Source organism: Salvelinus alpinus, chromosome 6 (genome assembly GCF_045679555.1).
Source record: "Salvelinus alpinus chromosome 6, SLU_Salpinus.1, whole genome shotgun sequence".
In the NCBI taxonomy this organism is placed as follows: Eukaryota; Metazoa; Chordata; class Actinopteri; order Salmoniformes; family Salmonidae; genus Salvelinus; species Salvelinus alpinus.
The window spans coordinates 67,599,929-67,821,115 of record NC_092091.1 but is presented as its reverse complement, the minus strand read 5'-3'; the positions used below and the strand labels follow the sequence as shown (position 1 = coordinate 67,821,115).

The 221,187-nt window shown below is 44.9% G+C and overlaps 6 protein-coding genes and 1 long non-coding RNA gene across 32 annotated transcripts; 2 read left to right on the top strand and 5 right to left on the bottom strand.

The window, feature by feature from the left end:
- Positions 1–22,010: 22,010 nt before the first annotated feature.
- gab1 (GRB2-associated binding protein 1) lies at positions 22,011–87,678 on the bottom strand. 23 transcript variants are annotated; one of them, XM_071407507.1, is made up of 15 exons: positions 87,117–87,441; positions 86,980–87,035; positions 86,745–86,874; positions 40,293–40,421; positions 39,809–39,974; positions 36,576–36,792; positions 36,105–36,203; positions 34,920–35,590; positions 33,670–33,764; positions 33,105–33,450; positions 30,300–30,389; positions 29,101–29,194; positions 28,598–28,715; positions 24,634–24,762; positions 22,011–24,127 (listed from the first exon to the last, which is right to left on the bottom strand). In XM_071407507.1, exons 3-15 carry the CDS (start codon positions 86,814–86,816, stop codon positions 23,969–23,971), a joined length of 2,385 nt encoding a protein of 794 aa, XP_071263608.1. In that variant the 5' UTR covers positions 86,817–86,874; positions 86,980–87,035; positions 87,117–87,441; the 3' UTR covers positions 22,011–23,968. The 23 variants fall into 23 exon arrangements, with proteins under 23 accessions (XP_071263608.1, XP_071263607.1, XP_071263604.1 ...); XM_071407506.1 differs by having other exon boundaries at positions 86,988–87,035; XM_071407503.1 differs by having other exon boundaries at positions 86,988–87,678.
- LOC139579163 (uncharacterized) lies at positions 44,106–61,497 on the bottom strand. The gene is made up of 2 exons (XM_071407529.1): positions 55,504–61,497; positions 44,106–49,650 (listed from the first exon to the last, which is right to left on the bottom strand). Exon 2 carries the CDS (start codon positions 49,603–49,605, stop codon positions 48,865–48,867), a length of 741 nt encoding a protein of 246 aa, XP_071263630.1. The 5' UTR covers positions 49,606–49,650; positions 55,504–61,497; the 3' UTR covers positions 44,106–48,864.
- A 4,411-nt stretch (positions 87,679–92,089) lies between the features above and the next one.
- usp38 (ubiquitin specific peptidase 38) lies at positions 92,090–104,302 on the bottom strand. The gene is made up of 11 exons (XM_071407501.1): positions 104,102–104,302; positions 102,819–103,554; positions 102,025–102,160; positions 101,732–101,861; positions 101,003–101,104; positions 100,241–100,399; positions 99,767–99,960; positions 99,475–99,574; positions 99,238–99,344; positions 94,648–96,022; positions 92,090–93,104 (listed from the first exon to the last, which is right to left on the bottom strand). The coding sequence occupies exons 2-11, from the start codon at positions 103,498–103,500 to the stop codon at positions 92,940–92,942; spliced, it is 3,150 nt and encodes a 1,049-aa protein (XP_071263602.1). The 5' UTR covers positions 103,501–103,554; positions 104,102–104,302; the 3' UTR covers positions 92,090–92,939.
- A 263-nt stretch (positions 104,303–104,565) lies between these two features.
- smarca5 (SNF2 related chromatin remodeling ATPase 5) lies at positions 104,566–113,992 on the top strand. The gene is made up of 23 exons (XM_071407502.1): positions 104,566–104,874; positions 105,745–105,855; positions 105,960–106,126; positions 106,252–106,352; positions 106,831–106,931; positions 107,169–107,348; positions 107,739–107,894; positions 108,060–108,191; positions 108,398–108,466; positions 108,868–108,977; positions 109,084–109,310; positions 109,532–109,653; positions 109,875–110,027; positions 110,277–110,409; positions 110,530–110,678; positions 110,871–111,098; positions 111,254–111,367; positions 111,663–111,785; positions 111,978–112,110; positions 112,248–112,366; positions 112,607–112,819; positions 112,987–113,100; positions 113,342–113,992. Exons 1-23 carry the CDS (start codon positions 104,800–104,802, stop codon positions 113,408–113,410), a joined length of 3,099 nt encoding a protein of 1,032 aa, XP_071263603.1. The 5' UTR covers positions 104,566–104,799; the 3' UTR covers positions 113,411–113,992.
- A 116-nt stretch (positions 113,993–114,108) lies between these two features.
- On the bottom strand, positions 114,109–165,074 carry frem3 (Fras1 related extracellular matrix 3). Its single transcript, XM_071407500.1, has 24 exons — positions 159,769–165,074; positions 159,327–159,416; positions 139,430–139,576; positions 137,611–137,841; positions 137,132–137,257; positions 135,259–135,510; positions 129,142–129,291; positions 127,022–127,231; positions 125,394–125,591; positions 124,842–125,006; positions 124,460–124,642; positions 123,581–123,711; positions 122,448–122,606; positions 121,717–122,020; positions 121,405–121,536; positions 120,858–121,189; positions 120,217–120,409; positions 119,799–119,903; positions 119,311–119,438; positions 118,736–118,870; positions 118,376–118,502; positions 116,927–117,114; positions 116,307–116,453; positions 114,109–116,110 (listed from the first exon to the last, which is right to left on the bottom strand). Exons 1-24 carry the CDS (start codon positions 164,804–164,806, stop codon positions 115,508–115,510), a joined length of 9,474 nt encoding a protein of 3,157 aa, XP_071263601.1. The 5' UTR covers positions 164,807–165,074; the 3' UTR covers positions 114,109–115,507.
- Positions 165,075–183,432: 18,358 nt separating this feature from the next.
- LOC139579156 (mucin-17) lies at positions 183,433–209,890 on the bottom strand. 4 transcript variants are annotated; one of them, XM_071407495.1, is made up of 10 exons: positions 209,733–209,890; positions 208,284–208,535; positions 207,962–208,093; positions 207,807–207,860; positions 207,524–207,618; positions 207,253–207,346; positions 206,690–206,761; positions 199,034–199,237; positions 197,815–197,906; positions 183,433–184,203 (listed from the first exon to the last, which is right to left on the bottom strand). In XM_071407495.1, the coding sequence occupies exons 1-9, from the start codon at positions 209,776–209,778 to the stop codon at positions 197,854–197,856; spliced, it is 1,002 nt and encodes a 333-aa protein (XP_071263596.1). In that variant the 5' UTR covers positions 209,779–209,890; the 3' UTR covers positions 183,433–184,203; positions 197,815–197,853. The 4 variants fall into 4 exon arrangements, with proteins under 4 accessions (XP_071263596.1, XP_071263600.1, XP_071263597.1 ...); XM_071407499.1 differs by having other exon boundaries at positions 199,034–199,234; XM_071407496.1 differs by having other exon boundaries at positions 184,178–192,885.
- On the top strand, positions 208,008–221,078 carry LOC139579157 (uncharacterized). The gene is made up of 3 exons (XR_011675683.1): positions 208,008–208,133; positions 211,750–211,916; positions 220,690–221,078. It is a non-coding gene; the product is annotated as an uncharacterized lncRNA (long non-coding RNA).
- Positions 221,079–221,187: the final 109 nt, after the last annotated feature.

The following is a 221,187-nucleotide window of genomic DNA, read 5'->3' as shown; positions in this document are numbered from 1 at the left end:
TAACCCATCTACAATTTAGCCCAAACAACTACCTCTTTACCTACTGTATTTATTTATTAATTTATTTTGCTCCTTTGCACCCCATTATTTCTGTCTCTACTTTGCACTTTCTTCCACTGCAAACCAACCATTCCATTGTTTTTTTAGTTTTTATTTTACTTGCTGTGTTGTACTCACTTCGCCTCCATGGCCTTTTATATTTTTATTTATTTATACATATATTTGTTTGCCTTCACCTCCCTTATCTCACCTCACTTGCTCACATTGTATATAGACTTATTTTTTTTTCACTGTATTATTGACTATATGTTTGTTTTACTCCATGTGTAACTATGTGTTGTTGTATGTGTCGAACTGCTTTGCTTTATCTTGGCCAGGTCGCAATTGTAAATGAGAACGTGTTCTCAATTTGCCTACCTGGTTAAATAAAGGTTAAATAAAAAATAAATAAATAAAACATTTAAAAAATACTGAACAAATAGTTATATTGACTACGTCTGTCCTAGCTAAAAGTACTGAACAAATAGTTATATTGACTACGTCTGTCCTAGCACGCTCATTAATGTCTTAATCAAAATCACGGATTGCCTCTTATCCGCTCATCGAATCCCTTATGCCATAGTCAGTAGAAACCACGTTTGTTTAAGCAAGTCAGCCATATCAGCTATGTTTTTTTTAAAGGCAGTAAATGAGGCTGAATTAACTGTTTCGCTGCCAGACAAGGCTCCACTGTTAGCCAGGTGTAGCAGTGGTTTAGTGCAATTAATGTATCGTTTAGTGTTGTGTAGTGGCATGCACCCCACATGCATGCCACTGACTGTAAGCATTACAGGATGCTGCATTAGCCACAGTCATTAAGAGTGGTGCACATGACCTTGTTGATGGTGGGAATGGCTTGTCTCTTTATTGAACATCAATTTGTCCGAGGGTTTTGATATCCGTTCATCATGAACAATTACACAACAAACTGCTTAATACTATTTTAGAAAAATACTTCACATATGTATACAACATTGTGTGAAAGTATCATAGTCTAAAAAAAAAATTTGTTACCCACAATTCTCTAAAAACAGACCCACATGGCACTGTTAAGTATTCATAACTTGCATAAACATTAGAATTCTATCTCAGTACTACACAGATAGTGTTTTTTACTCAAATATCAGTGTCTGACTACTACTTTATTTTAAGTAAATACGTAAAATATGATAAAATCAAGTAAGAACAACTTATTTAATAAATGTTAGATTGACTTTAAAATATTAAATAATCATAACTTGTAATAACTCAACTTTAGATTTGCAGAGCAAATAAATAACGTTTACTCAATAAGTTAAAACTTGTTAACAGTTCTCAAAAACGTTAAGCGATAAGAGATCTTATTGAGATAGTTAGTACCACTTATATGGTTTGAGTTCACCTGACCGTTGGAGATGTTTGAGTAGCCACTACTCAATTTCTTTAATGAATTAGGCAGTTACTTTTCACAGTGTATTCTACTATGATGAAATCAAAGGACTTTTATGCATGAGCAACGATTACATATAAATAGGCTGTCAGTCACATTAGAATTAAGTCATAAATGTTTATTAATGAGCGCATAAAAGTCTGTCAGGCTTTTATGCATCAGACCTTATTTTCAAGTGATTCTTAATGAAGCAGCCTTTTGCCGCAGTGTTTAATACAGAGTCGTAAAGTTACAAATGGTGGCCAGATCATCACTCTGAACAGAACCAGAACAAACACTGCTAGAGAAAGAAAAGATGGCTGCCGTACCTTGTTTGTGGTAGAGGCTAATGTTGACATGAAGGTCGCCACGTACACCTTGCATTCTAAACCTGCCTCGGGAAACAGGAGAAAGCATTTCATTTAACCCAATCCCCTTTACAACATATTCAGACATTTAATTAAGACCACATACTGTACCTCTGACTCACTGAAACCACATACCTGGGGCTCGCTGAAAGTTCATGACAGCAGGCCTAGCTGTCATGTGTCTCTCTGTGTAGCTTCATGGGAATTTTGCATCCAAGGATAAATTCTAGGCTATGTAGGTATGATGTACTAGTAGGGCATCTGTATACTATTATCCGCCAACACTACATCTGTGGCTCTATGACAAGAGAGGGACATAGTGGTTTGGTTATGAGGTTAACAACCCTGGGGAGATGGAGGTGATTCATGAGATGCTGTGACTAGAATAAGGTCACACAATACAGCGGATATGAGAAAGTAGAGGAGTGGGTGGGAGTTAAATAAAGAGATGGAGAAAGAGAGAGACAGAGAGAGTGACATAGAGCCAGACAGAGAGCCAGAGAAAGAGAAAGAGAGAGACACAGAGACAGAGACAGAGACAGAGACAGGAGAGAGAGAGAGACAGAGACAGAGACAGGAGAGAGAGAGAGAGAGAGAGAGAGAGAGAGAGAGAGAGAGAGAGAGAGAGAGAGAGAGAGAGAGAGAGAGAGAGAGAGAGAGAGAGAGAGAGAGAGAGAGATTGAGACATAGAGCCAGACAGAGAGCCAGAGAAAGAGAAAGAGACAGAGAGACAGAGACAGAGAGACAGAGACGGAGAGACAGAGACAGAGACAGAGACAGAGCGACGGAGACAGAGAGACAGAGACGGAGACAGAGAGACGGAGACAGAGAGACGGAGACAGAGAGACGGAGACAGAGAGACGGAGACAGAGAGACGGAGACAGAGAGACGGAGACAGAGAGACGGAGACAGAGAGACGGAGACAGAGAGACGGAGACAGAGAGACGGAGACAGGAGAGATGAGAGACAGCGAGACAGGAGACAGAGAGACGGAGACAGAGAGACAGAGACGAGAGAGAGAGAGAGAGACGAGAGACAGAGAGAGAGAGAGAGAGAGATTGAGACAGAGAGCCAGACAGAGAGCCAGAGAGAGAGAGAGAGACAGAGAGACAGAGACATAGAGCCAGACAGAGACGGCAGAGACAGAGACAGAGACAGAGAGACAGAGACAGAGAGACAGAGACAGAGAGACAGAGACAGAGCGACGGAGACAGAGCGACGGAGACAGAGACAGAGCGACGGAGACAGAGAGACGGAGACAGAGAGACGGAGACAGAGAGACGGAGACAGAGACAGAGCGACGGAGACAGAGCGACGGAGACAGAGAGACGGAGACAGAGAGACGGAGACAGAGAGACGGAGACAGAGAGACGGAGACGGAGACAGAGAGACGGAGACGGAGACAGCGAGACAGAGACAGAGACGGAGACAGAGAGACAGAGACGGAAACAGAGAGACAGAGACGGAGACAGAGACGGAGACAGAGAGACAGGCACGGAGACAGGGAGACAGAGAGGGAGACAGGGAGGGAGACAGGGAGGGAGAGGGAGGGAGACAGGGAGGGAGACAGGGAGGGAGACAGGGAGGGAGACAGGGAGGGAGGAGAGGGAGGGAGGGAGGGAGGGAGGGAGGGAGGGAGGGGAGGGAGGGAGACAGGGAGGGAGGGAGACAGGGAGGGAGGGAGGGAGGGAGGGAGGGAGGGAGACAGGGAGGGAGGGAGACAGGGAGGGAGACAGGGAGACAGGGAGGGAGACAGGGAGGGAGGGAGGGAGGGAGGGAGGGAGGGAGGGAGGGAGGGAGGGAGGGAGGGAGGGAGGGAGGGAGGGAGGGAGGGAGGGAGGGAGGGAGGGAGGGACAATTTGCCTCAGAAACCAATGAAGTCGGCCAGTAACAGCTTGAAGATTTGGTAAAGAATTAAATAGAAACTTCAGAAGGGGGAATTTGACAACTCAATAGTGTTCCCTCCTTAATGATTTGATTATAAGGCCATCTGTTTCATCTGTAATGAATAAACCATGGCAAGCAGTGCTGTTGCGCTACATAAAAATTTACATAGTGCAACATAGTTTAGAAAGACACGAAAGGATGTAAAAGAAAGACATTTGTATGTAAAACAACAGAATGCTATCTAACAGCATGAGAGACAGTAGCCTTTGGCAACAATGATCACACCATTAAAATACAGCATGCCTTGTTCAGGGTCTCTGCCGTTGTGTCCAAACGGGATAACACATTTCATCTGACTAAGACAGTGCATACGAGAAAGTAGGCGAGTGGGTGGGAGTTAGAGAGAGAGAGTTAGAGTGAGAGTGAGAGTGAAAGAGTGAGAGAGATGCTTTGCCTCAGAAACCATTGAAGTCTGCCAGTAACTGCTTGTAGACTTGGTAAACAATTAAAAAGAAACTTGAGGAAGAGGGAATGTGAAAACTCAATAGTGTTCCCTCCTTAAAAAGGCCCAAGCAGCCGTTTTTATATCAATATCAAATCATTTCAGGATAAATAGTGAGCACCTTACTGTAATAGATTTCCATTGAAATGGGCAAAAATAGCTTTTAGGCAAAAAAAACGATTTCTCAAGAAAGGATTTTGCTAGGACTGTCTGGGAGGGGTCTGAGTGGGGAGGGGGAGACTGAAAACAAACTATTGGCAGAGAGGTTTGGAACTCTCTTTGTTATTGGTCTAATAACCAATTTACTTCATGGTGACGTCACCATGGAAAGCCGAAACTCTCGCCCATGCAAACCTGCTGATTAGAAGGTCCTGTGTAGATGATATTTTCAACCAGGAAATAACTATCAGGAAATAACACTGATCACATTTTTCCCACACTTCTACAGTGTTAGTTTCATCAGCTGTTGTACAACATGATACAAAACGAAGGGTAAACAGAATGTTGATTGCACCGGGCCTTTGATGACAAGACATCGGTTTTATCTGTAATGAATCAACCATGGCAAGCACTGCTGTTGCGCTACGATACAATTAACATAATGTAACATGGGGCTTTAGAAAGATAATAGATTATGTAGAAAGAAATCCATCTCATGTATAAGACTACAGGAAAACATGTTGCGTACAGATGGTAAAGTAGCCCTTAAAACAACAGCACGTCATGGGATAAATGGGATAACACACTTTATCTGGCTAAGAGAGATACAACATGGCAACAAGGCAGAGAGCCACCTGAGCCAGCGCTCAGGAAAACAGTATCCTACCATACGTGTCATATAATTAATAATGTCATGATAAGACAATGGGGCATCTCTTCAGTCAGAGTGGTCTCCCTTTAAAACGCACAGTCCCACCTCTTTCTCCCATCCAATACGTGAAACTGCTTTGGTTCAAAACGTTCCCCACACTTTGATAACGAGCTACGACGCCGCAAATTGCGCCACCGGCAATTAAGCTCCGTCACGACAAAGACGTTAACATCCAGACTGTACTTCCTGTCAGTATGATTAAACCTCTGGTTTTACCGAACGCTGCGTCTTCCACTGGCTCGCTATCGAGGCCCGTTGACTAACCAGAGGACCTGGGTTTTATTTGGAATGGGCCCACTTGTCTTTCTCTTCCCCATGTGCTCAAGTACTATTCACTGCAGGGGCAATTAATTAAACACCAGTCAACTGTGAATAATACATTAACCGTCATGATATCCCTCCTGAATAGCCTGGAATTTATGTGGCGGCCGTCGTTTCTTTAAAAAATAAAGAAACCCGGGCAGGGATAAAAAGAAAGAGCGGATGAAAACTGGAAAGGAGGAGGAGAGGAGGTGGAGAAACAGACAACGCTAGCATGCAAATGTTCTCATCCATCTTGCCGGGGAACACTGAGTGCGGGTTTATCTGATCCTAGTAAAGCAGTCCATCTCTGTCGACAGACTACACTTAGACAACCTACTAGCTATAAACAGGGATGCTAATGACACTGGCTACCAAATGCTAAGGGGAAAACGCACTCATCCGAGTGGGTTAGCATCTTGCGGACTCTTACAACCCACAGCTTAATCCCCATTGCCACTGTCCCACTGTATCATTGAGTCAGTCTGAGTGAGTTAGTGGTGCAAGGGATTATGAGGTAAAGGACCTTGGGTGACCGCTGTACCGGCCAGGGGGCAAAAGGCATCCAGAGACGTTCTTACAACCTGCTTCTGCACTTGCGGTTGCCGTTGGAGGGTACTGGAGAATACAAGCCACTAAAGGTGGGGTTCCAGAACACTGCACTGGTGGCCTGACCACTGTCCAGGTCAGAACACTTTCCTTACATGTAGTAACTGAAAATGTGGAAATGACTAGAGCACATCGGAGAGTGGAATGACATGGCAGAATGGAAGCTACAGTAGTACTGACACTGTTGTTGGGAACACTCCAAACCAGGGAAGATGACCAGGGACTGAGTTGAGGCAGGACTTTGATAGAGCCAGGGACATGTAAGACAATTCATTTAGCATCTTACCAGCAACAAATGAAGCCACTACTGCACAAATGGACTTACCGTGCAACTCTATATGAAATGCACAACTGTCTTTATACAAAAGATGAAGGTTGCAGCAGTGTAGTGGACTTTTTCGATGTTTCCCAATGCAGGAAATATCACACAAACACTGGCACAGTAATGCACATCTGCATGCTGATAGGTCCGTGCACGTCCACATAGAAACGTACACACACCCCTCACGTCGGCTTCAAATTCTGCCACAAGATTCACCAACACACTGTCACAATCACACACGCTCAGCAAATTCATGAAATAAACTTCTCCTACCTGGTGTCGAAGGACGTCTTCAGGAAGACAAAAAGCTTGCGTCCGTCCCTCTGCGTGTGTGTCCGGCCTCTCGGTCTTGTCTATGTGCTATTGAGAGAGAGGAGAACACGGAGGTAAACAGACAGCCTCACACAGAGCACCTCTAGGCACTGCACTAGTTACTCTACAGATCTATGTTGCTGTGTTTACAGTACAGCCAGAGATTTTGAGAACAATGTCAACAGCAGCAGCAAGAGCAGCTGTCCTATAGCCTGGCTGGCTGACTGGACAGAACCACCCGCTTGGAGCAGAGAAACACACTGCCTGGGAAAGGTCAGGGGAGAGACCGGAGGGAGGGGGGGAGGGATGGACAGAGGAGAGAGGAGGGAAAAGGGGGATTGTTAACGATTGGTGCCCTGGCAGTGGCGCGGCGGCGAGGGAGCGAGGGGAGCATTGGGGTTGGACCGGCAGGCGTGCAGCTGAACACCAGAGAGGTTCCCAGAAGCTGTGTTGGTTCGCTGCAGCTCTGGCAATGTGGTGACTGCAGCACAAACTAACTTTATTTTCATTGGCTTCTGCTGCCTCTGTCCAGAGTAGAGATAGATGGCCCCTTCTTGAGCAAGGGAGTGTGTGTGAGAGAGAGAGGAGGGAAGGGGGGTGGTTGACATGCTGCTCTTGTAGAGGGCACCACACTAGGGAATGCTTATGTGTGTGTGTGTGTGTGTGTGTGTGTGTGTGTGTGTGTGTGTGTGTGTGTGTGTGTGTGTGTGTGTGTGTGTGTGTGTGTGTGTGTGTGTGTGTGTGTGTGTGTGTGTGTGTGTGTGTGTGTGTGTGTGTGTGTGTGTGTGTGTGTGTAATAGCGCATAGCTATGTAAAATTCATAAGCTCTCTTTGGGCAGCGGCAAAGGAATCAGTAAAGATGGAGCACGCACATACACAAGTGTTGCTTGTTGAAAATGTCTTTAAACATTTCCTGTCTGTAACCCTTTTAGAGAGACAGAACTAGAAATGTAATACATAGACCTGTTATCACATATGGGAGAAGTGATGTTTGCCAACCCGATGGGAATCAGGACGGAATCATTTGGAGTATTCCACTTACCACAGCTTTCTCACTGTGCTCTGCCTGCTCTGCATTCAACCAAGCATTTCTACCCAATCTATTTCTATGCAGATGATGCAACTGTACTTGGAGGGGCAATGTGTCCTGGGAGAGACATCACCATACCCACCTCTCTCTGCGTCATTTCCCAAACGAAGTGCTTTAGAAGCAAACGAATCCCGTCGCACCCCCTCTTATCCCTTCGCTTCCCTTTCCTAATAAATCAGCATCATTGACCACTGGACAGACTCCAGCTTTAAAATGCGTTTTTACCACAGGCAGCTAAGGACGCATAAAATGTATCACTCAAAGTTCCTCGGCCCGGGCGTTTCACAGATACTTTGCCAGGCCAAGTGTTTAACTGCTTTTGTTGTGGGGCGGCCATAACTGGAGAATATGCGCTCAATACCTCATGGATATGATTTATATGTATACTATAAAGTAATATAGATTGCTCTCTTTCTGTTCCAGACGGGTTTTTTGTTGAGGACCTGTAGTGTCTGGAGAGATGCCTAGACAGAAATACATGGATTCATGTACACACAAGCAAGTGTTTATACAGATACATACAACGAATACACGCACACAAATGCACATACACTCACAACAGGTTGCACACACACACACAGACATGTGTCCACACACACAACCGTGTTGCATTAGAATGTTTTTATTATAATTTTTGATTTATCGAATATTAAAACATACAATCTACCTGCAGTGAAGCAGCTCAACATTTACATTACATTCAGTCCTCTAACAGACTCCCATCCAGAGCCACACACAGGAGCAACCAGGGTCAACGCCATGCTCAATGGCACATCAACAGAACTCCCACCAAGTCAAAACGGGGACCCGAACCAGCGTCCTATCGGTCACCGGCCCAATCTCCCAACCACCAGGCCACCAACCATCCAAGATCCCCCCCCCCCCCCTTTTAAAATACAAATTTAAAAAGAAAACAATGCAAAAATAAAAAAGACATCAAGGACAACGAAAGCAAAACAGCAAGACCAGCTACTATTTACATGTGTGTATGTCCGTGTGTGTGGACATGTGTGTATGTCCGTGTGTGTACATGTGTGTATGTCCGTGTGTGTGCACATGTGTGTATGTCCGGGTGTGTGCACATGTGTGTATGTCCGTGTGTGTGCACATGTGTGTATGTCCGTGTGTGTGCACATGTGTGTATGTCCGTGTGTGTGCACGTGTGTGTATGTCCGTGTGTGTGCACATGTGTGTATGTCCGTGTGTGTGCACATGTGTGTATGTCCGTGTGCGTGCACATGTGTGTATGTCCGTGTGCGTGCACATGTGTGTATGTCCGTGTGTGTGCACATGTGTGCGTTTGAATGTGAGTGTATGTATATGCATGTGTAGACGCGTACAAGCACCTGCGCGGCATCGGCGTCAGCCTCAGGCAAACAGGCATTGGATGTAACAACGTTGCCACTGTGTTGCATTAGGAGTTACCCTTGCTTGTCATGTCCCAGCAGTCTAGGAGTGAAGACTGTGTGAAGTGGATGGCAGCGGTTCAAAAGTGTGTGGAGAATGACTGAGCATGTTTCTCTCCCTCTATCTGCCGCCCTGATTAGATTAAACCATTCCTCAATTGATTGCAACTAGACTGTCAAAAGAAAATATCTTCCGTAACCGTCTACCGGGTGAAAGACGTGTAGAACGTGTTAGTGAGATAAAGCAGAAAATCAAAACAGCAGATGTCACAAAGTTATCTTGTTGTATTGTACAGCACTCTTAGTCCAAATAGATGATGCAATAATGATGTCAGTAGTTCCATCTTTAACCGAAGGACAACGTTGCATTAAAATATCTCGCTCATGTCTCTCTCGCTCTCTCTGAGACAAACAATTATTGCCTCCAGGATTTTTACAACAACAACTACCAGCACTTCTTCCAAGGCCGGCGAAAAGACAAGTAAACATGCATCAAAGCTTGAAAAGTTACACTTAAGAACATGTCTGAGTAGTAGGTTTCTGGCTGCTGCAGCCAAGACTGGTGATTACATTGAGGATTGAGAATTAATAGGAAAGACAGACAGAGTCTCGGAGAACACACACACACACAGAGAGAGAGACATGAATAAGGGATGTCTTAATGTAATGACTGTGTAATGATGATTAGACTGAATTACCACCTTTTACAAAGTCCTTCACTCGTGGTTGGCTCTCTTGTTCCTCATAACATAAGCCCCTCTGCCAACCCCACACTGCTGAACACAGAACCAGACAGACATCACATCTTGTTTAAGGGGGAGTGGGTGGGCTGTCCGGGTTACCTGAGGGCAGGCTTCTTCATCTTACCGACTTCTTCATCTTTTGTTTTACCCTTATTTTACCAGGTCAGTTGACTGAGAACACGTTCTCATTTACAGCAACAACCAGGGGAATAGTTACAGGGGGGATGAATGAGCCAATTGGAAGCAGGGGATGATTAGGTGACCGTGAAGGTATGAGGGCCAGATTGGTAATTTAGCCAGGACACCAGGGTTAACACCCCTACTCTTACGATAAGTGCCATGGGATCTTTAGTGACCACAGAGAGTCAGGACTCCCGTTTAACGTCCCACCTGAAAGACCGCACCCTACACAGGGCAATGTCAGGGGCTTTGGGATATTTTTTTTAGACCAGAGGAAAGGGTGCCTCCTACTGGCACTCCAACACCACTTCCAGCAGCATCTGGTCTCCTATCCAGGACCAACCCTGCTTAGCTTCAGAAGCAAGCCAGCAGTGGGATGCAGGGTGGTATGCTGCTGGCATACCGTTCGACTAACAGAGGTAGAAAGTGTGTGTGTGCACGCAGGCATGTGCGTGTGCGTGTGTGAGAAAGTGAGAAGAAGAATGATCAAGAGATAAGACAGGGATAGCAGCAACGAGTCTCTTCACCCCAAGCACAACAAGGATCTATTTTGAAAATAAACTAACCACAGAGAAAAAGGTCCCTATACCGCTGATGGGCTGTGGCAGCCCAATTATAGATGTCATCCATTTACATAAGGCTTCAAGAAGAGCGGAAAACGGATTCAATTATTAATTCATTCCGCTTCCGTTTGTTGGTAAATAATCAATGCGGTTGAGGAGAGGAGAGGAGCGAACGAATGGTACAGATTAAACGTAGAAAAACCTGGCCTGACAACAGTGACAGAATGAGAATGGGACAGGAAGGAAGTCACACACTGACAAAAATAAAATCGTTCCGCATCAACAGCGTTTTTAGAGAGCCCTCAATGGGGCTTTCACAGCTGATCAGCCTCTCGTTCGGAACGAACGCGCCCCGCTCAAAGTGAACTGCTGATCCACTTTAAAACTTTGACAAGCCCTATTACACAGACGGATGGCTATTTGCTGCGGAGCCCGAGCTGCGTTCACCAGCCGTCTGTCTGCTACCGCTGCGCACCGGGCTGCGTTCACCAGCCGTCTGTCTCCTACGTTCACAGACACTCAAGGGCTGCTAAAAGCAGCTCCAGTCAACTCCTATCTGATGTGTCTGCTTTATCAACACAAGTTGCTGTGCTGTAAAGTGGAGCTCGACCCCCTCCCGAGCACTAATAATCAATAATGCAGCTGGAGCTGTCATTCACTAGGACAATGCTGCACTACTCAGACAAAATGGCCGCCACTGGGCCACAACATTCTCTGACTGGGGGAAGAAAGATGCACTGATATGGGACTTATCTTTCTGTTTAAATAAAGTAGTTGGACATTTGGAAAAGGATCTGCACTTAGCTAAAATGGCTGTCACTGGGAGACAACATTTTCTCAGTAGGGAAGAAACAGAAATTGACTTGAAGAGGCCTTATCTAGCTATGTATTAATATAAACATAATTTGATTTAGGGGCTAGGGGTATTCCCTTGTAAATAGTTTGGTTCTTAGGATGGTAGAGTAGTTAGATATTTAGAGATTTAGACCCATCCCTCTGCATTAAAGGAAAAATCCACTGCGTTCTGCATCATATGATGGATTTTGAATCATCATGATGGTGGCAAGTGACAATTTGCTTCTTGAAAGTCCAATATCTTGAAAACTTGATTGCTGACATGCAAAACACTTTGGCACTGTATCAACAGTGAACTAATGGAATAAAAAAAAAATAAAAAAAAATAAAAAATATATATATATATATATAAATAATTTTTGGGGGAGTGGATTATTCCTTTAAGCTCAAAACTACTGACCCTCTCAGGTACAATGGATGTTAAGTGACATCAAAATTTTCCCTGACCCTGGCGTTGCTATTTCCTGGTAGGAGGCATGTGACAATACACTTGCTGACATTGCCTGACCGGTCCGAATGTCCAAAATGCTGTGCATGGCTTCTAGCTACAATACAGTGTATTCGGAATGTATTCAGACCCCTTGCCTTTTTCACATTTTGTTACATTACAGCCTTGTTCTAAAATTGATTAAATACTTTCCCCCCCTCATCAATCCACACACACACACACACACACACACACACACACACACACACACACACACACACACACACACACACACAGTACCCCAGAATGACAAAGCAAAACAAAAAAATAATTTACATAAGTATTCAGACCCTTTGCTATGAGACTATACATAGACCTAAAGCTGACACAAGCAAACAAACTAACCCAGAAAGCTCTCTCTATATATACAGTACCAGTCAAATGTTTGGACACACCTACTCATTCAAGGGTTTTTCTTTATTTCTACTATTTTCTACATTGTAGAATAATAGTGACGATATCAAAACTATGAAATAACACATATGTAAACATCTAGTAACCAAAAAAGTTTTAAACAAATAAATATATTACAGATTTTAGATTCTGAAAGTAGCCACCCTTTGCCTTGATGACAACTTTGCACACTCTTGGCATTTTCTCAACCAGCTTCACCTGGAATGCAATTCCAACAGTCTTGAAGGAGTTCCCACATATACTAAGTACTTGTTGGATGCTTTTCCTTCACTCTGCAGTCCAACTCATCCCAAACCATCTCAATTGGGTTGAGGCCAGGTGATTGTGGAGACCAGGTCATCTGATGCAGCACTCCATCACTCTCCTTCTTGGTCAAATAGCCCTTACACAGACTGGAGATGTGTTGGGTCATTGTCCTGTTGAAAAACAAATGATAGTCCCACGAAGCGCAAACCAGATGGGATGGCATATCGCTACAGAATACTGTGGTAGCCATGCTGTATAAGTGTGCCTTGAATTCTAAATAAATCACTGACAGTTTCACCAGCAAAGCACCCCCACACCATTACACCTCCTCCTCCATGCTTCACGGTGGGAACCACACATGCGGAGATCATCCGTGCACCTACTCTGTGTCTCACAAAGACATAGCAGTTGGAACCAAAAATCTAAAATTTGAACTCATCAGACCAAAGGACAGATTTCCACCAGTCTAATGTCTATTGGTCGTGTTTCTTGGCCCAAGCAAGTCTCTTCTTATTATTGGTGTCCTTTAGTAGTGGTTTCTTTGCAGCAATTCGACCATGAAGGCCTGATTCAGTCTCCTCTGAACAGTTGATGTTGAGTTGTGTCTGTTACTTGAACTCTGTGAAGCATTTATTTGGCCTACAATTTCTGAGGCTGGTAACTCTAATGAACTTACCCTCTGCAGCAGAGGTAACTCTGGGTCTTCCTTTCCTGTGGCGGTCCTCGTGAGAGCCAGTTTCATCATAGCGCTTGATGGTTTTTGAGACTGCACTTGAAGAAGCTCTAAAAGTTCTTGAAATGTTCTGTATTGGCTGACCTTCATGTCTTAAAGTAGTGATGGACTGTCTCTGCTTATTTGAGCTGATCTTGCCATAATATGGACTTGGTATTTTACCAAATAGGGCTATCTTCTGTATACCACCCCTACCTTGTCACAACACAACTGATTGGCTCAAATGCATTAAGAAGGAAAGAACTTCCACAAATGAACTTAAGGCCCACCTGTTAATTTAAATGCATTCCAGGTGACTACCTCATGAAGCTGGTTGAGAGAATGCCAAGATTATGCAATGCATTCATCAAGGCAAAGGGTGGCTACTTAATATAAAATATATTTTGATTTGTTCAACACTTTGTTGGTTACTACATGATTCTATATGTTTATTTAATCGTTTTGATGTCTTTACTATTATTCTACAATGTAAAAAATAGTACAAATAAAGACAAACCCTTGAATGAGTAGGTGTTGAGTACAGTCTGAGTACAGTCCTACTGTAGGCTAGATGACTTACTGATTGTAGAGTGGATATGTGAATCAGTCTCTGAGAGGGAATGGATACTTTAGTGCGTGGTCAGGAAACAGAGAAGACATCCCATCACACAGAGATCATGCAGCTGAGCAATTAGAGACAAATCCATCTGCACACATCACAGATCCCTCACTCTTCACCCGCAATTAACACTCCTTCTCACTGTAGACGAAGGAGAATGAATGAGCACACGTGGCATGTCTATTTCTCTTCTCTGCAATCAATGGGATACCAACAGTTGATCTCATCTGCCAATATGCCACGCTCTTTGATGCCCATTTGTCATTGAATGTTGGTGAAATCAGTCAACTAATAATGTAGCATTCATCCAGTTCAATTGAACATGAGTGAAGCTGTGCTCGGCTCATGTTTCCGTACTAATTCACTTCTTAACTAATTTGTGCGAACGTGTCTTCTCAACCAATCATTGATCACGTACAGGAAAGTTAGTCCTACTTTACATGAGGAAGTTAATGCCATCATCATAACTGCTGAACGACAACTATTGGCATTCCAGAAGAGAAGGAAGCGGATAGTTTTACAATGATAGAGTCGTTATATACTAATTACACTGCGCTTAAGACACAGCAGATAAACTTTTTCCTCAAACCAGAGCAGTTCCAGCTCAATGACTTAGCATAACCTGGTTTAATGGGCCTAAAAACAACATATAATAACTGCAGTAAAAATTGCAGAGTGGATAATGACTCAAATCATTGTTCTCATAACTGGAGCTATGAATCCTCATTCAATCCCACACTTTAAATACTATTACTACTATTTAGAATATACTAATGTCTTTCCTCTCCAAAGCTCTGATTATATTCCAGTCCCACACAACGCTGTCCTTGATCCTCCCTAAATCTCATTACAACCAGCCTATATGTGAGAGAACAATCCGCATCCCCTGGGCCCTGTTTTCAAAAGTTATCTATCCGGATTTCGATAATTGGAGAGGATTAAATGCATAGAAATAGAATGAATAGAATGGACTAAAAATAACTAACTTGTTTCCAGGAAGTTGAGCAATTGAGGCGATGATGTGAAGTGTAGTTGACAGGATAGACAGGTTAGGAGGGAGAGTTGTGCCTGAGGAGGGTTTTGGCTTGGTGTAGTGAGGTTGCCTACATAGTGCACTATTTCTGACAATAGCCCTATTGAAAGAAGTACGTAGGGGTAGGGTGCCATTTGGGAGACACATGAATGGATCGATTCTGTCTGACTGGAGGCCCACAACATTGATGACGCATCTGGAAGTGTTTGAGATTCACCCCGACACTGTTCGGGTCTTAATGGGATTCAAACATTTTAGATGCAGAGAGGGACACGGCAGGGTGGGAGTCTGGAGGGAGAGACGGAGACGGCTGGGTGGGAGTCTGGAGGGAGAGACGGAGACGGCTGGGTGGGAGTCTGGAGGGAGAGACGGAGACGGCTGGGTGGGAGTCTGGAGGGAGAGACGGAGACGGCTGGGTGGGAGTCTGGAGGGAGAGACGGAGACGGCTGGGTGGGAGTCTGGAGGGAGAGACGGAGACGGCTGGGTGGGAGTCTGGAGGGAGAGAGGGAGACGGCTGGGTGGGAGTCTGGAGGGAGAGAGGGAAGCAGACAGACAGGCAGAATGAAAGAGCGCTAGAGAGGTAGACAGACAGGCAGGCTGCCAGTGAGACACATGGACACGCATGCACAAGGACATACAGGTGGCCACAGAGACACTGATAAGCTAGACAGACAGAATGACAGGATAATACACCCAATACAGATAGACACACTCCCCCAATCAGGCAAACAGCAGGCAAACAGTCAGACTTAGAGAAGAGGCTGGCAGACAGACAGACAGACGTTGGCAGGGTTGTGCAGCCCAGGCGAGTCCCGGGCTCAGTTATTGACAGCCCCCATCAGTCCAGGCAGAGGTCCAGCAGGACAGTCAGGCAGGCAGGCCCGGAGCTCACAGCTCACCCAGGAGCAGCTCTCATCCTCCCCCAGCCTCCCAGCCAGGCTCATCATTATTCTGTTGGCCCTGTTTGGAACCGAGGGACTGTTCCATTACTCACACACTGTCAAAGATACGGCAGAGAGAGCCTCACATCCCAATCTGCATGGAGAAGCATACACACACACACACACACACACACACACACACACACACACACACACACACACACACACACACACACACACACACACACACACACACACACACACACACACACACACACACACACACACACACACACAGGCAGGAACACACACACACAGGCAGGAACACACTCCCTCCTTCTCCGTCCTTCTCTCTCCTTCTCCCAAATATATGCACAGTCTATCTCCATCTCTCAAACAGTGTCAAAAACACACACTCCCTCTACTGCCCGCTCTTTCTCCCAAAAATGCACCCACATACTGTCTCTATATCTTTCTCAACATGAAGACATTGTCAAACACACACAAGCACACACACACACTAGGGCCGGGACGATACCAGTATGATGATACTCGTTAGTATGGGAACACAACAGAAAGCGGATTGAACTGGTTTAGAAATCAGCTCTAATGTTGGAAACAAACATCATGATGTCATCCAGAGTCACATGTATTTATTTTCTAACATAATATGTAACATACAGCAGGTTTTTAAAGGACCAAAGAGTTTGGTTTGCGTCGTGTTTTCATTTTTGCCATGGAAAAAATATTGTGATACTGGTATCGTCACACACACACACACACACACACACACACACACACACACACACACACACACACACACACACACACACACACACACACACACACACACACACACACACACACACACACACCTCCAGTGGATTCTCAACATCCCAGGCTGGTTTGATATCTAACATCGCTACATTAAAATGCTTGTCAGCAACCTAAAACAAAACACCTTTATCGTTCATCTCTATTGACGACAAAGTGTTTGAAGTCAGAATAACACTGATCAAGGAAAGCTAAATGAGTTCTATATTCTCCAAACAAATGGAAGTCATTATTCTTATAACGAGGCATATCAGTACCTCGCACATTCAGCACCACACAGAATGTGAGGTAAAAAAGGTCACAGCCGACCAGCTCGTATACTGTAATCTATGGAAATGTGTATTAGGTTTTAGTACAACTAAAAAGAACACAATCATGAGCATCGAGTAGCAGAGTGACAGTCAACAGGCTTAGTCACCTGTTGGACGAAAGCAGGGAAATTAAAGGGATAATCTGTGATTCAAACAACAAAGTGGACACCCCATCACTTTTCTTGGTAAACAGCTGAGACAAACATAACATTTGGGTATATGATGTTACAGCAATATGAATGCTCACATACAGTAGCCCTGGTAGAGACAAAGCAGGTAATGTAGCTAACCCAGTAGCAATATCAAAGCTTCCTGCTCTGTCCCGCTCTGTCCCACTACACCACGTGTCAAACTCATTCCATGGAAGGCCGAGTGTCTGTGAGTTTACGCTCCTCCCTTTGAACTTGATTGATTAATTAAGGTCAGTAATTAGTAAGGAACTCCCCTCACCTGGTTGTCTAGGTCTTCATTGAAAGGAAAACCCTAAAATCAGCAGACACTAGGCCCCCCATGGAATGAGTTTGACACCCATGCACTACAGCAAGACTGTCAATCACAACTAATTTACTTCAATTAGGTTCTTTACTCAGCGATCAGAGACTTAATGCACTACAGCAAAACACAGACATCTGTGACTGTAGCCAAGGAGTAAATCTATCTTCAGATGTGGAATAGTAGTGATTTATAGGATTAAAGATGGCCGCCCAACGGTAGCTAGCCTAGCACCATTTGCTCTAGCACTTCTGTATTTGAGGAATAAATGGGAGACCGGTTTCAACGGCATAAATCTGTATGACACGTGTTAGACGAGGTACTCCGAGATTTATGTTGAGGTGTTGCCGAATGTCTTTGGGACTGGGAAAGGGGGAGAATTCTGCCGTGATAAATCGACAGTGATATATTGTACTAGTGGACTATGTTGTGATATACTATGTATGCCCTTTGCAAAGTTACTTTGATGTTATATGTGGCTAAAAGTAAAAGTGTGAGATTTAAGAGGGTGTCTTGGTTTATTGTCCACCTACAGGACTTGGGTTGAAAAACAATGTGGATTCATTGAAGTGGTGTCAGTTGTTTCATCATAACCACTGGAGTAGAACCTATCATATTCAACCTTTACCTGATCCTGCGGCTTCCAATCTACACAGACAGACAGTTTCCCTGCCTAGTCCTCGACTAAAAACACTTCCAGTTGATATTCTACATTAAGGACGCTTTTTAGTCAAGGACTAGGTTTAATCTGTGTCTAGGATACTAGTCCTGAAGGTGTTTCTACCATTCCCATGTATATGAAGTCCAATAAATAAAACTGTTACAAAATGTATCTTCTGATGTGTATGTGATAAGTTTAGGCTACATATCATTCCTCCTCTTCCATATTAACATTGTAGAACGTTCAACTCTCGTGAGTGTTGTTGTCAAGAAAGAAACAGAATGTCCATCAATCTCTCTCAGAATGTACTGCAGCACCCTGTCGTGCTCAACGTAACGCCCAATGTGGAAGAGCCCGTCAACTTCTTCACTGGTTTGTCAAGCAACCATGCCCCCTAGTGGTGTAATTGGTCAACAGCAATGGCAAGACTGACATTGATAAATTCATAGTTTACGTGGTGGTTCCTATCAGTCCCTACCCATTGTTTTACAAGGTGGTTCCTATCAGTCCCTACCCATTGTTTTTACATGGTGGTTCCTATCATGTTTTACATGGTGGTTCCTATCAGTCCCTACCCATTGTTTTACAAGGTGGTTCCTATCAGTCCCTACCCATTGTTTTACATGGTGGTTCCTATCAGTCCCCTACCCATTGTTTTACATGGTGGTTCCTATAAGTCCCTACCCATTGTTTTACAAGGTGGTTCCTATCAGTCCCTACCCATTGTTTTACATGGTGGTTCCTATCAGTCCCCACCCATTGTTTTACATGGCGGTTCCTATCAGGCCCTACCCATTGTTTTACATGGTGGTTCCTATCAGTCCCTACCCATTGTTTTACAAGGTGGTTCCTATCAGTCCCTACCCATTGTTTTACATGGTGGTTCCTATCAGTCCCCACCCGTTGTTTTACATGGTGATTCCTTTTAGACCCTACCCATTGTTTTACAAGGTGGTTCCTATCAGTCCCTACCCATTGTTTTACATGGTGGTTCCTATCAGTTCCTACCCGTTGTTTTACATGGTGGTTCCTATCAGTCCCCTACCCATTGTTTTACATGGTGGTTCTTATCAGTCCCTACCCGTTGTTTTACATGGTGGTTCCCATCAGTCCCTACCCGTTGTTTTACATGGTGGTTCCTATTAGTTCCTACCCGTTGTTTTACATGGTGGTTCCTATCAGTCCCTACCCATTGTTTTACATGGTGGTTCCTATCAGTCCCCACCCGTTGTTTTACATGGTGGTTCCTATTAGTCCCTACCCGTTGTTTTACTAGGTGGTTCCTATCAGTCCCTACCCATTGTTTTACATGGTGGTTCCTATCAGTCCCTACCTGTTGTTTTACATGGTGGTTCCTATCAGTCCCCACCCGTTGTTTTACATGGTGGTTCCTATAAGTCCCCACCCGTTGTTTTACATGGTGGTTCCTATCAGTCCCCACCCGTTGTTTTACATGGTGGTTCCTATCAGTCCCCACCCGTTGTTTTACATGGTGGTTCCTATCAGTCCCCAGCCGTTGTTTTACATGGTGGTTCCTATCAGTCCCCACCCGTTGTTTTACATGGTGGTTCCTATCAGTCCCCAGCCGTTGTTTTACATGGTGGTTCCTATCAGTCCCCAGCCGTTGTTTTACATGGTGGTTCCTATCAGTCCCCAGCCGTTGTTTTACATGGTGGTTCCTATCAGTCCCTACCCGTTGTTTTACATGGTGGTTCCCATCAGTCCCTACCTGTTGTTTTACATGGTGGTTCCTATCAGTCCCTACCCGTTGTTTTACATGGTGGTTCCTATCAGTCCCTACCCGTTGTTTTACATGGTGGTTCCTATCAGTCCCCACCCCTTGTTTTACAAGGTGGTTCCTCTTTCTAACCATTATTTTTCAACCAGAGGAACAGTGAGACAAAACAGAACAACAGACATCCAAGAACGATGCCATGCTCATAATTTATGGAATACGCCCAACTTAAAGATCCCGACAGTAGAAGTAAATAAATTGGGAACTATGGAAAACAAAGACATAAAAATAAGAATGTTTTGAAGATGAATCATAATAGAAACCGGAGTACATCAGAGGCCATCTCCACTTGCCACATTTCCACAATTTCAATTTGAGACCAATTATGATTAGGTCCTCTGCTGATTTCCATTTAAAATGTGTCAAAAACGACATGAAAGGCTCATTTATTGCGTGCATGTAAGAAGTCTCTCTACAAGCTACTGCGGCAAACAGTGACAAGAGAAGTGAAGTAGAGGCTTGAAGGCTGCGTTTACAAAGGTAGCTCAATTCTGATATTTTCTTAACACTAATTGGTCTTTTGACCAATCACATCAGATCTTTTCACATCTGATTGAGCACAACTAAGTGTTTAGCATGCTAAGGTGACAACAATGCCTGCCATGGATGTTTGCCAGTTGCTCCAAATGTTAAAAATCAGTGTTAAAACGCTTTTAAAGCCTTGAAAGATAAGATGATCCAGCTTTCAAAACCCGTCTTTTTTGGCAAGCCACAGCAATCAACTAGCTACCTAGCTGTTTAGCACATTCACTAATTAGTTTGTAAACAATTAACAAGCTAGCTAGTTAGCTACCACGTTTCAGTAAAACTGTGAACAGACCAGCTAGCAAGCAACAAGATATGCCAGGTAAGTCTAAAAACCACTTGAGGGCAAATCAGGCATGGCCTGGAATCAGATTTTTATCTGATTTTCAAACCACATACGGTGGTGGTTTGAAATGTACCTTGAAATATCAGATTCCATGTCCTTTTTGGTTGTTTGAATCGGATATGCAAAAAAATTGGATCAGGCACATACAAAGAAATTATAAAAAAAATAAGTGTTGAAGATTAATCATAGAAGAAACTGGAATAGTTTCCACTGCTCCTCAAGTACATTTTTTGACTAATTATGATTACAGTCCTTTTATAATAATTGGATTTCCATTTAAATGTCAAAATGACAGGAACATGCTAATGAATTATTAGTGCACATAAGTCTCTCTGCAAGCTACTGTGTCAAACAGTGACACGAGAGGAGTAAAGGCTAGAAGGGTGCGTTTACACAGGCATCCAATTCTGATTTTTCTTCACTAGTCAGTCTTTTGACCAATCACATCAGATCTTTTTCAGAGCTGATCTGTTTGGTCAAAAGACCAATTAGTGAAGAAAAAAATTCTGAATTGGGTTGCCTGTCTTAACGCAGCCAATGTAGTACAAAAACCCTAAGTGCAATCAATTCTCTCATCTTTCTACAGACACTTACCCACTCAGTCCAAGCACACTTCCCATACATTGACAACTGTCGCCTTTTCATCCAGATTACATGTTGCTCCAAATCTTCAAGGAAAATTACTGAAATGTGAGAGATTAGATTTGTATATAAATTACTGCATGTTGAAGAGTTTTTTTCCTTGGTGGCTAAATGGAGAGCTATCAAATTAAAATGAGAGAATAGTGAACAGGTGAGGTAATCATTGATTGGGGAAGTGATGGACACTTCCTGAAACAGAATGGCACAATTTAGTACAGCACATCACTGTAGTGCATTTCTCATTCCTCTATAGAAATGTCTGTGGTCCAGAGTAGGCTGGTGTGAGGAGCTACAGGAGGACGGGCTCATTGTAATGGCTGGAATAGATGGTCAAACACAAACCATGTTAGACTCCATTCCAATTTTTTCATTCCAGTCATTATAATGAGCATGTCCTCCAGCTCCTCCCACCAGCCTCAGTGGGTGGGACTTCCTGGCCTTTGTTCTTTTCATTTATCTTTTCTCTGTCATTGTTTTCCTCCCTATAGTACGCCAACATTTTTTTTTTACATAAGTGACATACTGTAGGGTGTAGGTGACAATCAGACTCAAAAAAGGTTGTTTTATTTAGTTTACTTTCAAATGGAAATGTTTCTCTTTTGATTCATAAAAAAAAAAGGTAAAGCATCAACGTTTTGCAGTTGGTCTCGAGACAAAGCTGCAATGGGATGGTGAGAATTAAGTAGTATGGAAATGACAGTACAGGCACAGTTCTTCAATTCAAATGATACATGCTGGAATAGTTGGTGCAAATATATACAGCAAAGACTAATTCTCCTGGTAAAACATGCTTAGGACTTGAGAGAAATGGGCCTGTGTTCATGAAGCATCTCAGCGTAAGTGTGCTGATCTAGAATCAGTTGTTTTGCCTTTTACAATGACTAAGATTACATGAACAGTGGAGACCTGATCCTAAACCAGGGCCAGGTTCCCATCATCATTAGAACCGTAGGATCCTATGGTTCTAACAATGAATTTAGCCTTAAGATGCTTTCGGGTAACCGGCGTCTGCACTCCTACTCAGACACTCAATAGGATCCCTGGAAAGTTAGTAAAGCCAATAGTCGTCATGAAAAAAACACTACGATTCTGAAGTATTTTCTTTTTAGGTAAAACATCACAAATTCTCACTATTTACAAAGACACATCAAGTAAAGTAGATCATAAGGCATACATACATACATACATCAGATCCCAGAAGGTGTGTGTGTGTAAATCCTTTTGAAATAAATTAAAACCTAAGAGATAAATGAAATCGACACGCCATCACAATAATAAACTCCTGAAACAAATTGACTGGCGCTCGTTGAGAAGGCATTTTCAACAGCACTTTGCTCTATAGCATCAAATCTGTTGGTTTATAGATTATTACTTGGACATCTATCGTTGAGATAACTCAAAATAAATTAGAAATGGAAATAGCTGTTATTAGTATTTCAATGAGTACCTGATTTCTCTCTTCTATAAACCTACGTTTGACACCTTTGCATAACTCACAGAAAGTGTCGGGGAGCTTCCCGTTAAAAGCTGTCACAGTTGATTCTGTCATTTCATATCACATGTCCCGATACCATCTCGGAGAGTCGTATAGAATTCCACCCTGCAGAATTACCACACATCGTATATAGTGTTGAATAAAGGACACTTTCTGTTTATATACATAACACTTTGTACAGTCTTTTTGTTTTGCAAATGTCAAGCCGTTTCCTCTTCCACTAAAAACTAAACGAGGATTTGAATCATTTCTCAGTCGATTAAATGACGTTGTTTCAGTGAATCCAAACCTTTGATTGAGCACTTGGTCAGTTGCCTTTCAGAAAAACTTACTTGTATTCTATTTTCTTGCATTCACAACAAGTCTTTCACTAAGAAAACCTGGTTCTCTCTCTTACAATGTTTTGGATAATATTAGACCTGTACAAGAGAAAAATGGCCCAATTTCCTACCAGCAAAACTAGGCAACCTTGGCAGTAAAGTATTAAGTAGACACTAAGCATTCTGAAAGAGAGATGACTCATTCTCCCCCAAAACAGACTCCAGACAGTGTCCCACAGTGTTGTGATTTAATCATAAAGGAAATGTCTTTAAGTCTTCTCCTGGTCATTCTCCAACCAACTAGAGGAAAAATATCAACTGAAATCCACCATAAGTGGCAGTAAGTGTTCCAGACTCCAAGTCTTTGTGGATGTGGTAATGTCTTTACAGAGTCCCCATATCAGGCAGGTGAGGACTGCATCAATCAAACCTACTTGCATCCATACTGCATTCAGCTTATTCCTGGCACATACCCCTGTCTGCCACAGAGGGGCGCTGTGCTGTCGCTGTTCTGTCCTCAGACTGACTGATGGCAGTGTAAACTAAAGACAGTTCAGTGGCCCTGGAGGTCCGCCGGCCCCTTCACTTCGGCACTAGGAGTCTGGAGGAAGTGGAGGAGGTGAAGGCCGGGGCCCGAGCCTGGGCTTGGAGTAATGTCTGCGGCCCAGCAGCGTGGGGCTGTAGCTGGGTGAGCTGGGGGTCACTTGGGCCCTTTGGTGGAGGTGTCTGTCTCTGTGGACTGGCGTCCGTCGTTCCAGGCCTCCCGGGTGCTCTTGAGGGCCTGCGTCCGCTGCTGGTCCACCACCACATAGTCCACCCGCTCATCTGACACCGCCAGACCAATCCCATTACTCTTCTTCTGGAGAGGAACACACACAGGTCAGTTTCAATAGTTTGTGTGTGTGAGCGAGCGAGTGTGTGTGTGTGTGTGTGTGTGTGTGTGTGTGTGTGTGTGTGTGTGTGTGTGTGTGTGTGTGTGTGTGTGTGTGTGTGTGTGTGTGTGTGTGTGTGTGTGTGTGTGTGTGTGTGTGAATGTGAGTGAGTATGTGAGTGAGTGAGTGAGTGAGTATGTGAGTGAGTGAGTATGTGAGTGAGTGAGTATGTGAGTGAGTGTGAGTGAGTATGTGAGTGAGTATGTGAGTGAGAAAGTGAGTGAGAAAGTGAGTGAGTATGTGAGTGAGTATGTGAGTGAGTATGTGAGTGAGTATGTGAGTGAGAAAGTGAGTGAGTATGTGAGTGAGTATGTGAGTGAGTGAGTGAGTGAGTAGTGAGTGAGTATGTGAGTGAGTGAGTATGTGAGTGAGAAAGTGAGTATGTGAGTGAGTGAGTGTGTGTGTGAATGAGTGTGTGTGAAAGAGGTCTCACCTTCCGTGGTGGGGTAGACTTGCCGGGGTCCAGGTCTAGGTCCAGGTACTCCACCTGCTTGTCTCCCTTGGGCTTCACCATTGGGCTGCTCCCCCCGTCCGCCGTCATGGACGCACCCAGCTTCATGTTCTAAGCAAGGGAGATACCATGTTACAGTGGAGATAGGGGGATGATGACACTCACAGGGCATGATTAAATGTTAGTGCTACACTAGGAGTGGGCAAGAGGAGTGGTAGTACAGCTACAATGGAGACAGAACTAGAACGGTCTACTATTAAACATACATTAAGGTATTACGCAAACCTCAAGTCACGTCAGCATATACACTACCACTGCAGACGGTGTCTGAAATCTTAGTGGGTTTTGGGGGGAAATTACACCACAACCCACGCCATGCAGTGAGAGCATAGGCTCTATGGGCATCTCCGGTTAGGCTCCAAACTGGCAACCCAGGCAGCTTGTCTAACCACACTTGGCAACCCGTCTCACCTCCTCTACGGTGTCAAGGCCCTCCATCTCCCTCTTAACAGGGGTGATGGGGACAGTGCAGTAGAAGGACTCCTCTCTACAGAGACAGCAGGGAAAGGTCAGAGGTCAAACAATAACACAGGATGTACTGAGAGGGGGAGGAAGAAGAGAGGGACTAGGAAAAAATATGAGTGAAAAAAGCAACAGGAAGTAAACATTAGGTAAAGGCGAAGAAACGATAAGGGAAAACACATCAATAAAAAGGTCATAAAGACCTGGAAAACAAACAATCAAGCAGACATACTATACAGGAAATTACCCATTTTGTTGTTGGTGAAGTTAACCAGTCAATTTAGTATAGTTAAGATAATTTCCTTTAGGAGAGAACGGAACAACGTTAAACAGTGATTGTGCTGTTCAATTTATGACTCCCACCGGGAAAATATGGGAAAATATATATTTATTTCAAAAAATGTTTTATTTAGGACATTTTTGCTGTATTCAGACATTAGAAACAGCGAGAAGACGAAACAGCGGTGAGACAAATTGGGAGACAAAGTGGGAAAGGTGGAGACAGAAATCAAACCCTGGTCAAGTTCACCTGCCTACACCACCAGATCATGGAGCCTGAGCCAGGGAAAATCATTTTTATCTGACCAGTCAACAAAAAGAGTCCTTGAGAACTGATGGAAGAAAAACACAAGTTAGAAGAATAGAAGAAGCAAAACAGATGTCCACCACCAGATGGACTGAATACCTGCAGGGGGAAGGAGATGTCCACCACCAGATGGACTGAATACCTGCAGGGGGAAGGAGATGTCCACCACCAGATGGACTGAATACCTGCAGGGGGAAGGAGATGTCCACCACCAGATGGACTGAATACCTGCAGGGGGAAGGAGATGTCCACCACCAGATGGACTGAATACCTGCAGGGGGAAGGAGATGTCCACCACCAGATGGACTGAATACCTGCAGGGGGAAGGAGATGTCCACCACCAGATGGACTGAATACCTGCAGGGGGAAGGAGATGTCCACCACCAGATGGACTGAATACCTGCAGGGGGAAGGAGATGTCCACCACCAGATGGACTGAATACCTGCAGGGGGAAGGAGATGTCCACCACCAGATGGACTGAATACCTGCAGGGGGAAGGAGATGTCCACCACCAGATGGACTGAATACCTGCAGGGGGAAGGAGATGTCCACCACCAGATGGACTGAATACCTGCAGGGGGAAGGAGATGTCCACCACCAGATGGACTGAATACCTGCAGGGGGAAGGAGATGTCCATCAGATGGACTGAATACCTGCAGGGGGAAGGAGATGTCCATCAGATGGACTGAATACCTGCAGGGGGAAGGAGATGTCCATCAGATGGACTGAATGCCTACAGGGGGAAGGAGATGTCCACCAGATGGACTGAATACCTGCAGGGGGAAGGAGATGTCCATCAGATGGACTGAATGCCTGCAGGGGGAAGGAGATGTCCACCAGATGGACTGAATACCTGCAGGGGGAAGGAGATGTCCATCAGATGGACTGAATGCCTACAGGGGGAAGGAGATGTCCACCAGATGGACTGAATACCTGCAGGGGGAAGGAGATGTCCATCAGATGGACTGAATGCCTACAGGGGGAAGGAGATGTCCACCAGATGGACTGAATACCTGCAGGGGGAAGGAGATGTCCACCAGATGGACTGAATACCTGCAGGGGAAAAGAGTGAACGCGCAAACAAAAAAGACAAAAAAGCAGGATGACAAGTGATGGAGGGGGAAAGAAGAGGTGAAGAAAATAGAAGTGTTGAAGAGGAGTCCTTCTGTGGCAACCATCGATTTCTCCATAAAAGATGAGGTTTGGTAGGCCGAGGAGGATGATAACGGACTATGACTTTTACTAGGTATACTATACTAACATGGGAAATTAGAAACGAGAAACGTCGACTCATCATTTCAATATCACCACACTAACAAAAAACAGTAGTATGTTTTGAAGTGAAGTCAAACTACACTATATACACAAAAGTATGTGGACACACTTCAAATTAGTGGATTCGGCTATTTCAGCCACACCCGTTGCTGACATGTGTATAAAATCAAGCATACAGCCACGCTATCTCCATAGACAAACATTGGCAGTAGAATGGCCTGACTGACGAGCTCTGTGACTTTCAACATGGTACCATCATAGGATGCTACATTTCCAACAAGTCAGTTCATAAAATGTCTGCCCTGCTAGAGCTGCCCCGGTTAACTGTAAGTGCTGTGGAAACGTCTAGGAGCACCAACGGCTCAGCCACGAAGTGGTAGGCCACACAAGCTCACAGAACGGGACCGCCGAGTGCTGAAGTGCGTAGGGCGTATAAAAACATCTGTCCTCGATTGCAACACTCACTACCGAGTTCCAAACTGCCTCCGGAAGCAAGGTCAGCACAAGACCTGTTCGTCTGGAGTTTCATGAAATGTGTTTCCATGGCCGAGCAGCTGCACACAAGCCTAAGGTCACCATGCACAATGCCAAGCGTGGGTTGGAGTGGTGTAAAGCTTGCCGCCATTGGACTCTGGAGCAGTGGTAACACATTCTCTGGAGTGATGAATCACGCTTCACCATCTGGCAGTCCAATGGACAAATCTGCGTTTGGCGGATGCAAGGAGAACGCTACCTGCCCCAATGCATAGTGCCAACTGTAAAGTTTGGTGGAGGAGGAATAATGGTCTGGGGCTGTTTTTCATGGTTCTGGCTAGGCCCATTAGTTCCAGTGATGGGAAATCTTAATGCTAAAGCATACAATGAAATTCTAGACCATTCTGTACTTCCAACTTTGTGGCAACAGTTTGGGGAAGGCCCTTTCCTGTTTCAGCATGGCAATGCACCTGTGCACAAAGCGAGGTCCATACAGAAACGGTGTCTCGAGATCTGTGTGGAAGAACTTGACTGGCCTGCACAGAGCCCTGACCTCAACCCCATCGAACACCTTTCGGATGAATTGGAACACCGACTGCGAGCCAGGCCTAATCGTCCAACATCAGTGCCCAACCTCACTAATGCTTGTGGCTGAATGGAAGCAAGTCCCCGCAGCAATGTTCCAACATCTAGTGGAAAACCTTCCCAGAAGAGTGGATGCTGTTATAGCAGCAGAGGGGGACCAACTCCATATTAATGCCCATGATTTTGGAATGAGACGTTGGAAGAGCAGGTGTCCACATACCTTTGGTCATGTAGTGTATTTAAATTATTCTGCATACTGATGTTCTATGGATATTCAGCCCACTAAGATATGCCATCAGACAAATTACATTGCAAATGGTGCACTTTACCATGAATAAAAAATATATATAATTGAATTGTAATACATTCATTGGCTACTGACTGTATGTGGAACATTAGCTTATTAATGTGACAAGTTTTTTTATAGAAAATGTACATAAATCATTGTATGATTTAACATGAATATTTTAGAAGAGAGTAGTTGAGGACGTGTGTTACATACTAGTTCGTCTGCCTTAGAGACCATGGCTACATAATTCTCATCACAGTCCTCGGAGTCGGTGCTGGAGGCGGTGCTATGCACCGAGGGAGGCCTGGGGGGCATGGGGAACCTGGAGGGACTGAGCAGCATCACACACACACTGATGAACACACCGTCGATACACACACACAAATAGCAGCAGTGCCTGCAGAGTTCCCTGCAGATTAAAAATGACTCACTGGAAAAAGACAAAAAAGCTCATTTCTAAGACATGACTACTTTGACATGTTATGAGGTGACTAAAGTCATGCGTGGAGGGTTAGTGTTCTGATAGAATAACAAACCTATAGTCACATGCAGTAGAAAGGAATTCAACTAAGTTGACACTGACCTAAGGTCAGCTTTATGTTTTACTCCCAAATGGTTAGGATGCGGTGTGCGACAATAATCCTAGATCTGTGCCTAAGGGCCACTTTGACCCTGAGCTGCTGAAGAGGTGAAAGGTCAAGGGGTAAGACACTTACTCCCGAGCAAAAGACCTGGTGACAGGCGAGCGGACGGGCGCCGATGACTCCTCCCACTCAGGTAGGGGCTTGATCTCCAAAGGGGCGGGCTTGGCTGTAGAGGGGAGGGGCAAACACCCCCGTCAATCTCTCTCATCACGTACCATCATTGCAACACAATACATTCCACCATACAAAAGGTGGTGGGGAGGTAGGCTTTCATTTGGCCAACAGAGGTCCCTAAAAGCCACAATACCTCCTTGCAAGACTCAAACTGTAGGCTAGATTCCAATATGAGAAGTTGAGTGTAATACAAAAATGTAATCAATTGGTTATAGGTTTATAGAGCACGTCCACATTGAGTGTCCACAGCCAACCGTTCCCGCATGGTTAACGTAACAGAGCCCAGTCTGGCAACCCGGGTGCTATAGAAACACATTCAGCATAGCTCCCTCAGTCTGGCTAGAAAACACCATCTGGTGCTGCAGTCTACAGAACAGCAGCGCTAACACTGCTCAGCCTACAGTACAGCACTAAACACCCTTCATGCAAACCAGAGATATATACACACACACACAATTCTGAACAGAACATAAAGGGAAAATATCATTTATCGTACCTGAGCAATAAACTTTCTTCCATTACAAATACAATAAAGAGCACATGATAGAATTACATGTTGAAACAGGAGCATGCCAAAAAGTGTTAAAAATACAGGAGGTAGTTGGTTAGAACAGTCCATCACTGGTGTGTTTGTGTGTGTCAGTAACCTAATAATCAATTACTGTACTGGTGTAATACATTAACGCTATTGATTACTTTGAATATGTGGGCTTGAGATTTGGTTGGTGGTGCGGTACACTCGTACACTGACAACGTGCTCCTATGTACTGGAGATCTTCCACTGGACAACAATAACATTCCTGAGATATGATCTTTCCACCATTTCCTGAAGAAGCCTGGAGGATAATATCTCTAGGGTGTTGTTGCGGTTCAAAAACGTGTTATGAGAACAAAATGTGGAATCAGAAACGACAACTGAACAGAAGAGGGGCCCGCTGGTCCAGGAGTTAGTTGATTGGATGAGACAGGATACCACGTGATGTCACAGGTCACAGGAGAACATTCAGAGGCATGCGTTGAGTTCAGACACGTTCGGAGAGAATGAGAGATGAGTATTCAGAACCAAGTTGCAGGCGTCGTTGTTTGGTAGTACCTACCCTTGCGTCGTCTTGGGAACTCCCCTACGGTCTGAGAGTCGGTTCGCTCTAAACCAACCCCCTTTGCTCTTATTATTTTAGGACTCTGACCTGATTGGTTAAAAAAGAAGACTTTTCACATTACCATCATTGATAAAACGATGACATCATTGTAACCCCTATTTTAATAAAACCCTGCCATGCAAAGCCGACAGATCAACAGACTTTGTTGAGAGACAACACACTACTTCCACCATACCATTGCTTCGTCCCTATTGGTGTATACACAGTATAGACAGGGCCATCGCCATGGCAACAGCGGACGCTAACATTTCCCATCATGCACCTCACTCCACGCAACATGGTTGTGACTAGAGGGAGTACGGCTACGACCGGAAGTGACTTTTCATAGCAGGTTAGGAGAGCATTTTCTCTAACCCTAACCCTTTTCCTAACCTTCACCTATGTCTCCTAACCTGCTGGGTCAATTCTCCGAACCAGCTTTGAAAAACGAACTTCCGGTCGTAGCTGTACTCCCTCTAGGCACAACCCTGGAACATGGCTGGCCTCAACAGAGACTTGACAACAACACGCACCAGTATGAGTGTGGAAGACCCACTGAGAGGCGAGTCACTATGAGTGCAACAACACATCCACAACAGCAGGCAATAAAAGCGCACATTTATCTGTACACCAGCAGACGGTATAACCTTATGTATAACCCTCACTATAGCCAGAAAACACAGCATACCCCAGATAAAACCATGGCAGACATTTATAATTGACCCCATAAACAGAGCCATAAGGAAAGTGAATGAATGAAGCTACTTGTTGGCATCGACCACAGATGCTTCAGCCTCACAAGCCCGCGTCTACAGGACCAAACCAAGCAAGAGAGGCCCAATCCCAAATTGACCCCTGGACCCTATTCGATTGTGGAGATCTGAGAGGAATTGATTTGTTAAAGCAATATGGTCAAACTTCCACCAAGTGCATAGGGTCTAGCGGTCGATTTGATTTGGGATTTGTACCAGAGCCAGCGAGCCAGAGGGAAGGCTAGAGAGATTAACCCTGAAACCAACAGAACACAACAGCCCTACAAGAACACACAGGCTGGACAACAGTGGTCCCAAACTCAGCAGGTGGATAGCAGTGGTGGTTAGGTGAGGACAGAGAATGCATTGAGATGGAAGTTTACGGTGATGGCCCATGGTTATGAAAACTCAAGTTTAAAAAAAAGTAACTGTATGCCTATCCCTTAGTCGCCGTAATAAGGACCCCGTGACTACAGTAACATTCCAGTCTAACATGTCCTTGCACTGAACCACTCACATTCAGCACCCCATGATGACACCATGGAAGACACTGGAAAGAAAATAACCAAGAGTCATTGATCTGAAAGTTACAGCTCTAAGCCGTGAATAGAGAGGGACTGACTTCAGGATCTCTACCATTGACAGTGACTGGTAATGACCTCTGCTTCGGGTCTGCCTCCCCTGTGGGATATTCAAATCCTTCCCGCTCGAGATTGAAATGTCCCCTGGTGGGTCAGGAGGGGGTTGTTGATCCATCAAAGAGGCCCTTTCAGAGGGGGGGGGGGGCACGACAATGGGGACAGAGGTGACCGCTCTGGGCTCCGGGCGCTCCATGGTGATGGTGGCCCAGGCCGGTCACCCCCCCAAAGCCCCAGAGAGGGCCCCCTGAAATCAGGGACAAAAGTCCCTTTGAATGGGGTGAGGGGGATAGAAAATGAGGAGGAGAGCAGGCTAACCTAAAAGAGAAGGCTGAGAGGAGGGTGGAGGAGGCTTTGTCTAGAACCCTGCCTACATTGAGGAGAGAGGTCTAGAACCCTGCCTACATTGAGGAGAGAGGTCTAGAACCCTGCCTACATTGAGGAGAGAGGTCTAGAACCCTGCCTACATTGAGGAGAGAGGTCTAGAACACTGCCTACATTGAGGAGAGAGGTCTAGAACACTGCCTACATTGAGGAGAGAGGTCTAGAACACTGCCTACATTGAGGAGAGAGGTCTAGAACACTGCCTACATTGAGGAGAGAGGTCTAGAACACTGCCTACATTGAGGAGAGGTCTAGAACACTGCCTACATTGAGGAGAGAGGTCTAGAACACTGCCTGCATTGAGGAGAGAGGTCTAGAACACTGCCTACATTGAGGAGAGAGGTTTAGAACACTGCCTACATTGAGGAGAGGTCTAGAACACTGCCTACATTGAGGAGAGGTCTAGAACACTGCCTACATTGAGGAGAGGTCTAGAACACTGCCTACATTGAGGAGAGAGGTCTAGAACACTGCCTACATTGAGGAGAGTAGCAAATGGTGAGCCACAACAATCTGCACTCCTGTCTGATGCCATACAGGAATTGTATAGTGACACTTTCTGAAGTGTTGTACTTAAGCAATAAGGCACCTCGGGGGCACCTAAGGGCTGTTCTTAAGCACGACGCAATGCAGAGTGCCTGGATACAGCCCTTAGCCGTGATATACGGTCTGATATACCACGGCTTTTAGCCAATCAGTATTCAGGGCTCGAACCACCCAGTTTATAATTCAAAATAATGCAATGGTAATCTGCCTTTCATAACCATGAGCCAGCACATGTAAATGTGTGTGAGTTAGAGTTGAATGCCAGGATGTAGAGAGACGAGCAGTTGTGAAAACGTTGATGCAACAGCAGATAAAGACAAACGTACCAATATTCTCTCTCATTCAAAGACACACCGCTTTACACCCCCATTCCACTTCACAGCCACACCCCTTCACCCCCCCAGCCATCCACCCATCCTCCCTGCCCCCCTCTCCTCCCTCACCTTTGCGGTCCGGTTTGAGGTTGCGGTCCACGGGCGGGGGCTGACAATCGCTGATGAGCATGGTCCTGCGGGGTGGGGTATTGGGGCTTGAGCGAAACCCCATGTGGGCCGGCGGGGGAACCTGCTTGCCCAGGGAGAACTCTAAGGTGCCCGGGCCCGGGGTCATGGGGACATAGTTGGGTTCCATGATGGGTTCACAGCCCGACAGGCTGCCGGAGCGGTGGTGGGACGGGGAGTTGGCGTTCATGGGTACGTAGTTCTGGTCAACTTCCTCCATGGACTGGCTGCCCACTGGCATCATGCCTTTGTTTTTCTGGAGTGGAGGGGGGGCAGAGAGACAGGCAGGCTACATGAGGACATAGACAGACACAAGACAAGAACACACACACACACACGAAAAGTAGTAAGAGCATGCAAGCTTCCCTTATCTCAATCTGCACGTTAGTACACTTCAAAACTCCATAGTCATAATAGTCCAATACTTGGAAGGATCAGCATCAATGTGAGAGGTCCTTTACATTGATAGTTTAAAACTGATTCAGGAGCAGGTCGTGTAAAGACTGACCAAGTAGCTGTTGAAGCTTTCGTTGAAGTCAAACGAGCAGCTCTTGTCAGAGGGAAACGTCCTAGGGATATCGTAACAGTCCTGGGAGCTCACATCTGCAACAAACATGACAGAACATTTAAAACCAGTGTAAACACAACATACCTACAGTATAGTAGTCTAGGTAGGGCTTACAGCAGTATGAATCAAAATGGTGTTAAATACTAAATAATAAGGGAATACAAATGCACCATTGGAACCACAGTAAGTGTTGAACGGGGATATGCGAAGTCTGTCTGTCATCTCAAGGCAGCTGGACTATAGTTGCCGTTCTTGCTCTGGTCATCATGTGTAACTTCACACTAATGGATTTCAGAAGGAGTTCAGACCAACAGGATGATAGGACTTGGAAGATCGCCGTACTCTAAAGCCAAGGCAAGCAAAGCCTTCTCTGGTACACAAACGACTAGACAAACTGGGAATCCCGGGACAATTGCAAAATGTCCTTGTGTTAGTTTAACAGACCTGTTTCATGTTAAATGATAGGAACAGACTTGGACCGGATGTAGCTAGGCATAATGTTTTATCTTGAACTTTAACCTCCGATGCTTTTTTGGTTGTGTAAATGATTGTCCTTTAACAAGAAAAATATTATTATATATTTTTGGGGAGGGGAGGGCAGGGGTTATTACCAGAGGCCACCACCAGAGGGGGTGATGAGGAGAGGGCCTCAGTGTTGTTTCTCTATTGCTAGTAGAAAAAATGGGTTGGGAGCATCGACTGTACATAGAGGTTGGGACTGAGGCACCAAACTGCTTTCTCCTAAACTCTGAAGTACGTGTTGTCTGTCTGCATGGTAACCGAACACCACTAATACAGCTACACCAGATGTCCTTGGAGGCAAGGCAGTCTTCAGCTGTGAAAAAGTATTTGTAATTAGCCATTCAAAAACACATCTGTCGCGTCAAGATAATTATCCTGGAGGATTAGACACTTGCTTTGCGCTGCAGATGATAGTGTTGGCTGACAACAGTACACACCAGCCATGTGTTATGAACATCCTGTCGTTGCTAGCTAGTGTATTTAGCCTTTATAATGATGCACACATATATCACTTAGCCTCATGATTAGTGAAAGGATGTGGTACCCTGTCACTTAGCAAAAAGTGAGAGTGAAATGGAATGCTCGTGATCAATTATATATGTTTCTCATCTACTTGACAGGACTAATAAATCAGGAACAATGAATCAAGATCAATCAATGAGACATACCTTTCCTGAGGCGTGATGAGTCCATGGTGCCGATGGTGTTGCTCCTCAGGGCCTTGTTCCCGGCGCTGGTGGGCACGCAGTAGTTCCCGTCCGTCTCCGACATGGAGCGCGGCACACAGTACGTGTCCGTGGGCGAGCGCTCCGCGGGGGGCGGCGGGTGCCCCGGGGTCAGGGAGCTGAGGGACGGCTTGGGGGGCCGGGGCGGAGGCATCCCATCCCCACCCTCAGACCCACCACTCGCTGGACCTCGAGGCACCTGATAGGTACAGTTACTGCCTGGTGTGGGAGGAATATCGTAGCTAACCGACAGGTTCCTCATCTGAGTCTCCACGGAGGGCTTCCGCGAGGGCGCGTTGAAGACGTAGAGCTCCGGGGCGTCGCCGTCGACCGGGACGGGGGGCGAGGAGGCGGAGGCCGACTTGGGAAGGAGCACAGTGTCCTGGGAGTAGGAGCGGGGGAGGTGGTAGAGGCTGGAGGAGAGGTCGCCTCCGCGGGAAGGCGGAGAGTCATAGATGGAGGAGGCGGAGGAGGGGTGAGGGGGCAGGACAGAGGAGAAGAAGCCGTTGGCGTGCTTAGAGGAGGAGCTAGTGGAGGTTGGCGTGCGGTGGGCGGGGACGTTGTCATTCAGGTCCGTCTCCGACGAGGTCGACTTGGAACACTCGGCGTGGGCTCTATGGCAACGGCACAGATATTTAAACATCAGAAGGCTGAATGGTGTGTGAACATTTCACACACACTTCAACATAGATTAGTGATATGGGTTACATCAACAGATCCACCAATAACTCCTATTGAGGTCCACTGGATATGTTGTTGAGCAGATCTTATTGAGTTGGAGGTTCAGTATAATGATCCATGTTTCATCCTGTGGATCATTTCACAACATGCAGGGTCAAACACTGCACTGTCCTTTGCCAAAGGTCTATTGACATATTAAGCTATTCTGGATCATTCCTCATTTCCCTGTGAGAACAGCCAGATGCTGCATTTTGGATCAATGATCACTTCTCAAACACATCAATCCCAGAGGTAAGTGCTGGGCTAGTTTTGTGTGCATTTACAATGTGTGTGTATGTGTGTGTCTACTTGTATATGTGCATGTTTATGAACCTGTGTGACTTTGTGCACAAGTGTGTGTATGTGTGTGTGTATCACTCCACACTAGACAGGCTGCTCCAGACTCACTGATTAACCTGGGGAGGAGAAGGAGCCCCTTTGCTCTCACACTCCTCTAGGAGGAGGTACTCCTGGGGGAGAGGAGTAGGGGGTAGAGGGGTCACAGAGCTACACCACCACACACAGAGAGGAGGAGAGAGGAGGAGAACCACATCAACAAGAGAGAAGAGGCACTGAAATATGGACAACATATAGAGACAAGAGACCTACTAAAGCACACAAAAGAGGAAAGTAACCGGGGGGGGGGGGGGGGGAATCGAGCAAGAGAGGGCGGGGGGGGAGGCTATAGACACCATACTTTGTATAAAAAAATAAACAATAAAAAAAAAGGATTTAAAAAACAAGTGACACCAACCTAAAGTACATTCTAACAGGAGACAGATGGAGATTAGATGTCAGAGAAATACAGAGGGAAATGTCACAACACCTCTCCACTCTGTACCAATGGCAGCGCTGCACTGTCATGGACCCCACACCCACCTGTTGGGCTCTGGCTTCTTGCTCTCACAGTTGACCAGCCACAGGTAGTCCTGGGGTTCGTCCAGGCTGGACTCTGAGTCCAGGTGGCGCACGCTGACCGGCTGGTAGGGAGGGGGCACGTTGGTCAGCATGGCCGGAGGACCCCCCAGGCCAGGGTGAGGGGGCGTGTCCACCACAGAGCCACCGCTGGCCGCCTGATGGGCAGCCTTTGCCGCTTCTGTAGGGAAGAAAGAGGGGGGAGGGAGGGAGGGAGAAGAGGGGAGAAAGTCAGAACATCTGTGCATTGTACACCGGAGTTAGGACAATGTTGTTGAGAACGCTTCCATGCACAACAGTTATTTCCAAAACATACATGTCCTGTTGTGATAATATTATAGGTTTTGTATGGTTAGATTTCTGACTTGTTTGTGTACAGAAAACAGTATAACGTTCTATAAAAGCACTACAGAGCAGCGGGAATTGTATACCGAACACATGACTGAGATACCGCAAGATACATCCAGTACAAAACAGATGATGAGTCAGACTTGAAGGACACATTGTACGTACACAGGCATGCATGCGCACTCTCTCTCACACACATCTGTGAACCACACAAATACTGACTTTCACTAGACTTTCAAATCTTCACAATCAATGATTACGCATGAGAAATACAACCATGAAAATGTAGCATTACATGTACATTACAGTTTGATGGAATCTACTGAGGGAAATATAACAAACCCAAATGCTTCCCTTCTTCCTACAGCTATTGTATCTGCCAATGTTATTCACACCATTAATACTGAGCTGTATTTTTATCCAAATCTATGTTTTGCCTTTTGAATCCCAACCACGGCCAGACAGCATTTCCTCAAGGTCTCTGCCTTGTCCTTCTCCATGTAGGTCTGTGTGGAGACTGTGCTTGGTTGGGCTCTATTCATAACCTACTCTCTGCCTGCATTACTCCCCGCCTACACTTCTCAGTGTACGCACACGCACCGTCTTTGAGTGGCTCCCTAAGTGCTCAAGGATGCGCACCCTGAGATGACAGCTGCTCTCTGAATCCTTACTCTCCCTCTCGTCCCATCCCGCTCTTCCTCTCCTCCACTGTTTTCTCTTGTACACCCTCTCCCTCAATCGCGCCCCAATCAGTCACTATTCTCCTGCTTTATCCTGTGCACTCTCCTTCTCTCCCTCAATCACTCCCTATACATTGCATCCCTTCATCTCTCCGTCTCTTCTCCCCATTCCCCTCTTCAGTTCTCTCCCTCCCGCTCTCCCCTCCTACTCTCACTCCACTCACTACTATATACACTATTACTCACTCTCTCCATCCCCTTGTTTTTCTGTCTTATGTGCTGATTCACCCAGGCAGCAGGAAAATCCCTTTCCTCCTTAACCTCCCCCTCCCACACCGCTGGTTTACAGCCCTGCTGCTCCAGCCCCCTCCACTCGCTGACATTTCCCCAGCCACGGTGCCCCCTCGCCTGGGCGCGGGAGTGGGCTGAACTGTCCCCTCTTTGTTTGTGCTGTATGATCAGCGAACGAGACTTCGCGAGGCACAGAGAGCAGTAGCCAAGGCCCCTCTGCAATATGAGAGCCACACCGCTCGACCACAGAAATCTGCATGGGTATTAAGACAAACTTGCTGCTTAAAACCATAATAAAGTCAACATTCCCAAATGGCCCCATAGATAAGCGATACGTTGTGGTTGACGTTACACTAGAACAGGGAGGGTAGGATACAGCCACAACACAGAGGAAGGAGTGAAGCTGACCTTGTTGGAGACATGGTCTCCTTGTTGTCGTAGATGTAGTGGGTACTGCTGATATCATAGTCCAGGACATTTCTCCTCGACTAGGGCCTCTAAATGGTTCCCTAACATTCTGATTAAACCCACATGCATTACAATAGTGAGTTTAGATTATAGGGTCCATTTCTGCAACTCAACCACGGCCTAAAATTAACACGCACCAGCTGCAAAATGCAGGTAGATTTTGGCATTGGTTTTGTTTCATAGCTGGTAAATGAATCGCACAAAGTCAAAGAACTACGAATCATATACAGCCTATTGCAACACTGCCTGGGCTGGAGGCTGTGCGCACCTGAAGAGTGAAAGATTCATTTTTAGAAGCACTACACACAGGCATAAACGTTGGTCTAATTTACAGAAAAATGTAAGTCTACTGATGTGAGACTTTGTCCTTGTGTTTCTTGGCCATTTACATTGTTTTGTTCACAAGCTAGGTTGTTTTTCTATGTTTGAATTTCAACAGCTAGAGAGGACAAGACAACTCTTCTACTTGTCAGACTCAATCTCACAGGCACAAACATGAAGACTGGAGTCGCGTTACCACAGTAACCCCCGCTCTTAAAGGGACAGGTGAACATTTTTGTCTCATCTGTGATATTTTGGTTAAAAATAAAATTAATATGCCACATTACTTCTTACTAGTAATAAATGTATTGTTTTAGAAACATTACAAAGCATGCTCATCCGTTTTGAGTGGCTGGTAGATTTTTCTATATAAAAAAATTTAGGTAATTTTAGGCCCTGAACTCGACAGTACCTCCCATGTCAGCTGAGAGGGAAGTTCAGGTCCGGAGGCACCTGTATGTGGCCCCCACTGATGACGGTGGGAATGGACGTAGAAAGAGGAACTCTAAATAAACCACAATTCTGGTTTGGTGGGCCCCACCCACTCGCTTTTCCCTGAGTAAGTGCGCACGTGCGAACGAAGTAACGAATGTGAGAGAACAAATGAGAAGGAGAACAAATGAGTGACAGAAAGACCGCGAGAGAAAACAAACTAGAGAGCAACTGAGAAAGGGGGAACAATGAAGGTAGAGAAGGAGAGAAAGTGGCAGTGGGGCTCAGCTTAGGGGGGAAGGGGGGGGGGGGCACACAATGCTTTAATTAAACAGTACAGGGAAACATGTGGTAACGTGAGCCCACCTGAAGACACGGCTCATTAGGCCTCATTAAGCCTGTGCTGGAAACAAAGGCCACTTGGCACACCGTGTCCAAACCTACACTACACCAGGATATGATCATTATGTGAGAATAATATGTGTGGGGAAAGACTACCGTTTCCTCATTCATATTACTGTTCTGTTGCATTTCTGCGTTTCTCATTGTATAGACACATCTCAGAGTTCCTCTCGTGTGTGCGCATGCGAGTGTGCGTGCCTGCGCAGGGATGTGTGTGGTACGTGTGTGTGTGAGGGTGTGTAGCATCATCATTACCATCGTCCGTGGGGTTGAAGCCGCAGATGTCACAGATGTAGCGGACCCACTTGTTCATGTCGTCCTCCGTGTCGGCCACCAGGTAGAAGACGCGGTCGATGGTCTTGATGTCGAAGATGAAGCTGTGCTCCAGGTCCTTCTTGTTGAACGTGAGCCCTGCGTCCACCTGTGTGGGGGGGGGGGGGGGTTAGCGTTAGCATGTAGCTGTAGCATTACCAACCACATAATAGGGCTTAGCATTAGCATGTAGCATTACAAACAATAGGGGTAGCAGTATCTGTTGTAGCCACAGCAGCTATAAGCCACTGTCAATGTCATTACTGTTATAACTGTCTTTTAGCAGTATTATCTAGTGGTACAGTAGCATTACTAGGACCATTCGTTTTCCCTGATCACGTGACCTGACAAAAAACGTATTACATAACTAGGGTCCAGAGTAACAAACACCGGGCCTTAATCAGCCGTAGCATAAGTAGTGTTTCACCTGTTCACACAGGTTGAGGTCGATCACGCGGATGGGCTTCTTGGCGTGATCATTCTTGTAGTACTCCAGCACGTCTGGGTCGCCCGAGAGACGGCCGCTGCGGAGAACAAACCACCGCTTCTTCCATGCCTGCAGAGAGACGGGAGACAGGAGACATTTTAATGTTGATGATCTGTTCACATATCATCCCTTACTTAAAAATTCCCCAGGACACCCATAAAACCTCCCTCACTCCCCCTTGAAAAGCTTATCAAACCCCTGAAGACTTCACAACAACCCATATTTTTGGGCATGGCCTAGAATGGCTCAGGGGACCAGAGAAGAGCGAGAGAGAGAAAGAGGGACAGAGAGAGACGGACCGAGAGAGAAAGGTCACTGTGTTCGCTCATATGGCTCCATTCCTGGCTGACCAGAGGCTGGACAGGGGCTTTGTTTTTCCACCCTGGCCTCTCTGTGTGCTTCTCTCTAACCCTCCCTCTAGCTATCCCTCCCGCTCTCTCTCTCCATCGCTCTTTCCTCTGGTCCTGTAAGCCACACAAGGACAGGCCTGTGTTCAAAATTGACCCACTCTCCCCCTCTTCTTATATCCCAATCCATCCCTCTCCCTCCCTCTACAGCCTCTCAATCTCTCTCCTCTGAGCCCCACTAGGACAGACAAGCCAGAACTATGTGTCTGGAACACCCAGAGCCCACACTCACCACAGACAGACATAGTTTGGTCTGGTTAGGTCTAGTATCCCGACTGTGGAAGAGCACAACCAACCACTCTAAAAAGGGCCACAGGCAATTAGGATTTTACAATAGGATTTGTCCTCCATCTGTCTATGAGACACAGGTTCCGTCCGAAATGGCACCCTATTCCCTATATAGTGCCAAACTTAGGGTTCCATTTGGTACACAGCCACAGAGCTTCCAAGGCAGCTAGGGTTTAAACACAGGGCACAAGACCCAGACAATGGGATATAGCATAGAAAAAGAATAGAAACCCATTCTATTTCTATGGCAGACTTAAGACTGTGGGATGGATAGGGTTGACAATGTGGAGTGGTTTAGTTTTAGTTGCACAAAGGCACTAAGAATAAATCCCGGGTGTCAATGATCGTCAGGCACTACCATCCGAAAGTCAGTCAGAGGGAACGAGACAGAACCAATTAAGATGCCTAAACAGGAGTCTGCTCTCTAATGCTTTTATTTTTACAAATGAGGCCCGGCCCATCTAGATGTCTTTTCACCTAGACTGTGTAGCTTAAACTTATAAGGTTGTTAATTTGTTCAATGAAACTCGAGGATAAGCGGGGCTAAAATGCACATGATGAAAACAAACTGTGGCTAATTGCAATGATCCACCAACTCTGATTCGCTGAGTCACTTATGCTAAGCTTGAATTTTTTGGAAGGATTCATTCCCGGATTGCAGCTTTAATTGAGCAACATTGTGGAGCAAAATAGACTCTGCCCATCAATGGACACTTGATAAAGGTATTGAATATTGAACAGTGAAATTGGATAGAAAAGATGACATAACAGAAAACAAATGCTATTCATGGAATTTCAAACAAGGAGGGGAAACCACACCAGTAGAAAAACAACTCCTCTTGGAGATCAGAGCCCTAGCCTCACCCAAGCACAGCCAGCAACAGCCTGTGAGGAATGCAAACTAAAAGCTTTGTTGTTGTTTTTTAGGGTTAAGATTTTAACCGGATTAACAATGCTGTGTGTTTTTTTTCGCCCTCCCTTCAATTGTTTTTCCATCCACAGAGTTCCCTTTGTTAGCGGGCCAAGCTCCGGGTAGGGACGAACAGCCAGGAGGAGAGAGAGCTCCGGGTGGGAAGAACAGCCAAGAGGAGAGAGAGCATCGTCCTGCTGTCCTATTCTGTCAACAGGAGAGCCGACCCTGGAGAAATAAACAGGCTGGCTGAAGGAGGAACTTTACATGGGCGCGCGGGCACGCACACGCGCACACACACACGCAGCCGTGCACGGCAGAAACGCAAACACACAGAGAAATGCACGTTCATACACACACCCTTTGAAACTCTAATAGGCCTACATTCATAGCACAACCCTCCAAAAACCCTAACACTCCTTACAGTCATGAAGTAAACATGCCGGCGCAGGGTTCAAGAGGTCTGCTTGACCCCGCCCCCACACAGTATGCTCCACAAGAAGCTCTGCCCTAAAATATCAACATTTAATAACCACTGCTTATTCAACCATAAAACATGAACAACCAAAAACAGCCTCCAGATAACAATACACAGAGCAATTAACTCCGTCTGTGTACAACTGGTCCTGTGCAGCATGAACAGCAGCCCAACCCAAGCAGCACACATTAGCATGTTGTTGTTGCGCTGCTCTGTTGCGGTCAGACAAAAGAGGAGGGCGACCCTCTGGTACATGACAAAGCACTCTGGGCTCAGGTTACCCTGTGGGGACACAGAGGGCCATGGGGTGAGGTTACACTGGGGGAGAGAGAGAGCGAGAGGTTAGCCCAGGCCTGGGTTGTGTTCATTTTTGCTAAGCATTTCTTATTGGACACGCTCAGGTAGTCCCTTCCCGTTTCAGTACTTTTTCTACCGTTTGGTGCCTAATGAAAAGACCCTGGGGACATTTGACAGATGCTCTTATCCAGAGCAATTTACAGGAGCAATTAGGGTTAAGTGCCTTACCTCAAGGGCACGTCGACAGATTTTTCACCTAGTTGGCTTGGGGATTCGAACCAGAGACCTTTGAGTTACGAGCCAAGCGCTCTTAGCCACTAGGCTACCTGCCGCCCTGCTGCTGTCCAGAGTAACATCTGGTCTGACTAGTTTCAATGGTGCTGGTTAAGAGCTTGTTGAAGAAGGCTTGTTTGAGTGGTGCTTCACTGCAGCTTCAATACAGAGTGAGTTTTGCAAGCCTACTTGATTCAGGGGTGCTTTTCCCATATTAGCAGACAGTGTGTAGGGGTGGGAGGAAAATGGTCAGGGATGGAAAGCTGTGTGAGAACATGAGCAATGAGAATCACTCTCAAAAGCTCTTTCTCCACTGACCCACACACCCCATGTGGCCATTCCATTCATCACACCTCTACTCTAGTTCAACCTTAGCTAAACTGGTCCCTGTAAACCCCCGCCAGGTTCCTATCCAGTGAAACTGCACGCAACCAGAAATGCCATCGGTGTCTCCAGCCAGACAGCCAATGGCATCTCGCTGACACATACTTTCTATTGTCAGTGGAAAACAGTCCAAAAAGCTCTTCACAACAACCACACATGACAGTGACTGATGCACACAGTAGCTGAATAGCAGCACTGTTAGACAGTAACTCTGTCCACAGACCTAGCCTGGTTCCAGATCAGTTTGTGTGGTCTTGCCAACTCTTACGGCCCTTGTGACAATTACCATAAGAGATGTCAAGACAGCACAAACAGATCTGGAACCAGGCCAGCACAGACCTACCTTGTGCTATTGATCCTGCAGAGGCAATGAGGACTCTAGCAGTGCTGAACCCCTGTTACTGTCCTCTCCTCCATTGTAGTCAATGAGGCACAGAACAGTCAATAATCCAATAGTCCCCAAACTGATCTGAGAGCAGTCGTTACTGATCACAGAACACAGCTAATCCAGGTTGGTCTACTTGACAAGGCCCAAGACGATAGAGTAGATCTCAACTGATCACAAATCAGTCCTTACATACAACCAACCAAACAATCCAAGTAGTAACCAAGTGTGTGTGCTGACTCTTCACTGTCCGGGGGAGTGGAGTGGGACGGGGTGGGACGAGACAGGAGGAGCCCCTGGTGCAGCAGCTGTCCCCCCCCCCTCCCTCTCCCCAAGCGCCCTCCCCTGCCCTCTGATAGGGTGTGATGCAGGAAGAGACCCCTGTGCCCGCTCCAGCCTCCAGCCAGACAGAGACACCATTGAGGGGACGACCGGGAGGGCTGGATGGGGGAATGCCATCCGAGTGGAGTCACACTGTTGCCATCAGGGCCCCACTGACCCAGAGACAAAGACAGAGAGGAGAGGGGGGAGAAGGGGAGAGAGATGGAGTGTCTGAGAGGGAGATGGATGAACAGTAGAGAGAGAGACGAGAGAGGTAAAGGAGGAAGACAAGAGTGAGAAAAGGAAAGAGGGAGAGAGAGAGAGAGAAAGCTAATACAATATACTTGAAGCACTTTACCACATTGGGGGTTTCCCCATTGGTTATGGGGTGTGGTGGGTGAATCAGAGTGACAGGGACAGATATTAGGGAAGGGGGTAACAGTGGGTGGGGCACGAGGCCCTCAACCGCCACATTCCTGGCTATGGCCTTGGTCCTGCCCTCGGCATTGCCCTCCTATCCAGAGAACAGTGGCCTTTGTTGGGCTTGACTTTATTAAGCTGCCCCCTGGAATATCTGGAGCTCCAGGGCTCCAGTCACAACCTTCTGCCTGATAGATAGGGGCCACAAGGGGCCCAGAGTTTTAGAGATTCCCAACTACCCAATCGTCTGCCCATACATGTGTATTTATATACTGGAGTCTTGACATATCTACTGCTGTACATATGATGTAGTAGATTTTGTGTAAATTCATGCAGTGTACATACGTATAGATTGAATTTGGATTACTGTCAGTGCTATTTGGCTGTTAATTGGATTCGTTCTGATATTTCTTGATTTCCAGTGTAAAAAATAAATAAAATGGTTTACTATGACATTTTACTGCATTGTTAGGAGCTAGTAACAAACGTTTCTCTGCATCCGCTACATCTGCGTACGCGACCAATAAACTTTTTGATTTGATTACTGTACCAACACTGACATTCTGGGAAGTTGGCAACAATACCAACCCATCATACAGCATGATGTAGCCTAGCGTCTGGTTTATTGTAGTGACACACACAGACCCAGATTAAAACCAAACAATACCAACCCATCATACAGCATGATGTAGCCCAGCGTCTGGTTTATTATAGTGACACACACAGACCCAGATTAAAACCAAACAATACCAACCCATCATACAGCCTAGCGTCTGGTTTATTATAGTGACACACACAGACCCAGATTAAAACCAAACAATACCAACCCATCATACAGCATGATGTAGCCTAGCGTCTGGTTTATTGTAGTGACACACACAAACCCAGATTAAAACCAAACAATACCAACCCATCATACAGCATGATGTAGCCTAGCGTCTGGTTTATTGTAGTGACACACACAGACCCAGATTAAAACCAAACAATACCAACCCATCATACAGCATGATGTAGCCTAGCGTCTGGTTTATTGTAGTGACACACACAAACCCAGATTAAAACCAAACAATACCAACCCATCATACAGCATGATGTAGCCTAGCGTCTGGTTTATTGTAGTGACACACACAGACCCAGATTAAAACCAAACAATACCAACCCATCATACAGCATGATGTAGCCTAGCGTCTGGTTTATTGTAGTGACACACACAAACCCAGATTAAAACCAAACAATACCAACCCATCACACAGCATGATGTAGCCTAGCGTCTGGTTTATTGTAGTGACACACAGACCCAGATTAAAACCAAACAATACCAACCCATCATACAGCATGATGTAGCCTAGCGTCTGGTTTATTATAGTGACACACACAGACCCAGATTAAAACCAAACAATACCAACCCATCACACAGCATGATGTAGCCTAGCGTCTGGTTTATTGTAGTGACACACAGACCCAGATTAAAACCAAACAATACCAACCCATCATACAGCATGATGTAGCCTAGCGTCTGGTTTATTGTAGTGACACACACAGACGCAGATCAACACCACTCCTGTACTTAGTGTTTATAAAATGGAGAATCTTCTTTGAAAGGTATTTAAAGTAGTCCAGGCGTAGGCTTAATCTCTATGCAACCGGCCTCGACTGTTCTAACATACTAACTAACGTCTATTACATAGTCCAACTGCGGCACCTCTCATAATAAACAACCAAATTATGTAATAGTGAAAGTGAACATTCCAGAAGGATAAGCGCACCAGCTGGTTGGGGAGTTCCACCGGGCTCTAATCCTAATCAAAGAATGTTCTGGAAGGGAAGAGAAGAAGAAGAATGGGACATTATGCCGCCATTGAGGACAGTGATTAATGACATGCTCCGGTACTGTGGCTAGAAATGAGGCCAGACAGCTGGAGGAGCTGGCTGGTGTTTAACAACCGTGAGACTGCAGCGCCTTGGAGTAGGACTGCTGCCGATCTAGGATCAGTTTCACATTTTAGATAGATATTAATGAATATGATTACATAGACAGGCCAGACCTGGATCCTAGATCAGCGTTCCTACTTTGAGATACTATGTGAATATGGGCCCAGCAACATAATATTCAATATATTCTTTATCATTGCTAACTACATAGTAGCTACTTCCTGCACTTATGAGGGCTAATTCTATTGCAATTAAAAAGGTAGCTAATGCACCTGAAGAGCCTTTAAGAGCACCGATGGCTACGGATGGTCCTCCAGGGTAGATAAATGGCACACTTAAACACATCCATATACTCTACATATCTGATGGTTTGAGAGTTAAAAAGCTAGAATCCTTAATTGCGCTACAATAATTTTGTCTTATAAATGAATGATATCTACCCATTAACTTAGTTCAACTGTCATAACCCATCAGCACCCAACATATCAGCTTGTTTTACTCCAATGTTTGTTAACTAAGTAAACAAGCCTCAAACATGGTTAAAACTACCATTTTGATATCATGGCTGGTCGGTCCTTGCATCCATAGCTCGGTGTATGAATGAGACTGGTTCTATTTCTTTAGGTTCATTCCTTAACAAAACAGTGGCGGGTGGAGACTTTATTGTTTCAAACAAATAGTTCAACTTTAAGCAAGGCAGGCCTTGGGCTTTTTGGATGCCTGACACATTAGCATTTGGAGCAAAAGAGAGAACCGTCAATTGAACATATAGGACGGTGTTGTTCCTAGGATACCAGCGCCAGCGACTGACGAGCAGGCGAAAGGTGACGCTGAACTCATTTGTAACTGTGAAATGGGCCCTGGCTCGGCTCGTGTGCCAACGAGGGCTAATGTGGCACAGCGTGTGCCAACGAGGGCTAATGTGGCACAGCGTGTGCCAACGAGGGCTAATGTGGCACAGCGTGTGCCCTCCTGGACCGTCAGACTCAATGGGCTGGAACAGCGGAGTCGAGTCCGTTTGGAACGACAACAGGAGCCACTAACCACATAGCCACTGCTAACCATAAGCTCTTGGGTTGGTCCTAATAGTGGAAACTGACAGTGTTTGGTTGGACATGTCAGGGATTTAGCCATGGTGCTAGTCTTACGGAGGAAATTAGCTGTCTATTATATAGCTGTTACAGCCAACTTTAGCTTGGTTGCTTCTTCATAAAGGGCCTACCTGCACATTGAACAGATATTCCCACATTGAGCCAGGTGGGGTGGTGAATGGGTCAGGGGGTGTGTTAAGATGTCAGCAGCTCAAACAAGGAGTACCACAGCTTGGGCCTAGTAATCAACTGACTCACCCAGGCACGAGCCAAGAACAGGAGATACACACAAAGAAGACCGAAAACAAACTTGGCACTGGAATGGGATATGCACTACAGTAAACCAGGAAATTAACTTGAAGGGTATAATCTGTCTTGATAAGTGTAGCGAACCAACGTAACACCACGAGACGAATCATAACCCACTGACTGACTGGGTTACATAACTGATTACAGAGGTTACTGGGGCTGTTTGTGTAGGAATTTGTGACCAGAGCCCAGCTGTCCCAACTCCATATATAAACACACACAGCTGCTACCTTTGAGAGGAAAGACTAAGCCAGGCACGCTGGCTTGTGTTCAGTGTGTGTCACAAACATGTCAGGGCAGAGTCCGGGGCAACCACCCCTCGTGCTGCTGGCACTGCCACCAACACAGGGTTACAGTGTCTGTCAGCTGCAGCATTCTGCCTAGCTACAACACAGTCAGACAGTCACCTTCGCTGACAACAAGCACCTCTCACCTCCTGCTCCATTATATTTAACACTGCAGGTCTATGCTGCCTAGTGACAAGTGAAAGCATGTGGGTTGGTACAATATGAAAACAAAAATCAAGGCCAAGTTTACATTCTTTTAAATGTTTTTGTAATTTAGCAGACACTCATACAGAGCGACATACAAGTCTCGTAAAAAGTAGATAATTACTGTTTTAAGGAAATAAGGTTGCACTCTACAAAGGCAATTGACCGCTGAAAACGTTGCCATTGCCTCACCTTTCAAAGTACATCAATTAAATGCATCGTAATGGCTGAGAGTCAGTTTCTGCAGGGGAGTGATGTCACTCACTATTGACGCTATGGTAAACCCTAACCGACTCACCAACATCAGCCACATCAAAAGCCACTTTCCTCATTTCCCCATCTAGTCATTACCAGATGGATTGGGATTCATTACATTACATTACATTTAAGTCATTTAGCAGACGCTCTTATCCAGAGCGACTTACAAATTGGTGCATTCACCTTATGATATCCAGTGGAACAACCACTTTACAATAGTGCATCTAACTCTTTTAAGGGGGGGGGGGGTTAGAAGGGTTACTTTATCCTATCCTAGGTATTCCTTAAAGAGGTGGGGTTTCAGGTGTCTCCGGAAGGTGGTGATTGACTCCGCTGACCTGGCGTCGTGAGGGAGTTTGTTCCACCATTGGGGTGCCAGAGCAGCGAACAGTTTTGACTGGGCTGAGCGGGAACTGTACTTCCTCAGAGGTAGGGAGGCGAGCAGGCCAGAGGTGGATGAACGCAGTGCCCTTGTTTGGGTGATCAGAGCCTGAAGGTACGGAGGTGCCGTTCCCCTCACAGCTCCGTAGGCAAGCACCATGGTCTTGTAGCGGATGCGAGCTTCAACTGGAAGCCAGTGGAGAGAGCGGAGGAGCGGGGTGACGTGAGAGAACTTGGGAAAGTTGAACACCAGACGGGCTGCGGCGTTCTGGATGAGTTGTAGGGGTTTAATGGCACAGGCAGGGAGCCCAGCCAACAGCGAGTTGCAGTAATCCAGACGGGAGATGACAAGTGCCTGGATTAGGACCTGCGCCGCTTCCTGCGTGAGGCAGGGTCGTACTCTGCGAATGTTGTAGAGCATGAACCTACAGGAACGGGTCACCGCCTTGATGTTAGTTGAGAACGACAGGGTGTTGTCCAGGATCACGCCAAGGTTCTTAGCACTCTGGGAGGAGGACACAATGGAGTTGTCAACCGTGATGGCGAGATCATGGAACGGGCAGTCCTTCCCCGGGAGGAAGAGCAGCTCCGTCTTGCCGAGGTTCAGCTTGAGGTGGTGATCCGTCATCCACACTGATATGTCTGCCAGACATGCAGAGATGCGATTCACCACCTGGTTATCAGAGGGGGGAAAGGAGAAGATTAATTGTGTGTCACAATTCCCTTCCTTCCCACTTCCCAGTGCTCCAAGGGCCAGAATAGGTCATACTGCTCTGCCTAGACGATACTCCGGGAGGTGGAAACTGCATGAGGTCTAAAGGCTCACGCCCTGTGGTTAGCTCGGAGGCTATTATGTCTGAGGGGATAATGGGTTAAGCAAGTGTCGTAGTGGAGAGTCAACCATTACCCCTCTGGTCCAGTGTTCTCTCCCTCTTTCCCTTTCTCTGGTTCAAAACAAGAGCATATGTTAACTTTAAATGGATGGAGCAGCTATGTTTTTACGGTCTCTCTCCTATACTCAAGACAGCAGGTGCCTCACGAAATATCCCTTTCTCTCAGTCCCCCTTTTTTCTTTCGGCCATTGTGTGTGCTTAGTAAGGGGTGAGGTGAGGTCAGATTGTTTTACGGTCTTGACCTGAATAATGATACAATTGTAAACCATCTTTTCTCTTAAGAGTTTCAAAGGGAGAGACTGACAAAAGAGTAGCGTATTAAAGTCTGTTGATTTATGAAAGGAAACATCTGGATGATAGTGTCCTGAACCCTTTGCTCCCATGACTGAGTCAGTATTAGCCTGGAACTATCCCTTACTCAGATTGTTGTTAGCATTAGCATAGAACTCTCTGCTTAAAATCAGACTTGTGGAATGCAATAGATTTATTCTGTTTTTCTATGTTTGGTATAAGCAAAAGCATGGGGCTAACAGCGATTATGCATTTGTAGCATAGCATTGGCACAACTCACTTTGCACATGTTTTTAGCATTATAATAGCCTAGCTCCCTCAGTGACTCTGGTGTGGTTGTTAGCAGTATAAGCCTAGCATAGCTCCCTCAGTGGCTTTGGGTGTGTTAGCATTTAGCGCTGGGCCCAGCAAAAGCAATCTTGGCGGAGGTGGGATGGAGAAAGAGGGAGAGAGAGGGCGCCGGGGGCGTGTGACCTGCAGCTCCAGCTGCACTGACTCATCCCCGGCTGGGAACAGCCTCTCCGTTTGTTCCTCTGAAAACAGCTTCTCCCCAAGCCCAGAGAGAGAGACAGAGGAGAGGGGGAAAGAACCCGAGAGAGACAGGACAGAACCAGAGAGGAGGCAGGAGTGAGCATGGAGGAGGAGGGAGGGAGTGGAAAGGAGTGGAGAGGGGAGAAGAGGTCAGGGTATTGATGATGCCATAACAAATAACAAGATGGCTTGATGTCACTAACAAAGAATGGGGTTACATATTTTCAGGCCGGCCAGTCTGCAGACAGTGACTGCTTTTCTTCCAGACTAGGTCATTTGGAGGTGACGTACGACCAAACCCCTCTCATATGGACGACATAGCCTAACCTAAGCCATAAAGAAACAATGAGCAATCAGTAGTCCAAGGGGAAAAGACCAGGCAGAGACCCAACCCAGAGAGGTACAGTTGAAGTCGGAAGTTTACATACACCTTAGGCAAACACATTTAAACTCAAGTTTCACAATTCCTGACATTTAATCCTAGTAGAAATTCCCTGTCTTAGGTCAGTTAGGATCACCACTTTATTTTAAGAATGTGAAATGTCAGAATAATAGTAGAGAGAATGATTGATTTCAGCTTTTATTTCTTTCATCACATTCCCAGTTGGTCAGAAGTTTACATACACTCAATTAGTATTTGGTAGCATTGACTTAAAATTTTTTAACTTGGGTCAAACGTGTCGGGTAGCCTTCCACAAGCTTTCCACAATAATTTTGGCCCATTCCTCCTGACAGAGCTGGTGTAGGTTTGTAGGCCTCCTTGCTTGCACACGTTTTTTCAGTAATGCCCACAAATTTTCCCTAGGATTGAAGTCAGGGCTTTGTGATGGCCACTCCAATACCTCGACTTTGCTGTCCTTAAGCCATTTTGCCACAACTTTGGAAGTATGCTTGGGGTCATTTTCCATTTGGAAGACCCATTTGCGACCAAGCTTTAACTTCCTGACTGATGTCTTGAGATGTTGCTTCAATATATCCACAATTTCCCTCATCATGATGCCTTTCTATTTTATGAAGTGCACCCGTCCCTCCTGCAGCAAAGCACCCCCACAACATGATGCTGCCACCCCCGTGCTTCACGGTTGGGATGGTGTTCTTCGGCTTGCAAGCCTTCCCCTTTTTCCTCCAAACATAATGGTCATTATGGCCAAACAGTTCTATTTTTGTTTCATCAGACCAGAGGACATTTCTCCAAAAAGTACGATCTTTGTCCCCATGTGCAGTTGCAAACCATAGTCTGGCTTTTTTATGGCGGTTTTGGAGCAGTGGCTTCTTCCTTGCTGAGCAGCCTTTTCAGGTTATGTCGATATAGGACTCGTTTTGTTGTGGATATAGATACTTTATTACCTGTTTCCTCCAGCATCTTCATAAGGTCCTTTGCTGCTGTTCTGGGATTGAGTTGCACTTTTCGCACCAAAGTACGTTCATCTCTAGGAGACCGAACACGTCTCCTTCCTGAGCGGTATGACAGCTGCGTGGCCCCATGGTGTTTATACTTGCGTACTATTGTTTGTACAGATGAATGTGGTACCTTCAGGCGTTTGGAAATTGCTCCCAAGGATGAACCAGACTTGTGGAGGTCTACAAAAAAAATTCTGAGGTCTTAGCTGATTTCTTTTGATTTTCCCATGATGACAAGCAAAGAGGCACTGAGTTTGAAGGTAGGCCTTGAAATACATCCACAGGTACACCTCCAATTGACTCAAATGATGTCATTTATCCTATCAGGAGCTTCTAAAGCCATGACATCATTTTCTGGAATTTTCCAAGCTGTTTAAAGGCACAGTCAACTTAGTGTATGTAAACTTCTGACCCACTGGAATTGTGATGCAGTGAATTATAAGTGAAATAATCTATGTACAATTGTTGGAAAAATTACTCGTGTCATGCACAAAGTAGATGTCCTAACCGACTTGGCAAAAATAGTTAGTTAACAAGAAATTTGTGGAGTGGTTAAAAAACAAGTTTTAATGACTTCAACTACATCTCTCTAGCCCTGCCTAACAGTAGCAGCCTCTGTTCCAGCCATGTGTTGTGGTGAATAGAGTGGAGTCTTGTGGGAGAGAGGCAGCCAGGGAGAAAGGAGCAGGGAGCTAGTTGAGGCGTCAGGTGCGGTAACCCGAGAACCAAGCGTTCTTCAGCTGCCACCCCCCATTCGACAACAACCTCCTCTCAGCTCTGCCTGTAAACCAAACTACTAACTTGTTCCTCTCTCCCTCCCGCTCTCCATCTTGCTCCCTCTACCTTGAACAAACAGGTCTGTTTGTTCTCAAGTCAGGTTCCGCTCGAGCACCAGGATAGAAAAAGATGAGGAAAACCCACAGAACACGTCCACGGTGTACGCACGTCATTGGCCATTCTTATTAAAAACCACACAGCGATACGTTGCAGTCATCTCTCACACGTTGGTTGGTTTGCCTCAGATTACGCTTTGCTTTTCCAGACTGTGAACGCATGAACTGTTCTTTGAAAGGTCCCACAAACAAAGATGGTGCCGTGCAAACGCAGGTCATTTCAACAGAACAATCTAATCAGAGCATGCGTTTCAGAGCATATGTAGCCTAGACTCTATGGGGCATTCCGGGTAGTGGAGCATTTGTTGTTTTTCTTATAGATTTGCTCATGCAGGCAGGCAGGCCACAGGACTATGTTTGTGCAACAGTGCTGGGAAAAGGGAAAGACAGTGGGAGGAGCCATTCTGGAACTTTTCCTGTTCCGTGTCATGACAGATGCGAGTCGCATTCAGTTGCAATACTATTGGCTCTGGCATTCAGCATAATGCTTTCCTCTTTAAAAGCTCAGTGTTGCAACAGGTATACAAGTCAAGCTTTCCAGTAATGACTTGGGAGAAGCCAATAAAAACACAGACCTGCTGGAAATAGTATTAGTAGAAGTAGACGTGAAAGCACTAGAGAGAATCAACCCCCACCACCAGATAAGGATAAACATTTTAGTTTAAAAAAAAATTGTGAAATAGCTCTCTGCTTACTCAAAAATGTCCTGAAACTAACCACACATTCTGAATGACGCCGCAGTCCAACGTCAGGGCGTATAAACAAATACAATCACGTACACCGTTGTGGTACACCAAGCCAATCAGCAAGGACCCCAAGGCCGTCCCAAACAATGCCCGTTCTTAAAGTAGAGTATTAGAGAGCGTCAGAGGTTTTGGCGCTCGCGGCCTTGGTGATGAGGTCTGAAGAGAGAGGGAGGTTGGGGGCACAAAAGCCTCTCTATGCTTAGCCCAGCAGCTTGCATAAATAAGTCTTTGTTTTCTGGGCATGTCTAAGATTCTTGCTGCTAAACAGCTATTTTTACATCCTCATAGGTCACAAGAGATAATATGGCGGTCAGCGAAGGCCAGTTGACGTTCGAGCAGTGTGTATGCCCTTTGGCTGAGTGTCTGTCCAGGCGTCATCCCCCTCCCGCGCTGGAGGGAAAGGGGACTTCCATCTGCAGGCAGGCCTGAGGTCCAGCTGCCTGGAGACTGGTGGTCAGTCCCTTCTCCTGTTATTCACTGCCATCAACATGTGACCTGGGATCAGCTTTGCCTGCCAGCAACTGTCACTTTAATCACTAGCAACAACATAACAGGTCCTGGATCTGCTTTTAAAAGGCAAATTGTGCACAAGTAAAGACATGAGTATGGCACCTCTAGAGGTTTGGGGAAACAAAACAACAGAGTGATGATACTGGTGCTGATACATTGAACAGTGTTTTCACATAGTATTCTACTAGAGAAGGTAACTGTCAGTGTGTCGAAAGGCCATTGACAACCCACCCAACTGCCACAATGTGAGTTTATTCAAGGTTCCTCTGAAGTGAGAAAAGGCCTCCCTTGTTTCTGTTCTAATCAGTGGGAGTCGGTATGTGTCCTAACAATCCTCCCTGGCCAGACAGGAACCCAGGGAGAGAGGGAAGAGAGACAGAGGTACAGGCCAGCCGCCCCTGCAGACAGACACAAAGAGCCAGAGAATAAGAGAGAGAAGGAAAGAGGGAAAGAGAAAGAGCCACGCAGGGGCAGGAAATGAGGGCTGGGAGCTGGAAGAGCGATGGCAGTTTTCCCGCGAGCGAACGGGAGAGAGACCGAACAGAGAGAAAATGGTCTCTGTGCTAGCACAGTCAGCATCTGGCTCTGTCCAACTTGGCACAGTCGTTAGGGGAATTCAAAACCCATCTAAACCGCTGGTACAGTTCATGTCATAAACAGATATAGGAGGCCAAAATAAAATAGTTTAACAAAAAGGTGGCAAGTGTTTCAGTTCACAGGTAAAGCCATTGGTTTTCAATCAGTAATAAAATACTAAGCTAACAACTCAACAAGCATGAGTGGATTTAATAGTACTCCCTCCAACAACTGAATAGAACAAACATCTGGATCTATTTGTTCAGTTAAAGTAGTGTATGGCTGCCTGGTCCTCCTTACGCCAGCCTCTCACATGTCGCCCAATGTCAACGAGACAGACCCTGTCAAATACAAAGCAGCAGGAGCAGAACAGAAGCTCCTGTTACGTTGAGAGATCAAGCCAAAAAGGAGACCGCAAAACACCGACCACTCTGTGACCCTGTTCTTCCACCCCAAACGCCTTCCACCACAGAGGAGTGAGAGTTTCAGCCCATGCTGCTCCACTGTCTAACACACACACTCCACAGGTGCGTTTCAGTCATCTCACCTGGCCTCTCCCAGCAACCCCCTTGGCAGCTTTAATCCCCTTGCACACACACAATCTCTATGTATTTGATATTACCTCCCCTGGCTGACACACTGTCCAAACAAACACACAGGAGACCGAGCGTTCCCTTTACTGTACCTTACGAGTGCTGTGCGGGGTTTTGAAGAGTCTCCTTGAGCGTCTGGTTAAAGTGAGAGAGTGTTGTCTGCTCTCCTCCTGTCTTATGGAGAGGTGCAGTGTGTTGCGCGGGGCTGCAGTGTGACCTCTCCCTCCTCTGACTTCCTGTGTAGTGTAATCAGGTGGTCCCAGACCTCCTTAACTGCCAGCAACACACAGCAGAAAGCAGCAGCCACTAGCCACCAACCCACCACTAAATCAGAGGGGGAGGGCCAGACACAGGCAGGGGTGGAGTGTGTGTGTGTGTTAAAACATTTAAATGCACCCCAACACACATATATTTGGAAAGATAGTGAAACGATTACCCAAGAGCATCTCTGAAAAGCAACACACACACATGTTCCCATTCCACTAGAAAACTGACAGTGATGGATAACTGACTTCAGCAGTCATGAGGAGAGTCTTCCTCTAATATTGACGGTCTCTTGTCCTCCTCTTTGAGGACGAGGATATCGTTTCACACACACACTCAACTTATCAGAACCTCAACATTTTCAAAAATACCCTCAGCACTAACAGTAACTAAAAGACCAACTGAAAGACAAAAACCTTGCTTTTTTTTTTTTTAAATCACTGGTATGAATCTGCCGTTCTGCTCTTGAGCAAGGCAGTTAACCCCCAACAACAACTGCTCCCCGGGCGATTCAGAGTGGTTGAGTTTGACGCATTAGACATTTCAGTTGAACGCATTCAGTTGTGCAACTGACTAGGTATCCCCTTCCCCTTTCAGTAAGACACATTTACATGCTTTGCAAATAGAAAAATGTCCCTAATAATCCTGTTGTGGACAGATCTGACATCAGGCTACCTCATGGGACTTGAATAAATGCAGAAAATCGACAAAATAAAACATACTACAGTGACCGTGTTATTTTTGCAAAGAATATTCTATTCGCATTTCAGACATAACATTTGTATGTGACAACTATAGATAGATTTTGTACCCTGTTATGACTCACACTATTCAAACCCCTCAATCAATAAACAGCTTATGAAGCTCTAAGCCTATACTATAGATCACATATTGCCAACAAATAATCTTGAACTAAAAACTCCACATATTTTGGAATTCCTGTGCATACTTGACAATGGTTAATCAATGTCCAAAAACAGACACGCTTTTCTTCTGCAAACCCACACATCTTCTCTTTGTTGTGGCACCAATGTGAGGGGTTATGGTTGGGTAAACAGTGGCGCTGTGGTGTGTGTGGTGCGGGAAGAATCACGAACCTGGGGAGCTCTAAAAAAAGGGAACCGGGTCTCGTAATTCAAGCGAGCGGAACTCAGGCCACCTCTCAAAATGGAGTGCTCACACCACAAAACAAATTAAGCTACCAATGTGCTGGCACATGTAGAGTCGACAAAAATTGGCTGAAATTGACCAAGTGTGAATACTTTAAGTTTCCAAACACACTTCATATGAGGCTTGCGCTACCGGTGCTGGTGTAACCGATGTGAAATGGCTAGCTAGTTAGCGGTGGTGCGCGCTAATAGCGTTTCAATCGGTGACGTCACTCGCTCTGAGACCTGAAGTAGTTGATCCCCTTGCTCTGCAAGGGCCACGGCTTTTGTGGCGCGATGGGTAACGATGCTTCGTGGGTGACGATGTGTGCAGAGGGTCCCTGGTTCGAGCCCGGGTAGGGGCGAGGGGACGGACGAAAGTTATACTGTTACACTGGCACATACGCAGATCAATTAGACAGCTGGAACGCCGAAAAATACATTTACATATCCTAATAATTCAAAAGATTGCTCAGAACTAGGTGTTACTTCGATTAGGACCTTAACCCAATTAAGACAAGCAGATAAAGGTGTTTACGTGACTAATGCCATACTCTGCCATAATCAGTTTGATATTGAAATATTAATGTCACAGTCTTTCTTCCTGTGCTCGGTTAGTTTCCTCCTGGGCCTGGATGCTCGGGCTGCCACAATTACTGTATAATCGCGTAACGAACAACTGACTGAAGAGGGGACGGCTGGGCATTCATGAGGTTTAGTGCATTTCCGCAGTAACATGACCTCTAAACATGATAGAACTTTGTTGCTCCTTGCTGAAACAAGCAAGGTGTTGCGGCAAACAAGAATTTGGTTGCCTATGCAACACACACCCACAAAAATATTATACTATTCAAACTTTTGTTAGTGAGTGCGGTCATTCCATTAACCTTCACAGGCCTAATCACAATCACAAAAAAATAACATCTCAGCACTACCAGTAACTAAAAGACCAACACTTTTGCTTCTCAGTAAGACAGCCACATTCCTTGCAGACAAAGAAGCAGGATTTTATTATTTTTCCAGCCAGTGTCACATCTTCAGACTTCAACCAATCTCCTGAATCCTGAGCCAGCGAAGTCTTCCTTCCTGTGCAGTTTATGGTCCTGTTCCTGCACGGTCAATAAAAAGCGGTTGGAGACGGCACGGTCTGCGTGGTCAGTTTCCTCCCGGGCCTGGTCGCCAAACACTCCCCATTAACAGAGCACAGCCCCCTCTTACACTGAACAAAAATATAAACCCAACATGTAAAGTGCTGGTCCCATGTTTCATGAGCTAAAATAAAAGATCCCAGAAAGGTTTAATACGCACAAAGAGCTTATTTCTCTAAAATGTTTGTTTATATCCCTGTTAGTGAGCATTTCTCCTTTGCCAAGATAATCCATCCACATGACAGGTGTGGCAAATCAAGAATCTGATTAAGCAGCATGATCATTACACAGGTGCACCTTGTGCTGGGGAAAATAAAAGGCCACTAAAATGTGCAGTCACACAACGCCACAGATGTCCCAAGTTTTGAGGGAGTGCGCAATTGGCATGACGACGGCAGGAATGTCCACCAGAGCTTGGTGTCAGGTGGATGTATTATCTTGACAAAAGGATAAAATGCTCACTAACAGGGATGTAAACAAATATGTGCACAAAATGAGAGAAATGCATATGGAACATTTCTGAGATCTTTTATTTCAGTCATGTAACAGGAGATCAACACTTTACATGTTTATATTTTTGTTCAATCTATTTGCACATTGTTACAACACTGTATATACCCATAATATGACATTTGAAACTTGAGTAATGTTTACTGTTAATTTCTTACTGTTTATTACCTATTTCACTTGCTTTGGCAATGTAAACATGTTTCCCATGACAAAGAGAGAGCGAGAGAGAGAGACCGTGAGACTAACTTATGCTGCAGCTCTTTGCTTTTAACGAGAGTGGTGAGCGTAGCTTCTTGTTGTTGGTCATCAAAGCGGCAATAGGGTACAGTCAGAGCCTCCATGTGGGGGAAAAATTAGGAGATATTAGGAGATATTGGAATTATAAATTAAAGGAGAAGGTTAGGCTACAATGACCAAGTACAACAGTAGGCTGCTACGTTTATATTCCAAACGGAGTTGTTTGTAACTGTGTAGGACTCACGCTATACTATTAGTCTACTATAGAACACGTCTGATTGGTTGGTTGCGGCCGCTCGTCTCTCCCTCCCTCCTCCCTGTTCCCCATGTCACTAGCTCACACTCCCAGTAGCCCACACATACACACACACACGGCCCCTGCTAGAGCGTCACCTCTCTACCTCCTCTCTTTATCAGCTCCGTTGCAAAGTGAAAATTGACACTTCGTTGCGCTGTTTATTTCTGATCATTTCCTAAACCAATAAAGATGTGCAATGAAAGCAGGATGTGCAATTTGTTGACACCACAACACAGTAAAGACTTGGATACACATGATCCTGAATGTTAATGATTAAAAACATCTGTTAAATTCACTGCTCTGTTTTGCTTGTTTACAGCGGGTCATTTCATAGCAAATTGTCAGAGGCACTCTCGTATTGTTACGTCACCAAAACTCTTACTGAGGGGAGTTACTGGGGCGGACTGTGGTCCTCTCAAGTCCACTAGTGTCGACTGACTGGTATGAAATGGAGTAGCAGGGACTGAACTAAGAGTTCATATTTAAAACTAAACACAGATTTCACTTTGTTGATAATTGATTGAAACAGGGGGCTGGGTAAGAGAGTGGTTGATACAAAAGCTTTGCTTGCCTTTAACAGAATATTCTATGGGCACAAAGTCTACGCGCTCATTTAGAACACATATGAGGGGCAAGGGGATTTTTGTCCAAATAGAATACAAGTGGCCCTCTAAAAAAAGGCACACAGCGTGTGGCGTTGCCAAGCACCCAGGGAGAGGTCACGCATGGCAGTCTAGACTGCAGCTCTGTGCATATTGACTAAGGTGCTTGCTTTTATACCTTCTCACTTTCTTTCCATCACTGCATAAATTGCTCTGTTTAACTGGCTAATTTGAGGCATTACAATGAAACAGGAAAAATAAATACATTCGGCCAACCCATCGTGATTAACGTGACATTAGGTCAGATATAAAACTTCAGTTCAAAATAATTTTGTTTCCAATAAAAATCTACTCTCCCACATCACAGGCAGGAGAAAAGAAAACCGTATTTGAAAACCACAAATGGGGGGAGGGACTACCACATCCAGTCTGAGGTCACTAGGTAACGCTGTCTCCAGGAAAACCACCATAGAACCATAGATTGATTGCCCCATAGCCCTAACACAACCACTCTACAGAGAGTCAGTCCCTAGTCCCTATCTCCAGCACCTGAACTGATATGAGAGCCAGCAGCAGGCTTGATGAAGGTGGAGACACGGGGCTGAGGAGGCCACTCATTACACAGCCCGTGGCTAATATGAATCATGGAGAATCCCCCTCAATTCCTGTGTGTGTTAAAGCAAAATAGAGAGGGAAAAAAGAGGGAAAAAAGGAGAGAGAAAAATAAAGTCATACTGGTAAGGAAAGACGCGGAGGAGGAATGGGCTGAGGAGCACCCGTGACCTATTACAGCGACCTTGTAAACAACAACCATGCCAGGTGTAGGCTAACACCAGAAGGGTATACTACCAAGCAAGACCAATGAGTTAGCCAGCTAACTTTCTTAAACAACCAGAAATAAATGTATTTTCTGGTTGATAAAAGGAAGCTGAACTTAGATATGTGTTTTTGGTTGTTGAGTTAAGTAGACCATAGCCATATCAAGCTCATCTTTCTTTAAAAAAAAACTTTTTTAGAATATTTAGGCACGTTAGCAGGCTAACTCCTTGAGCCTGCGCTGCAGTATATATAGACCCCTCTGCTCTGAGTACACACGCATCCTCACGCTGTTTATCAACAGAGTCTAGCTCTTACTCCCTCACCATAGAGAGAGAGCAAGAGAGAGAGAGCAAGAGAGCGAGCGAGCAAGAGAGAGCGAGGTCATCCTGCTGGGGAATAGGACAACAAAACAAAGTTCACATCCAACTCCTCTCAGTGATCTATTCATTTCTTCCTACACTGGTCAGTAACACAACAGAGATGTACAAATAGCCAGGGGACAAGATTTGACTCTGGACGGGCTCTTCTGAATAAGGGCCAACATCAGAAGGAAAAACAGTGGCCAGTCCACCTAATGTCGTCATCATATACTGTGACCTTAAACACTTTCCTCCCCCTGGAAATACACTGGCAGGGACCTACATTTGCCGTGTAACATAAGGACGATCCTCTCTCTCCTCCTCTCTGTAAGGGAAAGGCCAGCTGTAAAAATAGCCTACAGTTTATGCAGAGCACTGCTAACAGCAACAGAAAAAGGCATGGAATCAGCATAAGTCTCCATACACATGAGGTCGCAATAACAATGGAGGAGACAGACTGGAGAATATGGCGACCCAAACCCCCCGACGCAGAGTTCATAAAACATTTGCTTTGCTAAGACTAAGACCGACTAATGATGCTTTCTGCGATGTTGCGAGAGAGCAGAATTTAATTTTTATTTAAACATTTTACTGAAAAAAGGAGCTCCACTTCTCTCATCTTGTTTTCATAAGACGTTAACAATGAAGTGACCCAACAGCTAAGGTACAGTATTCTGCCAAAAAGCCCTACACACACAAACAATGGAAAGAGAAGCATCCTCACCTTACAATTCCATGTCCTGTTGAGAGGATGTATCCTAAGTGAGGATGCATAGAGAGCATCCCATCTACATAGCCTTCCAGTATCGTGCTGTAGCTGTATGCATCAGACCCTGAGCTGCACTGGCTGGCTGGATGTGATCACTGTGTATTGATCTACCATGATGAACAAAACAAGCCTCCCTCCCTCCCTCCCTCCCTCCCTCCCTCCGCCGTCCCACAGTCCCGCTCTTTGATGTGCAGCTGTGAAATTCACACCCAGCGAGGCCCCGTCACCGTCGGACCTCAGATCCCCCAACCGCCCTCTTCACTGACAGTCCAAAAAACACAAATCCATGTTTGACAGCCCTGCTAATCCAGCCAAACAGACACACACTTCTTCAAAGGCTTTCCTGTAGTCTTGGGACAACAAGTGTGCACTACTGGAACACTATCTTCTGCTTCTTCCCAGTTGAGATAACTGAGGTGCTTTAGTTCTTACCTGTCTGTGGGAGTGTTGGTCAGCTGGGAGGTGTTATCCAAAGAGGACCAGTTAGAGGCAGTTCTCCTGTCCACCAGATCCAACTATCCCAATGTCCCATCTCGGCTGCTGTCCACCTGTCATACTGTCACCCAACGCCGTACTACTGCTGCTGTGACGGCTAGGTTAGTACTGTGTGACTGACTGTTAAGGCGGAGACAATAGGAGCTCTCAGTCAGGGGTCGGGCCACAATCAATCATTAGGAAAGGCAGAGAAAGAGGGGGAGAGAGAGAATGAGAGAGGGAGAGGGCGAGAGAGAACAAGGGAGGGTGGGAGATCAATAGCACTGAACAGTAACAGTGGTCCCGTGGGAATGGCCTGGTTTTAGAAAACGAGGACCGTTTTTATCTCCCTCTTCAACTGGTTCCGTTTTCTCCACCACCTGCAACCCGAAACCCCCAGCGACAGACAGGGTTGATGGTTGCCAGAGTGGAGAAATCCTCCCTCCCCACCACATCCCCCAGTATGTATAGCTCCAGTCAGTCCAGGTTAGGCTGCAGAGGCCTAAGGCGGGTAAAGCATTAACTATGAGTGAGTGGGCTTAAACATTAACGTGTTGGTTGATTTCCCATCGTTCACGGCTGAGAGAGCGTGGTTAAGTAACAGTTCTCACACAGTGACTGAACACACAAACACAACCACCGACTGAACAGTAGGTACTAATCCATTTCTCAAACGCCAAACCAAATACCCCCCTCTCTCTCTCTCTCAATGTTTACCAGGAAACAGGGTCTTTTAGAAAAGAAAAACACGAGAGCGAGAGAGAAAGACAAACACACAAGGAAAAAACATCCCTTGCTGCTGGAAGTTTCCACTTTGTTGGCATTTTTCTCCTCTTTTTTTACCTTCCTGGTCATCTGTTCCCGACACACACACACACACACACACAGGGCAAAAAGACTTCCTGTTTTGCCTCTGTCCGTTGTCACGCGGCAGGGGGTGTTCAGGGGATCCGTTGGTCAGGGCTAACTATAGATCCCCCCCCCGCTCCCGTTGGGCTTGGACCCATGGGAGGAGGGAATCCTTTAGGAGAAGAGCCCTGTCCTGAGTGTGAGGGGGAACTGGGGATGTCCGTCCATCCATCCATCCAATCAATGTCCCCTTTGGGCCGCCACAACTCCACAAGTGTGGCATTTGGTTGTCTCAATGCAATACCGAGCGGAACGGATTCACAGACTGATTACACAGGTTAGATAATATACTGTATAGTGCAGGTTACAAACTCAATACCCCCATTGACATGGACATGCAAGTAAACCTAATGAGATTTAGCTCCGTTGAGAAAGGTCTACTGTTTAGCCCAATGCTACCAGACAGAAAGGCTCTTATTGAGAGTGTTATTACCTGGTGTTATTACCACAGGTACTGCCCAGCTTAGTCTCCTAGTCTTCAAATAATACACGTCGCCTACAACGGCCACCCTGGAGGAGGCTTCACCTTACATAAGAGTGAGGGCGGATGGCACACTTCCACCGCCCACTTCCTGTCTCCCGTGTTACTGTTTTTTTGCGGCGGCGTCAAACACTGTCCACACGCAACGGATAAACAAACAAGCCGCGGACAGACGATCTACAACGTCTGACTTGAAAGAAATAGGCACCATAGGCGCTGAGTGAGGGTAGGTGTTACCCGCCAGACGTGTGGTTCGAACCTAATTTCCCCAACAAGTAAAAAACCTGCATTGCAACAAGAGGAAAACATGGCTACCACTAGTATGCCAACGAAATCAGGGGGCAATGTTTTACCTGGTGGTGCCGATTCGGAGTGGAGACGGGTATAGGAAAGCGAAGACAGGAGCGTGGTAGCTAGTCATACAAGCTGCTTGCCAGCCAGCCAGCGTCGAGTCGACCAAGTCTGGTTCCTTTCCTCCCCACCGCCGTCAAGTCTAACACCCTGCTCCAATAACCACTGGCCCACAGGAAGTAGACACAATGGACTGAAAATAACAGAGGCCACCTCCCCTCCACCCACCACCTCCTATTCCCCGCTCAGCTACGACAGGCTGTTTCCACCGAGAGGAGAGGGGCCTAAACTAGCTAGGCCAGTCGTACAGCGGCGAGGCAGGACAGAAACACCCTCACCGTCCGCCCCTCGCCAGGCTGTGGCCAAATGGAGTCAGGACCTTAGTTCTCTTTATGTCTGGCCCACAAGGCCTGCTGACAACCTGTTGAGTCCGTTCCAACCTGTTGTCATACGTCGTCATGCAAAGTTCATGACCCTACTAACAGATGGTCAAAAGACGATGATATGCCTAATAAGTCGGGGCTTCACCACTACCCATGAAGGACAGGTTAACTTCTGACAGACACAACCACAGTATGTTGATGAAGCTGATGGAACCAGAGAGAGACAGCAGTAATCAGTAGAGTAGAGCATCTACACTACAGCAGCAGGCTGTGGGTGGTGGAGACGCCAGCCAGACAGACACATGACCAGACCTTCTCACTGCCCACTGAGGGTGTGTGTGTACGTGCATGCCTGTGTCATGTGGGTTTGAGTACTTGAGTGTGAATGCTAGGGCTGTGACGATTACGTGATTTTGGGTAACGATTAATTCTCATGCAAATGAGTCATAATGGTAATTTTTTTATTTGTAAAAAAAAAAATGGCACTTCTAATGAATCTTCAAAATTGAGCTACGACATACTTAAAGATGTCACTCCCGACCATGTGGTTCTGTTCGTAAAATAAATACGAACCTTACCCTTTTCACAGAAAAATGGAAAACCGTTAAAGTTCAAATCCCCCTCTCAAATATGAATATATTGAGACGATGACAATATATATATACACAAACGTTTACTGTCCATAATTGTCAGTTACACATTCTTACGATTACTGTGGCAGCCATAGTGAATGCATACGTTTACATGTCTGCATAAGTGTTTATGCATCTAACAGGGAATCCCTGGCCGGTATACACACACTCTCCCCCTCTCTCCTGGGTCCCATCCTGAGTGTCTGAAGACAGTGACCAGCAGCAGACATAGACTGTCTCTAATCCAATCAGAGAGCAGAGCTAACCCAGACTAAATCACATTTACTGCCCCGGGCTGCGTTGATTCAACCATAATCCAATTCCTCTGCTCTATGACTAAGGAGGTTAAGGAAATGGGCCTGAAGTCGCACTGACTATATTTAAAGATAAGGAAATGGAACGGACTCAACGGACACAGTAACAGACATGTGGTTTGTGGATGTGCTTGATGTCGCAAGGGACATCACGTTTTTGTTTCCTCACCAAACCACTAGAGTACACAGTGTACAAAACATTAACACCTTCCTAATATTGAGTTGCACCCCTTTTTGCCCTCAGAACAACCTCAATTCATCGCAGCATCGACTATACAAGGTGTCGAAAGCGTTCCACAGGGATGCTGGCCCATGTTGACTCGAGTGCTTCCCACAGTTGTGTCAAGATGGTTGGAGGTCCTTTGTGTGGTGGACCATTCTTGATACACAAACTACTGAGTGTGGAAAAACCCAGAAGCGTTGCAGTTCTTGGCACACTCAAAACGTTGTGCCTGGCATCTACTACCATACCCTGTTGAAAGGCACTTACATTTTTTGTCTTGCCCTTTCACCCTCAATGGCACACACACAATCCATGTCTCAATTGTCTCAAGGCTTAAAAATCCTTAATTAACCGGTCTCCTCCCCTTCATCTACACTGATTGAAGTAGATTTAACAAGTGACATCAATAAGGGATCATAGCTTTCACCTGGATTCACCTGGTCCGTCTGTCATGGAAAGAGCAGGTGTTTGGTACACAGTGTAAAATTAGTATTTACAAATGACTTGGTTCTAAAAAATATAGCGACCAACACGACTGCAATACTTGACCTTCTATAATCAAACACTCCTTATGGAGGCTAAAAGCTCTCACACACACTACTTGCAAATGTGAACGCTTCAACAAGTGCAACTAAATGAAGCAGTGAGAAGCAGTTGATTTTAAATCAAGTTATACCACACCTGTCTCCTCCTACAAGTGCAGGTATATCCCTTTGAGGATCATAATCCTGCCGTTTCTATAGTGACTCCAGTCACATGACCTTCCTGTGTGTGTTTCCTCTAAGAAGCGTTAAAAGGTGTTGGGCCTGTTGAGGCATGTTGTTCAGACAGCAAGGAGAGAGACACCTCCCCCTCTCCACCAGTCCCTAGGAACCCTGCTCACTGGCCCAGATTATCACACCGATACCGACACCGTGCTTCACTTTCGATTGAAGGGGATTGTCTGTGAGCGCGTGCAGTGTGTCTGTGAGCGCGTGCATAGTGTGTCTGTGAGCGCGTGCATAGTGTGTCTGTGAGCGCGTGCATAGTGTGTCTGTGAGCGCGTGCATAGTGTGTCTGTGAGCGCGTGCATAGTGTGTCTGTGAGCGCGTGCATAGTGTGTCTGTGATTGGAGCCACGAGGCAGCAGCAGGAGGAGAAACGTGAACCATTTCCCAACCAACGTGAACCAAGTCAGGCCAACGTGCAGGAGGAGAAACGTGAACCATTTCCCAACCAACGTGAACCAAGTCAGGCCTAACGCAAGCAGCCCCAAAACAATCAAGTCAGGCCTAACGCAAGCAGCCCCAAAACAATCAAGTCAGGCCTAACGCAAGCAGCCCCAAAACAATCAAGTCAGGCCTAACGCAAGCAGCCCCAAAACAATCAAGTCAGGCCTAACGCAAGCAGCCCCAAAACAATCAAGTCAGGCCTAACGCAAGCAGCCCCAAAACAATCAAGTCAGGCCTAACGCAAGCAGCCCCAAAACAATCAAGTCAGGCCTAACTCAAGCAGCCCCAAAACAATCAAGTCAGGCCTAACTCAAGCAGCCCCAAAACAATCAAGTCAGGCCTAACTCAAGCAGCCCCAAAACAATCAAGTCAGGCCTAACGCAAGCAGCCCCAAAACAATCAAGTCAGGCCTAACGCAAGCAGCCCCAAAACAATCAAGTCAGGCCTAACTCAAGCAGCCCCAAAACAATCAAGTCAGGCCTAACTCAAGCAGCCCCAAAACAATCAAGTCAGGCCTAACTCAAGCAGCCCCAAAACAATCAAGTCAGGCCTAACTCAAGCAGCCCCAAAACAATCAAGTCAGGCCTAACTCAAGCAGCCCCAAAACAATCAAGTCAGGCCTAACGCAAGCAGCCCCAAAACAATCAAGTCAGGCCTAACTCAAGCAGCCCCAAAACAATCAAGTCAGGCCTAACGCAAGCAGCCCCAAAACAATCAAGTCAGGCCTAACGCAAGCAGCCCCAAAACAATCAAGTCAGGCCTAACGCAAGCAGCCCCAAAACAATCAAGTCAGGCCTAACTCAAGCAGCCCCAAAACAATGTCAGCAATTTCTCAAATAGTTTTCTAGATGTTTTTTGGCCCTTTTTACAGAGGACGGGGGTTGACTTGTGCCTACTCAGGCCCAGGAGGCTTGTACACATGGGGGGGTGACTAAGTGCTATGATGTGTGCAACGAGTTAGGTTATCAATTGTGGTAAAGGACCCGTAAGTAAGCATTTCACTGTTAGTCTACACATGTTAATTACAAAGCATGTGACAAATCAAATTCTCTCTCTGTCTGTGGTGTGACTGTTCCTGACTGGGATGCGTGTGCATGTGACTGGGATGCGCGTTTCTGACTGGGATGCACGTGTGTGTGTGTGTGTGTGTGTGTGTATATGCGTTCCTGAGAATTGTGTCATGTGTCTCTCCTGTTAAACTCTGCACACTACAGCTGAGAGCCTGCAGGGGGTTTCAGTTCCTTAAATGGGGTAAACACCACTGTGTTCATGGAAAGAACAGCAACCACCCCACTTCCTACTCCTGAAGCAGTTCTCTGGAACTATGAGCAGTGGGCTATTGACATGCTACTCTGTCAACACCAGCTGTGCAGCATTCAGGAGTACAACCGTTCATAACACTGCAGATGTGAGAAACTATGGGCACAACTGAACTGCATGAGGTTAGCACAAGGATAACTTTTCCAAACATAATGTATTTGACAGTGGTGGAGTTGCAACAGTTCACTGTAGATTCAAGACATTAAGGCACAACTAGGACTCTACTGGTATCTGAAGAACCTCATGGAGCAGACAGTGACTAACAGAGCAAAAACACCTTGATGGACAACGAGAAGACAGGAGTAGAGAACTGTGCGGCTGTCTATGTGATTTACAGTCGTCAAGACAGACAGCATAACAGTTTGCTTTCACTGCTGCTGGAGACAAGACTCTCTCCGGACTAACCAATCCAAATGGGATTTTGTTTTTTTCTGTCTGCGTCTCCTCTCCAGTGATCCGTCAAGATAACCCCACCAACACCGCCCTCCCCTCCATGACCACAGCAACCCTCCCTCCTCCTATCCCACTCCACCAAACCACTACTAAATGTCTCCATCCCCTCTATCCATCAACATAACAGAACCAGCCAGTCTCTCAACGGCATGAGCCATAGCAGCAGCACCACCAAATAAAGCAGCGGCCCAGCCCCAGGCCTTTACTCCATCCATAACATTACTCTTGACTGTTTTGGCCCACAGGACAGAGGGTTTCCGTGAACCCAGTGGACATAAACTTTAATAATCTAAAATAATGAAAGCCAATGGCCCGTAGGCTATTTAGAGCTTACAGTGAGTCTGCTGTGTATGTTCCCATAGATAGAACAAGGCTAGTCTAATGACAGCCTACTGTGTTACAGCAGCAATTTCACCCAAGCCACTATATTACTCTGCCACATAAATGGGCTGGTTTTTGCGTTCTAAATGACCGTTTTTACATCAGTATTGTGACACAATTTTGTTGTTTACATTTGTTTGCGTCTGAGAGGAATTGTAGGGAAGTGAGAGTGGAGGCAAGTATGCGCATACACACAAAGTGCCAATAAGCCTGGTTGCCTAGTCTTCTCAAATACAGTGCCTTCAGAAAGTATTCTTACCCCTCGACTTATTCCACATAGTGTTACAGCCTGAATTCAAAATTGATTTTACAAAAATTCACTCATCTACACACAATATAATGACAAAGTGATAAGTATATATTTTTTTTACATTTTTGCAAATATATTGAAAATGAAGTACCTCATTTACATAAGTATTCACACACCTGAGCAAATATTTTGTATCAGCACCTTTGGCAGTGTTTACAGCTTAGAGACTTACCCAGAAAGACTCAGAGCTTTCCACACCTGGATTGTACAACATTTGACCTATTATTATTTTCAAAACTCTTCAAGCTTAGTCAAATTGATTGTTGATCATTGCTAGACAACCATTTTTTGGTATTGCCAAAGATTTTAAAGTAGATTTAAATCAAAACTGTAACTTGGCCTCTCAGGAACATTCACTGTCTTCTTGGTAAGCAACTAGTGTAGATTTGGTCTTGAGTTTTAGGTTATTGTCCAGCTGAATGGGAGATTAATTCACCAGTGTCTAGTAGAAAACAGACAACCAGGTTTCTCTAGGATTTTGCCTGTGCTTACCCCCATTACGTTTTTATTTTTTTATCCTGAAAAACTCCCCAGTCATAAAAAATTACACAAATACCCATTACATGATGCAACCAACACTATGCTTGAAAATATTGAGTGTGGTACTCAATAATATGTTGTATTTGCTCCAAACATAACACTTTTTATTCAGGACAAAAATATTTTTACCAGTATTAATTTAGTGAGTGCCTTATTGCAAACAGAAAGCATGTTTTGGAATATTTTTATTCTGTACAGGCTTCCTTTTCACTCTCAATTAGGTTAGTATTGCGGAGTAACTACAATCCTCAGTTTTCTCCTATCACAATCATTAAACTCTGTTTTAAAAGTTCCCATCGGCCTCATTGTGAAATCCCTGAACGGTTTCCTTCCTCTCCGGCAACTAAGTTAAGAAGGATGCCTGTATCTTTAGGGAGGTCAGAGACCTGGCAGTGTGGTGCCAGGACAAGAACATCTCCCTCAAGGTGAGCAAGACAAAGGAGATGATCGTGGACTACAGGAAAAGGAGGACCGAACACGCCCCCATTCACATTGATGGGGCGGTAGCGGGTTCGAGAGTTTCAAGTTCCTTGGTGTCCACATCAAACAAACTATCATGGTCCAAACTAGGGTTGCACATTTTGGTGAATATTCAAAAGTTGGAAACTTTCCATAGGAATTTACGGAAATATGCAAATTAATATTAATACCATTTAAATGTAGATGTTTTTTGCATTGGATAGATTTACAATATCATATGGAGACAGAAACAAACGTTTTGCCTTATAAGTTGAACTTTAATTAAATGAGTTGACTTCACATGGGATGATTTCACTGAACAACAAAAAGGGAATATTGAATGATCCCAATGATACATCGCATCTCTCAAAAACATTTCCAACATACATCTGTAAAATGATAGTCTAGAAACTAAAGCTTTGCTTGTCTTTCTCTCAGGCTTCCATGTCTTCTCCCTGGATGACCTCAATGTCCAGCTCTTGAACATCAGACTCTGAGGCCTCGTCTTCAATGTCACTTTCCAACCTTGTTGAGGACGGCTCGTCAGGCTCAAAAAGCCTCAAATTTGCCCGGATGGCAACCAATTTCTCAACCCTTGTATTGGTCAGCATGTTGCGTGCTTTGGTGTGTGTGTTCCCAAACAAGGACCAGTTGCGCTCTGAGGTGGCTGATGTTGGGATTTGGAGAATGGAGGCAACCGGGGAAAGAGCCGCAGATCCATTAAGCCCCTTCCACCAGGTGGCTGATGAGATATGTTGGCATGACTGCCATATTTCGTCTCCATCCCAAAGCCCTTGCTTGAAAGTGTACTTCGCCAGACTGCCAAGAACCTTGCCCTTATCCATAGGCCATAGGCCTTGTTGATCTCTGCACCAGACAGGATGCTATTGCCAGCATACTCGAGGTCCAACATGTACACTGTGGTGTGTATGGGCTTCAGGCAGAGGTCTTTACACTTTTTGATTTATTTCAGAACTGCAGTTACCTCTGCATGGAGCAACAGTGAAGTGGGCAGGGCAGTACAGATTTATTCTCTTATATCTGCAAGCAGTCTGAACATCAGTGTGGCATTGTCGCTCTCAATCCTTGCAATGGCAGCTGCTATAGGTTTCAGGAGTTTCAGGTTGCTTACCACTTTCTCCCAATATACATCATCCAGGAGGATCCTGATGGGGCTGTCGATATCAACAGACTGTGATAAGGCCATTTCTTGGAGAGACTCCTTCTCCTCCAAGAGACTGTCAAACATGATGACAACACCACCCCAACGAGTGTTGCTGGGCAGCTTCAATGTGGTGCTCTTATTCTTCTCACTTTGCATAGTGAGGTAGATTGCTGCTATAACTTGTTGACCCTTCACATACCTAACAATTTCCTTGGCTCTCTTGTAGAGTGTATCCGTTGTTTTCAGTGCCATGATGTCCTTGAGGAGCAGATTCAATGCATGAGCAGCACAGCCAATGGGTGTGATGTGAGGGTAGGACCTCCAATTGACTCAAATCAATTAGCCTATCAGAAGCTTCTAAAGCCATGACATAATTTTCTGGAATTTTCCAAGCTGTTTAAAGGCACAGTCAACTTACTGTAAGTAAACTTCTGACCCACTGGAATTGTGATGCAGGGAATTATAAGTGAAATAATATGTCTACACAATTGTTGTAAAAATGACTTGTGTCATGCACAAAGTAGATGTCCTAACAGACTTGCCGAAACTATAGTTTGTTAACAAGAAATTTGTGGAGTGGTTGAAAAAACGAGTTTTAAAGACTCAATCTAAGTGTATGTAAACTTCCGACTTCAACTGTATATACTAGGCAGTGTCAGAGGAAGGCCCCCAAAAAATTCTAAGGCTCCAGTCACCCAAGTCATAGACTGTTCTCTCTGCAAGCGGTAACGGATCACCAAGTCTAGGTACAAAAGGCTCCTTAACAGCTTCTACCCACAATTCTACCCCCGCAGAAATAATTCATCAAATGGCCACCCGGACTATTTACATTGACACCCCCCCTCTTTGTTTTTACACTGCTGTTACTCGCTGTTTATTATCAATGCATTGTCACTTTACCCCTACCTACATGTACAAATTACCTAACCTGTACATTGACTCGCTATCGGTACCACCTATATATAGCGTCGGTATTGTTATTTTATTGTGTTACTTTAGTTTATTTAGTAAATATTTTCTTAACTCTATTTCTTGAACTGCATTGTTGGTTAAGGGCTTGTAAGTAAGAATTTCACACTACACCTGTTGCATCCGACATGTGACAAATAACATTTGATTTGACTGAGGGACCTTAATTGTATATGTGGAGTACAGAGGTGAGGTAGTCATTCAAAAATCAAGTTAAACACTAGTATTGCACACAGAGTGAGTCCATGCAACTTATGTGACCATCTTCATGCACTTTCACTATTGGCTGGTGGAGCTGTATAGATGTTGGTTTGTGGTAGAGGGATGGAGCAACAGAAACCAAAGCTCAATAACTATTATCCCCAGTGCTTGACTTAGACTGAAATAGGTTCAAGTACTCATTTTGGGGGACAGTACTGTTTGTATTTAGGTGCAGGAGCTCCCCAATACTTTTGAGCTAATATTCTTTAAGAGGAACAGGAGCTCAAGCAGTAGAAAATCTGACGTGCCAGTACTCAGCTCCGGTGAGCTCCTGCCAAAGTCAAGCACTGATTAGCCCAATGGAGAACACAACACCCACTGGCTTCTATCTAACTGACAAGTGAACAGAGGTGGAGTCCATGTGTTCCCTTGATGCGTGTTTGTAGGGAAAGCACAGAAATACAGTCATCTCTTGTATATGTATGTGAGAATACTTCAACTACGCGAAACGAGTCCATTTGTGGTGTAGGCCTACGTCATCAAATCAGATGGGTTGTACTCCAATTGTATTACAGCAAACAAGAGCAATTTGTTTGCCTAAATATTAAATTATGCAACAGTGATCCATGTTTCAGATTAGTTTAGAATTCTAGTTTAGAATTCCTTATATCGGATAGACAGACTGCAGAGAGAAGTGTACCACTATATACCATCTGATTAAGTCAGTCATACAGTAGGATGACCCCTATTAGCTTAACCCAATAACCTGAGAATTAACTAGTTGATTTTTAGGTTTATTGAGTTATTAATTGGTTGAAGGATTGATTGATTTGAGTTTGAAATGTGTCCTTCCGTCCTAATAGGCCTGCAATGACATTGGACTACTGTTACTTCCAGATGCACACACACACACTAGCGTTAATTGTTTATCCAACGGGAACCGCCACTAAGAGCGATTCCCATATTTATGTAGTTAATTGCCCTTGTTGCTATACAGTAGCCTATTCAATTTATGCAGGATAGTATTCAGTTAAGGGGGATTGTTGTTAGTGGAACTGGCAACCGATCAGCCGTCAGAACTGATGGGGGACAGGACATAAGGGCCCGGACTGGGTCATCTGACTACAGCAGTATAGGGCACAACAATGTGGAAGGCTCAGATATAAAATATATTACGTGGAACAAACATGCGCTCTCATGTTAGGAGGAATACTGTAGGTTCTACTCATGACATTTCTAGCTGTGATGTTCAACAGCGTTTGTCTACTTAACGTGGGGGAGCAGGCATGGTGGAGGTAGGTGGCAGAGACTTCCCTCCCCTTCTACATCTCCTCTTCGCCTGATATGGTTCTCAACAATAACATCTGTACAAAGGTTGAGGATCAAAACATGTACAGCAGCCCCCCCCCCCCCAAGTCACATGTGTTTGTCAAAACTGCATCTTTAGGAATTCAACACCTGCAGAGAGCAAGCAGCCAGGCTAAGGGGAAGACCAGCGGCCCAGACAATTCCCCTCTTAGTTCTGCCGTGGTCTCGGCCTCGGAGTGTGTGTCTGGTCTATACACACAAGAGAATGACTGAGCGCACAACTCGACAAGCCAAATGGCCATCAGAGTAGTGGTCCAAACCACACACTGGCATAGCGGAGCTGAACACACAAAACAGACCAAGACAAGGCTATGCCATGTATTATATGTTAAGGAAGTAAAACAATGAATGCATTGCCAATGCCAGACCTTTTACTTTAACTAGGCAAGTCAGTTAAGAGCAAATTCTTATTTACAATGACGGCCTACTCCGGCCAAACCCAGACGACGCTGGGCCAATTGTGCGCCGCCCTATGGGACTCCCAATCACAGCTGGATGTGATGCAGCCTGGATTCAAACCAGGGACTGCAGTGACGCCTCTTGCACTGAGATGCAGTGTCTTAGACCGCTGCGCCACTTGGGAGCCCCACATAACCACATGTATGGGCATAACACTTATCAACATAATGGCCTGTTGATCGATAAGTTCTAGTTGAAAGAGCAGTATCTGGCTGAGGCCTATCTAATGTAAACAACAAATCCCTTCCAGACAACCAGCAAGTCAGAATACTTTCTGGAATGTTGTCCATTACTTTACGAATAAACTATGAGGAAGGATCTTTTGTTTTTGGGATGATCGTTGTTCAGCTCAAAACCACATCACTTTCACTGACCCAACAGTTAGAGGCTCTGTCACAGGCTGTATGGTTTCTGAATAGGGAAAGCTGAGTTGATGTGTGTTGAAGTAGCAGTAAAGAGCTAAGCTCCAACGGCTGGTGTCTTGAGTTGTGTGAACACCTGCAGCCTGTCAGTCCACCTGGGAGCCATAAAGCCAGGGTCTATAGTTGGAAAACCCAAAATGTACAGCTAAGCAGTAGTAAACTCAATAGAATTCCCTCAACAATAAATAAAACAAAAATGCTTACATTCTGCATAGTAGTACTGACCTGGAATCCAATGCCTGATCGACCAGTCCAGTCTCCTAGCCAAATGCCATTGGTATATCAGAGCGAGAGACAAAGTCGGCTCTACAAAATGTCGACGGGTCGAGCACTCAAGCTATTCCACAGGGTTCCGAGACGTACCCGAGAGACATACGGAAATAACGTTGGGAGAGTTCACGGGAATACTGAGAGAGAAGGTGGGAGTTCACCGTTTCTCAGCCACCAATCAGAGGGAGTGTAAACTAGCCCGCTCTCACAACAGGGTCTTCACTGGGAGGGGGGGGTGTCTCACCCCCTTCCTCTGGCTAGTAGCCAGGTCAGAGATATCGAGCAGCACCAGAGCAGAGCTCTATAATGCAATCAGGCTGGCCACAGGACACTCATTGGGGACAGGCTAAGAAAGGACTGGCCTGCCCCTCTCGCCATCTTCCTCTTGACTACACACATCTCTTTTTCTCTGGTATAAACTCATTTCGAGAAAGATTTTTTTTAAAGAGAGAAAGAAGAAGACAAAAAGAGAAAAAGAGAGAGAAAGAGAGTGATAGAGGTAGGTAGGAGTGTACGGTCTGTCCGTATGGGCCCGGCTGACTCGCAGTAACCCGAGAAATTACACAGGGCGGCGGCGGGCATTTCACAGCTTGTCTCCAGGGTGCCCCCTCCCCCCCCTCGCACAAACACACACAGGAATCCTCAAGAGGGGAGATTGGGCCACACAAAGAGGGGCTGGGCCACAGCAGCAGTGGGTCTAGAGCCTGTATGAAGGCCCTGCAGAAGCACAGGTGCGTGTACATGTGGCAGAGACGACAGGTGAGCCGCCACAGGGGGGCGGGGCTGCATGCGCACACGTTTGACAATCCATACCAAACAGTAAAATGAGTGACATACTGAAACATGCGCATAATATTAGTTATGTAATGAGGTAAAGCCACTTACACACGGTCCCTTGTGGTCGACTCAACAGTAGACCACTCACATGGATTGATAAAGAGTCACAAACAGTCCAGATCTCTAGATCAAACAGTAAAGTCACTAAACACTGAAATGTGAAGGGCACACCATTTTCTCTCAACGACCATGAATTACAGCGGTTGTAAAATGTATGAGGTCTGGATATTAAAATGTAGCATTACAGGCTTTATGGCCCAGTTATGCTCATCTAGTTCATGCCTGCGTCCCAAAATGGCAACCTACATAGTGCACTACTTCTGACATGAGCCCTATGGGCCCTAGTCAAAAAGTAGTGCACTAGATAAGTAATAGGGTGCCATTTGGGACGTGCCCAAGACATGCAGAAGGAGGAGGGAAGATGATTTAATGGTTGTTTCTAATGAAGCATGTCTTTTCTATGAGAGTGGATCTGGGAAGAGGCACAACTATAAGACTAAGAGGAGGACTGAGACAGACAGGCAGTTAACAACCTCTACTGGGTTAAACAGCTACAGCAGCAGCTCACACCCTGATACACACCCACAAACTGTGGGATTAGGTTAGAGACAGAGAAAGGAGGAGACAGAGTGACCCAGAGAGAGTGACCGAGCGACAGAACGAGAGGAGTTGTCAGAGAGTGACCGAGCGACAGAACGACCCAGAGAGGAGTTGTCAGAGAGTGACCGAGCGACAGAACGACCCAGAGAGGAGTTGTCAGAGAGTGACCGAGAGACAGTGAGAGAGAGTGACCGAGAGAGAGTGACCGAGAGAGAGTGACCGAGAGGAAAAAGAGGTAGAACAAAAGTGAAACAGAACGAAAAGCACTAGACACCAGCATGGTAGACCACTATTCTCTCTTCCCTCTCTCCCTCCAGACATCTGGTAGCCATCAGCACCGCACACAGGAAGCGGACGCCATGCCGTGGCTGGGGCGCCAGGGAGCTGCGCCTTTTTCCTCCGTCAGACTCAGCGCTGCGCTCAGCAGAAACAACAAATCAGCCAGCAGAAGCCAGCCCTCACTGAACACAGCAGAAGCACAGAAGAGGCTCACATTCCTACTGCCACAGCCTGCCAAGAGGAGCCCTGAGCAGGGAGAGGGACAGAGTAGGCTGACTGAGGCTGGCTAATGGTGTGGGTTTGAGGCTAGCTCGGTGCATCTTTTATTTTCCTTCCTTTCTCTCCCTCCCACTCGCTCTCTCTCTGCCTACTGATGGCCTATGAGGAGGTGGAGGAGATTATTGATTGACATTCTGGAATATCCCAAAATGCACCCACCAAACACATGCACACACACCTTGCTCACTTAGCCTCGGAACTGGTCCTGAACTCCTTCCAGGACGATTTCACATGTGCTTATACACAGGCACCATACACTCTCAGCTTTAGAGACTTGTTCCCATGACTGCACAAACAATCCAGTGGTCTGGACCATAGAAACAGGATCACTAGAAAAAGCATTCCCATTCAAGTCAATGTTCTGTGATGGGTGGATGGCCTGCAGGTCATATTTGTATTTCTATGGTCTGGTTCCGTGAGCTGCTGGAAAGGGAAGACAGCTCTGCCTGAGAGGCCAAAGCAAAGGGACCATCTTTGGACATCTGTGTGCTCCTGGGTCCCTGCAGCAGCCCCCTCTCTCTGGAGCAGCAGTAGGACTCAAAGTTGGGGCTGGAAATAGCCTCTCGCTCTGTCATAAGGTCTATTTTTACTAGCCCGATGACTCCAACTGAATTCTTCCGCTGCTCTGTTTGCTACATAATTCAGTCTGAGACCGCCACAAACTACTTCAACGATGGTAACGTCAAAATAAGGGGTGTTGTACAGAACAAAGTAATCAGCGATTGGATCATCTCTAGCCAATCAGAGTATCAAAGCCAATGACAAATGTAAAAAAAATAAAAACGACACTTCACCCACGAGTGTTCCGGCCCAACCTCTCGGTTTCTGAGACCAATCAGAGCGGTTAGAATGTTTGCGTCGGGGAGGTAGTAGGTACTCAAGACAAATTGCAGAGAAGAAACTAGCATCCGTGGTCGTGGCGTAGCGTTTGGGTAGCCAGGCAATATCTTTACAGCGAGCCATTTTTCCAGCCAGACGTCACTGGACTGGCTTAACATGGAACAATAAATAACGATTTCTAAAGTTGAACTCTGAACACGTTCATATTATATCGTACTGCAAGCTGCATGTGTGTAGCCTGCATTGCATAATTTAGGACCAAATCTGGCTTAATTGTCTGCCCTGGATACAGGCTAGCATTTAAACATATCCAGCCTTGTGCACAACAGCCATGCCAAGAGTCTGGAGAAGTGTCTTATCTGTGCTTCATAAGAACTGGGTCTGGATAGTGTTAGAGTTGGCATATTCAACCATAACGCCATGTGACTGTGGAGCTCTACCACAGGAGAGTTTCCACACAAAAAACAGAAAGAGTCTGTGTGTGTGTGTGTGTGTACACACACACACAGTGCACAAAACATTAAGGACACCTGCTGTTTCCATGACAGACTGACCAGGTGAAAGTTATGATCCCTTATTGATGTCACTTGTTAAATCCACTTCAATCAGTGTAGAACGTAGATGAAGGGGAGGAGACAGGTTGAAGAAGAATTTAAGCCTTGAGACATGGGTTGTGTATGTGTGCCATTCAGAGGGTGAATGGGCAAGACAAACAATTGAAGTGCCTTTCAACGGGGTATGGTAGTAGGTGCCAGGCTCACTGGTTTGTGTCAACTGCAATGCTGTAGGGTCTCTCACACAACAGTTTCCTGTGTGTATCAAGAATGGTCCACCATCAAAGGACATCCAGCCAACTTGACAACTGTGGGAAGCATTGGAGTCAACATGGGCCAGCATCCCTGTGGAAGGCTTGACACCTTTCAGTCCATGCCCTGACGACTTGAGGATGTTGAGGGGGAAAGGGGGGGTGCAACTCAATATTAGGAAGGTGTTTGTAATGTTTTGTACACTCAGCGGGAGATAGATAAAGACTCAATGACAGTGTAAACAGCAAGAGCCAGGCAATAAAGGAACACGTCTGTTTACAGACTGCACCAAGCGAGGCCAGCAGCCCAGCCACCAAGCAACGTGACAAAAAGCAAACAGTGTTGATTAAAGGGGGGGAATTAACTTCCAACTAGTTGCTATTTTCCCCAAGAGGAGTGGTAAGGAGAGAGGGAGAAGAATAGGGGGGTGGGGGGGTAGAATTATTAGCAGTGTTTGTCAGCGGAGCACGTTGGGAGTTATAACAGGCGGACTTTGGAAAGACGACATGGGCCTAGAACGCCACATGACCACCGCCGCAGTTGATGAGAATAGCCACAGAAACAGAGAACTGGTCACCAAGGCTGTCCACACAGTGGTAGTGAGTGACGCAAGGAAATTGTTACATATGGGGAAGGATAGGGTCTGTGCTGGTGGGCTTTCCCACTCCACAACACTAATAGGACAAGGACAAGTCAGACCACAAGGAAATACAGATATTGTATACTTAGTTATAAATATGTAATAACTCAAAGTTGAATAGATCTTATCCCTGTTATGATATCACTGCAGTCCACGCTGTCAGACAGTGTGCCTCGTCTGACCAGCTACACGTACCTGCTGTAGCACGAAGCCTGTGGGTTTTTGGCCGTGGGTCAACTCCAGGCCTATTCTTGCTCCCTGAGTCCCAGACAGACTATCAGGCAGAACGTGTGCATACTTTAACTGTCTAGTGTCTGTTATAACAGACCTACGGCTTTCATCACTGAATTGCTAACTACACCAATAAAACCAAATCAGGCGAAAGCGAACACTCCCGTTGCCACACACACAAACCTGAGTGAAAAACAAGCCGCTCAAATACACTACCTCTCCAGACCGCACAGGTCATGTTAAATCAGGCTTCCTCGATGTTATAAAACACTGGCGGAGGAGGTTTTCACCCATGTGTGTGTCCCTGTAAAATAACCCAAACTTTATTCATAGTGCTTAGCTTTAATTGGCTGCTGTGTTATTGTGGTTATGCCCATTGTTTATCATGTCATGATTGGGTTTCAAGCGGCCCCCGCTACGTAAACAAGAAAATGAAAACTTAGACAAACGAAAAGCGCCTTGGGTCGTCTGGTGATACTGGTGGAGCTCTGGGTACATAAACACAAGTCAGGTGGTCCTTTTATTTTTGGGAGAATCATTCAAATACAAACAATGAATGGGTCTGAGGCAGTTAATCTGTTTGGAAAATATTTCAACTTTAATTTCAGTCTTTCGAAACGACTGAAAAGAGGGATAAACAGGGTGTATGTGATATGTAACAGCATTGTAATTGCTGCGTCAACAAGATATCACCCTGCATTCATTTTGTATGCCTTTCTTTTTTCTTTATATTTCTAATGGACATTTAAATAATTGATGGCCGATGCAATCCATTATTTTCTGGGCATGACTGCGCCCACACAACATCAGTCTGCTGCTTTTCAAAATGGACTGTTCCGTTGTCGTGGTAGCCAGGAGAACATACTCTGCATCCCAAATGGGACACTGTTCCATATATAGTACACTACTTATTGATCAAAAGCAGTGCAATACATAGGGAATAGTGCTGTTTGGGACACAGAGGCTCTCCAAATCTGTTCCTGGAGATCTACTGTCCTGTAGGTTGTTTTCACTCCAACCCTAATCTAGCGCACCTGATTCTAATAATTTGCTGGTTGATAAACTGGGGTTGCAGTGAAAACCTACAGGAGGGTAGCTCTCCAGGAACAGGGTTGGAGAGCCCTGGTCTTCAACAATAATGTATGCTGGCTAGGAATAGCCTCTTACGCTAACGCCACACAAGCGCTTCTCTGTTCCACTTGCTAAGCAGATTTAATGAATCCTGTACTCAACAAAAAAGCGATTCCTTTGTTTCGTTTGACGACTCCACTGAGTCCCGTCTGTCTATCCGTCTGCTCTGTCGTTTGTTCAGAAGTTGCAGAATTTCCCCCTTGGTTGGGCGCAAATCAAAAGTGTTAAATTAGGCTTGAGCACGAGTAATGGCTTATAGGGCGCTGCAGCGAGCTACATATAGTAAGTGGTTCAGGTCAGGAGACAGACTCCCTCAAGCTGGTGGAGAGACATTTACAGGAGTGGAAGGATATTTTCTGAGCCGGCTAGAGGATGTCCTCAGTGAGTCTACTGCCATCATCCTATGGATTTGTCCCAAAGGCACCATATTCCCTATATTAGTGCACTACTTTAGATCAGTGCCCATTTGGGACAGAGAGAGAGACTCAAAACAGGGACCTTCAGGGTTCAACATTTTCCCTCTCAGCATGTCTCCGGAGTGTTGTTGTTCAAACACTGAAGCCCTGTGAGGGAAAGGATGGGAAAAGCACAGCGTGAAAAACCCCTCGGAATGCTTTGGATGGGACCAACCAATTGAGCTTCCTATGAGGAGAGGAGCGATCCATGTCGCCATATGGGGAGGGGACACCGAGAGAGATTCCCCCTGCTGCCTCCCGGCCTCAACAGTCTCTGCACATTAAGTGGAGCTGACGAAGTAACAACCAACTTTTATCCCCTTTAATTTCCTTGGGTAGTTTAGAAAACACAGCGCAGATGTCTCAAGACACACAACCTGCAGGGCTCTCTCTTTGATGAAAGCTTTACAAGTGGGACCTCCATAAATTCACAGATTGCGAGAGAGGCGAGAAACGAAAGAGGAAGTTTGTAAAAAAAAAAGATGGAAAGTGCAATGTCAATGAAATGAAAACCTAACAGAGTTGCATGTTCAGAGAAAACGTTTACATTTCTGCGGCTGGGTAAAATCAGACTGGAGTGGTTGTGGTAGGTTTCCTCATACCGTCTCACCAAGACGAGAAAGGAGAACGCAACGCTTCTGAATGTGACCTTACATTAATACATCCTATAGGCCAGGGGTATTCAAGCCTACTCTACGAGGTCCGGAGCCTGCTGGTACGCTCTTCTACCTGATAATGAATTACACCCACCTGGTGTCCCAGGTCTAAATCAGCACCTGATTAGAGGGGAACAATGAAAAAAAGCAGGGGAACAATGAAAAAAAGCAGCGGAACTGGCTTTGATGTCCAGAGTTGAATTTGAGGGCTATAGTATATCAAATTGAAAAAATACCTATCCTGTGTATGGATAAACCTGAAAACACACTAAACACCCACAACACTGTGGTCCATGAAGTCTATATGCCAGCGTATGGCCCCTAGCCATATGATAGAGACCCGTTCTCTGGGGCCCTGCACTGTCCTGGTTACACTCCCACTATATACGCTGTCTGTGTGCCTACACGTCTCCACTCTCCACAAAATAGAAAAAAGGCCTTAGTGTGCACTTTGAGCGGCCCAGTGCTCTGCCTGCCGGTAAACAGGGCGGTGCTGCAGACACAGGCAGGCCGCTGAACAGTTTAACCCTTGATCTCGTCCAATCAGGGGCTGAGCTGGCCAGCCGGGGACAAACTTTGCCCCAAAGTGGTTAACCTCCCGGCAGCCGGCAGGACTACGTGTCTGGACTGGAGCTACTGTGGAGAGTAGAGGCTGAATGCTCAGACAGTAAGGGTCAACACTGGAGAATGAGAGGGCACACAAACAGAAGCTCTACTTAGATCAACCTATACAGTCTATAGATGACCCGTCTCCCTTACAAAAAGCAGCAGAACCACCTCTGACCCCCCCTCTCAGTCAACGCCTCTACACACACACACACACACACACACACAACCGAAATACCCATCCCCGTATCTGTACGGTCACCTTTACATTCAGAACCCTTGCCAGAGTTAGACCTACACTACCGTTCAAAAGTTCAGGGTCAATTAGAAATGTCCTTGTTTTTGAAAGAAAAGCACATTTCTTTGTCCATTAAAATAACATCAGATTGATCAGAAATACAGTGTAGACATTGTTTATGTTGTAAATGACTATTGCAGCTGGAAATATTCCTTTTTTTTAATGGAATATCTACATAGGCGTACAGAGGTCCATTATCAGCAACCATCACTCCTGTGCTCCAATGGCACGGTGTGTTTTATAAAACTTGGATTCGCTTTTTATAAAGGCTAATTGATCATTATAAAACCCTTTCGCAATTATATTAGCACAGCTGAAAACTGTTGTTCTGATTAAAGAAGCTATAAAACTCACCTTTTGTAGACTGGTTGAGTATCGGGAGCATCAGCATTTGTGGGTTCGATTACAGGCTCAAAATGGTCAGAAACAAAGAACTTTCTTCTGAAACTTTGTTTCAGCATTGTACGAGATCTTCAGTTTCTTGGTAATTTCTCGCATGGAATAGCCTTCATTTCTCAGAACAAGAATAGACTGATAAGTTTCAGAAGAAAGTTTTGTTTCTGGCCATTTTGAGCCTGTAATCAAACCCACAAATGCTGATGCTCCAGATACTCAACTAGTCTAAAGGCCAGTTTAACTGCTTCTTTAAATCAGAACAACAGTTTTCAGCTGTGTTAACATAATTGCAAAAGGTTTTTCTAATTATCAATTAGCCTTTTAAAATGATAAACTTGGATTAGCTAACACAACGTGCCCTTGGAACACAGGAGTGACAGTTGCTGATAATGGGCCTCTGTACGCCTAAGTAGAAATTCCATTAAAAACATTTTTAAAAGCAGCCGTTTCCAGCTAAAATAGTCATTTAAAACATTAACAATGTCTACACTGTATTTCTGATCAATTTGATGTTATTTAGAAAAATATATATATTTTTTAAAAGTGCTTTACTTTCAAAACAAGGAAGTTTCTAAGTGACCCCAAACTTTTGAACGGTAGTGTATATTATGAGGTTGGCCTATAATCTGGATGGGCACCTGAAACCGGGTCATGATGTCGTGGTTACGGCGTAATCCTGAGGACCCGTAGGCTGTGTTAGGCATAATGGGTTCTGTTATTCAGTCCCAGGCCATCCTGAGAGGGCTCAAGTGAGGTCGCCTCCACCCACAACCGCTGCTGTCGTTAGCCACTGCCACACACACAGACACACGCGGCCAGTTTCACACACTCAGCAAGTGGGTCGCACACACCTGGCCTAGTGTAACTCAGTGGGGGCTCCAGCTAACAGCTTCAACCAGAAACAACAATTTGCCAGTGATCAGTGTTCCTTCTCATACTGCATGCAGGGCCTCATCTACACCACACAGATCCTATTAACACTGGAGGGTCAAAATACAGCTATTCATATTGTAGAACACCATTAACGACACACACACAGTTCCAAAACGTACACACACAAAAGGTTACAAAAGCGGTGTTTAAACAGACGCCGCCAGGCTTTGGCAGAAGTGTGAATCAGATGAATTGGGTCAAAGAGTTGTTCAGAGACAGCAGTAGAACAGGCTGTTCCTACAGGGCCACAAAGAGGCAGCAGCAGAACGGGCTGTTATAGGGGCACAATGAAGCCATTTAGGCCAGAATGGACACGTACCAAATCATACAAATAGATAAACACATTCTTAGGGCCTAATGGATGTAGGGTGAAATAAATACACACTAGTCTATAGACCTGAGGGTAGTGAAGTAGTAGGCTACAGTGCAATCAGGTCACAATCAGTTTGCTCAGGGGCCTGGTGAAATGACCCACACTGCATTTATCCATTGGATTATGCACTTAACAAAATGTCCACTTTTTAAGGGAGTAGACCGTTCTCAGTGCTCCATCCACATAAGGATAAGTGTTCCCAGTCTGTCACTTCAGAGTGACATGCTGTAAGTAAGATGGACTTGATGAATGAACACCTCAGGGTGTCGCAGTCCATCAAGTTAGCAGTTACACAACCTCAGTGTGCACAGCAGCTGGGCTGGCTCCCTACACTACCCTCCAGTTAAAACACACACACGGGCTGGCTCCCTACACTACCCTCCAGTTAAAACACACACACACGGCCTCCCTGTGTCTTGGGAATAAGGAACTTTGGTCACTAAGTGTCATGTGATCAGAGTCTCCTGTCTCATCTGTTCCTGCTGTGGGAGGGCATGGTTACTGTATCACCATGGTTAGTGTGTCACCACCACTAGCCATCCCATAGTAACCCAAACACCCCCCTGGCTGACTGTCACACTTCACAAGGACAGAGGGAGTGTTGAGCTCCGGGTGCCGATTGATCATGACTAGGGGCTGGACTTATCCTGACCATGTGACCTGAACAGGAATCGCTCTGGCCCTCGATGCAGGCTCTAACTTTGGGGCGGCAGGTAGCCTAGTGGTTAGAGCGTCAGGCCAGTAACCGAAAAAACAGGGACTAAGTAGGGCTGCAGTCAGGAAAAACTCCTGTCCTACGCATGGGGAACAATGAACTGAGTTCTGTGCAGATTCAGATTGATCATAACATCAGTGGAGGGAGGACAGAAGGAATGGTATTTGGTAGGCGATGCCTTGGTTCAGTATGGCCAACCAGAGACATTGGGAGAATCTCAATTGCATACTCCTCACATCCTCCTCTTGCCCCGCCTCCTCCTCAAAACCCATTGGCTGAGAAAGCCAGAGGTCCTTCACCTCCAATGGGTTTTGAGGCGGCGGCGACGAGAGAGGACACGAGGGGTATACAAACGAGGTTCTCCCTGAGAGATCGGATGAGGACAACTGTGGTTGCTGTGAAAACATGTAGAGCGCAGGGCCGTCCAGTTCCTAACGCAAACATCAATAGAGATATCCAATAAGCCACAAATACAATGCTTAACAGCCTTTTGGACACAGCAAGACTCTTTTGAAATTGGTAATTTGTGTCTCAGAGTTGTGGCGTGTAGTCTCTTTAATACGCCATCTTTGTAGATTAGGAGCAAATACAACTGATAGAGGGCCCACGAATACAATGGCGATAGATAACAGATCCAATATCATGGGAACTAATATACAGCCAACCGAGTCACACAGTAAAGAAAGGGGACATATACAGGGTGGCAATTTCATTATGGGTCTGAGAATGTTAATACTTTTCAGGTTAAAAAAACAAAGGTCATGTAAGACTATCAACAATGACATCCAGCTTCCAAAGAAGTGTGTGATTTATAGAGAGACAACCATTATTTTGCATAATCATGTTCTAGCTATGCAACTTGTAAGTCGCTCTGGATAAGAGCGTCTGCTAAATGACTTAAATGTAAATGTAAAATGTATTTTTTCATATAATTTCAATACTGTACTGATTTATATTGGGATACCCCCCTGTCTCGTAACTAGGCAGAGTCTTGAGTCTACATGGGACACTCTTCACACCACTTTGATACAAGGTGATTTGTTGCAGGTTAGGAGAGCATTTTTGGTAACCTTAACCTCAGTCTCCTAACCTGCTGCGTAAGTTCTCCTAACCTGCTACAAAAAATGTAACTTCGGTATCGAAGTGGCGCGAGAAGTGTGTTTCCCTAGTCTACATAGACTAGACTATGGAGAAGACTGAACATTCTCATTTCCTGTGACAACCAGGAACTGCTTTCAAAAGCATTCCTTTTAAGAACACAAGTCAATTGGAATTCATTCACAACATTGTGAGAGTTGTCAATGTGATCTGTTTGTTAGAGCCGTACATTAGTCAAACCTACACTTAGGATTTTGACATTGAAGCTTGTGCTCAAACTATTATGGTATGACTAGACAGACGAGCAATTCAGTTGCCTTGCCGTGGAATGCGAATGTTGCACAGTATGGGACCATTTTCATGAATGCTTTGAAATAGGCCCACTGTTGGAATTTGCATAAAATCACTGAAAAACTCAACAGCATGCAGGCTGTCATCATAACAAGATGTAGCTTAGGAGGCCATTGTCACTTGACAATACTACAATCGGATTTGAAATCCCCTTCTTGCTATTCATGAATTGTCGATAGTTTTGTTGTAGCAAACAAAGATTCGAGATGCTGCATAAACGTTGTGCAGCTGGGGGAAATGATTAGCGAGGCAACGTACGCAAATTCGAAATAATCGAAAGTGTTACATTTGCATAGCTACAATGTATCCGCTCTGTGGTAACGATCCAAAGCAAGATATGAATATGATCAAGCTGACTTACGTAACGTCTCAACTTTTTTTCTGGAGGAGATTTTCTTAACCAGCCCGAGCACACCACATCTCCCCCGCTCATCTTTCCTCCTTTCTTCCTCGCCGTCTGGATGTTTGGGCCGAGATTGTTTTGAGTGAACCTGCAAATATTGACAGGGAGCGGTCAATGGAGAAGAAAAAAAAACTTTAAAAAATTACAATGTCGCATTGGTTGAGATTTTATGAGTTGGGTAAGCGATAAATACCGTCACACCTCCTAGTCTGCGCTGCGAGTCACCAACAGCGACTTTAAGACAGTCCTCTGAAATGTATCAACCACTTTTGTCAAGAAGTGTGTTAAATAGCCAAATTAAATCCCAAAGTGTCGTGCGTCCGTGGTTACCTTCTTCTGGATATGTTTCGTACTCCAAGCAGAATAGTTGCTTGCAAGTGAAACTCGCTGAGTTTGGCTTTCAGTGAACGCGCTTTTATGCAATTCCTTCCAAAGTAGAACAAATATTTTTAAGCACACTAGGATACTTATTTTCCCCTCCTTTCCGACGCATAATTGTTTCACGGAAAGTACAATGCCGTTTCACCCAAAAACGTAACGTTTCACCGACCTTCCTCCCAGTTTCACTCCCTGTGTTTGTTAATTATGATTGACAGATCGGCAGCTCTGTGTTTTCCCTGAACTCAGCCTGACAGCCTCCTTTGGAACACGCAGGCAGAGGGAGAGGCGGCGTGCAGGAAAAATTAACCAACACACCATGGGACATGTAGTTCTCAATTGTTTGGCGTTTCTCCCCCTAAAACAAATAACCGCATTTTGATAAATTATTTGTTGCATATAGTTAGTATAGATTTACACCCATCTGACTGAATACCGGGGGGAAATATGTCTTTCTAATGACTGAACGGAATAACAAAAAAACTGCATTCCATTGTTCAATGTAGGAGCTCTCATACCATGCGCACGTGGAAACTACACTTACCACAATGCGCGCCATTTGTTCGCTCGAAGTCATGCAACCTCGAGGACAGAGTAGAAATGACCGTACAATTAGAAAGTTGGCGATTGCCATTACATTGTATCTATGTGTGTAAGTGTGAGCACCAAAACCAGAAACAACAAAACTCGAATAGGAATATTATCATTTCAGCAACAATAACTAAAACAGATCTCTTCATCATATGTTTTACCTTTATTTAACTAGGCAAGTCAGTTAAGAACACATTTTTATTTACAATGACGGCCGACGCTGGGCCAATTCTGCGGGTGCCCTATGGGACTCCGAATCACTGCCGGTTGTGATACAGCCTGGATTCGATCCATGGTGTCTATAGTGACGCCTCTAGCACTGAGATGCAGTGCCTTAGACCCCTGCACCACTCAGGAGCCCAAATGAATGAAATGTCTGTTGCTTCATTGCAAGAGTAGGCTATCCAACCCTTGAAGACTCTAGTGGTGTTGTTCTTGTAGACCCTGAGCCTGACTATTGGCAATTTGAAAGAGATGAGTTCCCATGAGGGTTAAAGTATCTGTGGAATCCTGGAATGTTATTGTAATGGTAAAAAGCTCTCCACTGTCTTTTGGCTATTAGCCTGTATTTGTAAGTGCATCTATAATGTTTGACTGCCAATTTCTAATGGGTTTGAGCATAGTATACATGAAGGTCAATATTGATTAACAAATAGTCAACTAATGTACCAAAACAAATATGAACTTTTCATATAACTTACTAATACAAATTAATAACTATTATTGTGCACAACAGCCATCACAGGGCGGCAGGTAGCCTAGTGGTTAGAGCATTGCTAGATCTAATCCTCGAGCTGAAAAGGTAGAAATCTGTTGTTCTGTCCCTGAACAAGGCAGTTAACCCACTGTTCCTAGGCTGTTGTTGTAATTAAGAATTTGTTCTTAACTGACTTTCCTAGTTAAATAAATGTTAAAAAAACATCTCAATGTATGACTCAGGCAACACAATAACATTCAAACAATGTATTAATCATATGCAGATTCACAACTAAGTACAGTCATGACCCACCCAGTTGTGAGTGAGACTTTACATTCTAATATTAATCAATTTAAACATTCACATAGCCATTAAAGATATTTGTCACAGCAGGCAAGCCCAACCAGTGAGGACAACAATTGAGTACATTTGTCAGTCTACCATCCATAATACTATTGATCCTACTTGTCAATGTCTTCCAAAATCCTATTCAGCCCGGGAGATAATTTTTCCTTTTTACTGTGTGCTCCTCAAGATGGGTCTATGACACCATAGAGCTGAAAGAAAGATATTGCTGTGGTAAAAGTTGCTCTAGTCACTGGCATTTTGCTGAGCCATGCTAGTCACTGGGGAACTTAACAGGAGCATAAATCCCAACTTCATGGTCCCCAATAGATTGAAATGGAAAAAGAGAGAGGAAGGGAGGGAGACAGAGAAGGCATTATGTTTATTAAATTACATTTTAAATGAGTGGTTCCAGAGTTCATGCTTTTGCAAGGGACTTAAACTTTTATGAGAAAGGCATTAAAACCAATTGCATTTGACGTGTCGTGGGTGGAGACCAACCACAGAAAAATAAAAACAATCAAAACAGGGATTAAACAATATGCATTTGTGATTTGTGTTTGTGTGGGGATGTTAGCTGCTCATCAATTCATCCCACGTTGGTTTTTGCCTTCATTGTTATCACATTGAAATCTCTGCAATAATAGAGGGGTTATAGCATCCATTTTAAAGCCCACCGCCACAATAATAGTATTTCATAACTTAAATTGAATTGAATTGTAGTGTACTTCATATGTTCCCAGAGGGAAATTGTTTTGCCACCATGGCAGTAAATACATAGACTGAAAAAGTTGCTCCTAAAAAGTGCAGCCAGGCAAATCTACATAGACTGAAAAAGTTGCTCCTAAAAAGTGCAGCCAGGCAAATCTACATACAATACAGAATTTTTTTATAAATGCAACAATTTCGATGATTTTACTGAGTTACAGTTATAAGGAATATATAAGGAAATCAGTCAATTGAAATAAATTAATTAGGCCCTAATCAAGCCATGGGTGGGCTTGGGAGGGCATAGGCCCACCCACTTGGGAGCCAGGCCCAGCCAACCAGAATTAGTTTTCCCCACAAATGGGCTTTATTACAGACAGAAATAATCCTGTTTCATCAGCTGTCCGGGTGGCTGGTCTCAGACGATCCTGCAGGTGAAGAAGCTGGATGTGGAGGTGATGGGCCGGCGTGGTTGCACTTGTTCTGCGGTTGTGAGGCCGGTTGGACGCACTGCCAAATTGTCTAAAATTACATTGAAGGCAGCTTATGGTAGGGAAATTAACATTCAATTATATGGCAACAGCTCTGGTAGAGATTTCTTCCGTCAGCATGCCAATTGCACGCTCCCTCAAAACTTGAGACATTTGTGGCATTGCGTTGTGTGGCAAAACTGCACATTTTAGAGTGACTTTTTATTGTCCCCAGCACAAGGTGCACCTGTGTAATGATCATGCTGTTTAATCAGCTTCTTGATATGCCACACCTGTCAGGTGGATGGATGATCTTGGCAAAGGAGAAATGCTCACTAACAGTGATGTAAGGAAATTTGTGCACAAAATCTGAGAGAAATCAGCTTTTTGTGAGTATGGAACATTTCTGTGATCTTTTATTTCAGCTCATGAAACATGTGACCAACACTTTACATGTTGCATTTATATTTTTGTTCAGTATATTTGGGCAATCTGAACCTGCTGATGAAGCTGCTCTGGTGATATCAAATAAAAGGCCACACTTGATATCATACAACACTGAGTTGTATAACTTACAGTGAATGCCATTGCTCAAAAAAACTTTTCATGTGTCCTTACAAAACTGTAGAAGTGAAACGCAAATGGATCGGTCAATTAATAATTGAGTGCCATTGATTTTTCCCAAATGCTTTTTGAGGCGATTACAGTGCTACTACTACAGTGTGTGGTAAACCTAATGGCAGGGATACCGAATAGCACAGAAATGCCCCATTTGCAAACCACAAGCTTGCATTGCTACATTACACATATTGGCTATGCCATTAGCAACAGCAAGTGTGCTGATAGGGTCAACCGTTGCATACCATTCTCTCCCATTTCCTATTCATGTAGTGCCACTATTGCAAGTCTGACACTACTGTTTTAAGACCCATTACATAAAGATCCTTCTCAATCTCCTTTTGGAGAGGGTAAGGGTTCTATAACATGTCGGCCCCGTCTAAGAGGTTTTGGGTCAGTTTCCACTGGGTAAGGAAACCTATCCTGGCTGGTGACTTGAATGATGAGGCTTTCCCATGGGAGGTCTGTCTGACATCACCGTGAACTCTCCCTTCTGTTACTCCTATAATCTCTCTACTGGGTCATGTTCATTAGGGCACACCGTAACAAAACACTTCAAAATGTTGTGCAACATAAAACAAAAATTGGCGTTTTCCTCCGTTTGGTGCCTAATGAACACAACCCGTGGTATTATACAAGATTGTCAAGGAGGACAGATTTATTTCCTTCTTCCTGGACACTCCTTCAGTCTTACTCAAACATATTCACCTATGGGCATAGAAGAGCACCGGTAATTGACCGAATGCCGGGACAGTGCATGAGAAACCTTGAGACGCCACAGCAGTGACAAACGCACCACACCTGAAGCAGGTGGTCTTGGCTACAGCTTCAAAGCCACTCTGCTCGGTCTTTGATCTAGGGAAGGGGATACCTAGGTAGCTGCACAACTGAATGCATTCAACTGAAATGTGTCTTCCGCATTTAACCCAACCCCTCTAGGTTCTCTGATGAAATCACATCCACACGGGCCGAGGAAATGTTACTGCAACTTAGCATGCCGTTCATCTGTATCACAGCAACAGACTTCATTAAATGGGAACACCACCCAAAGGTAAATGTCTGGACATTCAATCATTAACAGTGCCTCAAAACCAGTCTTAACATTCACTCAAACATCAAGTGGCCAATTGGAAATCTAAGAACCATAGCCAGTACATGTAATGTTCAGTATGACTACAGCGGAGGAATGCCATGAAAATAAAAACAATACACGTAGCAACCCAACCTACAATATTTTAATGTTGAATAAGACAAAAGGTAGGAGGCATTGATTGTGTGTGGGCAGACTGGGCACTGACAACACATGAAGCTGAACACAGCCATGCATTCACACGGCCGATAGCTAGCTACTGCAGTGTGTTCAGAGAAGCCAATAATACAAGAGCATCTAAATGACACTTGTGGAAGAATGTGAAACGTGAAGAAGGTGTAAAACTCACCAGGGGGGCTTGTGGGTAGCGTAAGGTACACAGAGCAGGAAGACACAAACAAGACCCTTTCAGCAATTCATCTTTAATATTGGGGGAAATCATGTATTGTACACTACTTTAAAACACTGTACAGCAAGGCTGAGGTTTGTGTCTTTCCAGTCAAATTCTGCTTGTAAAATCTGGATTAATAGTATCTAACAAAAAGGCACAAAATCTGCAACAAAAAAATATTATCCCTGAATGAATAACTTAATTATAAGAGTCAATGTTAGTAACCATAACCCCACCTTAAGAACGTTGTCAAACGTTCAGCATGCAATGGTTCTGACGCAAATTACACACATTTTGTATTAAAAGATTAAATCGCATCTTATACTTTTTGTATACAGTATTCATGGCATTAGTTAATCATATTCCATGTTTATTGAATATACTTTCGCACCCATATCTGTACATTTTATTGCATATGAAAATGTCTTATCTGACAAGTACGCATCAATGAATCTCCTTATCAAAAATCAAACCCACCGCTTGAAAAAGAGAAATGCATGCAAACCAGAAAAGGTTATGAGGTCTAGCTTGTCCCGAGGCAGAAGGTTGGGAGTTATGGATGATAATAAAACAACAGAGACAGATATGAGAGGTAAGACCCTCACTGTAAGGTTGAGTCCAGTGTTGAGTTCAGTGTTGTGTGTTGGATTTAAGTTCATGTGGGCGTTAACATTATGCATTGTATTCAAGTGCTCCCTCCAAGATCTTCAGCGCTCTCTCTTTACGTTCATATGTGCTTCACCATCCACTGGATGAGTAGCCAACCAGACTTCTCTGTGCATGTCTCTCATTCATATATGAGTCCAGTGGTCTTTCAGTGCTATATTTACTTGTCTCTCACTCACTCTTCCCAGTCCCTTCTCCATCAGAAGACCAGTCTGTTGACAGTGTTGAACCCCCCACCTCCTCCTCCTCCCCCCGAGGGACCACAGCTGCCCGGGGGTTCGTTGTCGTCTGGTCCGTTGGGCCTGAACGAGCAGGAGGCAGAGGCCGCCTGGAGAGCTCGGGTCCGCGCGTTCAGTTCCTGTTCCTATTGGACAAAGGAGTTCGGGACCATTAAACACTGTTCAGAGGGTCGTTCATTAGGGACCAAATAGAAGAAAACAGAAACAGGCAGGGACTACCTGGAGTTTAATTTTCCATTGCAGAACGGTTTAAAATGTTGCCTGTCCTAATGAGCATGACCCAGGAGTTTGGGTATTCTGTCTGAGCAAGAAAATGCAGCTCTGCTGTCCTCTAGTGGTTACTGCAAATGTGTGGTTGAAGTCTTGTTTTTTTGAGAGATTAACGACTCATGAAATTTCACTTGACTAATTGCATCTTGAAAACACAAGGGAAATGTGTAACATGTGTATGGTTGCCTTTCTGAATACTTGCAACATGTTTTGATCAAAGCTGGTTCAGAAGTACTTTAATCCTGTTAATGGATACATGGAAAACAGGGTCCTGTTAAATTTTGAACATGGGCACAAGTTGAAAGAACAAATTCCAAAAACAAGTCCAAAAGAGAAGAGAAAAGCGTGACTTGACATTACCAGAAATACCCTGAAGAATATGGAAACATGTCTGACATACCGATGCCACCCCCACAACAAACAAAAAAAACTTATTTTCCCCACCATCACTGACTTTGCTGATAACCAGGGGTGCAACTTTGGTTTTAGACGTGGGGGGGACATAATTATTATTATTATATATTTTTTTTAAAAAATTTTTTTTAAATAAATGTTATCCCCTTTTCTCCCCAATTTTTCGTGGTATCCAATCGCTAGTAATTACTATCTTGTCTCATCGCTACAACTCCCGTACGGGCTCGGGAGAGACGAAGGTCGAAAGTCATGCGTCCTCCGAAGCACAACCCAACCAAGCCGCACTAGCTATCTTAAGATGAATGCATTAATTGTAAGTTGCTCAGGAGAAAAGCGTCTGCTAAATGACTAAAATGTAAATACGCATGCACCTCAGCGTCCCATGCTAATCAAGCAATTAGAGGAAGGTTATTGGAGGCTAGCGTGATCATAAGTGAACACATTCCACTTCCCTGGGCCAATACATTAGCATAGCCTGATGCATCATTTAGGTCAGGATCACACTAAACGGTTATGCTAATGGCTGCGTCACCCCTCCTTGGCCTGCATTTAGTGACAGAAATGACAGGCTCCGACACAGGGTGGGACTGGAGGGCTTTTTATATAGAGATAATTGGTTTGAGTGAATCGGATTTTCACCCTTCTGCTACCCTGTTATCTAAAACTGGTCATGGAGAGAGAGATGAAAGTAGATTATTATAATATGGGTTGTTGCCCTCTAATGGTTAAGAGGGTGGGGGTCAAAGGTGAGGCTTGTCCTACTTGTAAAGCCAATGGAAGAGGCTGCTTACGTCAACAATTTAAGAGTTAATTCGATGAAACAAAAAATTGCACTGATAACTAAAGAGACGATTTCCTTTTTAAGGTTTCAAACCAAAAATGAACATACTGTAAATGAAAGTGAGTAGAGCACTTGGATAAACACGAGCAAACAGAACATGCCTCATTCACTATACTGTAACTCCTCACACCCCCTTCTCTCACCTGTAAAAAGAGCTTGTTGTCCTTGGTGACGGCATCCATCAGTTCTTTCTGCAGCGGAGGTTCAGAGCCCAGTCTCATGCCGTTTGCCGTCACTCCCCCAGTACTGTTCTGCCCCCCGGTAACGTCCTGTTTCCGGTAGATCAGCACGTAGGCCGTGTCCTTGGGGAAACGGTTGGTGACGTTCTGAACCGACCCCAACGAAGTGAACGTCACCCTGCTGTCGTTGAACAGCAGCCAATCGCCGGCCGCCTGGCCTCCGCACACCTCCTCCACATCCTGTTTGGGATGAGTCGCCCCGGAGCAAGTGAGTGCGATGGGCTCAGTCTGCCCGTTCCCAGGCTCCTCCCCCAGGGCGAGGCGATTGGCTAGGTGGTGTTGGGCTCCGTCGGCACCGTTGAGGTTGCGGCCGTATGAGTAGTAATGGCCGCTCTCCGACGACATCCCAGAATGCATCACTACAGAGCTGAGGACGTAGGGAACGAACTGGGCTGCCGGCCACACCCCTACCTCACTTTCTCCTCCTGCCATCCCGTTGTCGCCCTCTAGCCCAGTCTCCTCCTCATCTCTCTGCGACGGCTTCAGTTTCTTGGCCAGGTTTTCGCTGCTCACGGGTGAGTCCACTTGGAGTGGAGAGGATGGTGGCGAGGAAGAGGACGAAGAGTGTTTGGGTGGAGGGGCGTGCACGGGCAGTCTCATGAGCGGCGGGATGGTGACGTTGTCCAGAATCTTGCGGCGCACGTGGCACTTGGCGTCGTAGGAGAACCTCAGCAGCGTGAGGATGAGGTACTCGGGCGCCGCCACCACCCTCATCCCCCGCTCCGCCCGCTGCAGCGAGCCACACTTCTGGCAGAAGTAGGCGTTCTCTTTGTCCAGGATCTCTGGCGCCAGGAAGTAGTCCACCAGGTCAGGAACAGACAGCGGTGGCTCGCTGGACCCTGGAACAAAATGGACGCCGGTGGTGGAGGCCGTGACGGGTTTGGGAGAAGGGCCTATTTCAGGAGTCTCGCTGCCCCCGTTGACAGCCCCCTGGCAGGGGCCCCGGGGTTCCTCTGAGGGGCCCTCGGTCTGAAGAGGGCTGGAGGTGGTGGAGGGACAGAAGGCCAGGGATAGGTCAGTGAAAGGTTCTTCTTTCTCCGAGACGCTGTTGCATGTCATACAGCGGATACCCGTGCTCAGCCTGCCTCCAAACATCCTCTCAATCAGCGTCCTCTCGTCATTCCCCTCAGACTTCCCCTCCACAGGAGCCACGGGTGACACTCCGGCATCCTCCGCAGAGGTTTCACCCCCGGTGTCGTCGCTCGGTCCGTTGCCAGGGGAGACAACATTTGGCTTGGCTGACATGAGAACCTGGATGGTTTTCTCCTCTTCGTGTAACCTTGGCAACAGAACACGAGGAAACAAGAGAAAGCTCAACCAAAAATACAACTTGCAAATGAATGTAACAGCATAATAAATGGAGCTGTCCTTTTCAATAACACCCATTCGAGTGAACATGAATTCTTTAACTTATTAAAATCCTTCTCTCAAAACACTAGATTTATACATACATTCTTTCCATCTATACCTGGAGTCACAGGTTTTAGGAGTTGTAGGGTGCTCCAGCAGTCTACTAGATGGTGTACTACCTGTCCAGGAGGAAGGAGTTGTAGGGTGCTCCAGCAGTCTACTAGATGGTGTACTACCTGTCCAGGAGGAAGGAGTTGTAGGGTGCTCCAGCAGTCTACTAGATGGTGTACCTACCTGTCCAGGAGGAAGGAGTTGTAGGGTGCTCCAGCAGTCTACTAGATGGTGTACTACCTGTCCAGGAGGAAGGAGTTGTAGGGTGCTCCAGCAGTCTACTAGATGGTGTACTACCTGTCCAGGAGGAAGGAGTTGTAGGGTGCTCCAGCAGTCTACTAGATGGTGTACTACCTGTCCAGGAGGAAGGAGTTGTAGGGTGCTCCAGCAGTCTACTAGATGGTGTACTACCTGTCCAGGAGGAAGGAGTTGTAGGGTGCTCCAGCAGTCTACTAGATGGTGTACTACCTGTCCAGGAGGAAGGAGTTGTAGGGTGCTCCAGCAGTCTACTAGATGGTGTACTACCTGTCCAGGAGGAAGGAGTTGTAGGGTGCTCCAGCAGTCTACTAGATGGTGTACTACCTGTCCAGGAGGAAGGAGTTGTAGGGTGCTCCAGCAGTCTACTAGATGGTGTACTACCTGTCCAGGAGGAAGGAGTTGTAGGGTGCTCCAGCAGTCTACTAGATGGTGTACTACCTGTCCAGGAGGAAGGAGTTGTAGGGTGCTCCAGCAGTCTACTAGATGGTGTACTACCTGTCCAGGAGGAAGGAGTTGTAGGGTGCTCCAGCAGTCTATTAGATGGTGTACTACCCGTCCAGGAGGAAGGAGTTGTAGGGTGCTCCAGCAGTCTACTAGATGGTGTACTACCTGTCCAGGAGGAAGGAGTTGTAGGGTGCTCCAGCAGTCTACTAGATGGTGTACTACCTGTCCAGGAGGAAGGAGTTGTAGGGTGCTCCAGCAGTCTACTAGATGGTGTACTACCTGTCCAGGAGGAAGGAGTTGTAGGGTGCTCCAGCAGTCTACTAGATGGTGTACTACCTGTCCAGGAGGAAGGAGTTGTAGGGTGCTCCAGCAGTCTACTAGATGGTGTACTACCTGTCCAGGAGGAAGGAGTTGTAGGGTGCTCCAGCAGTCTACTAGATGGTGTACTACCTGTCCAGGAGGAAGGAGTTGTAGGGTGCTCCAGCAGTCTACTAGATGGTGTACTACCTGTCCAGGAGGAAGGAGTTGTAGGGTGCTCCAGCAGTCTACTAGATGGTGTACTACCTGTCCAGGAGGAAGGAGTTGTAGGGTGCTCCAGCAGTCTACTAGATGGTGTACTACCTGTCCAGGAGGAAGGAGTTGTAGGGTGCTCCAGCAGTCTACTAGATGGTGTACTACCTGTCCAGGAGGAAGGAGTTGTAGGGTGCTCCAGCAGTCTACTAGATGGTGTACTACCTGTCCAGGAGGAAGGAGTTGTAGGGTGCTCCAGCAGTCTACTAGATGGTGTACTACCTGTCCAGGAGGAAGGAGTTGTAGGGTGCTCCAGCAGTCTACTAGATGGTGTACTACCTGTCCAGGAGGAAGGAGTTGTAGGGTGCTCCAGCAGTCTACTAGATGGTGTACTACCTGTCCAGGAGGAAGGAGTTGTAGGGTGCTCCAGCAGTCTACTAGATGGTGTACTACCTGTCCAGGAGGAAGGAGTTGTAGGGTGCTCCAGCAGTCTACTAGATGGTGTACTACCTGTCCAGGAGGAAGGAGTTGTAGGGTGCTCCAGCAGTCTACTAGATGGTGTACTACCTGTCCAGGAGGAAGGAGTTGTAGGGTGCTCCAGCAGTCTACTAGATGGTGTACTACCTGTCCAGGAGGAAGGAGTTGTAGGGTGCTCCAGCAGTCTACTAGATGGTGTACTACCTGTCCAGGAGGAAGGAGTTGTAGGGTGCTCCAGCAGTCTACTAGATGGTGTACTACCTGTCCAGGAGGAAGGAGTTGTAGGGTGCTCCAGCAGTCTACTAGATGGTGTACTACCTGTCCAGGAGGAAGGAGTTGTAGGGTGCTCCAGCAGTCTACTAGATGGTGTACTACCTGTCCAGGAGGAAGGAGTTGTAGGGTGCTCCAGCAGTCTACTAGATGGTGTACTACCTGTCCAGGAGGAAGGAGTTGTAGGGTGCTCCAGCAGTCTACTAGATGGTGTACTACCTGTCCAGGAGGAAGGAGTTGTAGGGTGCTCCAGCAGTCTACTAGATGGTGTACTACCTGTCCAGGAGGAAGGAGTTGTAGGGTGCTCCAGCAGTCTACTAGATGGTGTACTACCTGTCCAGGAGGAAGGAGTTGTAGGGTGCTCCAGCAGTCTACTAGATGGTGTACTACCTGTCCAGGAGGAAGGAGTTGTAGGGTGCTCCAGCAGTCTACTAGATGGTGTACTACCTGTCCAGGAGGAAGGAGTTGTAGGGTGCTCCAGCAGTCTACTAGATGGTGTACTACCTGTCCAGGAGGAAGGAGTTGTAGGGTGCTCCAGCAGTCTACTAGATGGTGTACTACCTGTCCAGGAGGAAGGAGTTGTAGGGTGCTCCAGCAGTCTACTAGATGGTGTACTACCTGTCCAGGAGGAAGGAGTTGTAGGGTGCTCCAGCAGTCTACTAGATGGTGTACTACCTGTCCAGGAGGAAGGAGTTGTAGGGTGCTCCAGCAGTCTACTAGATGGTGTACTACCTGTCCAGGAGGAAGGAGTTGTAGGGTGCTCCAGCAGTCTACTAGATGGTGTACTACCTGTCCAGGAGGAAGGAGTTGTAGGGTGCTCCAGCAGTCTACTAGATGGTGTACTACCTGTCCAGGAGGAAGGAGTTGTAGGGTGCTCCAGCAGTCTACTAGATGGTGTACTACCTGTCCAGGAGGAAGGAGTTGTAGGGTGCTCCAGCAGTCTACTAGATGGTGTACTACCTGTCCAGGAGGAAGGAGTTGTAGGGTGCTCCAGCAGTCTACTAGATGGTGTACTACCTGTCCAGGAGGAAGGAGTTGTAGGGTGCTCCAGCAGTCTACTAGATGGTGTACTACCTGTCCAGGAGGAAGCGGAGGTACTCAGAACAGTCCTGCTGGGAACCTGCATTGAACCAGGGGGGCCGAGACGCCTCAAAGAAGACTCTGGGGGCGTACGCTGCCCTCTGCAGGAGAGACACACACAAACTGAATGACCACTCACCGAATACACACACCAAGCGAAACGTCAGGGATGGATCCATAGTCATTTGCATTGAAAAACCCGATGGCCACTAACAGCAGCGGGAGACAAACCTGGGTGTGTGAGAGGAAGGTGAAGAGGAGCTGCAGTTTCTTCATCAGTGTGTTGGCAGTGGCATCATTCAGACGTAACGAGAAGACATGCCTCCTGAAACTGGGACAGGACCATAGAAGAGTTAGTGCAGAGCATTTCATAGGAACTTCCTACATAAATATTACAGCATTATATCATTCTATCGTGAGAGGACTCAAGTGAGAATGTACATAGACAGCTTTGTTAACCATGTGGTCAATTCAATATAAAAATGCAACGTGTAGTTGTGTGTATACTAAATCCACTACTCACTCTGTGGCTGAGAAGAGTGTCTGTATGATACTGTTCATGTAGCAGGTGTTTCCCAGGTTGATGAGGCCAGTCTTGCCCGTCTCAGACTTGCCCGGCAGCCTCAGCAGGCCTGAGGCAAACGAGTTGGACTGGGACGTCCAGGCACTTTGGTTCAGAACCAGCTTGATCTTCTCCTCACCGGGCCCAGGTAGCTCCTAGAGGGGAGAGAGATAGCTTTCAGACACTCCATACACCACGTTTACTATACATGAGCTGCATAGTATTGTACACTTTCCGAATTTTAAAAGGTCTATCCTTCAATAATGACGACATTATTCACGACGCCACAAACACTACAGTTGGTCACATAAATAACGTAAACCTACCCACCCCCTCCCATGTCAGGTGGATCATAATATAAAGGACAGTAAATGTTTGATACATTTAAAAAAAAGGGCAACGCTCATGTGATCACTCGTTGTCAAGGTGTCTTACTTTGATGGCCTCCAGGATGTCGTCGTAGAGGTCAGGGAAGCCAGAGTACTGGTACATCATACAGTGAACGAGCTCTGTGAAGTGCAGCAGGAAAGCCTTACTGGTGGGCAGGCCGTCCCGCTTCAGACTCTCAACCAGGTCCACTATGTGTGGCACGACCTGGGGAACACACATTGAACGTATTGTAGACAAACATTTACATTAAAGTCGCTGAGCAGACGTACAGTTAGCGCATTCATCCTAAGACAGCTAGGTGAGACAACCAACACATCACAGTCGTGGTACGTCAATTTATCCTCATCAGCAAAGTCAGTGACGTTCTTGGTCATATGCACATCACAGCTGTTCTAATCTGTTACAAGGTGGAAAGGTGCAGTGGAGGAAACTAGGCACTGCATATAGCAGCAGAATAGCACTAAACACACTGATGTAGTGACTGGTAAAAACATCAACCTTGACATGCTACATTAAGCCTCCCTTTTTGTCATGGGGGGGTGGGGGGGTCACACTGACTTAAATGTAATCAACCTTTTAAAATGAATTGACAATCATGGCAGATGAAACCACCACCAGTCAACTAAAGGACCATCATGGTGCTTTAAACACTTTACACCTCATTAGTGGAAGAGCCCTGCTGAGAGGAGAGTGCTTCTGGGAAATGGAGTTTAATGGAGCCTGAAGGTATTTCAGCTAAATAGGGGGAATGAGGGAGGGAAAGACATGCGGTGCGCAATAGAACGAGTTGTATTGTGTGTTTCTTACCAAGTGGAAGGCCTCAGGAGAGTGTTGGAAACTCAGCAGCATATGGGAGAGAACCACTAGGGCCCCCTGTCGCACGATGGGGTACCACAGACGGTTGAATACCTACACACAAAGATAAAACATACAGCATATTTATTGTACACACACTGACACAGAAACACACAATTCAGAAGTGATATAGCTAGACACCATAATGAACTACAGGAACACATTTTCGTTCATGTGATCTTCAGTTCTAACTGAAGTTACTCTGTAGTGATAGATGCTATCACTACAGAGTTTCTAAACCCAGAGGCGCAACATCGCAAGACTTCCGGGAACGCTTGCGAAACAGATCAGGCTTCTCTCCAATGAGAGAAGTGAAAAATTGTTCCTTAGTTGTGACTTGTCTCAAAACCTAAAGTCACAGCCTAGATTCCAGCCAATGTCTTCAGTAGTTGAACATGTTATTACTCCAACCTCGTGAAAGTGACTCGTTTTCATTTTTGTCAAATACTACTTTATATCAAAGGAGTGCCTTTTATTTGACGGCCTGCACATGCACAGTTCAGCGCTAGACGACCGTTCGACACGATGACGTGTTTCTGCGCATGGGCTTAGCTGCCAACGTCGCCCACAAGTGTGATCGGAGGTTTCTATTGGAGAAGCAGTTTCTGCCCATCTTCATATAGAGTACTGTCTTTGCTATTACCATGTGTAACTACCAATAGTGGTCAGTACACTACCCACCAGTTCAATCTTAAGCAGGGTGACATCTATGAGGATGGTGAACTTCTGCACCGCAGCCAGTCCCTTCAGCAGGGCAATGACCCACATCTCCACATGGTGGGCTAGAGGCCAGGACAACCAGTCAATCATCCTGAGGAAGGAAAGAGAGAGATGGAGAGAACGGTAAATAAGGGCAGAAAAGCTCTATTAAATCACTACATCCCATCATCCCATCTAGTATACACATCGCAAATACAACGGATTCATTTATTCAGTTTAGCTAATGAAAAAACACAGTAAAGGCACCCAGTGACCTGCAGAGTGCTTGAGTCATGCTGGTGTCTTTGACGTTCTGGTCGGTGGTAAGGCTCTTGATGAGAACTGTGATCATCTGGAGAGGTATGTGCTGAACCAGGCTGGCTAGGGCAATGGAGGGGTCGAAGGAGGTGTCTGTGCAGAACACAAAAAAACTTGAGTATAATTGACTGATGTTTTGTTGGGCCACAGCTTATAAAATATGTCCCAATTCTATTAAAATGTCTTGTTTACAACCTCTTCCCTAACCAAGTGACCCAATTCAAGTCTGATATTGAGTGGTGCATGAACTCTCCACCACCCTGGATCATTAAAATGACTAAGTAGTGACTGTTCCAAGTCTCAAGCATGTGCTAACAAGCCTGACATTCCTAGTTTTTCCATAGGTGGGCGAAAGTGGAGGTCAAATTAGTGACTGCATTAGAAAATACTATTGTGTACTTTACTTGTGTACAGTAAAAATTGATATTGTATTTGAAACTGCTCATTTTGTTCAAATGATTTATAAAACTTTAACTAGGCAAGTCAGTTAAGAGCAAATTCATATTTACAATGACGGCCTACCTGGGAACAGTGGGTTAACTGCCTTGTTCAGGGGCAGAACGACAGATTTTTACCTTGTCAGTTCGGGGATTCGATGTAGCAACCTTTCGGTTACTGGCCCAACACTCTAACCACTAGGCTACCTGCCGCCCCAACTTGTATGGGGCATTGATGCATAGACACATACAGTGCAATTTGTGCGTGTGTGCTCATCTGTGACTGTGTGTGGTGCTCCCTCCCTCAGTCTCACCAGTGGAGGAGATTATAGCGAACACCTCCTGCAGAGATGGCAGCAGTGTGACCGGCTCCGCCTTCCAGATGTTCTGCAACAACGTGCTGACCTTGGTCACCTGGTCCACGTACTCCCTCAGCTCCTGCTCCTGGCTGGCCGGACAGTGGAAGTACCCAATGGTCCTCACCAACTGCTGGCAGAACAAAATGGCCGCCTTCTCCCGGGGGATGCACTGTACGAAGTCTGAGAGCATGGTGGCAAGACGGGCGCACAGGGCTGGCTCAGGCCGTTCGCACACCATCCTTAGGATTTCTGTCTGGATGATGGAGAAGATATCCAGCACCGAGGGGCAGCTGATCAGCAGCCGCAGGCAGCCATGGATGTAGTCGACCACGGCCGGGTCTTTGCGGTCCAGGGGGCCGTAGCCCTGCTGTAACAGGCCCAGGACAAAGTCTTTGCTGAAGAAGAGCTCAAAATCAGCACGGTGGTAGCGGGCATAGGCCTCCAGCACCTGGAAGCCCACCCGTTTCTGGAAGGCGTCTTCGCCCAAGAAGATGAGGCGAGTGGTGAGGGTGTACAGGGCCTGACATTGCTCCGCCGTGACCTCTTTCTCTGCGGCTTCGACTACCTTCTTCACGATGGCCTTCTTCACTGGGACTGAGTGAGAGGAGCTGACCAGCGCCTCTAGAATCTTGTCCATGATGGCAGGCGATCTATATAGCTGTGAGGGGAAAGATCAGGGAGCAGTCCACACCTAAAAGACGAGAGCGAGCAGGACATCAACCACCATTAGTGACTAGTTACTTATTCTGGCTAGCTTTCCATTTCTCCATGGCATGTCCACCACAGCTAGCTAGCTAGACGTATGATTCGGTCAACAACTTGTAAATAACAAACTGTAATCGTTTTTACCATTGCTGAAAAGTTGTATAACCATAGCAATATCACACGGCTATGAAGCTAGCCACAGGTAAACAAAAACAACAGAGCATCATGCTTTGCCTTATCATCACAAAGCTAGCTAACTTAGCTAGCTAAACAAGTTAACACGTTGAGCTAGTTACAGTAACCACAAGCGGCATGTTATCGAATTAAAATTATCTGAGATTAAAGGCATTGATGCACAAATGAAACATGTGTGGATAACTAACTTCTTTTTCGCAATCTAGCAAGCTAACGTTCTTTAACAAACTAGCTAGCTATGCTAGCATGACGTTAGCTGTGTATGGTATTGCAACAAAGCAGGCCGGAGATGTCACTAACTTAGCTATCAGAAATGTATCTTCCCAAACATCACGTACCAATATAATTCATAACACCAGCATCCGATTAAAATATCATAAAATGCCAGTTGACATTAGTCGCCTGTTGACAGCTCATTCATCTCTTATTTTGACATTATAAAATCAGCTGATTTAAAAGCCCTGCAGAAACGTCATTCCGATGGACCACGAATTTTTCTAGGAGCCTTCTGCTTTTGACGATCTCATTGCCTGTTTCATAAAGAACGAAAATGGCGACTATAAAATAAAATATATAAACTTTTGGGGAATTATGGGTTTGTTTAAATACAAATATAAACATAATGACAATGGTTTGTAATGACTTAAAACAAAATGTATTATTCCACGGACTTATTTTACGCACTAACTGAGCTCATAGCCATTGGATAGGCATAGCATTTAGACTGATTGATGTAGCAGATGGGTTTTAAGTCAGTAAATTTGTTAAGTTTTTGCATTTTGGGGGAAAAACACGCAGCCACGCTACCAAAGTCTCGCGAGACAACGCGGAACCTTTGTGAACGCGGGTAGCGGGGAAAGGAAGCTAGCGAATGAATCACTTGTAGCCAGCCAGTTTCTTTCATAATAAACAGTAGGACTATAGCAGCGTATTTTCTGAAAGAAAGTTTTTGAAAACCATATCTGCCAATCATAGGCGGACGAAGTAATCGAATAAACAGACGATCGGTTTAAATCGAGGAAGAAATTCGATAACAATGTCCGAGACTGGAAACGGCGTGGAGCTGCGGGAAGAGCAAGCAGTTGAACTTGAAGAAACCGGAGGAGTGGAGGTGAGCCTGAACAAAATAATAATAATACAAAGCCCATACTGAGCCCATCATTCGAAAAAATGTCTCAACAAGTTTTAGATTATGCTAAAATCAACCATATGTCTTTTGTGAGTTCCAAATCGAGCCATCTCAAACTTTGTCTTTGCTAGCTCGAGTTGTTTAGCTAGCTAGCATTAGCGTCGTTAGCTAACGTTAATCGACAGCTCCGACCCATCTTCCCGGAGAGTGTGTCTCGCAGTACTGTATAGTAGAGCTAGCAGCTAGCCTGTTTCATAAACACTCAGCTAACTATGCTAGCTAACGTTACAGCTAGTACACTTTATTTTAATACGCATCAAGGGTTTCTATACAGTTGTAGCAGTTGTTTACATCTGTTTGACGCTGCATTCGATCCTCTTTATACTAGTGCAGCTTATCTCACATTAAGACAACTGGGAACTCTCAGTCAAATCGTGACCCCAGTGATCTTCAGGTTGGAAAGTCGGAGCTCTAGAGCAGTTTTTCCCGAACCTGGTCCTCGAGTACCCCCAACAGATTCGTTGTTGTAGCCCCTTGACAAACACACATCATCCAACTCATTTAGGGCTTGTTGACAAGTTGAACCAGGTTTGCTTGTCCAGGGTTACAATAAAAAGGTGTACTGTTGGGGGTACTCGAGGACAAGGGTTGGGAAACACTGCTCTAGAAAGATGCCCAAGTTCCAGATTTGGAATCCCGAGTTAGATGACCTTTTCAAAATATTTTTCCCAGTTGGAGATTGTTTTTCTTCTTTTTTGAGTTCCAACTTGTCTTGAAGCCACTTAGGTCAGAAGTTTGAGATTTCTGAATTCTCAGTTGTTTTGAAAGTGGCGTTACATTCCTCTTTTCCAGGAAAAGGATGATGTGTCAGAGGCCAGCAAGGAGGAGTCTTCTGAAGCCGGACAGGATGCCCAAGATGAGGACCCCTCTTCATCTATAGCGCCAGCCTATGAGGAGAAAGTGGTAATGGCACACTGCTAGATGTTCATTTACAGTTTTAATATGTAATTATCCGGTTGTAAACGTAATTTGTTGCTCACAAAGTTTCACTGCTTTTCTGTGTGTAGGCATCAGACCGGACCAACAGATTTGAGTACCTACTGAAGCAGACAGAGGTGTTTGCCCATTTCATCCAACCTGCGGCCCAGAAGACCCCCACCTCCCCGCTCAAGATGAAGCCAGGACGCCCTCGTGTCAAGAAGGATGAGAAACAGAATCTCCTCTCGGTCGGAGAGTGAGTATACAACGCAACACGCAGAACACTTGACCTGATGATTCGTCGCTCTTCCGTGGGAGTACATTTGGTGTACGTTTTGGGCATTTGATATGCTGTTTCTGATGAATTGCTCTCTTTGACAGTAACCGTCATCGTCGCACAGAGCAGGAAGAGGATGAAGAGCTGCTGAGCGAAAGCAGCAAGACCACCAACGTCTGCACCCGCTTCGACGAATCTCCCTCCTGTAAGGAGTCGCATGGTTTTACTTATTAAAGCTACAATATGTAACCTCTTGGGCGACCAGACCAAATTCACATAGTAATGCGTGTTATATATATCTCATTGAAAGCAAGTCTAAGATGCGGTAGATCTGTTCTAGGTACTCATTTTCTATGCTATCCGTGGTTAAGTTTTGCATCTTTTACATTCGGTTTTGTACACCTGCTTCAAACAGCTGAAAATACAAAATGTTTTAGTTATGAAAAATACATTTCCCAGCGGTTTAGGTGTTACAAAGATTCTCTACACTAAACTTGCTTGTTTTGTCACAGGCTGAAATTGGGTGAACTATTAGAATTTTAGCAACCAGGAAATGGCTTCTGCATAGTGCATCTTTAATGTAGCAAAGTCCTGACCAGGACTACTATAGTCCATATTTGAATGGTAAGTATGTCAAACTTGTGCAATACTGAGTATGTTGTGCTGTATCTATCTCCCAACAGTTGTAAAAGGGGGTACAATGAGAGACTACCAGGTCCGTGGTCTGAACTGGCTCATCTCTCTGTACGAGAACGGAATCAACGGGATTCTTGCTGATGAAATGGTAGGTTCTTGTTTCAAACTAAAGTGAAAAATATTACCTTTTTGGTATTCCGGTAGTTCTACATGCATATCTCTTGATCACTAGCTGTTTGTGTGTGTGTGTGAGATACTCATGAAGAAATCCTCCTGGACTACAGCAGTAACAGCATCCAAAGACCCATTCATGCTAAAATCGGTATTCAAATTATTGTGCTTTTAAAAATATATATATACTCACACCTTGCTTGTTGTCCTTCAGGGTTTGGGTAAGACCCTGCAGACCATATCTCTGCTGGGGTACATGAAGCACTACAGGAGCATCCCCGGGCCCCACATGGTGCTGGTGCCCAAGTCCACCCTGTACAACTGGATGAACGAGTTCAAACGTTGGGTCCCCTCCCTCAAAGCAGTCTGCCTCATCGGAGACCGAGAGCAGAGGGTGAGCTATGAGCAGCAGCAGACCACATGAATTCTCTGATGTAAAATGAACAGGGCATGTTGATTGCTGTAGATCAACTGGAAGGCATTGGGTGGTGACTGTGGGACAGTGTTGAGGCTTATGTGTTTTCCAATGTTCCATATGGGAAGAAATGTTGTCATGGAAATAGTTCATCTCTATCTCCGTCTGCAACTGAAAACGTAACACGTAGATTTCCTGCAACATAAGACTACTAATTTATATTCTGCATAATGCAAGCCAATGCAAGTCAGTCATTTTTCAATAACTTGTACTACAGCAGTTGCAGCGCGTTAGACTGGTGATGTTGCTGGGGCTTTGGTCTTGTGCCCCACCGATAACCCTGTATCTTCACCCTCTTTTTCCCCCCAGAATGCCCTGATCAGAGATGTGCTGCTGCCAGGGGAGTGGGATGTGTGTGTCACCTCTTACGAGATGCTCATCATAGAGAAGGCCGTGTTCAAGAAGTTTAACTGGAGGTACCTGGTCATCGACGAGGCCCACAGGATCAAGAACGAGAAGTCAAAGGTTAGGGAGCTTCTTAAGTTGACACACACACACACTGTATACATATTTGATTAAATGTAAATATGTGATTTAAAATGTGTATATACACTAACAAAACGTCAATGGGCTCAACTCACAAAAGACTCTTCAATGTTTGTTTTTTACTTGTGTATGTTTGTGCTGTAGCTGTCTGAGATAGTGCGTGAATTCAAGACCACCAACCGTCTGCTGCTAACCGGCACCCCGCTGCAGAACAACCTCCACGAGCTCTGGGCCCTGCTTAACTTCCTGCTGCCAGACGTCTTCAACTCCTCAGAGGTAAGAGGCAGATAAAATAGGATGAACTTTAATGTACCTGAGGGGAACAAATTGTTGAACACACAGACAATTACCCTCCATTAATACTACAGTTTATGAATAACGCTTAGTAACACTTAGTGAAAATAACAATATTCTCTATTTTTCACTTATTTAAAGGGCCCTGAAAATATGGATTGATTTAACTTTTTATTTTTCTCTCGAAGGACTTTGACTCGTGGTTTGACACCAACAACTGCCTGGGGGATCAGAAGTTGGTGGAACGTCTTCACACTGTAAGTATCTGAAACACTTCCTTACATTTAACTGTACTCTGTACGGGAATCTGTACTGTGTATATATGAATAGTGAGTAAATAGTATTTTTGTCTCTTGGTGCTTTGACAATGTATTACCTTCAATTTTAATGTAATAACATCTTATGTTGTTCTTGTCTATAACTGTTTTTTGTGGACCCAGGAAGAGTAGCTGCTGCATGTTCCACAGTTAATGGGGATCCTAATGAACTAAACATGTATCCATGTAAGTTTTTTATCAAATAGTGTTATGGGGCCTTACCTTTCATTGGTTGTTCTCTCTGTGTGTGTGTGTGTGTGTGTGTGTGTGTGTGTGTGTGTGTGTGTGTGTGTGTGTGTGTGTGTGTGTGTGTGTGTGTGTGTGTGTGTGTGTGTGTGTAGGTACTGCGTCCTTTCCTGCTGCGTCGTATCAAAAATGAGGTGGAGAAGTCTCTGCTGCCTAAGAAAGAGATCAAGATGTACGTGGGGCTGAGTAAGATGCAGAGAGAATGGTGAGTAGCCCACACACAGTCAACGTATGCCCTTTCCCCGCCAAACAAATTCTTCAGCCCTATACACTATAATGTGTATTGAAAACACTGTCCCGTCTCTCCTCAGGTACACCAAGATCCTGATGAAGGACATAGACATCCTGAACTCTGCAGGGAAGATGGACAAGATGCGTCTGCTCAATGTCTTGATGCAGCTGAGGAAGTGCTGCAACCACCCGTACCTGTTTGACGGGGCCGAGCCCGGCCCGCCCTACACCACCGACCTGCACCTGGCCGTCAACAGCGGCAAGATGGCCGTCCTTGACAAGCTGCTGCCCAAGATGAAGGCTCAGGGTGGGTGGACTAAAGGCTCCCCTCTAAGACGAGTTACAAACTTGGTGTTTTTATGGCCTGTTTGATGGCTCTGTGGCCCTTTCAACTTTAAAGTTGATATGGAGACAGTGTTGTGTAAAGGCTATTTCAGACTTTTTGTGATTCAAACTACTATGCTAAAGTTGCAGCAATGTAGGCATGGTGGATGATTGATTGGCGGCCATTTTGAACTCCTCTCCCAGGCTCCCGTGTGCTGATCTTCAGCCAGATGACCAGGATGCTGGACATCTTGGAGGACTACTGCATGTGGCGCAACTTCGGCTACTGTCGCCTGGACGGACAGACGCCCCACGAGGAGAGACAGGTACGACTATGACTCCCACTCCTGGATCTCATTAACGGCAGTGGCTTATTACCCTGGTCCCAGATCTGTTTGTGCTGCCTTCTTGTGACATTGACCATAGGAGTTGGCAGGGCAGCCCACGCTGATCTGGGACCAGGCTAATAAATGGCTTGTAAATACAATTTAACTCGTTGCAGTTTGAACACACTTCATTTAACACTACATGTCCCATGTTCCTCTAGATCTCCATCAACACGTACAATGAGGAGAACAGCCCTAAGTTTCTCTTCATGTTGAGCACCAGGGCCGGAGGGCTGGGTATTAACCTGGCCACAGCTGACGTGGTCATTCTCTATGACTCAGACTGGAACCCTCAGGTCGACCTACAGGCCATGGTCAGTACCTCTCATTGACCCACGTTAGTGGACTATTTAATCAGTCTTTTATATGACATTTTACTATTACTGTAATTAGAATTTGCCCTATGGATTTAACATGTTCAATTCCCCCTAGTTTGAATCATATCACAACAAGTGAGCTTGCATTCAATAGAATCTCTCACCGGTAACTTAATTTATCAAGATGCTTCTACCTGGTAACTGTTAGACACTTACCTGTTTGGTTCATTTAACTTTTCTTCTCAGGACCGAGCTCACAGGATTGGTCAAAAGAAGCAGGTGCGCGTGTTCCGTTTCATCACGGAAAACACAGTAGAGGAGAGGATCGTGGAGCGGGCCGAGATGAAGCTCCAACTGGAGTCCATCGTCATCCAGCAAGGTACTGCACCGGTGGCCATTTTGGATCTCCTCTTCCCAGTTTCAAACCTACACTATTGAAGTCAATGCCTTGGTAATGCAACTGGCTGACTTGTCTGTGTCTACTATGTCTGTTCTGCAGGAAGGCTAGTGGATCCCAACGCCAACAAGCTGGGGAAGGACGAGATGCTGTCTATCATCCGGCACGGCGCCACGCACGTCTTCGCCTCCAAGGAGAGTGACATCACCGACGATGACATCGACGAGATCCTGGAGCGAGGCGAGAAGAAGGTCAGAACACAGGCGGACAAGGGCCTAGCGCTAGCATTGGGCCTAGCATTAACATTTATCTGCACTCAGATCATTTATATAATATGTGATAGCATTGCTATATGTGGGTTGATATGGCAGTATCTAGAGGCCAAACACATTAGCAATGTGTAGCTAGATGCTAACGCTTTGCTGTGTGTTTGTATCTGACAGACCATGGAGTTGAAGGAGAAGATGAACACCATGGGCGAGAGCTCCCTGAGGAACTTCACCATGGAGTCCGACAACAGTGTGTACACCTTCGAAGGAGAGGACTACAGGGAGAAGAAGAAGGTGGTCACCAACTGGATCGAGCCACCCAAGAGAGAGAGGAAGGCCAACTACGCCGTCGATGCCTACTTTAGAGAGGCCCTGCGTGTCAGCGAGCCTAAAGCACCCAAGGTAAGCCTCACTACCGCCGGCCTCTGGCTATGTATACGCACGCCACTGGGATAGCTGTGTGGAATGAATCAGGCCATCTTTCTCCATGACTAAAACTCCTGTCCTCTTCCAGACTATCTTTCTCCCTGACTAAAACTGCTGTTCTCCTCTTCCAGGCTCCTCGTCCACCTAAGCAGCCCAATGTGCAGGACTTCCAGTTCTTCCCCCCAAGGCTGTTTGAACTGCTGGAGAAAGAGATCCTATTCTACAGGAAGACTATCGGCTACAAGGTATACAACATGTACTGTTACTGGTGTAACTGTTGGTACATCAGTGATGGCAGCTGCCACTTAAAATCGAAGGGCGGGCTCATAGTAATGGCTGGAATAGTATATATGTGTTTGCGCCGTCCTCCCCTCACCAGCCTCCTCTGTGGTCAGTTATGACGCCGTCAGTGTGATGATGTTCCATCAGACGGCGGCCATTTTGGATCTCCTCTGCATTTTCAAACCAACACAGTCGGTTTAGAATGGGATGTATCTGTTGAGTGTTTAAGTGTATATGTGATATACATTTTCTCTCCAGGTTCCTCGTAACCCAGAACTGCCCAACTCGGCCCAGCACCAGAAGGAGGAGCAGGCCAAGATTGACGAGGCCGAGGGCCTATCAGAGGAGGAGCTGGAGGAGAAGGAGAACCTCCTCTCGCAGGTATTGGCTGAAACAAGACCTCCAACTTAAACACTCTAGACATTCATCATAGTGCCCTACTCCATGTCATATTTATAGAACTACGTATAGTTCAGTTGAGATACTCTTTTTAATGGCTTCAACTACAAAGAAGAGACAAATGTTAGCATTTGTGGCGTGTGTCGTTACAAACTGTCATCGATCTCTCCACAGGGCTTCACCATCTGGAACAAGCGTGACTTTAACCAGTTCATCAAAGCCAATGAGAAATGGGGGAGAGACGACATCGAGAACATCGCCAGAGAGGTGGAGGGCAAAACCCCAGAGGAAGTCATGGAATATTCCGGTAAGAAGAATTGTTTTTTTTTTCTCGCAGAAATGTATCTGAATCTACTTCTTATATAGCTAGTGGACATGACTCCCAAGTGTATGACAGAGATCTAGAGTATTATGATCTAAACGTGTGTGTGTGTGTACACACAGCTGTGTTCTGGGAGCGCTGCAACGAGCTGCAGGACATTGAGAAGATCATGGCTCAGATCGAGAGAGGAGAGGCCCGCATCCAGAGGAGGATCAGCATCAAGAAAGCACTGGACACAAAGGTAAGCCATTTCAGCGAGGTCATCATTAACAAGAACAACATTGGGGAGCCAAGACCTTTTATTTTCATCAGATGATCGATACAGTTGTGAAAACCTCTGTGCCCTCCCAACCCTTATGAAGGTATGTGTCTGGGCCCTCCCAACCCTTATGAAGGAATGTGTCTGGAGCTGGTGTCTGATCATGTCTACCGGAGGCTTACCATACACCCTGAAGGACATCTTTTCTCTCCCTCGTTGTAGATTGGTCGCTACAAGGCGCCGTTCCACCAGTTGAGGATCTCGTACGGCACCAACAAGGGGAAGAACTACACGGAGGAGGAGGACCGCTTCCTCATTTGCATGCTGCACAAGCTGGGCTTCGAAAAGGAGTCGGTCTACGACGAGCTGCGCCAGTGCATCCGCAACTCGCCCCAGTTCCGCTTCGACTGGTTCCTCAAGTCCAGGACCGCCATGGTGAGTGGAGTGGCCCCGGGCCGACAGTGGAATTAAGTACAACTTTGTTGTAGAATCAATAGAGTAAAACCTGTAGATGGAAATGTGTCTTTACTTCTTCAGTAACATGATAACCTTTCATTCAAAACATGATACATTTCAAGAGTTGTGGTTGTGTGTGTGTGTAGGAGCTCCAGAGGCGATGCAACACCCTGATCACCCTGATTGAACGAGAGAACATGGAGCTGGAGGAGAGAGAGAAGGCAGAGAAGAAGAAGAAAGGACCACGGAGTCAGTCTTCTGTAAGACCACACTTCCTGCCCATCACTGAATTCTCTGCTCATGCAGTCCTCTATCTCCGTGCATTGTGCGGGAAAACACACACCACACTAACAATATCACACAATGTTCTTTTCCACTATATAGTCTTGTCTAAACCAATATACCATTGTAAGCAGACGTTATTGTATGAAGTGACGATTTTAATGATTATTTGAGCTGACATTCCTTTTCTGTCTTCCTCTTCATCCCACACTTCCTCAGGCTCAGAAGCGTAAGGGAGAAGGGACCCCAGACCCGCGAGGAGGCCGCAGGAAAAAGCTAAAGCTGTGAGGTGGTGATGGTCAGAATGAGGGCAGCGGCAGGCAGCAGTATAGTAGTCGTAGCGTCTGTTTGTTTTGTACGGGTTACCGTGGTGATACATGATGATGATGATGATTTACTGTATAAAACCCAAGAGGACTGAGCTTTTCTTCGCTATAGCGTGTCGTTCTATCTAGAAGATGCCAGGAGGGAACCTAGGTTCTTAGTGTCGATTTAAGGCAGCCCCCCGCACCTCTCCGATTCAGAGGGGTTGGGTTAAATGCGGAAGACACATTTCAGTTATACAACTGACTAGGTGTCCCTCTTTCCCTATTGTGTTCCTTCTATTCACAGGCCTGCTAGTAGGGACTAACTGGCATACTGCAGCTGATTTAGTTGAATTTTCTTTTTGTTTTAGTTTTCTACCCTTTTTTACTAGTACTTGAGGTGACGAGAAATGTATTTATGCCTGTTTGGTTATGTTATCACATTCCATTAATTGTTACGACACCTGTATGTATCCCCCCTCCCACTCTGTTATGTTACCGACCTACATTGTAGAAAATGTATTTTTGGAACGTGTCACTAATAAATTACCCCTTTTTTTAAAAATAAGTCTATTCTTATGCAAAGAAAATATACTTATGTTGAATATTTGTGCAAAGCTTTTCACACAAAGAGCCGTGGACGTTCACAAGCAGTCTGAGTGAAGACTAGGACCAAAATCATTCGGAAAAGTACATTTGTATTTGGCAGTTAAAGTTGGAGTACATCAAACAATTGATTGAAATTATCACAAAATTGATAAGTCACCAATTTGATCTAAATTGGTCGGAGACAAATTTCTGTACCTTAACTAATTGGCACCTATTAACTTATACTGTCACTTGCATAAGATCAAGATGGTCACATTCTTCAGTTGATAAACAGCATCAAATGTGGGGTTTACATATTTTTCAAGTTGCACCAGGGTTTAGTAATGAATACCTTTTTTTGTTTGCATTGTCCTGTGTTGACTTTGAACATCCTATACATGCAGGTATGTACAGACTTATGAGAGTTAATAATATGCACATACACGTGATTTTTTTTTAAACCGCACCTGAAACAAAAATATATAAAAACATTCTGAATGAATAGTTTACGCACTTGAATGACTAAAATGGGCAACATCACAATCCCATTGAATAGCACCATGTCTATGGGCACACCTGCTGACTACTGAGGGCTTTGTAAAGCATAGCAGTGCATCAATCAATATTAGAAAATACACACATTTACCACATTTGATACGACCGGACCGACACAACCCAGCATTCCATCCACTTGGCTCTATCTCGCACTCAAAAAACAAATATTAGATGACACGGATTGAACGACCGACAACAAAAATACCACGATAGGCTAGTTCTCTTAAAAACAGGACAGAATAGTCTCCTCAAAGCTGCTTTGCACTATCAAGGGGGACATTACCTTCTGGAGATGCCATTACTGTTTTAAGATTTAATTGGGATGTTCAGCTATGGCAGTTAGCATAGTTGGAAGGGGTATTCTCCACAACATCAGCCCTTGGGGACTCTTAATATTTGACACATGAACTAAAGCACACCTGAATGGAGTTCTGAGGGGGACTAAAACCCATGTTATACCACAGGAAAAGGGGTGAAAACACTTCATTGAGGGTTCGTGGATCCTCACATGACTTTCTCTCCAGGCTTGGCCAGCCATGCATTCATTCATACTCTGGTTATAGGCCCAACAACACACATCAACTGACATCAACTGTCCCAAGAATTGGCTGTGCTGTCTTCAGTGCTAGCCGAAGGCAGGGTTGGCCCTGTCTTAGGGCTCTATTCAATCCGTATTGCTGAAGATCAAGTGTTACAGCGTGATTGAAATTTAAAACCAGTGTTCCCGAGTTAGCGGAGACTGTATTCACGCTGCATATGTCGGCTCAATCGGAAATGACCTTTACATTTCTATCACGCTTCAGCGGTAAGGACTGGATAGAGCCATTAGACGGCAGCGCAGTGGTAGAGGGTGGAACTGTTGACAACTGTCAATGTCTTATCAGAAGGCCACGGTGACGGGATGGTGTTGGTAGGAGGGCTGTCTCTAGTCTTAAACCTAGACCTCAGAGCTGTCCAAGCTGCTGCGTCCAGTACCCATCATGCCCTTTCTGCTGTTGCCACTCCCTCCGCTGTAGGCCGAGCACGACGAGGTGGAGTAGGGAGGGAACTGGCTCTTCTTCTGGTTCTTCCTCTTGCGCCGCACCAGCAGAATAACCACCATGGCAACCAGGCAGGTGAGAAGGATCAACCCCGCCAGGCCTACCAGCGTGGGCAGGGTGGAGGTGTCCACAGGCTCCCTGCCGGAGCTCTCCAGGAGGGGGCGCTCCAGGAAGGGTGAGTCGCGGTCCGACCCAGCCCGGTCACGTCCCCCCCATGGCTGGCGCTGGCTCACCACCAGGCGGTCCGTGCGGTCCAGAGCGATGTGCTGGATGTTGGTTCCCCGGTTGTTGTCGGTGCCGATGTCCTGGGCCAGGTCCGGAGCGGGGGCGGCACGGCGGTAGCGACCCAGGGAGGAGGTGTGGAGGTCGGGCTGAGGGTCGGCCACGGAGGACATGCTGTGGTGGTACTCCAGGCTGCGCTTGCCGATGCCACGGTTGGCGTTGTCTCGGGAGCGGACGGTGTAGATGGTGTGGATGAACCACTCCCGACCTGCAGCCACCTGGAACATCCAGACACAGTGGAGCTTGAGGTTAGTGATGAAGACTTTGGCCTATACCTTTCAGTGTGTGATTTCAAACAAAATTCTTGTGTTTTTTTGTACAATACAGAGACTATTTTCCCATTAGTATCCAGTTTACAGACCATATTATGTACGATTAGAGTCAAAGAGTGCATGCGTGCGCGTGTCAGCTGACCTGGAAGAGTGGCGAGGAGGACAGGGCGAATCCATCTGAACCAGGCTGTCTGACCAGAGGCAGGCCTCCAGGAGTGTCCAGGGCCAGAGTGGCATCAAACAGCACATCTCCAAACGCTGTGGCCTGGGTCTCTGGCTGAGCCTTGTCCTGAGGAGCAAAACACACACACAGGTTAGACCACTGAAATAATTAGAGATAGAACCTAACTTAGAAATTTTGTATAGGATGTCTATGGATTAGAGGTAGGTAGCTTAGCGGTTAAGAGCATTGGGCCAGTAATCAAAAGGTAACTGGTTCGAATACCGTGGCCGACTAGGTGAAAAATCTGTCGACGTGCCCTTGAGCAAGGCACTTAACCATAATAGCTCCTGTAAGTCGCTCTGGATAAGATCGTCTGCTAAATGACTAAAACGTAAAATGTATTTCAACAGTCTAACAGCAGCATGGCTCACATGTACTGAGATATCAAGAACACAAATGGTTGTAGATGGTTGAAGCAATTACTTAATTAATAAATATAGCAAAACTGACCAAACTGCATTCAAAGTGACCATAACAAAACTCCAGAGGAATCTCCCCCTGAGTGGAGGCATCATGTGTTAAGGGATTGCCGTACGCACCAGGATCTTGAATCTGTAGAGCAGTGAAGGTGCGTCGGCCAGGCAGCCATACTCCTTGTTGGTGGGGTTGTACTTGGGGACGTAACCGTCAGCTCCTGTACACAGGAACACCTTCTCTATACTGCAGGAGAAGGAGTCACCCAGGTTCTGGACTGGGTCCACCATCACACGGCCGTAGATAGAGGAGCCTGGAGAGGGGGATGGAGGGAGAGATTGGAGGAGGGTGGTGTCCATTGCTCTGTGACAGTTCAACAAGCACTGAAAGCTTCATTAAATGGTTATTAGACTGTTAAATATGATCTTTACATTCAAACTCAGAAAGCAGTTAGATAAAAAGCTGTGTGAGCTCTATAAGATAAAACAGCTAATATACACTGAGTGGACAAAACTTTAGGAACACCTTTCTAATATTGAGTTGCACCCACTTTTGCCCTCAGACCAGCCTCAATTCATCAGGGCATGGACTCTACAAGGTGTCCAAAGCGTTCCACAGGGATGCTGGCCCATGTTGACTCCAGTGCTTCCCACAGCTGTGTCAAGTTGGCTGGATGTCCTTTTGGTGGTGGACCATTCTTGATACACAAACTATTGAGTGTGAAAAATCCCAGCAGTGTTGCAGTTGTTGACACTCAAACTGGTGCGCCTGGCACCTACTGCCATACCCCGTTCAAAGGTACTTCAATATTTTGCCTTGCCCATTCACCCTCTGAATGGCACACATACACAATCCATGTCTCAATTATCTCAATGCTTAACAATCCTTCTTAAACCTGTCTCCTCTTCTTCATCTACACTGATTGAAGTGGATTTAACAAGTGACATCAATAAGGGATCATAGCTTTCACCTGGATTCACCTGTGCAGTCTATGTCATGGAAAGAGCATGTATGTTGACTAGTGGTGTATCTATCTATATGTTGACTAGTGGTGTATCTATCTATATGTTGACTAGTGGTGTATCTATCTATATGTTGACTAGTGTTGTATCTATCTATATGTTGACTAGGGTTGTATCTATCTATATGTTGACTAGTGGTGTATCTATCTATATGTTGACTAGTGATGTATATATCTATATGTTGACTAGTGTTGTATCTATCTATATGTTGACTAGTGATGTATATATCTATATGTTGACTAGTGTTGTATCTATCTATATGTTGACTAGTGTTGTATCTATCTATATGTTGACTAGTGGTGTATCTATCTATATGTTGACTAGTGGTGTATCTATCTATATGTTGACTATTGGTGTATCTATCTATATGTTGACTAGTGATGTATATATCTATATGTTGACTAGTGGTGTATCTATCTATATGTTGACTAGTGGTGTATCTATCTATATGTTGACTAGTGGTGTATCTATATGTTGACTAGTGGTGTATCTATCTATATGTTGACTAGTGGTTCCTAGAGTGTCCACTAGGGGTCAGTAGTTGTCCAGTACCCTCTGAGAAGGCTGTGTCGGTGCTCTCCCCGAAGCCCATGGATCCGTCCGACAGCCACAGCTCCCTCTTGGACAGCAGGAACATCTGTGTGTTCAGACTGAACTCAGCCGCCACCGGGTCACTCACCTGGGGTGGTCAGAGAGCAAAGGTCAAACACAGGCACCAAGAGAGTTGATAAGATTTAAAAGTTTGGTCCAATGCATTTAATCAGCAAGTATCTGCTACTATTGTTTTTAGCCTCATACAACACCAAGACAAATCAGCATTGGTGAATGACAAAGTTTCCTCTTGATTCTAGCGTCTTGGGTATGCTAGTCTGCCAGAGACTGTGGGTATGCAGTGGTGGTGGTGGTGCTGACCTGCTGGAAGCGGATGTCCATGTGGAAGGTGAGGGGTTCTCGTGGGTGACACACAGGGGGAATGCTGAACTCCCCATTGGGAGAGGCACTGCAGGGGATCATCTTCACTGTGTACGTGCCAGAGTAGTCCCGCACCTACAGACAACAACATTACAACATCATTAAAACAACTTTAAAACACACCAACCATTTATGGTAGTTACTGCTGGTCTGGTATCCATACTGTATGTGCTGCTAAAGCTAACGCTAGTCTTCTGTCATTACCATCTACCAGTTGGCTTCAGCACAAACACTAAGAATACAAAGTTAAAGGTAGACTCAGCGATATGACGTAGGTACACAAAGTAAACAGCATAGTGGGTCCATTTCCTCAACAACTAAGAGCGCTCAGCTGTTTTGGTCCTGCACCTGCCACGCTCTAACAGCGTGAAGCCAACCCGTGCACATACGCAGATACTGTGTGTGACAGTGAAGTCTTGCATCTCGCTCATCGCAATATCTACGGTGCTGCTCGTGGCCACGTCATATCGCTGAGTCTACCTTTAAGACATACAATGACCAAGATGGCAGCTCACAGCGAAGTCAGAGACGAAGCTCCACTGCTGCATGGGCTGGTTGTAGGTGGGCTCAGTCCTGACAAGGGCGAGGGTGAAGGTCAGGCCAGAGAGGTCAGCACACATTACCATGGACGACAGAGTGGTTCCTGGAAACACACAGTCAAACCTCTCTTTAGTCTCACACATACACTTCTGTTGAGCGTTTCTTTGCTTTATGTGTCTGACAAGGGCATACATGAACACAACATCTTAAGACCGGTGTTGTACTGTAGACTGTATGTCTACGTTAAAAATTAACGCACCTTGTTGTAAGGTATACACATTTTACGTTGTTGATGGTAGTATTCTTACTGAAAAGGGTAATGTCATGTTGACATTTGGCAGAACAACCCCGTAGACGGTTCCATTCTAATAGCGGTACCGGATCTGGGTCACAGTGCAACCCAATAGGAGAGAAAGCTATACAATCACCCTATCGGATGTGTGTGTGTGTGCGTGCGTAATACCTGGGTGTGACATGACAAACTGTCCCCTGAAGCGGGCCTCAGTCTTGAAGTTGACCACCAGACGTCCCTCCTCGTTGATCCTCATGCTGGTGGGGTACATGGATCCTATAGGGACACAGTTACATCAAACCAGGGTTATTGTCCACCTCTATCATTCACTGGTGAAATAATGCATGAGACATTATTTACATTTTAGTAATTTAGCAGACACTCTTATCCAGAGTGACTTACAGGAGCAATTAGGGGTAAGAGCCTTGCTCAACTGCACATCGACAGATTTTCACCTCGTCAGCTCGGAGATTCTAATCAAATGTGCCGGCAGACTATTAATTATACAGGTATTAACTGAGTAATACTGCAATTCATCCACCTCACTGTAGCACTTAAAATAGCCAACAGTGGGTCGAATTGGCTGTACCTTGTAGTTCAGCCTCCGGCGGGCTGCCGATTCCATCCTGCCACAAGATGGCGGTGTCGTACACAAAGGTGAGCTTGAGCTCTGACTGCAGGTCAAAGTGCTGCCATCCTCCCACGGCCACGGGGGAGTGGAAGACGTAGGACACATAGAGAGGCACGCGCAGAGTCACGTAGGACTGGACCAGGTTCAGCACCTAGAGGAAGAGCAACACAGAGATACATAGTCAGGGTCACCTTCAACTGTACCTGGATCAGCATATAGCACAGTATAAAACAGAAGGATAGGAACACTTCAGAGCATTCAAGCATGAAAGGTAACATAGAGGGAATTTAACACAGAGGGAATTTAACACAGAGGGAATTTCAAAATGTCTACTTTTCATGAAAGGTAACATAGACGGAATTTAACACCGAGGGAATTTAACACAGAGGGAATTTAACACAGAGGGAATTTAACACAGAGGGAATTTAACACAGAGGGAATTTCAAAATGTCTACTTTCAACTTGACAGATTACTGAAAAAACAACGACAGCAGACTGAGTAATCGAGAGTTGCACACAGAGAACAGCCAGCGTGTCAGTTTGTGTGTGTGTGTGTTTGCATCAGTGCATATGTGTGTATGTCTCTCTCTCTCCAGTACCTGTCCATCTGTCCCGATAGAACCTCCACAGGTGGTGAGCAGCTCGGACATGTCGTAGTAACTATTAAACTCCCACAGACAAGCCTCCAGATTCAGGTTCCTGTAGAATCTCAGGCTGTTGGTGGAGCGCATGTCGGCGCTGTACTGGTAGGGCGACGTCTCGCCGATGATCTCAGGGTTCTTGGTGGCGTCGGTGATGAAGCCGTGGCCCGTCTGGATCTCGTTGAAGTCCAGTAGGTTGGAGCAGCGGTGGTTGCCCACGCGCGTGCCGTCCGGAGACAGGGTCAGCTCAAAGTTGGACAGGGGCCGCGTAGAGATGACCGGTAACATGCCTGAGGAGAAGAGAGGTGAGAGAGAGACGGTTTCAATACATCATCAATCAATTGCAACATTTATAAATCTTTTAATGACCTGCTAACTTTTTACCCTTGACAACTGATCTTGAATCAGTTCTTTCTACCTCAGTCCTATTGTCATCGATCGTTAGCTAAACAATCAAACTGACTCTAGATCAGTAAGTAAGGACATGACAGAGCCTGTTACTCACCGTCCATGTGCGGCATGTTGACAGTGAGTTTGATGAGGTTGGGGAAGTCAGGGTCGTCAGGGCCGGTGTAGCGGATCTTAGCAGAGAAGGGCTCAGCTCCCACCGTGCCAGTGATACGTGGTTGACACAGACCTACACAGACACACGGGACATATTATTGTCGGATAGACAATCATCCTTGAACTCTCCATCACAAGGCCTACGTAACTCTGTCCTAATAAGGACATATAACAGATGTCATCAACAGTCATGAAGGTTGATGTCACTGAACTCTGAAGTCCCCCCCCCCCCCTCCCCCCAGTCTCCACTCACCCTCCTCCTTGCTGACCACCATGATGGGGCTGGACAGCTCCAGACCAGCATCCCCGTTCGTATTGAACGCCCGGGCAGCACACTGGACTCTCGACCCAGCCTGGAAGTAGATGGAGTCCAGGGTGATGGACTTAGTGTTGGTGAAGAAGGTGTTGGTGTCCACCTCTCTCAGGGGCGAGGTGACCCCGTCCGACCCGCTGGGGGCGCTGACCAGCCAGCGGTACTGGGTCAGGGTGTCGTTGATGCTCTCTGCCGTGCAGATGGAGCCCGTCTTGTCAAAGTCGTGGTATTTGGGGTTGCAGGCCTGCGTGTGAGGGAGGGGCCACAGATATATGTGATTATGGCATGTAATAGGACGTGAAGTTTACGAATAATGAAGTGAAGTTTACGAGGCTATATGCAATGGTATATCGCTAATATGTATTTGAGAATACATGTGTACATTTGTTATGCCGGTGAAAGGGTCTCATGTTTAGGATTTAGTCAGAACTGGAGAAAGCATTTCAATGGAAAATGGATTGATTTACCACTTAAACAACAGGTTTTGAAACTATGAAACACAAAGACCTTCAGTTTGAAGCCTCGGCTTTTTGGACTGGATGAAAGTATTCCGACCTTGTCGCCAGCTTAGCTTCACATGGTTAAACACCTGGATATAAGGTGTGTGTGTTTGTGTATCTAGGTGGTTGCATTCTGCGTGTGTGTGTCTGAGCCCAGTGGCCACCACTCACCGTCACACAGACGATGGGGTAGCCAGTAGAGGGGTGAGGGTTGTCCCTGGCGCGGGCCGTGTCATCGTACATTAGCAGGGACACCACAGTAGGCACAGCCGGAAAGGTGACGTCTGCCACGCTGTCCATCTCCTCGATGTACACAATTGCCTTACTCATCTGATGAACGCGAGAGAGAGATTCAAAACACCATTCCACGGGTATTGTACACTTTGTGTTCTACATTGTATACTTGGACGTTTGAGAAGGTGGAGTCCTCCTTAGAACAGCATATTTATAATACCAAAGGAGAAAAGTGGGTTAAAGTGAGCGTACACCTCTAGCATTATTTGTGTCAGGTTAGTGGTATGGTACAGTACATGTCTGGGATGTCACATAGCTGTGTTTGTAGGTCACACTGCTCTGTGGGTTGACTTGAGGGACATTCTCATAGCATGGACTCAACCAGGAAGTCTTTTTATAATAGCTGGTGATTTGGGTGCCGGGGCTGCTGACAGTGGCAGCTGCTGCCTGGCTATTTGTGTGTTCAAGTGTGTGTGCATGCCCTGAGACCTGCTGAGGGTATTTATATGGTGTGTGTGTGTGTGTGTGTGTCTCGGTGGGTGATCTAGGTGGGTGTCAGCAGCATACCACCCTGCATCTCACTGCTGGCTTGCCTCTGAAGCTAAGCAGGGTTGGTCCCGGATGGGAGACCAGATGTTGCTGGAAGGGGTGTTGGAGGGCCAGTAAGAGGCACTCTTTCCTTTGGTCCCCCCCAAAATATCCCAATGCCCCAGGGCAGTGATTGGGGACATTGCCCTGTGTAGGGTGCCATCTTTTGGATGGGATTTTAAACAGTGTCCTGACTCTCTGTGGTTACTAAAGATCCCATGGCACTTATTGTAAGAGTAGGGGTGTTAACCCTGGTGTCCTGGTAAATTACCAATCTGGCCCTCATACCTTCACGGTCACCTAATCATCCCCTGCTTCCAATTGACTCATTCATCCCCCCTGTAACTATTCCCCTGGTCGTTGCTGTAAATGAGAATGTGTTCTCAGTCAACTGACCTGGTAAAATAAGGGTAAAATAAATACATAAATTGTGTGTCAGAGAGAGAGAGAGAGAGAGAGAGATCCCATGCCCTCAGTCTTACCTGCATCTCTGCGACCATGTACTCATCAGGTTTCATGTGGACGACAAAGGCTTCTCTCATCTCTCTCTGGCCGTCATACAGGATCTGCACCTCCACAAAGTGTTCTGTCTCGCCCTCCTTGAACTCGACATCTTAAGAGACACACACAAGGTTAAACAAGAGCTTAATAAGGATCTCTATTAAAAATGTATCAGGTCGTTTTTGGTGTGAATGGGTTATACACGACAGTGCCCAACACAGTATGACAACGATGGCTGTATAGGGGCAATTCTACGGTAACAGAAAACAGAATAATGCTGAGAATTTAATGTCTGTCAAACATGAAACATATCATTGCAAAGATAAACAAACCATACAACTCTCTGACAAGGACTACTTTTAACAATTTACACTGAACATTTTACAAAAAAACGAATTTACTTGAAGAACAGGGCAGATGCAAAGTTTGGTAACAGAATGACGGTTTGTGCTGCTTCTTCAACTAAATGTGTTTTTGTAAAATGTTCAGTGGACATTGTTAAAAGTCGTGCTTGTGCATAGAGTCGTATGGATTATTTAACTTTGCAATCATTGTTTTTTCTTTGACATCCATTTTAAAGCGTCAGATCTGAGTCTCAACATCATTCTGTTACTGTGGTAATGCCCCTATCCTTCTCTCATATGGTTCTGTTCTAACGCCCATACTAGCATCCCACTTAGAATGAAGCAATGTTTTGGACAATCTAAGTGGGATGCTAGAGTGGATATTGGAACATAGACTACAGTTCCTGTGTGTGTACTCACCCTCCGACAGGAGGTTGTAGTCCTCTCCAGACGTTAGGGTTAGTTATGTCTGTGTTACATGATTAAACGATATGATAACTTAATGCTAGGACTCACCCTCCGACAGCGGGTTGTAGTCCTCTCCAGAGGTGGCTGACCCGTCCTTGGTGTGGACCCGGACCAGGGAGACCTTGGAGGTGTCTCCTAGCCTCAGGATAGGGATCTTCACCACGGCTGTCTCCCCTTGGATCTGGGGCTCCCGTACACTGTACTTTATCTCACTGAAACGGATGATGGGCTCTGAGGAGAGAGAATCAGGTTAGACTCCAGATACAAAACAGAACATACTACTAACTCTAACTCTCTAGAGACTGAATAAAATAATGAATAAAACAGAGTGTTTGGCATTTTATTTGTAATACTTTATTAGATAGATCTATACAGCGTAGCCCAATGTTAGGTGTGGTAGATATCTCCATGTTCCTTGGGTAATGCTTACTGTCTTTCTCGTCCGTAATGGTGACCACCGCTTCTTTCTGTTCCCCTATGGAGGCTCCGAAGAGTGACTTGCTCTTGGGCGTTCCCAGCACCAGACGGAACTCTTCATCCTCCTCATACAGGTTATCATCCACCAGGTTCACCACACACTCCTTCTCACTCTCCCCTATAGGAGAGACAGACAGGGGGAACACAGCGTTAACACATAGAAATATGAGGATATGGGGGGTTGGCATATACAAAGACATTGGGAGAGAGAAGGGGTAGAGCTAGGGAAGGACGGAGGGACAGAGAGAGAGAGAGGGAGAGAAAGAGAGAAGAGAGAGAGAGAGAGAGAGAGAGAGAGAGAGAGAGAGAGAGAGAGAGAGAGAGAGAGAGAGAGGGAGGGAGAGAGAGAGAGAGGGAGAGAGGGAGAGAGAGAGAGAGAGGGGGAGAGAGAGAGAGAGAGAGAGAGAGAGAGAGAGAGAGAGGTGAAGAGGGAGGAAGAGAGTGAGAGGAGAAGAGGGAGGAAGAGAGAGGGAGAGAAACAGAGAGAGAGAGAGACTGGGGTTACCTGGGAAGAAGGTGATGAGTGACCCGTCCGTGTTGGGCCTCTCATCATAATCCATCATGACCTGGGCAGAGCCCTGGCGGGTGTAGCAGCGCACCGTAGACCTGTGACTGATGTCTCCACTTCGATACACTACGGCCTTCATCTCCCCGTCCGCCTCATCCACCTTATAGGCAGCATCCTTGAACTGAACCTTGGGCACTGGAATAATAAGTAGATTTGAATATGGCTCTGAAGAGAACAGAATACTACTTATCATTACTGTGGTTTTTTAGTAGCTCAATATTATTTTCATAGCTTCTGCATAGGGAGCATAGTTTAATTTTCTCATTGCTCACTGACTAAATGTGCCTTAGACAATCATCTCAAAGCTACTTTTATATGGATAACAAAACACAAACAATTCATACAAAGAGAAAAGCTAAAACAGTGGTTATGTTAGCGCTAAAACAGTGGTTATGTTAATGCTAAAACAGTGATTATGCTAACGCTAAAACAGTGGTTCTGCTAACACTAAAACAGTGGTTATGTTAATGCTAAAACAGTGGTTATGATAACGCTAAAACAGTGGTTATGCTAACACTAAAACAGTGGTTATGCTAACACTAAAACAGTGGTTCTGCTAACACTAAAACAGTGGTTATGCTAACACTAAAATAGTGGTTATGTTAATGCTAAAACAGTGATTATGCTAACACTAAAACAGTGGTTATGTTAGAGCTAAAACAGTGGTTATGTTAGAGCTAAAACAGTGGTTATGTTAGAGCTAAAACAGTGGTTATGATAACGCTAAAACAGTGGTTATGCTAACACTAAAACAGTGGTTATGCTAACACTAAAACAGTGGTTATGTTAGAGCTAAAACAGTGGTTATGTTAGAGATAAAACAGTGGTTATGCTAACACTAAAACAGTGGTTATGTTAGCGCTAAAACAGTGGTTCTGCTAACACTAAAACAGTGGTTCTGCTAACACTAAAACAGTGCGTATGCTAACACTAAAACAGTGGTTATGTTAATGCTAAAACAGTGGTTATGTTAACGCTAAAACAGTGGTTATGTTAGAGCTAAAACAGTGGTTATGTTAGAGCTAAAACAGTGGTTATGCTAACACTAAAACAGTGGTTATGCTAACACTAAAACAGTGGTTATGTTAGCGCTAAAACAGTGGTTCTGCTAACACTAAAACAGTGCGTATGCTAACACTAAAACAGTGGTTATGTTAGAGCTAAAACAGTGGTTCTGCTAACACTAAAACAGTGGTTATGTTAGAGCTAAAACAGTGGTTATGTTAATGCTAAAACAGTGGTTATGTTAACGCTAAAACAGTGTGTGTGTCTGTATAATTCATGGTCAGTAACAGTATCATTAATAGTGATGGTGGTCTTGCTGGGGTCTATATATCTACATGTGTGTGTATGTGTTACAGAGTGTGTATAACTCACGGTCAGTAACAGTATCATTAATAGTGATGGTGGTCTTGCTGGGGTCTATATATCTACATGTGTGTGTATGTGTTACAGAGTGTGTATAACTCACGGTCAGTAACAGTATCATTAATAGTGATGGTGGTCTTGCTGGGGTCTATATATCTACATGTGTGTGTATGTGTTACAGAGTGTGTATAACTCACGGTCAGTAACAGTATCATTAATAGTGATGGTGGTCTTGCTGGGCTCCCCCAGCACAGCGTTCATGGGCATCCTCAGCACCAGGTCAAAGGTTTCCGGACCCTCCAGCTCCGGCTGACCCAGGTCATCCAAAATGGTCACTCTGAATGTCTGCATGGTCACCCCGGGGGCAAAGTCCAGGTTACGGCTGATGCCCACGTAGTCTAGGCCGGCTGGCAGGGGGACACGGGGAACATAGAAATAGAACATTACACATATATCTTAATGGGGAGAGAGTCAGTAAGGGCATTGGAATACTACCATGAAAGAGATGACACCGGAATGTTTGAGAAATATTAGGAACGATTGGGAATTCTGTGTAATTACACTGATAGAGAGCTTGTGAATAATGTGAAAACAGAGATTGAGGGACTCCAGGGGAATTGTAAATAGTGTGACAGATACAGTGGCTTGAGAAAGTATTCACCCCCTTGACATTTTTCCTATTTTGTTGCCTTACAACCTAGAATTAAAATAGATTTTTGGGGGGGTTTGTATCATTTGATTTACACAACATGCCTACCACTTTGAAGATACAAAATATATTTTTATTATGAAACAAACAAGAAATAAGACAAAAAAACTGAAAACTTGAGTGTGCGTAACTATTCACCCCCCAAAGTCAATACTTTGTAGAGACACCGTTTTCAGCAATTACAGCTGCAAGTCTCTTGGGGTATATCTCTATAAGCCTGGCACATCTAGCCACTGGGATTTTGCCCATTCTTCAAGGCAAATCTGCTCCAGCTCCTTCAAGTTGCATGGGTTCCGCAATCTTTAAGTCATACCACAGATTCTCAATTGGATTGAGGTCTGGGCTTTGACTAGGCCATTCCAAGACATTTAAATGTTTCCCCTTAAACCACTCAAGTGTTGCTTTAGCAGTATGCTTAGGGTCATTGTCCTGCTGGAAGGTGAACCTCTGTCCCAGTCTCAAATCTCTGGAAGACTGAAACAGGTTTCCCTCAAGAATTTCCCTGTATTTAGCGCCATCCATCATTCCTTCAATTCTGACCAGTTTCCCAGTTCCTGTCGATGAAAAACATCCCCACAGCATGATGCTGCCACCACCATGCTTCACTGTGGGGATGGTGTTCTCTGGGTTATGAGAGGTGTTGGGTTTGCGCCAGACATAGCGTTTTCCTTGATGGCCAAAAAGTGAAATTTTATTCTCATCTGACCAGAGTACCTTCTTCCAAATGTTTGGGGAGTCTCCCACATGTCTTTTGGCAAACACCAAACGTGTTTGCTTATTTACGGCCACTCTTCCGTAAATCCCAGCTCTGTGGAGTGTACGGCTTAAAGTGGACAGATACTCCAATCTCCACTGTGGAGCTTTGCAGCTTCTTCAGGGTTATCTTTGGTCTCTTTGTTGCCTCTCTGATTAATGCCCTCCTTGCCTGGTCGGGGAGTTTTGGTGGGCGGCCCTCTCTTGGCAGGTTTGTTGTGGTTCCATATTCTTTCCATTTTTGAATAAGGGATTTAATGGTGCTCCGTGGGATGTTCAAAGTTTCAGATATTTTTTTATAACCCAACCCTGATCTGCACTTCTCCACAACTTTATCCCTGACCTGTTTGGAGAGTTCCTTGGTCTTCATGGGGACGCTTGCTTGGTGGTGACGCTTGCTTGGTGGTGCTACAGACTCTGGGGCCTGCAACACCACTAAGAACAGGTGTATATATACTGAGATCATGTAACACTTAGATTGTACACAGGTGGACTTTATTTAACTAATTATGTGACTTCTGAAGGTAATTGGTTGCACCAGATCTTATTTAGGGGCTTCATAGCAAAGGGGTGAACACATATGCACGCACCACTTTTCCTTTTTGTTAATATATATTCTATTTAGAATTTTTTGAAACAAGTCATTTTTTTCATTTCATTTCACCAATTTAGACTATTTTGTGTATGTCCATTACATGAAATCCAAATAAAAATCAATTTAAATGACAGGTTGTAATGCAACAAAATAGGAAAAACGCCAAGGGGGGATGAATAGTTTTGCAAGGCACTGTATTCTGGAAACGCTACACCACAAAGAGGATAGAAATAATAGATCTAACACGTTCTTCTTCTGACCTTCAGCAGAGACGGGGTCACTCTTCCTGGAGCGGACGGTCACTGTGGCCGTCTTGGAGAGGTCAGTGCCAGTCCTCCAGACCCTGACCTCCACATAGCCTGAACTCTCATCCACAATGTAATCTAGTTCTCCGAAATACAGAGAGGGCTCTGTAGAGAGAGAGAGAGGGGGAGAGAGAGAGAGAGAGAGGTCAGGTCAGTATATTATCATCTACATCTTACAGATATGATCATTAAGTTACCAAAATGTGGTTTTGATTAAGGATGTCTTTCGGGAAGAAGCTGTCATGGGATAATCCACATTTCTGGTCTGAACTCGGCTTGTCAGATACAGTTGGTACGGCTGACGGGGTCATCCCCCTCTTTCCCTCTCTTTCCAGGAAGAGAGCTGTCACCCCACTCATCCCTTCATCATCCTCCCCTCATCGAGGCCAGACACTGTCGTCTGAACTCAGTGCCAGAGGTCTACAGTGCACACCTGAAAAGCCAGGTAGAAATGGTGGATAAGTGAAAGGGGGATGAGTTGGGGGGAGAAGAGGGATGGGATGTCCTCCTTGTCTGATGACAGTCACACTGATAAGAGGGAGGAGACGGGGGAGGCAGCACAGACAGGAGGATCTCTCTACCTCTCCCTCTCTGAGTAATAGACTAGAGGGAAGGAATGCATATCTTTGGAACACACAGCGGATTAATCTCTCTACACACCTATAACAGCCAGACTCATCATCACTGACAAGCTACTGCTGTCTACTGTACATCCACTAATGAGGTTGATCTATAATTGAGCTTTCTGCCATTTCTATAAGAGGCAGATACAATATTGTGACAATCGTGATTATTTAGTCTATAGCTGGATAAAATAGTAAAAGTAAGACATGGAGAATAGGAAGTATGTACACATTTAACTGACTGTTAGGTGAAGAGGATTTGAAGAGGTGGTCTGGAGATGTTTTTAGACTAGGGCTTGTAGTGCCACAGTCAGACAACCACCGCTGATCCCCTGAAACTTGGCTTACTCTCAATGCCTCTCAATCACCAGAGATACTGTTTAGTACCAGGGGTGGCTGGTTAGGGGGAAGGAGACATGGAAATCCCTAAAGGATCACTGAGAAGGAAGAGCCAGACTAATAACAATGAAGCCTAATGCTGGCCAGGGTCCCAACCACAGGTTTACTCAGCCAGGAAGATGGGTTTGCACGCACGCACGCACGCACGCACGCACGCACGCACGCACGCACGCACACACACACACACACACACACACACACACACACACACACACACACACACACACACACACACACACACACACACACAGAGGCAGATACACACACACACACACACACACAATATGTTGTCACTTTAGATTTCAGGACCCACCAAGAAGTTTGTGGCACAATGGAGGAATGGATCTTTACATTGAGAAGACATCTCCTCTTGTCGCCTGGAGATCATGTCTGGGAATGCACACTGATTACTTATACATAACGTTTCCATTGTACTCCAAATTACAGGGGAGGGAGTGGGGAGTGTAGCCCTGACTGTGAGTGTGTCTGTCATTAGAACAAACCAGTTAGTGAAATGAATGAGCTCTGAAGGCTGGGAGAGAGGAAGGAGAGGAGGAGGAGGAGGAGGAGGAGGAGGAGGAGGAGGAGGAGGAGAGAAGTGCAAGAGGAGAAGAAGAGGAACGGCTCAGAGAGACAACTAAAGAGAGATAAATGACTCATTCAGTCAGATAGAGTGGATGGGGAGGACTGGAGTGGCCTCAGATTCAGAAAGTAAATCACTTGAACACTAAGGGGCAGTTTCCCAGACACAGCTTAAAGGCAGATTTTCGTGGTTTTCCTGTGTTTTATATATATTTCCACACTTTGAGTTTGGAATAATACTGTGAAATAGCTGTTAGTGTAAGAGCTGTTTGAAAAGGCCGTCTGAAATTTCAGCCTGTTTTGGTGGGATGGAGTTTTGGCCTTCCATGGTGACATCACCATGAGGTAATAAGAAAGAAATGTCTAAACCTTTCTACCAGTAACGGCTAATTTTCAGTTTTCCCCGTCCCACTCAGACCACTCCCAGACATTCCTAGAAAAGTTATTGCTTGAGAAATGACCCTTTGCTAAGCAATTTTTGTGTATTTTTGTCCATTTTAATTTAAAACAATCACGGTAAGGTAATTCATTCTTACCCAGTAATGATTTGATATTGAGATAAAAACGGCTGCATTGGACCTTTAAGACTGGTCCTGGATTAACAATCATTATCAATGGAAAATCTCCATTGAACGTGCTTCTTGGTTTAACTGTGTCCAAGAAACAAACACATCTCCTTTTTCTCATCTGAAGCCTACAGGTGATATTTGACGTACATGCGAACGAAAAAAGGGAACATTTATGTCGATATGATATCCTAATATGTTGTACTTTCTTTTCTTATTTTTTTTTTACTTCCAGAGCTTTCTTGAGGTTGTAAACAAACCATCACCCCCATCTCAAATAACAGCTACACAAATAAAACAAAAATGGAGGCTGAACGCCATCAAACAGGAGCCGGAGGAAAAACATGCCTATCATTTGACATTCCTCTCCCACAAATCCCTGTTTCCCCCTGTTTCCCCACCTGCCTCTTGGCCCCTGCAACACAAAGGGAAGCTCTCTGTTTTCCCCCAGTTCCACTGAGCGGTGGAGTTGGAGGAGTGACTCAGAACAAAACACGTTTAGAGAGCTCTTTTATGTGTCATGACAGAGGGTTGTCCAGTGTAGTTAACACTGGAGTTTCTATTCTATTCTATTTTCTCTCTTCCCAGTTCTACCACCTGTTACTAGAAGTATAGGATAGAAGAACAGATGGAGTGTGTAGTCAGGGGTAGCGCGAGAGGAGGGAGGAGGGAGGAGGGGAAGGACCCGGCAAAGAGAGGGAAGGCAAGACAAACATGTGGGGAGATGTGCTTTTGTCTTGGGTTGAGTGTGTTTGTGTGCCACTGTCTGTCTGTGTGTGGCTTTGGGGAATGGCGCCATCCATGAGTGGACTTGTAGTGGAATAGATTACATGTAGAGACCAGTGGTTACAGTAAAGAAGGGCATCACCCGGGCTGGAGGATCCTCAGCACCTGGCCTCTGAGTTATGGTGTTGATGATGGCTGGAGGATTCTCAGCACCTGGCCTCTGAGTTATGGTGTTGATGGTGGCTGGAGGATCCTCAGCACCTGGCCTCTGAGTTATGGTGTTGATGATGGCTGGAGGATCCTCAGCACCTGGCCTCTGAGTTATGGTGTTGATGATGGCTGGAGGATTCTCAGCACCTGGCCTCTGAGTTATGGTGTTGATGGTGGCTGGAGGATCCTCAGCACCTGGCCTCTGAGTTATGGTGTTGATGGTGGCTGGAGGATCCTCAGCACCTGGCCTCTGAGTTATGGTGTTGATGATGGCTGGAGGATCCTCAGCGCCTGGCCTCTGAGTTATGGTGTTGATGATGGCTGGAGGATTCTCAGCACCTGGCCTCTGAGTTATGGTGTTGATGGTGGCTGGAGGATCCTCAGCACCTGGCCTCTGAGTTATGGTGTTGATGGTGGCTGGAGGATCCTCAGCTCCTGGCCTCTGAGTTATGGTGTTGATGGTGGCTGGAGGATCCTCAGCATCTGGCCTCTGAGTTATGGTGTTGATGGTGGCTGGAGGATTCTCAGCACCCGGCCTCTGAGTTATGGTGTTGATGATGGCTGGAGGATCCTCAGCACCTGGCCTCTGAGTTATGGTGTTGATGGTGGCTGGAGGATCCTCAGCACCTGGCCTCTGAGTTATGGTGTTGATGGCTGGAGGATTCTCAGCACCTGGCCTCTGAGTTATGGTGTTGATGATGGCTGGAGGATCCTCAGCACCTGGCCTCTGAGTTATGGTGTTGATGATGGCTGGAGGATTCTCAGCACCTGGCCTCTGAGTTATGGTGTTGATGGTGGCTGGAGGATCCTCAGCACCTGGCCTCTGAGTTATGGTGTTGATGGTGGCTGGAGGATCCTCAGCTCCTGGCCTCTGAGTTATGGTGTTGATGGTGGCTGGAGGATCCTCAGCATCTGGCCTCTGAGTTATGGTGTTGATGGTGGCTGGAGGATTCTCAGCACCCGGCCTCTGAGTTATGGTGTTGATGATGGCTGGAGGATCCTCAGCACCTGGCCTCTGAGTTATGGTGTTGATGATGGCTAGAGGATTCTCAGCACCCGGCCTCTGAGTTATGGTGTTGATGATGGCTGGAGGATCCTCAGCACCTGGCCTCTGAGTTATGGTGTTGATGATGGCTGGAGGATCCTCAGCACCTGGCCTCTGAGTTATGGTGTTGATGGTGGCTGGAGGATCCTCAGCACCTGGCCTCTGAGTTATGGTGTTGATGATGGCTGGAGGATCCTCAGCACCTGGCCTCTGAGTTATGGTGTTGATGGTGGCTGGAGGATCCTCAGCACCCGGCCTCTGAGTTATGGTGTTGATGATGGCTGGAGGATCCTCAGCACCTGGCCTCTGAGTTATGGTGTTGATGGTGGCTGGAGGATCCTCAGCACCTGGCCTCTGAGTTATGGTGTTGATGATGGCTGGAGGATCCTCAGCACCTGGCCTCTGAGTTATGGTGTTGATGGTGGCTGGAGGATCCTCAGCACCTGGCCTCTGAGTTATGGTGTTGATGATGGCTGGAGGATCCTCAGCACCTGGCCTCTGAGTTATTGTGTTGATGGTGGCTGGAGGATCCTCAGCACCTGGCCTCTGAGTTATGGTGTTGATGGTAACACTCTCACCAAAGAGGCTTCACTAAGCTTCGTACAGTCCTACAGTACATGCTCTCACAAGCCCTACTGTAGTTCCTATGTGGCACAGTTGTTTTTTGTTGTTGATAAACCAACTTCTAACCACATCTTTCCTGCCTCTCCTCTCTCCTTTCATCTAGTGTTTGGCACCAGCTCTCTCTCTTTCAGTCTCCTGTCTTTCCTCTTTACCTTAGTGCTTTTGGCATGGCTGCATCAGTTGTTCCTTTATTCTACCTCACTAACAGGAGAACAAAGAGTGAAGCAAAGTAATGCTATTGATACGTGTTTATCATCAGTGAAAAGTAATGACACTGTTATCAGCTCAATAGTGTTGTATCTAGTTGCACGACTGTGTGTTTTCAGCGACTGTGTTGAATATTAGACAACTGCTGGGCGATTGAATGATAATAAATCAATGTGGATGAAAGGGTTTGGTTGCTAAGGCAACACAGGTGCACATTGACACACAACACACAGCACAGAGACTGACACACAAAAACCCAGAGACAAAGACACACACACACACACACACACACACACACACACACACACACACACACACACACACACACACACACACACACACACACACACACACACACACACACACACACACACACACACACATGTAAATTGTAACTAGGCACATCAAAGTGTCTCGGGCAACAGTTAAGCCCCCATAACAAACATAGAGGGAGTCATATCATTAGGAGTGGCCCATAGGAAGTCCCAGGAAGTCATATCATTAGGAGTGGCCAATAGGAAGTCCCAGGAAGTCGTATCGTTATTATTGGCCCATAGGAAGTCCCAGGAAGTCATATCATTAGGAGTGGCCCATAGGAAGTCCCAGGAAATCATAGAGAAAAGCTGAAAGGAACAGGGTTCATAAAGGGTTATTCTGCTGTCCCCATAGGATAAACCTTTTTGGTTCTAGGTAGAACCCGCTGTGGTAGGGTTCTACATGGAACCCAAAAGAGTTCTACCCGGAACCAAACTTTTTTATTAAAGGGTTATCCTATGGGGACAGCCGAATAACCCTTTTAGGTTCTAGATCACACTTTTTTCTAAAGAGTGTACCCGCGTTCACTGAACCCAAGAGACTGGGGGGTCGAATAGGTAGAGTTTCCTTTATAGTCAATATAGTAAAGGGTCAGGAATCATTGAGTCTGTTGCCATTGACAAGTAGCATTCAAGTTGACTTGAACCTGTCTGTTGACCTATTTGAACTAGGGTTTCAAGTTTCAAGTAGGGTTTCATGACAATTGAGGGACCTCTGTATTCAACAGGTGACGATAGATGCCACCACCCACCATACGCCCAACAACCACACTCACCGTCGTCGCTGTCGGCCAGGATGGTGACCTTCGCGCTGGGGAAGGTGGCTCCCACCTGGCCCCCCATGGGCATGCTGAGGGTCACGTTGAAGCTCTCTTCCTCCTCGTAGAGCGAGTCGTCGATGATGATGATGCGGCAGGGCTTCTCCCTCTGGTCCTTGTCAAAGCGCAGCACGCTGGTGTGGTCCTCGGGACGCGTGATGTAGTCGCTGTAGGAGAGGACCGTGCTGGGGATGGTGCCCGTCGCACTGGCTGTTGGGAAAAGGAGTTCAGGGGTCAATGGTTAAGGGTCAATAGAAGAATGGCATGCAGTTGTGGGGGGAGGAGAGTAGTTTTATGTTACAATATATCTACAGTGCATTTGGAAAGTATTCAGACCCCTTGACTTTTTCCACATTTTGTTATGTTACAGCCTTATTCTAAAATGGATTAAATTGTTTTCCCCCCTCATCAATCTACACACAATACCCCATAATGACAAAGCAAAAACTGAAATATCACATTTACATAAGTTTTCTTACCCTTAACTCAGTACTTTGTTGAAGCACCTTTGGCAGCCATTACAGCCTCGAGTCTTCTTGGGTATGATGCTACAAGCTTGGCACACCTGTATTTAGGGAGTTTGTCCCATTCTTCTCTGCAGATCCTCTCAAGCTCTTTCAGGTTGTATGGGGAGCGTCGCTGCACAGCTATTTTCAGGTCTCTCCAGAGATGTTCGATCGGGTTCAAGTCCGGGCTCTGGCTGGGCCACTCAAGGACATTCAGAGACTTGTCCCAAAGCCACTCCTGCGTTGTCTTGGCTGTGTGCTTAGGGTTGTTGTCTTGTTGGAAGGTGAACCTTCGCCCCAGTCTGAGGTTCTGAGTGCTCTGTACTTTGCTCCGTTCATCTTTCTCTCGATCCTGACTAGTCTCCCAGTCCCTGCCACTGAAAAACATCCCCACAGCATGCTGCCACCACCATGCTTCACCGTAGGGATGGCGCCAGGTTTCCTCCAGACCTGAAGCTTGGCATTCAGGCCAAAGAGTTCAATCTTGATTTCATCAGACCAGAGAATCTTGTTTCTCATGGTCTTAGAGTCCTTTAGGTGCCTTTTGCCAAACTCCAGGCTGGCTGACATGTGCCTTTTAGTGAGGAGTGGCTTCCGTCTGGCCACTCTACCATAAAGGCCTGATTGGTCGAGTGCTGCAGAGATGGTTGTCCTTCTGGAACTCTGGAGCTCTTTCAGAGTGACCATCGGCTTCTTGGTCACCTCCCTGACCAAGGCCCTTCTCCCCCAATTGCTCAGTCTTGGTGGTTACAAACTTCTTCCATTTTAGAATGATGGAGGCCACTGTGTTCTTGGGTACCCTTCCCCAGCTCTGTGCTTCGACACAGTCCTTTCTCGGAGCTCTACGGACAATTCCTTCGACCTCATGGCTTAGTTTTTGATTTGACATGCACTGTCTACTGTGGGAACTTATATAGACAGGTGTGTGCCTGTCTAATCAATTGAATTTACCACAACTGCACTCCAATCAATTTGTAGAAACATCTGAAGGATGATCAATGGAAACAGGATGCACTTGAGCTCAATTTCGGGTCTCAAAGCAAAGGGTCTGAATACTTATGTAAATATGGTATTTCTGTTTTACATTTTTTACAATTCTAAAAATCTGTTTTTGCTTTGTCATTACGTGGTATTGTGTGTTGGATTAATGAGATTATAAATATTTTTGATCCATTTTAGAATAAGGTTGTAACGTAACAAATTGTGGAAAAAGGGAAGGGGTCTGAATACTTTCCGAATGCACTGTATATCTATGTGTATTTTATTCATGCATTTAATCTTTGTAAAAACCCATGTATTTGAATGATATATTTGACTGTATTCACCTTGCTGGGTGTAGCAGATGACCATGAGTTCCTGGCTGAGGTCTCCAGAGCGGCGAACAGGCACCAGCAGCTCCCCAATGTCCTCCTCTATCTTATACTCTGCCTGGGGGATGAACACCATGGACTCTGCAGAGGAAAGAGGGAGAAACCATACAATTCAGAATTAGAATAGTAATTTAATAGGATCTCTATGGGAGAAGCACAGAGGAGAGGCCATAGAGAACAAGAGAACAAGAGTTTACAAGCCCAGGCGAGTCTGTACTTATTTGATGCATGCATATTTGCTGCTGCCATCAAATTGCCCAGCAATGGAACAATAATCATGATCTGATTTGGAATATTACATTTTTTAATGTGTCAAACCATGTAAATTAATGTAGCCTTTCCAATTGACTTAAGCCTGTCTACTATTCATAAAGGATTTCATGTCGGAGGGCAAATCAAACAGACAATCTGCAGATAAGGCGGTTCATTCTTACCATCACCAGGGTCCACTATCTCCACAGTGGCCGTATCGGGGTACTCCAGCACGGCCATGACAGGCTCTGACAGCTGGATCTCAAAGGTCTCGCTGTTCTCAAACTCCTGGTCCGTGAAGATCTTCACCCTCCAGGTGGCCACTGTCTGGCCTGGGTTGAACTGGACCTGCTTCTGGGCCTTGCCCCGGAAGTCCTTGTCCTTCTCCGCAGTGCCATCCTTGGTGGTGATGCCTGAATAGAACCATATCGAACTGAACTAAATAGAACCTCATTTAATTACATTTAATTGGAATTTAGCTGAGGTAAGCTGAACTGAATTGAATTGAATTGAACCTAATTGAACTGAATAGCTTTATAATAATGGCACGTAGCACTGTGTAGTTTGCAGGGCCTCAGAGGATGTGAGTTGACTGCAGGTTGACTGTGATTTACAGACTGTAGTTGCCTGGTTAGCTCTCATTGTCTGTCTTTGTTCATATTTGCCCACTACTGCGTCGTCAAAGACAACCGTAAATATAGGAGCCTGTGTATAAAAGCCTGTGTGTTGGATGTAGCCAAACAGACAAGCATGTTGACATTACCTGGTGACCTCTATGAGGAAGGGCTATCTGATCCCTCAATCAAACTAGGTTTTTCACCAGCGAGACAGGAAATGGGTCATCAGTCAAACAGGAACACACACAGGGCAGATTGATAACCAGGGGGTCTGTTTTATTCTTAGGTTTCTTCTAATGGCAGGGTAATAACAGACAAATACACTCCATGAAGACCCTTAAAGGGCCAATCAGTCTTTTACACAATGACAGTTTAATAGGTCCTGCTTTCTGAATAGTCTCTCCACTGACATTTACATTTTTTTCGAAGTACCCCTAGTCAGAGTTGATGGTGGTGGGTGATTGAAATATTTACTACCCATTAGGGATAAAATAGTGGCAATTTAAAACTACCTTTATCTGAATGACAAGCAGAGAAAACAACGGGAGAAATGTACTAACTCAGATATATCACTTGGGTGATGAACCAACGAAGTGCAAGCCAGTTCCAACAGGATCTACCATGGTACACTCTTAGAAAAAGGGTTCCAAAAGGGTTCTTCAGCTGTCCCTATAAGAGAACCCTTTTTGGTGCCGGGTTCTACCTGGCACCAAAAGGGTTTTCTACCTGCAAAAAAAAAGGGTTGGGACAGCCGAATAACCCTTTATGGTTCTAGATAGCACCTTTCTTTCAAAGAGTGCATGCCCTTGACGTCGGCTAATGGGTATCCTAATAAATCAAAAATCAAACCAAAATACTATAGATCTGATGTAAATCCTGTTCAAGACTTTCAGTACCATAGACATAGAATCTCCATGTCACCCATATATACCCATGAGTATTCTGTAAAATGACTGAGGAGCTTTGTACCCATTGTATTCATTCTATTTCTATGTTTAGAGGTAAATACTGCTAATGGTGCCCCATTCTAGTTATTCTATAACTATGTTCCCTTACATAAAAACCACATGTGAAACCACATGGGAAAATCACAATTTCACGTGTGAAATCACGTGAAAACGTTTTTTTTTTTAACACTTCACATGTCCCATTCTAGTCATTGTATTTCCAGGTCAGGAGGTAAATACTGCTATAGGGTCAATTTTGGTCATTTTATATCTATGTTTATAGGTAAATATTCCTATAGGACCCATTCTAGTCATTCTATATCTATGTCTAGAGGTAAATATTGCTATAGGTCCCATTTTAGTAATTGTATTTATCTGTTTAGGTAAAGGCTGCTGTAGATCTGTGGTAAGTACTGTGTAAGACTTCCAATACTCACTGACGAAGGATGTCTCTCCCAGGTACCCCCTGCGTCTGAGCGTCACCTCCAGGAGTCTGGCGTCCTCATCCACCAGATAGTACTCCTTCTCCAGGCTGATCCACGACCAGTTGAGCCGGAATGGCTGTGGCTTCAGCTTGTTTCCACCTGGAAGACACAACTTTGACATCAGTTTTTGTAAACTCATTGAGCTCTATGACAAAAGACACAGATATTTTAAATTGTGAAGGGTAACTTGATAACTTAATGTCAGGGCTTACCCCCAAATCCTCCATCACAGGCCTCTTGAGTGATGCCTTGTTTCGAATTTCCTCTCTCACTCCATTGTTCTCCCCCCACCTCCCCACCCCCCACTCTCAGACAGTGCCTGGCTAGGGTTTCTCACCTCCTCACCCACATACGTGTGTCAGTTCCCTGGCTCCTTTGGCAGGGTTGCCTGCCCCTGGCTAGACTCTTACCTCCTTAACAGTCTCAGGGAATGGGCCAAAACAGGACAGAGAGAGAGACCCGTTTAAAAAAATGTTTTTTTTATTTTACCCCCTTTTCTCCCCAATTTCGTGGTATCCAATTGTTAGTAATTACTATCTTTTCTCATCGCTACAACTCCCGTACGGGCTCGGGAGAGACGAAGGTCGAAAGCCATGCGTCCTCCGAAACACAACCCAACCAAGCCGCACTGCTTCTTAACACAGCGCGCCTCCAACCCGGGAGCCAGCCGCACCAATGTGTCGGAGGAAACACCGTACACCTGGCTTCCTTGGTTAGCGCGCACTGCGCCCAGCCGGCCACAGGAGTCGCTGGTGCGCGATGAGACAAGGATATCCCTACCGACCAAACCCTCCCTAACCCGGACGACGCTAGGCCAATTGTGCTTCGCCCCACGGACCTCCCGGTCGCGGCCGGCTGCGACAGAGCCTGGGCGCGAACCCAGAGTCTCTGGTGGCACAGCTAGCACTGCGATGCAGTGGAGAGACCCGTTTTTAATGGATCACTTGCTGACAGTGACTCAGATAGCTACTGTAAGTGACGATCTGTTCAAGGGAATCCCTGTCTCTCTTTGTCACTCTTGCTGTCTGTCTGTCTGTCTGTCTGTCTGTCTGTCTGTCTGTCTGTCTGTCTGTCTGTCTCACTCTCTCTCTCTCTCGCTCTCTGTCACCTCTGACCTAAACCAGACAGTATTAGCACAGGGGTTAAAGGTGAGGTGCATAGAGAGGCTCCATTACTCCTGGTGACTTACTGAAATGGCAGCCCCAGCCATATCCTTTAAGCATCAGCCCTATCTCTTTAAGCACCAGCGGTATCCCTTTAAGCACCAGCAGCACCTCTGAGGGACAAGGGTAACTTCATGTCTACTTCATGTCTATAGGCTTAAAATAGACCTTTTACCCCTTGGTGTTAAACCTTAGTATTGTGAAAGTAGCTCACATTTGTTCTGGTGAAAAACAGAAAGATGAACTAATTAGTTCTTACAATGTTTGAGTCTGTGACCCATGCACACGGAAACCTCTGACTTGAGATTTGAGATTTGCACCTGGACAGGACCCTCTGTAAAACCTCAGATTTAAAGCGATTAAGACTTCATATCTAGGTCATTCTTCTCAGCTTGAAGTGTATCTACCTCATTAGGCCCCATGAAGAGAACAGGTGCCATAAAACACACATATGAACCAGACCTGGGTTCAAATACTATTCTAAATAATTTCATAATTTCAAATATGTTGTCTGGTCTCTATTAAGCTTACCTGACGCAATGTGACCAATATAATAGTCCCAAAAGTACAACCCCCCCTTTTAAGGTATTAAATAAGATATCAAACCGTATTTGAACCCAGGTCTGAAGCTCGTAGTCACCTGGCACTGATCCCCATTGACTATACGTTGCTTCCTCTGCCCTTAATCCATACTATCTCATGACTCCTTTATCCTTCAAAAGAAAGTATTCCACTCGCCGCTTGACATTGGCCACTCTGGACAGACGGAGTTACTTACTTAGCCGGTAACTTTCTTAATGCTTAAATCTTAATCCCAGGCTTCTTTTTAATAACTGCGGCCAAACGTCCAAACGCCTTGGCTTATCCCCTCTCTGACAGGCCCTAGGAGGGCCCTTGACCTTGTGTCTGATTGGCCAGAGCTTAGTGGGTTCAGAGAGCCGAGGAGGTTAGAGAGGTGTTGGTCCGTTTTGCACCGCTGGTCACAGTGGCAGAAAGGCCTTATTAGCCTGTTATTAACCTGACCCCTGAGTCTAACTCTGATCAGCCATGGAGGAAGTAGGTCAATGTCAAGAAAATACCCTTTCATAGGAACCCTTTACTTCCTATAGTGTAGCACCATGGTGGTTGTGGTCATAAGAATATCATTCTATTTCTATGGTTGTAGCGCCAGAGTTGACGATTTGGTAGGTAGACTGAGAAAAGACCCTGTGATATTAACCATTGATATCCCTCTGACAGAAGAGTGCTAGTGTTAGCCTAGTAGCATAGTGGTTGCAAACATATGGTGGTGGATTTGGTTAGGTCCTTGTCAAGAATTAAATACCCTTGATATTATTAACCCTGTTGTGTCCTTGAGGTTTTTCAAAGGTGCTCTAAATTCAACGTATTATTATGTGTTATTAATATCATTATTATCGCAGTCATGTAGCATGATGGTTGCAGCACCAGAGTCGAGGATTTGGTAGGTCAATGCGGAGACCCTTTGGATATTAACCCCTACATAACAGCACACTAAGGAAAGGAAGCAGAACCAATCCTCTGAGGGGTGACCGAGAACCTGTGAGAGGAGGCTAACTAAAGAAATAAACTCTCACTAGGCTTTATGGAGGACAACGGCATGGAGCATCTGGTTCATTCATACAATGAGCCTGCATTGGGGTTGGTTTTTCCTGCCTGGGGGAGAAAGGAGCTGTGGGCGTTCTGCTATGTGACTGGGGAGAATGAAAACACTGGAGGGAGGAGATGGGGCCACTTCCTCAAACCCACATGTCAACATGGCGCGCCGGGCCAGCACTGAGACACAACAGGGCCAGGGCCAGGATCAAACCACACTCCGCCAAGCCTGGATGTCAATGACGGTGGATTGAATTGAACTGATACCAACTAGTGGATTTTTGGGGTTAAATTGGTTAAATTGGATCGTTTCACTCTGTTGTTCACTCTAAAACACACGCATGCACGCACACACACACACACACACACACACACACACACACACACACACACACACACACACACACACACACACACACACACACACACACACACACACACACACACACACACACACACACACACAAACAAACAAAAGCCATCCCCCAAGCTATAGTATAGTAGCCATGGAGTCCCAGTTTGACATAGGAGCCCCTAGCACCTAGCGGTGGCTATCCTTGACCATGCTCATGTTTCTGACAGCTCCGGCTAAAAATACAGGAAGCATTCATCATGTTTGTCTCTGCCTGCCCCAAATTCCACCACGCTTGATGAGTGTGCATGTGGCCAATTGATAGACAAGACGAGCCAGCTAACTTCAGTTGTGTTTGATTAAGTGTATTTTCATTTAGCCTGCTTGGAAATATCAAACACCTCTTGAGCATCTTTGAAATGTAAAATGGAAGTGCAGCGACTGTTGACTTTCGTCCGTCACTGTACTTATAACGCACAGTGCACAGAAACGAAATGCTACAAGACACATTAGTCACACCTCAGTCCATCACATTAAGTATAATAATCACTTGTCAAGGAAGAAACTTGATTTATAAAACCTGTATACCTTTCTGCTCATATCTCCTCAAACCCACAGAATCTGAAGAGGTGTTTCTGTCCAGAACAGCACGTGTTCCTAGGCAGGCTGCCCAGTTTACACAGAGCTGATATTGAGCTTAGTGAGCCTGTACTGTGTGTCAGATAGGATTATCGTATGAACATAGTCAGCGACAAAAAGACTCTATCGTTCTGGCATCCAGACTGGCAGTCTATCTGACAGCTTCTGATTTCAGCTCTGACACTGTTACCCTCAAGGCATGTAATAACCGGGTAATAATGCCATTTTGTCTTGAGTATTGCATAGAAATACCTTCAATTTCTAACATGGTGTAGTTTATCTGGTGAAATACTGTAGATGATGAGACTAAGTAAAATAATATTGACAACAAAGGAGTCAATTGACCTGTAAGAATTAGAAACAGACTATTCTGCACTGAGGAAATTAATTAATATGAGCGCCAATGACAATATTTAATTTAATTGATCAGCTGCTGTTATTTCTCAATTGTCACTCATTTATCAGGGTGAAATAAGGTCTTGGAGTTCATTTGAGTTTAAATCCTCAGAATAACCTAAATCAACAGGTCGATAAAATAGGACAGATGAGATTTAAGGACATATAGCATTTACCACCTGACCTGACGCCTGTTAAAAAACAGAATTGGATTGCCGCCCGGGGGGCGGATGGGAGTCAATTGAAAACAGAGCTGAGGAAAAGTCTTCCCTAACCATGTCTCCATTTCCCAGACCTGATAGAGATACTGTATGTTGTGACACCATGACATCGCTGTGACGTTATACATACATCATGTTATACATAGATGCACAGCCAGTGGAGGGGACCTCAAAGCCCTGGCTGTGTGATATCTGAGCCTTTGAGAACTCTATGACAACTATGACAAAGGCAATGTCGTCATCATCCATATATTTAGTGTGTTGTCCAAGAGAGTTGGCTGGCAGGCAGGCCTCAAAAACAAATCAGCACCTGCTACAATGACACAAGCACACAAACATACCCTTTCAAAAATGACAAGGTGATATCATTACAATCTGAGCTGTCTGTGTATAATCCATTACACTAATCTCACATTCCATCCCCCAGGTGGACATGATCGGAGCCATAGACATGACCGTGAGATAGGGGGCTTCAGATCCGGCCGGTGTGACACTTCAGTCAGCCATTGTCATGAAAATGTGTCCACTCTGCCCACAGTGAAGCTAAAGCTCTGCACCTTCAGTGGGGTCAATAGAACCGGAAACATCTGCTTTTCAAGTAATAAGAACATATAAAAAAAACGCCTCTCTCTCTCGCTCTGTGTCTCAGAGAACTCCTGCCAGAACTTCAGATTCTGGAAAAAGAAGCTGAGTGACAGCTGTGCCCTCCCACCCCATCTCTCTGTCCCTATGTTGGCTTTGTCCCTCCAGGATGAACAAGGGACAGCAGGCCACTGTCTGGGTGGCCCACAGCCCACTGTTCTGGCATATCTCTGTGCCTCCCTCCCTGCCTGCCTGCCTGCCTGCTTTCCTTTCTCAAACTCAGAGGAGGGGATCCTCTTCTGGCTCCTTTTGTGAATCCTGTCAGATACCGTGTCCAGACCTGGCATGGAATCCAACTACACCAGACACGGATCCAGTGGTGTGTTGTCAAGCACACTATACACTTTCTGCTTTCCATTAGAGAAGGTCACATCACTATCACTGATTCAGATAAACCTAAAGTGAAACTGAGTGGTAGCCTTTCAGTGTTTGTATAAAACTCCATCTCAAATGATATATAGACTGATTAGTGCTCAGCGCTGCTGCCTTTTTAAATGAACTGAGGCGTCTTGCAGAAGTGGAGAGGGACTCCTTCCTTGGTATTTATGAGAGCAATAACGTGGATAGAGTATGTAAGGCTAAGTAATGGCCACATTCCCTCTGAACCAGGTGTCTCTGCTGGGACTTTCATAAAGTTACAGGAATAGATCAAAATGGAGGGGTTCTGATGTCTCTAACTGATTTACGAACTCATTTATTACAATCTTTCCAACTAATATATCAACCACACTCCCAGCTCACATTTCTTTTGCGTTTCAAACTGACAATAATAATAATTCTCACCATCAGATGAAATGTTTTATAGAAGACGGCATTTTGGAACGCCCCTGTTTTAGGCTCTTAATAAATTTGTCATTGAAGTGACTTATTAATGCTAGGCTAATCGCTTGAGTAAGCAGTGAGCACGGACAGTATATCACAGCCACTGCTAAGTGTTGGCCCCTGGACATTTTTCATGTTCTTAGACCTGAGTGAGAAGACTGGATGTTTTCCAGGTATGGGGCTCCCTACGGTGCAGCCATCTTTGGATAACTAACTCTAGCTAGCTAGCTTGTCCCCCTATGCTCCAACAACATGTAACTTTAGTGGCTAACAGGTCAAATTAATTTACCACTGTCATTTTAATGACCTGTCAGGGGATTTGCCAAGATTCTCAAGATGGTCTCCTGTGAGCCCCGATGCCTAAGGATATAATGGAGACATCAGTTAGGTTCATTCCGATTCCAAACATGTTTGATTGTATCTCCTGACTGTACATCAGAGGAGGCTGGTGGGGGGAGCTATAGGAGGACAGACTCATTGTAATGGCTAAAATGGCATAAATGGAACGGAGTCAAACAGGGTTTCCATATGTTTGATGTGTTTGATACCGTTCCATTATTCCATTCCAGCCATTACTATGAGCCTGTCCGCCATTGCTAACTACCAGCACCTTATCTAACTAGGTCCCATTGTTGCAAAGAGTTATGGGATATTAGATAGCCTTGTTTTAACCTTTGTCATCTTCAACCTAGACCATGATCAGCAATCCATCCATAAAGCAACCAGCAGGCCTACAGAAAACCCCCCCAGTGTCCTATCATTCCACATTCTTCATCAGGTCATCAGGTCCTATTTACATTGCTACAGTATTCATAGCCATACATAGATATACTTAGGATAGTGGGTGGGACTCAAGAGGAGGGGGGGGATATCATTGGTCAGAATGAGGTTTTGACAGCGAAGAGAATGATGCAAGGGTGAGCAACAGAAAGCGGCGCCCATGTAAGTACCGCTGAGTGACAGGAATGAGGACCATGATTATTACATTTCCTCATTCCTCTTTTTATTTATACTGGGTCACATTGCACTCTGCACTCTGCAACATGGCCCTGTATAAACTTGCAGAAATGTACATTTTAGTAATTTAGCAGACTCCCTTATCCAGAGTGATTTGCAATCAAATAAAGTAGGCAAAACAACCACATATATACTAAAATAATAATAATGTTTTATTGTCACATACACCGGATAGGTGCAGTGAAATGTGTTGTTTTCACAGGAGGCTGGTGAGGGGAGGACAGCTCATATTAATGGCTGGAATGGGATCAAACACATGGAAACCATTTGTTTGATGAGTTGGATACCATTCCATTAATTCCGTTACAGCCATTACTATGAGCCCGTCCTCCCCAATTAAGGTGCCACCAACCTCCTGTGGTTGTTTTACAGGGTCAGGGTAGTACGGCGCCCCTGGAGCAAATAAGGGTTAAGTACCTTGCACAAGGGCACATTGCTAGATTTTTCACCTTGTCAGTTCAGGAATTCAAACCAGCGACCTTTGGGTTACTAGCCCAACACTAACCGCTCGGCTACCTATTGCCCTTATTATTACAGTCCCTGCAGCTAAAACCATCAACAACACCTGTGTGAATATAGATTTCACATGTGGTCCATTAATTGAGTCATTATATTGAGGTGTATGATCAGAATTTCTATACAATTTATTCAATTACAACAGCTTTCTCCTTTTTTAACGTTGGTGCTACAGAACAGAAAGTGAATTCTCAAATGCCAGAGTGCTCAACTTAGTTTCCTCTGGGGCATTCCGGAGATCCCATGGTTGGGATTCTGGATTGGAGGAGCCAGGCATATTAATAGATCCTATTGGCCACTGCCGTGTACTGTAAAATAACACTGACTCCAGAACAGTGACCTGATCTGGGTCGGAAAGGCAGCATGCCGCACATCACAAGGTGACAGAGAGACTGGGTCACCCCCAATGGTGCCACTGGCGCTTATTGCATCATTTTGGAGAAAACTAACCTAACTGTCCATGGCAACTGGCCAAAATGAATCATTTAATCATATATATACACAACACTGAGTGTACAAAACATTAAGAACACCTGCTCTTTCCATGACATAGACTGACCAGGTGAATCCAGGTGAAAGCTTTGATCCCTTATTGATGTCACTTGTTAAAGCCACTTCAATCAGTGTGGATGAAAGGGAAGAGACAGGTTAAATAACTATTTTTAAGCCTTGAGACAATTGAGACATGGATTGTGTGTGTGCCATTCAGAGGGTGAATGGGCAAGACAAAATATTTATGTGCCTTTGAATGGGGTATGGTAGTAGGTGCCAGGCGTACTGGTTTGAGTGTGTCAAGAACTGCAACGCTGCTGGGTTTTTCACGCTCAACAGTTTCCCATCTGTATCAAGAATGGTCCACCACCCAGAGGACATCCAGCCAACTGTGGGAAGCATTAGAGTCAGCATGGGCCAGTACCCTTGTGGAACACTGTTCTGAGGGCAAAAGGGGTGCAACTCAATATTAGAATGTCTTGCACACTCATGCCATTTAGCAGACACTTTAATCCAAAGCAACTTACACTCATGCTTGCATACATTTAATGTATGGGTGATCCCGGGAATCGAACCCATTATCCTGGCATTGCAAGAACCATACTCTACCAACTGAGCTAAATGAAACGACTAAGTGGTGTCAAGATTCTTAGTGAATCCTAACAGAACGTACCAACTGAGGGAAGGAGTGATAGAAGAGAAGAAGAGAGAGAGGAAAGGAGAGGTGCATCTGCTAAATGACAGAAATGTAAATATAAATGAAAGAGAGGATAGATACTGACGTTATAGCTTAAGTGGAAGACATACAGATGTGGGATCTTAATTTGATCACCCTGTTGCAGGATAACTTTTCTGCGATGTAGGACATTTAAAACATGTTGTGTATTTGAGGTTTGAAAAATGCTTCTGACATTTGTAATTTAATTTTCCCTTGCGAAAAAATGCATCGACCCCTACAAAAATGTCTATTAATTGTAAAAATAATTCACATTTCCTGTTGCTGAATAATTATTTTCCTGCTGTAGCAAACTGGCTCAAATGAAGACCCTACATCTGTGCAGAACAAGTGTGCAAGTGACACATCTTTAAACAGACAGCGAGAGAGTAGAATATAATGGAAAGTACAGAATATAAAGACACTTTTAAAAGAAAGTATGGGGAGCAGCAGACAGCTTTGTCACATGGAAGCAGATATGAATAACCTCTAGGGGCCATACATCATAACACCAACACTCTCCCAACACTCTCCCAACCCCAATAAATCTATCTGCCTCGTGTCAGGAGGCAAGGAGAGAGCGAGAGAGAGGGAGAGGAAGAAGCCTCCGCCTCACAGTCACAGTATACATGAAGGTAGACCTTCAACTGGCACCAGGGGACAGTAAATCGTTGGCCGGCTGTTGACATGGCTGACAGGTTAGATCCGAACACACACTTAGGAAGTCATGGTGCCTGCTGTGTAAAATGGCCGCGACCCACTCAAGCCTCATTCACTGTCTCTCACTGCCTCAACAGCACACAAACCTACATTACTGTTATGTGCTGTGCACTAGCCCTTCGGGAAACAAATGTTTAAGCATGGGAACAACTATGGAAAATCATACATGCTCTCTCTCTGTCGCTCTCTCTTTCTCTCTCTAAAAAATACTATTTCCCTCCTCTGAAAAAGTGCCAATCTACGCCTCTGGAACAGAACAGGGGTCTGTAATGCAGTCAATCCTTCCTGTCTGAGTATTGGCTTTGATTTCTGGGGGTTGTGAGTGGGGTCTGTGGAGGACTATGAAAGGGGATACTGCCGGTCCTGGAACTCTCCCAGTCCAATACACCTGTCTACTAGTGTTCCAACTTCCCTTCCAGGTATGTCTGTGTGTGTGGCAGGAGACGGGAGTCTTGAAGGCAGGAAGCACATTCCTTGTTCCCAGGAATGATCGCATAACCTCTTCCACTGGTCTACTATCATTCCCCATGCAGCAGGAGCCTGGAGTGAAAGGGGAAGCTACCAGATTATAAAACCGAGAATGATTCAACTCTATTCAACACAGGGAGGCTATTTTCAAAATACAACCAATTAGCATGACTATATACAGTGGGGAGAACAAGTATTTGATACACTGCCGATTTTGCAGGTTTTCCTACTTACAAAGCATGTAGAGGTCTGTCATTTTTATCATAGGTACACTTCAACTGTGAGAGACGGAATCTAAAACAAAAATCCAGAAAATCACATTGTATGATTTTTAAGTAATGAATTTGCATTTTATTGCATGACATAAGTATTTGATCACCTACCAACCAGTAAGAATTCCGGCTCTCACAGACCTGTTAGTTTTTCTTTAAGAAGCCCTCCTGTTCTCCACTCATTACCTGTATTAACTGCACCTGTTTGAACTCGTTACCTGTATAAAAGACACCTGTCCACACACTCAATCAAACAGACTCCAACCTCTCCACAATGGCCAAGACCAGAGAGCTGTGTAAGGACATCAGGGATAAATTGTAGACCTGTACAAGGCTGGGATGGGCTACAGGACAATAGCCAAGCAGCTTGGTGAGAAGGCAACAACTGTTGGCACAATTATTAGAAAATGGAAGAAGTTCAAGATGACGGTCAATCACCCTCGGTCTGGGGCTCCATGCAAGATCTCACCTCGTGGGGCATCAATGATCATGAGGAATGTGAGGGATCAGCCCAGAACTACACGGCAGGACCTGGTCAATGACCTGAAGAGAGCTGGGACCACAGTCTCAAAGAAAACCATTAGTAACACACTACGCCGTCATGGATTAAAATCCTGCAGCGCACGCAAAGTCCCACTGCTCAAGCCAGTGCATGTCCAGGCCTGTCTGAAGTTTGCCAATGACCCTCTGGATGATCCAGAGGAGGAATGGGAGAAGGTCATGTGGTCTGATGAGACAAAAATAGAGCTTTTTGGTCTAAACTCCACTCGCCATGTTTGGAGGAAGAAGAGGGATGAGTACAACCCCAAGAACACCATCCCAACCGTGAAGCATGGAGGTGGAAACATCATTCTTTGGGGATGCTTTTCTGCAAAGGGGACAGGACGACTGCACCGTATTGAGGAGAGGATGGATGGGGCCATGTATCGCGAGATCTTGACCAACAACCTCCTTCCCTCAGTAAGAGCATTGAAGATGGGTGGTGGCTGGGTCTTCCAGCATGACAACGACCCGAAACACACAGCCAGGGCAACTAAGGAGTGGCTCCGTAAGAAGCATCTCAAGGTCCTGGAGTGGCCTATCCAGTCTCCAGACCTGAACCCAATAGAAAATCTTTGGAGGGAGCCGAAAGTCCGTATTGCCCAGCGACAGCCCCGAAACCTGAAGGATCTGGAGAAGGTCTGTATGGAGGAGTGGGCCAAAATCCCTGCTGCAGTGTGTGCAAACCTGGTCAAGAACTACAGGAAACGTATGATCTCTGTAATTGCAAACGAAGGTTTCTGTACCAAATATTAAGTTCTGCTTTTCTGATGTATCAAATACTTATGTCATGCAATAAAATGCCAATTAATTACTTAAAAATCATACAATGTGATTTTCTGGATTTTTGTTTTAGATTCCTTCTCTCACAGTTGAAGTGTACCTATGATAAAAATTACAGACCTCTACATGCTTTGTAAGTAGGAAAACCTGCAAAATCGTCAGTGTATCAAATACTTGTTCTCCCCACTGTATATGTACATTTTTATCATTGCTATTGCTATGAAAACTAAAACGGCATGACCTCCGCTTGCATAACGTATTAACCTTGGCAGAGTTTGTCTGGAAGCTAATATTCACTATCTACTAGCCTATCATTTTCTTAACGAGCGCTCTTAAACAAATCTGATGTAGACTTCCCATGTCTATCTAACTACCTGAATAAGCTTAAAACTCTGATGTAGACGTACCATATCTATCTAACTACCTGAATAAGCTTAAAACTCTGATGTAGACTTCCCATATCTATCTAACTACCTGAATAAGCTTAAAACTCTGATGTAGACTTCCCATATCTATCTAACTACCTGAATAAGCTTAAAACTCTGATGTAGATTTCCCATATCTATCTAACTACCTGAATAAGCTTAAAACTCTGATGTAGACTTCCCATATCTATCTAACTACATGAATAAGCTTAAAACTCTGATGTAGACTTCCCATATCTATCTAACTACCTGAATAAGCTTAAAACTCTGATGTAGACTTCCCATATCTATCTAACTACATGAATAAGCTTAAAACTCTGATGTAGACTTCCCATATCTATCTAACTACCTGAATAAGCTTAAAACTCTGATGTAGACTTCCCATATCTATCTAACTACCCGAATAAGCTTAAAACTCTGATGTAGACTTCCCATATCTATCTAACTACCTGAATAAGCTTAAAACTCTGATGCAAGACTTTGTTCAGGAGGAGTGTAAATTGTTGTCGTATTGTTGTGCTGATTGGATCATATAGTTACGCTGATTGGATCGTATAGTTGTGCTGATTGTATTGTATTGTTGTGCTGATTGTATTGTATTGTTGTTCTGATTGTATTGTATTGTTGTTCTGATTGTATTGTATTGTTGTGCTGATTGTATTGTTGTGCTGATTGGATCGTATTGTTGTGCTGATTGTATTGTATTGTTGTTCTGATTGTATTGTATTGTTGTTCTCATTGTATTGTATTGTTGTGCTGATTGTATTGTATTGTTGTGCTGATTGTATTGTATTGTTGTGCTGATTGTATTGTTGATGCTGATTGTATTGTATTGTTGTGCTGATTGTATTGTATTGTTGTGCTGATTGTATTGTATTGTTGTGCTGATTGTATTGTATTGTTGTGCTGATTGTATTGTATTGTTGTGCTGATTGTATTGTATTGTTGTGCTGATTGTATTGTATTGTTGTGCTGATTGTATTATATTGTTGTGCTGATTGTATTGCATTGTTGATGCTGTATGTTTTTAATGTTGTAATGTTGTATTGATGCTGCTGCCTTCTTGGCCAGGTCTCAATGGGCCTTTTCCTGGTTCAACAGGTAAAAAGACAAAGGAGGAAGAAAACCCCTTCAGAAGTCTGGGCGAGTCTGGACGAGTCTGACATTGTTCTGTTTAAGGGGTTACTACTGGCCTCTGGCAGGGTAGGCCCTGGCCTGATGGACCACTCGTCTGTAGCCAGTCCTGGATGACCGAAGAGGACCCCAACTGACACACTGAACGTCATTACTGGGATAGAGCTCAGAGGCTAACAACAGTTGTGCCATTAGACTAGTTTATTCTGAAGAGGCTATATGGACATTGAAAAATACATCTAGCCTTTTATGATAGAATGACACTGCCTTTCATCCAAGCACCTGGTCATAAACCTATTATCACACAGGGATTGCCAACAATAAGAAAAACAGTGTTGAGGAAACATTCAACGGTGGCCATTTTGAGCGAGGCAGAATTCCCTCCCTTCCAGGTCAGGGCTTTGCTGTGTCTTTCAGCAGGGAAGGAGGGCTGACACTAGATCAATAATCAGTTATCTGTGTAGTGAATGTAATTATACCCCATCCTCCTAACCCTAACCGTTCTAACCCGTTCTAACAACTCCTCCTTGAGTCCATCACTCAACGAAGAGGACATGTCTACATAGCCATAGGCCTGGAGATGAGGGAGTAGGTCTATACCTCAGCTCACCTTATCCATCAGAGTCCCTCATAATCTCCCCTCAGAACAGAACCAGTGGGCTGGTTGGGTCGTTATGGGCCTCAAGGGGTAAGGTATTCCCTCATCAAATAATACATTAAGGCTTGAATGAAGGGAACCTGTCTGAGTTTGTCACTTATGATTCAGTCAGTCTGCTTATTGTTGTATAACATTGACATCAGTTTCTAAACAACCATTTCCAAAATGCATTTACATGTTTTAATTGCTCCTCCTCAGGGCTGACTGATGATTTACGCATTCCTCCATCCATCGGATCTCCCCGAAGGGTGAAAAGTTAAACAGGCACTCCGCAGGGCCTCCCTCTGGGGTCCTGACAGAAAAAGGACAGCATATGCTACCAGGACATGGAATGTGGCCACTGTCCATTTCAAGAGACAAGACTTCCCGCAGTGTGGCAACTGCTGACCCCTTTCTTGAACAATGCAGAGACACTGGGAAGTCATCACTAAACGCCCACACACACACACAGCCGTGCTATGGGTAGAGCCGCCGCTGCCTCTGTGTCTCTCGACACCTGCTGGGACTGTGGAATACTTCCTCCCCCCTTCCTCCCCCTTTCATCACCCTTTCCTCACCCCATCACCACTCTCTCCACCATGGAGACTGTAAGTCTCTAAAGGTAAGGAGATTGAGTGTGTACCCATCCATCGCATGCAGACTGTGTAACTTACATGTGTGTGTAGCTTCCCCCCCTTTTGGAAGCCAACCACTTGATTTCGTCCCCATGTTATAATGGCATTGAACATGTCACCCTCCCTTGGAGAGGGGGTGACCTCGACAATTTATTCTTAAAACGAAGGCTGCCTGGATCTTTAATTTAAAGACCCTTGCTCCCTTCGGTCTCAACGTAGACTTTGATCTGAAGCCATTCTTGTGATTTTGCTATTCATTGTAAATGTTTGTAGGCCTGTGAAGCCAAATTGTATCTATGATCGTATGCTGTCCATTCATGTTTTTTATATGTTATTTTTAAATCTGAGAATTAACCAATGATATCAGGCCACACCCGGCCATGATTACAGACACCTGTGCGTGTCCTTTGACACTATATAAACTAGTGACCCGCAGTGTTTGTCATTATACCCTGATGAAGACAGCTTGTCTGTCGAAACGTTGGATATTAGGTTATTAAATTATTGCATCTGAGCTCCTAGAGTGTGCTTTTCTTTTTCATGTGTAGCTTGACAAGACTTCTAATCTTTGACACATATCCTGGTACAGAAAAGGCAGGTACAGTATGTATTGAAAAGGGAGGATGCATACCGGACTGCTACACATAGGTATTGGCTGAGGCTTGGGAGGCTGAGGTCGTGTGTTGCTAGGCAGGTTTGTGATGATATGTGTTTAACAAGCCTGTCCCTTAGAAAGCTATGGGATGCCTCCAAAATGGCACCCAAATCTCTATATAGTGCACTACTTTTCATAATTTCATAATTAATAAACATAAAAAATACAAATAAACTGAAATGACGGTGTTTCTATGTCAAATAGTTGTGTTATTGTGACAGAACAGAGGGCTGACACTAGATCAATAGTCAGATGCAAACTCCAAATGTAATACATTTCAACTCTATATCTGACATGGTACAGGTGTCTTCTTTTTTTTAAGCCCATAACCATGTGTGTGAGGTGTATACTTTTGTTTCAAAGTAGATTTGTTTAAGACTACCCAGAAACACTCTGTATGACCCTAAAAGGTTAAAGACAGCTGCAACTTTAGCCCACTGCAGTAAAAGGTTAAAGACAGCTGCAACTATCAATGTATCTGCAGGTCTATTTCCTCATTGGAAACATGTTCATCTGAATGATGAAAGGATTCAACTCAGTAATGACACTTCCGTATTCATTTTGGTGTGCAGCTAGAAAGTGTAAAAGGTGTGGTACCACATAGAGTAAAAGTATACTGTATACTGCATTTCACACAGTATCTGACTCAGCTGAACCCCCTCTCTCTTCTGGTCTCTCCCTCCAAAACACCCAGGACCAGAGCCACCGCCACCCTGCCTGGACCCAGTTCATCCTGCCTGGACCCAGTTCAGCCTGCCTGGACCCAGTTCAGCCTGCCTGGACCCAGTTCATCCTGCCTGGACCCAGTACAGCCTGCCTGGACCCAGTTCAGCCTGCCTGGACCCAGTTGAGCCTGCCTGGACCCAGTTGAGCCTGCCTGGACCCAGTACAGCCTGCCTGGACCCAGTTCAGCCTGCCTGGACCCAGTGCAGCCTGCCTGGACCCAGTTCAGTCTGCCTGGCTCTCCTTGTCAGAACCCCAATCAACAGATGTGCCCACTTGCCCCAGGAAGGCCTGGGCAGCTGTGGTGTAGCCAGGGTGACACCGCTCCAGCAAATCAAATCAAATTGTATTAGTCACATGCGCCGAATACAACAGGTGTAGACCTTACAGTGAAATGCTTACTTATGAGCCCCTAACCAACAGTGCAATTTCAAAAAATACAGATAACAATAAGAGATAAAAAGTAATTAAAGAACAGCAGTAAAAAATAACAATATATACAGGGGGATGCCTGTACAGAGTCAATGTGCGGGGGCACCGGTTAGTTGAGGTAGTATGTACATGTAGGTAGAGTTATTAAAGTGACTATGCATAGATGACAACAGAGAGTGGCAGTGGTATGGAGAGCGAGGTCAATGCAAATAGTCTGGGTAGCCATTTGACTAGATGTTCAGGAGTCTTGTGGCTTAGGGGTAGAAGCTGTTCAGAAGCCTCTTGGACCTAGACTTGGCGCTCTGGTACCGTTTGCCGTGCGGTAGCAGAGAGAACAGTCCATGACTAGGGTGGCTGGAGTCTTTGGCAATTTTTAGGGCCTTCCTCTGACACCGCCTGGTATAGAGGTCCTGGATGGCAGGAAGCTTGGCCCAAGTGATGTACTGGGCCGTTCGCACTACCCTCTGTAGTGCCTTGCGGTCGGAGGCCGAGCAGTTGCCATACCAGGCAGTGATGCAACCAGTCAGGATGCTCTCGATGGTGCAGCTGTAGAACCTTTTGAGGATCTTATTACCCATGCCAAATCTTTTCAGTCTCCTGAGGGGGAATAGGTTTTGTCGTGCCCGCTTCACGACTGTCTTGGTGTGCTTGGACCATGTTAGTTTGTTGGTGATGTGGACACCAAGGAACTTGAAGCTCTCAACCTGCTCCACTGCAACCCCGTCGATGAGAATGGGGGCGTGCTCGGCCCTCTTTTTCCTGTAGTCCACAATCATCTCCTTTGTCTTGAGGTATGCTAACGCTACATCACCACTTCACACATAAAGGTTATGCTAACACTATGCTACGCTATATCACTACATTCCCCTCAAGGTGAGGGACGAGGGGAGAGCTTAATTCAAAGGAATTCAGTCAGGGTCTCAACATACTATTGAGAGTAAGAATAGTAGAATACACAAGGTGCAATTTCGACATTTGGTTGTGCATGAGCAGTTTTTTCTCATTATGTCAGTCACTGACAGTCACTCATTTAGCCCATGGCAGCTAACAATTTTTAGATTGGTAAGTTAGTCCAGTCAAATATTTAAACTTGTTGTAATCATGGCCGAATAATGGCAAATGTGTAGAATTGCAGGAAATTAACTTGAAAACTAAAATACGTCTCTACACTCTCTCATAGGGCCCCCAAAAGGCTAGGGCCGGCCAACACCCACTCCTGACCAACACCCAGGGGAAATACCCTGACCTCTCGCTCTTTCTCTTCTTACCAATAACACATTATTTATGACATGTTGTTTCAATACAGCAATAAAACTCTACAGGGAGACAATGCAGCCATTTTGACTATTTTCTATGTGGATTTTGCACATTTAGGGTGTAAATAGTATTACTTTTAAGGTATTGTTCATGGTCACTTCTGCTGCAAACATTTATTCTACAGAATCTAGAACGTCCAGCGGTGTTTCTCACACACATAAAAATAAAAATAAACGTTTATGTGCATATTCGCTGACCAACAGAATGCTGTGTCAACTTGCTCCTACATGCCAGTAACAGACTCAGGCAATTGTTCCCTTTTCATGCCTTTATTTGATGTTACTCGGTGTGTGTGTGTGTGGTGTGTGTCCTACCAGCCCTGACTCAGTGCTCTGCACATGTTAAACGTAGTCAGACAGAAACAAAGTCCCATTAGACAGATGGCAGAGAGGTATAGAGCCAACCCTGCACCTGGTTCAGATGTGCTGGCTAGAATCTCAAACAGGACAGTGGGACAAACTACACTACAAACACAGGGGTTTGTGGAGCTAATTGAAGCCTTTGTGTCCCCTTCCTGTTGTAGCCAGACCCTCAATTACAGACAGCCCTGAGAAAGAAAGCCCTATTATCCATTAAGGCTATACTGTCTGAGAGCGACAGCCATTTATGGCCATCTGGAATTGAGCATGTTCTGCTTTGGCAGAGTAAGAGGACGTGTCCATCCAAAACATATGGAAACTTTGGGAAGACACATGCATTAAAAAATATAAATAATTAAGAAAATAAGTCTCAGTATTTCAGCATGTGTGGATCGGGACAGTATGGGAAAAGAATTCCTTGTTGTGCAATATCTTCAGAAACTAGTTAACAACCTTTCTCCCACTCTGTTCTCACAGCCAATTCTCTGTCCTAACAGGAGAGTTAATTACTGGGAGTGAATGCTAACATGAAGATGAAAGGGTTAACTTAGGAGGGGTTAAACTTGGTGAAAACAACAAGAGGAATTGACCAAAAGGCCATGACACCTAAACCCTCCTTGGCCAACAACCATGGTGATGACGACGATGATGATATTGTGCTAGCTAGCTAGTCCTCAATCCAGCATAAAAATAGCCCAAACTTTTCTTACAGTGTGTCAAGGAGGGATGCATTTCAAAAGCTCAGAATGTGTTAAGCATTTACAGCTGATGTTAAAATAGCAACGCATGCCCCCATCCCCACCTGCTATATTTTGTTACTTTGCTTTGCATTCGCTGTTTATGTCCGTGATGCAGTTAAAGTAGGTCCATAATGGTACTTTGGACGAAGTGAACCATAACAAAGCGCAAACGAATATCCAACAATTGATTCATTTCCAAACTCTACAGCCTGTGTGTGATACGCAAATGTGTAGAATATGTAGAATATACTTTGGTACCAAAAACATATTTTAGGATATACATGCTTTACTCCAACAGTTGAAATCTACCGACAATACGATAGAAAAGCTACGTTATATAAACACTAACATCCTAATCATGCATATTAATTACTGTATACTGAAAACACCAATAGGATTGTCAGGATAGAAATGCAACCTGTGTGGATAGTTATGAAATACAGTAAGGTACGGTTCATATGACATCGGACCAAAAGTTAATTTCCAGGGGAATATAAATACACACAGCTACTGAAATCCAAAGCCTCCCAAGCAAAGGATCCCTAGAGAAGGTAAGGAATGGTTCTGGCAGCAAAACGCAGAAGACCATATCAGATGGTGATGACAAGTCAAACAGAAAATAGAATCCAAAAAATAGAAGCACTTAAAACGATTCCATGAGAATTTTGGATTGTGATGCAAAACTTGCTAACTTCACTATGAAATAGTTACGTGTGTCTGAGAAGCCACACGTTTCTGTTCCACTAACCCAGAGAAGCAATGAAGCAGGTCAGGACCTTAACAGTCACCTTGATCCTTACAAAACTGCTGTTCAAAATTAGTAGTTTCCTCTACACACAGGGTCAAAGGCTCATGCTATTCTCACTTATCTAGGATCGATTTTCATAAAAACGGACATATGGTTTGATGAATACTTGGAATGCCTTGGAGGCATTGAAGGTGGCAAATTTGGTTTCATGCTATCACTTCAAACACTGAAGGAAACCCAGGACAAAAACCACAAAGGAAAACCCCCATTGTTCATGATACAATAAAGTTCAGAGCTTTTTTAATTGCCGGGTGTTCCATCTCTTTCACTACTAACACACCCAGGGACACTGTTGGGCCCATGTCCCCACTGACCTCTTCCACCTCTTCTTTAAACCTCCTTTAAACCTGCCACCCTCAGCAGTGGGGCGGGGAGAGAGAAGGGGCTCTGTGCTAGCTGTCAGTCATGGCGAACTGCGTTTAAGTCTTTGTGATGCAAACACTTTGGAGATTGACAGAGAGCAGGAAGATTCAATCTCAAAGAGACATTCAATCTTAAAAGAAGGCTGAAGCCGAAAAGAACGCCTACAGGCCATGTGATATAAGTCTGCAGTAATGGGACACGACAACGTCAATGAGCATGAGGTTCAAATATTAAAAAAGAGGGTCTTACCTTTATCCTCTACTGTGAAGTAGAAGATATCACTTGTGGCGTTGCTACCATCAAGCAGCACGTAGCAAATCTTCATTTCGTCGATATCAGCTGATGACATGAAAGGGTGAATTGGAAATGTAAGGAGGAGAATCTCTACATTCTTTAGAACATCTGAGATGATTACTCCACTTTCTGCTGAAGGTTACTTACAGCCCTCAGGCATCACTTTAGATTATGTCAAAGACAAAGGCATTACAATACTGATTCTGGCAGGAGTGTGAATACTGGTCTTACTGATATTGTAAACAGAATTTTCCCAAAGTACAGAACTTAAATCAATTTAAAATACAAATGAAAAAAAAGTACATTTGTCAGATTTTAATTGTTTTGAATGTTCGTTCACTTTTTCCTCAATTGTGTTTTAAATGTTTATATATGTAATATTAAATGCTAGTCTTACCTTGTGTGAAGGCCTTGATGCTGTCATTGCCCAGGGCGGTGTTCATGATGAAGCCGTGCTGTGGGGCCTCGGCCACGGTGTACTTGAGGACTTTGTGAGGACTGTCTCGATCCTCGGACTTCAGGGCCTTGCTGGTGATCAGGAAGCCAAGGTGGCCGCTATGCAGAACCCTTAGGGACGGGGCAGCCTTGTTGACCACGATCTGGGGGACCCCATTGTCAATAGTGCTGATGTGAATGGTCATCATCTGAGGCTTACGTGTCTCGTACACGGTATCAGGGAATACGTAGAAGTCGTTGTGTGTGCCGTCGGTGACGGTGAACGAGAAGCTGTCCTCGTTGGACTCGGTGCCATCGTGCTTGTAGGTGATGAGGTTCTCGTTCAGGTCCTGCTTGGTGAAGGTGTTGATTGGCTGGGTGCCGTTGAACAGCAACTGGCCATGAACTGGCACCTGGGTGACCACAAAGCGCAGCAGGTTGTCTGGGGTGTCACGGTCCTCCACGGTCAACTCGAATGGGGTGATGAGCTTGTTTTCGCCCTCTCCCAACAGCAGCTTGTGGACGCTCAGGACAGGTTTCTTGTTGTCCACGTCAGTGATGGACACTCTGAAGGTGCGGAAGACCGGGTTGTAGCCGTCCGTCACCTCGAACTCAAAGCTATCCATCTTCATCTCATCGTCTGAGGTGTGGATGTAGTAGATCTTGTTGCCGGCCAGCTGCAGCTGGGTGAAGGTGGAGATGGGCACACCTGGGAGGTCAGTGCATTCAAGATGGCCTCTGCTAGGGGCACGTGTGATGCTAAAGCTGAGGAACTCATCCGGGCTGTTGATGTCAGTGGTGCTGAGCAGGTCAGTGGTGAGAGTCACTTTGCCCCCTTCTTTTAGGGTCACGCCTTTGTTGATGACATCGGGGAAAACCATGTCGATGCTTCCGATGTTGATGTAGAAGTATCGGTCGATAAGGGGGTTAATGCCGTCAGTAACGTCGAACTTAAGCAGGTCACGGACACCCTCCTGGCCCGTATGCACATACTGGATCAGGTTTTTGTCGACTTCGTCTTGGGTGAAGTTCATGTCGAGGGTGATGTTGCCCACAACGTGTCCGAACTTGGTGATACGCTGGAGATAGCCTTGGCTTGGGCCGTAGCGCACAACGTAGATGAGCTCTTTGTCTTCCGAGTCCAGATCAGTAGCCTTCATGACTCTGTTGTTGATTATTTTGGTTTCTCCAATCTCAACCTCCAGTCCGTCATTGATGGCCATTCTCGGTGTCTCGTCATCGACAGGAATCACCATGATGAGAATCTTCTTCTCCACTGTGTGTTTCCCGTCTGTGAGCCTAACTTCGAAGCTGTCTTCTTTGGTCTCTGAGTCGTCGTGTTCGTAGATGATGTTGGAGGCCTCATTGATCTGTTCCAATGAGAACCTGACAACAGGGACTGTTCCCGTTGTAAGCTGCTGAACTATCTTGCCATGCTTGGGGTTCTTTATGATCTCAAACTCCAGTTCGTCCCCTGGAATATCTGCATCGGCCGCATTCAGGATGGGTGTGTCGATGACCAGACTCATGCCCTCCATCACGACAAACTCACGGATGAAGATCTCTGGTTTCTCATCATTGGCAGGGATGATGACGATGGGGAAAAAGTGGCGATCAGAGAAGTTGATGCCGTCGGAGCAACGGAAGGTGAACCTGTCTTCCACAGGCTCCACACCTTTGTGGATGCTCTGGACATAGTAGATATGACCGAGGAAGACATCTTTGAAGCTGAAGGCGGTGATGGCGGTGCCTGCTCTGGACTTCTCAGAACCTGGAGCTGGGGAGATATTCTCCACGTACCCGGATGTTGATTGGACAATAACGGTGCACAGGATGTCATTGTTGTCTGTGTCCATATCCTCAGTCATAACGTGATCCAGAGTAATGACGTTCTTCTCCCCTTCTATCACCACAAACTGCTCCCCGACGCTGACGATGGGTGGGATGCTGTCGACGGGCAGGATGGTGACGAGCACCCGGACTCCTTGTACCTTGTTGCCCCCGACGACCCATTCATCGGACATGTCGGAGATGGTGAGGTTGAAGGAGTCATGCTCTTTGAAGGAGCCGATCTCACCACTAGTGTGGGCATACATCACCACGCCGTTGATGATGTCCTGTTGGGTGAACCTCTCGGCGCGGGCACCGCTCACCAGGATCTCACCGAGCCTGGGGGGCTCCTCAACGATGAAGGTCAGCATGAGGTCGTCAGTGTCTTCGTCATGGCCCTGGATGACGTTGCTGGTGATTTCAGTTGCCCCGTTCTCCAGGACATCGATGGATGCCCCTAGAAGGCCAGCAGGGAGCATGATGGTGGGGGTCTTGTCATCAACTGGGTTAATGGAGATCTTGATGATGATAGGTACCTCATGGAAGCCGTCGCTGACGTCACACTTGATAACGTCACTGAGGCTTTCCTCCCCGCCATGGATGTAGGCAATATGGCCATTTTCGATGTCATCCAGGACAAATGTCTCACTGTTCGACATATCGATCCCTAAATACTGCAACTGCCCATAGCGAGGAATCTGGGTCACAGTGAATAGAATATTTTCATATTCTGTGTCCTGGTCTGTGGCATCGAGCTCCTTCTTAGTGATGATGTACGTGCTTCTCTCCTGGCAAGTGAAACCAGTGTTGGTGATAAAGGGAGGCTTGTTGTCAACGGGCTGTAAGAAAATAGTGAATAGTCCATCTACTGTATTCCCAGCAGTATCCTCCACAATGAATGTGAACTGAAGGACTTTTGGAGTGATGCCCAGTTCCTGGTCTGGAGGCTTGTAGGCCACTTTGTGGTGGTTGACCTGCGCCTGTGTGAACTCACTGATCACAGAGTCGGGACTGTCAGTCAGAACAATGTCACCCAGGGGGGCCGGATTGTTCTCGTCTGTGTCAGTGGGGGGCTTGATGACGGTGTATTTCAGATCCCTGTCATCCGAGTCCAAATCTGTGTAACGCAAAAACGTCTTCTTGAAGTGAGTCAGCTCATACTCTTGCACTGTCATGTGAAGCGTGGTCCCTGGGTAGAGCTCTGGTGGGAGGTCATCCACCGGGTGGATTTTAATGGTGAAGGTATGCTCACCGGACTGGTTTGGTGGGTTATTGTCGTCTTGGACGCGGAACACAAACTGATCCATCACAGTGGTGGTGCTGTGAGGCCCAATGTGGCGGTAGAAGAGCTTCCCATCTAGAATGTCCTGCTGGAAACATTCGGTCACCACCTGTTCAAACATCTCATCTGTCTCACTGAACTTCCAGAGAGAGGGGTTAGAGGGAGGCTCCACTTGTCTGAGGATAAGCTCCCCTACAGTGGAGTACGGGGCCTCAAGGATGAATTTAATGGTAGAATCCTCTGAGTCTATGTCCGTGGCGCTCAGAATGAAGGGGGAAATCTGCATGATTTCATTCTTGAAAAGCACCAGGCCGGTGTTTGCATTGATAATAGGGGGTTCATCGTCAGTGGGGGCTATAGTGATAGGGAACAAAAACTCGACCTCATTGCTGCCATCAGTCATTCTAAAAATGATGTTGTCGCTGTAGGTGTCGCTGCCGTCGTGCTGGTAAACCACGATGCCGGCATCTAAATCGGCAGGTGTGAAGAATTTCCTGCGCGCGCCGAGCACCGCCAGCTCGCCGTGCTTCAAGCCGTCCACCACTGTGATTTTCACATTGTCCAGGTTATCTTCATCACTGATCTCTAAGTTGTGAGAGCTGGAGAGAGTTCTGGACTGGCCCTCAAACAAAAGCTGCCCTGTGTTCTTGGTTGCTACGGGAGCAAGAGTATTCATAGGCTTCACCACAATCATAAAGGCAAACGTATCAGAGACGGCGCCCTCTGTATCTACAATTTCAAACTCGAGCTGGAAAATCCTCTCTACTTCTGAATCCTCGGACGGAGGCTTATAGGCTATCTTCAAATCTTTAATGTCTCTCTGGTAGAACGAGGTGATGGGGAGGTTCTGATCATCTGTACTGATGATGTAGCCTTGCTGATGGCCCAGGGGGGAAGTAATGTTAAAGATTAAGTCGTCTGGATCAGATTCAACATCCTCGGCAGCCAACATATCACTGGTGATAGCTGTCATCACAAACTGATCAATCTCCATCATCATCATAGCAACAAAACTAGGCTTAGGAGGGGTGTTCTCTGTACCCTCTCTGATTCTAACCATGATCTGGAAATGCTCCTGCATAATGGTGTTTCCCTCATTATCCTGCAGCTCTACCAACATGGGGATATAGTCTCTGTTAGGAGAGTTGGTGGTGGATGTGTGCTTGTAGCGAATGCCTTGCTTAAGAAACTCATCACAGTCCATCATCTGGCCATTAGTGGAATTATTTAAAAGGGTGCCATACCTGGGGAGACCGCCGGCGCCGACCAGCGTGGCGACCTTGCACTGAGTGACACCATCCTCAAAGGAAAAGTCCAGGCCCTTTTTGTCGATGGGGTTGCTGTTGCTGTTGAGCTTGTCCACAGCCAGGGGCATGTTCCTGGTGAGGACCTCCAGCTGCTGGAAGACCACCTCCACCTCCAGCATGAAGGGGATGACCACCGTGTCCGTCTGGGAGTCGTAGCGTAGCTGCAGCTTCACCCTGTCTTTACTGGGGCTCCGGGAGCCAAAATGAGTGTATTTCACCTCATCACCGCCAAACGCACAGGGGAACTTCTTAGGGCTAAGCATTCCGGGTTTTTGGGCCAGTGGGTCATTCTCCAGGACCGTGATGGAGCAGCGGTCTCCGGGCTGCACCTCAGTCAGCAGGTCATTGACAGGGTCCAGGTACACAGACTTCCCGAAGGGAACACGGAGGCCATTGTTGGCCACAATGATGCTGTCAGCATTATGTCCTTGTCGTTGTCGGTAAAGGAAAGACGAATCGAATTGGTGGGGCTCCGCGTCCACAGAAGAAAAGCAAAAGACAAGAGTGAAAAGCACAAAGAGGCATCTCAACAAACGTGCCTGCCCTTTACAAAGTCCTGTCCTTTGCAGACAACCAGCCATGTCCACTGCCAGTTGCCCTGCAACTTTGTATAACTCAGCAGAAATAAATGTCCTTCAAATCAAATCTCTCCAGAGAAGAAAAAAGATGAGAAAAAGTCAACTCCACTCTGGCAGTTGAAAAGTTGAAGCTTGGGTCTCTTGTTCTCTCTCTCTGCTCCCTCTTTCTCTCTCTCTGTCCACACACACACTCACACAGGAAAGTGTAGTTGATCTTATGGTGCAGGTAATACTGAAGCAGTAGACAGTGACAGCGCCCCCAGACTCCTCCCTCTGACAACACGGAGAGAATGCCTCCTGCCCCCAACAGCTAATTTAAGAAAGCACATTGGACAGCCCCTCCAGTACCCTTGCCTACCCCCCCCCCTCTCCCCCTTGCCTATCCCCTCCCTCCCCGCTCTCTTCCCACTGCCTATCCCCTCCCTCCCCTCTCTCTTACCCCCCTGCCTATCCCCTCCCAGCCTTCCCTCCTCCTCTATACCCCGCCAGCCTTCCCTGTCTCAGACCCCCATCCTCCTCTGCCCCACAACAAACTACCTAAACAACTCCCCCTCTCCAAAAGAAACCTAAATCATCAGTTGAAGACCTCCAAAAATGCTGTGTCCAGGTTTTCAAGACAACACATGCAGAATTGGCTTTAATGTGGGTCGGGACCCAAAGTGGGCCCTGGGCATGTATGTGAGAGAAGGGTTATGAAAATAATCACACACTATTTCTTCTTAATTTGGGTTGATGGAGGACGATTTTGGTCACGGGAGCAACATCAATTTCTCATTTGGGTCTCGAGCTGAAAAAGTTTAAGAACCCCTGGTCTAAACACATTGATAATAGACCTCCTTACATAAAGGCACAGTTTGATTAATGCGTATTTATTTTGAATGGGTCTTAGATTAAGGAGGATGTGATGATTTTGTGGAGTTTTACCTTAAATATTTCAGATTCAAACACCAGTGCTGATTCAGAGGTTGACTTTCATTGTGCATTAAACATGATCAAACACTGAACAGGAGCGTTTCAAGAGCAAGGCAATGACCCTATGGAACACTGATGATAGTGCCCTCTATTGGGTAACCAGGGTCAGGTTACATGAACTACGGTTATTGAACTACATTCCAACCAAAATAGAAAACCCCCAAAAATCCCATTTAGTCAGTTAACATGATCAGTTAAATATGAAATGCAAAAAACAAAGTAACAAGAGTTTTAAAATATCACATACATAAAGTTTTCCTCAGGGTATTTTCATGGTCAGATATTATGAGGTATAAGTAGGCAGGTAACCTGCCCCATTAGTTTCGGAGACACTTTGAAGTCAACTTGGTGCTCTGATAGGCTATATCGTCTGCGATCGCCATGGTAATTTCACATTGTGCTTCATGTGAACAGTGGGGTCTTTCAGAAGGGCCAGGTCCAATGCTAATGAACCATGACATACATCTCTCTTATCATACTGTGGCCTGACAGACAGGCTACCAGAGAATACCCACAGCCAAGGTCAGTAACGTAATGTCCTCTTCCTCCCCTCCACTCTATTCCTGTGTTCAGGGGCCCTGGTATATCACCATACCACAACCCCTCACACCTTGGGGTTAACAAGCTTCTATTCTATTTTTCGCTGCATGGGATGATATTTGAAAAGGTTTAGAATATCATCATACAAAGCATTCATGTTTAATGCAGCAGAAAACACTCGACAACATATGCACAAGGAAAACCTTTAAGTGTTGTTCCCAAGACATCCTATACAGTGCATTCGGAAAGACTTTCCACATTAAATTGTTTTATCCCTCATCAATCTACACACAACACCCCATAATGACAAAGCAAAAACAGTTTTTTTTTCCTTTATATATATTTTTTGCAAATGTATATATAGAAAACCCCAGAAATATCACATTTACAAAAGTATTCAGACCCTTTATTCAGTACTTTGTTGAAGCACCTTTGGCAGCGATTACAGCCTCGAGTCTTCTTGGGTATGACGCTACAAATCAAATCACTCAAATAAAATGTTATTAGTCACATGCGCCGAATACAACAGTGAAATGCTTACTTATGAGCCCCTAACCAACAATGCAGTTTTAAAAAATACAGATAAGAATAAGAAATAAAAGTAACAAGTAATTAAAGAGCAGCAGTAAAATAACAATAGTGTGAATATATACAGGGGTGTACCGATACAGAGTCAATGTGCGGGGGCACCGGTTAGTTGAGGTAGTATGTACATGTAGGTAGAGTTATTAAAGTGACTATGCATAGATGATAAAAGAGAGTAGCAGCGGTGTAAAAGAGGGGGAAAAGGGGGGCCTAGGCACACCTGTATTTGGGGAGTTTCTCCATTCTACTCTGCAGATCCTCTCAAGCTCTGTCAAGTTGGATGGGGAGCGTCGCTGCACAGCTATTTTCAGGTCTCCCCAGAGATGTTCGATTGGGTTCAAGTTCGAGCTCTGGCTGGGCCATTCAAGGACATTCAGAGACTTGTCCCAAAGCCACTCCTGCGTTGTCTTGGCTATGTGCTTAGGGTCGTGTTCCTGTTGGAAGGTGAACCTTCGCCCCAGTCTGAGTTCTTGAGCACTCTGGAACAGTTTTTTTTTAATCAAGGACCTCTCTGTACTTTGCTTCGTTCATCTTTCCCTCAATCCGGACTAGTCTCCCAGTAGCTCCCACTGATAAACATCCCTACAGCATGATGCTGCCATCACCATGCGTCACCGTAGGGATGGTGCCAGGTTTCCTCCAGACTTGACAGTCGGCATTCAGGCCAAAGAGTTCAATCTTGGTTTCATCAGACCAGAGAATCATTTTTTAGGTGCCTTTTGGCAAACTCCAAGGGGCTGTCATGTGCCTTTTACTGAGGAGTGGCTTCAGTCTGGCCACTCTACCATAAAGGCCTGATTGGTAGAGTGCTGCAGAGATGGTTGTCCTTCTGGAAGGTTTTCCCATCTCCACAGAGGAACTCTGGAGCGACCATCGGGTTCTTGGTCACCTGCCTGACCAAGGCCTTCTCCGCCGATTGCTCAGTTTGGCCCGGTGGCCAGCTCTAGGAAGAGTATTGGTGGTTCCAAACTTCTTCCGTATAAGAATGATGACCACTGTGTTCTTGGGAACCTTCAATGCTGCAGACATGTTATTTATTTTTATTTTTATTTTTTTAACCCATTTTCTCCCCAATTTTCGTGGTATCCAATCGCTAGTAATTACTATCTTGTCTCATCGCTACAACTCCCGTACGGGCTCGGGAGAGACGAAGGTCGAAAGCCATGCGTCCTCCGAAGCACAACCCAACCAAGCCGCACTGCTTCTTAACACAGCGCGCCTCCAACCCGGAAGCCAGCCGCACCAATGTGTTCGGAGGAAACACCGTGTACCTGGCCCCCTTGGTTAGCGCGCACTGCGCCCGGCCCGCCACAGGAGTCGCTGGAGCGCGATGAGACAAGGATATCCCTACCGGCCAAACCCTCCCTAACCCGGACGACGCTATGCCAATTGTGCGTCGCCCCACGGACCTCCCGGTCGCGGCCGGCTGCGACAGAGCCTGGGCGCGAACCCAGAGACTCTGGTGGTGCAGCTAGCACTGCGATGCAGTGCCCTAGACCACTGCACCACCCGGGAGGCCCCGCTGCAGACATGTTTTGGTACCCTTCCCCAAGATATGTGCCTTGACACAATCCTGTCTCGGAGCTCTACAGACAATTCCTTTGACCTCATGGCTTGGTTTTTGCTCTGACATGCACTGTCAACTGTGGTACCTTATATAAACAGGTGTGTGCCTTTCCAAATCATGTCCAATCAATTGAATTTACCCCAGGTGAACTCCAATCAAGTTTTAGAAACATCAATGAAAACAGGATGCACCTGAGCTCAATTTCGAGTCTCATAGCAAAGGGTCTGAATTGTTTTATTTTTTTTATAGATTTGCTAAAATTTCCAAATACCTGTTTTCACTTTGTCATTCTGGGGTATTGTGTGTAGATTGATGAGGAAAAACATGTATTTAATCCATTTAAGAATAAGTTTGTAATGTAACAAAATGTTGAATAAAGGAAGGAGTCTGAATACTTTCTGAATGCCCTGAATGTAGTCCTCCATATGACGCCTGTGTAATATAAAATTAACTAAGGGAGAGGATTTTATTGGTAACATGAGCCATGTTTTAACATTATCATTCATCCCTGGGAAATAGACATGGACAACAGTAGAGATTGGAGGATCAGTTTACAAAATGGATGTTCAGCCTCTTAGTCCACTCAAACAGTACACATTGACCTAACTCAACATCAACACTCGCTTGAACAAAATACATTTTCAACTGCAACTGTCAACAGCAAAACAAAATGGCACCAGGTATACAGGCCTACAGGGCAAATATTGAACGCCTCAATAAGTTAAACAATGTGACATGTGTGACCTGGTCATGTGGCGGTGTTTGATCTGTTCACGGGGTTGGTGCCCTTTAGGGTCAGGTCTCTGGGACACCCCGGCACCAAACTCCTCTCTGTCACACACTGAGAACCACCCAGCACCTGGCATCAGCTGGCCTAGCAGGACAGGTGGGGTGACAGTGACACTGGCCTCATCCCCTAACAAACCCCTTCCCTTAATGACACAAGACTAGAAACAGCTTATGTTACAATCAGACAGATACAGTAACCAAAAAGCCATTTCAATCAATCAGTCAATCAATCTATAAATTACAATAACCAGTCCTAGACCCCAAAGTCCAAGCAGAAGCAGAACCAAAGTGTCCAGGAAAAACTCCCAAGTATGAAGAAACCTAGAGAGGAAGCAGGCTTTCCATATGTGTATGAGTAAATATCATATTTATGATTCTTGTCATAATAGTTTATAGCTAGGCTATATTACTGATGATTGGAAGTGACCTGCAGAATTCGATAGACCATGTCTCTACTGTAGTTAAAAAGGCACTGGATGACCTTTCCTATAAATTATTAGTAGAAAGTCCAAATATATCCTTTGCGGTGGGCTGTCACTGGCATCAGATTTAAAGCCATGCAATGATGGAAAGCCCCTCCGAGGCCCGTCCTCCCTGGATATGGAGAGATGGAGAGGAGTTTATCTCATCTCATGACGCGACACATGATCTAGGCATCTACGCCAGCAGCCAGGTCTTCAGCATTCTCACGTCAATGTCTTTTTATGATTATTATATTTTTCATCTAAACTACGATTGGACGACAGTAAGCATGAGGGTTCGCTGGGTTCTCATGATGGTGGGTCACGATGACACAGCATGACACAGAGAGACGTGTTGCGGTCAGATTGGGGATCCAGGGAGAATGTGAGAATGCACCCTCGGTATGGCGCGGCGCAAGGTCACGTTAAGATAAATATACTTAGTGACCTTTTATAGAGTAACGTGTATGATAGCTATTAAGCTATAATCATGATGACGTTGGTCCACAGTTTCAATTTTAAAAAGCGCAAGTCTTCTATACTTCTTTCTCTTTTATCATGATTACCAAGTATAGTCAAGGAGAATAAGGAATTATTATTGCAGAAACCCAAACTTACTGTTCTAGAAATGTAAGTGTAGCAATAATTTCTCATTCATTCAATCTACCACAGCTGGTACAAATGAAATACAGTTTCAAGTGATTAATATGGCTGTTCTGTCACTGAATCACTTTCTGGTGAAATGGGCTCAATCTATAAATCTCTTTAATACGGATAGGAAGCACTGGACATAAATCTTTTGTACATTTTTTAAAATGTATTTTTTTACCTTTATTTAACTAGGCAAGTCAGTTAAGAACAAATTCTTATTTACAATGACGGCCTACCCTGGCCGAACTCTCCCCTAACCCAGAAGACGCTGGGCCAACTGTTTTCCGCCCTATGGGACTCCCGATCATGGCCGGTTGTGATACAGCCCGGGATCAAACCCGGGTCTGTAGTGACGCCTGTAGCACTGCGATACAGTGCCTTAGAACTCTGCACCACTCGGTCGCCCCGGGAAGAGATTTTTATAAGGGGGCCCATTGAACAATGCATGGGTGGGTGACCTCTGGGTGAGCTGCTGAACTTATACCTTAAATAACGCTGATAAAAATAAAAGGCTGTACTGTTTCTGGAGATGCTGACGCGTTTCGGACAACACTGCATGGCACTTAGCAACCTCCTCCCGTGACAAACGCCCCTTAACGTGTGCCGAATACCCAGCATGGCATGCATTCTGCATCTAGGTCCTTTCATTACATCTCCTAAATAAGTCCTGCATTACCCCCGCTCGTCTGGACAGTTATAGGAATGGAAAGGTGGGTGTGTCCGAATGGTGTAACTATAGAAACAAACAAACCAAGCTTTTTATATAACTGTATAACCCCAATGGTTATTGACTTAATTTCTATGGTTTAAGAAACTATTTCTGTTTCGCTCCAAGCAGGATAGGGTTTCCTCTCTAGTTGTCATCCAACCCAGGCAGTACTGTACTTCATTATGGACCATTAGATTGTTCCAGGGGTTAAATGCTAAGTAGAAAATGCTAGCAGTGACTGCCAAAAGAGTTGCGCTGAGTGTATGTGCTGCCTGTGGATGCTGCTAATAAGGGTCATTACCCTAGGATTAGCCTAGCATTAGCACAAGCCTAGCATTAGCCTAGTGTTAGCATTAGCCATAGCTGTTGAGTCACAGTACAGTAACAGTATATAACACATGGCATAGTGCTAACTGACTCATTAGCTTGACTGTACTGTATCAATGGCCTAGTTGTGTGAGGTTTACCTTCTCTGTTCCCTTGGGGCCATGCTCTTAATGATGGCCGTTGGTAAACAGAGAGAGGTTGGGCAGGGGCCAGGGCATTCCGCTCCTGCTGCTGCCAGGTCTCACCTCACCATCCTGGGGACAGGCACACGATGACAGACCCTTAATGACCCATGATGGATGGAGAACAAAGCCGAAGTGTATTCTCAAAATCCCTCTCTTTCCTCCCGAGAAGAGATTGGGAATTCCTACTGTCTATGTCATGCTTGACTTTTGCAGCAGTTGTTCGTTCCACAAAGGTGAAGTCAAATTGAGGTCCAGGCAGAAGCTTACATGACTCATGCTTTCCGGTAATGTATATTTTCCCCATCTTACAAATGTTCCCATTACAACCATCGAGAGTTTAGGACTATAAGGTTCATTTTTGTCAAAATTGAATTATTGACATAGCCTTGTTCGGTTCAATGTTCTCTACCTATATAGTACTCTAAATACCCCAATTCATGTTGTTAAGTTCCAAAGAATACAAGATACCCATCACTGACACCATTCAAACCAATGAGGGTTCGGAACTTTAAAGCCAATTATCTCAGAATCATCTTTTTGCAGATGTAAAACTTAAAGTGGATTTTTTACTTTAAACTCGGACAAAACAGAGATGCTAGTTCTAAGTCCCAAGAAACAAAGAGATCTTCTGTTGGATCTGACAATTCATCTTGGCGGTTGTACAGTCATCTCAAATAAAACTGTGAAGGACCCCGGCGTTACTATTGAACCCTGATCTCTGTTTTGACGAACATATCAAGAATATTTCAAGGACAGCTTTTTTTTTATCTTCGTAACATGGCAAAAATCTGAAACTTTCTGTCCAAAGATTATGCAGAAACATGTATCCATGCTTTTATCACTTCTAGATTAGACTACGGCAATGCTCTACTTTCCAGCTACCCGGATAAAGCACTAAATAAACTTCAGTTAGTGCTGAACACGGCTGCTAGAATCTTGACAAGAACCAAATAATTTGAACAAATTACTCCACTGCTAGCCTCTCTACTCTGGCTTCCTGTTAAGGCTAGGGCTGATTTCAAGGTTTTACTGCTAACCTACAAAGCATTACATGTGCCTGCTCCTACCTATTTTTCCAATTTGGTCCTGCCATACATACCTACATGTATGCTATGGTCACAAGACGCAGGCCTCCTTACTGTCCCTTGAATTTCTAAGAAAACAGCTGGAGGCAGGGCTTTATAGAGCTCAATTTTTATGGAATGGTCTGCCTATCCATGTGAAAGATGCAGACTCGGTCTCGACCTTTAAGTCTTTATTGAAGACTCATCTCAATCCTATGATTGAGTGTAGTCTGGCTCAGGAGTGTGAAGGTGAATGGAAAGGCACTGGAGCAACGAACCGCCCTTGCTGTCTCTGCCTGGTCGGTTACCCTCTCTCCACTGGGATTCTCAGCCTCTAACCCTATTACGGGGGCTGAGTCACTGGCTTACTGGTGCTCTTCCATGCCGTCCCTAGGAGGTGTGGGTCACTTGAGTGAGTTGAGTCACTGACGTGATCTTCCTGTCCGGGTTGGCGCCCCCCTCGCGTTCGTGCCGTGGGCGAGATCTTCGTGGGCTATACTCGGCCTTGTCTCAGGGTAGTAAGTTGGTGGTTGAAGATATCCCTCTATTGGTATGGGGGCTGTGCTTTGGCAACGTGGGTGGGGTTATATCCTGCCTGGTTGGCCCTGTCCGGGGGTATCGTTGGATGGGGCCACAGTGTCTCCCGACCCCTCCTGTGTCAGCCTCCAGTATTTATGCTGCAATACTTTGTGTCGGGGGGCTAGGGTCAGTCTGTTATATCTAGAGTATTTCTCCTGTCTTATACGGTGTCCTATGTGAATTTAAGTATGCTCTCTTTTTCCTAGCCACCGTGCTTCTACATCTGCATTGCTTGCTGTTCAGGGTTTTAGGCTGGGTTTCTGTACAGCACTTTGTGACATCGGCTGATATAAAAAGGGCTTTATAAATACATTTGATTGATTGATAATCCCAAGCGCTCACATAAGTTTGTCTTTAGCTTCCATGAATTTGATTTACAGAAGTCCCTAACAGATGACTAGTCATGCATATTCATTGTCAAACATCTATCATGTACACTGAGTATACCAAACATTAGGAACACCTCCCTAATATTGAGTTGGGACCCCCCTTTGCCCTCAGAACAGACTCAATTCGTCAGGGCATGGACTCTACAAGGTGTCGAAAGCGTTCCACAGGGATGCTGGCCCATGTTGACTCCAATGTATCCCACATTTGTGTCAAGTTGGCTGGATGTCCTTTGGGTGGTGGACCATTCTTAATACACATGGGAAACTGTTGAGTGTGAAAAGCAGCGTTGCAGTTCTTGACACAAATCGGTTTGCCTGCCAGCTACTACCATACTCCGTTCAAAGGCAGTTACATTTTTGGTCTTGCTCATTCAACCTCTGAATGGCACACATACACAATCCATGTCTCAAGGCTTAAAAATCCTTCTTTAACCTGTCTCCTCCCCCTCATCTTGATTTAACAAGTGACATCAATAAAGGATCATAGCTTTCACCTGGTCATGGAAAGAGCAGGTGTTCTCAATGTTTTGTATACTCAGTATATGAATACTCACATGTGTGCCCAGGGCAGCAAGTAACCACAAATCTGAATGACCCAAGTATGACTTTCTCCACTTTGTAATCAAATTAATGCATTGACAAAGTTATTATTAAAAATTGACATTAAGAGTAACCTGGCAAAAGAATATAAAGAAAAAATATTGAATTATATAATCTACATTCTTGTGGGAAAAAAGGTGCTATCTGGAACCTAAAAGGGTTCTCCGACTGTCCCCATAGGATAACCCTTTGAAGAACCCTTTTTGGTTCCAGGTAGAACCCTTTTAGGTTCCATGTAGACCCTTTCCACAGAGGGTTCTACATGACACCCAAAAGGTTTCTACCTGGATCCAAAAAGGCTTATCCTATGGGGACAGCCGAAAACCCCTTTTGGAACCCTTTTTTCTAAGAGTGTAGGCTACCATATAAGGACATAAACATTTGTTTTACTTTAGCGTAATTCTCAACAAGTCCGTGTCTGTAAATTCCTAACCATGTCCATGACACCACTTACTTCTGCGTCCCGCTGTGTACTGTAGCACCACCACCTCGTCATGTAGGTTGTCTGGTCATATCTGTCACACTGTGTTCACACTGTATTTAAAAACATTCTATGCATTCTCAACAGGTCCGTAAAGTTTATAGCTCTTGCACATCTCATAACCTCTACATCATGGTGTTGATGAATGGCTAGTTACAGCTGCACGGGACAGTTGTGGACATGCATCCCTGTAGGCCAATGTCAGTAGTGAAGGGGAGTAACGTTACTGGTAGAGGACACCGTTATTTTACTAGGCTGCACAGTGCTAACCTTTGCGCCATCAAAGCTGCTGTAACAGACGACAAATTATAGTGTCAATGTATTCTGGCTGTTCGTGACAGAGGCTGCCTTTACACAGGCAGCCCATTTCTGATTTTTGTTTCACTGCTTGGTCTTTTGACCAATCAGATTAGTTCTGAAAAAGATCTGATGTGAAAAGATCTGATGTGATTTGTCAATGACCAATTAGTGGAAAATGATCAGGATTTGTCTGCCTGTGTAAACGCAGCCCTAATCACCCACAGTTTGGTACTGAAGTGAGCAAGCTTTGTCAGGACTGTTAATAAGTGTGAAGCAGATGCTGAGGTGGAGGATCGGACAGTGAGGAGACAGACAGGATGTTCTGCTGCTCACCACTCAGAGGCTTTTATTTACAATATTAACAGGTGCAGGACAAATTGGCCAATATAAGTTGTACAGAAAATAACAAACAGGACGTTGACAAAGACTTGAAAAAATCAAAGATATTCTCAGTAAAAACTATTCAGGCAACAACTATTTGCCGATAACAAAACTCAGGTATGGCGCTACTCTAGCCAACCTGCTACCTGCCCAGCCTGCACTCTCCCAGGTATAACTCTACTCTAGCCAACCTGCTACCTGCCCAGCCTGCACTCTCCCAGGTATAACTCTACTCTAGCCAACCTGTTACCTGCCCAGCCTGCTCTCCCCAGGTATAACTCTACTCTAGCCAACCTGCTACCTACCCAGCCTGCACTCTCCCAGGTATAACTCTACTCTAGCCAACCTGCTACCTGCCCAGCCTGCTCTCTCCCAGGTATAACTCTACTCTAGCCAACCTGCTACCTGCCCAGCCTGCTCTCTCCCAGGTATAACTCTACTCTAGCCAACCTGCTACCTGCCCAGCCTGCTCTCCCCCAGGTATAACTCTACTCTAGCCAACCTGCTACCTGCCCAGCCTGCTCTCTCCCAGGTATAACTCTACTCTAGCCAACCTGCTACCTGCCCAGCCTGCACTCTCCCAGGCAAAGGCAAATTGAGCACCTAAGTACTCTTTCCAGGAACTCCGTTCCGCTAGGAATGTTCCAACATGATAGCCCACAATACCTTTCTATCACAAATGCATAATTTCACATGGACATCCCAACATATCATAAACAACGGTTTTACATAATTTCACATGGACACATTGGGGGTTCTACTAAGCTAACAAATGGAATTGTTTTAAGTTGGTCATACCAAGGATCATTTAGATATTTGATTTAGAATTGTAGGCCCCTTGGAGCTATGAAAAACAAACATTATTTGATAAAAATATTGAATTTAAGCTTTACTACTTCTTGGCGATACATTGCAGTGACAATTAATAAAGAGTCTTTCTCAAACCAATAATTTGTTTCAGTGTCATTGTCTAGAAGTCACAGACAATAAGGCAATGGCAAATATTCAGCACCTTCATACTTCACACTAAATCCAGTCACTTCATACTTGGATCTTGTCATGGAAAATCGTACTTCAGTGAACCTATGGGCCCTAGCACTTCTAGTGGAAAACCTGGAACTGTAGGCTATATGAGGGTCAAACCCTGCATCTTGGGGGAAGAGGGGAGGGGACAGTACAGTTGCAGTGGGGTGGAATGTTTTCTTAGTTGTGGATGGAGTGCCCTATATAGCAGAGCTGGGTCTGCAGCTGCTGTCCAGGCAAAAGCCATGCACCCTGCTGGGACGCTGTCTGCCACAGTTACAGTATATTACATAGGAATGTTACATTGCACTGTACTGTATCGTTGAATGACCAGACTAGCCCACTTGTCCATGCTGTCCCCATTCTGTCAGGTATAAAGTTACTTTAACCGCTTACACTTGTGGGAATTGGCCTTTATGGATAGGGCGAAATTAAAATGTTTCTTACAGAAGAAATATGGAAAGCGTATGCATGACCATAGTAGCAATTAAAAACGAACAGTTTGGAGATTGAGAAAATTATTAGACTAAAGTCAAAACAGTCAATCTGACACAAGACTGAATCCAAACATTAGTGTTGATTTTATGTGCATTTTACATTTACTGTACTTCCCCACATTTGTTGATAACGAAATCTGAAAATGGGACATTTGGGGTAGGTACAACATAAGACAAAACAATGACAAGTGTTTGAGTGAGAGGACTAACTGGTTTCTTTCCCCAAGTGGCCACACACCTCTCCAAAGTAATGTCAATGCACTTTTATGACTCAAAGAGTCTTTAATAACCATAAGGTGTTTTTTCCAGCTCTTTTTTCCAGCTCTCCTAGCTGTTGTTGAGGAACTAGAGCAAGCAGACTTGTTGAACACTGCCCTGTATTCCCAGCATCACACAATTACTGTTGTTTACACGTTCCAAAAAAGGTCCATTATGAATCAAAATCTGGTCAGGTGGGCATCATTTGAAAGTGTGTACTATTGCCAACATGGCTAAGTTACAAAATGCAGTAGCTGTCTTTTCTGTTGTTGAGTGCTCCAACTCATTTTTATCTTGAATGGGTCCTTAAGGAAGTTTTTCTTGGGAAGCCATTCTTACGATCTTACAGTGTTAGGCTTTCACAAGGAAATTCAGAAAAGCAGATCGTAATTTTGGTGCGCATAGAATAGTCACGAGTGCATTCGGATGCGTGTTCCACGCCAAACTTCTTCACAATATGACAAACAGGCTCATATATATTTTTTCATTATTAAACAAAATTATCAACAACTTACATCAAACATGTCTAACAAAAACAAAACACAGGTATAAACAAGAAAATACTAAACACATACAAAAAATTATAATATTAAAGTGCAATTGTATTCCCTGAAAAAAATGGCATTATAATGATTCAGTAGGATGTTATTCTTTTTGTTATTCACTATGGATAATATCTTAACAAGATGATTAAATTCAATCAAAAATATTTGTAATTTTTGTTTGTGTATAAAGTATTTGGCAACAAGAATTTAAAAAAAAATCACTATCATTTCAATGGTCTTGTTATCATTGCAATAATAACATATTATATCCTTCATGTCAAAAACATGGGTAGTGTTCAAAACGGTAAATAAGTATTCAGCAAGATTTCCCCAAAAATCTATCACAGATTTACATTCGTTGAACAAGTGAGTAAGATTTTCACCTTTTTCGCAGAAAACGCAGATATCATCAGTAGATGTAGAAACGGGCTCATTCTGTTCAGAACAACCCAGGGTATGACTCCATGTCATCTTGTAACTGTACAGCTAACAGGTTCATTGTGTTCAGAACAACCCAGGGTATGACTCCATGTCATCTTGTAACTGTACAGCTAACAGGTGCATTCTGTTCAGAACAACCCAGGGTATGACTCCATGTCATCTTGTAACTGTACAGCTAACAGGTTCATTGTGTTCAGAACAACCCAGGGTATGACTCCATGTCATCTTGTAACTGTACAGCTAACAGGTTAATTCTGTTCAGAACAACCCAGGGTATGACTCCATGTCATCTTGTAACTGTCCAGCTAACAGGTTAATTCTGTTCAGAACAACCCAGGGTATGACTCCATGTCATCTTGTAACTGTCCAGCTAACAGGTTCATTCTGTTCAGAACAACCCAGGGTATGACTCCATGTCATCTTGTAACTGTACAGCTAACAGGTTCATTCTGTTCAGAACAACCCAGGGTATGACTCCATGTCATCTTGTAACTGTACAGCTAACAGGTTCATTCTGTTCAGAACAACCCAGGGTATGACTCCATGTCATCTTGTAACTGTACAGCTAACAGGTTCATTGTGTTCAGAACAACCCAGGGTATGACTCCATGTCATCTTGTAACTGTACAGCTAACAGGTGCATTCTGTTCAGAACAACCCAGGGTATGACTCCATGTCATCTTGTAACTGTACAGCTAACAGGTTCATTCTGTTGAGAACAACCCAGGGTATGACTCCATGTCATCTTGTAACTGTACAGCTAACAGGTTCATTGTGTTGAGAACAACCCAGGGTATGACGCCATGTCATCTTGTAACTGTACAGCTAACAGGTTCATTCTGTTGAGAACAACCCAGGGTATGACTCCATGTCATCTTGTAACTGTCCAGCTAACAGGTTAATTCTGTTCAGAACAACCCAGGGTATGACTCCATGTCATCTTGTAACTGTACAGCTAACAGGTTCATTCTGTTCAGAACAACCCAGGGTATGACTCCATGTCATCTTGTAACTGTACAGCTAACAGGTTCATTGTGTTCAGAACAACCCAGGGTATGACACCATGTCATCTTGTAACTGTACAGCTAACAGGTTCATTCTGTTCAGAACAACCCAGGGTATGACTCCATGTCATCTTGTAACTGTACAGCTAACAGGGTCATTCTGTTCAGAACAACCCAGGGTATGACTCCATGTCATCTTGTAACTGTACAGCTAACAGGTTCATTGTGTTCAGAACAACCCAGGGTATGACTCCATGTCATCTTGTAACTGTACAGCTAACAGGTTCATTGTGTTCAGAACAACCCAGGGTATGACTCCATGTCATCTTGTAACTGTACAGCTAACAGGTTCATTGTGTTCAGAACAACCCAGGGTATGACTCCATGTCATCTTGTAACTGTACAGCTAACAGGTTCATTCTGTTGAGAACAACCCAGGGTATGACTCCATGTCATCTTGTAACTGTACAGCTAACAGGTTCATTGTGTTCAGAACAACCCAGGGTATGACTCCATGTCATCTTGTAACTGTACAGCTAACAGGTTCATTGTGTTCAGAACAACCCAGGGTATGACCCCATGTCATCATCAGCTAACAGGTTCATTGTGTTCAGAACAACCCAGGGTATGACACCATGTCATCTTGTAACTGTACAGCTAACAGGTTCATTCTGTTCAGAACAACCCAGGGTATGACTCCATGTCATCTTGTAACTGTACATCAAACATAGTGATCATAAACGTTGACACTGAATATGAGTTTTATGAGATGGAAATGTGACGTGTGCATTTGGACTAACTGGTGTTTGGCTTGTATGACATCAAAGCGGTATATTTATTATAATCCTAATCACCTCGTCTTTCAAAATACATAGAGTCCTCTTTATTTACAGCATTTCCCTCACTCAGACAACAAAAGATGTTGCACAATTTTTGTTGTTGCGTGCGGTGTTCAAATTCAGAACCTATGTCAGTCAAAACCAATACTGAACTGTGAAGTGGAGACCTTGAACTCAGATGTCATGTATAGCATGTTACTGTACAGCCACTGCGTCCAATTTAAACTTTTATCAGTGTCTAAATTTGCTATTTTTGAACCCGTAATGGGTACACTATTTCAGACACCCGTTGCAGACAGGTGTATAAAATCGAGCACACAGTCATGCAATATTCATAAACAAACATTGGCAGTGAATAGCTCAATGACTTTCAATGTGACACCATCATAGGACACCACCTTTCCAGTCAGTTCGTCAAATTTCAGCCCTGCTAGAGATTCCCCTGTCAACTGTAAGTGCTGTTATTGTGAAGTGGAAACTTCTAGGAGCAACAACGGCTCAACCGCGAGGTGGTAGGCCACACAAGCTCACAGAACGGGACTGCCGAGTGCAGAAGCGCGTAAAAATCATCTGTCCTCGGTTACAACACTCACTACCGAGTTCCAAACTGACTCTGGAAGCATCGTCAGCACAAAAACTGTTTGTCTGGAGCTTCATGAAATGGGTTTCCATAGGAGAGCATCTGCACACAACCCTAAGATCACCATGCGCAATGCCAAACGTTGGCTGGAGTGGTGTAAAGTTAGCTGCCATTGGACTCTGGAGCAGTGGAAACGCGTTCTCTGGAGTGATGAATCACGCTTCACCATCTGGCAGTCCGACGGACGAACCGGGGTTTGGCGGATGCCAGGAGAATGCTACCTACCCCAATGCATAGTGCCAACTGTAAGGTTTGGTGGATGAGGAATAATGGTCTTGGGCTGTTTGTCATGGTTTGGGCTAGGCCCCTAAGTTCCAGTGAAGGGAAATCTTAACGCTACAGAATACAATGACATTATAGACCATTTTGTGCTTCCAACTTTGTGGCAACAGTTTGGGGAAATCCCTTTCCTGTTTCAGCATGACAATGGCCCCTTTCGCAAAAAGAGGTCCATACAGAAATGGTTTGTCGAGATCGGTGTGAAAGAACTTGACTGGCCTGCACAGAGCCCTGACCTCAATCCCATCAACCACCTTTGGAACACCGACTGTGAGCCAGGTTTAATCGCCCAACATCAATGGCTGACCTCACTAATGCTCTTGTGGCTGAATGAAAGCAAGTCCCTGCAGCAATGTTCCAACATCTAGTGGAAAGCCTTCCTAGAAGAGTGGAGGATGTTATAGCAGCAAAGGAGGGACCAACTCCATATTAATGCCCATGATTTTGGAATGAGATGTTTGAACGAGCAGGTGTCCACATACCTTTGGTCATGTAGTGTATGTTTAGAAGGTCCCATTTACCAGATTCTGAACATGGAGAAGTTCTAGTGGCCACCTTCTTTCCCTGATCACCTCTGATAAGCCCCCCTCCACATCCTCTGAATAGCACCCAGAAAGAGGGTCCACCATAACCCCTTTCTCTTTGCTTTCACCCTTTGACGCTAGCATCCGAATCACCCAGCCCGCCTGTAAAAATACACAGCTTATAAATAGGGGATACCAAGAAGGATCCTAATACATTTGGATCCGGTTCAGTTCAGGGAGAGGATGGGAGGAGGGTAGTATTCTGCCTTCTTTAGCTGGTTGGCGCGAGGCCCCAATGACTGTGGTCAGGTTTGAAGGGTATGAGCCTGCATTCCAGTGCCTCTCCTGCCGTCACGAACACGCCACAAGGCCCAACGCAGCATTTCAGCTCTTAATGGTGGATTAAGATGTAAAAACCACCCGATTGGTCCGCTGGCTGTTGGGACTGGTGTTATCACCTGGCGTTATCACTAGGCAGAACAGGACAGAAGCCCTGGAGACAAGCTTCATATAGCACCTGGAACAGGCCCAAAAACTAGGCACTAGATGGGTGGTACTATAACTACATTACATAAGACTTTAAAAAGTATGTATGATCACGATAGTCATTTATGGTCATAAGAAAGCATTAATGCACAAGACTGTGCATTGTCAGGAAATAACTGTACACCTCCAGTGGCGTGAGAAGGCACACGGGCCAAAGGAGTTTAGATGGAGTGCTAGATAGTCTACAAACACAATGTCATGGTCGATCCATGTTCCACGGCTATATTCAAGGTCTAATTCGCGGTGATAATGAGCTAGCTATTGAACGCCAGTCCAGCTAAAAGAGCCCTGCTAGAGACTTGAGGGAGTGCTGCACTGCAGTCCCAGGAATGTGTGGCACAGTGTCAGGGAATTCCTGTCTTTTAACGCTGTCACTTTGAAGCGAACGCATTTGCACCTGTAGCCCGTGTTTACGCTTACCATAACATGACCGGCTGGACCGGAGGCGGGATGCTGGACAGTTGGCCGGTCAGCAAGAAGAAGTTACATGTTTGAGACTAAGGGCACCTTGTTACAATGACAGCCATTTTAAAAAGGTTTCTTGAAATGTTTTTTTCCCCTTGAAAAATCTGAGAGAAGGAAGTGCCGTCTCCACACTTTAAGAAAAACCACAACTAGATGCTGCAGATCTTTTTGATAGATTTATTAAAATCTACAAACAAGAGAAACAGGTGTTCTAGACAGAGCATTATTTATGGAAACGTCTTCTAGACGTTTCATTTTATTTGTGTCAAGATTTCAGACTTGATGCATGAAAAAAAAGGAGGTATATTTTGACACACTACATTGGGATGTTTGTGAATGAGTGTGTAGAAAGAGGATAAACCATCCTGTAAAGGAAACAGTTTGGAGTTCTCGCCCGTATCCCACCTCTCCCAGCTGTTTCTTTCTGTCATAGCAAAGCTATATCACAGTATCACTTTCATTTCCCCTGGATCATGAACCAACACTGCTATCTTCTTGGCTTGGACTGTATCTAGCCCTGGCCTCCCTTTCCTCTCCTTTTATTTGTTGTGTTTTACTACGCGTAAATTATAGCATATCTGCTATTATTAGCATCATCCAGAGCAATCCCCCCATAAGCCTTTTAGGATGTCTTCTTGGATGGAGATGCAGTGGATTGGCTCGATAGCCTGGTTTCTAATTCATGAGGGTATTAACAGGTGGCCTCGCAATAGCAGGGTCCAGTTCACTGTATGTGGGGACCAGGGCTGCATTTAGCAGGGCACAACATTGTGAAGCGTTCAGAAATATATTTTGCAGAACAGACATGCCTCTGTGAGATGCGGAATCAGGAATCACGTCAGCTCTAATCATGACATTTCTATCTGCAACGTTTCCACAACGTTTGGCTCCTGAACGAGGCCCATCTGACACGAGGGGAAGTTGAAGAACATGAATAAAACACACGTATCACGCGAAGAAGAATAACAGACACATAATAACAGACACATTGTGACACATTCACTACATTTATCTAGCTACTGACATCAGAACAGACAAAAAAGATGTAATCAAATCCATGTAAATAAAATGTACAGAACATGACGATGGAAGTATTGCCGTTTTTTCAAAAAGACAAATGAATTGACAATATAGCTCGAGGGGGAATGTGAAAAATCTGCATAAAGATTTGAAACTGATCTCCCCAAAAATGTATCTTGGAAACAGAGATGTTAACAATTTTAAGTTCATACATGACCTCATGTCTCGTATGACTTCATATGAGTTTTTGTAAATAAATTATGCAGCTTTCTAGAATGCCCTTCAAGCCAATCAGAAATCAGTATTCAACAATGCCATGGTATAAATCCTAAGTAAATCAGAATAACAACATGAACACATTATGACACTGCTACTCTTCCCTAAAGACATACTTCCTATCTATACTATATACACACACAAGAGACATGGACCCTGTGACGCAGGGCATATGTTTAGAATTTAAATGAATTAATCAAAATTAGGCTTATTAACTCCGAAGGCCTTGATAACAAAAATACAGTATAATAAAAGTACCAGAATATAAACATAGCATTTGTGAAATTTAACTTAGCATTTCCATAGGTTATCCTGAGATATAAAAGACAAAATAGTTAAATTGTTTATAGACAGAGAAAACATCAACTTAATCAACTAGCCTATATAATATGAATTGAAAGAAATACTTTGTTTTCAGGCGTTTCCGATGAATTTACCTTTTACTTCACGTTTTTTCTTCAGTCTAAAACACAAAGAAAACAACAGCATGAAGTCAGTGGGTCACTCATGATTCAAATGATTCATTTTGTTGTGCAGAACAGTTATTCATCTGAAAAGCACTTAGCTTCAACCTTTGCTAATCCTGCTTTGTAATCGATGGAGCGTCACGATGGGGAGATCAAACTGGGCTACCTTTCAGGGCCTTTTAACTTTCTCCTCAGTTTTCTCCATCTATATTTCTACCTGGCTGGATTTTCCTGGAAGGTTGTGTCCTTAGTCATCCTGTGACACCACTGTCCTGGCTCTCGTCACCTGTAACCCCCTGCCATACCTTCTGCTTTGACCATGTTTACGTGGCCTCTGACCTTTGACACCTGTGCTGAAACATCTGTTTGCGGGACAGGATACCGGACATGAAAAAAAAAAAAAAACTCTATTGAATTGATTTATGACAACCCTTTTATGGATTCTTCAAACCGGTGTGTGCCCCCTAGGTGTGAAGACCGGGGAGTTGAGGTGGTTCAACTCCTTAAAAAGCAATTGATGACTTAGACTAGATTAACTTTTAGATCGACAAAAAGCTGGGTAGTACAGATTTCATACATACAACTCCTACATACCCAAATAAGAATTGAAGGCAGATAACAGGTGTTCATTGGATATGGATGGAGTGCAGTCTATAGTACATGACCGAATCAATGAAAACCGACCATGCTGTGTAAGTGTCTCATCCTCACAGCTCTTATATCCTGCCACTGCACTTTCAAATGTGACCCTCGGTAATCTCAAATGCATGCAATAAAAAGGAGACCAGGTAACAGAGACCAGCTTTATGTGATTACTAAGGGTCTGATTGCATATTGCATGACAGGTGAGCTCTCGCACAGCTCTGTAAAGTGGCTGGGCTAAACTGAGCTAAAGTTGAGCCATATAGGAACAGACAGGGATCTGTGTGGAGAGAACCCCCAGTTAGGCAGTTACTATAGTGAAGGAGAAACCTAGTCACTGAAAGGCTTGACATTCCACTGGGGATTTAGTGACTCTGGGGAAAATGCTACTAAGGCTAACCTGAGTCCAGCGAGAGACGACCAGCTCCTCAATCTGGTCTCTGAACAAGAGCTCAAATGCTGGGTTACAAAAGTAGTGATTACAATTGATTAGATTGCTCACATTGTAGTAAGGCCTAGGAGTCAAGTGTTTGAACTGTAGAGGAGGTAAGTTTCCACCTATCATTTTGTTAATGGATAGTAATAGAGCAAAACCTCAACCGGTTTTCAGTCTCATTACCTACAACCTGCATAAACCTGTTTACTACCTTCATCTTTACCCCCCTCTAAAAACGACAGGTGGAAACTAAGTGAAATCCGAAATCCTTTGTCTTAAACTGACTATATACCCGTTTTATCATTGCTTTATGACATCACAGAGGGAAAGTTTCAAACGTTACAATTTATCACCGCTCTTTCCCTCGCCCCTGGGCTTTTACAGCATGCAGTAAAGCAGATCTGGCCTTTTGGAAACGTCCACTCATCATCACAACGGTTTCCTCTAAACTACCTGTTCCATGCAGTCAATATTCCTACATTGCATGGTAGAATACAATACAATACAACTGTAATTGTCCATTTTGTCAGAAGACGTTTCCATAAAGAAGTTTTTGGAAACACTTTGAATGAAAGAGCAATGCATGTGTCTAAGCTAATTACCTACCTATTAGTACGGGCATGTAAAAACAGCAAAACAACCAATGAGAGAAAATAACCAGGGAAGCAAAAACATGTTTGATCTGACAGATGAACAACTGAAAGGTTAAGTGCTGAAAAGTTTAATAGCTAATCGTAATAGCTTTTAGGTCAAAGCAATGCAGCGATTTACTACATATTTAGTATGCAGTTGTTAATATCAATGTGAAAGCTTGTTGAGGAAGAACACAACCACAAGTTCATTTAAAGGTACAGTGTTTCTTCTAATAGGTTTATGTGCAATATAAACACAATGCATTACATTTACAACAACAAAAGCCAAATTCATCATAGTCATGAATATGCACAGCCCTGCGTCAACTTGTATTACATTTTAAAACCACCATACACACACATTAAAATCTAGCAATAGTGGCCGCAGTGTAACATATCTAAAGCGTTAAAGTAAACTGTTCTTACACCTGGAGAGTGGGGAGAAAAGTCCCCCAACTGCGATAACTAACACACTGAAAGACACAGGCATATTAAGCCGTGGTGTGACTCGTCAGTCTGGACCTGAGGAAGGAATGTTGGAGGTTGGAGTGGAGGCTTGAGGCGATACCAGCAGGTGAATGTCCATCTTTCACCAAGTCTCTGATCACAGTAGGCCCAGAGGGCCGGAGAGTAGGTTAGACCCAGGAGGAGTGGACAGGAATGCTAAAACAACCAATTATGTTGGATGGGGACACCGGTAGAAAATACACCAAGCAGAGGATGGTGACAGGTCTATCCCTCACATACTATTGAAGTCACAGACAGTAACACATTATGGGGATGGACATAAAGCTGTTATGGCTGCTGCTCCTTCCAAACAGTGTGCCTCCAGCACAGAATCTGATCACATGGGGACTGTCAATGAGATCAGAACGATGACTGGTTTGGTACTATGACGTCAGTCCACCCAGAGATAGTAAGATAGTTGGAAAGACCATGCTCTCTCTTGACTGATGTAGAGATTTGGTTATGGCTCATGAGAATAGAAATACCTTGTCAGGAACTAAGACTAAATCCATCCACAGTACTTATTGCTTTGTACATAGAAAGGTGACAGTATTTGTGAATGTGTGTGGAGAAGGCATCACCAGGGCCCAGTTATCTATCTAGATTTTGCCTATCGGATAGGATTAGATGCATAGAAATAGAATGAATAGAACCGAGTAATTATTGACTTGAATTGGGACACCCGTTATATTAATTTAAATCGTATCCGATTGCCAAAATCCGTCTAGATAACTTTTGAAAAACTGAGCCCAGGGGCTCTAGAGGAGCTGAAAGGCTTGGCCACTTCCCTAATCCGGCATTTGGCGGGCGGACTCAATCCCCGGAGATTATCTGGATAATCCTGCCCCAGGGGAATTCTGTTCAGTAAACAAAGCCTGACGTTAGTTCTGCTGACTACTAGAGACGTTAGACTAACTGCACCTCCCAACTCCCCACAAGTGATTTTCTGAACTCTTAGTAGGTACTCAAAGCACTGACTGTTTGTAAAACAACTGGAAGTGACAGATGGTGTTGATCAGAGGAACTGTAAGGGTTTTGTCCAATGACTGGATCATTGTCCTTCATTGTTAGTCTAGGATACCAAATTTCAACATCAGAGTATAGGTACAGATGTAGGATCTTAATTTGATCACCCTGTTGCAGGAGAACTTTCCTGCAATGCAGGACATTTAAACTCGTGGACAATTTGAGGTTCAAAAAGGTTTAGTAATTCCACGATGAAATTTCAGACTTGATTTTCCCTTACGAAATATGAATTTACCCCTACAAAAATGTAGATGAATTATAATCCACATTTCCTGTTGCAAACTGTCTCAAATTAAGATCCTACATCTGCAATAGACTGCCCTTTGGCCTGGTCTCCCTTGTAAAGCTCAAAGGAACATCCGGATGCAATAATAGAATAGAATATCTCTAGGAATAGTGTCTGGGCAAAGTGGGCATCACATCATAGCATACTACCAGATCACACACACACGATGTCAAGGGCTGCTGCTAGCCTCAATGAAGATAGGTGCTATTCAGAAAACCCTGTGTCGAACAACGAGCCCCTATTTAGAGATCTATGGAACCTGGGTGACCGCTGACAAGCTAAGCTACCAAGGTGTAAATACCATTTCCATGTAGCATATCAAACTTATAGCCATATTATTTGATTGCCATTGCCTTTCTATTGTCTGCTTTCCTTTGTTGACAGACCGGTATTATTATTATTATTATTATTTAGCTCCTAAAGCGAAGTCAATAATGGTGTGTGTCTTACAGCACTTGGCAACCAGCGTTCTGCCAGCATGGCGGGAATACAAGAGAGAGAAGGGAAAATGTGACAGCTACGGTGGAACTCTTGGGAAGAGTCTAAAATATAAACACTTAAAAAAGGTCAGAGGTCACCGTCCTCTGACATCCATCAAAGATGGGTTAGGTAGAGGGTATGGTGAACAGTGAAATTGTAAAAGTGAGCTCTTAAGAATTCTCTTCCTTTACCTGGCTTGTGTGTGTGTGTGTGTGTGTGTGTGTGTGTGTGTGTGTGTGTGTGTGTGTGTGTGTGTGTGTGTGTGTGTGTGTGTGTGTGTGGCATCTGTATGTTTATAGGTGCAATATGCAGAAATCGCTCTGCCATTTCCTGGTTGCTAAAATTCAAATAGTTTGCCTAATTTTAGTTTATGTGACCAAACAAGCAATATATAGTGTAGAGAATCATTGTACCATCTAAACCGCTGTGAAATATCTTATAAAAATACCAAAAAAGATGTTGCTGTTTGAAGCTGGTGTATGAAACAGAAAGTAAAATTCGCAACAACGAAAGGTAAGAACGGGAAGCATAGAAATAATGCACCTCGAACATATCTACCACTTCTTAGAGTTGAGAATGACACATTTCTATGTGAATTTGGTCAGGTCCCCCAAACAGTTACATATTGCAGCTTTAAGTGTGTGCAGGTCTAGATGTTCCTTGAGGACAATTCCCTCTAGCTCAACCTCTGCATGGACATGTCTCAGTGACCACTAAAGAATGTGGGTGTGTCTCCTAGGACACAGGGAGTACATCACTCTCCTCCTTGTGGTCAGCGTATACCCTTTAATTAGGTTGAGCTGACCTCTGACCTTTTCACTTAGCTCCCACCGCAAAGGGTCACTGAAGGTCAAGGAACCCAAGCAGGAAGTTGGAGCGACCCCACCTAGCGGTTTTGTGATGTGGAGGCAAGTTCAGGAAGTGAACACGTGAGATGTGTGTGTGGTATTATACAAACAAGATCTGACTGATCTCTGGACCAGATAGCAGTGGTAAACGCACTGCCGATGTGACTAATGGGTTGGGGCATGGTTTCAGGTCACATAAAGGAGAGATACTTCCTTTCATAAAGAGAGGCACAGTATAGTGTGTAAAAATATCCCGGACCAGGGCTAGCAATAGATACTCAAATCAATGTCAATTATACTCCCTTGTATTCTACAGAAAGCTAATGAACAAGGCTAATCAGCTTACTACGCAACAAGAGTTTGATAGCAACGGAAGGCTATATTTTAGGCGACTATATGAGTATGGTGTAAGTATATGATGATAAAACAGCTAAACTATAATTCAAACACAGAGAGCGAGAGAAAGAGAGAAAGAGAGAAAGAGAGAGAGAGAAAGAGAGAGAGAGAGAAAGAGAGAGAGAGAGAGAGAAAGAGAGAGAGAAAGAGAGAAAGAGAGAGAGAGAAAGAGAGAGAAAGAGAGAAAGAGAGTGAGAGAGCGAGAAAGAGACAGTGGTTGGAGGAGGTTGGAGTTCCTTATTGGTTATAGATAGCTCTCAAGCATCTGTTTGACTTGACCCCATTTGTCAAGGTTTCAGCTTCTTCTACAAAGGCAAGCCATGACCACATAATGGGGCTTGCTTTCAAAACAACCTGCCTCTAAATTGTTTGGAAAGCCATGTCCTCTAGCACAGGCTACAAATGAAGGTTGACATGGTGTTAACATTGAGATCCATAATAGTCAATGAGCCAAACGGTATCTAAACTAGCTAAGGGGTTATCTGAATTTTGTCTTTGATTGACTTGTATACGTAGGGTTGTTATAGCCAAACAATTGCCACTAAATCAACTGGCTGAACTAGCAAATGTCTTTCTCACTCAGTTATGGGATTTTTCACAAGATGAATTTGACACCCAGGTTGCTCTGACCTCTGCCACAGAAAGTGATAGTGTTTCAATAGCGAGCAGATATCTAGCTACATTAGCTACATTCCAGCCACACCAGCAGCTGTGTAAAGTACTGTGAGGCAGGGCTGCATCCAAACGTTTAAATATAGTAATGGTTAAATATACTAATGGTTTCGCTGAGTGTTGGTAAAAAAAAAAAAAGAAAACAGGAAAAGGGCAAAGGGCTACGACCAGGTCATGACAGATGCAAAGCTAACAGGAAGCCTTGGGTGTATGTTCATAATAGATTAATTAGCACCTGTAAGTGGCCCTCTTGTAAATTTACCCTCTTGCATTCTAAACACATTTAGATTGTCCGAAACATGCCTGACCGCTAAAGCCAAAGGAAAAGACAGCTGGGTTGCAGTTGTGGGAACTGTTTCTGTTTCTGCCTACCAACCAAAAGTGAATATACTCCCACGCGGAATATTTATTTAACCTTTATTAAACTAGGCAAGTCAGTTAAGAACAAATTCTTATTTACAATGATGGCCTACCAAAAGGCAAAGGTCCTTCTGCGGGGACAAGGGCTGGAATTAAAAATTTAAAATAAATATAGGACAAAACACACATCACGACAAGAGAGAAAACACAGCACTACATAAAGAGAGACCTAAGACAACAACACAGCATGGTAGCAACACAACAACATGGTGGCAACACAACATGGAAGCAGCACAAAACATGGTACAAACATTATTGGCACAGACAACAGCACAAAGGCTAAGAAGGTAGAGACAACAATACATCACACAAAGCAGCCACAACTGTCAGTAAAATTTACTTGAACTCTGTGAAGCATTTATTTGGGCTGAAATTTCTGAGGCTGGTAACGAATGAACTTATCCTCTGCAGCAGAGGTATCTCTGGGTCTTCCTTTCCTGTGGCGGTCCTCATGAGAGCCAGTTTCATCATAGTACTTGATGGTTTTTGTGACTGCACATGAAGAAACTTTCAACGTTCTTGAAATGTTCCAGATTGACTGACCTTCATGTCTTAAAGTAATGGACTGTTGTTTCTCTTTGCTTATTTGAGCGGCTCTTGCCATAATATGGACTTGGTCTTTTACCAAATAGGGCTATACCTGTATACCACTCCTACCTTGTCACAACACTATATCTGTATACCAAAGAGTCAAGTCAAACAGGTTAATCAACGTTTATAATCCAACCTTAGGTACCCCAATACGCAAATAAACAATACAATTTAAGATGGAGAATCGTTATTGTCTTTACCGGAGAAAAATATCAAAGAACTCGCTCTCATTCACACGCTTGGAAACACTACAGCCAAAATGGGAGCCACCTAGAAAAACTACAATTTGTGCCTCATTTTTCCAAAAACCAGCCTGAAACTCTTTCTAAAGACTGTTGACATCTAGTGGAAGCCCTAGGAACTGCAATTGGGCATGATTTTGCCCTATTATAAAAGTGCCAGCCATTGAAATCAGTGGTAGGATGAATTTATTTTTGGGGGGATGGTTTGTCCCATTTCAGTTCTGTTATACTCACAGACATTATTTTAACAGTTTTTGGATAGAAAACACTCTTATAAACGTTGGTTGACTTGTTTGGATAAGTTTATTGGTAACGTTTGGGATTCATTGTCACGGTCGTCATGGGAAGAAGTGGACCAAAGCGCAGCGTGGTACGTGTTCATTCTATTTATTTATTAAATGAACACCGACAACAACAAAACAAAAATACGAACGTGACGTTCTGCAGGGCAAAATAACAACCAGTGCAAAATTAAGAACCCACAAATGAAAGAACGAAAAAGGACAACTTATATATGATCCCCAATCAGAGACAACGATAGACAGCTGCCTCTGATTGGGAACCACACCAACATAAAAATAACGAAACTAGAATGCCCACCCTAGTCACACCCTGGCATAACCAAAATAGAGAATAAAAACCTCTCTATGGCCAGGGCGTGACATTCATTTTGTGTGCATTTTGAAGGAGGGAAAACGAGTGGATTATTGACTGAAGCACGCCAGCTAAACTGAGTTTTTATGGCTATAAAGAAGGAGTTTATCAAACAAAAGGACCATTTGTAATGTAACTGGGACCTTTTGGAGTGCCAACAGAAGAAGATCTTCAAAGGTAAGGCATATATTATATCGCTATTTCTGACTTTCGTGTCGCAACTCCCTGGTTGAAAATGATTTGTTATGCATTTGTCTGCTGGGCGCTGTCCTCAGATAATCGCATGGTTTGCTTTCGCCATAAAGCCTTTTTTAAATCTGACACGGCAGCTGGATTATTAACAACAAGTTAAGCTTTATTTTCATGTATTGGACTCGTGATTTCATGAAAGTTTAATATTTATAGTAATTTAATTTGAATTTGGCGCTCTACAATTTCACCGGATGTTGGCCAGGTGGGACGGTAGCGTTCCACTGATCCGCAAGTTAAGAAGAAATTCCTCAAATTAACAAAGCACACCTGTTAATTGAAATGCATTCCAGGTGACTACCTCGTGAAGCTGGTTGAGAGAATGCCAAGAGTGTGCAAAGCTGTCATCAAGGCAAAGGGTGGCTACTTTGAAGAATCTCAAATATAAAATACATTTTGATTTGTTTAACACTTTTTTGGTTACTACATGATTCCATGTGTGTTATTTCATAGTTTTGATGTCTTCACTATTATTCTACAATGTAGAAAATAGTAAAAATTAAGAAAAACCCTTGAATGAGTAGGTGTGTCTGGTCCTGTAGATGTCAATAGATCCACTGCTAGACCTATCCTGTTACAATCCGGCCTGGTTCAGCACTACAAAGAGAGGCAAACAAACAAGGTGTGAGGATTTACAGAGAAATCAACCATCTGTGATGGATGTAGCAGAGCAACGTCAAACAGTGGAGGCTGCTGAGGGCAGGACGGCTCAAAAAGAATGGCTGGAATGGAGTCAATGGAATGGTATCGAACACGTGGTTTCCATGTGGTTTATACTATTCCAATGACTCCATTCCAGCCATTACTATGAGCCGTCCTCATAGTAATGGCTAGTAAAAGCTAGACGCCAGAGACGCCATTTTGTCATAGGGCATTTGGGACCCTCAGACAGTTAAGTACCATCAACACTGAAACCTGACTCCACACTCTCCACCTTCAAACTTCGGTCACAGGCAGCAGTCAGTCACCAACACCAACGTGTGTGTTTTAATCTCATTCAAACACAATAAGTGTTTAATCTCATGGCTATATACTGTAATAACTAGGTAATTGTCAGGATAGAGGACTACTCATGCTATGTGAGCCACACAATACGACCTACTAATCTAATATAACATTATAAATATCAGTCTGTAGATACATGCAGCTGTTGTCATATTACACAACCTGAGCTGGTCTATTGTTGAATGATTCTCAGTGTGGAGCCCTGCACAATGTCTAACTCAGTTGGTGAGCCAGGGCAGAGAGTACACTGCTTATGTAATGGTTTGGGGAATCAAGCTTGTCTGATGAGTAGCTGCCTGAGGCCTGAAGACTTGTGTTAACTCCCCAAGCGAATGCTTAGGCTTTTAGCTTAGTGGGCTAACATTGTTGTGTTGCGCAGGACACAAGAGGCAGATTTGGGATCAGCTGACACCAGCTGTTTCTGTCCTTTGTGTGTGTGTGTGTATGTGTGTGTGTGTAAGGGGCCTTTCCAGCCTGCCTTTCCACTAGTCCCTCCCTGTGATAAAACATCAAGCCAGTCAGGTGACATGACAGAGTCCTGTCATCTCCATCACCACATCAAAACCCACACATGCAGGGAACACCACCCAGCAGCACCCAGCCACTGTTATTACTGAGCCCAGGCCCTCTCTCACACTGCCATAGAGCCATTGGGACATCCAAAATGGTGGTCTCAAACCCCAAAATGGAGGTCTGGTTTCTTTGTTATTACTGGGGACAGCATTGCCACTACATAAACAAGAAAAATATTTATTTTGGAGCCGATGAATGACAAATATATCTAAACAAAGTTAGTAGATCTGTTCATAAGCACATGAGATATAATCTGACCCTTGACCTCTGAGTCTCTACACAGCCTTGCCCTGTCTTTGAACCTGTGTGTCCAATCACATCGAACGAAAGCCCCTCTCGAACAATAAAATAGCCACCACTAATTACTAGCTAGGCTTGTCCACATTTTCTCCTCTCTCTCTTTCTGGACCGACGGTCTATTCCAGTCAAATGTATGATAAATGTGAGCTGATGGCATGAAAGCAAACCCGATTGGAAAATGACACAGCCGGCCTAACCAGCTAATTACACTGTTTCATGAGCTGTCAGGTCATGTCATGTCCATTATCTCCCCTGGATGGGGGAGACAAGAGACCTTTCAAGTTCAGGCTTTCCAGCTTGCTCATCACTACCTAAACCAGGTGGAAGGAAGAAAGGACTGGTTGTTTCTTGCTTTTCTCTTTCTTTCCTTTTTATGTCTCCTTCAAGGTCGATTCAGTCTGTTTTTCTATGTATGTAAAGCACAAAATAGACAGCTTTTCTTATTGTTTATGAGCAAGGCCCAGCCTGCCTTCCAAGAAGGGCATTTTCTTCTCATGCTAAATGTGAAATCCACAACTGAAGCTGCTGTATCATCCATCGTCTTTTCCACTGTATTTAGAATATAGAGTTAATAACTACAATTCAACAGTGAGAATAATAGGCTACACTCTTAGAAGAAAAGGTGCTATCTCGAACCTAAAAGGGTTCTTCGGCTGTCCCCATAGGACAGGGGTGTCAAACTCATTCCATGGAGGGCCTAGTGTCTGCTGGTTTAAGTTTTTTCCTTTCAGTGAAGACCTAGACAACCAGGTGAGGGGAGTCCCTTACTAATCAGTGACCTTAATTCCTCAAGTACAATGGAGGAATGAAAACCCACAGCCCTCCGTGGAATGAGTTTGACACGTGCCATAGGAGAACCCTTTGAAGGACCCTTTTGTGTTCCATGTAGAACGTTTCCACAAAGGGTTTTACATGGAACTCAAAAGGGTTCTACCTGAAAGCAAAAAGTGTTCTACCTGGAACAAAAAAAAGGTTATCCTATGGGGACAGCCAAATAACACATTTGGAACCCTTTATTCTAAGAGTGTACCTACCAAGCCTATCAGTGGGCATACTTGCTTTCCATTGCCGAAATATAAATAATGTCACTGTAGTTACCGTGATCCAATATCACTCCCCCAGTGTGAAACTCTAAACCATATCAATAACCTGCTGCTAGAAGGTAGCCCTGGTAGACTCAGCTCTCACTGTTCTGAAAGGCAATGGTATAGGAGCAATTAGGTACCAGAATCTCCAGGAACTCAAATGTTAAACGGTGTGTATATGTGATAATATATGACTGTGACATAGGTAAATAGAAACTAGCATAAAACATGTTATTTTAACAGCTGTATTTTGCTACATTACACATGTCGGATTATTAACGTCGTCATATATTACCTACGGTTAGTTATTCTCCATCTACATGGTCAACTCTGTCTCCAACGATTCTGTGAAATGCATCTGTAAATAAATCACATGAAATGGATCCAAGGACAATGAGGTGTATGGGGCCTTGTGTACTGTAAAATACTCTGGACCAAGGTAGTACTTTCTTCAGAGAGTGGCTCTGTCTGGACCAATTATCCAGTCCTCTAATGAACTAATTATGGCAGTCTGAAGGCAATGATTGTAATTACATACACAGCCACAGCATAGCCACCTTACTTGAAGCTAGCAAGACTTTCTCTCACGTTTTCCCCTACCTTAAAGACGGAGATTGGAGACATGTCAGTCATCTTTAAGAATGACTATGGTTACACTGTGCATATTTGCGTACATGCATAGTGTACACATGCATTCCTGCATGATAGAAACAGTGTTCATAAAAATGTATCCATTAGTCCACTGCCTCTATTCTCCCCCTACTGACCCTCATTCTAAATCTCCTGCTCAAACCATCCTGGAGGGGGGAGAGCGAGAGAAAGAACAAATAAAGGAAGAGATAGGGAGAAAAAGGGGAAACCTGACTATTCTTCCCACCGGGATGGAGTAACGGGCTGCCTTACAAATCCCCACCCTTCTTATCCAGCCTTTCCTAAATACCCATAAAGGACAGGTTTGTCAGTGGTGCTAGGCATTAGCCTTCTCTTCTAATTGCACTCTCCTACATGACCAAATTAATTCGGCTGTAAATGTAGTTTTATGAGACCTAATTCATTCTGCTGTAAATGTAGTTTTATGAGACCTAATTCATTCTGCTGTAAATGTAGTTTTATGAGACCTAATTCATTCTGCTGTAAATTTATTTTTATGAGACCTAATTCATTCTGCTGCAAATGTAGTTTTATGAGACCTAATTCATTCTGCTGTAAATGTAGTTTTATGAGACCTAATTCATTCTGCTGTAAATGTAGTTTTATGAGGGATGTTCACGAGACATCTTTCTACATTATGTGATTCTACTCTACTGTATGAGGAAATGTCAACACTACACGTCATCTTAAGGGTCACACAAAAAAGCAGGCCAAGCAAAACTACTGACTGAGCGATAGAGAAAGGGGGGAGGAAGAGAGGGGTGAGAAAAAGTGAGGGACTGACAACCCCTGATGGACGTGAGATAACAGGGATTTCTGGGGGTCTGCTTTTTTGTGAAATGGGACTGTTAACACGTTGCGTCTCAGTGGCGAGCCTAAGATCTGGGCCTATCATCGGCTGTTAAGAGCGGGGTGGATTCCTCAGGTCTTCAGGGTCCAGGCCCTGGGCTGCAACACTGTAGTGGCGGCAGGCTTCAGAGAGAAGAGAAACACAGGTGCAGGGGGCTATAGTTAGAACTTCCTGTCTGACTGACTGACTGACTGACTGACTGGCTGACTGGCTGACTGAATGACTGAATGACTGAATGACTGAATGACTGACTGACTGGCTGACTGAATGACTGGCTAGCTGACTGGCTGAGAGGACCCAAGCTGCTGGGGTCTGTCTGAGGAATCTAGCTGGAGTGCCTGATCGAAATGAGATAAGAGGCAGAGTTATGACCAGAACAATTGTATGAGAGAGTATGATTGGAAATCGGAAATGCATTGTTTAGCGGCAAGTGGGCAAGGAGATCTTGAAGAGGGTTGGGAGCTGTTTGGTAGATTGTGAAAGATATTTGATGTGCAAGTTGTGGTCGTTTCCTTCTAACTGTATGACTTGTTCTTGTAGAAGCTAAACGACGTCTGTCCAATAAATAAGTTCTAAAATTGCAGAGGTATAACAAATACGCCTACATGTGTCCCTCTCACTCAACCTGGAGCCTATATAAATCCTCCCTACACAAGTAATTCAACTTTGATATATACTGCAATATCTTATGACCGTCAATGGAGAGTTGAGTCCAGATGCATCGACAACCACAAACATCCCTTCATGGAATATATATACTGTATATATATCAATGTGGATTAGCCTCGTCGAGAAGATTTACGAAGATGGGAACCCATAATCTAATGCAGACTGATAATGACCAGCAGTACCGGTAGATTGGTGGTTATGACGTCCTATTTATACTGCGATGTTAATTCAGGGAGACCGCTTCAGTAACATATCTGGCACTTCCAGCAGAAGTCGTTTGCGGCCTGCTGACCTGGCTGGTAGAGGGGGGGGCTGATCCGTTTACTAACACCTGAGCTGGGGAAGTAGTTCAGCAGCTGCAGGGGGGAGGTTGGGGGTCCGATGGGGGCTTACCGTGGTTGTGAAGGGGCTGCAGATAAAGGAGGATCTCTTTTAGGCCGGGTTGTCCAGAGGAACCTCAGAGAAGCTGCTGGTCATGGCCCGTCCTGAGAAAGTGTGTGAGAGAGAGGAAAGTGTGAGAGAGAGAGGAAAGTGTGAGAGAGAAAAAGTGTGTGAGAGAGAAACAAAATAATGAGGAGACAGGGCATAGATGAAGTGATGAGGGCATAGATGAAGTGATTTTAACCCTAGATCTATGGCTACATTTCACCTGCTAATGGTTACTGAAGGATGCTTGTATCCCTGCACTTATACATTCCAGAAAATATTTGAGTAATGGCAGCAGACCTAAAGTCAGGATCCCTGCCAAAGTAGAACATTCAATACTGATGTGATGGTAGAACTTGTGTTCTGAATCATATACTGTAGAACCATCTGATAGTAGTGGGACTAAACAATGGATTCCTACAGCCATCCTTACGAGTGACCCTATAGCCACAGTTTACAAATATTCCATGCAACTGGCGTTCTCTCTTGGTTTGAGCTCTGCGACATGTCTTAGTAAAGGGGAAGGGTCAAACACACCCATCTGCTGCTAACCACTGCCTTTCACTTGCCATGGCTTGACCATAGAGTGATGCTTTCCATCGGTTTTGACCAGACATGTAAAACTGACTCAAGTGTCCCCATCGTGCGTTCATCTATGTTCCACTGCTATGAGGAACGCCACTGCTATTAGAGCCTAACTGAATGTTGCTTTAGAAAACGACAGCTTGAACTAACTGTCTTGTTGAGTTGTTGGTTCAGTCTTCACCACCCAATTACAGAAGAATCCGTCACGCTGAGATATGGACATAGTCTGGGAGTTGTGGTGCTATCACCATGCTGTGTTAATTACATTCTCCCCAGGAGAGGAATGTTCAAGGCATAGTAGAACACTTCTGCTCAACATTGTATCCCTGAGTCAATTACAGAGAAAGAGGAAGTGGATAAACCAATCTGTCTCGTTGTGTTTTCAAATGACACAAAGAAGCGAAAAGAGAGGTGTGATTTGTTTCGGCCAGTTTTTTTAAACGGCGAGGAACAATATGCAATTAACGGCATCAATAGCCATAGATACCATGACGTTAGAAGACGATGTATACAAATGTTCAACGGAAATGTGTCTTCTTTACCCCAACCCGTCAGAAAGACACACATACACACAGAGGTTGTAGCAGATATTGAACTATACCAACGATCCTGGCGGTGGTGATGGTGTTGTTGTTGCTGTTCTCGTTGGCCTCCACTGACTCCACTGAGGTCTTATTGGAGACAGTGTTCTCGTCATCAGTCTCCCCCACTGGGGCCTCAGGGGCCACATCTCCAGGGGCCCCATCATCAGGTTTGTCCACAATGCTGGCAGGCTGTGGGTAGTCAGAGATTTTCTCACCATCTGCTGCAGAGGGAGTACAGAGTTTAATCATGTCAGTGTCTTAACATATTATAGTCAAATTATACACACAATATCTCTGAATATCTTGCCACAGCACATTTCAACACACCCAGTAATACATATACCTGTATTTAACACATGTTCACCCAAATTCCGGCTAAGAAAGGCATATTTACCTTGCTCTGCTAGACTGTGCTTTGTCATTACCTCTAAGCATTACTATAATGATAGCATTTCCTATCTGAGTCTCCTGGCCTGCAGTGGTTCTCTTTCTGTTCCTACAAGAATGTTTCTGCCCACTTTGACTGTTGGGGGATTTCTCCTCTACTGAACGAGCTGATCCAGGCCAGGCCTCTGGTTGGTCGCCTAATGAGGTCCTGATTACTGACCAGGCCTTGCTGGGAGAGCAGCACCACACAGCTGGTTAAGAGCTGTGGGAAAGTATGGCCGCCTCGTTATTATCTTACCCAAGGTGATGGGGGGGGACTGAGGGGGCTGGTGGGGACAAGGCTGCTAGGAGGCTGGGGAGGGGGGAGGGGGGATGGTAACACCACTGCTGTTCTGGACATATCTGTAGCATTATTCAGATCTGTAAACCGTTATCTGTTAAGCACCATTGCTACCTCTTGTGAGGACAGACGCTGGGAGAGCAGAAGCAAGTACAGGGAGTGAATATTTAATAAATAACAGACATGAAACAAAACACGGACAGTGTCTGGACAACATAACATTATTGCTGACACAGGGATCAAACTGCGGCTATGGAACCCTGACCTGTTCCACCGGACGTGCTACCTGTCCCAGACCTGCTGTTTTCAAGTCTCTAGAGACAGCAGGAGTGATAGAGATACTCTGAATGATCGGCTATGAAAAGCCAACTGACATTTACTCCTGAGGTGCTGACCTGTTGCACCCTCGACAACTACTGTGATTATTATTATTTGACCATGCTGGTCATCTATGAACATTTGAACATCTTGGCCATGTTCTGTTATAATTTCCACCCGGCACAGCCAGAAGAGGACTGGCCAGCCCTCATGGCCTGGTTCCTCTCTAGGTTCCTTCCTAGGTTCTGGCCTTTCTAGGGAGTTTTTCCTAGCCACCGTGCTTCTACACCTGCAATGCTTGCTGTTTGGGGTTTTAGGCTGGGTTTCTGTACAGCACTTTGTGACATCAGCTGATGTAAGAAGGGCTTTATAAATACATTTGATTGAAATTTGATTGAATAGATAGATATAGAGGAGGCAATCAATAAAGTGATGGAGTCCAGGTGAGTCCAACGAAGCGCTGATGCCCGTAACGATGGTGACAGGTGTGCGTAATGATGGGCAGCTTGGCACCCTCAAGCGCCAGAGAGGGGGAGGGGGAGCAGGCGTGACACCTCTGGCTACTGTGTCCTTATCAGGACCACAATGTCCTTTTCATGTCCTGAATTTGTTAAAATCCTATTTTTGGCTTAAGGGTTAGGTTTCGGGATTGGGGTTAAGGTTAGGTTTAGGAAAATAGGATTTTGAACGGGAATACATTTTTACCCCCCAAAATGTCCTGAAAATGCATGAAAACAAAGCTGTGTGTATGTCTCTGATGCTCAGTCCCCCACCGCCACACTCAGTGGCTGGTTGCTAAAGCTAATCCCCGTCATTAGTTCAGTTTCTTCCAGGGCCCCGACTCACTCAAAACCAACACGCTAATTTACTGTCCAAGGGAATGTGGGAATGGAGAGTGAGATCTGTAATTAGCCTTGATGAGAGCTAAATTAGTCTCTGGGACCAGACTCGATAATTGAGAAAATAAAGTGTCATGGTCGGTCGCCGGAGCAGTTGGTAGAAATTAAGGTTGTTTCAAGTCATCCCTCACAGCTGGAGCCAAAGCTAAGAATGAGAGAGTGACAGGCAGAGGTACAAGTTGAGAGTGGCTGACTAATTAGAGTCCAAGGCATTGCTCTGCATGCTAGCTAGGATTAATGATAATGTTAGGGTTTTTCATAGTTTGTAAAATATGGTTACAAATATATACCAGTCAAAAGTTTGGACAACCTACTCAATTAAGTATTTTTCTTTATTTTTACTATTTTCTCCATTGTAGAAAAATAGTGAAGACATCGGAACTATGAAATAACACATATGGAATCATGTAGTATCCCAAAAAAGTGTTATATATATATTGATTGGTTTATTATTTATATATTTGAGATTCTTCAAAGTAGCCCTTTGCCTTGATGACAGCTTTGCACACTCTTGGCATTCTCTCAACCAGCTTCATGAGGTAGTCACCTGGAATGCATTTCAATTAACAAGTGTACCTTCTTAAAAGTTTATTTGTGGAATTTCTTTCCTTCTTAATGCATTTGAGACAATCAGTTGTGTTGTGACAAGGTAGGGGTGGTATACAGAAGATAGCCCTATTTGGTTAAAGACCAAGTCCATGTTATGACAAGAACAGCTCAAACAAGCAAAGAGAAACAACAGTCCATCATTACTTTAAGACATGAAGGTCAGTCAATGCGGAAAATGTCAAAAACGTTGAAAGTTTCTTCAAGTGCAGTCGCAAAAACCATCAAGCGCTACGATGAAACTGGCTCTCATGAGGACCGCCACAGGAAAGGAAGACCCAGAGTTAGGATAAGTTCTTTAGAGTTACCAGCCTCAGAAATTTCATCCCAAATAAATGCCTCAGAGTTCAAGTAACAGACACATCTCAACATCAACTGTTCAGAGGAGACTGAGTAAATCAGGCCTTCATGGTCGAATTGCTCAACAAAGAAAACAAAAAAACACTACTAAAAGGACACCAAGAAACACAAGCAACGGGTATTAGACTGGTGGAAATCTGTCCTTTGGTCTGATGAGTCCACGTGCAATTTTTGGTTCTAACCGCTGTGTCTTTGTGAGACGCAGAGTAGGTGAACGGATGATCTCTGCATGTGTGGTTCCCACCATGAAGCATGGAAGAGGAGGTGTGATGGTGCTTTGCTGATGACACTGTTGGTAATTTATGTAGAATTCAAGGCACACTTAACCAACAAGGCTACCACAGCATTCTGCAGCAATACGCCAATCCCATCTGGTTTGCGCTTAGTGGGACTATCATTTGTTTTTCAACAGGACAATGACCCAACACACCTCCAGGCTGTGTAAGGGTTATTTGACCAAGAAGGGGAGTGATGGAGTGCTGCATCAGATGACCTGGCCTCCACAATCACCCGACCTCAACACAATTGAGATGGTTTGGGATGAGTTGGACCGCAGAGTGAAGGAAAAGCAGCCAACAAGTGCTAAGCATATGTGGGAACTCCTTCAAGACTGTTGGAAAAGCATTCCAGGTAAAGCTGGTTGAGAGAATGCCAAGAGTGTGCAAAGCTGTCATCAAGGCAAAGGGTGGCTACTTTGAAGAATCTAAAATATATTTTGATTTGTTTAACACTTTTCTGGTTACTACACGATTCCCTGTGTTATTTCATAGTGTTGATGTCTTCACTATTATTCTACAATGTAGAAAATAGTAAAAAGAAAAGAAAAACCCTTGAATGAGTAGGTGTTCTAAAACTTTTGTGTGTGTGTGTGTGTGTGTGTGTGTGTGTGTGTGTGTGTGTGTGTGTGTGTGTGTGTGTGTGTGTGTGTGTGCGTGTGCGTGTGTACTTCCGCAAGCAGAGAACTCTTGAAAACGAGAATAGCAAAGTTTCCCCTTTTTCTGCAGAGAACATATCTCCCTAAACAAGAGGTTCTTACAACATCATACCAAGTACGTAGTAACACAATCGAACCCTTACATTATGGTACTGAAAAACAATCCTACAAAGTCGAAGCCGACCAAATCGATCAGCTGACGGACATGTAGGACATGTTGGTCAAGCCAAACCATAAAAAGGAACAGAAATACATAAAGGACCGACAACAACCAAAATATTTCAAAAGGGCTTTCTCTCCACTTCTAGTAAAGGAGACGGACTGCACTGCAAGGATCTTGACACTGGCCCGTAAAGACCACAGAGAGGTTAAGAAATAGAGACCATGTCTAATTGTGTATCTGTGGGCCTTTGTGTTTGAGCACGTTTGGTGTGTGCGTGCGTAATTCATTCTAAAAGGAGTTAAACTGTTCTCATTACTCTGCTTCATACACATAAGATCCTTTCCATTGTGTCCATCTCAAACCCAGTCCCAGTGACAGTTGTTTATCATTTTTAACAGACTGACTTTACAGTCATGGGGCAGCAGTATGCTTTTACAACAGTGGAATTCACACCTCTCCAGACCAGGGTTTCATTTGTTTGACTTGTATCTCTTTTAGAAAGAGCACAGAAAAAAGTAAAGGTGAAAGGTTACGGCCGGGAGAACTGCAAAAGAAGCAGACGTCTGTCGCTACTGAGCTGTATCAAAACAGTAGTAACACATGATGCCAGTGCAACGTCTTGAGTTGATGATTTAAAAAAAGGAGATGAAAAAACTGCTTGAGAGGAAGTTACTTTTGAAAAGCGCCAATCAAAACTGACCCGTTCCACAAAGTGTGACCCGGGGCAAAGAGAGAAAGACAGGCTCAGACATGCCCACAACAGTCACAAAGCCTGGGAAGACCTCTGAGAGAAAAAAGAATTCAACCACTTTCAACCTAAATGAAAAGTTACGTCAAAAGGAAGGACTATCACAGATTGAGAATAAATACAAACAGCTAATGCTGCATGGTGTTCTCTTCTCTTACTATAGCGGTTGATTTTTCCATTATTTCACCGTGTGTGTTTTATTACACAGGTGTCTGATGCCTGACATCCAGGATTCTTTAGCAGGGTTCGACAGTGCGACCATTCTTCTCGCATATGTGGCAAAATATTTTGCTGTGCGACCTGGAATTGTCATTTAGGAACACCAGTGCACATATAAAAAAATGAATGATTCAAGCTTGAATATTTCTCATTGTGCTCCTAAATGTTCTTGCGTGCGCGCGCCTAGGTTTTTCAACATAGGTGCACACGTGCTCCTTCTAAAAAAAGGTCCGCGTAGAGCCAGCCCTATTTAGTACATAAAGATGTTTAGTTTGCAGATAAGATGGGGTTGAGGATGATACACTTGTTTGACAAGATAGCACTCTGGTGAAAGAGGATATGGTCATCCACAACCAGCTGAGCAGCATATTAGAGCTCTGTGATGTTCTGACACAAAACCTGTCACTATTTTGAAATGTCCTCTGTTTAAAGCACTGAGAACAACAGACCACAGTATAAAAGGTAATGTCTTATAACACAAGAACATATTAAAGGTAGCCTATACCATAGAATCTGTAGTCACATATCCATCAGAGACCAATGAACAACTCTCTCTGTGCTTTTACTCTCCTGTTCATTCTCTAGCGTTTTGTTTCCATCCAGTGGCGGACGTTGGTACGGCACCTCACCACAAAGATGACATTACACAGAGTAGGTTGGGTGCTGTCATTCAGTGGAGCAAGACTGGACATTCCACTTTCTAGTGTCTCTTGTATTACATTCAACAGATTGAGAGCACTGAAATGCTAATCATTTGGCGTTTTGTAGAAGTCCCGTGAACCCTTCCTATCTGGAGTAGGCAAGCTCAGTCAAATGCTTAACGCTTAACGTTTTGGCAAGAAAACTAATACTGTTTGAACCCAGGTTTGCTGCACAGAGGTCAGTCTAGTCCTCATCTGGAGGTTATCACCCTGAGATCAGACTGAAGTCACACACAGACATACACGTGTCATACAGTCTATTCTCGCAGTTCAACATCCATGAGTCATGCGGCTCTGGTTATTCAAAGTATGATCTGACACCAGGCAGAGTTAGCCTGGGGCGGGAGAAAACATTTTACAAATCAAATGTGTTATGGATGGTGACCATGGTGTCGCAAAGGAGTGGGCACTGAGAGCCAGAGCCCCAGGACCACCAGCCCCACAACATCAAAGATCCACCCCCATATCTTACATACTGTATGAGGTTGTTTCTATTAAACACCAAACCACGGTGTGTGTGACCAAAGAGCTCTATTTTTGTCTAATCTGATCATAGCACCCGGTTCCAAATCAAGTGCCAATGCTGTTTAGCAAACACCGGGTGTTTACATTTGTTGCTCAATAAAGGCTTCTATTGGCATGGAGGCGGCGTCTATTTGTAGATTTGGAGTCTTGGTGATGCCAGGATGCGACCAGGTTGGGTAATTCTCCAACGATGACCCTTGGTCCTTTCTTTGCCTAACCATCTTCCTCACTGTGATTGGGGACAAGTTACACTTGGGTCCTCTACCAGACCTGCTAACCACTGTTCCAGTGGTTTTAAACTTTGTAAATGTTGCCCAGTAGATTCCTTTTCCCCATTGTGATTAACGACAGTTGGGTTTTACATGCGTGTTAACTCATTTTTACCTCAGTGAAACAGGAAGTCATGAAAGGCCACAATACAGTTCTTTAAATTATGCATTTTGTGTCGCCATGACTAAGTGGCCAGGGAGACTTTGCTTCAGGGGGAGGTGTGCAAAAAAACACATTTCCATTACACACGTATGTAACAGGACAAATATCTTCAAAACCTGACTGCTGACATGCAGAACAGTTTGGGACTGTATCAACAGTGGACTAATGAAAGAAAACACTCAAATATAGTTTGAGTAGAGTTCCCCTTTAAGCTGAGATTAATACAAAAAAAGTATACTATGTTAATGCTGATTCAATTGTGTTTGATTTTATTTATAAGATTCGTTTAGGGGTGCAAATCAATTTGATACCTTTTTTAGATTTGTTTTATTACTTGTTAAACAACATATTTTTCTCTGAGCAGTTGTATTAGTAATATAATGTTCCCATACATTGGCCAGGTCGCAGTTATAAATGAGAACTTGTTCTCAACTGGCCAACCTGGTTAAATAAAAAATTAAAAAGTATTTGCATTATTTATTTTACACAGTCTTTTTATATCATCCTTATCAAGGGTGCCAATCATTTCGGTCGTGACTGTAAATGTAAGCTCTTAGGGACTCTAAACCTTACACAGTGCTCGTGTCACTGTTTTGAATAAAACTGGAATATTAACAGTGATATGAGCAAGAGCAGTGTGTTGGTTCTCTTTTCTTTGAAGTTGTCATTATTCCCACACACCTGCCACACAAGACATCATGAGGTTTTAAAATTAGGTTGAAAAATGTATTATTTCAGCTGTGACTCTGGCCACTTTAAAACGTAGATAACTATGAATACAGTATAGTTATTAACGCACATTGACTTCCTTCTCTCTTCTCTTAAACGGCTGTTGCAAAAGAGGAAATCCACTCTGAACACAAAACCCATTCCAGTAACCAAACAATACATCACACTTGACAGATCACTGTGCAATAACTCCATCACTCATAGAATTCTCAATAGAGAATTGTTCCTCTTTTGGGGGCACATTGTCATAGTCCCAGCAAAGTGACCCTATGAGAGGACAGTACATGCAGTACAGTACTTCACCAAGCTCACCTCTTTCTCCCTCACTTCCCTTAACCAGGACCTCGGTGCTGTTGAGCTCCACGGCGGTAAAGGTGTCCATCCCTGGAGAAGTGATCAAAGACAACATGCATTAGTCATGGTTTATAGGCCGGCATTGTAAACAAGAATTTGCTCTTAACTGACTTGCCTAGTTAAATAAAGGTTAAATAAAAAATGGTTACTACTAGTCTAACACGTATTATCAGTTTGACCACGAGTTAATGTACATTCGCTAAATGTTCATTATTATTTTTTGGGGTAGTTCAGTTTTTCTTTCTCTCTGCATTGTTAGGAATGGCCCGTAAGTAAGCATTTCACTGTTAGCATGGGATGAAGCATGGGATGAAGCATGGGATGAATGAAATCTAAATCAAGATTTACAGAAGTGTTTCGGTGATGTCTTGTGTACAAAGTCTAAGTCTCCCTATTAATGTGTAGTAAATTATCATTAATGATGATAGTGTAAATTAATGTAGAGTGTATTCTCATCCGTACAGATGCATAATAATACATGTTTTATTCTATACATATTCTATGTAATTCTATGTTGTCACCCTTCTGTGTTGAGGAGTTGTCAAACACGGCGCCAGGATCCGCAGTACTCAGAGGCAGATCCTCATGCCTGTCTCGGAGATCTACGGAGTACCTCTGGAAACACAACACAACACACACTTCAACGGGCTAGAAAACATACAGGCATCTACAGACTTCGTTGAATGCTAGTGTTTGGTGTTTGTACAGAGTCAAGTTGAAGATTTGTTATAGAATGTTAGAATTGATTAAATCCCAGAATTGAATTTGCCAAACAGCATATACCTAACTCACCCTTGATGTCTTATTTGTAAAGAAGCATGCTGCTCCAAGCACACAGGCAGTGATGATGATCACAATAAAGATGATCACAATTAAGATGATCAATCCTATCAAGAAACAGAAAACAATCAATTGTTGAGCAACAAGATAAAGGCCATGCAAGTCATTCTGGACTTAAATGTTCATGTTATTTATAACGTGGGTTAGTCTGACAAATGATAACCAATTCAGATTTGGTGTCAGAACACACACCGTTGGGCAAGATTGAGACATTTTTTAAATGCAATCATGTTACCAAAGTGGGGCGATTTTCCCGCAGAGGGTTTTGGTTGAGCAGTTCCCGCCAAACCTTTTCAATAAAGAGAAGATAAAAGTTGTGTACTGATGGATTCACTTCACAGTGGATTCACTTCACAGTGGATTCACTTCACTCTGGTGAGATCAACTCACCTGTATTCTTGGTGGTGCTAGTAGCAGTTGTGCTAGCAGTTGTGCTAGCAGTTGTGCTGCTGGCCTCTGCTGGGGGCTTTGAGGTAGAGACGTCCATTGTTGAGGGCCAGGATGTAGGTCCTGGAGATGCATCTTGAGAGAAATGACTGTTACTTTACCTCCACCAAAGCAGGTAGGAAATTAGCATCGATCAGAGACCGAGACTGTATCGACTGGTCTTGAGTGGTCTCAAGACCCAAGACAACGAGGTCAAGACTCCATCTCCAGTATCGACCACTGACCATAAACTGACCATACAGTGAAAGCAGCAACTCCAACCTACCTGAACTGGTCTTCAGGGGTGTGGTTACCGTGTGGTTAGGCCTCCCGGTGGAATTGGTTATAGGGACGTTATCAAAAATGAGATCAGGAAGGCTTGGGGTTATGGCGGATAATGTTAAATCATTGTTGTCTACAGCCGTGGTATGTCCTGGAGTGTCTGTGTCGTTGGCTGGGTTGGAGGCTGAGGTGGGCTGGGTTACAGTGGGATTGACTGGCTGTGTCTGGGCTGTGGTGGCAGAAGCCAGGACGAGACCTGGAAAAAGACGTGGGTTTAGAGTCAGTGTTGGGGAGTAGTGAACTACATGTCGTTCAACTAGTCATATTCATGACATTTTGCTGTAGCTTGGTGGTACTGTAGTTGAACTCAATTCACAGCTTGGTAGTGTTTTCAGTAGTTCATTACTTTGTTGCCATGTTGTGGTGTAGCTAACTACTGGAACAACACACTACTTGTTTTTTGCAATAAGAAAATAAAGTATGGGTGAAGTAGGAAATAATGTCCTTTCTTTTTTTTTGGTATCAGAGTTTGGGAATCCCCGATCTATGATATTTCAGATTTAGAAATGATCATTTTCACAAAGTAGCTTCAATGTAGTGAACTACTTTTTTGTTGTTGTTAAAACTACATTGTAGTCACATTATGAATATTGAGCAGCAACTGTCCCGTAGACGGGGCACCGATCCACAAGAAGTTGAAGTAAACGATAGTTCCCTTAAGGTCGGGCTCTACAGCACAACCTTTTTACTCGCACATGCGCCTCATTATTTTGCTGTGAGACCTGGAATAGAAAAATTAAGGATGTAATATCTCAAATATCTTTCATTGTGCTCCTAAATGTATTTGTGTGCGCCTGCATTTTTTCAACTTAGGTGCACACATGATCCTCGTAGAGCCCTGTAAGGGCAGCTTTAGTGTAGCTCATCTTCTTCCAATGTAAAGTAATTAGGAGTTTGATTTCAGAGTAGCTTCCCCAACACTGTGTAGAATATAGAGAGAAGAAACCATTGCATAGATAGAGCATTGATTACATCAGCAGCTTTTTTGAGCAGATAAACTGAATTGACAAAACCAGTTGAGAAAACAATCTCGTATTTGTATAATAACCTGTGCAAAATAATCAAAGACTTGATCTTAACTATACAAAAACAAGCAAAGTACATCAAAGTAATGTTATACTAGATCAAATTCAACAAGAAACCTAGTGCTTAAGAGTGTTTGGCCAGCCCCCAAAAATAACATCTATTTTTGTTATTATTTTAAAGATAAAAAAGAGCTTTCGGACAGTAAACGAAAGGTCGCTGGTTCGAATCACCGAGCCGACTAGGTTGACGTGCTCTTGCACAAGGGCACATCAACATGTCGCCCTGGATAAGAGCGTCTGCTAAATGACTCAAATGTAAACATACTGTAAATGTCGCAAAAACAGAGAAAGACAGAGAGGCAGCTTACCCAAAAGGACAATCAGACAGGGAAAAGTAAACTGTATTTTGTCCATTTTGAGTAACCCTTGTGTATAGTTATCTTTCCCTGTTACTCTAGTAGCCTGCTGTAGACTGTGTCACTAACAGAGTGAGGAAATGCAGTGCAGTCTAGTGCATCCCTCTCAGGATGCAGGGCCATGAAGCCACAGAGAACATGCACCGCCACAGGATGTATAATAGAGAAATAGTGTTGCTCAAAAAAGTACTGGGGGAAATTACAAACTTTTATACAAAACTACTCCCCCCCTTCGGGTTCAGAATTCAGACATTCTCTCAAAAGCAGAGGAGTAATGCTTTTCTATCATCTAGGATTCTGCCCATACCCAACCCTAGACATTTATTGTTTGATTCCATCATTAAAAGTGGACGCTGAATTTGATTCCTGATGCTTGTGTGTGTTGTGGTGTATGTGTGTAATACAGTACCCTTACAACACCCTTACAACACCCTTATCTTACCTCATCTTATGACTGCATTGGGTCATGTCTGTCTTTATCAGGTTGCCACAGATACTTGTTGTTGATCTGAGTCGTCATGCAGTATTTATGTCTTCCTTGTAACCTCTCAGTTCTTTCCTTTGAAGGCAACAGACAGCAGGCACGTACAGCGATGATGGAGCTCATGCAATCTTTTTAAGGACAAATAACTAAATATCTACTTACAATATCAGTAGTCAGTACACTCACAGAAGAAAAGGTGCTGTCTGGAACCTAAAAGGGTTCTTTAGCTGTCCCCATAGGATAACCCATGAATTAACCCTTTTTTGTTCCAGGTAGAACCCATTTGGTTCCAGGTAGAACCCTTTCCACGGAGGGTTCTACCTGGAACCAAAAAGGGTTATCCTATGGGGACAGTAGATTAACCCTTTTTTCTAAGAGTGTGGTGATAGTAGATATAAAGGCCTCTCGCACACTCCTCATCCTCTCCAGTTGCCTAATAAATCATACTTTGATACCAATTATTGCTATGCAGCCAAACAAAACACTGCAAAATCGTGGACATGTTCCTTACAAGTGTTGATAAAACATGTTTACTGGAGAACTGAGACGAAGTAGAGACTCTGGACAGGGTGGATGAGGTTTAATTAAATGCAATTTATTCAGAGGTAAAGATATCTGAAATAGCGTGCACGGACCCTTTTCATCAAGCTCAAATGGAACTATCCGAAAGAAGCCCAGATAACAGAGTGCATATACATTTTATACAGTACAGAAAGTAGGTTGAGTCTGGAAGTTCTGGTCCTCTGGTTGGTTCTGATGAGTTGGGCGAGGTCTCCTTCAGGCCAGTATCACTGTCCCATTGGCTCTGAGTAGAGTTCTTTGTCTTCAGAAATGTTCAGCTAAAACAGGAGATTAGGTGTGTGCGTAGATGTTCCTATTTTGACATTTCTGTGTGTCTCTGTAAAATGTTCAGACTGAAGAGGAGTTTTTGTGTGTGCGTAGATGTTCCTGTCTTATCTGTGTTTATGAAAGGTTTACGTCAGCCCTCTGTCCTTGGGTATGTGTGTGTCTCAGTTTCTCGTGATATGCAGTACCCGGCACCACTTTTCTTATCAGTCTTTATGAAAAAGGCCTGTGTCAGCCATCTGTCTCTGGGTGTGTGTGGGTTTCCGTATCTGCTATGAGTTTGTGAGTAACCCTGTTTGGAAAGAGTTTAGTTATAACAATGTATTAGCAAATATGCTTGTGTTATAATAAATGATATTTATTACACAAGCCAGAATGTTGAATACAATTTTAACTTACACAATAAGTTGTCTACCTTTGCGGTTGGTCCTCCAACTGCTCGAAATTTGAGGCAAAATATCCACAGGACATAATCGTTAACCCGACTTTTTAAAGCACCAGTACTGACATTTCTATCACCTAGCAAATGCGCAAAACCGCATGCAGGGCGTGAATGTCAGATACAATCAAATTAAATATTATTTGTCACATGCGCTGACGCACAAATAATATTTTGATTTGCACCCCCCACAACCACAGGGCTCTCCAGAGGGTGGTGCGGTCTACCCAACGCATCACCGGGGGCACACTACCTGCCCTCCAGGACACGTACACCACCCGATGTCATGGGAAGGCCAAAAAGATAATCAAGGACAACAACCACCCGAGCCACTGCCTGTTTACCCCGCTATCATCCAGAAGGCGAGGTCAGTACAGGTGCATCAAAGCTGGGGCCGAGAGACTGAAAAACAGCTTCTATCTCAAGGCCATCAGACTGGCCATCATATGTATATACTGTATTCTATTCTACTGTATCTTAGTCTATGCCGCTCTGACATTGCTCGTCCAAATATTTATATATTCTTAATTCCATTCCTTTACTTTAGATTTGTGTGTATTGTTGTGAAATTGTTAGATATTACTTGTTAGATATTACTGCACTGTTGGAGCTAGAAATACAAGCATTTCGCTACACCCGCAATAACATCTGCTAAACACGTGTATGTGATTTGATTTGATTGGAGATCAGAATGACGGTTGTATTTTTATCCACAAGAGGTCAGCATTGTATCATAGGCAAATAAAACCATCACCACAGCTCTCTCCTCTAAATCCAAAACGCTTTGTCAATGGAGCTTTTGAGAGTGTCTTGGCAACATCTGACCCAACAGTGAGACAGACGCTGCTGGTACCTTTGGGCGGAAAGTTGGACTCTGACTCAGTCCTCAAGAAACATTCCATGTCAAATGATTTACACTTTCCCCATTAAAACAAGCCAAAGTTCTGAGAAACCCTTTTAATCTCAAATAATGTGCTAGTAATTCATGTAGCTAAACGTACAGTCAGTACAGGCCAGTGTTGATGTCTACAGTGCCAAAGTAGACAGAGTTGAGGCCTAAAGTAAAATAATATCTAAACCAGTTGGTTCATAAGATCTCAACATTGGACCAGAGTGCGAGTGTGGTGCTATGTGGTTAGGTCGAGGTGAGGTCTTGGGTTGTGGGTTGTTCCTGGGGTTTAGACTTGAGTGGAAGTTGAGGTTCTGTTTGGCCTGGTTGCTATAACATGGAGCAATACTAGTTAACCTTTTAGGGCTCATTAAGCTTAGTTTTCATGTTCTTTGGTCATGCACAAATATATTTTTTTAAATTATGTTTTGATAGGCTGTGATATGATATTTTGATAGGATAACTACAGCGACACAGGGCAGAATAAAAAAATAGCGAAACGTGTCTGGATGTAATAGGTTGCAATGCCTGTGTATAGAAACGCTTCGATGGGTGGAGGAATACAGTGTGTAGTGCGAAGGAGTGTTTGTGTGTGTGTGTGTGTGTGTGTGTGTGTGTGTGTGTGTGTGTGTGTGTGTGTGTGTGTGTGTGTGTGTGTGTGTGTGTGTGTGTGTGTGTGTGTGTGTGTGTGTGTGTGTGTGTGTGTGTGTGTGTGTGTGTGTGTGTGTGTGGCAGATTGACGTTTATTGGGATGAACACAGAATTTAGCGATATCCGCTAGATAGGCCAGCTGCAAAGTCAAAATTGGCTATATTGTAAACATTTATGAAAACAAATATGCCTTTTGGTCTTAATTTAAGGTTAAGGTTAGGCATTAAGGTTAGCAGTGTGGTTAAGGTTGGGGTTAGGTTTAAAATCAGATGTTATGACTTTGTGGCTGCGCCAGCTATTGACCACTCTGCAGAGCTGCCTCCAGAACAAGATTCATGAGTATTCAGACCACTTGACTTTTTCCACCTTACAGCCTTATTCTAAAATGGATTAAATTGATTTTTCCCCTCATCAATCTACACACAATACCCCACAATGACAAAGCAAAAACAGGTTTTTATAAATGTTAGCAAATGTATTAAAAATAAAAAACGGAAATATCGCATTTACATAAGTATTCAGACCCTTTATTCAGTACTTTGTTGAAGAGCCTTTGGCAGCGATTACAGCCTCAAATCTTTTTGAGTATGATGTTACAAGCTCGGCACACCTGTATTTGGGGAGTTTCTCTCATTCTTTTCTGCAGATCCTCTCAAGCTCTGCCAGGTTGGATGGGGAGCGTCACTGCACAGATATTTTCAGGTCTCTCCAGAGATGTTCCATCCAGTTCAAGTCCGGGCTCTGGCTGGGCCACTCAAAGACAATCAGAGACTTGTCCCGAAGCCACCCTTGTGTTGTCTTGGCTGTGTGCTTAGGGTCGTTGTCCTGTTGGAAGGTGAACCTTTACCCAGTCTGAGGTCCTGAGCGTTCTGGAGCAGGTTTTCTTCAAGGATCTCTCTGTACTTTCCTCCGTTCATCTTTCCCTCGATCCTGACTAGTCTCCCATTCCCTGCCGCTGAAAAACATCCCCACAGCTTGATGCTGCCACAACCATGCTTTAGCGTAGGGATGGTGCCAGGTTTCCTTCAGACGTGACGCTTGGCATTCAGGCAAAAGAGTTCAATCTTGATTTCATCAGACCAGAGAATCTTGTTTCTCATGGTCTGAGAGTCCTTTAGGTGCCTTTTGGCAAACTCAAAGAGAATGTCATGTGCATTTTACTGAGGAGTAAAAATCCTTCTGGCCACTCTACAATCCTGTCTTGGAGCTCTATGGACAATTCCTTCGACCTCATGGTTTGGTTTTTGATCTGACATGTACTGTCAACTGTGGGATCTTATATGAACAGGTGTGCGCCTTTCCAAATCATGTCCAATCAATTGAATTTACCGCAGGTGGACTCCGAATAAAGTTGTAGAAACTTCTCAAGGATGATCAATGGAAACAGGATGCACCTGAGCTCAATTTCGAGTCTCATAGCAAAGGGTCTGAATACTTATGTAAATAAGGTATTTCTGTTTTTTTACTTGTAATACATTTGGAAAAATTGTATGCTTTGTCATTATAGGGTATTGTGTGTAGATTGATGAGGAAAATGTTTTATTTAGTCAATTTTAGAATCAGGCTGTAACGTAACAAAATGTGGAAAAAGGGAAGGGGTCTGAATACTTTCCGAATGCACTGTAGTCTCCCTGTCTGTGTCGACCCCTGGGCCCTGGCCCTGTAAGAGCAGGGCAGAGTGCCGGGCTGGCTGGCCGGTGACAGGCCCTTGGCTCCCAGCCTCTCTCATACAGTGATCCCCTCGGGGCAGCCTGCCCAGCGAGCCACCAGCCCTTTCATACATTCCCCCACACCGCCCCCAGCCCCAGGCCTTTACCCACCCGCTGCCAACCAACGCAGAGCCACACAACCGTGTGTGCCACCCAGCGCTCCCCAGGCAGACACAGACACCTGAGCTGGCACAGCAGAGAAGGAGAGGAGGGATGATGGAGGGATGGAGGGAGAGCCCAGCCAGACTTCTAGCCAGTCGGCCAGCAAGCGATCCCTGCACCCCGCTGCAGCTGTTCCGTCCCGCTCCACAACGCTCCCACTGTTCCACTTCCAATACAGAACTAATTAAAACTGCGCCCATCTCCGTCCCTGCCAGAACCCCCCCCCCCCCCCTCCACACACACACACACACACACACACACACACACACACACACACACACACACACACACACACACACACACACACACACACACACACACACACACACACACACTCCTCCCCCCTCCTAAACCCACCCCAACAGCTGCCTCCACTGCACAGTTGAATTGAGTTATTGACCAGCCTTTTTGTAAACTAAATTTACTGCTTTCGCGCTTTCCTCCATTGATTAAATCATCATGTAATTGATTCCTTCTCTGTGGGCTTCTCTCTGCTTTTGCTCCCCCTCCCTACCTCATGTTCCCCGTATGCCTTTACAGAGCTGCTTGAGAAATTAAGCGCAGGGCAGCGGTGCACTCTGCTGCCAGCAAGGCATATAAATACCAATTGTGCCATAATAGTAGGTGATCTTGGCCTAATTAAAACATCTCAGTTATAATCTCAGAAGTCAGGAAATACCATATAAGGTCAGGCCACCAACTGACACGGTATTATCAGGTGTTCATTACACATCCCTGTTGTTTATTGTTTTCCCACGTTGCCAACCTCCAGGTTTGGTGCTCGGAAACCTTCCTCTTACCACAAAATTACACAATATTGATAGCTTCCTTCTGTAATTTCAAGGCAAATTTGTTGTTCCAGAGGACCAGAAATAGGTTCTAGCTTCTCTCTCTCGCATTCATCCAACCCGTAATTGCCATGCAAAAAAATAATGAAGAGTGTTGGCTTCCAAGAGCAGCAACCCTCCAAGTCTCGGCCACTTCCTTTACCTTGTCCTCACCAAGCATTCCGATATAGATTAGCTGGAAATGTTTCCTGCTCTGCCAGGATAATCCCTTGACCGTGTATTAGGAATGATTTAGGCACACTGTATTCCGGCCAGAGCAGGACATGGCTGGACCTTAGTTTTCATTGCACCCCCCATGATTTGGGTGTTCCGATTGTTTTACATTGTTAAGGGAGGGGGTCTTTTGTCGTTGAAGAGGGGGGCAAGAAAGTGGGCAATGTATACTACTTATACTGCGGAAACAGAGTTCAAAGTCATCATGTGGACGTGAGTAGATGATTTAGAGTCACTGTTAAACGGCAGAGTCGGAGCCCTTGGAGGAGAGTGTGTGTGTTCGTGTGTGTGTGGTTTGAAACCAGGGGGTCCTGGGAGTGAAGTTATTAAGAGGTTTGAAGTCTGAGGGGTATTTCCACATTTTTCAGCCACACCGACCGACGTTACCCACCACAAAGCTGGGTTACCTTCATCAGTCAGGATTGTTAGTAATATGAATGAGGATTTCAACAAAAGAGCACTGCACACCTTAGTGTGGGAGATGAAAGCCCTGTACATGGACGTGATCTATTGGAGACAGTGTTACATACACTCTTAGACAGTAACGTTCCAAAAGGGTTCTTCAGCTGTCCCATAGGAGAAGCCCTTTTGGTGCCAGGTAGAAATACCCTTTTGGATTCCAGGTAGAACCCTCTGTGGAAAGAGTTCTATATAGAACGCAAAAGGGGTTCTACTTGGAACCAAAACGGTTCTAACTAGAACCAAAAGTGTTCTTCTACCTGGAACCAAAAAGGGTTCTTCAAAAGGTTCTCCAATGGGGACGGCCGAAAACCCTTTTAGGTGTATAGACAGTGTGTATAGACAGTGATACATAACATGGAAAATCCAATATAGATGTGAGCTAGAGGATATAGGCATGATGTCCACAGTCGTTTCTGACAGCCCTCTGTCAGGTTCTATATACTGATCTGAGACTCTACAGTGCATTCGGAAAGTATTCTGACCCCTTGACTTTTTACACATTTTGTTAAATTAGACATATTTTAAAATGCATTAAATAAATAAAAATCCTCATCAATCTACAAACAATACCACATAATGACAAAACGAAAACAGACCCTTTGCTATGAGACTCGAAATTGTTTCCATTGATCATCCTTGAGATGTTCCTACCACCTGATTGGAGTACACCTGCGGTAAATTCAATTGATTGGACATGATTTGGAAAGGCACACACCTGTCTATATAAGGTCCCACAGTTGACATTGCATGTCAGAGCAAAAACCAAGCCATGAGGTTGAAGGAATTGTCCGTTGAGCTCCGAGACAGGATTTTGTCGAGGCACAGATCTGGGGAAGGGTACCAAAACATTTCTGCAGTATTGAAGGTCCCCAAGAACACAGTGGCATCCATCATTCTTAAATGGAAGAAGTTTGGAACCACCAAGACTCTTCCTAGAGCTGGCATCCCAGCCAAACTGAGCAATCGGAGGAGAAGGGCCTTGGTCAGGGAGATGACCAAGAACCCGATGGTCACTCTGACAGAGCTCTAGAGTTCCTCTGTGGAGATGGGAGAACCTTCCAGAAGAACAACCATCTCTGCAGCACCACCAATCGGGCCTTTATGGTAGTGGCAAGAAGGAAGCCACTCCTCAGTAAGGCACATGACAGCCCGCTTGGAGTTTGCCAAAAGGCACCTAAAGGACTCTCAGACGATGAGAAACAAGATTATCTTTTGCCTGAACCTCAGACTGGGGCGAAGGTTCACCGTTCAACAGGACAACGACCCTAAGCTCACAGCCAAGACAACGCAGGAGTGGCTTTGGGACAAGTCTCTGAATGTCCTTGAGTGGCCCAGCCAGAGCCCGGACATGAACCCGATCGAACATCAAAGTCAAAATAGATGTGCAGCGACGCTCCCCATCCAACCTGACAGAGCTTGAGAGGATCTGCAGAGAAGAATGGGAGAAACTCCCCAAATACAGGTGTGCCTAGCTTGTAGCGTCATACTCAAGACTCGAGGCCGTAATCGCTGCCAAAAGTGCTTCAACAAAGTACTGAATACTGGGGTCTGAATACTTATGTAAATGTTATATTTCAGTTTTTTTTTGTTAATACATTTTAGAATAAGGCTGTAACGTTGTTTTTTATTTCACCCTTATTTAACCAGGTAGGCTAGTTTAGAACTAGTTCTCATTTGCAACTGCGACCTGGCCAAGATAAAGCAAAGCAGTTCGACACATACAACAACACAGAGTTACACATGGAATTAACAAACATACAGTCAATAATACAGTAGGAAAATCTATATACAGCATGTGCAAATGAGGTAGGATAAGAGAGGTAAGGCAATATAGGCCATGGTGGCAAAGTAATTACAATAAAGCAATTAAACACTGGAATGGTAGGATGTGCAGAAGATGAATGTGCAAGTTGAGATACTGGGGTGCAAAGGAGCAAGATAAATAAATAAAATAAATACAGTATGGGGATGAGGTACATTGGATGGGCTATTTACAGATGAGCTATGTACAGGTGCAGTGATCTGTGAGCTGCTCTGACAGCTGGTGCTTAAAGCTAGTGAGGGAGTTAAGAGTCTCCAGCTTCAGAGATTTTTGCAATTCGTTCCAGTCATTGGGAGTAGGGAAATGGAAGGAGAGGCGGCCAAAGGAAGAATTGGCTTTGGGGGTGACCAGTGAAATATACCTGCTGGAGCGCGTGCTACGGGTGGGTGCTGCTATGGTGACCAGTGAGCTGAGATAAGGCGGGGCTTTACCTAGCAGAGACTTGTAGATGACTTGGAGCCAGTGGGTTTGGCGACGAGTATGAAGCGAGGGCCAGCCAACGAGAGCGTACAGGTTGCAGTGGTGGGTAGTATATGGGGCTTTGGTGACAAAATGGATGGCGCTGTGATAGACTGCATCCAATTTGTTGAGTAGAGTGTTGGAGGCTATTTTGTAAATGACATCGCCGAAATCGAGGATCGGTAGGATGGTCAGTTTTACAAGGGTATGTTTGGCAACATGAGTGAAGGATGCTTTGTTGCAAAATAGGAAGCCGATTCTAGATTTAATTTTGGATTGGAGATGTTTAATGTGAGTCTGGAAGGAGATTTTACAGTCTTACCAGACACCTAGTATTTGTAGTTGTCCACATATTCTAAGTCAGAACCGTCCAGAGTAGTGATACTGGATGGGCGGGCAGGTGCGGGCAGCGATCGGTTGAAGAGCATGCATTTAGTTTTACTTGCATTTAAGAGCAAGTAAAACTAAACTCTCCACGGAAGGAGAGTTGTATGGCATTGAAGCTCATCTGTAGGTTAGATAACACAGTGTCCAACGAAGGGCCAGAGGTATACAGAATGGTGTCGTCTGTGTAGAGGTGGATCAAAGAATCACCAGCAGCGAGAGCGACATCATTGATGTATACAGAGAAGAGAGTCGGCCCGAGAATTGAACCCTGGGGCACCCCCATAGAGACTGCCAGAGGTCCGGACAACCAGGCGAGGCAGTCATTTGAGAAACCAAGGCTGTTGAGTCTGCCGATAAGAATGTGGTGATTGACAGAATCGAAAGCCTTTGCCAGGTCAATGATTACTGCTGCACAGTAATGTCTCTTATCAATTGCGGTTATGATATCGTTTAGGACCTTGAGCGTGGCTGAGGTGCACCTATGACCAGCTCTGAAACCAGATTGCATAGCGGAGAAGGTACGGTGAGATTCTAAATGGTCGGTAATCTGTTTGTTAACTAACGTAACAAAATGTTGACAAAGTCAAGGGGTCTGAATACTTTCCGAACCTGTGAAAGAGTGTCATCACACTAGGCTGGGTAATAGCACGGTAGATCGCGTGTGTGTGTGTGTGTGTGTGTGTGTGTGTGTGTGTGTGTGTGTGTGTGTGTGTGTGTGTGTGTGTGTGTGTGTGTGTGTGTGTGTGTGTGTGTGTGTGTGTGTGTGTGTGTGTGTGTGTGTGTGTGTGTGTGTGTGTGTGTGTGTGGCGAGCTAAAATCAGGAGCAAATGGTTCTCGAACAAGATTTCTCATTTTATGACATGATCTGAAGCTGTGCCGGAGCTCCCTGGAGTGGGCCAGGTCAGCATGTATCATCTGAATTATTCATTCATGGAAGCACACTGTGACTGTGTTGTATTACTCAGAGTGACTGTCTGGGTGTCGAAGCAGTGGCAGTCCCAGGCTGAGTCCGCAAATGGCACCACGTTGCGTATCTAGTGCACTACTTTTGATAGGGCTTTGGTCAAAAGTAGTGCACTATATAAAGAATAGGGTGCCATTTGAGACGCGAACCAAGTCCCACACCGGGTACATAATACAGCATTAGACATGGAAAATCCCTTCCCGATGGGCCAGGCCGAGGGGTGAAAAGACGGGCTTATTTCACCTAAAGTGAATAGGACAGTATGGGTAAGACAGGGGTTTTAGTGGTTTTGCAGTTCAGTGCCTGTGTTTGAAAGCATGCTCTTTCAGCAACGTGGGTGGCGAGGTTTCTTCTTACTACCACCTCTCCCCAGTATTGTAGTTGGCTCTTTGCACTTGTCAGAGCCATTGCTCACTTGCTCGGAAAATGTTAATATTGTTTTATAATGAAAGCCGAGAGGGACGTTGTTGAATTCCCCCACACACACAGCATAGCCCACAGGACCGGAGAGCTTGTTGTCATCGCAGATGTCCAAATTCAATTAGCATATTTATTGTTTTCCTATTTTTTTCAGAGGAGGGCATTCTCTCTACGCAGACGGTCCCAGTGCTGTGTTCCCGTAGCTACTCCTCCATGTGAAAACACAGTGTGTCACGTAAACACAGGACGGAGAACAACAAGCACAAGCAAAGAGAAACTTTCCACTCCTTCCTGATCCTCCCCTCTCTCTCTCTCTCTCTCTCTCTCTCTCTCTCTCTCTCTCTCTCTCTCTCTCTCTCTCTCTCTCTCTCTCTGTCTCTCTCTCTCTCTCTCTCTGTCTCTGTCTCTGTCTCTGTCTCTGTCTCTGTCTCTGTCTCTCTCTGTGTGTGTCTCTCTCTCTCTCTCTCTCTCTCTCTCTCTCTCTCTCTCTCTCTCTCTCTCTCTCTCTGTCTCTGTCTCTGTCTCTCTCTCTCTCTCTCTCTCTCTCTCTCTCTCTCTCTCTCTCTCTCTCTCTCTCTCTCTCTCTGTCTCTGTCTCTCTCTGTGTGTGTCTCTCTCTCTCTCGCTCTCTCTCTCTCTCTCTCTGTCTCTGT

Bases quoted from the DNA above. Each gene is read 5' to 3' on its own strand.
- smarca5 (XM_071407502.1), top strand. From the start codon at position 104,800: ATGTCCGAGACTGGAAACGGCGTGGAGCTGCGGGAAGAGCAAGCAGTT. The intron at 108,192-108,397 runs GTAAGAGGCAGA...TTTCTCTCGAAG, and splicing joins ACGTCTTCAACTCCTCAGAG to GACTTTGACTCGTGGTTTGA. The intron at 110,410-110,529 runs GTACTGCACCGG...TCTGTTCTGCAG, and splicing joins GTCCATCGTCATCCAGCAAG to GAAGGCTAGTGGATCCCAAC.
- usp38 (XM_071407501.1), bottom strand. From the start codon at position 103,500: ATGGACAAGATTCTAGAGGCGCTGGTCAGCTCCTCTCACTCAGTCCCA. The intron at 100,400-101,002 runs GTAAGAAACACA...TGTGTTCCCCAG, and splicing joins CTCCTGAGGCCTTCCACTTG to GTCGTGCCACACATAGTGGA. The intron at 93,105-94,647 runs GTGAGAGAAGGG...TTTGTCCAATAG, and splicing joins ACAACAAGCTCTTTTTACAG to GAACAGGAACTGAACGCGCG.
- LOC139579163 (XM_071407529.1), bottom strand. From the start codon at position 49,605: ATGACGGATCACCACCTCAAGCTGAACCTCGGCAAGACGGAGCTGCTC.
- gab1 (XM_071407503.1), bottom strand. From the start codon at position 86,816: ATGAGCGGGGGAGATGTGGTGTGCTCGGGCTGGTTAAGAAAATCTCCT. The intron at 40,422-86,744 runs GTAAGTCAGCTT...GTCTCTCTGCAG, and splicing joins AAAAAAAGTTGAGACGTTAC to GCATGGAAGAAGCGGTGGTT. The intron at 36,793-39,808 runs GTAATGATGATG...TCTTCCCTACAG, and splicing joins CTTCAACCCCACGGACGATG to AAGCGGCAAAGGCTGCCCAT.
- frem3 (XM_071407500.1), bottom strand. From the start codon at position 164,806: ATGGCTGGTTGTCTGCAAAGGACAGGACTTTGTAAAGGGCAGGCACGT. The intron at 129,292-135,258 runs GTGAGTGTGGTT...CTCTCTCTACAG, and splicing joins CCTGGCCGACAGCGACGACG to AGCCCTCTCTGTATTTCGGA. The intron at 116,454-116,926 runs GTGCGTACGGCA...TTTGCTCCTCAG, and splicing joins TCTACAGATTCAAGATCCTG to GACAAGGCTCAGCCAGAGAC.
- LOC139579156 (XM_071407495.1), bottom strand. From the start codon at position 209,778: ATGGACAAAATACAGTTTACTTTTCCCTGTCTGATTGTCCTTTTGG. The intron at 208,536-209,732 runs GTAAGCTGCCTC...GTCTTTTTCCAG, and splicing joins CTGTCTGATTGTCCTTTTGG to GTCTCGTCCTGGCTTCTGCC. The intron at 197,907-199,033 runs GTATAGTTCAAT...ACACTTTCTCAG, and splicing joins CACCACCGCCAGGATCGTTG to GACGGGCCATGACCAGCAGC.